The sequence below is a fragment of the Alosa alosa genome, chromosome 2 (assembly GCF_017589495.1).
Source record: "Alosa alosa isolate M-15738 ecotype Scorff River chromosome 2, AALO_Geno_1.1, whole genome shotgun sequence".
Lineage (NCBI taxonomy): Eukaryota > Metazoa > Chordata > Actinopteri > Clupeiformes > Clupeidae > Alosa > Alosa alosa.
The window spans coordinates 6488335-6776692 of record NC_063190.1 but is presented as its reverse complement, the minus strand read 5'-3'; the positions used below and the strand labels follow the sequence as shown (position 1 = coordinate 6776692).

Sequence of the window (288358 nt, the reverse complement as noted above, 5' to 3'; positions counted from 1 at the left end):
GCTGGGTCTTCAGGAGTTTTTTGAAAATGGAGAGGGATGTCCCTGCTCTAGTAGGAACTGGTAGCGTGACATTTACTCATGGGACATTCACATGTGTACTTAAAAAATATTTCTTTTCAATGAGGCATTCATTTATTGTTGACATTTCCAACAGATACTAAATAAAAACCTTTTTTTTTTATTTAGTATCTGTTGGAAATGTCAACTTGTCGTCTTCTGATGTAGTTGGTTCATTTAAAACAAATTTTATGCTGCGCTGCTTCATCCAAAACCATCTAAAACGATCCTACAGTAATGCCAAATTGTTGACAGCAAGCCAGCTCCATCTAAACAAGTGACACTCAGTGACATCAACACCATTTTTGCTTTTTGCTTGACTGATGAAACACAAGATGGATCGTTTTTGTAATCCTCAGACCACACCTGTCCGAGGTCAACAAGATCCATGAGGCGCTTGCATCAGCATGGCAGGGTACTGATATGACAGCCTGTTTTCTTATTTTTCCATGTCTTGTATCGAAGCACACCCATTCCGTGTCTTCAATGTGTGAAAAAATTTATAAAATAAAAAATGGCCAAGAAACTCAAAAACAAAATCTAATTCTAAAAAAGTTAAATGTCACTTTTCATTCTCGGTAAACTTCACATACCTACACACAGATTTAAGAGCAAATATGTTTTGCATTTACTCAAGGAAATAGGAAAGAAATGCTTATCATATACATTGTCATTTTATCGTCTAAGTATTATGGTTTGTTAATACTAAGCATGTTTTTCAGGGGGCTACCTTGCACTGCACTGGATGCATATACCATTAAGGTTTCTGTTTTTTTGTGTAATGTGCATAGGTATCTATCAATGGAACAACTTCAGTTGCAGCTATGCTTTGGCAACCACAAACTTCCTAAGAACATTGTTTCATACCTTGTGTGAGGAATAAGCTCAAAATGTTCTAGAACTGTCTTCTAGTGACTTTAGGATCGTTCTACCCATTTGGTCGTTGCTTCCTTTCATCTCTAATATGTGTTTCTTTCGTGAACTATTTTGAGCATATGGCTCATTCTAAGATCTCACTCTAATATTTTTCTTAGGGAAACTAACCTCGCTCGTTTGCCATTAGGGATCATTGAAAGTAGTATCCAATCAATTAAAATTGATTCTACAATTTCTACTATCGATATATGAATTCATGAAAAAAAAAAAGTCTGGTTAGGGCACAGTTCTGCATCATTTCCTTTGTCCTTCATGTTCAGATTGAGGTCAACAAAATGGAGCCTGCCAATTGGCTCTTGGGTGAAGTACTGCAGTTGCTGCAGCATGATCAGGTCAACCACAAACCCCTGCACTGCTGCATCTGTAGATTGACGTCAAGGCTTCAACATTTCCGAAGGTGTGTCCCGCGTCCGAATGCCACGCGACATCTCAGGGAAAGCTAGGAGGCTGTACAGTTATCTCCCATGGTGTAACTCTAAACTATACAACCTACTACCTCAACCCGGGAGCTCGCTGCAAAGAGGGTGTGGCCATTTAGCCAGGGAGAGGGAGTTAGCACGTAGCCTGGGCAGGTGGATTAGGGTACGAAAGTTGGGTTAGGAACAGGCATCCAAAACAGTGAACACCTGAAGAGTGCCCCAACCTGTGCCTCTAGTAGGAAGTTCACAACTTAAACTGCGGTTCCTTGTGTGAGCGGACGTTGGATGGACATGTATAGTAAGGCCTGCTTGAGCCTCTGGGATGTGAGTGGGCCCTGATCGGGTGGTGCGGTGCGCCAAGGTGTTCTGGCCCTGCAGACACATACCTATAGACACGAGCTTGTGTTGTCAGTCATCACAAGTTCGGATCTACGGGTTTGTGGCAGCTGGCATTTCCATTCCCGTGTTGGAACAGAGTTTGAAGTAGCAAATAATAATAGTAATAAAAGCCTTTCTCCAGAAAAAAAAAACAGGAATCATAGCAAAATGTTCCTAAGCTTACATTGCCCCACATGCAATCCAACTTCCTGTGAATGGACAGAATTTTTAAGTCCAGGCCTTTTAACGTTTAAACTCACACAATCACATCATTAAAAGAGTTTGACAGTATGTCCAAGTAAATCTTAAGACTTTACATACAAAACTAATAATTTAAAGGGAGGGTAATACAACATATGATGATTTGCAATGGGCGAGATAAAGGTCTGAAATATCATATTGTGATAGAGAGTGGTACAATATAATGCAGTATTAATATCATGTGAAGTACAGTTAGCAGACTAAGGCAATACACCCATCTTTTGCTATGAATACAGTTTCGCTCAACCACAATGGTTCAAGGATTATGATGAGCAAAGCGCTACGCTAATTCAACTTTATTTGCAATGCTTAGAGAAGGTAAAAACATACATAGCAGATATCTGGTGTTTGATGTGCCAAATAAACATGGTAAACACTGGGATTTTTAAGATACAAATATGGAATAATACAGATTCATCATTTTGTGCTGTGTGTGATTGCTGGAATATTTTGAGGTTTGAAGGTCACCTTGAACTTAGACCTCTGTCACAAACACAGACTTAAATAAGAACAAATGAAACAAAACTGTATTCAAGTATACAACGAGACTCTTACATACGTGATTTGTTTTTGACTTGAAGAAATTATTACTTGATTATATGAAAATGTCGCTGTGCTGTTTTCTATGTTAATGACCTTTAAATGTGTCATTATCCCAACCCAGCCATTTTGTACAAACACATTGATTTTACTAAAATATGTTGATTTTACTGCACAAGTTTTTGCGCTTTCACAATAACTCATAAAACACTGGTCAGTGGGAAACCGCACAGAACTCTCTTGCCCTGTCCACTGCACCAAAAATCCATTAGGGGGTTCTTATGCCAGAATGAAAAAATATTTGAATGCAACAAGCTGCAATTCAATGTAGCAAAAGCCACAGGGCTCTACCACTCCCCTCTGACATTCATCAGCCGATATGATCAAACAATGGGCAAAGTTCTGAGAAATACTCTCATGAAATCTGCATCTTGATAGAGCAACAGTTATTTCGAAATATATTGATAATATTTTGAGCCCTTGTTTATCAAAGCGACAGCTGGAAAATTCTTAAGATGTTTGGAATATTCGCGAACTAAGAGCGCAAAGTTCTGCGTGAGGAGAATGTTACAAGGGAAAATACATTTTTGTTACACTAATAAATACCTCTACTATCTATTCTGTGGTCTGCATGTATGTATACTGTATGTCCTTGGCATCCTACTGAAGGCATGAATCAGACAGAATGTAAATCTTAGACATTTACAATACGCCTCTCGACTTTCCAGCTTGAAGGCCATTTTTGCAGCTGTTGCAGTTGGAATTATTTGTGTTGTACTACAAGCATGAAAGTTGTACAGTAACCAGAGCTGTGTTTGTAAGGGGAAAAATACTTCAATCTATGTGAGGACACTGGGATGCAGAGGTGTGTGGGGGGGCCAAGGTCCGACTTTTATTTATCTGTATGGCCAAGAGGACCTGAGCACAGCACATTTCCGCATCGTATATATCTATAAGTCGTAAATTCTATGCATTGCAACTATTAGTACGACGGAGGCACAAACGGCTGTTTGGTGTGTGTGACGGACTAAGGTGGGCAGTGGATGGAGAGGGAAGTAGAAGGCAATAAGAAGAGGCACATACCAGTGGGCCAGTACTGCACGAGCCAGTGGCAACGATGCTGAACGGTGCCTTGTCCGCAAAGGGCGGTCAGTCCTCACCTGTGATCAAAATGGAGTCAGGCTTAGGGGACAGGGTAGGCCGATTCCAGCGCCAGAAAAACAACCTGAAACAAGACAGGGAGCTCACATTAAAACACAACACAACCGCTCGGACTTTATAAAAAAAGAGAAAAAAAACACTCAATACGCAAACATGTCCGTACATGAATAAAGCGGCGGGGAGGACAAGAAATGTTCCCTGAAACTAAGAAAAGGAGAATCACGAGCAAGCCAAATAACAGCGCTGTTTCAAACGACGGGATAGCGCCAAGTCATCAACGAGAGTGCCTCAAAAAACACTGTCCCCTCATTCCCTGGCTCTTTCAGCCTCCTGTCCAGCTGTCCTATCCACATTTTTACCGGGAAGCGAAAACCCCAAAACGGATTTGAAAAAAGATTCCGTGGGAGAGAAAAGGCGGAAAGGTCGAACGCGGTGAGATGCGGTCGAGAAGGAGGTTCAGCACTGCCCTGGCTACAGAGAAAGTGGAATTTGTGACCATGCAAAGGAAAGGGTGGTGTTTTTTTTTTTTTTTTTTTGGCGCTTCGCTCTGCTCTGGTTTTTTTGGATCCCAGCAGGGTCCTTGGCTGCGGTTCTGACTCCTTAGCAGTGCCAAAATTTGGACGTTTCCTTTTGTCTTAAACTCCCATGAATAAAGCTAAACAGGGGGGACGACTGGAGGAAAAAAAAGCGCTTCAAACAGACGGAGTGAAAAAATTAAGCAAGAGATGAAAAATAGAGCGAAAGTTCGTGACGAGGAAGAGAGTAAGAGGGGAACAGAGAAAAAGAGAGGGAGATAGAGAGAGGGAGAGCACAAGACAGAAAAATAATACAGGCTTAACAGCAGAGTTAAAAAAGAAACTGAACACTCAAAAGAGAAGTGAAGCCTGAAAAGGGTTGCTTTCACACCGGATTTCTTTCTCTGCAAACATGCCATGTCTCCCTACGTGAGCAGCACGCTGTCTCCTATCCGCCGCTCCCTCCCTGCCTCTGACCAATCCACGCCACGTAGCGCGAGAGAGTGAGAGCAGCGAGAGAAAGACTGAGAGAGTGCGAGAGAGAGAGAGAGAGAGAGAGAGAGAGAGAGGAGAGAGAGAGAGAGCACACACGTTTTTCTCCCCTCTCCAAAATGGCTGTGGCCGTGGATGAGCTACAAGCAACTGAGAGAGAGAGAGAGACAGGGCAAGAGAGAGCGAGAGAAACAGAGAAAGAACACGAGACAGACCAGAGACACAGACCGAGAAAGACAGACAGACAGGCAGACAGACAGACAGACAGAGAGAGTTGGAGGCAAGAGCAACAGTCTTTGCCGTCCTGCGAACAATATGCAGCGGGTTACTCCAGCCTCTTACCCCTGCTGTCCAAAAAACCGCCATTCTCTTGCTACTTCCCTCTTTGTCCCGCTCACTTTTCCTTTTCGGGGCGAGAGCTACAAGCCCGGTGCACACAGCGCTGCCCAGTAATGACCTCTTATACTGGGCATGCAGGGGCACTATGCCCGACATGCTAACTGGCTAAGATTAGCTCCATTCTGTGTGTCTCCCTGCCCTGTTTGTCTACCCATTTGTCTGGCGATATGTCTGCCTAATCCTGTGTCTGAATCAATCTGTCAAACGCTCCATGTCTGTCCACGTCAGTCTGTCACAGCCTAAGTCAGTCAGTTGGTCGCTCTATTTGGCCATTGCACATGCTACTGCCCCGAGACCCAAACATCTCAGTGTGCCATTATGTCTGAGACCATCTGTCTGTATTGGTGTACTGAGAGTCTGCCAGTCAGCCGCTTAACTGGTTGCATCTTTTCCCCCCCGCTATGTCTATCAGTCGGGTCTATCTGCCAATCTTATCTCAAGAGCCCTTCTTAGTCTGGAGAACTTTTTTTGGTTTTGTAGACTGCGATGTGGAAGCTGATGGGGATTTTTAAACGACCAAATACATCGATAGATACAAAAAGAAATAGTACTGCGAACAGGGGATAACAATGGAAGGACAACTGCTCAAACCGCATGGAAATATGACTCGGGCTTAGTAACAGTTTCACTTCCTCAAGATATTTGTGACAGGGGCAAGAGGATGGACCATTAACCCACCCACATGGGAACAGCACAGAATATACAGTACACATGTAGTACATGCAAAGCATGCTTTTTTCATACAGTATAAATACACATAGGAGAGGTGTTACATTCCTAGTGCTATAGGTAGGGGATGTCCCATAGCAGGCAATCAACAATCAACAATCAAGCCTGTATACCATCAAGAACAAAATCACCAACAAAACAACCTTTGTGGGCAAAAAACATCACCAACAGAATAGCCTTCGAAAGCATTGCAATGGAGTTCATCAAGCAGGCACCTTCGTTCATCGGGGACAGACAGTACACATCAACCAGCTTTGATTCCATTCTCATTCCAAACCACTTCCTGTACAGTTCTCTCTCAGCTAAACAACAGTGGGAAGGACGACTGGGGACACTTTTCAGTGATACACACACTGCAGTCCTGGTTGTGGTGCAACAACATATCTCTTCCTGCTTTTGTTTTACTACCCTACACCCCACCCATTCCATCTTCAGATATATACTAAAAGTCTATACTGCAAGTGTCCTGGATCTTTCGTCTCACTAGCTGCACGCTTTACCATAACACATAACACAAAGTCTACATTTTTATTCCATTAATAACAAATGTATTCCCGCGTTTACAATTTGCAGCTGTGCGAAAATGTGAGAAAAGCATTCGGAAAAAAATGGGGGGGGGGGCACAAAGACACAAAGGAAGACTTAATTGCCAAACTGGAGATTGGAAAGCTTATTTTTCTTTCTACCTCCTCCTCTCCACCTCGCTTGGAGTTGTCTGTATCTCATCCTGCCCCCGATCGAATCTCAATGAGCAGATTTGACTCCCAGCTTGCTGCCAAACCCCCTTGTCCCCGTGCCCGCAGTGCCATGCCAGGAGGCAGGAGTGCCCCCCTCCCCAGCAGACGGGTGAACAAAAGGGGCACCAGGACATGGGCCCATCATGGCCCCCGCTGCCCAGGGACACCCAGGGGAATGAAGGCACTGGGAAACGCCAAGAGAAAAGAAGAAAGCAAAATGACAGATCGAATGAGCAAGGGAGAGGTGGTGAAAGTCGAGAAAGGGGGGAATTAAGACAGATGGACAGAGTCACGAGAGAGAGAAAAAAAAATCAAAGAGGAGAGAGAAAGAGAGAGAGAGAGAGAGAGAGAGAGAGAGAGAGAGAGAGAGAGACATGTATGGACATATAAAAGGAGAGAAGGGAGTTCAAATTGACCCAGGAGCACATTGCCTAATGACCTCATTCCTCCTGTGAACTGGTCAAACGGGTTTATGATGAAGAGTGCAGAGTGAAACAAAGTGCTGATGAATTTCAATAAAGGGGGCGGGAGCAGGGGGGATTGCACACTGAAGAAAATGAGAGGCCGGCTGGAAGATCAACCTCCGAGCAAGAGAAAAAGACCACGGAGCGAAAGACAAAAAACAAAAAAAACTTCCAAAGTCACTCACTAATACACTGTCAAAAACCAAACAACAGTAAGAACTTGTATTGGGTGGCTTAAGGCTTGTTTATGTCGACTTACCGATTGAGTCTCTATTTTCCGGGGAGCAGCTTGGCAGGGGCTCTCAAGAGTCGGGTCCACATTAGCCAGAGGCGGCAATAACAACCCAACCCCGCAATCAACAGCAACACAGCACAGAACTAACACTAAAACCCGCGGATACGGGCTGCTGCTTCTATCAGGGAAAGACGGCAAGCAATAAAACATTGCGGAAAAAGAAAAAACAACAACAAAAAAAAACACAACATCACAAAATGTGTCTTGACTCGAGACCTACCGAGTGTTTTGGATTGACTGGTGGTGAAAGAGAGAAAGCAGCGACGACATGTATAGAGACAGCAGTCGTCCCAGTGAAAGCCACTGAAAAGCCTGTGTGCTCAGCTGAGCAGCTGCCTGCCCAACAACCAAATGACAAGCAACATCTGTTTCGAGGAAAGCCAAGATCCCGTCTTTGAATTGGCCTGATGCTCGGTCTTCTCTTTTTCTAATCAGGCTGCCTCCCCCTTCTTGTCATCCATCTTGCTCCCTCCTCTCTGTCTATATCTTTTACTCACGCATGAAGCACAAAGCAGGAATGCAAGAGTGTCGGTGGAGGTACTAGTTGCTAGTTATGAAATGAAGGAGACCAAAAGTTCACCCATTCAACTACCACTGGATCTACAGGAGAGATGGGCCTCGTGAAATCTGCTACGAACCGGGTTTAGCAACCTATGAGGACCCCACTGCAGGCAGCACAGCAAACAAGGCTTGATATAAATTCATTATACATTCGTTAGGCCAAATTGCCTGAATCCCTTTGGCAATATCAGTGGTATCATTACTACTAGTTGTAATATTGACCGAATAGAAACAATGGGCCCTACATGGAAGGGCAACGAGTTGTGTGACGTGATGATAGTCAGAAAAGGGTGAAAATCAATGGCAGGAGTTAAGAAGAACTTCTATTTGTAGGTATTCACAGAGAGGACTCTGGAGTAGTAGGAAGTCTGTGTGAGACAGGTGAAAAACCGGAGTTCTGGCATGTGCTGTGATGACAAGCCATTTGTTATTAATTTGGTAAAAGTCCAACAGACATCAGTGCAGGTTATGAAAATATTTAAACTCTTTACATTTTCTAAATATTTACAAATGACTAAATATGTTGAGTCTTGAACTGATAAAAGATCAGCACAGTTCAAAACCACCAAAATGTATGCCTAACCATTGCTGTTGCCTTTTCATAATGTTTTATGGGTCCAATAAATGCACACAAAAGCGAGCTACATACTGTAAGATATAGTGAAATTGTTCATGTCAAATATTGTGGAAAGGTTAGTGAAAAGGTAAGTGAGGGTGGGTGTTATTTTTTATTAAGGGGAGGAGAATTCCCTTTACAGCTTACAAAGGAGAAAAGAATATGCATGTATGCATACATGCAATCATAATCTGACAGCATTAATGTCACCTTTAAATAATTTTCTTGCAAAATAACAAAATGCACAGCTAATTGTAAAAACGGTCCAAGCCACACTCACATTGATCCTAAAATGGAGTGACCCTTGATGATTTTAATCTTTTCAAAATACACACAGACCAAAACATTCATGACATATTCCACATCCAGAACGAAAAGAACAATCCCAAATGGGTAACACAAAAGCAAAGATTCCAATAATATTAGTTTAATATTAAACTTTGGAATTCTCAGATGAGCTGTTTCAATGTTTACCTTGAATTTTTTACCTCACCGAGGTAGTTGGCTGGTTGAACTTTACTACCAAGTTCAACACAAAAGAGTTAAATAATAAGATATAGAACTGAGACAGAAGGTGTGTGTGATGGTGGAAAGGGAATACCATGGAAGGGTATGTATTGTCTACCTTCTCAGTTTTTATTTTTTATTTTGTAACATTCTACATAATACAGACATTAAATAATTATACCTATATGATTTGTGCAATTTTTTTTACAACTAAACTATTACGGCAAGTTGTATACAAACAGCTTTATGTGGTTGATCCATCAGTGCAACTTACAGTTCCCAGACCAGCTGGAAAATGTCAACTTCTATGTTCAAGTAGTCTGTGATAGCAACAACACATATTTAATAAACAGATTTAAAAAGTAAACTAATATTTTATAGAATTATCCCATTTGTAGACAGAAACATGCCACTTGTTTTCACTGTAGGCCTATCTTCATTACCACTATACTGAGACGTTTTACTATTCTAACGGTCATGGGAGAACGATGCCTTGACCGGTGATCTAAACTGACTGAGAATTTTGCTGTAACATACAAATATTTGTAAAATATTTAGTATCTTTCTCACTTTCTGTTGCACATGAAGGATCCGATGAATGATAAGCTAATTCACTGTCTGCTAAGTTAAATGATCGGTCAATTTAATAACTGAGTGGTCAATTTGATGCTGTCAAACTAGGCAGATATTAGATTTCATGCGCCTGCCAGACAACTGAAAATCAAGATGCAGGATGAATTTAAAACACCTTCCTCAGAACAATTCCTCAGAACAATTTTCACACAACGCCTAGCTTACCTTTTTGATTGGACACACGCAAATGAGGCACCAGTCAAAACTAAAACGCATGAACATCTGTGCGCATGTCATGAAATTAACAAAATGATTGTATGCTAGCAATCAAAACAGCTTTGTGTAAGGTCCTTCTTTGTTGTGTTTAAGCACATCCAGTGATCATCTATTAGGGCCCTTAATCCTGACAAGCATGGGAAAGGCAATAGTCTCTTAATGTGGATAGTACTATTAGCAATCCATATAGCATCATGTGACAATCTGTGAACAATAAGAAATATAACAGGCATATTTTTTTATTCTCTCATTCAAGTTAGGTGATCAGCTGACATTTAGTTTAGACACAGTATAAGTTGACAAGTTAGGTGATCAGCTGACATGTAGTTTAGACACAGTTTAAGTTGACAAGTGTGTTCAAACTTCACTACATATTTGTGAAACAAGTTACTGATTGTTGACTATCTATGCATGACCCATCCAAAAATTGTGCAACCTGGTTATTTTGACATACTCATGAACTTAGCAATTGTGACAATTCAGGAAAATAAAAACCAAGTGAATTTTCAGTGAGATATAAATACTGTAACGATGTTATGATTTACTTATCAGTCACTGTCACCATCAGCCTCTGCGGTAGTGCCATCGCCCTCAAAATATAGAACAATTCCCAAAATACTGCCTCCCAAAAAACTAAAGATAGAAACAATGTGAAGGCTTTGCAGAGTTAACGTCTCTTTATCGCCTCTGTTGCTTCCTCCCTCCCTCCCTCTCCTCTCTCTCTGATATTCTCCTCATGCGTGACTGCGGCACCTCCTCTTCTCATCTAACTCATCCACACCTCAAACAGACTGTGGCCGTCAGGAGCAGGCCAGACTCCAGGGTGCTAACGGCCGGCCAAAACACAACGCAACACACTGGTTGGAAGAGCCCGACTCCATAGTGCTAAACGCTTCTTTACTTATTAACCTTCCAGGAGTGTCATGAGACACTGAAACACATGAAACATGCAAAAACAGTGAAACATGGAAAAAAAAACGGCTACCTTGCAATGGGACTACGGCACAATGACACTGTGTACCGTGGACTGAGCTTAGACAAAATGGCAACTTCCTGCAGAGTATTTCCATCGGCCAATTCAGCATTTACAAGAAACCAGTATGATTATCTGAGTCAGAGTCCAAGTAAATATATTACACACACAGCACACACACATATGCACACAGATATGCACACACACACACACACATGCACACACACACAGAGCACACACATACACACACACACATGCACAAAACATGAAAAACTATTCTTAATTGTACTTTCTCTGCCAACACACAAACACACACACATACCCAAATAGTGCATCTCTTCCCAGAAATAGTCTCCACAAACACTGAAGAAAGGAAAAGAAGAAATAAGTTGCTTTTGTGCCGATAATTTGCTGTAAACAACAAAGGAATGGCACACAGACTCCTTCAAATCCCAGATTCTAGCCATCGCTCACACATGAAGGCACATTCCAAAGGTGCAAAGACTGAAAAATAACTAAACGAAAAAGCTCTGGGACTAAAACAAAAATCTGAACATTTTTGAAACACACCCCTGAAAGATATGCCAATAGGAACATATTTTTCTTAAGTTAGATAGGAAAATAGGAACATATTTTTCTTAAGTTATTCAGCTTGATCTCAATTGTATTCTGTATGTGAAATAAAGACTTGGGATTTTTCTATTTAAATGTGATGCACATTTTTTTTCTGACCTGATATGACCTTCATTTCCTCCTATATCCAAAGCAAGTTTTCAACAGAGACTGTTGCACTGAAACATATTTTCTTGAGCAGAGTGCACATCTTGAAATGGGCAACAGCAAAACATTTCCATATCTAATTACTCAAGGCGCTGAAACGTAAATTGATGTTAAATTGTTACCCAGAACACCAGACATTTTCCTTTTTCTCTGCCCCCACACACACACACACACACACACACACACGAAAAATCTAAAAAAAATAAAAATTAATGAATTAATTAATTAAATGCATACATAATGGCAAACTGTATAAATCGTCAAAAAAAGCAACCCCTTGAGACAGACGGGGCATTGCAGGGGCATTCGGCCAAAACCAGACAGAGAAACAGAGAGAGGGGGGAAAAAAACAAAAAAAGCAGCCAAAGACCTACAGAGCAGAGGGGTGCAGTGTTGGAGAAAGGAGCACCTAATTACTATATTAATCACGCTTTAATTTCAATTCAGCTCCAGTAAGCGCCGCGTTCGTGCTAATCGCTAGCCAAGCGCTGCCAAGGCGCTCCATATTAACACATCTCTCGCCTGACAGGCACGCCGGAGAGAGCCACGGGCACGGCCACACCACAACGTGCCGCGCCAGCGAGAAATCCGCCCGTTTACAGTGAAAAATCAGGGGGCCCTGCTAATGCCCCTGATCCGGCCAGGAAAAGCAGTGAGGTCTGGGGTCGGGGTGTGGCGGTGGGGGTGAGTGTGGCGGTGGGGGTGAGTGTGGGGGTGGGGGTGGGGGTGAGTGTGGCGGTGGGGTGGGGGTGGGGGTGGGGGTGAGTGAGAAGATGATGCTGATGGGGGGGCGGGGTGTAGGACCAGATATCATGGCAAAGAATGAAGACTGCAAGCAGGCTGAGACAGACACAGAGAGAAGGAGAGAGAGAGGAGAAAGAAAGAGAAGGAGAAAGAGAGAGAAAAAAGGAGGGGGGCTCATAACAAGAGGACGAGATTATGACTTATCGGAGAAGCGCAGCAGATTGAGAGTATGACGGCACACAAGCGACACTTGTCCTTAATACTAAATAATGGGTTTAAACTCAGAGGACACATGCTGCAGACAAGGAGAGCTGGAGGATATGGCAAACCCAAAGAAGGACAACTTTAGGGGACACAATCTCCTTATTCATCCCCTGCCACTTCTCCTGCCTTCCCCCCAACACCATAAAAGATATCATGTCTTTGGACATTTTAATACTAATAAAATATCATTCTGGCACAAACTTGGGCCTCCACAGCTTGTGCCTCTGCATTAGTAGAACACTCAAGAACAGCACTCAAGCTCAGTTTCAAATGGAGAGAAAGAGAATAAGGTTTTGTGTGTGTCTATGTCTGTGTTTGAGGTGTGTGTGTGTGTGTGTGTGTGTGTATGTTTGAGTGTGTGTGTGTGTGTGTGTGTGTGTGTGTGTGTGTGTGTGTGTGTGTGTGCATGTTTGAGAGAGGCAGACAGAGAGAGAATGAATTGGAGGAAAAAAACAAAAAGGGAAAAGAAAGTGACATTTCAAACATACACCCTCTCTCTCTCTCTCTCTCTCTCTCTCCCTTTCCATTCCTGATCACCAAGACTCTCCCTTTCACAATCTCTCTCTCCCTTTCCGTCTCTCTTTTCTTTCTCCGTTGCCTTCGCTCCCTCCTTCCTTCCCTCTCACTCTCTCAGTTTAATTTACAGAGCCTCTGGAGGAGAACGGGGAGGGCGAGCGCCATGGTAACCTGGCCGGCTGCCATCTCATTACACCGCCAATTGATTCTGGAGCGCCGCCACGTCCGTTAGACCTCTCCCCCCACCGACTCCCTCCCCCTCCTCCTCCTCCTCTCTACCCAACCCACACCCACCCCAACCCCCATGCCCACTACCCAATTACCCAGCATGCACCTGCGACTGTCTGCAGAGGAGGTGTGTGGAGGAATATGCAGACTCATCCTCAGAATAAAAAACACAAACACACACACACACAGACGCACGCACGCACGCACACACACACACACACACATACACACACACACACACACACACACACACACATACAGACACACACACACACGCACACACACACACACACACACACACACACACACATCCATACACAGAAGCCTACAGGAAAGAGGACCTGTCATCAAAAGGAACACCCACCCACCCTTCTCCCCGTCCACTCTGAGGTCCCACGGCAGCATCTGAACAGACGGCCATTCACAACATTTCTGCTGAGTCACGCATGAGTGAGTGGGCAGCGTGGACTTCCCCTCGCTCTGTCTCTGACCCTTCTCTCTCTCTCTCTCTCTCTCTCACGCTCGGGCGCCCCCCACGCTGGCACTCACACTCTCCACTGACCTGATGGGGCACGGAATGGAGGGGAGTAGAGCGGAGTAGCCGAGTGGCACGCCACTTTGGCCTATTTACGTGCCGAGCCGCACCGAGCCGAGCCGTGGCCAGGCAAGTGGTCGCAACCGCCCCACGCCTCCCCACCCCCAACGGGACACCCTGCTCCCTGTGGCCTCCAATCAGAGCGCTGACGTGCCGTCATGTGATCCGGCTCGACACTAATGCGGGGGGACGTGTACGACGCTGGGAGGTGTCCTGTCAACATCCAATCTCTCTTCTCTCTCTTCCTTCTTTCTCTCACTCACTCTGTTTCCTCTCCTCCCTCGCTCTCTCTCTCTCTCTCTCTCCATCCATCTTATGATTTGTTTTTCCATGCATGTTTGCATTGACTTCCTTGGCATGGATTCTGAACAGGCTCGGTGGACATACCATATGATTGTACTGGTAATGTCATTATGAACCCCAAGCATACTGTACAACTGCCATCAAAGGTTACCATCTGTATGGCAACATATGGTGCAGGGAATATGTGGTAGCAAATTTACAGACCATAAATAAAGCAGAGCACGAAACCACTTGAACAATTAAATGATTTGTCCATATGTTGACATATTCAGTAAGTGTATGTACTGTAGTTGGATGTCTGTGTGCATGTGAGTACGCGTTAGGGGCTGCACGAGAACATCATTTTACATTGAGTAGTGCTAGCCTGGAAAAATAGAGCGGGAGCAGGGGTCATTGCGTGCATCACGTATAAATAATGAAGTACGTAGCACAATCTCTAAACACAGAGAAAACCATCAAATTAAGAAAAAAAAAACAAAGATGACACTTTAGTCATTCTACAGTAGCCAGAAGATGAAAGATAGGGAGACAGTAGATAGAAAGTTGCGTCATAGAAGTGGGTTTTTCCCCCAAGTGTTCCTATTGTATTCAGATAGTGGCTGATTGCTTTGTTAAGTCAATGAATCCTGCATGTTCATTTCATCACAAACACAGCTATGAAATTAAATTTGCATATTGAAATGCAACAATAAAGAACTACCTATTTTGAGTCAGAACAGGTGAATTATGCTTTGCTATACTATAGGACAATTCCACGCAAAACTGTCACGTCCATAACGGCAACTAAATACAATGACATTGTGTTGGCATTATGGATGTGACAGTTTTGCGTGGAATTGCCCTATAACAAACTCTAACAAATACATGCTGTTGCTCTACCACTTTATACAAAACCATGCTGTTGCTTTACAACTTTGCTTTACATGATGAGTACATTAGCGATTTCATTCCATTTCCCCAAAACATCTACAAAACTTACAACTTGCACTGAAAATGACAAGGGGATATATATCCGGCTGGGTTTCGGACAGGTCCCTTTGAAAAAAATAATCACCATTCATACCTGTTGTCCACCAAGGGCTACAACCTTATTCCAAAGGTGACAGAGTACAAAATACAGATACTCTAGAATAATTGTAACTGTTTGAGAGCTTTAGTGCTCAAGAATGCGTGTGCATGCATATACATCTGTGATTATGTGCATGCACCCATGTGCATGTGTGTATGGACATGCAATTGTATGTGCAAGTGCATTTGCATGTACTGTATTTGTATGCATGTGTGTAGATACTGTATGTGTGACTGCCACAATTAGGTATATGTAGCGCCTATACATGTCATGTGCCCATGATTTCGTGTGTGCTGGTCTTTGGAGCAGAATGTCCTCCCTGGTGGATGCGGCACACTCAGGCTCGCTTGCAGGGCCGGAGTCTGGCTGCCTCGGCTGCCTCTGGTTTGAGTTTGCGTCTCTGCGCTTTCTGGCTTGTGTGGGGAGAGACAGAGAGAGCGAGAGAGAGAGAGGATGGAGAGAGAGAGAGAGAGAGTGTGAGAGAGGGAAGGGAGAGGGAGAGAGAAATAGAGAGAGAAAAGAGAGGGAAGGGAGAGAGAAAGAGAGGGGGAGCGTGAGGGGGAGCGAGAGGGGAGGGGAGAGGAGAGCTGAGGTGGGCCTCCCCAGATTGGGGCCCCTTTCCTGTAGCACGGGTTGTTTGAGGACACAGTGAACCGGGCCACCCGATACAGGGGTAGGGCCTCGGCAAGGGGGGAACGACAGGACGCACTTGGAGGAGCAGCCAGGCTAAAGAATACAGCAGGGAGGGGGACGGGAGGGGGAGGCTATCGGGAGAGCCAGGATTGGTCGGGGTGAACAGAGGAGGGCTGGGTTATAGCCGAGAAAAGGAGGGGCCAGGGAAAAGTAAGAGAGAGTGTGTGTGTGTGTGTGTGTGTGTGTGTGTGTGTGTGTGTGTGTGTGGGGGGGGGGGGGGGGTGATGTGTGTAGAGTGGGCCAGAGAAAGATGGAGAAAAGATGGAGGAATGCATAATGCAGGAGGAAGACTCGCGCTGAGACTGGAAGAAACCGGTGACATAAGGGATAGTGTGCTGGGGCCGACCTTACAGGGCACATGTCAGCATGCTGTCACCCACAGATACCAAGCAATTATGCTATTAGGACACAATGGTACCATGGGACAACGTGCAAATGTCTGTTGGCCTGTCTGTTTTATAACACGTTAATAACAAAATCATTACCCATACGATCGCTTATAACATATTAATAACATATGTGCATTGCAGAGGCACTAAATAGTCTATTTCATCAATTAAAATTGTTTTTCCGTTCTGTCTGTCTGAATCTTTTACGTTCTTTCTCTCAGTCTCTGTCCCCTCTTCTCTTTCTCTCTCTCTCTCTTTCTCACTCTCTATTCTCTATCTGTGAGCTGGGCTGGATTGCCTTTGTCTGTGAATAGAATTCTAACAGGCGTCTGGTCCTCCCACCAGGCTGGGCCTATGAATACCCTCACTGTGAGAGCTCCAGTCCTTCACTTCGCACAGGCTTTCTGGACAGGAATGCCTGAGCAGTGAGGTAAGAGGGCACTACACCTCACTGAGCCACAGCATGGAGTGCACACACACACACTCTCTCTCTCTCTCTCTCTCTCTCTCTCTCTCTCTCACACACACACACACACACACACACACACTCTCTCTCTCTCTCTCTCTCTCTCTCTCTCTCTCTCACACACACACACACACACACACACACACACACTCTCTCTCTCTCTCTCTCTCTCTCTTTCTCTCTCTCACACACACACACACACACACACACACACACACACACACACACACACACAGACTTTCTCTTTAATACACACACACACACACACAGGCTCACACATCTATACACAAACACGCAAATCCTCTCTCCATCAGTCTCTCACATACTCATTGCACACACACACACACACACACAATTAAACACAAGCCACACACAGAGGCAGACAGCCGCGCACACACACACACTCACTCACTCACTCACACATACACACTCACACAGAAACAGAAAGAGAGAGTGAATGCATCATGCCGTGATGAAAAGCCACCCTTTTCAGTGTGAACTCTCTAACCCCCTTTTCTCACATCTCCCAGACCAAATCTCCTTTATCTGCCTCACACAGATTTCCTTTCAGATGGAGCCCATTTAGCCGGGCTGCCTCGGCCCCCAGAACCCAGGCCCTTCCTCTGGAGAGTACGCTCTCCCCCTCAGCCCGCCACCGCTGGGATGATCCACGTTACAGAGGGACCTACCTGGAGGCCACCAACCCCCAGAAAACAGCATAAGCTGCTTTCCTGTGATCACAATCATCACCTGCTATCTTCCTGCTGCTTTAGAAGAGACAGCATGATTTATTTTTGTCATCTTTGTTGTCAGTTTTGTTAGTTTGGTTTTGCTTGCTGACTTGCTTTTGTTTGTTTTCTTTTCGTCTGTTGTTTGTGTTGTTTGATGCATCTTTAATTGAACCTTAATTTAAAAAAATCTAATAATAATTTGACAAAAAAAAAAAATCACTTTGGGCATTTTTTCAAAGAACTTGTTTGTGCCAAAATAATTAGGTTAAGGAATATATTTTATACCGCTTTTAAAACAAACATCTCCTTTCACGAAGGCAGCCTGATAAATGACTGTAGATGTCATAATTGTTTGATGAAGAATAACTAGGCTACGGAGTCTAGCCTGGTGGAAAAACTCAAACACACCAAAAACAAACAAAAGAAAGAAAGTCTTGTCATTAGCAAAAAGAAAAAAAACTATGTGAAGACACTTGTAATTGGGTCTGCAAAACCCAGACTATTTTTTCTTCCAGAGCTGTTGACCAAAATGACCATGGCCCAGCGTGAGATTCACCTCATCTCTCATAACAGAGAGTAAACTCCACCTTGGAGAAATAAAAACAAACACCTTCAACCACCTGTGTGTAAAGCTCTAAAGCACTTAAAGGCTGTGCTCCATGGATGGCCAGTGGTAGAGGTAGAGAGAGAGAGAGAGAGAGAGAGAGAGAGAGAGAGAGAGAGAGAGAGAGAGAGAGAGAGGAAGAAGGAGCGGAGGCTCAGGGGTGGGAGAGCTAAGTAGGGGAAGGTGTTTATGCAGCCCGAATGAGCGATCGTACGCCTGCCAAGTCCGAACACAGCCATCCTTTAGTGGGCCTCTGAGCAGCAGTTAAAGATCCTGCTGAGGCAGAGACAAGGCCAAGAGAGAGAGAGAGAGAGAGAGAGGGAGGGAAAGGGGGATGGACAGACGGATGGACAGAGAGAGAGAGTGACAGAGAGACACGGACAGAAAGAGAGCAAAACCGGGGGAGTAGGTGTGTAAAAACGAGAGGAAAACAAACAGTTTTCCACAGAGACATGCAGAGAAATACCAAGCTGGGGTCTGACTCAACACTGTTCAGTATCAATGACTTCCATTACCCACTGGCTTTAACCACATACAGTAAAAACAAACACTGGAAATCTGGGATGTACCTCAGACGTAGCCCTCAAAAACAAGCTCCATCATAGCAGCACTCCTCTCATGCCTCAGACTGCAAAGAATACTTAATCAAGTGAGACGAATAACTAATGGATAGTTGATCACATATAGTGCATTTAATAACTAATTAAAGACATCTAATTGTACCTGACAACTTGCCTGAAATTACCATGTTATGGTCCACAGGACATTTTATGTGGCTAATGTTATTAGATTACTAAATGACCACTGCTCATGCTATATTCTTGTATATTGTTTGTAATGAATGAGAAAACAAATGTCATATAAGGTAATGTTTTTTTTTGTAATGAATGAGAAAACATGTCATATAAGGTAATGCATGTTTTTGTAATGAATGAGAACACATGAGATACATGTATAAGGTCATGTATATTTTTTTGTATTGAATGAGAAAACATGTCATATAAGGTAATGCATGTTTTTGTAATGAATGAGAACACATGATATACATGTATAAGGTCATGTATATTTTTTTGTAATGAATGAGAAAACATATGTCATATATAAGGTAATGTATGTTGTGCATGCTGAATGCTGTGCAACATATTGCACAAACTTGCACTAAATATTTTTTTTACTCACTAAATCTCCATCACACACACTATTTCACAAAGAAATGATGAATAAAAGTGTTTCACTTAATTAATAACATTCATCTATGTCTTGAAAATAAATAAAAAACAAAATCAATGGATAAATGGATAAAATAACAGCTGGGGCAAATATTAACTCCAGGACTGTAGCTATCATGCCAAATAGATTGGAGAACTACGACTGTTTCCAACAGTCATGACAAACTGTGCTAGACACTGCACAGCACACACTACTTGAAAGACAGCAGAGCAGATGTGATGATGGGTGTTTGGAGGATGGCTAAGACATAAATTAGCTGGTAGACTTATTTAAATTGTTATGACATGCTGAGCTATATAGAGAAAAAAAGATCTAACAGCCAAAAATCTGTTTCCAGGAAGAATGTTTTTTTTTTTTTATCTTATTATTTTTTTTATCAGACTCTCTAAAAAAATAGGTGATATAATTGTATGAGTTTCTAGGCTCTGTTCAACCGTGGCCAATAATTGATACAGTGACCAAACAAATTATCTTGCAAGAATAAGAATTATATGGCCATTGCCAGAGAAAAGAATGTCAAGAAACAGAACAGATTCCTCTTCCATGTGGATTTTCCCCCCGAAATGTCTCAAAATCAATTAATAATTCTGCATTATGACAGCGACTGCTGTAGCATTTCATGCTATTGCTTAAAAGGCTCTGGGTTGCTTTATCTATTGAGTATTTGTTATGCTAAATACATGAATACATAATCAATACAAATATATCCCCTTAAAAATATAATCCCTTTTAGGTGCTTAGACTTAACCATTAGGCAAAGGTATTCAGCCACAACCTCTTTAAAGGGGTGGTTCAGGATTTTGGACATAGGACCTCATTTCCAAGTAAGCAAGTGTGATATTTATCAGTGGAGACCGTTTTTCAACACGTTTCATCCAGTCGTTCTAATTGCAGAGTTCAGAGGGTGCTAGGCTAGCGCCAAGTCAACGGTATGTGCTAGCCTGCCACTAAAAACAGTCTTACCTACTCCAAAGGACACTTCGAGGCAAATTCCAGACAATCGATGTAAATGTCTGTGTTGATAGAATAGTGTAAAAATACAACTACCCTCGCAGATCGTTGCAATAGTTATACTTTGTTCCCTGAAGTTGGTAGTAGTCATTTTGCATCTCAGCGGACTGATATTACCAAGGCTACTACTAGGTATCCCCATTGGAGTCGCTTTACTGTTTACTTTTTTTGGCGCAGTACTACTAACTGGAGCAAGTATAATTCCGCCGCTGCTAAGACACTAGTCCCTCAAAATGTAATGCGATCGTTGAAATGCAAGGATAGAATAACGTTAGAAATAAATACAGACAGTTACATCGATAGTCTGGCGTTATAATTTATTTGCCTTGGGTGTACTTTGGAGTGGGTAAGACTGTTTTTAGTGGCAGGCTAGCACATACCGTTGACTTGCGCTAGCCTAGCACCTGCGAACTCTGCAATTAGAAGGACTGGATGAAACAGGTTGAAAACGGTCTCCACTGATAAATATCACACTTGCTTACTTGGAAATGAGGTCCTATGTCCAAAATCCTGAACCACCCCTTTAATATCACACACAAAAATCCATGTCTTGGTGAATACAAAACATTCATGAGAGACACAGTGATGCAGTGAGAGAAGTTAACAATGTCAAAAAAATGCATATAAAAATGAATGAATGCTACCAATGAGGATCTCATAAACGAGACAAGACTACAGTAAAGGGTCTGTGGATAACCTTTCATTTCAAACTAAACTTGTTCAGATACACCAAGGCAAGTCTTTTAGGCATGCCTTTGCATGTTCTAATGCATGCTCCAGTAAAGTAGACCTATGGTAGCCAAGGAGGATTAACTAACCCACATGCAGAGATACCAATCACAATGATAACTCTGACAACAATGGCAGAGCTATAGCCAGGACAGTATTCTTAAATAAAACATTTAAATAGTGTTTCAATAGTTACAAGCAACATTCGGTAACTTTTCCTCTCAGTACCAATAATAATAAGCTAAGTTGTATAGCCAAAGTAATTGGATAGTTTGGAGTTTCAGGGCTATTTCAGTTCAAGAACCTCTCGTGTGGTAACATGCTGGATAGTCGTGACAAAATGTTGAAACTGAAACTGACCAAAATAACATAGACTACCAGAAGGTTTCAGTGAAGGGCAGTTGCTTTAGTTTACATAATCAAAACGTAACTAAAAACGTAAAAGCTAGAATTGATTACTAAACTGATTGTTGAGACTGCTGCAATAGAGAAGGTGTGCACAGGTATCTGAGGAGGACCTCACCCTCGTCCCCAACATACTGTAGGACACTCATCATACTGCTGACACGGCAACACAAATATCTGCATGTATTATGCTAGTGCTACATACTTACTCTTCATTTTTAGATATCAATTCATAACACACCAATGCAGATGTACATATTTGACACACCAAGACATTTTATGTGAAGTAAGGTGAATTGAATTGAGACACAATGAGCTACAGGTACAGGCAGAGGCAGAGATGGATAGAGAGGGAGAGGGAGAGAGGGTGGGAGGGAGAGAGAGACAAAAATGAGACAGACACAAACAGACAGAGATGAGTAGAAAGCCCAAAGACACAAACAGTGACAGTGTAAAGTTGAGACAGAAATAGAGAGAGCAGTCATACTGTTTAAAACTGCTTAGGTACATGTCTTATTTAAGCCCTCAGGGTTTCAGCCAAGACAGGCTTCGACACAAAAACATGTCCAACACACAGAGCTACTCCCAACAGGATATTTACTGGACTATGACGGCCCATTACGCACGTCTGCCAAGCCAGGCCGGGTCGAGCAGGACTGTTCTGATGACCTAAAAGTCCTGAGTCACAGGCCTCGATTTGTCCTCGCTGTGACACAGTTCCCAAACCTCGTTGCGTTCTCCTCCAACTCCGCAAAAATACCAGCCCTGAGTCAGAGCTGTTCATTCCATAAAAACGAGCAGACGTGGTAGTCGCGGCAGACAATGCCCGATGCCGCCGCACTCACGGCATCTAGTGTCAAGCTTGTTGATTTGATTACCTGCATGGATGCTCCCTGACAACAGGGCTTTGCCCAATTTACCCGACCCGTTTTAGTCATGACGTAGACAAATGTGTCGAGAATATTGCTCAGGATATTCCCCCACACAACACATGTAAGTGAAATGCTAGTAATATTGTGAGTGTGTGTGTGTGTATGTGTGTGTGTGTGTGTTTGTATGTGTCTGTGTGTGTGTTAGTTTGTATATGTGTGTGTGTGTGGGTGGGTGTGTTTGTATGTGTCTGTGCCTGTGTGAGTGTGTGTGTTGTGTGGGTGTGTCTGTTTGTTTGTGTGACTGTGAGTGTTTGTGGTGTGGGTGTCTTTGTCTGCTTGACTAATCACAACAGAGGCAAAATGGTGGTTTGGGGCTGGTGTGTGTGTGTGTGTATGTGTGTGTATGTGTGTGTATGTGTGTGTGTGTGTGTGTATGCATGTGTTATTGTGCAAAGGTTTCTTATTTTCCTGTGACATTCCCCACTGCTTAGGGCTGACCCAGAGAGAGCAGCGCGTCATGTGGGTTTGGACGTCTGGGGCCTGACCACAGAGGGCACTTTCACCCGGAGTGGGTGTGTCCGAGCCAGTCCATCCCCTCAGTCAGTCCATGCACAAGCGAACGCAACGCGAGCAGGCTCCTCTACTCTCACTGATGACTCACCCATTCACAGACAGAGAGAGAGAGAGAGAGAGAGAGAGAGAGAGAGAGAGAGGGAGGCAGGGAGGGAGGGAGGGGACAACCACATGAGGAATGTTTCTGAACACGTGGTTAAGGCATGATGAGCTGTAGGGTACACAGCGTGTGGACATGTACACGTTTATGTGTGTGTGTGTGTGTGTGTGTGTGTGTGTGTGTGTGTGTGTGTGTACATAAGCATCTGCAAATGTCTTGGTACAAGGTCTTGGTGCAAGATAGTATGGGCTTCTAAAATCATCTTTTACAGGCTAGTGTGTGTGTATGTGTGTGTGTGTGTGTATGTGTGTGTGTGTGTGCATGTGTGTGTGTGTGTGTGTGCAGGGTGTGATCACCTCTGCATCAATACGCCTTTACTCAGTTCCTTTTGTGACTCAGTGACTTTTTGCCCTTTAATTTTATCAGACGGTCAGTTGAAAGAATCAATGAAGTGGGTCAAACAACGTGCAACTCCCATCTGATTTACGCCATCAGGCACAAAATGATCCCTGAGTCACATCCTTTACAACACGAACACACACACCTCAGACTTCCTGTGAGTCATAGGCCATGCTCATACTTACTATTCGTGCCATCCTCCTGAGTCACTTCCCGACGCATGTTTACGGCAGCCCGCATCACAGCACAACAATTCCACCAGCACTGCCACACTCGCTACCGGCTATCACTCTTGGTGACTGGCAACTTTAATATCAACCAGACTGAGACACATGCTATCGTCTGTTAAACAGCTGCTTCCCCTCAGCATACAGGGCAAGAGACAGGAGTCAGGGGACAGGAGTCAAGAGTCAGGGGAGAGAAGTCAGGAGTCAGTGGACAGGAGTCAAGAGTCAGGGGACAGGAGTCAGGAGTCAGGGGAGAGGAGTCAGGGGACAGGGGACAGGAGTCAGGGGAGAGAGGGCAGGGGATAAAAGGTGGCGTCAGGAGGACTCCTGACTGTGACACATGTGAAGCACAACACCATGGCTCATCACCTTGTACCTCCTACCCATACCAAACTGCAGACTGGACAAAATAATAATAATAATAATAATAATAATAATAATAATAATAATATTAATAATAACAATAATAATAACAATCATCATAATGAGAGCAGACAGCAGCAGCTCGACGTCCCCTTCAGAAATGTCCGACATCTCTCAAGAACTCGACAAAATTAGCTTAGCATTGAGCTGGGTGATGCATCGCTTCCACATTTTTTTCTCTCAATAATTTGCATTCTTTTAAATAGCATGTGATTTATTGTGAAAAATCAAGAGCATGTGCAGTTCCTACCCCTACTCCACTTCTCTCTGTCTCTCTCTATCTCTAACTACCATCCGTTTCTCTCATTCTCTCTCTCTTTCTTTCTTTAACTCCCATCCATCTCTCTCTCTCTCTCTCTCTCTCTCTCTCTCTCTCTCTCTCTCTCTGTCCGAGTCTCTCAGGGTACGGTAGGTGAGAGAAACGGCACATTCCTCAAACTGCTCGAGAATAATCAGAAAGTATGTGAGCTATGTGGCGTCCTGCCTGCCGCGGCTTTGAACCACGCTTAAAAGAATAATAAGACAATATTAAAAAATCCAAGCCAGATGGGGAACAAAGCAAGGGCTGTTCCGCAGAGAGATGGAAAGGTTACGTACAGAAAAACACCCACAAGGGAAACAGCAAGATGAAACACAAGCACTAAAAATACATGTAAAAATACAGAGAGAGAGATGCACTCACTGAACCGGCTCTGAGACACACACACACCGTCCACCACTACTGCGGACCAGGATGGACTTGATTTATGAAGCTTGGACTAGACATGGCCGATGAAAGAAGTATGGCTGAAGTTCACGAGTGAACGATGCTAGAGCTGTACTGTAAAAGTATTACAGAACCCAGGAAATAAATCTTTTTAACTGAATTCGAAATGAATAGTAACCATATATATGGCAGAGTTGACCATTTCAAATATGTGTCTAGTATTCTTTTATTGCAGAAACTGCCAGTGCTTGCTTGAATTTTTAAAATGACTTGAAATCATATTCAGTTGATATGCTGTCTCTATTTATGCACCTTTCTGTATTTCTATGAGACACATAATCCAGTCATTTCTGCTTTTCTAAATGAAATAACTTCCAAACATTTCAAACACAAAAATACCAAAAAACTTAATTGTTTCATTTTTGATGAGGTAAGTGCATATTTTTAAAATAACTTATTCATATTAACATACTTCTATATCCTATCTAACTAGATAAATATATGAAATCTCTGAAACACATATCTATCTAAACGAATGTGGTACTGCACAATATATTTTATATGATCCAACCATGAATATAAACAAAATGAATATAGAAGTCTTAAAATATGCTAGCAGGCAGTGCAAAGACAGTGGTGTAATTAAATTCCCATCAAATTAATTAAGACTAAACCGAATACAACACAACACAGCTCTCAAGCCTGATCTTGAGATTATTGAGAATCAATTACAAATGCATTGTCTGAACGAAATATTCGGTGACAATGAAATCATCACATATTAGCACTGCCGTAAAAAGTATTAAGCTTTCTAATGCCTGAAGATGAACACACACACACACACACACACACACACACAATTTTTTCATCCAAGGCTCATTCTTACTGTAGCAGTAATGACTATGGGGGCCCCGTGGTAAGTGCAGGTTTATTTGAAAAGCAGCCGACAGGATATGAACCTCTCATTGAAAAGCACAAGGCCAGACTATGGCCCTTCATCTTGCCGTGAGTGACAGAGGCCCTTACACGGGCTCCGTGTGTCTACTTTACCCATTGTGGGCGAAGGCCAGAGAATACGGCTAATTCAGCCCAACTTTATTTGTGAAGTGAGTGTATGTTTAAAGTGGGAGTGGGTGCTTGGAGAGAGGTGTTTACCCTGCCTCCGCGGAACTCAGGTTACGCCTGAGGAACATCGCCCCGACGGCCAGCTCTTCAGGAGATTAAAAAGACAGAAGGAATGGGTACACACACACACACAGACAAGGTCACTCTCGTCTGAACTCAAAACACAAAAAGAAATTCATTACCTCTTATACACTTGCACACATATACACACCAGAGACTCACAGACACACAGAACCACAATACAAAAATACTGCTCATCCTGACTGCTTTTGAGAGCAACATAATGGTGTGCGCTGCAATTCCCAATCCAATAAATGAAACGATTATGGAGCAATCACCTTCTAGTCTATTAATAGCAACAGGCATCAGACATTGGTGCCCAGGGCTCTTTACTGCTAAGCACCAAGCTGAGGTCCTGAGTGCCTGTCAATCAGTCTGTCTGTCGTAGATCCTCCCAGGCTCACAGTCAGTGGGGTAGTCGGTGACAGTAGCTGAGCTTCCATTCCATTTATTTGCATTCAGTATTTCAATCATGAAAATTCAGCTACGGAAAAGGCTAGTCTGTGCATGTTTCTATCGGCCGCTCTAAGTGAACTACAAAATTGCCATTGTCCAAATCAAAGGAGGAGCTGTGAACAGCTGTGTGATCAAAACAGACATGGAAACCAGTGATAGGTGTTGCAAGTTAATAGTTTGTTAATAGTCAAACAGGTCACTAAATAAGTTGTATGGAATGGAAACCCAGCGACTACTGCAGGCTGCAGTGCTGCCATCTCCGCCCTTTGGCCCATGATGACTCCCATCAATCTCATCAACACACTGGAGATCAGCGGGCAAAGTTTGTTATTTAGTCAGTAAAAAATATATCTCCATAATCCTCAATGTATCCTTTAAAATGAGGAACAGACGGGTTGCCTTGAGTTCTGATATACAGTAGATGCATTACAAAGAGGCATGGTGCTGTCTAAATCTCAGTTCATCCCGTTCCAGCCTCATCCTCAGAACACAAACACACACACTGGATACTGGCAGCACGGCACCCGGTGACAGCCCAGCACAGAGATAAAAAGAGACAGGGGGCAGGGAAGGGAGAGTTCAACTTTAGGGAACAGATAATTTCGAAAAGATGAATACTAAGAAAACAAACACAATGGTGACAGCTCTGTCTGGAAAAGAGAAAGCAGAGGGAGAGAGGGAGAGAGAGAGAGAGAGAGAGAAGAGGAGGCTCATGGGAAGGGTACGGATTGCACTGCAGACAGACATCTGAAGTCTCCTCCTGCTCCACTCGTCCGAGCAGCTGGAGGTGGCTTCTCAAAGGGCTAAAGAAGGGATGAGCGGAGAGAGGAGAGGTGGAGGACAGGAGAGGCGGAGAAGAGCAGACGAGATCTGGGACTGACAGCTCACCTCAGGGGGTCGCAACCTCAGCAGAGCAAAGAGAGGTCAAGGACAGAGGGAAGGATGGAGGGAGGGAAGGATAGAGGGATGAAGACAGAAAAAGAAGTGATGAAGGCTCTGATGACTGATTGCCGGGGCCAACGGGTCATCTTTTTTTAACCAGACAGAAACTGACCTCAGAGCTATTTCAGCTAATTATCCCAGTTATCGCTGTGAAGAGCCTGAAGATTCTCCTGTGATTGACATGAGATGCTTTTTACAGTAATAAATTACCTCAACAATAGAAGTGCTTAAGCACCACCAGTTAGAAGATGGAACTACATTAATAAAAACAACCACCATCAATAACAACATATAGGAAGCACTGACAGTCATCGAGGAGGTTCTGCTGCGAGGGCAGTTGGTAGAGTCCCTTTGAAATGGCCACTGATGGCTGGCTTCTGACAGCACTGCCATGTACTCGGCCTATCTGCAAAAAGCTGCATGGAAAGTCGCCCCCATTCCTCTCACTCCAGTTCACACTCTCCATCTCTCTTTCTCTCTCTGTGAGACACTTTCTCTCCATCCCTCTCTCTCCACCTCTCTCCCTCTCTCTGTGAGACACTTTCTCTCCATCCCTCTCTCTCCATCTCTCTTTCTCTCTCTGTGAGACACTTTCTCTCCATCCCTCTCTCTCCATCTCTCTCCCTCTCTCTGGGAGACACTTTCTTGTCTTGTCACACTCTCTGTTATTGTTGATGTGTCTGAGCAAGCTGTGTGAAGTAGTGTGATAATGTGCTTCCCTCCCTCTTTTTCTCTCTCTCTCTCTCTCACTCTCTCTCTTTCTCTCTCTCTCTTTCATTGTTGCTATCTCGGGGAGAGAAAGTGATGTGAAATCATGATAGTAAATACAATATGTTATGTTGTGAGTTCACCACAGAGTTTGCGCTTAATTGAATGTGCATGTCAGCGTGTCATGTCAGAGGGGGTACTTTTGTGGTGCAATCCCTTTCGTTGTGAACATGTGTGTGTGAACATGTGTGTGTGAACATGTGTGTGTGTGTGTGTGTGTGTGTATGTGTGTGTGTTTATGTGTACAAGACGGCACTCAGCACTAAGTAGACAAATCACTGTTTTGTCTGTTTCCGACATGCCATCTGAGGGAAATCAATAACAACAGCAGAGATGGATAAAGCCTCCAATCTCTGTGTTCTCCCTCATCTGAAGATCTACGCTCTCTCTCTCTCTCTCTCTCTCTCTCTCTTCATCCCTCCTTCATATTCTGCCTGCTTCCTCTGTTTTCCTCCATCCCTCTGTCTGGTCCTCTCTTGCTATCTTTCATTCCCCCTCACTACACACACACACAAACAAACACACACACACACATACACCCTGCTTGATGTGCTGCAGTGTGTCAGGATTGGCTGAGAGCCTGCCTCGAACGACTCCAAACGGGAGCGGCTCCACCACACCATTGGTCGCTCGCCCGGGGCTAGGGCGGGACAAAGGGAGTCGAGGAGGAGCCGTCCCCCCTCGACCGGCACCCAGTGAGGGGAGGGCGCAGCGGGGCGACCCAGCGCAGGCAAGTCCCCGGCGCACAGACGGGCCTGCCTGGACTGGACTGGATTGAGCCGGACAGGCCCTGCTCTGCTCTGCTCTGCTCCTCTCTGCGTGGCTTCCCTCTCCTCCCCATCCAAGATGGAGGATTATTTGGTGTGGCGCGTCTGTCCGGTGGCAGCACAGCGCGAGCTCCCAAAATGCTGATGAGTCTGACAGGCTGCCAGCACCACTGCTGAGTCACGATCCCTATCACAACTACCCCACAGCACAGCATAGCACAGCACAGCACAGCACAACAACGCCACAACCACACACACACACACACACACAGCACAGCACAGCACAACAACGCCACAACCACACACACACAGCACAGCACAGCACAGCACAACAACGCCACAACCACACACACACACACAGCACAGCACAGCACAACAACGCCACAACCACACAGCACAGCACAGCACAACAGCACCACAACCACACACACAGCACAGCACAGCACAACAGCACCACAACCACACACACACACACAGCACAGCACAACACAACAGCACCACAACCACACACACACACACAGCACAGCACAGCACAGCACAACACACACACCACAGCACTGCACAGCACAGGACACACACACACACACACACACACACACACACCTTTACAGATGTGCTGCTCCTCTTCCTCACTCTCCATCTGTCTTCTCTCTCTCTATCCCTTTCTCTCCCTTTTCTGTCTGTGTCTCCCTCTTCCTCTCTGTTTCTATTTCCCCTCTTTCTGCCTCTCTCTCTCCCTTCTCTTCCATATCTTTTTCTCTCCCTTCTTCAGCACACACACACACACACACACACACACCCATACAGATGTGTTGCTCATCTTCCTCTCTCACCACCTGTCTCTTTCTCTCTCTCTCTATCTTTCCTGTCTGTGTGTCTTCCCCCACTCCCTGCCTCTCTCTCTCTCTCTCTCTGCCCTCCATCTCTCTCTCTCTCTCTCTCCCTTCTTCTCTCTCATTAGCACTGGAAGTGAGCCCTCTGCTTTTGTCTCTCGCGCCGCTGCTGTTCCGCTCTGCTTGACACAGTGACAGATTCCAGTGCGGGGACTTCCATGTGCTGCATTTTTGCTCTGCTCCCCCGTATTGTGTGTGTGTGTGTGGGGGGTGGGGGGTGGGGGGCTGGGGGTGTGGGTGTGTGTAGCTCGCCCCCCACCCCCAATAAATTGGGGCTGATTCACGCGCGACCACACAAACTCAGGTCCCACAATGAGCCAGTGTGAGTAGGTGGACTCAGTGGCCAGGGCCTGAGTAAGTGGGTGGAGAGGGGCTCGGTGGCACAGCGGCGGCACATACTTTCCATATTTTCCCAGTTAGGGCGAGTTCATGACTTCAAAGTGAGTGATCATAAGGGCAAGTGGGCAGTGGAACAATGACCCACACAACACCACCCACATACAGCCGCAAACCCACACCCACACACACACCCACACCCTCCTCCACACCCACACCCTGCTCCACACCCTGCTCCACACCCACACCCACACCCTGCTCCATGGAGGCAGAAGAGCGCTGACTTTCCGGTAGTTTCCGCCACCCATGCATCCAGACTCCTCCAGTGCCCTGGTATCCGGCTGACTCATGGGATGTGACTGCAGTAAGGAGGTGCCAAAGCCACCACTCCTCGTTTTTTTTTCTTTAATCAACCGCTTCCTCCCTTTCTTTCCCCATTTCTCATTCTCCCTCTCTTCTTCTCTCTCTCTTCTTCTCTCTCTCTCTCTCTCTCGCTCTCTCTCTCTCTCTTCCCACAAACCCCCAAAGCCTATGCCAGGTCATGATCCTAAAAGGGTGTGTGTCGGGGGGTGAAACTCTCATGGGGGGTATTTTAAACAGCTGCCGGGTGAGCGCATGGAGACAACTAATCTCCAGTTCAAACGTGCAGGCGGTGTGGGCCAGGACACAGGGGCAGATGACTGCCCCCTACAGGCTAGTCTGGTTACTAGCCATGACTCACAACCCTCTCTGGGGTTAAGAAGATGTTCCAACACTTTGATGTCAAAGTACACATCAGAGCGACTGTGGACATGGATACAGACGGAAGAATGCTGTGTTGTGACTGCAATATGTATCGGATGCGGATGTATGTGTAAAAACGGTTAAGTGTGAGGTAGTGCCAAATGCGTAATGATTTCCGAGGAGATGGCAGATTGGTTTGTTTCATCCCTTACTCTAAAACTGCATCTATTCTCATCTTCCACTCTCCACCACCCGCCCTCCCTCCCTTCCTTGCTTGCTCTGTGTGTGTGTGTGTGTGTGTGTGTGTGTGTGTGTGTGTGTCTGTGTCCTCACATGCCCTCCCGTCCCTCTTGAGTCATCCCATCCCTTATTTTGGTGTGTGTGTGTGTGTGTGTGTGTGTGCGTGTGTTGTTGAGCTGTCTAACTGCATCTCGAGCGCTCTCTCTCTTTTCCAATCATGCTGTCTGACTCTGCCCACTGTCCTATTAACATCCTATCATTCTGTCATTTCGGCTTCAGATTTTTCTTATTAATATCCCACCAGCACCGCTACCATCCGCTGCCTCTCTCCCTCTCTCTCGACACACACAAAGACTCTCTCTTTCTCTCTCTCTCTCTCTCTCTCTCTCTCTCTCTCTTTCTCAGTCTCCTTGATGGAGCGAGGGTGGGGATATCTGCAATGGTTGCCATGGCACCAGACAGCTCCCTTTCTGCTCAGGCACATGAGTAAATGTCTGTCTGTCCGTGTGTGTGTGTGTGTGTGTGTGTATGTGTGTGTGTGTGTGTGTGTGTGTGTGTGTGTGTACTCACATTTGTGTGTCTGTAAGTGTGAAACAGTGCCACATCAACTGCAAACACAGAGAGAGCCTGTCGCTTCCACAATATTACTGATCATCTTTAGCTGCTATAACATCCTAACATCATCACAATATTACTGATCATCTTTAGCTGCTATAACATCCCAACATCATCACAATATTACTGATCATCTTTAGTTGCTATAACATCTCAACATCATCACAATATTACTGATCATCTTTAGCTGCTATAACATCTCAACATCATCATTTCCCCATTTGCATTTGAGCACAGTAATGCTACCAAATTCAGATGATTTTGTGACTTACTGGACAACTGCACATACTATAACACAAATGCATTCAGAACGGCTATTTCTTTTTTACACATAAAACAATACACGACTAAAAGATGTCCTAAAAGGTGCTACTGTTGCCTGCCAAGCCGTAAGAAGATTGCCTTGGTGAGCAGGTTTGATTGGCCATGCCTTGATGCCCTGATTTAACGGCACCATCATCAGAGTGTTGGCCGCGCCGTGCCCCTGGGAGCCTGCCTCTGATCCCTTTCACACGAAAATTGAGACCTACGGGCCACAGTGTAATCAATTCTGTAAAAGGGGATTCACTCACACAGAGCCGAACGGCGTCTTTGTGAGCCAACAGTGTCGGCGCATTCTTTTGTTGAGCCAAAGCCACCATCACAGCCAGAGGAGATGACCACACGGTCCAACAGGGGGCAGTGTTGACTGTTGAAGGGAAGAGAGTCTTTTCAGAAGCTGCAAACACAACTTGACAGGGCTTTCCATATTCCACTCCACAACGCCCCTGCGTCTACACATCTAACAACTGTCCGAACTGTCCCTGGCTTAGAATGAACTGCTAGGCATCCACACCCTGACCACAGCTTGATCTTAAACTAATGACATAAAAATATATGAAATAACGAAACGGAAAGACTGAAATTAGACCCGCTGAGAGATAAGCATGCCTAAATTGTACGGCACAGGTGGAATTAAAAACTCTGGCGTTGTCTAAAACACAGCACGTGACGTGTCTTAACTGATAGGACCAGCTGCACACCTCAGGTAGATACCCAGCATAGCCTCCCCTCCGGCAGGGGATTTCCTACACTAACTGCCCACTGGGCTGTTCAGACTTAACACTGGCAACACGCCTCTCAGGCCAAAGGGAGGAGGCATGTAAGCTTGGTATGCAGCAGAGTTCCTGTTTGTGAACGAACATGTCAACATACTTACTGTTTGTGCCACCACTGGGTCCCATGGAGGCCGGGGCCCTCGGATCCGGTCTGTGAGATGGGAACGCATTCCGTCTCCCATGTGTCTGTTATTGGTTATGGTGGTGGTTCTAGCCACTGCTGTAGCTGACAAGAGAAAGGACAGACAGTCAGTGAAATCCATTTTTCCTGATGGAAAAGAACTGTCTAAGTCCTGATGGAAAAGAATTGGATCTAAAACAAAATTATTTGTTATTTAATAATGATGTGTAATATAGCTAGAACTACGATATTGCGCAATGTCCCATGGTGTGTACTCTGTGCTTAAACTCAGGGCCAAAAGACTGGCCACTTAAAACCAAAAGCAGTTGACAAAATGCAGCAACACAGACCAGCTGAAGCAGTCAACCGCTCAACAAATAACACGTCAATGCAGAGTTACGGTGACATCTTTTGTTTTTGTGTTGCTGTTAGTAACCATTGTGATGCTGTTTATGGCCACAGGTCAGTTAGAGTGAGGTGTGTCCTCAGTGAAGGAGGGCATGGCCTGTGGGTGACTGTAACACTAGCCAGTTCGAAAGGACATCATCTGCCAACTTCTGTTAAAAATTCACATGCCCATTCAGAACCAGGATAATGTGGTCGAGCTGCCGTGCTAACTTGCTATAACCAGACTATAGTCATACATGCATGTGCTATATAAATACACACACAGACACACACAGACACACACATTAAGTGGCCACACTGTCGTGTGTGTGTGGGGCCGACGTGAGGGGGCCACCTGGTTCCTGTGTGTTTTCAGAGGGCTTTGCTTTGAGGGCGAGCCTCTCCACTAAGTTAAACAAAAGGGCCTGGGCATTGGTCTGCTAGATAAACACACTTCCCTGAGAAAACACGGACACAGTTACACTTTAACCCACCAGGGGAAGACCTCCACTGTATCCATGTCCACCAGGACACTTTAGGTCACTTACAGCTGCGGCTTCTCCCGACTGAGAAAGCTATGCGCCTATCATGAACCCAGAAACAATGGAGTCTTTCACTGCCTCTCCCTCTCTCTCTCTCTCTCTCTCTCCTCTCTCCTCTCTCTCTCTCTCTCTCTCTCTCTCTCTCTCTCTACATTTTCTCTCTCTTTGTCTCTACATATCCTTTTTCGCTCCCTTCTCTTTCCCTTCTCATACTCACGTTACTGTTTGTCCCATTCGGCGCACTGTAATCCACGTTCTGTCAGGCAGTCGCATATAAAAGTAATAGCTAAATATGAAAAAAATGTATATTCTCTACAGAATATTCACAATAGTCATGTAAATGGTAACACACACACACACAAACACACACAGGCAGACGGGCGAGAGTGTTTTCTCATGGCGTTGCCGTGCCGTTCCGTGCTGTGCCGCGTCGTGTAAACACACTACACTCCCGAGGAATGCTGCACCCGCTGACCCGACGCCCTCGGCTCTGCTTCAGTGCACTGAGTTCAGCCTCTCACACACACACACACACACATACATGTGCGTACACCCCACCCAGAGGCCTCTCTCAGGGAGGAAACACACACGCCTCCTTCATCCGACACCATTGGCACATAAAGACACACACACACACTCACATATGAACACATAGACATACAGGCAGCGACACACGCAGGAATATGCAAAGTCCAACTGTCCTACACTGTAAAACAAACTATACCATAAAAGAGCACTGCGCTTCCTTTTTTAAGAATTAGAAAATCACAACAAATAGCAAGTAAGAGAGGTAATATACACACACATACATCCACATATCTGATATGGATTTTTAGGTCTAACAAGCTCTATTTCTTTACACAGATACGCGCACACACACACACACACACACACACCAACACACATACACACACACTGCAAGCCTAAGGGCTGAAATTCTAGAGGACATTTGAGACATACTCCAGGGTTCCCCTTTACCCTGCTTCTGTCAAAGAATGGAACAGCATGTACTGTCCCACGGCAGAGAATACACGCACACACACACACACACAAACATGAACACAAACATGCATGCACACACACTTAGCCATAAAACAGACTGTGTCTCTGCTAACAGTCAGAACACACACATACGATACACTCACACCACCCGTACACACAAAGAGACAGTGTGTGGAGCTTCGGCTGTTCAGTGGCAAAGGAAGCCATGTCAATCCCTACTACAAGATGAATCCCAAAATGGCAAGGAAATAAGAAAAAAATTAACTATTGTAAATCAAAGAATGAGCGCTCACTGCAGGCTAGACCTTAGCGATGTGTCAAAAGGCCTTTTCACAGGACATTTTCAGTGTCGATGACAGAGAAAAAAAGGCCGTCTCACACCAAGCACAGACACACAGCGGAAGCGTTATCGTCCGGCATCTCTGCTGAGACCTTTCAGCCTCCGGTACGTCGTGTCACACCTCAGGGTCAAGAGTGAGAGAGGAGTGAGAGAGGGGAAGAGGCAAACGTGCAGGAAACGTCACAGAAAGAGAGAGAGAAAGAGAGAGAGAGAAAGGGAGAGAGGGAGGGAGGAGGGAGGGAGAGAGAGACAGAGGGGAGAGAAAGAGAGGGAGAGGGAGAGGAAAAGGGAGAGAGAGAAAGAGAGAGACTTCCAGTGCTAATGAGAGAGAAGAAGGGAGAGAGAGACAGAGAGAGAGAGAGAGAGAGGGAGGGAGAGGGAGAAAGACAGAGAGAGAGAGAGAGAGAAAGAGAGAGAGGGGGAAAGGACGGAGCGGGGGCTCGGACAGCCCTTTCATCTCATTATGCTCAGAAAGGAGGCAAAAGGCACAGACCCACAGACCCTCCAGAGCAGCAGTGGACTCTAAAGCACCCGTGTCCGTCTGACGCCTTTAGCAATGAGAAACTCAGTAGGAGGCCCACTCTTGGAACTTACATACATCCACATAGACACGTGCATACATACAGTACATGCATACCTACATACACATACATACATATAGGTGAATACATACATGCATACATACCTACACATACAAAATACATACATACATATATACATAGATACACACTTACATACATACTCATACATGCATGAATATACCAGGCTAGCATTTATCATTTCATGGGGTGAGAAAATATAAAAATGGATCCTTTTATGGTGTCAATGGTGTATATGCTTATGTGTATGGTGAGTAAACAGCCAACCAGGCCTGTTGTTTTCAAGATGTGTGTCGCGTGTGTGTGTGTGTGTGTGTGTGTGTGTGTGTGCGCGTGTACATACGAGCATGGTGAGCACAGTCATCTGACCTTTTTGCTTGTGCTCCCAGTTCTGATATATAATGACATGTCGGGCTGGCAGGCAGTCACTGAAGTGATGAGAACGAGAAATGGGCTCGGCCACAGGGAATTGATGGCCCTTCCACTCGGCTCCCCAAAACCCTCTCAACACACACACACTCCAAAATCCACGACACACACACACACACAAACTCTGCCTCACCTCCTCCCCAACATCACTCTCTCCGCCTGTCGGCAGCCGCACACACACCGTTAATCTCCTCCCGGCTGGCCGGTCGGCGGGGGCAGAGTCGAGAGCCACATGGCCACACCACTCTGCGCCGTGACATACTGCAGCATGCAGCCGCCTAACGACCTGCCACCTGAAGTGAAGGGGAGCTGGGAGGGGCACCTTCGCCCAAACATCAAAACCCCACCCCCCCACACACACCCACACCCACCCCCCCACACACACGCACACACACCCACGCACACACACACACACACACAATGGGGGACAGGCTGACGTGCTCTATGCTCGAGTGTTCAAGGATGGAAGCGTAGTCTCCACTGGAGAGATGAGGGCTATGGCTGCTCAGAAGGAATGGGGAGAGGGGGAGGGGTGGGGGAGTAAACGCGGTGGAGGGTGGACCGTATTTCAACCTGACCACTGTTTGCTTTTCCTGCCCACATAGGAGACTGAGGCCTGCCGGTGCCCTGGAGCGCTCTTGCTCTCTCTCTCTCTCCTTCTCTCTCACTCCCTCTCTCTCTCGCACTCCCTCTCTCTCTCTGTCTCTCTCTTTCCCTCGCTCTCTCTCTCTTTCCCTCTCTCCCTCTCCCTCGCTCTGTATCTCTCTCTCCTTCCACACTTCCTCTGATGGGAGAGCGGCTCCACGTGCCAGCTAGTGCCGCATCCTGTCCTCCAGTGTGTGTGTGTTTTTAGTGTGTGTGTGTGTGTGTGTGTGGGGGTTTTGGTGTGTATGTGTGTGTGTGTGTGTGTGTGTGTGTGTTTGTGTGTGCTGTGTGTTTGCATCTATGTGCTTGTACACACACACTGAGGAAACGCACAAACACCAAGACTAAAGGTTCATGAAGTTCATAGCACTTGCACTGAGGCACAGAGGGAAGGACTGAAGCACACACACACACACACACACACACACACACACACACACACAGAGGTGAGAAGTGCAGGCTTACAGCACATACTGTATTATCTCAAGGCATGGCCAGGAATGACATGTATCTGCCAAGAGGTCACATGTACACAAGAGGAAAGTGACAGACAAGAAGCAGCTCTTGCAATTTATGAGTGCAAGGTTAACACTTGGTGTGCATAAAACATAATTTACCAACTAACAATAAAGCTAAACACTAAGAAACACATATAAATACATAACACAAAAGATAGTCTTGTATTGTAGGCATATTATCTAATTCTAAGAACAAAGAACTCTCTTGTAAAAGATGCCTTAGTAAAATAACTACTCACTGATCTTCAAACGACTCAGAGTTTCAAACTGGTGTTACAAGATGCAACTTAAGCAGGAACACACAACAGCAAAAACTATTTCCATCTGGGAGTTCCAGTGAAACACAGTTCAGAGAATTCGGACACCTAGAAAAGAGGTCTAAAGAACTTGGAACAAAGCCTGCCTAAAACTCCCTCCCAAAAGCTAGGCCTAGCATGTGTGTGGGTTTGTGTGTGTGCATGTGTGTGTGTGTGTGTGTGTGTGTGTGTGTGTAAGTGGGTGTGTGTGCGCGTGTGTTTGCGTGTGCGTGTGTGTATGTGTATCTGGATGGGTGGGAGTGTGACTGGTCAAGCATTGATGGGAGACGGAAGGCCATGGGAAGCAAAATGGCGACTCTGGCATCTGGACACCGTGTTCTCTCCAATCCGACACCACCACCCATCCACTCATCCCTTGCGCGCATTGGGGGCTGACCCTGCGAAACCTCTCCACCACCAAAGCCAACTTCCTGCCTTTCTCACGAACCATCAGAGAGACGGTGGGTGGGGGGACAGGCTGAACGGAGATCCCAGCTCTACGATCACATCTCTTCCCTCCAACCCAACCACCTCCCTGCTCCTCCGGAGACTGCCACAAAGCCATGTACGCCTGGGGTGAGCACCATGTTCCAGCTTGGGTCAGTTGCTATCTGGACTTGCTAGCCTCCGAACCCTGTCCTTGAGTTCTCCTTCCGAGAGGCCATCGGATACTTTAACTCACCCTAGTTGCACAAGAAACCATGGTAACAATGGAGGAGATAAGAACTACCTCGAGTGAAGTGGGCTGGGGTTTAACGGTTGGGTTATTTTTAGGCGCGGAACGACAACAAGTTATGCATCTGCAGCTGCTCTGTTATCAAACATTAGGCTCCGTTTCTATTTTCGACTTTGGGACGAGAGGCTCCAGTTGCCAGTCTGAGATAAACATCAATCTACTGGGACACAGACATGGCTAAAAGAACAGCACGGCAGTATTTTTAAACTACTGGGTCAGACTAGGCCTTAGGCATTGTAGTCTGTGTAACTTTAAATGGTGTCAGTGCAAAAAAAAAAAAAACAGAAAAGAAAAAACAACTTGGGCCTTAGCAAGAGCTGATTGACTTGCGTGGCGCAACAGAGCACCCTTCTCACCACCGCCTGGCATTCTGGGTAATGATAAACCGGCTGGTTTTTTCACCCCACAAACGAGCAAGACTCTTTGGGACAGTGAAAGGACAGACTGTCCGATCGGCTGACTACCCCCCCCCCAGTGGAGTTTGGAAATGTCCGCGGCCAATCGATTCAAAAGCACTGTTTGCCCTGAATGAAAAACGGGCCCGTCCGACTTGAGCGTCACCGTGGCGGTCGTCCAGAGTAAATGGCGGAGAGACGGGCGTGGAGAGAGAGAGAGAAAGAGAGAGAGAGAGAGAGAGAGAGAGCGATAGAAGACGTTCTGCCCCCTGCCGCATCTGGAGGACAGACGGGCTGGACGTTACAGGCATTTCTTGAGCATAGGCTGGGTCACGCCTGCTGTAATGTGTATCTACAGTTGTCCATATATCACAAGCTAAGGAGGGAGAGGGGGAGGGCACGACGGCACGACTCTAAATCAGCCTCCTCTGACCGAGTCTGACTCCTCTAACTGCAGTCTGTCTGCAGCGGGCTGGGCACAGAGAACAAATCAACAGAGCAGGGCAGATGGAGAGAGACAGAAAAAAAAAAGAAAAAAGGGCAGAACAAAACACATGAAAAGAAAAGAGAAGTGGGGGAGAGTGAGGGAGAAATAAAGAGTGGGAGAAAAAAGGAGGGGAGAATAAATATATAGAGATTGAATTCTTTCTTTTTTCTATATTCTATTCCGTTCTTTAAAATAAATGAAAAGAAAAGACTTGTGGGAGAGATAAATGATGGTGAGAGAAAGGGGAGAAAAAAGAGAAGGAAAGAAATATATATAGAGAGAGATTGGTTTCATTTTTTAGATTTTCAATATATAATAAATAATTTCATTATTTAGAATAAATAAATAAAAAGAAAAGAGACTTGTGGGACAAAGAAATATGTCGAGAGAGAAAGGGGAAGAAAAACCTAGGGAGGAAAAGAAACTGTGGAAGGTTGATTTAATTCTTCTGTGCTGGGAGTTTCCGTATAAACACCATGCATCTCACATGAATTTTGGCTCTGTTGCTATCTCTCGCCTTGTGCAAACGAGCCCCACAAAAGAGCAATTTATATCTCTCCTTCACCTGTTTATTATCCCTCTTTACCTCACCCTATGCGTCTGTCACCACCTGGCATCCACTGCTTATTTTTCTTTAGAATGATAGTCTTGGTAGGACATGAAACTGTGTGTCTGTGTTAGTGTATGTGTGTGTGTGTGTGTCTCATTTCCTGAGTGCCTCTGTATTCATACTGAACAACCTTTTTGCTTAACTACCCTTGTGCTTAGACTAGGACCCTCTTGTAAGAATTATCTACTGAGAACCAAAGAGGTGTTTCTGAAATGATCCAGATTCTCATCACTCTCAAACCAATAAGCAGCCATGTCTCTTTCTGTCACACGTATCACCACAACTGAGGATTCCTAACATGAAAGCCTAGTGGATCACACATTTCTTTACTTCAAATGAAGGGAAACTGAGCAAAGCTGTTCCACAGCAGGTTACCTGATTAGAAAATGCAGAATACTCGGAATAAGAAGTACTGTATTTAGTAAATATCTTGTACTAGTTGGGTGTTAATAAAAACGTATTGCACATTATGCCATCTTCATGCAAAGTCATGCTGTCTCTCCCTTGATGCACATCATTGTAAATAACTCTTTGTTCCTGATTTTTCCAAACATTTCCAAACTCTATTCCTGATTTTCCCTACCACCATCTGTGGTATCAAAATTACCATCAGTTACGACACTTTCAAAGGAGACCTTTCCAAGAAAAGGCTATTATTTGTTTGTTTCCACAGAATAAAACCGGGTAGGAGCATCCATGTCCTCCAACAGCTGTCACACGTGTGGCTCCTGTTTCTGCATCTCCTGTATCACCTGGACATCTGTCATAAGTGCATTAAAACCTGACAGCGTGGGCTGTGTGCGTACCTGCCTGGGAGCGTCCAGCAAGGATACGAAATGATTTGTTCTCAAGTACTCGGGAGTATTTGATTTCATTTGACGCACTGATAGAGGTTTGCACTTTTCACATGTTCCTGTGGCTCGTCTTGCAAAATCAAAAAGAAGGTGGAAATATGCTGTTTGCACTTCGTACTCAGTGTGCAGCTCCACTGTGTCATGATGTATTGGTCTGGTAGTTGGTAGAAGAGAGAAGGAAGACTCCAGAGAGAAAACTGAGAGGTGTGGGTGGACACTGAGCCTGGAGCAGCACCAGGTTTGGTGCATTGGTAATTCCACTAGCGAAACCCAAATGAGGTCCTAGTGGCTACGTTTATGCAGTTCACACAACCATTCCTCCTGAGCCTGTGAGAACCTTTGAGCAGTGCATGTCTGTACTGCTGTGAGGCTGTGCCATTCTCATTTCCCAGGAAACACATACACAGTGATATGGACTGAGCCATTCTCACTACCCCAGGATGCACATAGGCTAATAGCAGTGAGGGGGTGGACTGTGCCACTCACTGACCCAGGAGACACATACAGCAGTGGGGTGGACTGTGCCAGAGATGTGGGTCCTCTAGGAGTTGTCCGTGCCTCTGGGCTTGTGGTGGTGCGGGTCTGAGACATGGACAAAGGCCACCTGGCCAGGCATTGGCACTCTCAGCAGTGAGCATTTCCCCCTGGCTGACAGACTGCAACCCCTGAGCCCACCAATCATCCCTCCATTCACAACGGGGAAAAAAAAGAAAAAAACAATAAGCAAAAAAGTCTCTGAGCAGGAAAATTCATCATCACGCTCTGACAGTCAGAGGAGAAGAGCAAAACAGCTGTCAGTGGAACACATCTCCTTGGTGATCTTTTCACACAAGCCCAGGCTTGTGATTAGGTGCTCAGTGGGAGAGGACGAGAAAATAGGTGTCAAGCAGTGGCGCAGAGATGGAGCCTGCTTCAACCAACATGCTGCCAGACTGCGAACCAGCGTTCAGCACGGCTCCTGGCCTCGTCAGGGGCTTCAAGTGCCTCTGGTGGGTCCAGAGCACTACACTACATACATTTCACATTACATCTTTATATTATAGTATATTTTGAAATGGAAGTTGTATAAAAATCCTACCTCAATGTAAAGAGCTGAAGAGGGTCGAAACTACTGAATAGGGTAAAACTAAACAAGCACCATCAGCATAATTGAGTATACGCTCTGGTGCTGATTATGAAACAAGGCTTATTCTATGACCTCGGTACAGGACTGTGACCATGTGCCGCCTCAGCAGCACATCACACTATGACTGTTGATTATTATTTGATTATTGATTTATGTCACGTCAATTTCCTGAATTATTATGCGTGCGTGTTCATTGTGTTGGGTGCGTTTTAGGGCTGGGAAGGTAACCGCATTACCGCAATACCGTGGTCACGGGTACCTACCGCGGGTCTGAGCTTGTCACTGTCATCACCGCAAAAAAAAATTTAGAAGTTTTTTCAACCATGACATATGCACAATTCCGGTTTGAAAACATAGCAGAATCTCAGAGTTATGCAGTCAGCTTAGACGTCTGCAGGTGGCTAGCCTAGGCTACATGAAGTTGAATCCCACTATAATTGGCCTGCACATGTGTACACGTAGGCCTATGCAATGTCATGTGTAATGGGGAGAACTGGCACAATCGTAACACTTTTCTATTCTCTCCATTCAAACTCGATTTACATAAAGCTGTTAAACGTGAAAGCTGTGAAATTTGTCCAGAAAGGAGTCATACATGTTTAGTTCATGAAAGAATTACAAAATATGTTCTAGTTTGTTAAGAATTTAACTTAACAGCGACATGTAGGTCTAGGCTAGCCTCGGACCTGCCTTTGTTACAACCTGATACAGCCATTAAAACGTGCGGTAGCCCACCGTTGTAACATTAGCATAAGCGTCATGACTGTAACAGTTCTTAAATCATGATAGCCTTGTTGATAAACTGCTTATTTCTTTCATGTCTGAAGCATTTGGTCCAGTGGTCTTTGAAGTTGCTGCAGCTGCCTAAAGTTTAATTGGCTGTGATGGCTGATGGCGGCACAAAATTAATTATCCATAATCAATTTTTTTTTGGTGGGGTATACCGCAAAACGGCGGTTTCTTGATTTCTTGCTTACTGACCGCGGTAAGAAAACATCCATACCGTCCCAGCCCTAGGTGCGTTCCTTTTGCGCGCGAGGAATGTTGTTTAATATTTGATCATGTAGGCTATGTTTTGGGTGTGTTCTATGGTAAGTTTGATGTCATGATTTTTGCTTTAGATGTCCGTCAGTTAGGGCGGTGTGCCTGTTTGCGAGAGTTTGGAATCCGCCGGTGTCGGCGGAAGTAATTAGTTAATTGGCCATTTAAAGGGATATTCCACCATTTGGGGAATTACACTCATTTTCCACATCCCCTTGAGTTAAACAATTGATTTTTACCTTTCTCCAGTTCTTCCACCCGTTCTCTGAATCTGGCGATACCACTTTTAGCTCTAGCCTAGCATAGATCATTGAACCAGATTAGACCATTAGCATCTCGCCTGCTAGCATCACGTTTAAAAGTGACTAAGATTTCCAGTAATTTTCCTATTTAAAGGGGAACTTGGCAACTATTTCAATGTAATAAATCCGTTTAGAAATCATTTGGATGGTTAAATGACCTGTTCCGGTGAAAATGGTGACTTTCCCCGCTGCCCCTAGCGTCCCCAGGCGGAAAACCAACCTTGCAACATTGAGACTACTGTCCCGGAAAGAGAAGTGAGAAACAAGAAACTCGTTTTAAATCGTGTTTCTTACCTTGTAACATCCACATAGTTCTGCCAAATTTATGCTAACCGTTCGCTAGCTTGTAAACAAATCCATGTGCTTTATCGTTACCTTTTCCCACAGTTTGAAATAGCATAATGCACAATTTCTCCAGCAGAGGGGGAAATCCTGCCAAGTTTCCCTTTAAAACTTGTCTGTTCTCGAGATAGAAAGTGTAATAAGACAAACGGAAAATGAAACGTGGCGATTTTCTAGGCTGATTTGACATGGAACTATACTCTCATTCCAGCGTAATAATCAAGAAACACCATGGGCGCGGCAGCACAATGATATCACGCAGCACCTGAAAATAGTCCCCTTAGGCTAACAAGGTTAAGCTGCAGCAGACGAATTGGTTAGTGACTGGATTATTACGCTGGAATGAAAGTATAGTTCCATGTCAAATCAGCCTAGAAAATCGCCATGTTTCTTTTTTTATTACGGTGGGTTTCCACACACCGAAATTTCGCGTCGCTCTCATTGAGGTTGAATGGAGACGAAATTCGCCCTGGTTGGGCGAAATGAGAGCGAATTGCTGAGGCAGGCGAAACAAAGTTGGCGAAAGTTTAACTTTATTTAAATGAGGACCATTCAAGAACCAATCAGATCCGCGTGTTTGTGTTTGGAGGCGGGAGTTACAAAAAAGTCTGACCAAGATGGCGGAGACTACCTGTGCTGTAACACGAAAATTTGTATGTGATTAAAATGTTTCTACACGAACATTGGCACTTGTATCAACACGAATTGCGGTTCATATGCCACACAAACTTAGTCAGAGCACATCGACCACTAAATAGACCACTATATATTTGTTAGTTTAAACACTCAAACTTTTTAGCTAGCTGATAGGCGAACTGCTAGTATGTTCGGACATTGGATTGCATTGTAAACCTAGCTAGACAGCTAGGCTACATGCTGCAACACAGGTATGAAATATATTATATTTAATAATAAATATATATTTATATAAATATATCTTATTGACCTTGTTGTTTCTATGAACATTAATTGTTGTTTATAGGCAACATCAACTTAGCCTTCAGGCTTAGGCATAAAGACCCCTGTCTATCTTCATTAAGTACTTAAACGTTTGAACTAGCTGATTAGCCTAATTAGCTCGCTTGCCACCACTGGCTAGACACTGCAGTCAAAAGGTTAGCGGTTTGGCCGTCATGTCCCCAGGCGAAATTTCGCTGGCCGAAATTCGCGAGGTGTTTCGCTGTGTGGAAACCCACCGTTAGTCTTGTTACAGTTTCTAACTTGAGAGGATACAACTTTTAAATAGGAAAATTACCGGAAATCTTAGTCACTTTTAAATGTGATGCTAGCAGGCGAGATGCTAATGGTCTAATCCGATTCGATGATCTATGCTATGCTGGAGCTAAAAGTGGTATTGCCAGACACAGAGAACGGTTGAATGAACTGCAGAAAGGTAAAAATCAATTGTTTAACTCAAGGGGAGGTGGTCTGCTTTATATAGTGGCATGTAGCCTAGCCATGAGACACCTGTAAATATTTGTGTCTGTTAAATGTTTTGTTTGTCATTTTCTTTTTACCTCACGTCGGGTGCGACAGAGTGTCGGATAGGAATTATGGACTGTATTGTAATTATTTTGTCACGTTGTAAATAAAACACCGTAGGCCCTCTTAAACCTGCTGTCTCTGCCTGATTTCTCCCTCACCATTCGTGTACCCTACTGCAAGGACTATCCTCGTCATTATCTAGATTAAGCCAGAGACTTTCTAATGTGGAGACACAGCACTCAAAAAATACTCCATAGAAAAATGCATGGGGCTAGTTTGTCACGCCAATATGGCCGTTGTCTACACATATCCCACCCCTTCCTCGGCAAAACGTCGACATGTGAATACATTGAGCCAATCATGTGGTGTGATGTGAATACATTGAGCCAATCATATGGTGTGTTGTGAAGACATCGTGCCAATCATGTGTTGTGATGTCGCCGCCGGAGCAAGATTGGTGTCGTGAAGCCTTGCGCACGCGCATTTCTGCCGAAATGGATGCCCGATGAGTGCCCAAAAAGCGTTGTCAAATGGCCGCAGAGTAGAGGGACTTGCCTAAAAGGACTTTGATTAAGCTACAGGTTTGGGCAGCTACGATATGAAAAATAAAATGGATTTGGCTTTAGGAAGATAAAGAACTACCTGGTGGTAGATAGCATGTTGCTATAGGCAGATGGCAAGTCTTTGTAGATTAGACTCCTGTTTTAGTTTATAAAATAACATATAGAGTGTTCACATGGGTGACCTGTGAAGAGGCTCAGCACAGCAAATGAAAGAGACAAGGAGGTGGAGAGGGAGACAGACACTCAAGCTGTGTTTCTTCCACACACACAAAATGACACTGTGTTCATGTGTGCGTTTCCTCACTGTGGGGGCTTGTCATGGCACAATGGGCTCAAAATCCCTACAGTTAATAAATGAGTGGGCTTAAATCTAAGTGGTCCTTGTGAGCTTCATGCTTCTTTATCTGCAGTTACGGGCTTGGCTGGCCTTGATGACACCCTAAGTGCTTTCGTGTTAAAGTGCCGACGCATACGCTCATCTAGGCTGAGAGGTGAGACAAAGCACAGTTCACCTCTCCGCTCCCCCAAGAGGGGGGGTAAGGCCCGGGGTGTTAGAGCATTAAACGGTCGTCGTGTCCATCCTGCGGGAGTTCTCTTTATCTGTCTCTCACTCTCTCTCTGTCTGCCTCGTACCCTAAAGTACACTCTCCTCTACTGACGTCAGAGGAGTGACCTTCTGTAGGAAAAAAACACAAAAAACAGAGTGCTGACGTGCCAGTGATGGATCCAAATAGACACTCAAAAACAAATGGTTTCCACCGTGTTTACATTTGAGTTCACCTCTCCAACTGGAGAGCACAAGAGTACCTCCTCACATTTTCGTGTTGGCTGCGCTTCAAGAGTTATAGTTTGTCCGATCGTTGCATTATCATTACGCTTTATTTGAGACGTTTAAAACGTTTATTCCAACGTTTAAAAAGAAACTGTACCACGCTTGTGACTTGTTCTCAACGAAGGAAAGAAATACAACGGAAACAAAAAAAAGAAAACTGAGGAGAAGTGAGGAGCAACAAAGGAGGGAGAAGAAAGGCCGAGAGGGTTGGGCAGCGGCTGCTTCCCTTTGGGCCAGAGAATAAAAGGCATGACCGTTGGTTGCCCTAAGCAACAAGCCTTTGTTGAGCACAGAGAGGGCAAAAACATGCATCCTGGGAGAGCGCCTACTGAAATCATCTGTCACTCTCTTTTCAAAACGTGAAAGAAAAAAAACGTCTGCAACCTTCCATATACTCTCTCTGGATAAGCGCGTCAAAGCGAAATGATGAAATATGAATGCAAATTCACATGCAGAAGAGGAATACTTTGGAACTGGTGATGCCCGTCCTAGAGACTCCCCCCTCCCCTCTCCCTTGTCCACCCCCGCTAGTGACACTGCACAGGGCCAGAGGAGTGAGGAGCTGACCCTACAGTGAACTGTCATCTTGCAATGACCAGAGCCTAACAGTGACCTTATCCTAAAGCTTTTGTAAACACAAAAAAATGACTCAACCAACCCCATTCCTCTTCCACCCATGCAAATACATACATGCAGCCACACAAACATAGACAAACACACACACACACACCCCAAATGCCTGTGGGAATCATGACCACATTCTCTCAGGTGACACTCTCAGTTTTCCACCTGTGTGCCAACCCAGAACTCTCTCTCTCTCACTCTAAAAAAAGATGTGTAAAACAACAAAGTGACAAAACCAAGAGAGTGAGACAGAAAAACAAAGAAAAGCGAGAAGCAACAGCATTCCATTCATTCACGCCAAAGAGAAAAGAGAGGTGTCAGCTCTGAGAGAATAAAATCAAAGAGCCAAGACAACAGCAAAAAGTGCTTTCCTCCGTGATTCACCACACGTACACACATACACACACACACACACACACACACACACACACACGCACATACATACATACATACTGAAACACATACGCACACTGAACCACAACCGAGTGCCCAAGATCAGGAGCTGGCGCTGGTCAGGACTCTGAGGGGAAGTTAAGTGCTTCGGGGTGGTTGGCTGCTGCGAGGCGTCATGGGCCGGGGGGAGCTTCACGCGCGCCTGTTATTATTTTCCACAGAGGTCAGCTGCTAAGAATGCGAGGCATGCCAACGGCAGAAACACACCGCCCTCCCTCTCACCCTGTGCACTCCTTTATCTCTCACCTTTTCTCGACTCTCTCTTTCTCTGTCTCTCTGTCTTTCTTTCTATCTCTCTACCTCTATCACACTACCTGTATGTTTGCAGGGCCTGATGTATGCTGTCGTTGTTGTATCTTGTGCTTTCTTACTGTGAATCAGTCTATGTGGCTTTGGTCATCTGTCTCTTTCTCCTTCTCTCTCTGAGTAAAGAATGAAGTAAAAAAGTGGGGCTATTCTGAGCTCTTTCCCTACAGGATATCCTTTTGGACACCCTGTGTGTTTGCAAACCTCTGGTGGTTAACCATCTCTCTCTCTCTCTCTCTCTCTCTCTCTCTCTCTCTCTCTCTCTCTACACACTCTAGACTAGCACACATGCATACATGCATGTACAGATTGTGCACACACAATCATCATACACACTCCAAGCCCTTATACTAAGACTTCATACACATACTCCAACTAAGTCCTATTAACCAGAAGTGATATTAGTACTAGTACACAGTCAATGCACACACAAAAAAGTATCACTTATTGGGCTATTCTGGATTGAGTGTTGAGTGCAGCACTCCATAACTCAGATAAACTAAGCCCTAATGATAAAGATCTCCAGACCCAGAGGATGTCGCCTATAGACCACTTTACCTGCTGATACTTCACCCAATAAACTAAGCTATACAATTCTATACTTGACTTTATTCCACTGCTTGGTTGAATTTCCCATTGTCATGTGTATCACACTTAATATTACTTAATAACAGAATTAATTAACTACGTATATTAATTCGCCTAACTCGTTGTGAAGTTTAAAAGAATTGTCACCTTGTATCAGAGCTGTAAAATATAGACGTTCAGAACATAGCAACACTGTAGCATATGACGGAGGTGGCTTTTAGCTAGTTGGATGGCAGTAGGCTAAGTAACATAGTGATGTTTCAAAGCTAAGGTTCATCAGAATTCTGGGATATGCCTGCTTGACAACGGGATGGAACTAACGACTGGCCTTTGGCCATAGCAACCATCCATTTAGAACGGTAGTTTGTCCAGCAAGTTGAGAAATTAGTTGATATGTGGCGGAAAGAAGTAGTTCTACAAACAAGACCGTTTTAGCGATTAAAACGTTTAAATTATAACAGGAAATGAACATAACGCAAGTGGCAACAGTGGAATAAGCGGGATAATGGACTCCACGTTCGGTTCTCCGCTGCGCGTCGGGGCCGTTTTACCACCTCGAACGTGCATTTCTTTCTGTGAACTGAACTCCGTGTCGTCCATTATCCTTTACATAATATAGACTACATCAATGCATCCTTGATAAATGGGGAAAAATGGTAACCTTTCCTCTAGAGTAAAGTAGACTTGCCTGAGCACATTAATATTCTCCATATTTATAACTCCATATCCGGTGGTTTCAGCAATTTAGCCGTGAGGATGACAATAACTGCAACATTTCCTTATACCCCCCCAGATCCCTGTCACTGTGAATAAGTGGTGAATATTTGACGCTCATTATTGGCACCAGAGGATGTTTAGCAACTCATTATTCCTGCTGTCTCTCTCAGTAAAAGAATGGACTCATCTGAGCCTGTAATCTATGGCTGACAACAGTGCTATAAGAATATACCATTAAATGGAAGGTGTTATAGACATGTACTTTAAAAGCCTGTGGTAGTGTTTGGAACTAAAACCAGATGATGCCAATATAGACTTGCACTGAGTTTTGTATTGTATGCCTCATTCCTACTCAGTTAGCTGAGGGCACAGATGCCAGGGCCTTGACCACATCAGCAAGAGATAGGAACTGACAGTTGTGAGGTGTCCTCTGTTGCCTCTATTGAATAAGTGTGTGTGTGTGTGTGTGTGTGTGTGTGTGTGTGTGTGTGTGTGCATGTGTGTGTGTGTATGTGTGTATGTGTGTGTGTTTGTGTGTGTGAGTGCATGTATGTGTGTATGTGTGTGTGTTTGTGTGTGTGAGAGTGGGTGTTTGAGAGAGAGAGAGAAAAAGAGGGGAAGAGACAGAGAGAGAGGGAGGGAAAGACAGAGAGAAAGAGAGACAAAAAGAAGGAGAGTTTCTATTTCTAGACATAGAGACGTCTGGACGTCTGAACAAAAGAGACGCAGACACTGCCCTGGGAGAATCAGAACAGCTGAGTCTCTGTGAAACTTAACCATACATCACCCAGTGATCAGCCACTCTCTCTCACATACACGCACACAGACACAGACACAGACACACACAATCACATATTTGCATATAGAATGGGACACACAAAATAACATGCAGTGCACAACACAAAACAGATTATATAATAACACTTTTTAAATATCACGTTTGAAGCAACGGCAACATACTGACTGCGTATCACACGTATACTGGACATTCACTTACCAACAAACACTTAACGCTAGGCAACATGCGCATTCACTTTCACACTTTTTAAACTTACCGATTATCTTCCAGCTAAATCAGTCGCACCGTGACAAAAGAACACACAGACAACATGCACCAGTGCGAGACTCAGTCCCTTTGACGGCGTGTGCTTACCGAGCAGTTCACACAAGTTAGTCCTGTGTCCCTCCTTCCTTCTGTCAAGTTAAGTTTGCTCCCTTCATTTCCTCTTCTGGGAGTGCGAGTGGAAGAGACGGGAAGAGAGAGAGAGAGAGAGAGAGAGAGAGAGAGAAACGACCCCCACCCCCCCACCTCTTCTCTTCTGAGCTCTACAGCACCTCCTCTGTCCGTGGTGGCTCTTTGTGCGGTTTCTGTCTTGTTCTTTTTCTTAGTCAGATAAATCCAGTTTCCCCACTCGTCTGCTGAGCGTCTCCCGGAGACTGCCACCTCCCAACACAACAAGCTAAAGCAGGTTTCACTGCACGCATGCAGAGAGAGAGAGAAAGAGAGTGAGAGAAAAAGAGAGTGAGAGACAATGCCTAGTCAGAGACAGCGTGTGTGTCTGTCTGTGTGTGTGTCTGAAAAAGTGTGAGGACACAAAGAGCTCGTGCCGAAAGCTCCCCAAACACACGCACACTCTTCTCTCTCTCTCTCTCTCTCTCTCTGTGAAGTGAGTACTGCCTCTTTCCATGCACTATGCCGGAGTGGGACACTCACCACCATCGCCCCCTCTCTCCCCCTCTACCACCTCCTCTCCTCTCACCCCCTCCCTCTCCCTCTCCCTATCTCACTCACTCTCGTCCACTAGTCATTCAGTTAAGATGAAGCCAGTTAATTCTGACCAAAGTCCAACCTCACAACGAGGCTCTGAGCCCTCTACTTCACTGTCACTGTTTACATGAATCAGTGTGAAGTTTTCTAGGTGATATCTCACATTTGAATACATTCATTGGATTGGAAACATACATAAGTGCTTTTATATTGCACTTGCAAGTAAAAAATGACCATAAAACTACTATAAAAATAGCTAATGTTATCCCTGCTCTATATATGATGAGTTAAGATGATAAACGATGCAATATGATACGATTAAGATATAATGCTATAGCATGTAAAGCTATACAATATGTTATACAGTTTTATTAGTGCATGGGAAGATTTATGTACTGAGGATTACAGGCTAAAGATGCTGAACCTCAAATTACCCTCAATAATCTCATCCTACATGCAGACACTCTTGTGTCAGTCGATTTGCTGCTTTGATCTAAAATTATAAATGGCAGTCACATAGCTTCTCCCTCTCTCTCTCTCTCCCTCCCTCCCTCCCTCCCTCCCTCTCTGCATTTTGGTATGGTAACTCAGAAAGCAGAAGCACTGAATGCTCAGTAATTTACCATGTCCTCTTCAACTGTTCCAGCATTTAAACATATACTGTACCCATTCCATTCCACAGCTTTCCTATACATCCCCCCTCTCTCTCACCCCCCCTCCCCCTCTCTGTCTATCTGTGCAGTTGAGCAAATAAAGATCATGTCAGCTCTGTGTTTTGTGCTGCTTGTAGGTCTCTACCAGCTAAGTCTGGTTGGATTGGGCTGGTGTGTGGAGAGAGACTTCCCCAAGAAGCATGCCATGGGTCAAGAAGTTTCACCCTTACTGATAGAATACTAGAATATTTATCTAGCATTATCTACCATTACATTAACATGAATATAAAAGCATAGTGGCGGGTCTCACCCTGTTACAGATAAATATATAACAACTGGGGCTATTGCAAGTTTACTGCAGCTCTCATGTGTCGCAGAAACATATGGCTCTGCTAATCAGAGAGGCATCTGAAAATATGCATGGTTTCATCGTGTTTGCCTCAAACTGTTTCATGTGAAATCTGTCTAAAAAAAAAAAAAAAAAAAAAAAAAAACTCCTGCCCCGAGCAATGCTGTCTGCATATAATCTCTTGTGCAGTTCGCTCCAAGCTGACCCACTTTTACAGACAGTGTGATTCAGAACCTATCCTCGCTCGCCCCCTAGACACTCAGATACACACACACACACACACACACACACACACACACACACACACAGCCCAACCCCTGGCTCAGCCCTGCAGACAGACACGTTTCTGCTCTCTGTTCCGATCTGCTCCTCTCCGAACCCGGCCGCCTCTGCACAGACACACATGCACACACACACGCACACACTGTCTGACCCAAGCCGGCCTGACCCACTTCTCCTCTTGGTCCCCAGGTTGCTGGCCTTGCTTAGCAGTGGACGCCTCTGCCTGAACGGGTCCTGCACACCAACAGTTCCTCGAAAGACACCGGTGGCGTTCAACTGATCATCCAAATGTGTTTGAGACTCCAGTCAGCTTAAGTTTAATCTAACCTGATCTAACATTACACTGAATCCCAGCTAAACTCAACGTGCTGTGAACGCCATGACAGTCAACACAGTGGCACTGTCAAAGGATACCGTTTTGAGTCATTTTTAGTATTAGCATTAATAGCACTAATAGCGCTAATGCATGGCTGATCCATTTTCCATTAATACTCTCCACACCTCCATGAATCTCCTCCTCCTGCCTCCGTCCGTCCCCAGTCACCCCAGCCCCGATGCCCTCATCCTCAGTAGGGGCATCAGGGCGGGCAGGCGGCCTGCCTACCTCCGGTTCTCTCCTGCTCCATCCCTGCTCAGCCCCCGGCGCCCTCTGAAAGTCAGTCAATCTGGGCCGGGCTCCGTGCACAGCTGTCCCCAGTGGCATGTTGCCCCGAAAGTCCCGCGCCTCTGGAAATAGCTGCGGTAATCCGCCACGCAGACAGAACATTCTGTCTGTTTTCCCTGCAAGCAGACGGCTTTTTTCTCTCTCTCCCTCTCTCTCGCTCTCTCTTTCCTCCAGCGCCGATCACCGTCACCGGTGGCCCGGAGAGGTCGGGCAAGGTCCGAGATGAACTTGCTCTCTTTTCCTCCCTCTTACCTCTCTCTCTCTCTCTCTCTCTCTCTCTCTCTCTCACTCTTTTTCTCTAACCTCGATAGCGGTGTGCTGGCACCTCTGGGCGTGATATGTTAATATTTTAATCTGATGCCATTATTCACGCTCCTGCAGCAAGAGCAACAGCTCACCAGTAAGATGCCGTAGCCACAACACACAACATAAGCACAATGTTAATATTCCTCTGTTTCTCAGCTATTGTATGTGTGTTTGGGGAAGGGGGTTTATAATATAGCAAATATTATTTTTTGTTTTCCCTTAATTTGTTTACTATTCTTTAATGCCAAACATTTGGCACTTATGCACAATATTTCAAGACAGAAGTATCATTACAATTTAATTATAAGTATGGCAAAGTGTTGGAAATTTGCAATATTTCACTATGGCATACCATTGGGCCTACAGCTCAAAATCATTAATTTCCAAGTGTGTGTGTGTGTGTGTGTGTGTGTGTGTGTGCTTGCATATAGATGTGTGTGTCTATAGGTGTATGTGTAGGTGTTTGACATGGACAAGGACGTATAATGATGGAGGATATCACCTGAGTCCCAATCTACACCAAGCCGCAGAGGCAGGTCACAGGTCATGAGAAAGTCTGGAACAAAAGAGCTGTTGTGGGGAGGAGGTAGCAGCTGTGTGTGTACCTGCACATGCGGCTCGGGAACAAGAACGCCTTTGCCGACCAACTGTTGCGTGTTCATTCTATGGCCAAATTCAACTGGACAAAGGAAGCGACGCCAGACAAAAGGAGAGAGCTCTGCGTGGCGTGTAATACTATGCCATCCTTCCAGAGGCCCTCTAGCACTCATCCGATCCACAGCCACTTCAGTACGACACCCACCCCCCAACACACACGCGTATACATCCACCTCCACCTCCTCCCTCACCCCTACCTCCATCTCCTCTTAGCCTGTGAACATCCAGCACACCCCCTCCCTCCCCATCGAGACCACTTCCTTTCAACAGCACACCAGGGGGCACTTTCTGCAACCAGCTCAGGTGTGCTGCAAATTTGGGACCCTCCAAAGCAAGCACAGGCAAAGGCCCCATGACCCGACGGAGCAAATTAACACCAATCACAGATGCTGAAAGCCCAGAACAGATGGCCAGAAGCTCGACTCACCAATCAAAGTGGTTTGTGGGAGCAGAGGGCAAAAAAAAGTGTTGCGACAAATTGGCAAGCACAGCTTGGAAAGTACCAAAAAGCCTGGCTGAAAGCTATGACCATAACAACGTTTCCTAGAGTTGCCAGAATATCCGTGGATTATCCCCTTGTATTGTGCGATGTAGACTTTGTGTAAATATTTATTGAGTAGAAAAAAATCGCTTTTATTTTCAGCACATTTGCTTTTCTGGAAATTTCTTTCTCTGGTTTTCAAATATAGTACATTTGGATCTGGATATTATATCTAAACTCCACCGACCCCAAAACACAGGTACACAACATGCATAAACACAATTTTTCAATGTTCATCTTTCAACCTCTCTCTCACACACACACACACACACTATGTTCCTCTTTCATTATACTCTCTCTCAGCCTATGCTCGTCTCCTACTCCGTCTCTCTTTCTCTCTCTCTCCCACACCCACCCACATACGTACATACAACAACAACTTGCATGTGGGTACAACTAATCCCAGCCGTAGGCGACCAGGATCAGAGAGGACAGAGCTAGAGAAGAAGCCACAGAGCAGGAGTCTCGGGCAGCACGGCCACATTGATCAGTCTCGCAGGCCACTGACCCTTCACCTCTAACCCCCTGCAGGCTGCTGCCGGGCACAGGGCAGGATTCCACAGGAAATGAAAGAAGGAATGGTGTGTGTGTGTGAGAGAGAGAGAGAGAGAGAGAGAGGGAGAGTGAGTGAGTGTGAATGTGTGTGTGTGAGGTCAGGTCACACAACACACAGACACAGCGGAAAAGTGCACACACACATCTCAGCTGTCCACTCTCTTCCCCATTACAAGAGAAGCGCCTCAGGCCAGTTTCCACCTATTTCCAGGCGAGCCAAGAGAAGAAAGAAGGGCTAACCTAGTCAGGCAGAAAAACGGGTTCTCTGCGCTCTCCCAGCAAACCCAGTGACATGCTGGAGTGAGTGACCGGTGCTCTGCAGCAGCTATTGCCCGAACCTCCAGTGCCGGGTTAGGCACGTCCCTGCAGCATTAGTTCACTCAGGTGCATCGCAACGTTTCATCGTCGAGCAGAACTGCAACCTAAACGAGGAGAATGTGTGCAAATCACCTGCAAATTCTGCAAATTACAAACTTCTCATGATTTATACTCTCATCCTTTTGCCCTTGTGTTTGCAAGGTAGCATTTACCCGATCACCAAGGTAGTTTTTACCTGATCACCAAGGTATTATTTACCCTGTTACACTAGGGTCTTTGGCGACTCTCTTTTAGCTTGAATGTTATTTTTTCACTTGTAGGTCGCTTACAATAAACGCGTCAGCTCTATGAAAAATGCAATGTCATATGTAAACAGATAGGACTCAATGGAAATTCTGCCAGAAAAGTTAACTTGCATTTTGGACAGACAAAGAATTGCATTTCTTTGGAGGGCATATGATTTGATTAATCCAATATTAAAAACCTTGTTATAGACACAAGGCAGTTTGGAGATACTGTCTTTGTTTTTCCATATTCCATATCTATATAACAGAGATTTTACATAATTAGATTAGATTAAATTCAACTTTATTATCATTGTGCAGAGTACAAGTACAGAGACAACGAAATGCAGTTAGCGTCTAACCAGAAGTGCAAAAAAGCAGAGAAGTGCAATGTGAACAATATAGACAGGTAGTGCAGTATACATTACATAGTGCAGTGTAGACAGTAGTACAGTATACAGTTAATCAAGTGGTAAGGTTTACAGTAAGGATATGTGCAGTGTATTAACAGTAACATTATAAGAGCAGAATAAATATGTATATGCTGTATGAGCAATATAGACAGATATGTACAGTATCAGATATGTGCAGTGCAGTAACAGCAACATAAGAGTAGTACAAAAAGTGTATGTGGAGTATGAACAGTATAATGGTATGCACTTTGCAATACAGTATTCAGTTTAACACTTGCCTTCTTCAGTAGAAGGCTAGACTATAGAGTGTTAAAGCATGTTATGTTTGTGCCTGAAATACTCAGGGTATTTCAGGCATAGACTAACAAAACAAAACATTTAAGATTATGAGAATTAGTCAAATCAATCAGATTGCACAATATATAATGTCATAACAATACAATCCCATATTCTAAAAAATATCATAAATAAATCCAATTCCATGTAAATATAACCAAATACCTAGTTGCATGACCTTGGGGCCACCCTGGGACCAGCTGATGTGGGATGAGCTTGATGGACCTTAGATCAGAGGTCTGCAACCTTAAAAACCTTTCAAATGAATCACCAGGGCTATGAGTTTTCCTAGTGACGTCACTGGGGTTTTTTTTTCCAACCACTGAGTTAATCCATTCAGGAAATGACCGTTCACGTCAATAGCAGGATCTGTGTCTCTGCACTTAACCTGTGCTAGCCTACATCCTTGCTAAACCCCCACCCACACCAAGACCAATCCCTGTTCCTGTTAACTTCTCACTAAACTTAGTGGCCCAAATCACAAGAATAGGTTGGCATACAAAAACACAAAACAGTAGAACACTTTTTTTTTTTACCTTTGTAGATCATTCATAGGCATGACAGGCTGGCATAACAGCTGTGGAGGAAAGTGATATAATTAAAATCCAAAAGGTAGTTATCAAATGTTACCTGCCATCTGCCTATGAATTTCCAAGAATGACCACTGTAGATGCTAGGCCTATGCCTCAGCATGGCTACACTTGGGAGAGCATAAGGTTTACAGTAAGGGAGATTATTCAGAGGCTGGGTCCATGCTATTAATAGTTATTACTGCAACATATTGAAATTAGACCAAATTGCTATATTTCCAATCATACCACAAAACTCACCTGACTGATTCGTCTAAAATGTGTGTCTGTGACTGGAAAAATTCTTATTTGATATGGATGGACTCAGACTTCTGTTATTCTAGACTCTGCAGCCAACAATATTAAGAAATGTTACGATAAAGTCATGATATGCTTCACATGACACTTGATGCATAGCAGCCTGTATAATGGGCCCTCTTTTAAAGCATTATCTGAAGACATGATGAGCCGTATCAGATGTCGAGCTAACCTTGATAAGCCCCTGGGCCTGGGTTGTGTTAAGACTGCCTCTTCAACTGTATGAAACCGGAGCCAAATACTCACCAGGGTATTTATAAACAAAGTGGTTCTGGTTGTAGAAATATCTTCACAACTGGTTATGTGGCTGTAAGATAAGGCTGAACAGCGCTAGCTGACTTCTTCAAGGGCCCGCGGCTAATGCCAACTAAGATGACTGAAAATGTTCATGCTCCAAGAGCCGGAAAGCGAAACACCCAGACCTGAAAAAGGTGTCGAACGACGACAACATTAAGATAAACATGAAGATAATCACTGTAACTACACACAGTAGGCGAGCACAATCTCCTTTGATGACCCACAACCCTGCCTAGACAGGCAGCAACACCGAGCTGTTTCGGTTAGTCATATAGACATGAGTCGCCATCTAATGGTGGAACTATGCAACTGTAAAAAGCATAGGTCTACTAAACAAAGCAGGGTTATCATTAAAACTGACGAAAAGCTTGATTGTTAGCCCTACACTTAATGAAAAGCATGACTGAAACTGTGAATAGCAGTGATACACAGTTTTGTTAAATGAAATATAAATGAAATGAAAACCAGCAATGAACAATACAACACAAACTAAGAAAAATGAGATGCCTCCCTCAATTTTGGCTGTGGTTATCATCCCTTTATCCTGATCTGTTTGACTTCTTGTTACTGTGCAGTGACAAGAAGTCACAGGCAACAGGCCCACTTAAAATTAATTAAATATATTTGATGTCATGTATTAGTTATCTTTTATCATTGTCAAACTTAAATACCCAAAATGAAGGACTTAAAATAACAATTATAGGTCTAGGCTACTCAAACTGAAATAAACTTCACAATAAAAAATGTAAGATCATTTTTTTTCCAAAACCCACATTTTAAAAGTGAAAGTCGAACAGGCTATTAAATTAGATTATATTTATGCTCTAAATTAGCTTACAAGGAATCTTGAAAATGCATCCTTAAATGTGTATTTAGTGTTAAGTATGAAACTTTTTGTAGACTACCATTCACACATGAGTATGCCTCACTGGGCTACATGATGTGGGAAACAGAAAACCAGTAAGTGGAGAGAAAACATTTATTGGCCAACATAATTTATATCCTTAAGCAGTAATTAATTAAAATCCAACAATAATAATAATTACTGAGGCAATCTTTTGCAACAAAATATAACACACATTCTTTCGGAACTTCATTGGAATGCATAAAATTTCAATATAATAATTTAAGTACAGAGAGCGGTTGTGTTTAACCTTAATTTCTGTTTATGTACTGTTTTCAAGTACTGTAGTTTGCTTCAAAAGTATAAATGGCAAATCTTATCTTTTGCATGCAGGGCACATGTGATCACTGTGAACTGGTTTTCGAAAGCAGATGTGGATGGTTGATTGAAATAAAAAATTATTGACCGCACACATAGGTGAAGGGAGTGCCATCTTTACCAAAAACGTTCCAAACTGTGGTTTGCAGGTCACACCTGCTGACCACAACAAATCACATGAAAGTGAAAGAAATTCAGCAGAGACAAAACTAAGATCATGTTTAATCCATCAAACTCACCACACCTTAGACTCAGTGATGAGTGGTTTGGTGTCATTGTAAAGTGATTTATTAATGACTTCATCCATTCAGTCATTATTTTGGAAGTCTGCAGGTCGATTCATCCATCAGTAAGTCTGTTAATCATTGTATAAATATTTCTATCCATTATTAAAACTAATAAGTTTATGTAACAAAACAAAAAAACCCTATGACTTGAAACATTGCATCGTAACAGGTTTCCATGGAGTCTCTTATGTTAATAATGATTGAGGCCTCTTGTCCTCATCTCTGCATGACCACACAAGAGCTCTTGAAGAGCACTGCTGAGACACACAAGGATTATGCTAGATCCAAGGGCAAACACTGTATGTAACCCCATAGTTACACAGGCTATCAAGGGACAATTACATCTAAATGATTGAGGGAGGGTGGATGGCGGGTAGGGGGGTAACACTGTGAGAGAGTGTCCTGAGAGAGACATTCAGTGCTAAGTGCCAACAGCAGAAGATGCTGTGGTGAATGGTGAATCGTTTAGAAACGGGAAGAGTTGGGGTGGGGGTGGGGTAAAATACACATGCCTGTCATTCACTTCATCTCACAGAAGCCCTTAACCAAATGGCACACCAGTTCTCCCCTATTGGACACACTGCGTTAACAAGGTGTCGATTGAGAATTAACAAGGTCTGCCATGTACACAAATTTGATTTTTTTTGTTCCCTCACCAAATAATATAAAATAATATGATTTGGTGTGAAATAATAATATATTATTTATAAAAAATAATGCAAAAATAAATTCTAACAATAATTTTCATAGATTGTGTTCAATTATGTTTTTCTAAAAAGTACACTTGGACCTTGTTAACTCTCAGTTGACAAAGTGCACACTAAAGCAAGGTTGGTGGTTATTTTAGACAGACAAGCACCATTTATATAGACAACCAATCACTATTTGGCATGGTTAGCCCCTAACCAAACACCTGGTAAAGTACTGTACTGCTTATTATTAGCAGTCAGTCTGGAAGTGCCAGATACCTCGGATGTAACTCTGAAAAACAAAGCAATATGGCAAGAAGACAGCAAAAAAATGGCACAATGACAACGGACACAATACACAAGACCAGGCAGCATCTGGCTTGATTGAAAGCAACACTTCTGATATGGCAAATCACACAGACACGCATCAAGTGATATTGAGTGTAAGCAGTGACAACGTCTTGTTCCAGTGCTTGCACAGGAAGCATTTCCGGGTGGGCGCTTCTGCCGGCATTCGGTTTGGTTCACGTTTTTGACTAGCTGTTATGAGAACAAGCCCGTTTCTGAAGGACAGCACAAAGTCACTGAGGTTCCACTGCGCATGCGAGTGGATTTACAAAGGAAGGCTTGTGAAATCTTCTGGAGAAAACCACCTCAGTAAAAAGAGGTGTACAAGAAAGAAGATAAACAAAATGAGTATGACCCTCCTATTCATTTGCATTATAACACTACAGTTAGTTCAGGTCAACTGATAAAATGGCTACATTGAGAACATACATGGAAAGACTGAAAGTACTCAGCACGTTTGATATGTATAACTGCTTGAGTGAGGAATAACTGCATTATACTTTGCTACAGCTTCTGTTCTGTTTCGACAGCAAAACATACCCCAGAATAGTACTTTGTCCTAAGCACCTGTAAATAATTTTAGCTAGTACGGTATGAATATATAAATAAATTGAGTTAAATATTATTTCAACTACATTAAAGAGTTGGCTCCCAGCTAATTAGTAAGGTACTTCAACTAAATAGTTTGTGAAATTGACGTAGGATAGTAATACACTCATTTACAATGATCCAAAAGTAAGGCTTACTTCAACACCATACCGGAAGAAATTCCCTCCACAAAACAGGTGAGGAGGAGAGCACAAAACTTAAAGGTATTGATTATAAAGGACTTTTATAATATAATATAATATAATATAATATAATATAATATAATATAATATAGTATATTTTCTGAATCAACAAAAAAAATCCTTTAAAAATAAAAACCTTCAAGTAAAGTGCCAACTGGTTGAAAGCACAAGTTAATTCCAGCCTTGTTACCCACCAGTCCTGTACTATCTTGATTGTCTGGGGTCTTCCTCCTTTTGTGCTTTGTTCTGGAAGGTTTTGTGCAGGTGCAATGGAGACACGTGGAGTGTGAGACGCGTGGCAGGTCATATGAGTGCATGTGTGTGTGTGTGTGTGTGTCTCCTTTCCTCACAGTGTGTTTACAGAGAAGACCAGCCGAGTCCTCTCCGTGCAGCCTGGCACATGGTGGACTGGTGCAGTTCAGTGGAAGCCAAAAAGCTCATGCCACTGCGCTTTAGGGGGGGTGGTCATCTTGTCCAGCCCCAAAATCTTTCACAGCGACTCTGGGTCAATCAGCCCTCACAGCTAACTCTCCACATGACAGAAACCTGAGTTTGTCACCCTCACACGCCATGATCCTGGGGCGCAGGCAGCCCAACACTTGCACCAATCTCCTCATCAGTGCCCCGGGGGAGAGAGAACAGAAGGGGCAGTTAAAAGCGTATGTGGGCAGTGGAGTCCAAGCATTCTGCAGCATCCCCCCTCAGCTCTCCCCTTCACCTTCTCCCACCTATGGCTATTGACCAGTAAACATGTCGTCACCAGGGACAAGTGAAATCACATTATGGGTACAAGTATCAATGCTGCCAATATACAGTACATACATTTACATACACATATAGAATGGGCATAATATACTGCAGCTGCCCATTGACAAGAGTGCTATGGAAGCCTAGACGTGTTTTTGTTTTTGTTTGTTGCTGTTATTGTTTTGTTTTTGTTTGTTGGTCCAATCATTTGGTGCCATAGGCGGTGCAGGCCAGGCGGACAAAGAAGAGGCTGAGCGCTTTCTGCGGCGCCGTGCGGCGTCTCGTGAGCTGCCCGCGAGGGGCCCTGAGGACGCACAAGGGATGGACGAACGGAAGGGACAGCGGCAAAGGGGGTTACGGACGCGCGCGGTGGGGGCGGGTGGGGGTGTGAGGCCAAACGGGCTTGTTCAGTCCTGCAGCAAAGTCTCGCGCCAGTTGAAGGTGTGATTGGGCCCGTGGGTGAGAGGCAGGATGGGCGGGTCCACCAGCTGCCACACGCCCATCTCGCCGATCTCCTCGCACGCGCAGAAGCCCAGGTAGGGAATCTAGGGACCGGAGGAGGGGAGGGAGACACGACACAGGGCAGAATATGAACATCCAGCATACAGATGAACACATGAACACACACACACACACACACACACACACACACACAACACACATGTAAACACACACACACACACATGCAAACACACACACACACACACAACAAACTTTAGAGTCAAATCTAAAGTTATGAGATGAGGCGAGCACTGGAACAGATGGTCAGATGACGAGGCTGAGATGGAGAGAGAGAGAGAGAGAGAGAGAGAGAGAGAGAGAGAGAGAGAGAGTGGGGAGAGTAAAGAAAAACAGACGGCTGACCTTTCGGACCACTTGCACAAAGTCCTTGGAATTCTGGGGGCTGAGGCCCTGCATCTGCCGCGTGCAGGCCTCCAGGGAGGAAGCGTGGGCCACTATCAGCACTGTGTTTCCTGTGCAGGGGATACAGAGCTTATTGTAGCATAATCACAGACCAGCAGATGGGATCGAGCACCGTGTGGGCGCTCGCTACACCCCCAGGCAGACCTTGCTACGGTGTCCCTGCAGGGTCAATCATTCGTCAGAGGGATCGCCAAAAGCTGAGGGTCCCACCTGATTACCATGCTGCTCCCTCTTTCGCAGAGCGCTCCTCCTTCTCCGCAGTCTCAGTGTAACATTCTCTCTTTTTTCTGCTATGACCATGGAATGACACATGTGTACCATATGTCTCGCTTTTGATGGAACTTGTGAGTCACCATTAGGTCTGTTTTCTGTTAAGAAGACTGACTGACTGGTTCACATGCATAAGCTGATGTTCTGATCTATAGTGGAAGTTTGGTCTACGGTCAGCTTTGTCTTTCAAAGCAACATGAGTTATACCAAATAAGACATTTCAGAATCATGACTGAGTCCTTTCACAGAGACAACTGACCACAGTATATGCACAGCTGTGTTTTGACCCCACACCTGGTCTCATAGGGGAGGGAGCTCTATAAAGAGAGGTTGCCCTGCTCCAGGTGAAGTCGTCAGGCCGTCAACTCACTCACTCACCGAGGTTTTTGCAATCGCTGAGGATCTCCCGAGTCACCTGGAAGCTCCGGCTGATGTACGTGTCGTAGGACTCGGACACACCAAGTTTGCTAATGGGTATATGAGGTCTGGAGAAAAACAATAGTGTGGTCATTTCACTAATGTGTGTGTGTGTGTGTGTGTGTGTGTGTGTGTGTGTGTGTGTGTGTGTGTGTGTGTGTGTGTGTGTGTGTGTCTGTGTGACTTAGTCACTGAGTGTTTTTGTGTGTGTGTGTGTGTGACTTAGTGACTGAGGACCAGATGTACGTACATTTGCGAACGTAGCGTTATCAGCACCATGGACAAACCGCAGATTGCGAACGCAGTCATACCCAAGTGTACGTCATATTTATCAAACTTTCAATTCATAGTGCAATCTGCGCCTTTCTCTGCCTTTCTCCGCCCCCCTAGCGCAATTTAAGAAGGTCCACAACTGAACGGAATAACCTACATACAAGCTCAGTTCAATGAAGTTAACTGATGAAAACATTAAAAAGAATCCAACGTTTAGCGATCAGGAAATAATACCATACATGATATGATGTCAACAATCAGGGAAATAATGAAGATCAGTAGTTCTACTCAAACTACTTGTGCACGTAGGCTATGAAAGATTGGTCAAATCTAGCAAGTAGGAAAGTTTAAGTGAATTACGTGAAAGTGAAAGTAAGACATTCAAAGGGGCAATGAAAGTTAAGGTTGCTTTTGATATTAAAACTGACGCATTGACGCATTGAACTGCAATTTGGATTAACACCTGCTTTTACAAGGCGGAAGTATTTAGGCGCAGAATAGTCGTGTGCTTTCAGGAGCAGTCTTTGTACATACCGCGGAATACATAACTAGGCGCTATTTACGTTTCCCCTCCCATCTCTTTACGCTAAACTCCCACTTTCCCCTGGATCCTCCCATGAATGCATATGCATGACACGGAAAAACGCAATTTGCCATTTTCAGCTCCCGCGACAGGCGGTTAGCGCTTTTACATCATTGCGGCCTGTTTGTACATATCTTGCAATGATTTTACACGCACGTTGCGAAACAAATACGCCTGAAGTGGGCGCAAAAGCGTTAGTACATCTGGCCCTGAGTGTGTTTGTGTGTGTGTGTGTGTGTATGTGTGACTGGATGACTGAGTGTGTGTGTGTGTGAGTGTGTGTGTATGTGTGTGTATACACATACTATATGTGCACAGCATGTGTGTGGGTGGGACAGGTGAGCTCACCTATACGTTGTATCCACACACAGGCTGGCAGCTGCCAGGTCAGCAGGGGGTATCCAGGAAGGCAGGGAGGTACCCGAGACCCACTTAGTCCACTCAAACAGCCCCGGCTCCACACGAATCTTAGTCTTCCCATCCTGCTGGAGACCTGCAGCACGCACACACACACACACACACGCACACACACACACACACACACACACACACACAAGGACAATTTAAAAAAGAATGAGCATTTTTGTCTTGCCATATAAAAACACTGCGATGCACTGAAATAGTGAATTCCTAGAATTATATCATATAGGAATTAGCATTACTGGTTGTATCTGCTCCTCAATTTACATATATCTCAAAGGGCACAACAGTACGTATCAGAACACTTTAGGGTGTTTGATGGCGTCTTGTGTATTTAGATATGATAAACTTCTGTTGAGTATCTGTTTGCTCATGTATGTAAGGGTGCAGAACTGTATTCCTGCAGTACTGTACCTCGCAGGATGTGATGGGCTGTTTGCACACAACGCAGTGAGGGGGAGCAGTACACAAAGTCTATGCCTGTCTGACTCTCCAGCAGAGCCTCACCTGCAGACACAAAGATACAGCAGCATTCAGATACACACATCAAGGCACTGTGGCAAAGAGGCACACGCAACACAAACACACACACACAGACACACACACACACACACACACACACACATGACAGGCTTATGGATCCACATGTCCACATATGTTAGCCTAGCTAGGTTATCTTGTTATGGAATTATTGCATAGTACAAGAGTGACATCTACCTTTATCTTAACACAGCTTCAAATCCTTCTTTGCGCCGATACAGTGTTTTACATTGTCTGAGTCTAAGTCTATTTGTAAGTACAGTATCCAATCAAATCATCCAAATGAACTAAGCAGTTCTAGTATAGTGCAGGGCTGCTCTTTTGCTAATGGAAAGCTTCCAGAGAAGCCAGACATCCTAAAAGTGGTGGGAGTAGTTGATGGGAGTGGTGGGAGTAGTTGATGATACAAAACTAGACTGCACATTGGCTGTGTTTGCCTATAATGCAGCCTGGTGCCTTGTCCCTTGATTTCCTATGCACTCCACTCTCCAAACACTTACTGTCTGGGTCCAGGAAATGTAAACGGACATCCCCGGGTGATAAGGCTAAAGCCCATACTTTATCGTCTGTGTCTGTGGGAGGCAGGGGAGAGTGCTTACCTATGAGGCGAGCCTGTGTCGACCCAAACACAGTGATAGAGCAGTCCTTATCGTAGTCCCTGTAGCCACCAGTTCTCGCTGGAAGACTAGCCGGCATGTTAAGATTGGACCGTACATATCGACCTGGGTGGGAAGACATGGGACATGGGTGGACAAGCCAAGCCAAAGTGGGTATTATCAAAGAGACTCCAGACAGGTCTGGAATCAGTATGTCTGGGACTTTAATGACCACGTCTCAGCTCTTTTTTTGCCTCCCTACCTTTGGCATCAAAGCACTGGGAGATCCAGTGTTTCCCAAACACCACGTCCATTCTCTCGCCGTGGCGACACACAAACAGGGTCCTCTTGGGCAGCCGAGACTGGCTGTTGCTGATTGGCCGAAGCATCTGGAATGGCAAGGGACAGATGTTCAATTTGTCACGTACAAACACTTTTAAACGCATTTCCGCAACACCCAATCCAATAACCTTCATTTGATCTGCATGGCCAAGATACAGCACTAGGCACAGTGCTGACTTAAAGCGTTTATACTTACATTATGAAATGTTATAAAATCCATATGAACATTCACATGGTTTCAAAAGTAAACATACTGATTGGTAAACCTCATGCCCCACCATCTAATGTTAAAGGGCATCAGGCTGAAAACTGCACACCTGCCTTACCTGCATAGGTTGACAAAACAGACCAGTGGGGTCTATAGGACTCGGGTCGTCCAGAAGGCGGCCGTCCAGCTGACCATCTAGAAGCAGACCGCCTAAAGCACCCCCCATGCTGGTGGGGGAGGTACTGTTGAGGAAAGAATGGGACCTGGGAGAAAAGTGTAGCACAGATCAACATCTCAGTCAACCATGTGTTGGAGAGATTTATTGACATGTAAAGCTTTGTTCACTGGTTGCAAATCGCTCCCCCATCTTCTATCATGAAATATATATTTATCACATTTCATCCCAACTTAATAACTGAGCCTTGACTATCCTCTGTAATAACAAAGTTTACCATTTACAATATTGACACTCAACCTCTTCACATTTTATAATGCCGTGGCGTGTACAAGTTTTTTTTTTTTTTTTTTTTACGCACCCATGGAAGATCCAGGTGTCACACTCATCTGCCCGACTGACATAGTTTTCAGGCAACAGGCCAGACAGCCCCGTGCCCAGCGAAGTCCCATAGACCCAGCCCTCGCTTGCACTGCCCTGCTCCACGGGCGACATGAAGATGAAGTCCCCCGGCACCAGCTCCAGCTCGTCCTCATTCTGCGGCGCGTACGGGTACATCACCCGCAGAGTCTGGGACAGAAGGGGAACCGACAAGAGCCCGTGAGGAGGACATGGAGGAGATGCCCACGCTTTGACCACATGTGCTTCCTATTCTATCAGTTTGTTAGAGCACGTGGGATGAACAGGTATGTGATGTTTGTTTCTGCTGTTCACAGTATGGGGCCCTTATTTAAAAGATGGCCAAAGGGCAAAGTCAGGCAACGAGCAAAGTGTCCTTTGTGCATGAACTAAAGCTCTCCTGTGGTGTGCGGGAGCATTGGGCTGACAAATCAATATTTGCGCCTGGGACCTTGCTCACAATATTACATTTGCAATTTACCAAAATTGATTTAAATAGACTTTAGACTTTGCACTTTGGCTTATTGAAATTAGGGGCCCCATATCTGTTGCATTACTATGAGCTGGTCATTCAACAACAACTGCTACGAAAGCACACAGTCACATGTTAAAATGCCCTGCCTCCACTACAGTGCCCCACCTCATGATTGGCAAACCGGATGTCCCTGGAGAAGAGCACGGCTAGCCAATCGCAGCCCTGCGTTACGTCGATGCCCTTGGCCAACTTTTCTAACGAAGACAAGTGATTGGTCTGGAAGTGGTATGCAAGAGTAACATGAAGCTGCTTCTTATGTGGCTCCACGTGGGCGTCTGGAGAGGGGATAAACCAGAGAGATGTGAGGGGAGTGCCTCTTAAACACATCCATACAATGGAGCCATGCTGTGGTGCTACACTGTAGATGAAAATAAATGCATTAATGAGCCTTTGTTACTACTCAAAGCCCTACGCAAATGCAGGCTGTGGTTTCAACCTTCAAATAAACAAGTAGCCAAGCAACCGCTCCTTCACAGAGTTACAGAAAATATTTGTCAATTGACGGATTAGATAGAGATCCCATAACTTGTTAGGCATGCATGTTGACCACATACAGTCACTGCCATGAAAATGCAAAGCGATAAAATGAGAAACTATCACCATTGAAGTCTGTATCTCCCACATGCAGTTCCTGCTGCCCACCTGCTTTTGCCGCCGCCTCGTTGGCAAAGTCCAAGGCAAAGGTCTTAAGCACCTCGGCCACCTGCTCGTCCACGAAGAGGCCGATGAAGTTGGAGGAGGTGTAGAGCTCCAGGGGCAGTGGGTTGGGGAAGCGGCCCTTCCACTGGCCCACCGTGGTCTGCAGCGCCTCGCACAGCGCCTCCACCTTGGCGTCCGCACACTGTGGGCAGACACCGTGTGGTCAAGTCAGAGGGTGGGCAGTCAGGTGGGGTTCCCCTGGCAACCACACCCTCTGCTGAAGAGACTAAAGCAGAGCTGTGTCTGTTGTATTGGTATCCATGCAGATCATTAAAAAAAATAGTTCTTCCTTAAAAGTGCTTGAAATTCAAAGTAAATGTCTCATGTATAGCTGTATGAATTTGGTATGTAATAGACTTAAGCAAAGAACGTTTGAAAAAAGATCATTAAATCATCAAATTTTGTTGTTTACTTTACAAAGATATCCTAAAATGATTTGTAACCCATAAAAAAGATAAATTATTGGATTATAGTGATGTTTTAAACGTAATTGTTTAACCTGAATTCATGTCACTGATGTATTGGATTATGTCTACAGTCATTCCGACTATAGAAATGGATCAAATTAGTCACTCTGCAGATTGAGATCATTGTGTGCCCCAAAATGAACATGGACTAGGTCAATCAAAGGAAAGAGTTGCCTAAGGATATCAGAAACAAGATGATAGTCTTCAAATTCAACATGCTTGCCTATCAGAACATCTCCGGTGTTCCTGTGACTAGCACATATTATAAACAACTTTAAGATGCATGGGACTGTGGCCAACACACTGGCCCAATCACAGCCCCCTAAGGAGAAATAGACTTTGGACCGAGACAAAACTGGAGCTTTTCAGGGAGACTGTATGTGCACTGAGGATAAAATGATGGTGTACTTATTATGGAAAATAGAGGACTGGAAGGCATCCTGGGTGCAACATACAGTCCAGTGTCAGAAAGCTCAGTCTCAATCGCAGGTCTTGTTTACACAGCTAAAAACACAAGAATGACTAAAGAAAAAAACAGTGGACTATTCTGAGGTGGCCCTCTATGAGTTCAGACCGGAATCTCATTGAACTCCAGAAAGAGCTGAAACTTAGTCACAAGGCACATTTCAAAACTGTGACAGATGGAGCAGTTTGCTCAGGAAAAGTGGTCAAAACTACCCGTCTACAATGCAGAAGTCCTCAGAAGTATTCATTCACTTATTCAGAGCTACAGAAAGTATTTGTTGCCAGTGATTGCCTGTAATGTTGTCCAACACAGCATTAGCTAAAGGTGCCCCAATATTTGTCCACGCCATTTCATTTGTTTGATTACCTAAAATGAATGATCTGAATGAGGAGACAAAAGCGCAATCTGATTTGCACCATAAATAAACAATGACGAATGCCATTTACTTTTGTGAGTTTCACATCATTTCAGAGAGTGAGTGTTTGGTACCAACAAATTTTGCAATTACTGTGCGTGTGTGTGTGTGTGTGTGTGTGTGTGTTATCAGTGTTTCCCATACATTGACCTATTTGTGGCGGCCCAGCACAATATCAACACTGACCACCACACAATGATTTTCCAGGTTGTACTAAATTGTGCTTAAATCTGGTTAGCATCATATCCATGCTGCGCTAATTTGTTGAAAACTGTTGTATTGAAGTTAATTCTGCAAACCAACCACCACAAATGGAATTCAATTCTGTGGGAAACACTGTTATGTATATATATATGCCTATACATACAGTATATGCCTATATACAGTATATATGTCCCTTCAGCAGAGGGTGTGCGGATTTGCCCTCTCTATAAACTCGCTTACCTTTACAAATCAATATCAACTGTCTACAACTGAACAGACAGGAGTGTTCTCTAAAGTACTACAGTATGTATACATACTGCAAAGTAGATTCTCCAAAGTAGATACTCCAAAGGACACTTACTAAGGGCCCCAATTTAAATTACGGGGAAAATGCAGTCAGTGAATGGGCCAAGTGTCTCCTGCATGAAGCTATTAAGTGGCATGTGAGAGCGTTGAGCTGACCAACCAATGTTTGCTCACAGAATTAAATCAGTACATAGATTTTGCCTAGTTATCAAATTAGGTGTAGTTACACATTAAACATTGCAGTTTGCCCATCATTTAAATTAGGGCCCTACCATTCTGCAGTGAATACTGAGCAGCGGACACTGAGTGAGAAACCAAACCAAGTGCTGGGATGCTAGAGGAGAGGGTCCAAATGAACTGATAGACTTAAGACAGGCTCAAGAACAACTGTGTTGTTGTGTCAGACAAAACAGAACAGCGCAATGAGACCAGAGGCTCTAGAAAGAAATATCAACAGCACTGTCCCCAAAATCTGCTCAGCAAGAGAACAGCCCAATGTGCAAGCAAATGTCACCAATGGAACAACATGAGCAGTCACCTAATATGAAATGAAATGCTGATTACTTATCACTCCTACTAAAATTTTTTTTTAAAATGGTAAACACATGATGGGGAAAAAAACACACACACGCTCATCGTCCTACGCCTCCCTCAGGCTGACTCACAGGAAGTACTCTGAACTGTGCTCTGTTTATTCCTAGCACCCAGGGGCACTTCTTGGTATGGCCCGTACAAGCAGTTGATATGGATATACATAGATAAGATAGATTTACAGGAAGACAGAAAAAGAGTGAGAGAGAGAAAGAAATAGATAGAGAGAGTGAAAGAGAGATAGAGAGAGTGAAAGAGACAGAGAGAGAGAGAGATAGAGAGAGGGAGAGAGAAAGAGAGGTCTTTGAAAATATTGTACATGGAGCTGGTAAGTCCCGCCCTTTCCGCTATCCCCGCTGGACCTCTAGATTGAAAAATCGTTAATGCAAGTGAATGTGAGAAAATAATTATGGTCCCGTTTGAATTTTGCCATGAATGTGAACATATGTTGTCTGTGAATTTTTAATATAAATTTTCGTGTAAAGATTGCTACAATTGAGCGGGTAGAAGTTTGATACGGTTAAACTTTGTGTGAGAGCACTTTGTGGACTACAACTTTCCGCTAGACGACAGCTAACTAGTTTCCCATAACAACCATCAGTTGGTCGAGATGTAGAGGGTTATTAAGATCGACTTTGAACACAGTGAACCATACAACTTTACAATCACACTGTATCATAGTGTTAATGTATTGAGTGAAGCTAGACATGTTTCGAATATTTTTGTTACCATGTGTGTTTATTCCTGCCGTTACAAAAACTAGCATTTCAGTTAATGTTAGCGATTAGAGCTAGCTCACGTCACAGGTGACATGTAGTCTTTCTCGTTATGTCTTTTCCACAACTGATAGCCGAAGAATCATATAATATACTGTCAAACTCGTAACATGAAAAATTATATTAAAAATTCACAGACAACATATGTTCACATTCATGGCAAAATTCAAACGGGACCAGAAAATCATTATTTTCTCACATTCACTTGCATTAAAACGATTTTTCAATCTAGAGGTCCAGCGGGGATAGCGGAAAGGGCTGGACTTACCAGCTCTATTGCACAGTCGTGCCAATAAAGCACACTGAATTGAACTGAGAGACAAACAGACAGACAGACTGTGGCTCTACACTAGACAGACTGTGACACAGAGGGCCCCTGCCTCACCATGAAGAACTGGCAGAGCGTGATGTGAGGGAAGATGTTGTGGGCCTTGTTCTTGCCGCACGTGACGCGGCTCTGCTGCCAGAAGTGGGCGAGCTGGTGGAGCAGGGGCCCGCTGGGCCGCAGGTACAGCACGTACTCCCTGGGCAGAGGGTCGTCCAGGAAGGGGTCGTCCACATGAGAAAAGAGCCTGGACACATAAGAGGACATTAGATCACATTCAACTTTGTCATTGAGCAGAAGGCAGATACAAAGACAATGAGATATAGTGTAGTGTGAATAATATAACATTAGGTACACGTTAATTTGTGTATTTATAATAGTAGATAGTAAAGTGATTGAATAGCTATGAGTCCTGCTTCTAGTGCATCTAATCAGAGGTGAGATAGTTCGACTAGCTCAGGAGGAATTAAGGGGTGCATCTAATCAGAAGTGAGATAGTTCGACTAGCTCAGGAGGAATTAAGGGGTGCATCTAATCAGAGGTGAGATAGTTCGACTAGCTCAGGAGGAATTAAGGGGTGGCGGGGGAGGAGGTCACGTAAAGGCAGAGATGATCACATGTGGGAAACGCAAGGGTGTTTAAGTTATCAATACAATCAAGTAGCTTTTGCTCTATTTGCTTAATTGTGTCACTGCAATAACTGGGGACTAGAGGTCTATAGGAGCTGAGGTAGCACATTTAGTATCAGGCAGAAGCCAGTAGGGGGCACTAAAGACCCATTAGTGACTAAATGCCGTGTGAGAGGCCAAGCTGTGCTGAGACTGAAATGTAATGCAGAGAGCCCCAATATGAAATATTATGAAAGAGATATATCATGGTACTAAAATGTTAATGTGTGTGTGTGTGTGTGTGTGTGTGTGTGTGTAGCACGTGTAAACTCACCAGTCACAGGCAGCTTGTACATTTCTGCCCCCAGTTGAAACCAATGCTTTCAGCCTACAATATGAATGAGAGTGGGAGGAGAGAGAAACAGATGGAGAGATGGAGAGATAGAAAGAGACAGAGAGAGAGAACAAAAAAGAGAGGTAGGGATCAGCTCCATGGTTGCATGAGTCACAAAATCAATAGTCTCTCTTCCAGGGGATGTTTATTACAATGAGAGTATTCAGGAGTGAGTTCGGCTAACTGTGTACATGGCCATGACATAATGTACATACACACACACACACACACACACACACACACACACACACACACACGGGGGAGAGAGAGGAGGTATTTGGTACAGTAAGGGAGTATGGTAAGACTACCAGCTCATCCATCTGAATTTGGAGTAATTATTTGTATATGCCTTTCAGTTTGCACACGTGGTGTGCCGTTTTCCTACTGTTGTTCTGCTAGAATAACTTTAGAAATGGTAACACCATATAGACAGGAAATTCGATTTGCCATATGGCTTGTTATTTCAGAAACAGGATCCGTTGTGAGTGTAGTTTGTTTGCCACAACAAGGCCGTGTAACAAACGCACAAACCCTTGCAGTAAACACACTTTACATATGTCTGTCTCGCAAAATTACCACACACCGAATCAACCCGCCCACACACATTAAGTCAGCCAACTACACAACACACACAAAAACAGATTCACACACACACACACACACACACACACACATGCCTGAGTTTTGAGAGCACACGGTGGGGGAGGGGGATAGCAACACTATAACTAGCGCATCGGTGGAATTACAGTAATTTCAGTAAACTTCAGCCCTCACGATCTGGGATTCCGTTGGGCCTCCCAAACATCTGATACACAAACCTAGTGTAGTACGTAGGCTGCAAGTTTAACCATCATATAACCACAAACACAGCAAGGCCACCTACGGTCAAAAATCTCAGATCAGATGAACACTAGGGCCTCCATCACTCGCTGTGCACGCACATGCACACACGCACGCACACACGCACACACACACACACACACTGCCAAGGCTTTGGACTAGTTACTGTATATTTTGTCTGAATACAGAGCACAGTTAGAGTTTCGCTCCTGTAGCAGCAAAACATACATACACTCATTAACGTAATCTTCTCTCGGACACTCTTTCATCCACGCTTGGAGCCTAGGTTCTGCAAGCCTCTAATTAGCGCCAGACTGGGTCGCACCAGGGTACGTGCATCTGCAGATGAGAGGAGGCACAGAGCGCCGGAGAGCACAGAATACTACAGAGATCTGTTTTTGTCTCACGCACGTTGCTAAGATGTGGACTGAGCATCATATGGTTCTTTGTTTCAACACTCTTAAAACGAATGTGATGTCCCTATCTGGACACAGAGATGTGTTTAAAAAAACAATGCCAGTTGTGTTGTTTTCAACGCAAGTTATGCTATTTTTTAACACATATTGTGTTACAAATAAAAAATGCAACAACACAAACTGTTAGCATCATATCCATGCTGGATATCTGGACACAGAGATGTGTTAAAAACAACACAAGTTGTGTTGTTTTTGCATAGAGTTTTGGGCTCATATGACCTGTATGGCATGTGCACCAGGGTATATGCATCTATCAAATGAAAGAAAGCACAGTGTCGGAGAAGACAGAGTATAACAAAGATTTTTTTCTCACACATGTTGCTAAGATGTGGACTGAGTAATGCATTAGGTTCTTTTGTTCTGTAAAGCCATAGGGATCATATGAACTCTATGGCGTGTCTATGTGTGAGGCGCGATGTGTGGGACACGACAGCAACCATGCAGGATGATGGTGCGGAATCTGATAAAGGGGGCCGGCAGAAACGGTGCCATCTCCTCATGATTCAGCCAACGTCTCCAGGCCTTCTTCTCTTTTGGACTGAAAATGAGCTGATTAAATTACCTCCCAATCTAATTAGTGTCTTTTTATAAAAGCTCTCCGTATCGCACACACAGATAGGATCCGTGGGGACCAATTCCTGTTCTTACTAGCTCTTCTGGGCACGAGTGAGACAGAGGGTGAGAGAGAGAGAGAGAGAGAGAGAGAGAGAAGGAAAGACCTAAAGTTGTTGTTTGTTGTTTTTTATGTGGTCATTCTTACAATGTGTTAAAGTGGACTAGAGAACACCACTGAGACATCTCTGGTCTTCCTCTCAGCCACAGCCACGTCATCAGATCTGCTGAGGCGACCTGCTATCTCACGGCATCTTGAACTGAGAGGCGCGGGTGGGTGGGGTGGGGTGGGGGGTGGGTTGGATTAGTCCACTTCCCCAAACAGAAATGACCACTGCAGCGCAGGGGAAAGACAAGCGTATGTGTTCTCCCTATTCCACTTTCTGCTCCCACACTGCAGCTCTGCTCCAGTGTAGATGGCAGTGCAGCATGTCTCAGGGTTTTCAGAGGAAAGCAGTATTGTGCAGTATTGTGCAGTGCTATTACAGCTCCCCCAGGCTCCCATTTCTATTTCGAAATGTATTGCTTCATTTTCGCACCCAAGCGTGGGACACATATGTGATGTTCAGATAGAGTGTTGTTATCTATTGCCATTAAGAACCTCTTGGATCACATGCACACGCAAACACACACACACAAACACACACACACACACACACACACACACACACATCACACTCAAACAAAGACACAGTTTTGCTCTTTCATCTGTGCATGGGGGACTTCACAGTTCACGCTTGATAGTGCCCTGGCCTATTTTTAAATCCTGGCCTACCGAAAGGGTCACCCGACACACCCACTCACCCTCAGGCTGGCCAGAGTGCCCTGTTGCCACGGCGGCAAGCTGGGATGGGAAAGCCCTAGATACTGTGCCATATGGCGCCATGCGCATGAGTGGAACAAAAAAAAAAACAACCAAAAAAAACAACATATGCAAGCAGGCGCCCTAGACACATGCTCACCCACCCACCCACATTCATACACTGGCCAAACGCTAGCAGACAGCTGTACGTGGCATGTGCTTGCTCAATAATCTGTCATATAATATGTGCCTGTCCGTATGCTTTGAGAGTGCACACACTCGCAAACACCACAACACACAACGTGGTGACAGAAGTGACCGGGGGGTTGGGGTGGAAGTGAGAACTATAAATTGCTCACAGTTGTACAACACCACAACTGCCAAAGTTGCCGTTCGGTTCGAAGGGCCTAAATATGTGTAATAAGTTGCCAGTCACTGGCCCGCGTTTGGAGATTACTGCTGTTTTTAGAATAAAGCTGACAGTGTGTGCGTAAAGCTCTCCTAATGAGGGGTGAGGCAGATAGCTCCGGCAGGCTACCAGCCAAGACCAAAAGATGAAAACTTTTTTTTTCCGCCAGCCTCACAGGAATGTGAGAGCTCAACAGAAACTCTTTCGGTTTCTCCTTCCATTCCTTATTGTGGAGACCTCAGGCATATGTGCTACTGCAGGCCTGCATCACTATTTACACTCTCTCTCTCTTGCTCACTCTCTCTTTCTTTCTTTCTTTCTATCCCCCTCTCTCTCCCACCCACTCCCACTCTATACCTTGCTCTTTCTCTCACACAAACAATCAGTAAATATTCTAATGCCAAGTGCATTACAGCATACTGTTAACTCATCGTGCATAGCACAACAGTACACAGTTATAGCAGTTACACACACACAAACACAGAGAGAGAGAGAGAGAGAGAGAGAGAGAGACCCCCACCCAAGGCCTTATTGTATGTGAGTGTACTGAGTTATTGTGTTACAGGTCCCCTCCCTCCCCTCCTCCCTGCACTGCTGCCTCGCTTCCAAGCAGGAACTGAATGATTTATTTATAAACTGCATTTCCTGTCCTTGGGTAAGGAGGGATAAAAAGCTAGGACCCGGGTGCGTTCCCCTGCATGTGTGTTTGTTTATGTCTATTTGTGTGTATGTGAGCATGTGTGTGTGTGTGTGTGTGTGTGTGTGTGTGTGTGTGTGTGTGTGTGTGTGCGTCTGCATGTTTTCGTAGAGAACTACGACTTGTGTACACTCACAAATATGCATTTGAAATACTATGGGAGGTGAACAAAAAAGTTCATTTACAAGTAGGTAGGCCAATTGAAATGTAATGTAATGTAAAAAAAAATGAAAGGAACTCCTAAAACACATTTGATGAGAAAGGAACTAAACGGTAAAGAGTAAAGAGCACACACACACACACACACACACAAACAGGCACAGGCATATGCGTCCTTGCCCGGCCAGAAAAAGACACGTCTCTCCTACGTCGCCTCTCCATCCAGACTCTGGGGAAATACACACTTCCTGTTTACACAGCAGTCAGTCAGCGTGCATCACCGTTCAGGCCACCCGCAGCTGTGGAGGACCCTCTCAACCACAAACTGACCAAGCCCTCCACCACACAGCGCTGCGAGAGTCCATAACGCTAGCGTAAGACGCCACATACAGCACATTTACAACTCTCACTCACGGACAAACAGTAGCCAATGTGTTCAATCCATGTCACCCTGTTTCCTCGAAGAAGGATTAATTATTCCACAAATGAGCAGGCTTGTTTTGACACGACACAGTGTAGCCTTTGTGAGCTCTGCAGGGGTGGTGGGAGGGGGTTAGCTTTGTGAGCTCTGCAGGGGTGGTGGGAGGGGGTTAGCTTTGTGAGCTCTGCAGGGGTGGTGGGAGGGGTCTGCAGGGGTGGTGGGAGGGGGTTAGCTTTGTGAGCTCTGCAGGGGTGGTGGGAGGGGTCTGCAGGGGTGGTGGGAGGGGGTTAGCTTTTTGTGCACTCTCACTTTCTCTCCATTTTCTCTTCCCCCCTCTCTTTTCGCCCACATACTGAACAGGGAGATCCGCCAACAATGGGGAGTGTGCTTGCTCAAATTGTTCATGTGACCACCCCCAGACACACACACCACCACCACACCCTTCACACACACACACACACACACACACACACACACACATGCACCTTTCCACCTTCCAGACTCCACCATGCGCTAATTGCAACACGTAGGGTCTTCTCACTGAGTGTCAGACTGTTTCTGGACGCTTTTTTTTCTGCATACACCAGTGTTACACTTGTTTCTTTCACACATGGCCTCCTACCCCCTGCGCTTGCGTGAACAAACACACACACACACACACACACACACACACACACACACAAACACACACACACACACACACACACACACACCACTCCTTTTCACAGCCACATCATTATTCTGTAAAGAGTAACACCAGTGTGTAGAATGTGTGTGTGTGTGTGTGTGTGTGTGTGTGTGTGTGTGTGTGTGTGTGTGTGTGTGTGTGTGTGTGTGTATATGTGTGTGTGGGCTGGGAAGAGAGAAAAGAGACTACCGGGTGACGGGTTCATCGTGTGATTTAAGGTGCATTTACACAGGAAACCATGTGATTGATGGGAAAATGTTAAAATGATGCTTTCACTATGCAAATCGCCACCACAAACATCTAAGCAGTACCACACATATGTGCCGACCTAAAACATCTACCCGCTTGCACAATGTACAAGTAACTGCCCTCCTCTACCTTCAACACCACAGAGGATAACCCAGTCAGTGACCCCAAAATGAGTCAAACATTCTGTATTTTAAGGCATTCAAAGTGAGTCAGAGAGCAAAAGAGGAAGAGAGACTGCGCAACCAGGTGACTAGTGTGAGTGGGAGAGAGAGTAAGCAAGTTGTGAGTGAGTGAGTGAGTGACAGACCAAGTTGGACCGTACAACAGCATAGGAGTGACGGATTGAGAGGATGAGAGAACAGTTTTCAGGAACAAGGATTCACATTCAGTCTGGGGTTTGATATATATATATATATAAGTATCTACTATAAGTATCTACTGTTTACATAGAATGCTGAGTCATATGCATGGCACAGACAGTAGCTCTGCTAAAATGAACTGTTCTCTTTAAAGCGGCCCCAAGGACACATGAAAGGCCTTTTAGAGAACCAGATGCTTAATATTGCAGTAGTGAGCATCATTACAACCTGCATGAAGTCTCCCTGAGAGGCAAAGGAGGCTTTGGATTGTGTGAGGAACGTTTCAAAAGGGTGGGGGTGAGTGGGGGTTAGTTAGTGTGTGTGAGTGAGGCCGAACTGATATGAATCTGTGTGTGTGTGTGTGTGTGTGTGTGTGTGTGCCTGTGACTCATTAAACAATAACCCAAGGCTCATGAAGAAAAAAAGTGACAATTAGCAAGAAGAAGTTGCTCATTCCGTTGGCACAGCAGAAAGCCTGACTCACTGGACTTAGAAAGGCCTTGGACCGTGACATCACTTTTCCAACCCTGTGCCTCCTTCCAACCATTCCCTCGGCCCCACTCCAAGGCTGAAGCTACTGACTTCAGTACAGAGGCCACAAGACGTACATCCCTACAACAGGAACTACTAAATATAGGACCACATTCTTAAAGGGTCATGGCCAGTCATTTTAGCATAGCAAGCATGAAAAATACCTCTAAATAATATGATTTATACAGTTTTTTGGTAATCCTGTGCACAGACAAACCACACTGAAAATATAACCTTCACGGCAGCAGTAGGCATGCTACATTTATATTTAGTGATTTAGCTGGCGCTTTTTAACCTAAGCGACTTAAAAAAAAAGGGAAATAATAGGGAACAGTGCGAAAAACACAAGTTAGGGTATAGTGAAGTAAGGAGCTGCTTGAGTATTACATACGGTAATCAATATTGACAATGGCTTACTACCAACATGTAATCGTTAGTGATGGGTTGTGAGGTTATTACAAAGTGTAACCAGGATGTCATCTTTTGGTGTGCATTTGGCTTATTTGGAAAGAGGCGTCAACAAAGAAATTGCTAAATTGGCTCAATATCATTCAATTCCTATTTAGTAACACTTTAGTTTAGGGAACACATTTTAACTATTAGTACATCACTAATATAGTGGTCAATGTCTGTATTAAGCACCTTTGCACATTTATTAGGTCTTTTTTGAAATTTTTTTTTATTTTTAATCAATAGGCCACTTATTCTTGGTAAATCATAAAATAAAAAATAAGCAACTAGTTGGTTTTTGATCAAGGTTACTGGATACATTATGGTTATGGTGATGGTATTTTGCAGACACTTTTGTTCAAAATATTGGACAAAATATGAATATGAACACTACAATAGTTACAATTTACACGTTTTTTTAAAGCCTACATAAACATAATAGTAACAATAACAATAATATGAATAACTATATCAAATACCCACAATGAAAATAATGGGTTTTATATTAACAAAAGTATAAAGATACAAACCATAACTCTGTAAGAGAATTAATTCATTAAATGTAACGTGAACTGAAGAGTCTTTAAACCCCTCTTAAAAGTCCCAATACTATAGCAAGAATGCAGAACACTTAGCAACTCCTACTACTGAGGACAAGAGTCTTGAATGTGACGTCTTAGTGTTAATGGCTGGACGCCACAGTAGACGCTCATCAGAGAGCCGCAGTGGGGACATATAGCTGGATCATGGAATTCAAATAGCAGGTAGCAAATGCAGTAAGTGTCCTATAGGCCAGATCGAGGGATTTGAATTTGATTCTGGCTGCTATAGAAAGCCAATGGAGAGCAGGGTTGGGCAGTAACAAATTACATGTAATCTGGATTACGTAATCAGGTAACTATAATCAGACCAGATTACAATAAAAAAAATTAATCAGATTATAGTTACATTGTTGGGGATTACTTGATTACATTTTATCATTCAAACAATTCAGTTCCTTGCTTCCTGTTTGGCTGATTAAAGACCAGACATGCTGCATCATTCCGAATCAACTGTAATTGTTTCACTACACAAGCAGGCAGGCCAGCTAACAATGAATTGCAATAGTTCCGTTTGGAAAGAATCATGGCTTGCACATGAAGTTGTGTGGCATATTATGTCAGATAAGGTCTGATCTTAGTGTTGTAAAGGATAAACCGACATCATTTTTCAATTGCGGCCATATGCTAAGAGAAATTTAGTTAGTTAGTTATGTGCTGATTCAGCTGGGGTCAGTCAATGAGCCAAGCTGAATGTTAATCTGTTGGGGAATAGCTGTATTAGCAGGAAACACCAAACGCTCAGTTTTGGAGAGATTAAGCTGGAGATGCCGATCTTTCATCAAGACTGAAATATCCTTAAGGCATGCAGAAATCCTATCTAAAATGTCATCAGGTGGGAAAGACAGGTAACGTTGAGTATCACAGCAGTGAAAGGCAAATCAATGGGAGCAAATGATCTCAGTCAAGAAAGAGGAATAAATAGAGAAAGGAAACAGGGCCCTACACTGATCCCTGAGGCACATCTGTGGTGAGGTCATGAAACTTTGATACCTGTCCTTGATCTAAGGTATGGACAAAGATCCTTGATTACTAGCTCCGCTTTAACCCTCTCTGGTATGGATCAAAAGGGTTGACAGACTCTAATACACTGTCTGAGTATGTGTCTTATAGTGACAGTAACATAACAATAATAATACACAAATAATAATAATAATAACAACAGGGTTCCTGACTTTCCCTGACAAAAAATATGAATTTCCATGACTTACTATATATTGAATGGCACAATATACTGACCAATGATTTCAGAGCAGCCGCGTAGCGTTCAAGTATCTTTTACTTTTTTAGAGCAGGAGATGAATAAATGGCCATTGAATAAACAAAGTTGGGCAAAGCAGTAAAGTTAAAAGTATAAGTATAAATATATATACTCTTTTGATCCCGTGAGGGAAATTTGGTCTCTGCATTTATCCCAAACTGTGAATTAGTGAAACACACTCAACACACAGTGAGGTGAAGCACACACTAATCCCAGCGCAGTGAGCTGCCTGCTACAACAGCGGCGCTCGGGGAGCAGTGAGGGGTTAGGTGCCTTGCTCAAGGGCACTTCAGCCATTCCTACTGGTCGGGGTTTGAACAGGCAATCCTCTGGTTACAAGTCCGAAGCGCTAACTAGTAGGTCCCTAAAACCAGATATACACCAGTTTTGCGTGGAAATATTTGTATTAATGTATTTTGGCAAGTACATTTTAAACTGCTACAACAAAATTCCCTGATATTCCATGACTTTGCCCCAAGAATTCTAAAATTCCCTGACTTTCCATGTCTGGAATAGACTTTCCAAAATTCCATGATATTCCAGAAATTCCATGACCCGTGGGAACCCTGTAACAATAATAATACACAAAACACCTGCATCAGATACTCACTAACACACTCAATGTGTCACTAACACACTCGCACACACACTTTGATACAACATCGGCATGATGTCAACTCATCTTCCCAAGAAACAGAAATTCAGGGCACAGGCAATAAACTGAATAAGTTACTATTAGCAGTAGTCTAGGTTTCATCATCTTCACAGAGCCTTTTCTCAGTCTTTTATTTTTGTATATTCATTGCCAGGAATTTCCACTGCAGTTGCACTTACACTTACACACACCAAACTACCTAATAATATTCTAATAATTCAAAAGTGATGGTGATTTCTTTTTTTTTACCCTATTTGCCTGTAGTGTCTCACCTTTAAAAAATAGGTTTTCTGCAAGAGAATGAAACAGCTGCTCTTTTGGAAAGGTTATCATGTATGATTTTACTATTGTTGGTCTAACAAATGACATGGCACCATTGAAGTTTTGACACCTTGACCTTGATATTACTGTTGTACATGTATTGTGATAGACATACTGAAGACCCAATTACTGACTTTCTCGTTTCTCTAGGCTTCTGGCTGGTTTAAGACTGAGCATTTACTGTATCCAACAAACCTAATAAGCATTCAAATATGAGGTCTGGTAGGTATGTATGAACGTAAAAAATTATACAATGTCAAAAACAGTGTCTAAAAATGCCTTTGGCAGGAAACGTTAGGGGCTTGCTCTTGACACAAGTGAAACATCCAGAAAAAACTATTCAAGCCAAAACAGCTGGAGTACACACAAGCTTCTTGGCTCTCATAGTCTTGGCTCTTTGGACCCTTATGATGTAACTAATAAGATCATCATAAACACAATCAAAAACAATGATTCACGCATTGAGCCATTTCACCTTTCTGCAGCACAGAACTGGGGGAATTAGGTAAAATTCTGGCAAAATTCTGAGGTCTCTGAAAGGAACCAGATAAAATTGCACAATAATTCCACCAGCAGCCGACACTGTGAATGTTTTCTATACGCCCTGTGGATATAAATATGAGTAGAAGGTAGGCAAAGAGTTCTGCTGTGGATCTGTGTGTTTCGTTTCCTAGAAAGTCCATGACAAAATAAGTACCAAAAATATGCTGTCTTATTAACTTGTAAATATTAGAAGCAATTTACCACCTCTCAACCAAAATAGAGAGAGAGTTTAGGTTTGGTTATTGCTGCTTAACAGAGGAACTGAAATGTATACAACACTGTCGGCGCAATTGGTTTTCTTGACACATCCTCAATCATACGGCCCAAATTAGGACATAGCTAAAGACAGCATGTTGTGACGGCATTTTACCATGACAGCAAACTTCACTGACAGTACACAACTAATTCTAAACTCTGTTGTTATATGAAATCATAATTATGTTTCCCAGCTTTAATGGTCATCACTAGCAAGCTTTCAGCAAGCCACTGTCATTATGACAGCCATTGACCTTATCTGAAATGCTTGTGCATGCATTTGAGACTCTCTCACTCGTCAAGGTATTTATTCTTTTTTTCCAGCATTTTTTGCAGTCTTTCTTTAACTCTCAGGATCAGGAGCACCCACACCTACATCATGTCAATGTCAGTTCACATTGATTTATAGGGAAACATTTTGTAACTCAATACAGAAAAATAATCCAGAATGCCTAATTGGTTATGAAAGACTAATGTGGCTTCATATCAGCAACTAAATACAAGATATGCAAACCAGTATGAAGAGGTATGGAGGAAGGGAGACATGCAAACACCAAACACCACCCCCTCCCCACAGACACACACACACAGAGACAGACACACACACACACACACACACACACACACAGACACACATACACACACACACACACACACACACACACACACACACACACACACACACATACACACACACACACACACACATACACACACACACACACACACACACACAGACACACACAGACACACACACACACACACACACACACACACACACACACACACACACACACACACACACACACACACACACACACACACAGACAGACACAGACACACATACACACACACACACACACACAGACAGACACAGACACAGACACACACACACACACATACACACACACATACACATACACATACACACACACACACACACACACACACACACACACACACATAAGTAAAAAGGTAATAGACAAAAAGAGAGAAAACGAGTGAATGTTATTTGGTAGCACGTTCTCTCTCTCTCTCCACAGCGTCCCACCCACCACCCCCACACATCTCTGTCTCAGCACATATGGGTTCCTTTATGTCCCAGCAGTCACAGCACTCTCTAAAGGTCACAAACCACTTCCTGAATGGGCCACTTCCTCTCAGCGGACAGACTTTTCAAGTCTGCCGAAGTCTACAAATTTTGGCACAATTAGACAAAATCCCAAACATAAATGTGAACAAGAGAGAGGTTAACTGGATGGAACCGGAAAACAGGGTATTACTGTTTGAACTGTGCTTGTTTGAACTGTTACAGAAAAGGTCAACAGGAAAGCAAAAATCAGATACATACATCTGATAACACACAGAACATCTAGTGCATATTAAGAAAAGATCAGGTACTGATTGTTTTGTCCTGTCCAACTTAAGTTTTTTTTTTTTGTGCAGTGAAGTTCATGGTTGCTCTTTAACTTGTGCGGAGCTCTGTGACATTTTCACACTGTGATCTACGTTTATCGCTTCAAAGGAATACTAAAACCTTCTGTGACTACTCAGTAACCTTGGAAACCATGGAAAGGGTGCGCACTGCTTGAAAACTTGAAAGGTGAGAGATCAACAGCTTTTCTGAGAACAGGTGTCCTGTGTGCTTGTCTTTTCCCCGATTCAACAAACATTGCATAGAAAAAAACTACATTTGTCAAATTCAGAGGACAACGCAAAGGTAATATACAGTAGTATGTTCCAATTAATATAGAAGTGGCCAACAGAGTTCTATAAAGTTCCCATTATAGACAAAATGCAAAATGATAACAAGGTGCATGTATCATAATGAGGTAAGCTCTTTTGTGTAAGTTCATTTTGCAAGCTGTTACAAAACATCACTAACCACAAAGATTAAGATTTTGTAACATTTCTGAAAAAAGATGACCAAATGCAAAAGTTTATTGACTGGTTGAGGTGATATTTTGATGGAGTTAGCCTTACAGACACCAACTAAAAAAAAAAGATCCTAAGAGTAGCCCTTCCTCTATCCTGTTTTCTGAATGAAAGCAAGTGAGACTTAAAAATATACAAAAGAGAGAGAGCTTTTATAACAATGGACATCAAAATTACAGTACTGCTGGTGAAGCAATTGCACAGCATTACACTGTTGCATGCTAACGATCAGGGTGCAATATTTTCATTACTAAAAAAATATCCAAAAAGACCTCAGACGGCATATGACAATAACAGTGAGGTAAAATTTCCAGCGATGATGAGATGATGTTCCCACAACAACTCATACAACAAGGTTACAGAACGTTTCCCTCACTTACAGGCATCCCACAGCACACAGAGCCACTGACCCTTCAACCAATAGGGCCTCTTGCGTTCTCACCTCTGCTCCCCAATAGGGTTGGGCCATATGACTAGAGTAAAAACTCATATATATTTCCTATATTTCGGGGAGAAATTACAAGATTGCTAGACGATATGATAAAATGTTAATGAAAAATATTGTTTCAAGTATGAGTATTTATTTGTCATATCCACAAAAAGTTATCGTATTGTCATATATCTAAATAGTAGTGTTTAACTTAACTAATTAAACATATGCGCACACAGTTATGCAAAATTGAATGTTTTTTTGCCCATGCAAATTACATCACATATCTATTCAAAAACATTCAGATGCAATCTCATTATGGCAGTATAATACATGCAGAAGGTACACTAAAGAATTGCTATTGAACAAGCCTATTCCCCACCACCCACCCAAGACTACAGCTGATGATATGGGGCAACTTCTTGAGCAAAGCCTCAGGCCAATGTTCCTCATTATTGTGGTTGTGGCATGTTCCCATTTATATTTCAACCAGAATTAATGGAACTGGTTATGTAGTTCCCCAGCAACATTGCTCAAAAAGTTCGCCCATGCATTTTTAGCTTAACACCGCTCAGCTTATCATCATCATCATCATCATCACCATCAGAGAGATCTTACAAAGTTGTGTGACCAGGTGCCACCTGAGGAGATGCTGGTCACCTCATTACTCTCAGAGTCCTAGCCTCTGCACCACTGCGACACAACCACATGGTCGGGGGGAGGCAGGGGACCCTGACAGATGGCCCGTCCACACACACACATAGATAGCCCGCACGAACACAGACTGAGACACAAGTGTGGTTTTGGATAGCATCACACCACAAAGGGCCAACCAGCTTTAAAATTAGTTCACACTGTTCTCAAGACATGTGACAAGTTGAAGCGTGACAAGAGTATTGCGTGGGAGCGCACTGTGTGAAAGAGAAAGAAATATATGTGGAAAATGTTTGTGTCAGATGCAGAAATTAATAATAATTAATCATTAATAATTCAAAAGGATCCCCCCACACCAATATAGTAGTTTGCATAGAGTGCAAAAGGAGACAAGACAGTATGTGTATCAGGGCTGCTTTGACAGAGATGGCTGTTGAGCTTCCATTTGCACTGTTACTTGCTGTCTAAGATGAGTGTGTTGTGAGGTATGTAAAATCCCAATGCTCTGGCTAATTATCGCATTCACATATGAAATATAATATGGATCACAAATTTTCTGTATACTAGAATGCTAATATGTTGCATAGGACTATGAGGTATAGAGGTTACACATTATAGTCATACAAGGCTACATGCTACACTTACACGGAAGCTATGTGTCTACGCTACTTGATCACCTCTCTGGCCTACAGATGTCCTTTTATGTACATCATAAATGTTTCACACCGTTTAAGTGGTTAACTATCCTTTTCTGCTGTGAATGCTGTGTACTGTGAGCAATTGTTAGAGCTAACATACTAATTTCACTGTAAAGAAACAATAATGTGCTTTCTTATCTAGTCAAAATGTCACCATTTTTGACTGATACATCTGCAAATGAAGAGATTCCTTTCTGTATAGCTTCAGCTGTGGCAGAGGCATGTAGTTACTTTGCAGACATTTTTATTGCTTACTGTCCCACGTGCAGTTCTCATTTGGCTGAAGAAAGGACAATGATGAGCCTTTCACTGCAATTACACAAGATATGCTGGGAGCCCTGACTCCCTTTCCCTTCCGTCACTGAGCAGCTGAGTCCGTAAGGGTTTGACCGAAGGCCCACTAAAGTTACAAATCTAATGACAGCTCTAGTAAGTTGCTCCTTTACTCCTGGCGCTAATGCAATTCTGCTTCCGATGCCTCACTCTCAGCCTCCCTCTCACACACATAGGCTACAGCTTGAGGTGACAGCTGAGGTAGATCAGATGCATCCGGCTGAGATGACAGCCAACGCTTTTCACTCCCCAAAATATCTACGTTAAGCAGGCTGACAGCCAAAACACAACAATATCAACTTCACAAAAATAATTCAGAGTGATAATTATGTTAGCGGATGTCACTGAAAACAACTACTCTGCCAAACTTTCTCAATGTTTGTTTCCTTCTTTAAATGTCTTTATGTTTGCTTCTTTAAATAAATAAATACCTACTACTTAATCCAGTTTTTAAATAACTACCCAGTAATTATTATAATTTATCATAAACAGGTTTTTTATATATATATATATATATATATATATATATATATATATATATATATATATATATGTATAAATAAATATATAAATATATATGTATATAAAGAGCATACATACATACATACATTTATACATATATATATATATATATATACATATATTTTATATATATGCACAGCTCTGGAAAAAATTAATAGACCACTGCACAATTTTCTGATGCAATCTTACAGTTGCTGAGTGACATTCGAATGAGATGACAGTCATATTCAATGAGAGAGAGAGAGAGAGAGAGATTCTATGTCATTTTGCAATCCCCTCTCTAGTCTAGTCCTTTTTTTTATTAAGATACTATTCAATTCACTGAATGTGAGTGTTAGTCATACAGTACAGTTTATTTAACTGAAGTCTATCAACAGAGAAAAAAACTGTATGGGCAGCCCCTTATTGTGAAGATTGGTACAGATATCTTGAAACCAAGAGCACCCTTTTGGGAGAGCCCTTGAAACAAGACACCCACGGTGAACTCAACAAACATTTCCACTTCAAGGCAGTGATGAGTCGACCTGCCCGAACCTTCCTTTTTCTCCCTTCTCCACTCTGGCTTTCAAGTGGAAAACTTGTGCAACTCCTCGCCTGGCGTTGCATCATCAGGGCGAGACTGGAAAGAGTCCCTGGGCGTCGGAGACAGAGGAGGCTCAGTGTTTCCGCCAGTGCTCTGCTCCACTCTGCTCTGCTCCGCTCCACGCACTGACCTGTCAGATGTCAGTGCCATCAGAGGAAGCCTCGATGGCGAAGGCACTTCACAACGCTGCCTTGTACATCACGTGTAGTGTGCCAAACTTAGGCGCCTTGCAGAAACAAGGACAACTCTGACAGCTAAAGTGCCTGATTGAGGAATTAGGTGTTCTCCTGCCAAGGTCTCTCTCCGAGCAAATGAACACTAGATGCATTACATGATTTGGTACACTACTGCTACTGTGACACATTGTATACATGCCATCTGCATGCTGTAACTTGTCTAATGCACACTGACTAGGTGTATGCATTTTTTTCGTGCAGAGATATTGAAACATTTATTCAGTTAGCCTTCTATATTGGTAAGATTTGCAAGACTTTCTCAAGATGCGGGGAGGAAATAACTCCTTAAGTCGCAGTATTAATGTCACTGCATGTGGAAACACTGAAGCAAAAGTTCACCTTTGAGGATTGAACAGGCTTGGAACCAGGGAAATATGGAGGGAACAAACCAAGTCATTATGCAAGGCTGTCCACAAAGATGGCAGATACTCCTTTCTGCAAATAAGTAACTAGTTGCATCTAATCCCTCTTTTGAAAAGACAACACTGTTTCCCTACCCCCCCTCATAAGTCAGATGACAAAACCAGCTGCACCATGGCCATCCGGTTGGAGAGGTCTGCAAATCACATGGCATACAGTCATGTTTGGTCGAATATAACAAACAAGTACTATGAGAAGTGCAAGCTTTTCAGAGGACAGGAGCGCTACAGACCCCTGACCTTGTGCCGCAGAGTAGTTTGGCCTAGGAGCCTAAAAGGGGTCTGCATGGGCCTGAAGAGGTGTCATGCATTTGGTGCTTTCAAGCAGGAGCGTACCAACAAATTGATCTCTTAATACACATGTGAGTACAGCGGCCATGCATCGGCAACACTTAAGGAGTGACACAATCAAATACCTGCATCTACCTATACAGAGAGAGTGAGAGAGAGAGAGACACACACACATAGAGAGAGAGTGCACTCTTGATACAGATGTGCCATTTTAAAATCCAAAGTTTGTTGTAAGAATGAGAAATGTAGAAAAAAAATCATCTTGCAGAAGTGTCTCAGCTTGGCAGCCGGCTGCCTTTCATAATCTGAGTGATGACATTTGGTCAAGACTTTCTCTCCTTTCAGTAATAATACCAGAGATGTAGAGGATTTTGCAGATTATGACAACTACGAGATTAAAATGACCCTGAGGAGAAAAAGATGCTGCTTCATGCAAAAAAAATATCATATCCTTTAGCATTTCAGTCATTTGGGTTCACACACACTGGGTTCAAAACTGTATCCCAAATACTAGATAGATAGATAGATAGATAGATAGATAGATACTTTATTGATCCCCAGGGGAAATTCAAGGTCTCAGCAGCATACATACAACACAAACACATTCTTTAACAGCAGAAAGAGTAATTAAAGTATATAATATAAAAACACAACTAAGCAGTAAGGACAGTAGAAGATAAAGAATATGCTAAATATACTAAAATACAAATTATACTAACACTTAATACAAAATATAAAAATATACTAAAATACAAATTACAAAAATACAAATTATACTAACACTTAATCTAAATCAATTCTAAAAAAAGTATCCACATAGTGGTGATTAATAAATCAGAGGCGCTTGCAATGACTGAGGCAAAATACTGTAGGCCTATCCCAATTCAAATAACTCTTTTTTGAGCTGCAGCCCACACTTCAATAGAGAAAAGGAACCTATGTAGAAGGCTGGCTCGTATGCTGAGCTGAACTCATCGCGGAATCTGCGGGTGAGTTGATACAACACCACTATTAGGTCTGGCAGGGGTTGACCTCGCAGCGGAGCCCTATACCCATACTTAGCGGGGGGAGGGGGGTCACACATGCACACTGCCCTGAGGACCCGCCAGCCGCGCTGGGAACGTTGTCATTCGCACTGACGTTAGACAGATGCAGCTGAACACCGTTGGCTATGAGGCCAAACGCAAAAGCTTTTCCTTGTGCTATTCTACATATTTGCATTTTGGGGCTATCCATTAAGGATTATTCAAACATTGTCGCACGCTGTCTGATATGTTTATGCAAACAGAAATTGATGGAAGCATTCTAATAAACCATATTTAGATGACCAATGCGACGGCCAAAACTTGTAACGCCGGAAGTCATATTGAAACCAGGGACACCAGATATGGTATTTTTTTTCTGTAATGTTTACTTGCAAATAACAGAGTTAACTGTCGCTTGGGCTACGTCAGACACTGTGGCTATGGCTGGAAGCCTTCTGGCCGTGATGGAAGATGCGCAAACACCGAACACACCATGGCACAACGAATAATGAAGTAGTTGGGAATACTTACGCCCTGGTTTTGGGAAAGCCCATGGATAGCAGCACGTCCAGACTGGACCCATGTTTGACAGTGCCTGGTCTGGTCTGACGCTGTCTTCGAGGGGTGACTTTGGCATAAAGATCGTCTTTAGCTGCCATAGTTCACCGTTCCATTTGGTGATCTAGCCTACACCACGGATCTAGGCTTCTTACTTCAGGCGAGACCGAAAGAGATAGATGCGGCAGACATTGAACAATAAGAATGGAATTGGTGAAAATGAAAATACTAATCTCAACTATTTTACAACATCCCTTTCGGCCCCCTTAGATGGAGGATGGGGGAGTGCGTATCAGCTGTGGTTGAATGTTCTCAACACAGTATGCGTTGAGCTTCCTGGTAGAACGCGCATAAACTCATCGCTGTTAGAAGAGGGTCACCAGTCGGAAGTCACTTCTGCGCGTTCTCTGTATAGCTGAAACCCATCTTGCTGACAGCGGTGGAAATAATTTTATAATTTATTCCTCTTAGAATTAAAAGGGAGGGTTGCAACACATATCTAGACTGAAATTAATAATCTCCGGTGGCTTCACTTCCTTTTTGTAATGACTTATTTATGAATGGATCTTGAGTGAGTGGGGCATTAGCCTGTCAGTGAGCCGCATGAATAAAGTAACGCCCACCCATTTTAAAGGAGCCGCTTGGACTCTGAAATTCAATTGATGTCCATGAATCGAGCAGTGTCACTGCACAAACGTTCACAAAAATCCTACTGCATGTGTTGAGCGACGTCAGTCGGACTGGATACAACAAAACATCACCATAAATCCACATGTGAGGTACCAAAAGCGAAATGTTGTTTCAAGCCTTAGAGTTCCATGATGCGCCACTGACCAATATTAAGCTGCCCAAATAGGCCTACCTATACGATGTTAAAATCAGGGGAAAATATGAGGTAGCCCAATACAAATAGACGAGAAAAGCAAAAAACACAAGGAAAGTGATGTTACGCTGCCACCCTGTGGTTGAATCTCAAAAAAAAGGAAAAAAGTGAGACATTAACAGACAAACATTAGTTAAACCAGTATTTTATTTAACAAAACAGAATAAAACGGCACAGCACAAATTATCATAGATAATAATATAATAAAGCTAATTCCCAATTCTTTCCCAGTTTTCACTGAGCATTCATCAATTCTCTTATGAAGCTTAAAAGAAAAAAAACTGCAATATTTCTGAAATGTGATTAGCCACATAGGCATCGTCAGTTAGTGGACAGAAATTCACTCATGCTTGGTTTTAGACACTAATCACACTTTTGGAGACTGCACCCACACAGTATAAAGACTGGACACATTACAAAACATCTGCATCTGTTAATGAGCGTTTTAACATTAACAATAATGTTAAAACACTCAAAATGAAATACATAAAACAGAAATATTTAGGGCCTTCACATTTTACTGGAGGTAATGTACAGAAAACCCTACCCCCTGGAGCTCTTACAGTTTTAACAGATTTGTTAACTTTAACCAATATTCTTGAACCTTTCATATTAATTTCCAATACGTCTGATTATTGATAATTGCAAACATGTTTGTGTTCTCATGTCACTCTAAAATACAGTGAAGCTGAAGTAAAGGATTAAACTCTATCGGAATCTTAAATCCAACGTATCCATATAACCTCATGACGTACCCAACCTATGGATACCTAAGGTGTGTGACAGTTCTTGTGGCCTACAGTCTACTGAAGAGGAGGGGGACTCAGGAAGAAATCCGGACCTAATCGAATGTAAGCAAACAATATGGTGAATACATGTATGTGACAAGGGCCCTGGTAACTACATCCTTAGCACATGAGGAGGTCAGTTGTGTTGACAATTTGCTTGTTGATGGATTAAAAGAAAAGAAGAGAATACACTCTCAGAGCAACCAAGCTAAGCGGACATTATCAGGAACATTGTTGCTTTTGTTCTGTTGTTGACGGAGCTGGACTGGGTCATGTCCCCACAAGATAAAAGGGAATAAAATGGATCGAGGCAAAATGGGATAACCCACAACTGCTGAGCCATTGTTGTCTTAGAGGCCAAATAAATGTGTACCTGATTTCATGGTATTATATTTTGTTTAGAAAATGCTCAGTTCTCACTTTAAGCCTAAAACGGACAAGAATGTCCCCCTTGTAAGCACTTTTCATGATGTAAAAACAAATGTAGCTAAATCAATCCTTTCCCCTGACCTCAATGAAGAGCAGTGGTGAGAATTAGAAATCACATGAATCATGAACCACATGTCTCGGTGTGTTTCATGTCTATGAATATGGGATCCCTAAGAGGGACATCAAGCTGCCGACAGGATGTTTAGATTCAATCAATCAATGAACATCCACTGGCCCAGCTGTGGCACCATGTTATAGCTACACAGCAGAAAGCACTGGGTTGTAGACCGGAAGCACAGATAACATTTGACTCCAGACACAATTATGAAAAGCAGATGACTCACACATAAGGGCTATACGAATGCCAAGGCCTTGTTCATGGGTGGTGTGAAGAGAAACCAAACCGTGTACAGCCATTCAGACATGCCAACGACCTGCTCAAACAACATCTCTATCAACAACCTCCCAATGCAGACACACCATCACACCGCAAAGGGCAGAGGGCCTCAAACCCAAGCAACTATTCATCCATTGATTCTCTGATCATTCATGATTAATATCCAACAATAACACAATGATGGGAATATGAATATTCCAAATAGGCCTGTACACATACATTTATCAGAAAGCTCAAGTCCATCCTAAATCCAGATCTACCAATTCAGTGTCCTTGCTAGAAACCATTGCAAAGTCTGCAAAGAAACTGCTGCTAACATCATGTGTGAGTGAGAGAGTATATTTACAATGCATGTTTACCTATCTGAAATGCTTATATTATGTACATGTATCCTGTTTCTAAGTAATGTTAAAATCTAGCATAGCCAAGGAAATATCAGTGAGCATGATATCATATAAAAACATTTTTACACAATTGTATGAAAAATAAATGAAATGTACAATCAATAACTTCTCAAACATAGTTAAGAGTTTGTAAAACTGTTTTGTCCAATGTCCCTTGTGCACTACCTCTGAAACGCAGTTCAGGACATGGTTATCAGTGCCAGATGTTGCTGCTACACCACAAAAGATGATTTCTGTCTGAACTCCCCCTGAAAAAGAGAGGACAACAGGGTGTCTATTAAACCTTCAAAGGAAAACAAAACCACGAAAAGTATTCCAAGATTGTACATTTAAAGTCCTCTTTATACATACATTATATCTTATGAAAATGATTAAAAAAAAACCTTGTTGATTTACTAGTTAGCAAGTTCTGTTGTTCAAACGTATCCATTTTGAAAGTTAACGCAGCAGTGAAGATTTCTGGTCTTAGACTAGCAAATTAACTACCACAAACACATATAAACAGCATACAGTTGCTGTTGTGTATTGCTAGTTTAACATACTGTTTTTATGTTTTCATATATTTAGTGAGGTCATGCTGTAAAAACCTTATAGCAATATACTGTATAAACTGGACCACAAAACCAGCATGCATAGTCTGGGAGGCCAGTGGGAGTGATCGTTATGTTTATCCGCCTTTCACATGACTAGATCCAATCAAAATAGAAGTTGAGATACCTAAACTAATAGCTTATAAAAACATGCCTCAACAAGTGGCTGTTGCTTTAATACAAGGATATTCTTCTCCAAATATATTTGTTGGTAGCACATTACCAACACCAAAAATAGACACATAATGAAAAACATTCACTTACATCCTCATCATCCTCATAGTTTGCTGCTGGCTGAGAGTACACCACAGTCTTAGGCTTGCTAGAACAGAAAGCAAAGCAGCATAAACACACAGTCCCCAGAAACGCAACAATTCTAAATGATTAAAGGGCAGAATTAATACAGCAAGGACCTTTATGTGTATAGGTCACAAAATAAAAAATGCCATACATACCTTTCAGACATTTCTAGTAAAGAGGGGTGGGGTTGGGTAGGAAAAAAAGAGGATATAATATGTTAGGATGGGTGTGTAGGGACATTGTTTTTTTTATTCATTTCAATTAAAAAAAGTGCAAAAGTGCATAGATAGAATTTTAAAGACGTACTTGGTATGTATCCTTTGCGATAAGCAAACCACACCCCAAACACGAGTACACAAACTGCAAGCAATGCAAAGATAACCCCAGCAACAATTCCACCTACGTTTAGATCATCTAAAAGAGAAGCACGGCAGAAGAATGGAAAAGGCATTAGTGACTTCTGTATTTAGATTGATATTGTGAAAGGGTGCTTGCCAACTTGTTGCCTACTTTATAGGTTAAATATTTTTACTGGGAATTACATTGAAATAGATTGAAATAAAAGTACAAGCAATATAATCAACATAAAAGTTATAATGTAATACAACAACTCAGTGTCTTAAGGCAGTGGTTCTTAAACTTTTTGTCTGGTAATCCCCCCCCAAAAAAACATGGGCCGAATCTCGCAACCCCCTTCTCTCTAACCGGAATTTGGTTTCAAAATGTTGTGAGATGGGCATTGGAAGCAGAGGCAGAAAATGTCCCTCATAGGTAGGCTGTCAGCACCAAAGGCATTAATGTCAATGGCAGCATGAAAATCATTTTGCGACCCCTCCAATATGTTTGGCGACCCCTCAGTTTAAGAACCACTGACTTAAGGGAAAGTAGATGTGTTTAATTGACGAAGACCATGTAAGTGGACAAAAGTTATAGAACAGTTGCAACTTGTAGCAAATAAGACACTGGCACTCTCACTTATACAACATACACAGTACACTGACAATGCATTTAGAGGAGGACAAGTTCTTTAAGCATTGTATTGTGATTTAGCTCAGAAGACTGTTTGTAATGACTTTCTTTTCACTCATTTCAATCAACTCCATGCACTGAAGAATGCTACACATTTCACACTCCGTCTTTTGCTCTTTACAGATAAGGTTTTTGTCAGAGAACAATACGTTTCTGTATTGACACAGGGTGCATGTGTCAAAGAAGTTGACATAATGTTACTTCCCTTGATGGGACGGCATACTTCCCACTACTGACCTTTATCTTTACAGAGATTTTGTATTAGGGATTCTAAAACCTCCTACCTCCCCATTATTTTTAACCTCTGTGAAACCAAAGATCCTTGATTGCTAAACAATATAAAAGAAAGCTAAATTATCGCACCCTGTGTCAATACAGACACGTATTCCCTGGAGCTCCGCTTCAACCCTCTCTAGTGAACCGTTGCTTCCTTCTCTTAATCCGCAAGGACATGTGTAAGGTCCAGCATATGCTGACCCCTCTCTGTGTTTTTGTTCATGCTTTAAAATTACATGCAATTCTTTTCTCTTTCTCTCAACTCTCCCTCTCTTGCCCATTCTCACTATGATTTACTGTAACAATATATAGCACCACTGATCACTTCTTGACATTAACCACATTGATTTCAAGTAATACTAACCCATTCTACATCTCTCTTTCTTCCCCCTTACTGTACCTCACTTGTGAGGTATATCATCACCAGTCATCAACCATCCGTGTGCCTGGCCCTCCTCTTACCCATCCCACCTGAAGTCCTTCCATACCCATCTTACCCATCCTTGACTGCTGTATTACTGTCCCCCTACCTGGATTCCTGGCCCGTACAGCCCCATCACCTGCCTATGACAACTCTGCCCGGATTCTGGCCTGTCTGCTGACCCACCACTTGCCCCCTGACAACTTTCTTTCCTGGACAATTCCGACGCCGGACTATTGCACTTTCTGTCACTAAATCATGATAAATGCTTTATCATACCGGATACGTAATCATCCCACCTCTTGTAACTTTCACCTCAGGTGCTTTAAACACCATGTCCTATTCTCCACACCTGACGATCATTTGCATTTGTCATAGTTTACAGACCTTACTGTTCGTATTGACCCTAGGCAGATGGGTCAGGCCCTTGAGTCGTGGATCTGCTCGAGGTTTCTTCCTATATGTATCTCTAATTCTAGGGAGTTTTTCCTCGCCCCTGTTACCCATGGGCCTGCCTCCCTTCCTTCTTTCTTTCTTCCTTTTCTTTTCTCCCTCTTTTCTTTTTCTCTGATTGCCTACATTCTGTAAAGCGCCATGATACATGTGTAATGTTTTGGTGCTATATAAGCACAATAAATTGAAATTGAAAGTGCCTTTTATATCTTCTCTGCACAGACACACCACTGCATCCCCACTTAGTCGTTTAGTTTAGTTGCCCAGTGCAAGCTAATCTGAGCTATCTGGCATTAGAAATAGTTCATCACCCTCCACCCAGCAATAGGAGGTTTCCTCCAAAATTCACTCGTCTGATATACTATATGCATTTCACTCCACATCACTAACACAGGTAACATACTCTTAGTTTTGTATTTACCATGCATTTTAAACATCCTTAAAACAAGAAGCTACATACAATATGCAAATCAAGTGCACTCCAGATACACTCCTAAGACCACTGCTTCTCTTGTAAAGCCCTGACTGAGAATCGTCAAATTTAAGACCAAAACACTCAATGATTGATTTACAAAAGGAAAAATATAATAACACTCCATAATAATGCCATGTCCACTTGACCCTATACCGCAACAGCTCAGGAGTCAGCATCACTTCATTCATTTCAGCCGAGCCTTACAGTAGATGGTGGGGTAACAGGAATCTACACTATAAATAATATCCCTAGTGGAACGAACCCCTGTTCACACGCAGCCCCATAGACACTCACATGACATCATCCGAACTGCAGTGCAGCGCTGGGGAGGCCCAGCTTCATTACTGGCCTCGCAGGAGTAATCGCCATTATCAGCTTGGGCAACTGCAGGGAACTCCTGAGAAGGACAGACAGGGAAATGGAGTTATAACTAACACACACACACACACACACGTGATCTGACTAAGGCATTGAATGGCTTACCAAGTTGCCAGTATTGGGGTCAATCTTGTAAGTCATGTTCTTGTAGGCCGCAAACTTGCTTGGGTCTTCAGGAAGGGGTTCGTTGTTTTTAAACCACTTGTACGTGGCTGGCGGAGAGGCATCCTTGTCGAAACATGAGAGAATGACTTGCTGACTAGTTCTTACAGATGTAGGGATGAGGCAGACTGGAACTGATGGAGGAACTGTGGGGAATTTTGAATACACCACATTCCAATTGTTTAAACTGTCAATGCTCAAAAAAAACAGTAGTGGTCAGTAGTTTGTGCAAACTAACCACCAAAGACGGAAATAAATAATCCAAAGGGACATTACCTAAAACAACCAGATTGATTTTGGCCTCAGCAGAATGGGCATTTCCAGCTACTGTACACACATATAATCCAGAATCATCCCTGGTCACACTGTTAAATCTCAGGCCTCCAGTATACTGCGTCACTCTGCCTTCGTATGGCTCTGTTGAAAGAAAACTTTTCACATTAGTTCATTTAAAATGAGACAAAAAAAAAATCTAAATTCGATGTAAGCAGAGATAGACACACTTGTTGGTTGGCCATCAAAAAAGACAAATGAGGAGCCCCGAGTTCTCCTCAAGCTCCACTCAATTCTGGGATTCGGGTTGAAGTCGCTCGAGTAAGTGCACTTCAGATCAGCACCTGGAGGAAAGTCAGTGAGGGCAAATTTATATCCTGCTGTATACATCATTGGATGTGTATGATCAGTCTGTAAGGTGAGATGATTTAAAGGAGCATGCGCTCCTGAGTCCTGGCTTTACCCTCGTTCTCCCCGACTTTGAGGAGTGGGGTGCTGGTGGAGGCTGTGAACTGTGAGTCTGTTGGCAAAAGAAAAGGCACAATGTCTCAGACGACCACACTGCTGTTACAGGAGCATCACAATAGACTAAACATACACACAAACATCACAGGATTTATTCAGTGTCCTTTTACAGCCAGACTGGTCCATGCACCACAAATGCATGGCCCCCTCTCTGTCAAAATAGCTTTCACAAACAAGCCAGCTGGAGCCACTACTCTCGTGCATGCTCAAGATGCGTTCCCAATTAAGTGCAGTAAGTAGTGTTCAAGGTAGATCTGCATGGTGGAGACTGAGAGAACCCAAAAAGTATCATGTAATGTAAGAAGTAAAATGGTGCTGGTGCATTTTGACATTGTGAAAAGTATTTTTTTTACTAAAGCTACACTGCCGTTCATAGGTTTGGGGCCATTTAGAAATGTCCATTCCACTCCATAGACTCCATTAGAGACAGAATACCACCTTTTTTTAAATCAGGGCAGCAGTTTTCAGATTACATTATGTGCTTACATACTTGCAAAAGGGTTCTCCAATGTTTTTTCAGTTAGCCTTTTAAAATGGTATCAGATTACTAAACAAAATGTGCCTTTGGAACATTGGATGAATGGTTGCTGATGTTGATAATGGGCATCCGTAGCAATAGAGATATTGCATCAGCCATTTCTTTCTACAACAGTCATTTACATGAACTGTAGTGTACTTCTATTTATCGTCTAAATTTTGCCCTCCCCCCCTCTGTCCCTTGGTGCATGTGCCCACCTACAATGCCTTGGCGGCCCACACTTAATTGGGAAACACTGTACTACAGTGTGCAAAGAATACAGCAAGATTAACTTCAGTGAACGACAAGACAACAGGGTCTTGTTCAGAAGTGTGAAAATGATCTATTCTTGTTATTTGTATCACAAGTTATGGTAGGCCTAGCAATTACAAAGGGAGAAGAAAGCTGAAGATAAACTGCTGGAATAAAATATCAAAGGCCTGAAGGTTGTAGGCTACTTTTAAATCCATATCAATCTAACAAGATGGTGTAAAATAGCCTACCTGAAGGAGGAACTATTGTAACATTATCATCAAATTGAAGTTGAATATTAAGTTACACTATTTACTGGGCTCCACAAACTGGCACCGCATCACTCTGCACCAATTAGGTAAAATAAACGGTAATTACACTACCTGTTACTGCTAGTTACCTCTGAGATAACCACAGAGCACTACAGAGCACACAAACAAAAGTAGCCTAAAAACAACTGGGGAAAAGACTGAACGACTAGGTATATTTCTGTTGCAGGTGATCTTTATGCTTGATCTCCTTACTTTCGCCCTTTAAACAGACAATAAAACAACACACACGCACACACACTCACTCTCCCGAGTTTCGGGGGAGTGGAAATGACGTTGACTGGTTTCCTAAGTTAGTTAATTATTGACTGTCTGGGAAAACAGTGGTAAGGAATATGGAAACCTCACAAAAGAATGGGTTACGACTTTACCTTTGGACTGCTACAGTTTGGTATCTCAGGAATTACGACATAAAACCATATGGCTTGAGTGCCTAAACTTCTACCTCCTCCAGACATAAATAAATAAGAAAGAAAAGTTGTCCTGGCAAAGATGGCACTAGGCCTAGCCTACTTGAAATCGTCGTCCGTAGAGCAGCCAACCTGAAAGGAGGCTAATGGCTATCTTTGTAAATTGATTGCCATTTCAAAAACTTGATTAATGTCATAAGTAGGCTAGTTTAAATGCATTATAGTATCCGAGGCTGTTCAATTTCATATCATTAAAATACCACCAAAACCGAGGCAACACAGTGGGCTATGAATAAGTAACAACTAGTAATCTTACCCGCCCTGTGTAGAAGGAGCCCGAGGAAAATAAAAACGATCATCGTACTCTGAAGATACTCCGTTTGTTGAACGTTATCTAGTTTAGCAGTTGTCTTTCCCCCTTTGATTTCTTTCCAAATTACCGGAAAGTGAAAAACTGTTACAAATCTTAAGACAAGTAGTCAAGCGTCTGCCTACACAACAGCCACACCTGAACTCAGGTAGATTTGGTGGTCTAACATGAAACCAGATAATGGGCGGGACGATGACGCAGCATTGAACGGCGCGATGCCCGAAAGATCTGGGTTTCAAGGGCTTCTCTTGGAATGCCATGACTCAATTTTTGCTGCACACCAGTTCCACCTCGTCATCCAACACAAACGCCAAAAGAGCCGACTCAGCATAGCCATCTCTTCGAAATAACGGGCCGAGGGCATGGTATTTAGGATATACCATTAAGCTGTCGTCTGTATTTTAAAAAAGGCGATATAAGTCTATTGTGTTGAACCGAGTGTGGCATAAAAATGGCAAATTTCAACGCATTTTGCAGTGTTTTAATACAAATGTAAAACTTATGCATTTGCCTAAACGACTACAGAATTAAAAGACAAAACAGAACATGTAATGATAGTATGTACATGGATGTAAACTAAAACAGAACATTACAGGCTACGGATTTGGCATACAGGACATGTTTCCATGGTCATCATCAAATTATTCTACAAATAGTGCCTAAATTACATGATGAACATTTTATTGACAGCTTAGACAGACATGTAACATGTTCTGGTGTAAATAATAGTCAATTGTCAAAAACATTAATTAAGCTTAAATGTCATGTAGAAAGGCAACAGAGTGTACAAAATGACACAGTAATAAATGTTCATAATTGATGCATTTGTTACTAGACACTGATAAAAGTTTAGATGTGGCATTTGTTTTCTATGGCCAGTGATAGTTTTTAAAAATGAACTTTATCTTTCCATGAGCCAGATTTGCACACAAATGTTGGGGTCTTCAAGGGCCTAGTGATCTTCCCAGGTCTAAAATCATATGTTTATACATCACAGAGCAAAAACTTGGACGCAAGTCTAGTGCATTCCAGATCAGAAATTAAATCTCATTCTAAGTAAAACCACTTTTACACTTGGTATTAAAAAAAAAAAAAAAACATTGTCAAAACAAATATATAAACAGACTATTATTGGATTGTCAAATCACCACCATAAGCATATATCTAGTGTCAATGTGGGACACCTCTTTCTTGTTGAATTAGATAACACGGGGAAGTGAATGTATATGAAGGACTTTATGTCTAAACAAGGTGTTGGCTACATACATGTGTATCAGTATCTGCCCAAGCGAACTTGCATTCACCCGCTTTAATTATTTGTCTGTTCTATAAAAGGAAAAAAGTGGCCAAGACCATAAACAAATTCACACAAATGGCCATATTACTTTTACCTACTGTTATGTTTTCTCTTGTACAAACTACTCTGTCTGTAATGCAAGTCCAAGTGTCATTTTTGCTCAGAGACTACGAAGAAACTGAACATACTCCTTTTGCTGTCTAAGCCTTGCTGAATCATGGATGCCCTAGCATCATCTACCTCTACAGGCAGTTTTGAGGCGGTTTTGAGGATTAATGAAAACTTGGATGGGTTGTGGCCATGAATATTTGTTCTTGTTCAATGAAGCCAATTTTAATACCGGGTGTAAAAGGGTCAACATTGGATTAAAAACAGGAGAAATGGGGGGGGGGATCTCAGCTCTCTTTCTGGCTCTCCTCACTGGGGCTCCACGCTCGCTGCCACGATACCATGCTGCCGTAGCTGCCCTCTGAGAATCTGATTTTTCGATTTCCACTCCTCCACCTGAGATGCCGCACAAAGGAGACAAGACAAAGGAAAACGTTTGTCGGTGCTTTGATTCTGCCCTCAACATTAGGTCCCATTAGGGTTATCTTAAGGTGATCTTAAAATCAGCAGTCACAAACACTATGTGTGGCGTTTGATTCAGATGCTTCAGAAGTAGGGGGTGAAATGAACAAAGAAGTACACGGGTCTATTCATACGTTTGTAATCATGAAATGTCTTTGAGACATATAGCTCTGAGCTTTTCTCACCTCTTGTCTGAGGAGCTGGTTGTCCATCCTCAGTCGGTCCAGGGAGTCCATATCCTCTCCTAACCTGGCATTGCTCTGCCGGAGTTCCTGGATGTAGTCACACGCTTTGGACAGAATCCCCCCTTTGCTCTGTGTGCAGAACAAATCAAGCACACAGGCACAACCCAATGACACTTATATCCATGAAGTACACCATGCCGCATCATCTCAGTTGCACAAAAAGGCAACCCACTGATCAAGCCAACTGTTTTTGAAATAACAGTTTTTCGCAAAAATGAACCTCACCCAGTTATACACTGGAAATTGAGACACTCAATGGCCATAACATTAAACAATACACACCTGGCCATTCTTGGTTGAGTCTACTGTACAGTCTGGGATGGTTTTGGACAGCTGAACAATCCAGTTGTTGATTTTATCTCGACGCCTACGTTCCACTGATGAACAAAAGAAGGAGCCACGTGTCAAAGCCGACATCAGTGACAAAATGCTGATCCGCAACAGAAATCCATGAACACGCAGACTCACCTTCATTATGCTGGGCTCGTCTCTTGTCATCTCTCGAAGTACGTGGAGCCTCGGCTTTACTGTAGGTAAGGAAGAAAAGGGAAGTGGTTGTGTTTAGGCCAAATAAGCCTGTGTGATGGCATATGTGAGAGAAATTGTGAAAGGATAACTAATTTCTCTTCATTCTGTTTTGCTCCATTTAAAACTGACTTTTATTTGATACGTTTCTTTTTTCCACTTTGAAAAATGTACAAAGGTTTGCAGACTGTAAGCTCTCATTCATTTGCTCTTAACTTCTCTTAGTGTAATCGGTAAGCCATCCTAAGAGCATTTGAGTTTCTTAAACATCAACTTTACTATCACTGAACCTCACACTGAAAATGGGAACACACCTTTGAGTGGTCGTGCTCAAAACATCTTGCGGTGACATCATCACATACAGTTGACCTAGATGAGAGAGGAGTGGTGACATAGCAAAACAAACACTGCCTTCTACGTTCGCAATAGAAATACAGCTGTTGCTCACCTGTGGGTGTATTCTGAGCGAGTAATGAATCCGGGGCTTGGACGTTGGTTACCATGGTGGCCGTCGGGGTGTTGGAGATGGTGGCTGGGTAGTAGTAATGTGTTTCAGAAGCCTCTCCATCCAGACCTTCGGCTTGCGCCAATACAGCCTAAACAAAATGGAAGTACGATACAAGATTAAGCATCACACGTATTGCCAGGGGTATCAATCAAGTGATGGAGGTTATCAAATGCTACAAGGCCTACACAATTTCAAGCCTGCCTTTACAGAGGCATTATACATTATACACATTCCATTCTCACACATATTAAAGACAGGTAGATTTGACTACATATAAAACAAATTCTGTGTGTGCAAATTGTAAAAATATTATGGACATTTACAGAAGTCTGTGTTCAGCGTACATGATGCATCACGTCATGTCACCACTATGGTCTACAAATCTACTGTACCAACAAAACAACCATAAAGGCCTCCACCAATTGCCTTTTTTTTGCTGACGGCGGCTATTTTCTATAAAAAACGTTGAAGTTCATCGTTCTGAAAATGTGGTGGAGGGTGCTGTCAGAGAACATTTGTGTGTTTATGCATGTGCCATTACCTACCTGTGTAACCGCAGGCGTTACAGCTTGTGTTGCTGTAGGGAACCCAGTGACCACACTAACCGCCCCTGCTCCATCCGCCTGGCCGTCCACTTGGCCATCAGCTACATGAATCACCCGATAAGTCACCTACAACATCAAACAAAGGGTCAACCTTAACAGACTTATGCAGAATTTCAACCAAACTAGAGTTTGAGCTAGCCTCGCGCGCGATTTTATTCATGCTGCTAGGCAGCCTGGATTCCATGGACTTCGTTTCCACCTCAATGAAGGAACCAATCACAGAAAGGAGGGGGGACAGCAAGACGATGACGACACACGGAAGCGGTTATGAGCTACGTACAGACACATTTGATAGACATTCGTAGCGCCCAACGGCTCTGGGCATTCGTAAACCACGTTTCAAATACGAGAAAATGAACATAGATAGATAGATAGATAGATAGATAGATAGATAGATACTTTATTGATCCCCAGGGGAAATTCAAGGTCTCAGCAGCATACATACAACACAAACACATTCTTTAACAGCAGAAAGAGTAATTAAAGTATATAATATAAAACACAACTAAGCAGTAAGGGCAGTAGAAGATAAAGAATATGCTAAATATACTAAAATACAAATTATACTAACACTTAATACAATATATAAAAATATACTAAAATACAAATTACAAAAATACAAATTATACTAACTAACACTTAATCTAAATCAATTCTAAAAACAGTATCCACATAGTGGTGATTAATAAATCAGAGGCGCTTGCAATGACTGAGGCAGGGACTGAGCCTGTGATTCTCTGTGCATAGTAAGGTATGGTAAGGTGCTCTAAGGTGCTCTGTGTGAATGAGTGTCATGGTGGTAGTGCAATGGTGATAGTGGTCATGGTGATAGTGCAAATGAGTAAGTCAACAGTGCAACAATGCAGAAATAAAGTAAAGTATATCTATATAATACATGTAGTTCCCAGACCCCATAGTATTACATTAACCATGCCTGGTTTACATTTACATTTATTAATTTATTAGATGCCTTTTTTTTTTATCCAAAGCGACTTTTACCATCACGACAATCACGACTTTTACCGTGACGACAATTATCATCAAAATTCATCGACATCGTAAAGAAAGGGAGCGTTTCAATCTTCCCTTGTCTTCAGGTGCATGAAGAGAGGAATGTCTCTTACCTGCCCTCCTGCTCCCTCGGTTTTGAAAAGGTACTTGATTGGCTGGTCTGTGGAAAATGTGGCTGCTGATTGGATGGTGGTGATGGCAGTTGAATCGTCTGCGGTGGCAACAGCACCTTTAAGGAAAACAGAACAAGTATCACAAGCCATGTAAAGTTAGATTAGATTAGATGCCAGGGATGTAAGATAAATAAATAAACGGTTGCTTATACAACCTCAAACATTTGCCAGATGTATTTCTGTGCTGTACACAACCAGTCAAGACAATATGACTGACTATTCTGATAAGCCAAATGGCTAAACATAACAAACTAAATAAACTGTACAATCAAGCAGAAATTATAAATGTATCAAACCTTCCTCCATCACTGAAACATCCCCGTCTGTGTCTGGACTCTTTTGCTGTCTGTTCAATGATAAAGAGACCAGTTAATTTCAAATGTGGCCTAAATGTGTGAATATTAATTTCTTCAGTGTAATAAAAGAATCAAAAGGGATGCACACATTTGTCGCTGCCTTTGCAAAAGGGTGCTCACCTACGCTTTACATGGTAACTAATCAATGACTTTATCTGGATTTTGTAAAATGTCAGTTAGAATATAGCCTACGTTTTACATCAGCGCTATTACTGATTTTACCTAGCAGATATTATATATGTATTGTATCCCAAGGATATATTATCATAAAGTAAGGGGCATGCATGCATGCATCTCACCCTTTCATCTCCAGTAGGGGTAAACCCCAGATAGCAGACGACTGAGGAACAGATCAGGACCTGTTCTGATCTGTATTGTTTAAACTGAACAATACTTGCAACAAACTTTACATGCCCCGCCTAGGTCCAGACAGATCGATCTGATCAAGTGCCTAAAACAGCAAGAGACAGAGGGACGACTGACTTATAGTGGTATAAAGTAGAAACAGCAAGATCACAGTTCTGTTCAACATTTCGTATTTCAAGTTAAGCTAGCGTAATTCTACTCTTCGTTCGATTCTGACACATTATAACCAAGTTATCATACTGTTATTTTTTTTGCGGGGGGGAAAGGAAATAAACCTAACACCAACCGATAACAAACAGGCGTTCGGTTCGGTTACCGTGCAGCAAAACAACTGACGTCTTTGTCTGAATCATCCTAGATTATCTAGCTTTATGACAGGATGGCGGCAATATTTTTAAAATATTTTCAGGTCACTACACGATGATAAAATTAGCTGGTTGATACTCGATTGTTTTGGGTCGCAGTCTGTTCTACCCAAGTAACGTTAACGTCAACTGTATCCTAATATTGGCTCACGTTAACTTGCTTGCTAAGTAGCCAAAATAGTTGTTTTGGTTAACGCTACAAGAGATACTAAGCACCACTTATCATAACGTTTACAAATACTCACAGTGATGCACAGGTAGCTGAACTGAAATTTGAAAACAGATCTTAGTCTGTTTTATAAATAGAATAGCATCGCAATTTACGAACAAAGCAAGGATTTGACCACAGTTACAAAGCAGCTACAAAACAGACAAACATAACGTTAGCCTGTGCTAGCTATCCCAGATTAGCTATTTAATCAACTAAGGTTTATACTCAAATTACTGCAACCAAAACAAGAAAAAAATGGCACAAATGATGTGTGTTTTTTTACAGGAATAATGTGCATACATTCATAGATGTTTTCTGTGAATGAAAAAACAGACTTACTTAAAAGATGGTCAAAATGTATTCATCCCTTACGTCTTCTGCGCAAGAGCGCCTCTCTTCCTCTTGTAACTTTGTTTTGGTAGATTTAGACCTATTATGGCGCATTACCGCCCCCTACCGGATAAATGAAATGTGTATCTAGACCATAACATGCAGACCATCCCCCTCACAGGTCAGTAGTGTACTTGGGACAATTTGCATGGGAGGTGACAACACTAGGCCTTTTCACACAGAGATCACGCTAAATTTGCGGGAAGAGGAGACTATAACATTTTGTATGATGATGGAGTGTGTGTCAGTATCTAATGCATAGGAATAATATGTGCAAGACAGGTAAATAATGGAACAAGATAAAGATTTTCACATATGAAGGTCAAATGGGCCTACCAAAACATTAACTTCAGTTTTATAGAATCTTAAACATTGTTTGTGTAGTTTAGTTAGCATTTATTAAACCTTTACATTAAGTATAAGTATATATACTTTTTTGATCCTGTGAGGGAAATTTGGTCTCTGCATTTAACCCAATCGGTGAATTAGTGAAACACAAACAGCACACAGTGAACACACAGTGAGGTGAAGCACACACTTATCCCGGCGCAGTGAGCTGCCTGCTTCAACAGCGGCGCTCGGGGAGCAGTGAGGGGTTAGGTGCCTTGCTCAAAGACACTATTAGTGGCCTTGTATATCAATACTTGACGGATGAATTTATGTGGAGTTCTATACATTTATTAAACCTCAGCATAAAACATAATCCTATAGGCTAAACGTCTTCACATAAAACATAAACAGGTGCGGGTGGCCTAAACAGTTGGGAAGGCCTTTAATTTAAAAAAAGAGAGATGCAGTTCTATTTTGTTGGGTTTAAATACCTCGCCATACATTTATATAATTCCCAATATTCACCGCAAGTATTAAAAATGTATGTTTTGTTATGTAAATTTCTGCATACATGTTTTTTTTTCTTAACAGATGTGTAAAACTATTGTGGTATCCAAATAACTAGCCTATATGAAAGCATTGCCATAATTGTTTCCAACAACACTGTGTGAAGACCTGAAGCAGCCTGTGGCATCAGTATAATTTACTGCATGCAAAATACTTGAAATACTCAAATGAGTTCAGACAACAAGGCTTACACCAATTAAAAAGTTGAGAGTCGATTCATGTTATGAGAAACATTAACCACCTAAAGACTGTAATGCAGCAACAGTCTCAGGAAATACAGCCATATTGTGGAGGGGTGCATACAGACCAGGGATGGATTACTGCACAGGCTTACCGTGCCCAGGCCCAGGGGCCCAAGGGGTCAGGGGGCCCTGAAGCCCAAGCCTTTGCCTCAGTATCAACAAATCAGGATGTAGGCTATGAATCTGATTGAATTTAGTATTGGCCATCCCCAAAATGCACCAGAATACAGGAAATCACATCAAACTAATTTTTTTTTTTCTGCGGGAGGACCCCCAAACCCCCCTCCCACATATATAACAATTAGTGGGGGGCCCTTAATACATCTAGGCCCAGGGGCCCGAAAGTTCATAATCTGCCCATGATACAGACTTTAAAGTACAATTGCAGCACTTTGGTTTAACTCCATTTCCACACTGCCCATATTCGTGATCCCCACCACGACAACAACTCCTCTCTCCTTTACACACTGTGGCTATGCCTCAATCCTTGGCATCTTAAACACCTCAGTGGGGCTGGGATATTTGGCCTGACTGGGTGATTAACATAACCAATCCTAACCCTTTTAGATATTTTTTCATCAAAGAACAACAGGGCAGTCTTTGTGGTACTTCTTTCCATCTTTGATGGTGGTGTTAAAGCGAATAGCATTCACAAGTGTCCCCCCTTCCATATCATATTTTATTACATCCATCCTCTGTAATTGCTATGGAAACTCCTGTAATGACTTCTTGAACCAGGTTCCACACATTCCACCTCTTATTTTTATATTCTTTTCACTTGTCACTACAGAGCCTGATCCTGTTGTTCCCTGGATTTACAAAACATATTAATCTTGTCATATACCTCCCCATTGATTCCTTTATCAGTTTTGTCAATTTCATTGGATATGAGATACTGTGTTTAATTATATCAGTCTTAACTTCAAGAGCAATTCATAAAATGTAAATCCTTCTTTATCGTAACGTGTTGATTCAGGTGCAACATCGGAAACAAACAAGCAGTAGCTGACTGTCCTGATGCTTCCTCTCACTCCCGCCACTGCACTCACCACTGTGCCAAGCAAAATAATGAAATAAAGCAGGAGTTCCGGACATCCGACGGCCGTCGGACCGACACCCTCGCTCTACCAAAACCAAATTAAATTATCTCCATATAACAAAACATTGCTTTACTTGCTAACCAACCTTGTTCGCATTTCAAAACACCCTCCACTCTCTCTCACAATAAAACATTTTTTACCTCTGAACTTACAAGTTTGTAATTAATCACTTTATTCTTTTTGTGTGTGTATGCGGGTATGAGTTTGGGTAGGGGGCCATGGCTTGTCTTAGACTTGTGGAAAAAAGGTTGGGAAACACTGTAGTAGACCATTCCCTCACTATGTGTTTGTTGTAATCAGAATTATTGTAGGCTATAAGCAGGTCAGTGTGTTGCGTGACAATTTAGCATGGGAAGTGACAACACTAGAACATTTTGCATGGTGATGGAGTTAGTGTTTATGTCAGTCTCTAATGCATAATAAATCTTTATGGTAAATGGTGGACAGCACGTACAGATGGAACAAGATAAACATTGCTTTTAGGGTCTAGTTAGGTTTTGTCAGCAGTAAGATTTTCACTAACATTATTCCTGAAGGTCAAATGGGCCTTCCAAAAACATAATCTTCAGTTTTATAGAATCTTTAAACATTGGTTTGTGTAGTTTACTTAGCATTTATTAAACCGTTAAATTAAACACCATGAGTGGTCTTGTATATTAATACTTCAGCATGAATTTATGAGGAGTTCTATAGATTTAAACCTCAGCATAAAACACAATCCTATAGGCTAAACATCTTCACATGAAACATAATTAATAATAATAAAAAAAAAAGAAATATTAAGATTTAGCAGTTTTATTTTGATTGGTTTAAATACCTCACCATACATTTACATCATTCTCCATAATCACCACAGGTATTAAAATGGTATGATTCCTGCATCCATGTTTTTTTTTTAACGGATGTGTGAAGCTATATGGTGATATCCAAATAACTAGTCTATGAAAGCATTGCCATAATGATTTAAAATGACACTGTGAAGACCTGAAGCAGCCTATGTGGCATCAATATAATTTACTGCATGCAAACAGATGGCAAAATATGTAAGGCTCATTTTACATAATACTTGAAATACTCAAATGAGTTCAGACAACAACAAGGGCAGTGTCATAAGAACAAGAAACAGCCCTGTGCCTTCTTGCAGCAGGACACTTATCCCAGAGCATTTTGCTGTGGTCTCTGTGGAGATGAAAAATAGTATAGGAAAAGTGTCACAATATGCTTTCATTACATAGGCTAGGATACTGTGTTGGATTACTTGGGTTATTTGTGTCTAAATAACCTATTGGCATTATATCTCCAATATTATTGTGTGGCAATTAAGGTTTCTATTCCATTATTTGTGTAAACAAAAGGACAGAAATGGCTTACTCTTGTCGACAGTAGCTACTTTAGAGGATTCCACTGTTTGTTTGATGGTACATTTGAACTCCTGGGGGTTGTCAGGCAGTCCTGTAAGAGACATCTCACAGACCTTGTCCATCATGGTGATATTAGCACGGTTTTTGTACGTGGGATCTTGCTTCTCATAAGTGGAGGCCACAATCTTGTCCCCTTGTGTGAACTTGCATGTGGGTGATGGTGTCTCTACTGGGTTGAAGTTGCACTCCATCCTCAGGTTATTTTCTTTCGTGATGCAGGAAGTGATGTCTGTAACTGTTTGGGCTGTGGCTAGACCTGTGAGGCAACAAAAGGACTACTGCTTTCAACTAAAGGATATATTTATTTGTATTTTTTCTGATCAAGCATGCATGTCCATTGGTTGTTGTCCTTTTTTTTTTTTTTTTCTTCCTTGACTTAGTTATCTTGACTACTGCATGAGCACTTTAGTACATTTCCAAGAAAAACACAAGGTTATCTTACCCAACAGACAGAATGTGGCAATGATGTACATTTTCCAAACTCTCACAAGCTAAAGAAAAGCGTTGGGAGATAAGTTTAATTAACACATTAGGCAGTCTATGTTGTAGGCTATGGTTTCACATAAACAATAAAATCTGAAAGGCTAATGGTGCATAATAAATACTACAGTATATAGGCTGGATTTCTGCTGTCAAATTGGCGATTGTTATGAGGAACAAATGAAAAACCTTTCATTCACTTCCTCCTATCTTTGTCTGGAGTTTCTTGCAGCTGAATTTCCATATAAAGACCAGAAAAGCAGTGAGGTGACCTGAAGAGGGTGTGGTCACTGTTTTGATAGCCTCAGATAGATAGCATTTCAACTTAGGCTAATCATACTTCACAAAACTCACAAACCTATCATAGAATTTCTCTAAAATGTAGCCTAAAACGTGTCATTCTAATGCAGCCTATAGTTTATCTCTCCAGTGAGCAAGTCAAGACATGTCTGGATTCCTGATTGACGACCATCTGAGTGTCTGTGGATATGAGAGTTTTGTTTTGTATTTGTAAGGTTTATCCAGCTCTAGATGCCATTAAGTACAGGGGAAATGGTCAATATTTCAACTTGACATTGATTGACAGTCAAAAACTGAAGTTGCCAGGTGAAAGAAAGGTCAAGCGCATTCAGCATATATATATATATATATATATATATATATATATATATATATATATATATATATATATATATATATATATATATATCTTTAATACCATTACATTCAGGCTAGCGCATGCAGAGTACAGTTATAATTCTTACCTTTGGTATAATAAATTGGAGCTTGCAAGAGCCGTTTAAATCTGTTTGCTGCTAGGAGGAGAGTGATCGTTATGTTCCGCTGAGAGAGCGCGCCTGCGAGAGAGACGCCCTCTGAACAAGCTGTGTCATGTTATAATTTCTATTTGCCCATACCTGCTTTCAAATCAGTCCACAACACTGGCAGTTCTACCGTTATCTAGTTTTGTCAATAAACAATGACAATAAAGCCTATTATCAATTATTTATTAAAGGCTATAAAACACATTTTGAATCTTTCTGTTTTGTTTAAACTTCCTCTCCTCAGTCACAGATGTGCATGCTCGGTGCATAAACTTGGTGTAGTAGGCTAGTGCAACAGGTAAAATAAGTTGTTTCTCATTTGACATTCTCCCAACTTTTTAAAGTAGCATAAGTTGGAAATGACATGCTTTTAATACCTTTAGCTCAAGCATGGCATGTCACCTGGCTAGGGTTACAAATATCTTAGTAATATCATATTTTGGCACATTTGCTCAACTCTTAACCACAGAACTGTTAAAAGACTAGGAATGCCTCAAGGCATTCATGCCAGAACTCGTTGACAAGACGCCATTTCATATGAAAATAAAAAGTGTGATTTGTATTGTGCAATGTTTTTTTTAACTTAAGAGGGGCAACTGACAAGAGAACCAGAGAGGCATACCAGTCATAACATCTTTATTTCTATCTTTTGCCATTTTTCTACATTGATCCTTGCATTAAGTGCAGTGACAGCCAGACGGAGGGAGAGAGAGAGAGAGAGAGATATGCGTCTGTGTGTTGCAGATGCTAATTATTGTCTTGATTATAATGATTGTTGATGCATTGCCAAGAAAGAAATCTAGTGCAATATAATAAAAGGCACAAAGTGTGGAAGCCATGCATTATTTATCCTTGTATAAGTGCTTGGTAAGCAAAGCAGTGGGTTGCAAGACATTTTGGCATTGGAATGAAAGAAGCAGTGGTTTCCATTTATCCATGAACCAGCTTGGCATTAAACACAATTAGAAGCACAGCTGAAGCAAAGGTGGTGGCACAGTGAGGAACAACATATACGTTCCCTGGCAGATGAGAGCATGAGAGTCCTTCAAAGTTTTTACATGAAGCCTCAACGTGTCTCAAATTTCTTAAGATTTTTGCAGAGAACATAGAGCACCCTACCCACTGAAGCGGAAACACACTTTAAGCTGAAGCTGAAACAAACTTCATTTCTCCCTCTCTGCTTACACCGCCCTTGACCAGTCTGGGTCATCCTGATATTTCATTTCAGCATTGCATCGTATGTGTTTACATTACAGTACATAGAGAAACACAATCTATCGGGCGATGCCCTTCAGCCAGGTTTGTCCTCATGCTGACATGCTCTGAGGCAAAAAATTAAGATCAAATCAAAGAATAATACAGCACCCATTAGCTGGTTTGTTTTCAGAGATGCACTACAAAATGTTCCAAGCAAAAGCTTAGTAGGCGTGAGAGTAATGGGAACAGCCATTAAAACCTATTGGCAGGAGGCCGCAAAATACGTTCCTTCAATTTCCTTGTATCGAACCACTGTCGCAGTACTACCAATCAATCAAGGCTCTAGGCCAGTCTGTTAACGATATCATTTGACTGTTAAAAAATACAAAAAATGCATACAGAAATGATGCTGATGATTATCATAATTTACCATATAATGTTCTGGTATCATTGTATATGCAGTGCAACTATGAAAACAATTACAGTAAATAATTGTAAATCACATATAAATATTTGCTGTAAAGAACCCTCAAAAAAGTACAAAAGTTTGAGTGTAGAGCGAGGTCTACTAAAGAGAAATACATGGTGCGTAAGGCTGCGGTCCAAAGGAAAGCGTGAAACAAATGATGAACTGTGATAAAAGCTAACATTACAGTGTGATACCCACCTGCAATTAGAGGTGAATTATTACATAACAATGCTGATTCCAAAATCAGAGTTTGGAGAATGGGCTGATGCCAAACGACTTACAAACTACTGATTAATACTGATGATACCATGTGATTATATGTGCACAGGTCAAATACTGTATACATGTATTGTGTGCACAACTTTATGGAACATTATTTGACACTGTGTTTTGACAATATTGAGTGACAATATTATGTGTCTCCTCTGAAAAGACTCATTTAGTAGTATCTCCTGATTAGTTTATGATGCTATGTTATAGGCGTAGGATACAACTTGGAGGCTGAATGTCACATACAACAGAGCTGAGTTATGTTAATACATAAACAGGCTCCAGTACTGCATGGCAAAATACAAACTAATGATGCAAACAAGTAAGCACTCTTGAACGCTCAGGGGAGTATGTGTGCGTGCTCATACAACATTGGACCATCTGTATGCTCCAGTCAAAAATAGCACCATGCCTACAATCTCTAAAAACACAACCTAATCTGATGAGTTACACTCTAACCGTGGTCATGCTAGTGATCATATTAAAATCAAATAAGTCATCTTCGCTGACCCCATGTTCTATATTACTTTGAAAACGGGGAGAGTCTGGTGGAATGGATGCATGATTCAATTGTGCAATGCTTAATCATGTGCCTATAGGAGAGTGTTGTAATCACTAAACAAATTAAAGAAAATAAATGCGATAAGATGGTCTTCAAAATCACTTGGACCCACTTCTCAGTTCACCATACAGTCAGAAACCCCAAAGAAACAGGAAGTGATATCACAATCCCAAGAAGCCATGTCCCAGTGTGGAATATTATGCTTATAGCCGAGCAGACAAGAACATTTCCTGCAAAAGAAAGAACACTGTGACTGAACAAACACAGCTAGTGTAAGCTTAACGATAACTGTTTTTTACTTGTTGACTGTTTTATGGTAAACATATTTTTATTTCTTGTGACATAGTATGACCCTAGCCCTTTCATTGCAGTGGTGCTTAAAGCAATACTGTGACAGTATTGAAACAGTGTTGTTTTAAGCAAATCACTGCAACGAAAGGGCCACAGAGTGGAATACTTGTTGGTCTTACCAAAGCAAAGACACTGCTTTATTGTGACAATATTGTTTTCATTAGAAAGGCCAGACTTAAATGCCCACATATTGCCTTTTCCCCACACCCCACACAAAAGGATAAACTCTCACACTGATGCTCACTGGGATAATCCACTTAACACACACTGCACACACATATGCGTGTCTGAATGATTGACATGTTTGAATTGCTATGTTGCAAACAGCACAGTTAAGAATGGAATGCCATGACGTTCCTCCTTAGTAACACTTCTGACTTGTAACTTGTGTTGATGTATTTCTGGTTTCTTTATTCCTCTGTGATAGTACACTGAAAAGCTTTAGGGTGTGGACAAAACAAAACAAAACATTTGAGGATGTCGTCTTGGGCTTTGGGAAACACTGATCAACTTGTTACACTATTTTGACACATTTTATAGACCAGAGAACTAATCGATATATCCAGAAAATAATCATCAGATTAATCTGCCCTTCTTGATTTGGAGCAGTGGCTGGCCTTGTATAAGGCATGTATAAGTATTAGACCAAACTACTTAACTCATTTTTTCCACTGAAAGAACTATACTGAGGGTATATCTGGAAAACCTCAGAGTAAGTATTGTACATAACAGCGGCATATAGGTCAATAGTTAGGAAAGTCCTTAATCCAATAGGCCTACTTACTTTGGTGAAACGCCATGCTGTTCTCCTTCCAACTACTTCCTTGATACACCCTGCAAGTGTAAGTGTAGGACCTTTCATCTGCCATGGGAGCCCAGGTGAGGCGGCATATGGTTGGGGACACCAGCGAGACATTGGAGCGCCGTCTGACTTCAAGAGTGGGAATGAGGTATGAGGGAGTATTGGGATATGTTGTTCCGATGATTTTTCCATCCTGCTTGAACTCACAGTAAGGCCCTGGAATTTGATCAGTGGCTGGGAATTCACAGTCCACCCTAAGGTTCTTCTCTGTATAGGTGAGACAGGAGTATATCTGAGGACCCCTTGGTGTGAACCAGAACCCTGTTACTGAGGTGGATAAGACTAAGACACAGGAAAAACAAACCATTACTTGTAATCATCAGCACAAAAGCATCACAACATTCAGAAGCTGGAGATATATGTCCAAATAAAGCTTTTTGTATGTATTGTAATAAAGATATGTTATTGAACAGTTTACGGCAGGCTAACTTGGGGCTGACGGGAATATCTTACCTAAAACGAGACTGGCAATTGCAGTTAGACGTGCATCCATAACGTCGTCTTTGGTCACAAGGTCTTGAACTCCTGCAAGAGTAGTTCACTTTGGCAGGTAGGCAGGCAAAGACAAGTGGAATGCTCTGAATGAAAAAAAAAAAAAAAAACATACATGCTAAGCAGAAAATGGCTACGCGCAAAAATGAATTATTATATTGAGTGCTGCACGGGAAAATACTGTAGCCTAGGCTTCAAAAAAGGATGCTTAAGCTAAACGATTGGGCCTAGGCTGCAACTGAGGACAACAGAAAGCACACGGACCCACCTGAGTCATCTCCCATGCTTATAGCATCCTCGTCCTTTTTAAATTATACCTTGGTTATGTTAATGTAAAGGGATGAGAGATAAGCTGCCCGAGGAGGAAAATATCAACGAATAGGGCATCTGTGCGTGAAGCGAAGGCATGCTGAATAGTTGATGAGCGTGACAGAAAGATAGAAGGAGACAGAACCTAGCCTAGCCGTTCACGACGTGAAGGGCAATATAGAATAACCGGAACGCTACAGTTTCATTCAGAGAATTCAATAAAAATACTGTAAACAGCATTACAAAACAGTAGGCTACATTATATAGTCCACCATTAGAAAACTATTTCTTGCACCTTACCGTAATCTGAAGATGCACAACCGTGCCCTTCTACGTTCCCGAGGAGGAGAGCACCCAAAACCCTGCCACTTTAAGCGCGTACTGATACTACTTTTGCCACAGAGCGCAGATCAAGGAAATGCAGACACCAGCAATAATATTTGTAATAAATTATGTTTTGGGAAGATAATAATTTGAGTTAGATCTAATTGTACAATGGAGAAACAGATTAATTAGACCATTTATCATCAATAGCCTATATATCAATTGATCTGTAACATCGGTTTCTCTCGGTTTCTCTTTTTTTTTTCTGTATGCATGCTCTGTTATGACATTCAATGCAACAACCTGACTGAATACAATAGACTATGACATGACATTTTGTTCTGATTAGAATAGATAGGCTACAGTATGCAAGAATGCAGTCGGTGTAGAACTCACTTACAAAAGAGTTCCAAACGTTAGGCCTACAAACCAGAGCCATATAGATATCTATCTATAAGGCTCTACAAACTACAGTGTTGTGTTCTAATCATATGGACTATTGTAATCACCAAAGATTCTAGAACAGAGCTCCGCTCTAGAATCTTTGGTAATCACTATGGACAGTGTTGTGATTAGAACGCCATTGAGTGTGTAAAAAATAACATTCTGTCTCTATGGTTATGTGATTTTACAACAGACAGAAACAACATCTCTTGATGGTCTTGTGGAAAATGTTGATAGCAAAGATTCTAGAGCTCTGTTCTTGAATCTTTGGTTGATAGTAAATTGTAGAAGTTAATCTTAGGCTTGACCACTTGAGGGCAATGTTGACCAGGATCCAACCGAATAGACATCGTTTTAGGCCTAATTAACAACACGTTTGTTGTTTGCCTAAGTTAAAAAGATAAATAGCCGTATGTACAGCTTGTCATTTTTTTATTTATTGGAATATTAGCGACAATGAAACAATTAGGTTATGTAGAACATTCCAACGCCATGTTTCTCGCCGTTTGATGGTGATCAAAATGCATAAAAATACATTATTTTAGCGTCTTATGGCACCTGCGTAAAGGTATAATCATGTGTCATCTGTAATCGAGGTATGAAATAAAATGTCCTTCGCCCAGCAATGTTTTGAATTGAATTCACAAGTAGTACGTCATTTCCTGCACGAGGAAGCCCTTAAATGTGTCAACAGATCGCAAAACAAATACATACAGTAACAGTTAAGAGTTGCGCTCGATGGTCGGAGTCAACGGTAAGAGAGCTGTGTTGGTGGATTTCTCGGAATAATGCACCGTGAGTGTCAATAGATTTTCTTGGAAAATATTGCGTGACGACAGGCAGTCAAAATAAATGTGGACATTTTGTTTTTGTGATTCTGATTCTGTTGACATTCACACTCTCCTATCGATTGCCCCAGCATCTACGTCGACTTATGTTAGCCAGCGATAGCTAGCTCGCTAGCTTTCCAAGTCATTAGTCAGCTTAGTCAAAACAGGTTTCTAAATATAGCCAGCTAGCTAGAGAGTATAGTGTACTGTAAGATCTATTACATATGGACAAGAAAGGCAGTATACACGATCCACATACATGGACAATAATTAGCCAGCTATTAAATATGTGTCCTCATTTGTAGGTTGCTGTTTGTCTCTATAAATGTGGTGGTGGTTAGCTAGCTATCTCTTTGTTGATTTGTGGAAACAAGCCAGTCGTGCATTGCCTATTTTTAGCCATCACCAGTGATATTTGAACTATGTTAGCTAACGTGAACCTAATACCTAATCGGTAAGTTCATGTTGAGGAATGCGGGGCTATTACACAATGCGAGCCGTTGCTTAGGGAACGTTATTGTTTGTAATCATCCATCTAACTTAATTGTGGTACTTCGTTGATGAACGTTTCCTGGACAATGTTATTGTGTCGATGTTCCATTATTATGACAGATAATTCTCACAACTTCTAAACCATTGTCTTATGCCACTAGCAGGCTTTCCAGAACCTCAAGGCCATTGTGAGGTATCTGTCACTGTAACGGTGTTTTTTCTGTGATTCGCTGTTGCTTAGTGCAACAAAACGAAACAATGTCTTATCCAAGGCACGTTTCAGAAAACTACCCAGGCCTTCTACTAAACAAAAACAGGGCCTACTAGAGTTTAACCTGCAGGTTGCCATGGTTACGTCCGAGGTTTGCGGTAGGTTCAAAACAGTCGTGTTGTCATGGCAGCAAGTTTTAAATTCTCAAACTTACCACTGCGCAGCTGTTTTGTCGGGTATCAAACCATCAAACACGACACCGGGGAAAAAACTGCCATGGTTTAATTTGTCCACAAAACATAGTAGGTGACGGAGTACATTTCAGAGGATAGATGTAAGAGACGGCTGTTATTGATTAATGATTACTGAGGTGTTAAATGCCTGAAAGCAAAGGTCCGTGTGTCGTTTGCTGTAAAACAGCTCGTTGGACGACTTGAACGGACAAATAGAATGCAACAAGCCATCCATCTATCTATGAGGCATTTAGGGCTAAAAAAACAAACACAGCCCAAAAGTTGATATTGGGCATCCTTAATGACAGCTGCTGCCTACAAGACATTGACAATCATATGAGGAGGAGAATAATATTCTGAGAGCCAATGCACAGTTTACATCCATTTGCATACAAAGTTTCTGTCAGAAACTTAATATCCTAAGTTATTATTTTCTTTACTTGTGTGCATGCTTGTGTCTTTGGTGATCTATCTATCTATCTGTCTATCTATCACATACATACCAACACATTAATGTTTATTAATGTTAGTGGTATTTGGCAGACACCTATTAGTTAAAAAATAATACTTTAAAATAAAGTTGAACAGCCTACATTAAGACTAACAATAACAGTAATAATAATAACATCAGTATAAATAATATCAAATATCAACAATGAAAAGTTTTCATATGAAAAAAGCCACAGCTTTGTAAGGTGAACAGGTAAGTCTTCAAACATTTCTTGAAAGTCTCAAAACTATCACAAGAACATAGAACATTAGGTAGCCTAACTCATTCCACCAATGAAGAATGAGAAAAAGAGTCTTGACTGTGACCTCTTAGCATGAACAGATGGTGGACACAGCAGACGCTCATCAGAGGACTGAGAGAGGATGAAGAGCTGGATCATAGAATTCAAATAGCAGGTAGCAGATCCAGTAAGTGTCCTATAGGGCAGAGTGAGGGATTTAACTGCGATAGGAAGCTAATGAACAGTTACTAACAGAGTAGTTACATGTGTCTTTGGCTTAAAAACCAGACATGCAGCTACATTACATGTATTATACATATATAATACAAGGGTGTAGTAATGTGATAAGCCTTGACCCAATCAACTGTAAATCTCACTTTAATGTCCTCGACCTCTATTATCTAAAGGTTATTCGGATATCTAATGGGCATAACCTACAATTTCCCATTTTGGTAAACATGTGACTAGAAATCAAGATAGGTTTGCAAGATTTCAAGTAGCCATTTGGGCCAATAGTTGGTTATGCAAGCCTTTGGATATTTGGATGAAATCTGCTGTACCAGAGTCTGTTAAGTATGCTTTAGAAGGGGGCTATTGTCATGTCTTGTGATGTCACAATGCAGTGGTAGAATGGCCTCTGTGTGTGGTCACTCTCTCTAACATCTCTCTGTATGCCTTCTTCTTCCCCCACCCCTTGTTCAGGCATTTGATGAATGGGGCGTTTGGTGAGTCCCCTTCCCATCACCACAGACTCACCAGGCTTCATTGTCAAGATTGGGATCCTGATTGATTGACTTTCCTGTCTAACCGGAGGTTAGTTGAGCTGCTTTTTATTTCATCCCTGGCAGAAGATTGTCTTGGGATGTTTGCTCTCGTTGGCACTTGAGTTTACTTTCACATCCAGTCTACTAGACTCCACAGCCAATTCATAAAAGCACTTCTAGGTGAATAGGCTTCACTGTGTGTTTGTAAAGTTGTAACTTGAGATTGGAGCCCCATATTGTTTGCTCATATTACTCTATTCATGGTGATACCCATAGTTTTTTCTACTTCATTATTGCCTCAGAGGAGGTACTTCTTAATAAAAACCATCCCCATCAAAGAAAAAACAACCTTTTACTGATTCTCTTAAGTCGTGACTATGAGTCATAGGATTTTCTGCAGTAAGTGTTTGGCCCATCATTGATTTTAATTTATTTCTGTAATGGATGGACATTATCATTCCATCTCTTGTGAGTGCACAAAGTACTGTACAGAAGTTTGCAAAGTAGTTAAGCTTATTGTGAATTAGCCAAATTCCGTACAGCACTGTACAGTCCAGGCAAAGTAACTCATTTTGTAGCCAAAAATAGAACTAATTGTAAAAGATTTTTTTTTTCAGCATAGATCATTTCTATGAGGTGTCCAGAACACCATACTAAAAGTCCTAAGAAATCCTAGTTGAGGAAATATGTTAAATTCTCATCAATCCGAGATGTGTGCCAATAAGGCCAGGCAGCAATACACCCCAATGGGGCTATTTTACTCCTATCAAAATGAAACTTTACACAATGAAAGTGCCCATGAAAAGTACATTCCTCATAGAAATGATCTAAGCTGAAAGTCATAAATTGCTACTTTGCCTGGGCTATGTACTGCAGTCAAACTGTTTGGTTAGGCATTATCATTACCTGCTGTGTTGTTGGCTGGTTAGCTTGCCAGTTTCGGACAAAACTGTTTACTGCTACTCAACTCTTAGGCATGTAGAGGGACCTAGCCTACCAGTTTTACAAGATCTTTTTGTTCTGTATGCTTGTCTTACCATGCCTCTCATATGACTGCTCCTCTGTAAAGCTGGGGGAACTTAAAGAACAAAATCAAAACTCTGTATTTGCTTAAGACTGATTTTCATGTTGCCTTCTGTCTTCTGCTCCCACATCTAAGTTACTTGTTGAGAAAGTTTTACGTTCAGTTCCTTTGCAAAACGACAGTGATAGACTGTCAGGTCAATATGATGCATACTACTGACTGTCTTTTTTCTATGCTCAACCCCTACACATATTTAACTACTGTATTCCGGTGTGCTTATGTGAAGGTGTTCCTGTGAAAGACGCCGGGGTGACACAATGGACGGGTCAGAGGAGTTTGAGGGACGCACCATGGTTGAGGTGATCACTGACAAGTACAACCTGGAGAACTTCCCCTACTGTCGTGGGCCCGGCACGGGTGTGGTGGTTCTGACCAGCCCACAGAGTTCTCCAGTGAAAGGTAAGTCACGTGATTATATCTAAACGGTGCCCAAACTGTCCAAGCAGCATACTAAAAGCCCATCTAGTTACCTGAGAAAGGTCTAGCATATGTGGATTCAGGGGAATGTTAGGACAATTCCAAGGTTCCTGCACTGACCAACATTATTATTATTGGTGGGGGGGGGGCAATGGCAATTCAATAAAGCTAAAGCCTCCATGGCAACATCGTTCTCACAGGCCAGCTGAACTTGCCTCGAGTGCTCGTGCTGGACAGCTGTGGAATCACCCAGGCTGGAGATGAATCAGAGGTTGCCACCTTCTGTGCCCATGTGGTAGAGCTGGACCTTTCAAATAACCACCTGCAAGAGTGGGGGGAGGTATGCAGTAATCTATGACTCCTCATCACAGGTGTTGTGTGGGTGTGGGGGTGTGTGCTGTCAGCAGCACAAGGTAAGAGTTCTGTCAGGGTGTGAAGTCCGCAGTTGGCTCTCGCAACACGTTGTTCACTGGTGTCTTGCTGAGGAAAAGTAACTTGACTCCTAATTAAAATATTATAGAGAAAAATATAACACATGACTTAAATGGCATTAATAGGGTCATTCATGCCCTTCCCATAGTTCCTAGCTACTTTAGATTTTTAATCAAGGGGCAAACCTTCCACTGCGCCTCCTGTATTGTCTCAGGTCTTGAAGATCGTGTCCAACGTTCCGAAGCTGGACTTCCTCAACCTCAGCATGAACCCTCTGAGTGGGTCACAGCTGGAGCATGAGGCGGAGCCTTTTCTAGAGCTGCGCCACCTGGTCCTCAACAACACCCACGTGTCCTGGGGAGTCCTTCACAAACTCACTCGGGAGATCCCAAAGTAAGTACCAGTCAGGTCATTATCACAGCACAAACCGACCTCACGTCTCCTCAGGCTGTCGATTAGAAGACTTATTTATTCTGTGTCATGGGATTTGGCAAGTGTATTATTGATCTTCAAAACCTCTTTTTACATCTGTGTGTGTGTGTGTGTGTGTGTGTGTTGCAGGCTGGAGGAGCTCTTCCTATGTCTGAATGAATATCGGTCCGTCCAGTTGTCCGATGTGCCTTGCGCCTCCCTGCGGCTATTACACATCTCGGACAACCAGCTGCAGGACTGGGCCGAGGTGCGTAAGCTCGGCCTCATGTACCCCGGGCTCCAGTCCCTCATCCTCGCCAACAACACGCTGACCTCCATCGATGAGCCACAGGAGTCTCTCTGCCGCCTGTTCCCCCAGCTGCGCTGTATCAATCTTCATAACACGGGTATGATGGGCAAGCATATGCGCACACACACACACACACGCACATTATAGTGCTGAGGCCATGAAATATTTTTGTTCTCAAGGTCTGAGTCGTTGGGAGGACATTGAGAGGTTGAGCATGTTCCCCAAGCTGCAGGAGGTCAAAGTCATGGGGGTTCCGTTACTGCAGTCCTACAGCACCACAGAGCGAAGGAGTCTCGTGGTGGCACAGTAAGTAGCCCAGACGCACTCCAAATAAGACTACAAATGAAATTCAGTAAAAGTGTGTGGATGTCACACACTTCACACCCTCAAATGGTTCACGCAGTTTTGCAAGTATTTTTTTTTAAAGTTTTTTTGTGAGTATTTTTCTATGCATATGGTGCAAAGAATCCATATTCATAATGGTTTACAATTTGGTTCCATTGATTCCATTCTGGATGCATGGTGAAGCCAGTTATGGTGTGGTTCTTGTTGCCAAACAGCTGACCCTCTGTTGGATTCCACAGGCTCCCTACAGTCACGGTGCTGAACGGGAGTGTGGTGACACCAGGAGAGAGGGAGGACGCCGAACGTTTCTTCGTCCGCTACCACGTTGAGTATCCTGAGAATGAGCTACCTAAAAGGTACCAGCAGATGCACTACTAGCTGCATCCACCACATGTGATCGCATGTGCATTACACCCACCTATAGACAGTGCAGGGGCCGTGTGTACATTGTGGGAATGCCCTTCCCCCTAGGAGCCATACTGATAACCTCATGCTGTACGCTGCTTCGACAGCTAAAATAGGAACTACACATACTGCCCGCCCTGCTTCGACAGCTAAAATAGGAGCTACACATACTGCCCGCCCATTCACTCATGTATCTAAGAATATCCTCTTGTAGTATCCTCTTTTATTGGTCCTTGTGTTTACGTCCTCTTTTTGAAAACAATTCTACACTAAAATGATGAATAAACATTAAAAACACAGAAAAAAAAACATTAATAACACAGATCTTCATAGTACTTCATTGGCAGAGAAGAGAGTGATTTATGCATGTACCCTCTTGGGAGGTTTGGCTAGTCTCTCCCACTGTGGAGACATTCCCTTCAGTCAGTCACCTCTCTCACTTTTCTATCACGAGACGATAGCATCTCTGATCCAACATGTCCTCGCTTCCAGGATCCTTCACTTGACATTAAGATGCCAGTGTACCTTTAAGCTGATAACACCAGATAACTTTGGCATGTCTGACCTTATCCTCCATTTATGGGTGGCATTTTCTTGGGTGAAGTGCACTGTGTCACCTCTTACCCCCATCCTGTTTTAATCACACTCCTCCTCCCTCGCCAATCAGATAGGAATTCTGTGGGGGTCCGGGCAGGTGTCTGAAAATGGATCGCCCACGCCTTTTTGCCCACCAACATTCCACTTAACCTGGGAGAATCCGGCGGGAGGCATTTTCGGGGAAAGCACAAAGTGGATGCCCCAAATGGGGAATCTAACCTTTGGGGGACAATGTGGCCAGTCTCTCTCTCCTCAAAGGCTCCTTTGTCTCAGAATACTCCGATCGGAAAACTGATACACAAGGTGGCAGGATGATTTATTTTTTTATTTATTTTTACCCCCCTCACCATCTCCCCTCCACCTTTCTTTTACTTAAAAGGGACTGAGGTTGTAGCACTTTTTTTTAGCTCTCCATCTCCTTTGCCTCTTTCTTACCCCCACTCTGCTTTTCCCTTCTTGGCCTTTAAGAGGATTAAAGAGCAGCTTGTCATGTGTAACAGGAGCACATGCACAGCAGGCCACAAATGAGTCGTCATAGCGATTATTACGCAGTCATTTCACAGTGGGGAGGGAGGCTGGTTGGTGGCTCATATCAGGGAAGACAGGTAAAATGGAGGGTGGAGGTTCTAGAACGGCATTTACACCATTATGACGATGATGACTGAGGGTGGGAGAGGTGTGGTCACTGATCTGTAAACACTTCAGGTAATGAGAGGGCTTCCCGACAAATCCTACTGCGTCAGTGCCAGATGATGATCTGCTGTCGATGAATCAGTGAACGTGAGTTCAAGTGATCTTGGCAAATTCACAAGTTCAAATTCCCACCTCCCTTCAAGATGCGTTTCCTTTAGCTTTGAAAAGAGTTGCGTTTTGCCCCATTGGGTTTTGTTGTTGCTGTAGTAGTTGTTGTTGTTTTTCTTTTTATATTGTCCTCCCTTGTAACAGCCATGTCTCTGAGGATTCTGTTTTTATAAAGCCATGCCAGTTTGAGACAGTGGGGCAGTCTGTGGTTCCCCTTTTGAACTGGTGTGCCCACTATTGCCCCCACCCTCTCTCCATCCCAATCCAAAGATCAGAGCTGGTCACAGACTCTCACATTTATGTCGCCGAGAGAGTGGAGATCAGACACAGGCCCGGGACACCTCAGTGCCTTTGAGTAACCGTAACCTTGGCCTGAGAGGGGAGAGACAGAGCGGGAGAAAACGAGACTCCCTTTGAGAAACCTTAATCGCGCCTACATCAGTGTTTGGCTGAAACAGAGTGTTGAAGGGGGGGGATTTAAAAAGATGGGTCAGGGTGGGTAGGTAAGGGGGGGGGGCAGTACAGATAGAAGTGAACATGGAAGCTTGACCGCCTTTGAGTAACCGTAACCCCAGCCACAGATAGAAAGCAACTGTGAGAGTCTGCAGGCCAGGCTACCTTTGAGTAACCGTAACCTTGCCTATCAGCGCTTGGGCTTAAGACCCATAATGCTCTCCCTCTCTCCCTCTCTTTTGCTCCCTCTCTCTCTCATCAAATGGGGATGGGGAATGTGGATTGCGCACGGCAGAGGAACTGAGGGGCCGTGCCGCCACTAAGCGGCACCTCACCTGTGGCACTAATCTGAGGTCTTCATTAAAAATGAACCGATAAGAGTTGAAAAGAGCGGAACGCGAGGGGAACGATATCAAAGGTCGTAATAATACAGCTGTAATCGTGGCCATGCTAGTTCTCAGCAGTTCGGGGATGGATGACGGGGAGATTAGAGGCAGTTAGAGGCAATATGACTATGGAAGGGATTGGGGGGGGGGGGTGGAAAAGGCAGCAGCAGCAGGAGCGTGAAAAGGTACACAGAGGAAGAGGGGTTAGAGAGCTCCAGAACTCTAGATGGCCTTTGAGTAACTGAAGCCTCGGCGACGGGTGCGCTGGGCATAATCTGCCCTCTGATGCAGAGCGGGGCGAGGTGTGGGGGAGACGGAGGAGAGGCGAGAGGGCTGAGAGATGCAGGCGAGAAGGAATGGCTGGAGGACGGCCGGAGGGAAGCGAGAGGGGTGCATAGGGTGATGGATGGGAGAGATAGTGGCCTGACTCGTGTAGAGAGGAAACTTGGATTCGTTTAGAATTCCGAGTGCCCTGCAAGTGTATGGTAGTTTTAGAAATTTCGATGGGGAGTAGATACGATTCATGTCCTATTGTTAGATAGGTGGAAGAGTGAAAGAATGGTAATGTAGTTGATGGTGTTGCTCCGAGTTTACACCACAGAATTCTGGTTTTGAGTTCATTTGTGTGCTTTTCATTAGAACTAATGGTTAAATCACATAAAATAAAGTGAATTAACTGTGTGTGCAAGTGCCTAGACATTTTTCTTGCTTCTGATTTTTTAGGGGGGCATCTTTACATAAGCAGTGCAATGAAATTAACCTGCAGGTACCTGACCTGCCAGTAGGGTGTGCTACTTAGGACATTATTTCAAAATTAGCATTTTAATATATCACAGTTTCAAAGGAATGCACAGATTTGTGAAATATTCTAATTTCATTTTACATTTTTGAATTCCTATATAAACTATTAACATTATCAAAGTGCACTGTAATGGAATTGTTTTTTCTCCTTCCTCAAGGAAACATTTCTGACACAAAGACCTGCTTGTTGTATGTGGTATCACTCTATGTTCTTGCTCAAATGATTTTGTCGACATTATGTACAGTCAGGCATTGAGTGTAATACAGTCTCTCTGCTATTGTCTGGTGTCATCTTAGATACTACTAATGACTGGGCGAGGAATCCAGGGCACCTGCGTTATCACTGCTAATGTGATTTAGCTGCGTTTAAGAGTGCTAAGCGCACTAAATGAAAGCTTTGAGTGAGGCAGGTCTCGCGGACAGAATGGCACTTTGTACAGGCTAAATTCCCATGGCAGGGCAGTGAGCTGTAGGCACAAACCCAGGCCTGGGGCTTGCTTTGTGGGCAGACTTTTTGGGCAGGCAAGGGGAAATTGCTTTGATTGGCTCAGCTGTTACAGTAGCTCTCAAAGCAAAGTCTTTCTTCCAGATTTTATTTAATCGTTCCTGGGGCCTTATCTCTCCCACAATCCCCCTGTGGAGGGCAGAGGGAGGGAGGGAGGGAGGGGGGTGAAAGCTTTCTCACGGCAAAGGACTCGTTGTGCTTCAAAACCCATAGTCTTTCTCTCTCTCTTACTCCTCCCCTCTCTTTCTCTCTCTCTCATTCACTCTCTCTCTCTCTCTCATTCACTCCGGCAGAGGCCCTAAGACACAGTTAGTCATACACACATAATCAGACTCACTCTCTCAGTTTGTGCTCTCTCCATGCCCCCAGATCCCCTCTGTTGACCCTACTCTCACATAACTTACACTCACCGCCGAAAGCTCTTCTCTTTCATTCTTTTAAAATCATCCTTCTGCGTCAGTGCTCGCCATCCAGAGACTTGGAAGTGATGCATATGACTCAACCCAGGCCCAGTGCTTCCCGTAACAGATCAATGTCCGAGAAGTGTTGTAGACAATACTGGCCACTTGTGTGTGGTTCCGAGAACAGACAGACTTGAGCCATGCAATTTAAACGAGTGCTCCGTGCCCAAAAAAAACTTGTGGTGTATATGACTGGAAGAAGGCTGCACCCAGTTTCCATTTTTTTGTTTACCAGTTATGCCTTCTATTGTTCCTGCCCAGAGAATTATGTTTTATTAATCCGCACGCATTTAAATGGGTGAAATGTTCAAGTAGTTTGCCCATAGGCATCATGTGGCATTTAAGCAGGCCTGATAGCGGCTCAGCCACCATTTCGATTTCCGGCGCATCGACGGTCTGGGGGGGGAGATCAGGGTTCGTGTGATCACACGTGCAAATTTCTTTTGTGTTTCCTGTAAGGTTAAATGGCGGATCATTCACGAGAGGATTTTGAGATGCACAGACTCCCAAATGAACGCATATCCACAGATTTTGTTAGAGTGGTGAAATACATTCACACCGCTGCGCTGACATTATATTGAGGAAAAAGTATAGCCAACCAAGCTCAAGTAGCTCAGCCAGACGGACCTTACGTAGGCCTAAATTAGGACTTTAAAAAATATCGGCGCAAATTATCGGCCAGAATTCTGTTATCGGGACCGATAATAATATTTTCATTTTTTCACTTATCGGCCAATAATATATCGGCCGCCGATATATTGTGCATCCCTACTCCCAGGGAAAAAGTTCAGGCTCAGGATTTTTTCTACTATCACCCCGTTTAAGTGTGTAACACCTGTCCGACATCCTCTTTCTGTGCTCAGGTACCACAGCCTAGTGGCTCAGTACGGCCGACTGGAGCCCCTGGTGGACGTGGACCTGCGCCCCCAAAACAACGTGCTGGTGGACATCCGCTACGGGGACCACGCGGAGCAGGTGAGCCTCAAGCTGGGGCAGACGGTGGCGGAGCTGAAGAAGGCGCTCAAGCCCCTGCTGCAGCTTCCGTGCAACAAGATGCGCGTCTACCACGTGCCGCCGCTGCAGGGGCCTCAGGAGCTCAAGTACAACAGCCGAGCCCTGCACTCCTACAAGATGCGCGACGGGGACGAGATTTTGGTGGTGCCCAAGGATCTGTGAGTTTTTTCGCCGTGTGTGTGGATGGGGGAGCGGAGCACCAGCACGACCACCACTGCAGCGAGTATCAGTGTCCAGCCTGCCTAGCTCCCAAGGGGACGAGATGTCCAATAACATCCCACGCACAACCTCCCCTCAAGAGCATCCATAGTGGCCTTGTGGGCCTGATCTTGGTGGTCTTTTAAATAGAAAAGTAGGAAATGCTTGGCCATGTGTCATGACAAAGAACAATTTCTTTGTTTTCTTGTTTTTTATTTGTGTTGGCTTTAACTTGTTCCTGCTACTCTGACTGTGTGTATGTTTGTGTTTGTTGTGAATGTGGGGTGGTCAGAGAGAGAGAACATCTCAGGAACTGCTGCTGATCTTCTGAATATATGGCTCAAAGAAGATTATTTTATTTTTATTTTTTTGAGGGATTTTAACTTGTTTGAAGTGGTATACTGAAAGTATGTACTTCACCCACGTGCATGTACTGAAACACAAAGGGTCTCAATGGGATCAGTATCTTAGAAGTGACTGAGCACGTATACCTCAAGGCTGCCTGGAGTCAGACTCTGAGAAAGGGATAGGGAGGCTTGGAGGCTTGAGGAGGGTAGATGGGGAGAAGGGTGGTGGGGGCTGCCCACTGAAGCACTGGACCTTCAGCTCAAACTCTCCCATGAAAACAGCAGCAGTGGAAGTCGATGGAGGCCCAGCCACAGTGGCTGGGTAGGTATGTGTGTGTGTGTGTGAGTGTTGTGGGGGGTGGCCACAGACAGTGAACCCTAACTGGCGGGGGGTAACCGCACACCGTCAGCTCTGTCCGTGCCACTTCCCCTCCGCTTGGGTTACAGCGGGTTCACCCAACGGGCTGCAGCCCCCTATGGGTTCACATGTCCCCCTGTCACAGCCACAGCTCGCGTCCACGCGCCCGACACCTCCATTAGCATCGGTGTCGGCCGGCTGCCGGGACTCCGTTTCACAGCGGTGACCAGCTATTCAGCCGCGTTGGACCAATCAGCGCCTTTGTGGAGTCCTTTTCACCACCTCACCAACCCACCCACCCACCACCTCCAGCCTCCCATCAGACCATACATGTAGATGAGTCCCTACACGCCACAGTGCACTTGTGTTGATGTGTATCCAAAAATCCAATTTCTTCCCTCTCTGGTAGCCATATTATGACTATATTCAAATAATGCTGGTATAAGCTCAAGTTGTCATGCTTGTTGTGATCACAAAGATATGCTTGATTTTAAATGATCATTGATGATGTTTATGATTATTTTTATCCTTCAACTGATATTCAGTGTCTCATTGTGTTAAGGTTTTGAGCTTAAAGGGGCACAGAAGTTTGTAGAAAATTAACGTTAACATCTGATAAGTTAACATTTTTAACCATATCATTATTATTCATGTATTACAACCCCAAAGAAATCAAACTAGGTTGGAGAGGGTATGGAAGGGTGCTGTCAGGGTTTTTTGTTGTGAAAACAACTTAAATGCTTATACATTTAGAACAATATATAAAGGGTAATAGCTGACAGTTGTGCTTGTTTCCTCTATACAATTTTATTCTTTTTATGTTTTTATTGACAATTTAGAGTGCCCAGATATGTAAACAGATACAAAAAGGGAAGGAAAGGACATAAATGGATTAATTAATACTGGATAATGCAGGTTATTCCTCAAAGTCATATCATCATTGTAAGTCCAGAGATCTCTTTTTATGACAAAAACTACTTGCTGCACCTCTAAACTATTTTGGGGAAACTTGCCAATGATTTGCCAAAGAAATCTGGTCCTAGCATCCAAAGCTCTAAGAAGTATATTACATGCTTCAGGCTCATACATTTTAACTGTTGTGAATTTACTTATGATACCATTGAGATTTCTATCATGCTTAACATGATAAAATAACATGCTAACGTGTCCCCTCAGTTGTCAAGCCAATAATATACTCCAGGCCAGCAGTGGCACTACAGAGCCACAATGAAACCCAATGTGCAATACAGCGTTGTTTTGCCAACTGAGGGGAAACACTTCAGCAGTTCACAAGGGATAGCATTGTTGAGCTCAGTTTATATTATGATAACCAAGTAAGAAAGCATTATTATAAACATAGCATTATTTAGCAAGGGGCCAAGTAGCCATTGCTGCTTTTGTCACAGTACTCACTTTCCCCCCCATGCATCCAATTTATTCTTCTCACTATACCGATAGGTGGTTGAGAATATCAATACTTTCCACCTAAGCAGTGATCAAACATCCAGTGATGTCTATCTTTGCTCATGTTCACTGTGCCCATTCAATACCACTTTTTAAAATCCCAACAACTATTTGTATTTATTGACTTATCTTTCATTTCATAAGCAATGTACCGGGAATATTAACAATGAAAGAAAAAAAGGAATTACATTTGTATTAGGTCTGTTAATGCTGATAATTATTGTTGTTCTATCACTCATTTGAAATGTGTTCATATATTGATTGGAAGTATGCTTTTGAGCTTGAGCTATGTAGATCAGTGGACAAGATGGGATAGCTACAGGCAAAGGTAATCAATTGCACATGGAAATCATGGCCCATAGTTGGAATCCTGGACCATGGGAATCATAAAAAGTTTTCCACAATATTCTGTGCCCCTCTCATACATCATTACACAAATGTGAAAACGTAAACCAAGTCCAACATGCAGCATTCCAACATGCACCAGGTTTCTTATTGTCAGACCTTTTGTTTTACCACATGGCTTCAGTTACTCTCTGCACGTCTCAAAGTGTCTGATACTTGGGGTATTTCCCCCCTAGCTTTCCACTTTTTCCCAGCAGAAAGGCCCTAATCTGAGGTCTGGTGTGTTATGTGTCTGCTGCCCCTCCTCTCTGGTTTCAGTGCTCTGCCTATGCAACTCTACACCAGAACTGAGTGTGAACGGGAAAGCTCAAGACCCATTAAGAGGCTCAGATTGGCCAGGAAAGGTGTGGGCATGCGTATTGTGTGTATATAGAAGGATATGGGTTGGTGTAGGGCTACATATAGAGTTTAGACCCCCTTTGCCGTTTTTACATTCTGTCACTGTCTAATGGTAAAATGCTTTATTGACTCTATAGTGCAAAATCAGCAAACCTCAGAGTCGCACAGATTAAGAAACTGATAGTAACTAAGTAATATAAGAGATTATGTAATTATATATAGAATATATAAGATATTCTTTACCGTAATGAACATTTAATGTATTATAAATAAGGACTATAGAATTACACACTTACTCTGTCACATTACTTTCTCATTCTTATCTCATCCCTGCCTTTATTTCTTACACCTTGAGGGGGACCTGTTTCATTTCTGGTCTGTTGTCATCTGATTTTTTTTTTTCATTATTTCTGCCTTGCTTTTAACTCATATCGGGCTCCTTGTTTGCATTATCACATGGTCACCTGCCTTTAAACTCTTTTCCTAAACAACTTGATTTGACTGGAACTATGAGTAGAAAATACACTGCTTTCCTGTCCTTACAAATGTTTTTAAGATGGTATGTGGGAAGAGCACATGGGATTTTAAAGTGATTTGATTATTGTGTAGTTGCATTGTGTGATTGTTTTCCTCATTTTGAGCAAAAATAAACAATATTTGACGTATTTCGTCCAGGAATCATTGTGTTTAGTATTATTTAATGTGCACTATTATTGCTTCCCACCATTAGAAATCTTTCAGTGTGACTTGGTGTTTCCGCCATGAGTGGTTACATAAGTCAAAACAATGCTGAGCACTTGTTGCATTCACTCTCTTTTAATTATCTCCCATGGCCTTGCCCACTGTGTCCAAGCTGCAGTGTGAAAGTACTTCCTTGGCCGGCTTTGATATTTGTTTTGGTGCTGGACAGAGACCTCATCACTGGACCCAAGTTACTGCATCATCCAGCTGGAGCCAGTCCAGTGGCAGAATTTACTGGCACTGTCCAGCGACTTGGCTGAAATTATAATCAGGCTTAATTGGTGTCACTGAGCCCGGAGGCTACTGAAAGAGCCGGCCCCTCCTTCCACGCCCACAGGTGTAGGCCCCACGTGCCAGAATTGGCCATGCCGCAAACATTTCACACCCTCACACACCCTTCCACCACTGATTGGAACAAGTCTACTGTCCGGCCGGCCAGACAGATGGCTGGGCTCACCCCATCTTTCGAAGCTGGACTGCAGGCTGCACAGAGGCATGTTGCCAAGCGAGCAGAGCGGCGCAGAGGCTAATGGCTAATGCAGGGTCACTAGAGGGTAGGTCAAGAGGGGCATGAGAGATGAGAGCCCCAGGTCAGGAAGGGTGTTTCTAAGAGTTTTTTAAGCCCCTGTCGCCCATACCCAGCAACAGGGCTGGCCAGCAGGTAGCCTGATCTACCTTATGCACCATGAGCAAGTGCAAAGAGGGCTGAAGGAGGCCCATTGTGTGCCCATCAGAGAAAGTCATTTTGGGGAAGGTTTGAGTTACCAGATGGGGTCTCCACATTCTGGTGAAGTGGAAAATGGAGGCAGCTAGGGCAAGGCCAACTTCTGGGCAAAAGGTATGGGGGTAAGGGGGGGCGGCTGTTGGAGGACAGAAATGAAAGGATTGGATGACCCACCTCAGAACGTGCCCAGGATCTCATCTATGGAATCAACTCTGATGGACCCACCTGAACGTAGATGAGAGGTCCATTTGTCTCATAAGCTTGAACCTTTTCCCACGCTGGGCTCTTGCAGCCATTGACAAGCCATCCTTATCCTGATTAAAACACAGAGGCAACTGGGTCAATGCTGATCTGATAGGATGCTTTCCCTCTCTACTGGGCCATAGGCTGGCGCTTTGTCAAAAGAAAACTTGAAGTTACCATTGGCTGTGCATGGCTCCTATGTCGTGTATGTTCATGGTCAAAGGTCTATCAGTTCACTGAAGAATAGGAGGTAGTGGAACCCAAAATGCAATGCCATGTTTGCTGGCCCAAAAAGTAAACAATACCAAGTCTTTCCTACTTTGCTGGCGAATGAACATACAGTGTGTATTTGAGTATGGGTGTGTGCGAGGAGAGGACAGGTCAGCAAGGCCATGGAACAAGAGCCTTAATTCTACCTCACTTTCAAACACATTACATGTTAGTGAGACGATTACCATCGCCTTCCATCCCAATACCGCAAACGCAGTCCAGCACATCATCGAATGCCACTGCAAATAGCTCTAGATTACATTTTTTGTGGCCTTCCCACCAGTGGCTACGCTGCCGGTATGTGTGCATTAACACAACAGGCGTCAGTGGGTGTAAACGTATCCTCCACTGAGAGCTTCGCGGCAGTCACTGGGAGAATCCAGGGTCGGCCTTCTGTCCTGCAGCCTTTCACACATGCTGCCCAGCCCCCGCTCTCTGGTTACCCCCACTGTCCACCTCGCAACAAAGCCACGTCTGACTCCCATCCCGCTCCCATCTTCTTCCCAGAGCCGATCGGCATGGATTCACCTGTGGTTTCCCTTGCTTGCGCACAAATCTCTCCAGAGATCTATGGAAATGAGGTCCCTCTGGGACCAACCCCTGCACTCTGGGTGCTATTGCAAATGAGCCAGATCTTAATTAGCGGAAGGAGACAAATAAAATGTGGGGGGGGGGGAAGTGTGTGTGCGCCCGCACACACACACACACACTTATGCACTCACAGAGTGTCCTAAGTGACTCATGTTAATGCTGTAACATTACCCTGTCAAGCTTTTTTCAAACAAATAAAGCTGTTTTTTCCCTCCGTGTTTCCTATTGTAAATAAATGCCCCTGAGGTGGACTGCATTGCGTTTGCCTTGTCTGGAGGGAAGCTTTCGTCTAACAGAGCAAATCCTTTGGAGAGCGCTGCTATCGGGGGAGCTGTGGGCCCGATCCAAGCGGCTGACATTTCCTTCAGAAATCCTCTTTGTTCAGATAGTTTTAGCCTCCACGCTCAGGAAAACAAGGTCTGGTTACTTTTTCTTTTTTTTAACTTAACTTTAGTCTCTCCCCTCCCTCTGTCTGTTCTCTCTACTCCTCTCTCTCTCTCCCTCTCTCGCTCTCTCTGTCGTCTCCCTCTCCTTTTCCCTCTCGTTTTCTCTCCCGCGCTCGAAACACCTCCAGTCCCTCTCTCTGCCTGCCCACCACCACCGCTACCAACACCACCACCACCACCTTCCTTCCCCATCTACCTGCTCCCCAAAAGCTGATCTCAGATTAACTTTAACACTATACCTGGTGAAAAAGGGAGCTAGCGCCTGCTGCACGAAAGGCACCCTCCACTACTCTCCACTAGTGCGGGGCTCCTAGATCTCCCACCAGCCCCTCTCACATCAGGATCACTTTCTCCAGACTTCCCCGCTTATATCCAGTGGACGGTCGCCAGAGAGGATTGGTCAGATCTTTGACGCTCCTGTTCTTATTACTACTAATCCTTGGAGTTGGAGCCGTAGTCGTCTTTTTTTTCCCCATTGCTCACGCGATCTGAAGCTCTGGTGTAGGTCCTTCCTTTTTTTGCCCCCTCCTACGGTCTGCTCAGCCTCCACCTGTTGCCCTCCTGCCCGGTCGATGGTACCCAGGTGGATGGGACTCTGCTTTGCTCTCACGGACGCCTGATGCCACAGGTGAGGTGCTGAACATCGGTCCTCTGTCGGCAGGTGAGTCTCTCTTCCCCAGCACACCTGTGTCCTCTACTGTTACAGCTTTGTTTTGCATGTCATGTGTGGCTGCAAGTGTGCAGAAGTGGTCAGTGTTCTCATCAATTGTAGATGATGAGCCTTAAAAATGTACTGATCTAAAATCAGAGTAAAAAGTCTAGTCATTCTTTAATATCTTTACTTGATGTGTCATTTTTGAAGTAACTGATCCAAAGATCATAACAGAAGAGTAAACATAGTATTAATATTAAATTAAACCTTGTCACACTATTTATCTTGATAGAATAATTCATTTCAACTCAGTACAGTAGTTGACACTTTCACACAGGTCAGTGAAAAACTACATAAGATTTTGAATAGGCCTTAGACAAGAGGATTCTCCAAGTGTTTACTTGAGAGACTTTTAAGTGCTCCTTTATGTCCTGCAAAACACCTTCCTGAATTAGGAATCCAGTGGTTTGCCCTGATTAATTCTTGTGAAAACCTACTGCCAAAAACTCCAAAAAAGCTTTGACATGAAGACTAAATACCTCATTAATACACATGTCACAATTTTAGTCCTACACATTATACCTTATGTTTAAATCATTGTATTATCCACAGAGCAGTTTTAAATGCATATAGTTGTATTATGTATATGTATTGGATGTTATAAACATTCAATAATGATTTAAGTATGACTCTTGGGTCACTCATAGCTCAAGTGAAGAGAATTTAACTCATTGACTCCAACCCCACAGTCTCCCTTGATACTGCACTAAGCGTTGAGATAGCAGCTCATAAATGCTGCAAATGCTAAAACCAGTTCAGACAATCAATAAAACAGGCATGTACGCAGATGAATGGGTGATGACAGTCAAATGACTCATTACAGCCATGTGAAATTAAACACATAAAGAAATTTGCTTCAACTGGCAGTAAAGATGGTATAGATTAATTCTCTAAATCATTGAACAGAAACATTACTTGGCTGTACTTGCCCTCAAATGGCACTTCAGTCTACACCTTATACACTCCATCTTGCTGCACAGGATCCTGGGTACATTATGAAGATCCATACCATTGTTCTTTTCTTTGTCTTTTTGTTTTTGTAAATTCATAAGAACGAAAAAGTAGACTGATAACTATAGAACTCTACTGTCCTTCATACAGAATTGTTTTCAAAAGGGAGGTCTTGTTGAATCTTTAATGATAATAAATCAATGAACTTTGCTAGCACTTACATATAGCACTTTCACAATGTTTCCCAAGGACTTAGAAAAGGCCTGACCACCACTCTGCATGACAGCAGCTGACTTGTGCAGGTGTTAGACCACCCCAGCTGCCCTGTGGTTGAGTGAAACACAACCCAAAGGAAAGGTACGGTTCAGTCACCCTGCCCAGAAAGGTTACTTGATAAATCAAAGCGTCTGCTCTCCAGTTTGCCAAAGACTCAAATATTCCCCCACCTCCTCTCTATAGCAGGGGTAAACATTTTCTCCCCCTCTCTTCCCCCGAAGAGGGGGGTAAGCGTGAGAATGTAAAGTCTGGTCGGGGAGCAGATGGCAGAGCCAGTGTGTCGCTGACTCCTTGCTGCAGGGTCATGGCTGGGACCCTGGCAAGGCTGCTCCAAGGCTGCTCAATTAAGACCATTAGCTCCCACTGTTTACGCCTCTCTCAGTGGCCAACAAGACATGGCACGCAAACAGACGTGGTAATGGACTCTCGGCTGGTCTCTCAGAGAGACGCCAGAGCGGAGCGAGACATAGGCGTTGGGGATGCCTGGCAGAGAGTGGGCCCGGGCGCTGCCTCTCTGCGGTCCACTCAGACCGGAGCGCTGGAGAACGTGATCCCTCACACATTGTTCCCTGAAGCATAATGGGACCTTTTCAGGGCTTGGCCAACAGGCCAAGCAATGGCGGGGGGAGAGCCAGGGGGAGAGAACGCCCCAGGGGAAACTGCTCTTAAAATCGGGGGGAAGATTAGGAGTCGTTGGCCCAATGGCTTTCACCCTCTTTGCTCGCTCACTCATTTTTTTCCCTCCCGCTCTTGATGATGTGCTTTTTCCTCTTCATTTCACTGGCCCTCAGAGACAGCACTGGTGCCACTGATGCTCCTGTCTCAAAGATTATGTAATGTAATGGGAAAAGACTTGTGAAACCACAGTCATTTAAGTTAAAATCCCAAGTGCTTTACAACTACCTTTGTTTATGAATAACCTCACCTCAACTGAGCTTACAATGACCAAAAAATATTGTGACTTTCATTGTACCAGATCTCTGCTGCCAGCTCGGTGTTGCCAGGTGCAGATCCAAGCTCCCTGCCAAGCAGTCCAAGCTCCCTGCTCTTTACAAGAAAGGGAATTTGAGTGTAGACTACAGGAGCAAAAATAATCTGGCCAATTTTTTCAGGACACAAAAATATTTGTTCTTACAAAATATAAAATTTTCAGCGACCAAAACTGATAACCCTCCTAGCCTAACACTTTCAGCTTTGTATCTGTGCAAAAAAAAAAAAAAAAACAGTGCTTCATGAATGCTTGTATCCTCTCTAAATGACGACAAGATTTCTTCTTTGCAGGTGTTTTTAGGATGGTCAGAGCAGGTGCTTCACTCGTTCTGCTCCAGCTTTTCAGCGTCTTCGCTCCTACAGGAGGTGAGGACCCTGTTTGCTCCCCTGTTGCACGTGTTCCCCATCCCTTGTCTGTGACTGGACAGTAATGGACCATCAGTAGAGCCGTGTAGCTAACCCTAGGACCGCAGCAAATGAAATTCAGCCATTACTGAGTTATCAGTTAGATAATCAAGCCATCATGTACAAGGCCTTGTAAAAGACAAACAAGTCCCAAACCTCTATTTTGTAACAAACCAAGTACTCTGTCTCCTGTTTCAGGTTAGTCTAACACTGCAATGATTTTAACAGATAAAAGTCACTCGTGAATATGGATCAGGTGACAGGCCAGCCAGACTTTTGTGACCAGGTTGTGGCCAGTGGTCCTCTGCTTTGTTGACAATGCTGTTACGCTTCAGTAACACTCTGTGATCCCTCCCCCTACCAGCTTTTTCTCAGGATATCCTCTACCCCTTTGGACCGGCCTATAGGGATTTAGAGACCCCAAAGATGGACGATGGCAGCTCCCCAGAAATTCCTCTCCTCATCCCTTTTTTCTTCTTCACCATCCCCTACCGCTCTCTCTACGTAAGTCCCCGTAGTGTATTTGTTTGACCTCGACATTTTCACTTATGGAAATGCAGAGCATTTCAGACAATACGTAATTGGAGCCAACGTCTCCCAGTGCAAGTCCGTCCTGTCTTTATTTATTTGGCCGACAGTTTCACTTATGGAAATGTAGAGCGTTAGAAACAATACGTAACTGGAGCCAACCCATCCATTTGTCTTTCCATTGGGCTTCCCCATCTTGCCATCTGTTCATGTATCTGCTCTACTCTATCTTGTCCACCCGCAGGTAAACAACAATGGAGTGATCTCCTTTGGTGTACAAGTAAGCCAGTTCACCCCTGAAGCTTTCCCCCTCAGCGACAGTCGCTCCTTCATCGCTCCTCTCTGGGGCGACGTACACAATGGCATCCGAGGCGACGTGTACTATCGTGAGACCATGGCGGCAGACATCCTGGAAAGGGCAACCCTGGATGTCCGCAAGATATATAAAAACATGGGCTCCTTCACAGCCACCTGGGCCTTCATTGCAACGTGGCATCAGGTCACATTTTATGGAGGCAGCCAGACCACTCCGGTAAAGCTGGCTCTGTGTTTATGAAAATCACAAGCATCACAATTTAAAAGATTTACATTATGAGCTGATAGAAATCTCCCCCTTCCCTTTGGCCAGGTGAATACATTTCAGTGCGTCCTCATTTCGGATGGAGTAACATTCTTCTCCATGTTCAACTACGGAGACATTGCCTGGAGCACAGGCACAGCCAGTGGAGGAGATCCCCTTACCGGCCTGGGCGGAACCACAGCACAGGTAAGCAAACCCTAAAAATCAGCCATTTATACTTTTTCAGCTACATTTCTTTAGCATCAGCCTCTCATATCCCATTACTCCCCTCTCCAGTCAGGTTTTAATGGCGGCGATGTGAGTCACTTCTTCAACCTCCCTGGCTCTCGTACCAATGATGTCGTGAACATTGAACAAACCACCAACGTCAACCATCCTGGCCGATGGTTCTTCCGGGTTGACACAGAGCAGATAGATCCAGCCAATGGGTGCAGCTATAATGGTATATGTATTTATATATATATATATATATAGTATATATTATTCTCACAGTCTGCAATTGCTTGAAATTTCCTACTGTTGTTTACCTAATCACTTCCCTTCTCTCTCTTTCCCAGGTCGTTTCTACCGACGGGGCGAGGTGTTCTGGCTGTCAGACCAGTGCTCCCAGCGGTGCCGTTGTCTGGATATAGATAATGAGGTCTTTTGCCAGGAGGCTCCGTGTGGGCAGCTAGAAACGTGCGAACAGCTGGACGGCGCCTACTACTGCCAGCCTACGCGCACTAGCACCTGTGTGGTGTTCGGAGACCCCCACTACCACACCTTCGATGGTTTCCTCTACCACTTCCAGGGCACCTGCTCCTACTTGTTGGCCCGTCCCTGTTGGGAGAGCCCTGGGCTTCCCTACTTCAGTGTGGAGGCCAAGAATGAGAACCGGGGCTCTGCGATGGTGTCCTGGCTTCGAGACGTCACTATAGACGTTTACGGCCATCGGATAAATCTGCCAAAAGGCAGCCTGGGAACAGTTCAGGTAGGGTTGTTTCCTGATTGTCTGAGCTCACAACAGAACATTGTGGGCTGTTTTGCTATATGAATCCTGGAATCATACATATAGCTGTGTTTCTAAGATTTGCAGCAATTTGTGTACATCTTGAATATTTATGCAAGTTTATTAAAGTAACTGTTGTCATATGCTCAAATCAAGTCTAAAATAAACTGTGTTGGTACAATATCATTTATCAACAAAATGGCACTAAAAAGAAATCGTCAATTTTTTTGCATTCACAAAATATTTTCCAAGTTTCTTTTTCAAATTCCTGTATGGGCTATTGTACATGATTCAGGTGGATGGCCTGATGCGGACACTTCCAGTGCAGCTTCAGCTTGGAGCTGTCCGAGTGTATCAGTCGGGCGTGGCCGTTGCCCTGGAGACAGATTTCGGCCTCCTGGTGACATATGATGGGCAACACTACGCCTCCATCTCCCTGCCGAGTCCTTACTTCAACAACACCTGCGGCCTGTGCGGCAACTACAACGACGATCCGGCCGACGACCCCGTGCTGCCGGACGGCTCGCTGGCAGAGAGTGTGGTGGAGCTGGGAGGAAGCTGGAGGGCAGAGGACTTTGACTGGCGATGCACAGATGGCTGTGCCCACAACTGCAGTGTGTGCGACCCAACCACCGAGGCCTTCTACTTCAAGCCGGACTACTGTGGCCTCATCAACAAGACCGACGGGCCCTTCCGAGACTGCCGTGCAGTGGTTGACCCTACTGCCTTTGTGTACAGCTGTGTGTACGACATGTGTAGTAACCGGGATAACATCACCACACTGTGTCAGGCCATACAAGCATACGCCCTGGCATGCCAGGCACTTGGGGTTACCATTCGTCCCTGGAGATCACGCACATTCTGTGGTAAGGTTCCATAATAATTTTTAACCCATGCTGCTGTAGGATTCCACAGATATGTCCAATGTTCCACTTCTGTCCAGAAATATGTCCATAGCATACAGTTATAGCAATGAACTCCTCCCCCCTTCCCATGTGTCCATGCTTTACATACCAGATTCTTTGAACTTTGCATGTTTGCAATCTATGATCTCTAAACACGTTATACACTATGAGCTGGATTACTTTTATTTCTGTAACTTGTATTCTTGTTACCTCGGTGATGTTTCCAGCTCTGAACTGTCCTGAGTTCAGCCACTACGAGGTGTGCACCAGCGCCTGCCCCGCCTCCTGCTCTGAGCTGACCTCCCACCTGCACTGCACACACCCTTGCACCGAGGGCTGCCAGTGCGACCAGGGCTATGTGCTGAGCGGCAGCCGCTGTGTCCGCCACGAGGACTGCGGCTGCGAGCAGGACGGCCTCTACTACACCCTCAACGAGACCTTCTGGGCTGGGGAGGCCAGCGAGCACGGCGGCGAGTGCTCCCAGCGCTGTGTGTGCGGGCCGGCCGGCGAAGTGTCCTGCTTCACTGACTCGTGCCAGGAGGGGGAAGTGTGCATAGCCGAGGTCGGGCTGCTGGGCTGCTACCCCCGGCGTGAGGGTGTCTGCTTCCTGTCCCAGACACAGGTCATGTCCACGTTCGACGGCATCGCGCTGCCAATCCCTGATGAGAGCTCCTTCTACCTGGTGAAACCGTGCGTGGTCATGTCAGCCAACGTGTCTGTCGTGGAGGTGAAGATGGGAAGAAAGCTGGTGAATAAAGGCCCCACCTGGATGCGACCGGTGGTCATCAGGGTGGGTCACGTGGAGGCTCAGATCGGTGGATCAGATTTTGACTCTGCAAAGGTGCGTCAAGGTGTTCAAAGTTCTCAGGAGAAATCCTCTCTTAGCATGTTGATGAAAGATGTTATTTGTTTGTGTATGTGCCAATTTACAACTTCTATATATGTACACACTGTATGTTTGTAATATCCATCTCAAATAATTATGTCTTCTTGTTGTGGTGATTAACTACAGAAGTCTTAACTTACTACTGTTATGAATTCCTCATGTCGAATGGTGAATTATAAACAAAATTGAAAATCTGTGCTCTCTCTGCAGCTGAATGGAGAGCCTGTGGGTCTCCCCTATGTCCATCCAGTGGATATGCTGACGATATACAAGAAGGGAAACATGACTGTTGTAGATTGGAATGGCCTGGTAAAAGTCCGCTACTCCCACCATGGCCAGCTCAACGTCTCCCTCTCCACTGTCTATTACAATGCCACCTGTGGCCTGTGTGGCTTCTTCAACAGCGACCCCAACGACGACCTGCGCCTGCCCAACGGGCGGCAACCAGAGACAGCTGAGCTCTTTGTGGAGGGCTGGAGAGCTATTGCGGATGACCTGACGTGTAATGGGGATTGTGAGGATCTGTATCGCATGTGTGTGGATTTGCGGCTCTACCAGAGCCCTTGGCTCTGCGGGAACATCAACGACCCGGGCAACAGCTCCTTCCTGGCGTGCCACATGGCCGTCAACCCCTCGCCGTTCTTCAGAAACTGCCTCTATAACATGTGTGTGAAAGAGGGCAACCGCTCAGCGCTCTGTTCCTCCCTACATGCCTATGCCTCAGCCTGCCAGGATGCACAGATCAGTTTAGGAGCCTGGCGAACTGCCACCAATTGCCGTAAGCCTAACTGATGCACCTTATGCATGTTCATGTTTCTAAACTTCTCTCACCCCAGTTATTGACTAACAATGTGCAAACCACAAAAGCATGTCATGTCGAAGCCTATTTCCTGAATGCCACTGCTCTACTTCTAATATGCATATATCCATAGTTCTCTGAGATATTTGATATGAAATATTTAAAGAGTAAGACTTGATAAACCAAAGCCATCCATTCCCTCACAATCTATTTCCCTCGCTCTCACTTTCCCTCACAGCTCTGCCCTGCCCTGAGAACAGCCACTTTGAGGAGTGCGCCAGCTCCTGTCCAGTGACCTGCACCAACCTGGACGAGCTGGACGAGCCGTGCCCGCTGCCCTGTGCCGAGGGCTGCCAGTGCGAGGAGGGCTATGCTCTCCGGGACGGGCAGTGCGTGGCGCGGAGCGACTGCGGCTGCATGTACATGGGTCGGCAGCTGGCCACCAACGAGACCTTCTGGACAGACTGGGAGTGCCAAGAGCGCTGCTTCTGCAACGGTACCGACAACAGCGTCTACTGCCAGTTCGCCCCCTGCGACACCGAGGAGTTCTGCCAGGAGGACGAGGACCTCTACTTCTGCCAGCCGCGCACCGAGGCGCTGTGCGCCGTCGCCGGCTACAGCCACTTCCTGCCGTTCAGCGGCATTCCGTTCGACCTACAGAGCAGCTGCTCGCTGATGCTGGCCACCACGCAGTGCGGGGAGGATGATGACAGAAGCGACAGTGAGGACGATGGATTTGGGTTCACATACACAAGTGACATGAGGAACGGGAATGAAAATGACGATGACAACGGGTATGATGGGCCGCTCGGAGCCATCATCACCCGCCTCCGTGGGCTGCCCCAGTTCAAGCTGTTTATCCGGAACGAGGAACGAGACACGCAGCAGTCGATCTGGGTCCGGGGCTTTGTCCTGGAGGTGTATGGCTATGAGATTGAAGTGTCACGGAGCTACAAGAACACTGTCACGGTAAGTAAAAAAAAACAAGAAAACAAGAGGGAACCAGCACATGGCAGTCAGATGAAAAAAAAACAGTTGGAATGGAATGGAACTGAAGGAAGAAAAAAAGAGAACAGTACCCAAAGCGTTAAAAGATATTTTCATTTTCAATTCAAAGTTTCTAGAATTAAATCATCCAAAAGGGTCTTTCCTTCTGGGCATCATGACAGAAAGTTATTTTTAATCAAGCCTAAACAATAGAGAAGGCGAGAGAGCAGCTCACTTTGATGCCCTGTGCGGTTTTGTATTTCAGTCAGCATCTGTTAGCGTGCTGGACATGCCTCAGAGAATTATCCATCTGAGTGGCATTTGGAACGGGTTCACACCACCCACCAAAGATCTAACAAAATCTGTAGATTAAAAAGCAGCGGGCGGGGACCAAATAAAATGATGGGAATGTGATGTGCCCTTGTCCTGTGCTTTCCCTCTGCACAGGTGAATAAGGAGCGCCTGTATCTGCCTCTGAAATTGGGCCCGAGCAAGGTCAATATCTACACCCTCGGTCTGCAGCTGATGGTGGAGACAGATTTTGGCCTCAAAGTGGCCTTTGACTGGAACACCCGCGTGCTGCTGTCCCTGCCACGCAGCCTCTACAACGCCACCTGCGGGCTTTGCCAAGGAGTGCCCCTGTCTGGTTCTAGCACCACTGTCACTCAATGGGGCATGACATGGGCAAAGCGCGAGACGTTCTGCCAGGTGGGGTGTGGCGACTCGTGTCCCAGCTGTGGGAACGCGGAGAGGTCTGCAGAAGGCCCCGTGTCAGTGGTCGACATCGCCGGCAACGTGGAAACCGACGCCGGCAACCCTGGCAACCGCTTCCACTTGGCGGAGGGACTGTACGAGTACGTGGAGCCGGAGGCGGTGAGGCTGTGTGGGCTGCTGGTGGACCGCGGCAGCGTGTTCGCCCACTGCCACAGTATGGTGCCGCCGCCGTACTTCTACCAGAGCTGCCTGCAGGACGCCTGCCTGGACCAGGGGGCGCGCGAGACCATCTGCAACTGGCTCCAGATCTACGCCAGCACCTGCCAGACTCAGGGAGTGCCCATCATTGGCTGGAGGAGCAACACACCATGCAGTAAGAAACATCAAGAGTTGTATATGTGTAAATGTATATGTACGTGGAGAAGTTATTTTAGGTATTTGAAGGACTATATGTTACATTATAATCTCACCAGCCTCAATATTTTCACACTATTAGCACACTGTAAACTGTAAATGACATGAAGAAGAATTTGTGAATGTCTATGCATATCTAATGTCTATTACCCTCTACAGGTACTGGGTTGTGCAGCATATTGCAATATCTCATATGGACTGTAAATTGTTCACTCACATGCATGCTACAATCCAATTGACAAACTGACCATTCTACCCCCTTCTACCCCCTTCACAGCTGTGTCATGCCCAGCAAACAGTCACTATGCCAGCTGCATGATGGTGTGCCAACCCCAGTGTGCCCCGGCCCGTGGGCAGCGTGACTGTAACCAGTACTGTGTGGAGGGATGCCAATGTGACCAGGGATATGTGCTCAACGGCAAGAGCTGCATCCTCAGTCAGAACTGTGGCTGCTACACCAACAGCAAATATTACGAGGTGGGTCCCAGGAGGAGACAGTTCTGCGCTAAATAGGAAGAGGGAGATTTAGAGGGGAATTTATCATACAGACATAAAGCTTTAAGGTTTATGAAGGCAATCCAATAAGGATAACTGGAGAGGATCCACAGCCACAAGATCCAGCCTGTTTGGATTCCTTCTTGTATACAGATTTAGACCACTGCCAGAGCTCCATCGCTGATTTAATATGTATTCCAGCCAAATCAACACAACATTTGAATTATCCTCACTGCAAACACTGCCAAAGCAACAACATAGCATTTGTTTCCTTCTTTGTGGCAGCCTAAGCAGCTGTTCTGGAACAGCGACTGTACCAAGCGCTGCCAGTGCATCGGGAGGAATCTGATCCAGTGCGACCCCCGCCGCTGTAAGGCCGAGGAGGAGTGCACGCTGCGCAACGGCGTGAGAGGCTGCTTCGCCCGACGCACCCAGCACTGCGTCGCCTCGGGCGGTGGAGTGTTCCGGACCTTCGACGGCGCCTCTCTCCGTTTGCCTGCCTCCTGTTCGTTTGTCCTCTCCACCATCTGCCACAAGCTGCCAGAGCTCTCGTTCCAGCTCATCGCCAACTTCGACAAGTGGAGCACGCCAAACCTCACCACTATCTCACACGCCTACCTGTACATCAATGAGGAGAACATTCTCATCTCTGGGAGCACGGTCAAGGTTTGGAAGCTCTTCTGAAACAATGCGGAGGAATCATTGAATTACTTAAAGGAGTTTCTGTATTACCTAAATTAAATGCTGAAAGTATATAGTTATGTTCAGGATTAATTTATCTAATTTACATGTTTTTATTTCAACTTTGGACATGACTGTTCAATTTAAAGTGTGTAATATTCCTATAGTATTTACCATAGACCTAAGCTTCATTCACGTCTGACATTCATGATCTCTTTCCCAGGTAAATGGTACCCCTGTGACAGTACCTTTTGTCACGGGCCTGATGACACGCGTGTCCACCTCAGAGGGCTTCCTGGTCATTGACACGCCCCAGGAGATCCAGGTGCGCTACAACCGCTTTAACACCCTGAGCATCACCATGGGGCCCCGGCTGCAGAACAAGGTGTGCGGCCTCTGCGGCAACTTCAACGGTGACCCCACTGATGACTACATCACCTCCCGCGGCAAACCAGCCACCAGCGCCCTGGAGCTCGCGCAGAGCTGGAAGACCAATGGCATGCAATACAGGTGTGCATATGTGTGTGTATGTGTGTTTTATGGTGCATGTTTTGGTGTGCCCATGTGTGAATATTTGTTTGCTTGAAAGTAATTGCATATTCTGTCCATATCAGTGTTTCCCACAGAATTAAATTCTATTTGTGGTGGTAGGGTTGCCGAATTAACTTGAATGCAACAGTTTTTAACAAATTAGCGCAGCGTGGTTATGATGCTAATCAGATTTAAGCACAATTTAGTACAACCTGGATAACTCTGCCCAACTGTGTAGGCTAGACCTATGGTACACACTTATACAGGATATACTATGTGCTTATGTATGGATTTTTGTAAAATTGTATGTTACCTGTGTCTGTTCTTGCTCTCATCCTGTGCTTAGCTGTGATGAGACCCAGTATGTGGCCCTGGCCCAGTCCTGTGATAACACGGCCGTGGCAGCCCTTCAGGCTGAGGACAGCTGCCTAAAGCTCACTGAGATGAAGGGTTTCTTCCAGCCCTGCCACGGCCTGCTGGACCCCAGGCCCTTCTACCAGTCCTGCTATCTGGACGGCTGCTACAACCACCACAAGGCCCAGGTGTGCGGCTCCATGGCGGCATACGCCGAAGCGTGCCGCTCCTTTGGCACGCTCACGACCAAGTGGATCACCCAGGAAAACTGCTGTAAGGGGATGGCACCACATACCAGTCAGATTTATGTTGGCAGTAGTTAAAGCTGAAATTTTAACAATTAGCATGTAACATTTGGTTGACTTTCACTCAGTGAGCTGTTTGTCCATGTTTCCAGATGCTTCCTATAAAAAATCATAAAAGTCCACTATTGAAAGTAGTAGACCTTACTTGTGTGGATGTGGTCTGATGGGACACTATCTTCAATAGTAGAAAAGCTTGCTACTTTATGAGCAAATATCTTTAAACATCTTTGCGATTTGACATTAAACTCAACTTTCAACTTAAGTTTCATTGCATTAAGCTAGCTAAATTGACAAGTTCACAAGCAATCTTTTGTCAACAGTTCTTCTCCCCAAAAAGACTGAACTGAACAGCACATAGCTAGCCAGTAAGAGGTTTGAAAAACTGTTTGAAAAATGTTCTCATATTCATAAACCATCAATAAGCTGCTTTAGTTCGCTGCTTTTTTCAGCTAGTTAGTTTGGTGTATAGGCTACTGTAGGCTCATTTGCGGAAGAACCATTGTACCAGATAGTAGGCTATCTAGACTAGGTTACTCCGTCCCCTGGTTAAATAGAGTTGACATGCGAAACTATATCAGCTAGCTTGATAGCAAATTGCAGATGTTACGAGTAAAATCATTAGTTCCTCATAAATCCCATTCCTGTCTCCAGATCTATGCTCCAGATAGTTTGGGGTACCCTGGCTGCAATTTACATTTGCTGCCGCTAGGGTGCGTCATTTCTAGGCTAAGTTTGGGGTGTTGCGGCGGTAAATGCTCGAGGATAAAAAATAAATAAAAAAAAAGTCTGCAAGCAGGAATCCTTGTCATGTGGTGATGTGATCAAAGATTGTTAAGGCGGTGCCTTTGATGTAATCATGCCAGCCATGCCGCCTTATGTTGATTTGTAGTAAAGTCAGTCGTTTTCCTGTGTAATGCTTCAAATTCTAACATATTTTGTTGAATGACAATTTGTATCTTTATTACCATTATTAGGCTAGCCCATCAAGTGTTAGAGTTTAGCCTAATTTATGTAGAACTAGGCCTATCTAGCCTACTCCATTTAAATATGTTAATTTCCTTCATTGGTCATTCTGCCAATTGAGTCAGGAAAGCCTATAGTAATAAAATAATGTAGTAATTTATCTGTTTTCACTACAACTTTCAATGTGACAATATGTCTATAAAGCTAATGTGTGTAGTTATCTGTATGATCATTTACCTAATGATGATTAATGAAATATATAGGCCTACAATCTTGTTAAATTAGAGGCAAATGACATCTCCAGATTTACGTGTAATTATTACCATATCTATTCATAAGCATTACAAAGACATATTCAAACAAGAATTCCCTGTGCCTTCACTCAGTTGTGAAGACAGCTAACGCTGTGACTGGACCTGTCTTTAGCAGAATGGATCTATGACCCCTGTGCCGGAGAGATCTGCACAAACAACACATGTGAGCAGGAGAATGGAGGAGACCTGTGTGGTTGTCCGGAACTGCCCAGCAATGAGATAGGTGAGATGACCATCTCAAGAGAATTGGGAGAAGAGCATAACATGCATATTTGTTTTATTCCTACTAAGAACGTCTATGAACCTTAGGATTAAAGGAATCACATCAAGGAATCACATTTTCTATAGAGAATTAATCATCTAATTTTAGGAAGAATCGGAAGGATTCTGAAATGTGAGATGAGAACAATATGAATGCATTTCTGAAGCTAAGAAGTTACATCAAAGGAAAATTGGATCCTCAGATAGCAATCACTAGGCCTATAGATGATTCAAATGATCAACTTTTGATGGCTTCTCAAGGCTTTAGCAAAACAGGATCTAAAATAATTAGTCAAATTACAGTCTTATAGAAATGTCCAATTATAATGTAGAAAGTTTCCCCAAAGAACAAAGCAAGTTAGGACTTAAATTCTGCAACTAATTCTTGAATAAACGCTAGCAAAGAGGAAATAAATTTGAGGTAGGGTACTGAACATCTCCATTAGAACTCTACAGGGACGCGGGAAGTCATTCAGAGTTGGGGGTGCTGAGAGTTCTACGTCCAATGACATCATATTAAATGTTCAACTCTACCAAAGCTGAAGCTGTAGTTATCAGGCCTGCGCCTTGTCTTTGAGTAAACATGAAAATGATGAACTATTCCTTTTACCGCCCTATGGAAAGGAGAGGATGACATCCTTCAGGCAGAGGTGATATGTAAGCATGCTCGGATGGAGGTCTCTATATCCAAGTGCAGGCTCTTCCAGCTGGGCTTTGAGCGGGAGGATGTGCGCATCAACGACCAGCACTGCCCTGCCATAGAGGGAGAGGGCTACATCTCTTTCCACATCAACAACACCAAAGGTCACTGTGGCTCCATTGTACAGGTGAGCTTCCTAACCACTCTTGGGACTTACCTATCACATGTTCAGATGGTTCTGGATGTCACAAAGAAAGTTGAGATAATATAAATAAGAAACACTGTCATGATATCATTATCATCATTGTTTTCTTTTAAAACAGTCTAATGGAACACATATCATGTACAAGAACACTGTCTGGATAGAGAGTGTGAACAATACAGGAAATATTGTGACACGTGACAAAACAATCAATGTGGAGTTCTCCTGTGCCTATGAGCTGGACATCAAGATCTCCCTGGAGACGGTGCTAAGACCCATGCTAAGGTTAGAAGATTTTTTTTGCTTTTGATTGTTGGAATTGAAATTTTGAGGAAAAAATAAATAAGTCAAGGAACACTTCATCAAGTCACGACAAACCTATTTTTATGTCCATTAAACTGATAGTAGGCTTACTCTTACATGTTCCAGTGTCTCAAATGATCAAATGAATAGCGTCATGGCAACCACAGGAGAGCTGTTGTTGCTATTTTTGTTTGAAATTAATGCTTATCAAACTTGTTTAAGTGCTCTAGCATTGAATGCACCATCTGTGATCACCCGCAGAATTGTTTGCCACATTTCTAGTCAGAGCAGCCTGTCTTAGAGTGTGTGTGTGTGTGTGTGTGTGGGGGGGTCCAGTTGAGTTGACTAATGAAAATCATACATTGGAAATATGTATGTAGTGCATACCTCCATACCAAACACTGACTTTTTGCATTCATTCACTCATATCAGTCACAGAATTTGTTGAAGATGTAATCTAAAAAGTTGTAAATTTGTTTTTACAGTGTCATAAACCTCACGCTGCCAACTCAAGAGGGAAGCTTCATCACCAAAATGGCTCTTTATAAGAACTCCTCCTACCGCCAACCTTACCGAGAGGGCGAAGTCATGCTCAGCACGCGAGACATTCTGTATGTTGGCGTATTCGTGGAGGGGGCAGATGCGCGGCAGCTCATCCTCATCGTGAACATGTGCTGGGCCACTCCCTCCCGCTACAGCACTGACCGACTGCGCTACATTATCATAGAAAGAGGGTAACAACACAACACAACCACACTGCATCTGATATTAGGTATAACTATGCAATTGATCATCGATAACACAAAGAAGCACCATGAATGGATGCAACACCCACAAAGCATGTTTTTAAAGGCTCAATTCAATTCAGTTTCATTTATATAGCACTATAGACCTCTGAAGTTCGCCTACAAAAAGGACCCAAAGCTGCCATCTTTGCCCATATAAGGAGATCCCAGATCTCCTAATGGCAGCTTTTGGGTCCTTTTTTTGTAGGTGAACTTCAGATGTCTCTAACATTAGAGTCTGTCCTAAGACACATTACGAAGCTTGATCTTGAACTTGAGAGGTGTAGCATATGAAGACACTCAGGAAGCCTTACTGCTGTTTCAGCTGTCCCAACGTCAAAGACAACACCATTGGCATGGCTGAGAATGGCGTCTCTCTTACATGCCGATTCCATGTTACTGTGTTCAAGTTCATTGGTGACTATGATGAGGTCCATCTTCACTGTGATGTCACACTCTGTGACTCTGAAGTCCAACCATGTAAAGTGGTGAGTTTTAGTTAACAATGTGTAAGTTTTCTGGTGCATATCTGTGCTGTTAAAAAACTAAAGTTTTCTCTTTAGTTAATCATTATGTTCACACATTATAACAAAACAGAATATTTATAGTATCATATTGCCTTCAAGGACATTGTAAAGAAATGGTTCAATAGTAAGATCAGCCCTGAAAGCAATACAGTCTTCTAAAATGCAATGATCCCTAGCAAATGCACAAACATTTATTCTTTACATTCAGAACTGCCCACACAGCAGGAGAATGTACTCAGGAGAAACTGAACACAGGCAACAGCAGATACTGTCCATAGGACCCATCAAACGTAGAGGTATGGAGTCCCTTCTCTGTGTGTGTGTGTGTTTTTTTTTTTTATCTGTGTACCTTGTGTTTGTGAGTATAACATTTGTTTAAAAACAAAGTGTGCTTTTGCAACCTGGGTTCTCAGAGACCGACTGGTGTGAAGACAACAATGGAGGCTGTGAACAGATGTGCACCAGCCAGATGAGGGGACCAGTGTGTAGCTGTGTCACAGGAATGCTCCAGAAAGATAGGAGAAGCTGCAGAGGTGAGGCTCCCACTCTGCACACAAACATGAGCTATATATCCTCCGCCATCTTACAGTCGGGAGTGAGGTTGTTAGAGAGAGATTTATTTGTTATTCATGAACTTAAATGTCATGTTACAATGTTACAATCCAGTTCATAGGCCACAACATAGATTAGTTAAATTAATAAATAACCTAAAATCGACATAGTGCCACCCAATCTATATCTGCTAGTTTCTCACAGGTAGACAAACTGATGAACATGTCAGATATGAACTATAAGCTTGCTACATGAAGCTTAAAATAACACTGTAGAAAACATACCATGCTTTAACAAAAAAAATCTTTAATCAATAGCTATCCTTTACCGCTTTACCGCTTTTTTGAGTGATAATGTTTATTTGTTTTCTGTATCTTTCTTTTTTACAGTGGCTGGTTCTGGTGCTCAACTCCAACCTCTCATTCCTCTGGTAATTTTTGGAGTGACCTATGCTCTTCTGACCCTCACACACACATTGTCCTGTTTGTCCTAACCCTTCATGCAACCACACAAGGGAGGAGAGAGGTGGGAAGGACCCAGATTGATGGCAAGTAATTGAGAGACAAGGAGAAAAGGAGCAGCGTAAGAAAACTGAGCATCCATTCAAAAAGCGTCACCATAAAGCAATAATAAAACCAAAACACTGCCGAGAAGAATCATCAGCCGCATCTGTTCAATGATGTGAAGGACATCACACAGTGATCAGCCTTTTTTTATATTGGGGCCCTGTGTCTGAAGGCACTGGAGATATCCAATGAGACAACCCCAGAACGCAACAAATCAAAACAGATCGGGTTTAGACGTGAACAAAATAATTGAACAGGAACAATACAAACTGTGTCAGAATTTCAAAAGTAAATATAGTGGACAATAAAAAGTGTGACTTGGCAAAATTATCTCAGAATTGATAAAACCTAGTGAATCTAATGTTTTAGATGCAGAATATGCCTATTCTATCATCACTTTTGTTTCTTCTGTTGTGTTTTACGAAAGGCTTTGGTATAATTATGTAAAAAGGCTTTATATTTGGGCATTGACTGAGAAATAGAACTAGTTTGTGCAAAAAAAATTCAACTACCAAAGCCTTTGGTAAATGCCGTCACATTTGTCTTTGGTGCCGATGCCAGTTTGTCTGCTGTGATTCTCTGGATTGATTCATATTTATGTAAAATTTCTCAATGAAATGAAGCACACAGCTATACTATAGCCAATTATGAAGCAACTGTGATTTGCAATAAAAGAAACCACTTGAACATGTGACAGTTATCACTGAAATGTTGAGATGTTGTTCTGACAGTGTGGCATTGTATTAGAGTTTGATGAGGTTCTTCAAAAAGGTAACGATCACAAACACCCACAATGCAACATTTTTTTTCAATTCGTCATATTTTTACAGAGTATTAATGTGTGAATGTGAAACAAATTCAAAGTGTTTAAGTAACATATAGCAAAAAAATGTAGAATGTGAATACAAATTTGTTTAATATTTTTGAACACACACTAGTGTCTTAAAATGTTAATTTTTGCCAATTATTTTGATCCTGTGAAATGAAATTTCATGAATGAAAGAATGATGGTTGCTGGTGGCACCTTGTGGTGACTCCAAAAGCACTGTCCTTTGGTTATAGTTGAGTCCAAGGGACACCATCACTGTTGTATAAAAGGGCATTCCTTTCCGATCTGATCACTAAATGGATGTTTGAGGCATAAATAAAAAGAAATCCCAGACTTTAATTCTGTGGTTCATGCACAAAACATTGTCCATGTGTATTTTGATGTCTATGTTTGTTTATGAAAATTAGACCCAGAAGATGGGTTAAAAAAGTTCGTAAGCTACTGGAGCCTATAACCATTCCATTGAAATGGAACCGTAACACAATGAATAGCCTAAGATATTCTTATGATTCCGAGAAGTGTTTCAGTGAAACGAAAATCTGTTCCATAGATGTCTAATCAATAGAAGAGCATGCGCACGTGTGCGTTGATTATAGTTAAATAGGCCTATAGTGTGTGTGTGCGTGTGTGCGTGCGTGTGCGTGCTTACGTGTAATCGCGCTGATACGTGTGTGTTTCACGTCGCTAAGGCGACCGCTTGGGAGGCGGTTCCTTGCATCCGACTTGCAGGGGGGAAAATCCTCAAACATTCCAGCTATCGTGGGATAGAACCTTCTCTACCTCAATTTAAACTCAAACTTATATATAGTGAAACTGTGTTTACACGGCGCTTTAGAAATAAGTGTAATTTGGACTGGCTTTCTGACAAACTACTCGAAAAACATGAACTGGAACTGTGCAGGTGAGAACCTCTTCGCTCTAGCCTAGGCTACTCCTTTAAGGTTTAGAAATAGTGAGCCCCAGGCACAGAAACAAAATGACATAACAGACTTAGTAGCTACTATACGTATTATTAGCCACACACGGATTTAAAGCTTGTTCTCGGTTGGGGAAATGTACCAGGCTTGAAGGTCTCACATTAGATAAATATTGCAAAATGATAAATCTTAAGAAGTCTACAATACAAATGTGTAATTTTGCCCCAAGACAGGTGTAGGCTATAATTTGTCGGCCCCTGATGCGTTTATAAATTTGCGTTAATGAAACAATTTACGTCAATGATAGTAGCCTATCATTCTCTTGGAGAGTTGCTGCAGAGTTTAGTCACGTTTTAGATATACTGCATAGGGTACTGTGGGTGTTTCCTTGAATGATATGGGAAATATGCAGAGCCTGAGATTGTCTGACATCACGAGATTCCATTTGCTCTCTTGCTCTTTCTTTCTCTCTCTTCCTCTCTCCGTTTCTCTAATGAAATTTCCATTATCCACTTGCAGAGTGTCTAGAGTGACCTTGCTCCACTTCCTCTCAGAATTGATACTGTTTGGTGTAATGTGAGACATACAGTAGCCCTCACGTTTGTCAGACACATGTTTGCGCTTCCTTTGAGTGTTAATGTGCACGTGAATAGTCTACTGTATGCAGTTCTACAATACACCTACAGGTTATTGATTTTTTCATAATAATGACACTTTCTCACTGTTACTTCACAGTCTTGGCCCCTTGACTGTTTGCACCCAGAGACTCAAGGCAGCATGTCTCCTGTGTCTTCACCTAAATATTCATCAGGCTCATCACTCCTCACTCAGTACGGGCCTTTTGACCAAACCCTGAGCTACAACCGCACTCAGGTCCTCTCCTCCAGCAGGTATGGCGCTCCCACGTCTCGATACCTCGGGGCCAGCCCCTGTCAGGCCCGAGCACATCACTACCCTCGGGAGATGGAGAAGGGCCGGCCTGACCCTCAGCTGGACTTCAGGGTTCGCCACTGCGATGTCTCCAGCAGGGCCCAGGTCAGAGGTCAGGGCCTCCAGCCAAACGTGGTGAGGGGACGCTCCACGTCCCGGCCTGTGCACCCACCGGCATCGCCCCTGTCTTTGCGCCGCCGGTCAGTTAGCTACTCAGATCTCGCCCAGGAGCTGGTGCTGCTGGACATCAACGACACCCCATCACCACCTCCCAGGCAGCACAGAGTAGGACGAGACGGGGCAGAGAGGAACAGCAGAATTCTCCTCAGGAACTCAGAGGTACATTATCACATACACCTTTTTTATTAAGAGTTTATGAATGTTGTCACCTAGTTTTAATTGAAATGCAAAATGCTACATCTGTTTTATACATTTTGGATTGTATTTTTGGGGAAATCTGAAAGTCAGGGAATCATGGTTGTATGTAGTTTGCAGTGTACGTGTGTGATGAGACATCAGATGGTGCAAGAATTGTTACCGCCACTAGGGGGAAGCAGTGTTTTGCATAACACATGCAGCACAGGATGGGCTTGATTCTACTCCTGGCTATGTGTTTGCTTATTCCCATTTCTCCAGTATTTGGTTCTTCAAAATGACAGACTTGAAACAAATCTAATTGAGTTAAGGGTTTTAAAACCAAAATGGATGTCATGAACTGGACACAAGAAAGAATTTGGTTAGAAATTGTAATTAAATCTTTCTCAACACACTGCTGGCTGATCTTTGACCAAGTTGGAGACTCTGTCTGGGCATGTTTTATTGTGAGTCAGGTTTACAGTGTTCTGTAGTCGCTATGGTTACTTTCAGAGGCTGATTTATATCCATCTCCTCAATTCAGCCTAGTGCTGAAATATTGGACCTGCAGATTGATGGCTTTCTCCACTGTTGCTTGAAATTCCTCCTTACCTTTGCAAGTTCAGTCTATTGATTTAATGGAGCCTCTTACCCTTTCAGAACACATTTTCTTTCTTTCTTTCTTTCTTTCTTTCTTTCTTTCTTTCACTTATATGCAACCTCACCCTCTATCCTTGGGAGTGGTTGTTTTGAAGAAAGTTTTTTAATGTTCACCTGTCAACACTCCCAATGTGACTCATGTTTACAGTGCAAATTCTCTGTTTTGGTTTATGTAACCTCACCTCACATAACAATATGGGGACATGTTAGTGAAATTCCTGAAATGTATAGCTAACATTGAGGTGTAAGGCTACAAGAAGAAATGTAGAATATTAGTGTGTCTATATTAATGTGTATTATTAGTCAATAATGAGATAATAACACTGATCTAAATGTGTGTGGTGTTGTTGGCACTTCTATATCATGTTTCATCAGTTACAGCAGATGACTCATGATGTGAATTCTCTGGAAAGGGTGTCAGTGTATTTAGTTTCTAGGCTGACAGCAGAAGCTTAACTCAGAAATGCAGTTATTTACTTTTTTCTCCTGAGATTATTGTGTAACTGTATCTCTGGTTAAGGCGTGGAACCATGCAGTGTGTGAGTTTGTCCACTGGCCCATTGATACATTTCAGCTCCAACAGGAAGAAAACAGTCTGCCTGGTCTTGACACCTGAGCAACAAACTCACACCCAAACACTCACTTAGACTAAACAAATATCCATTCTCCGTCTAATAGGTTTACGTAGCATACAAATAGTCCTCACCCTCAAAAGCAAACACACCAGCTATATAGTCAGTCCCCTTTCCCTTTCTGCCTACGCCATTCCAGAGCACCACTTTCACATCAGGAGATTCCCAAACAATTCAGTCCAGAGAGGCTGCTGTCTCCCATGGCACCCAAACACTGCGCGAGATGACAGCTCGAGGATGAGTCAGATGCTGAGAGCATTTGGTGTATTATTGGTTTATGATGACAGGCAAACATTTGGTTGCCGCTGATAGGGGTAAGGACCGCAAGGTTTTACGTGGAGCCAGCTCTAAACTGTGACCAAGGTGGTGTTAACCCAATTAAAACTCGTAGAAGGTTTCATTCCTCCTTTTTTCAGTAGACCCATAGGGGTTGTAAAATTTACACAATAAAGTGCAATGCTGCCCTTTGAACCCTATTTGAGTCCTTGGAAGAAACACAGGGACCTCTGAGTGACGTAAATGTAGGAGACTGCAGTAGCGCAGTAAAAAACTGTAGTGACCTTTGAGTCATTTGAAGGACAGTAGAGTTATAAAGACTCCAGAGGGTTGTTTAAGGAGGCGATAAGATCATTAGCACACACTGTACTATTTTGTCAGATACAGATGTCAAGGACAATTGGTCTGCTCGAGACCTAAGTGTTAGCAGTGACAGCAGAGCGCCATTGGTGTAGGTTAATTTGGCGCGTAGCCGTTTGATGTGGAGTGAATGGATGGCTTCCAGAGACGTCCTTGTGGATGAGAGGGGATGCAGATGACCAGGGCACCCATGAGCTGAATCACGTAGGGCAAATTAGGCAGTCACACACACATGCTCAGACACACAGGCACACACACACACACACACACACACACACACACACACACACACACACACACACACACACATTCATACATGTACATGTGGACTACTACATGGTTACATATGGAAACAGGGACAACTGAGAACTACCTAGACTACGTTTTAGCATTATTATGTCCATGTGGCATGCCAAACTAGCCTCAGACCTAGGTCTCCGGAATTCCAAACCGGCAGCTTCACCACAACCATGGCATGGCAGTCAGAAGCACATGCTCAACCGTAGTGACAGCATTCCATCCTGCGGCTGAAAGTCGCTGTGTGTCATGAGGCGGCGGGAGATGTTGCTGATAGCCCTGGCAGGACCAGATAAGACCACAGGCAGTCCGCTCCCCTCAGGAGGCTGCAGGTCTTGTGACGATAAGGAACTCTCTGCTATCATCCCAGTCCATCTCTAGTGCATACCATGCAGTCCAACCCTCTGAGCTCCAGGGCTGACTTTTGGATGAGTAAATTGCTTATTCAAGGACCCTAGAAGGAGTGTGTGTCCTTTGGCCAGCTAAAATGGTGAACATTGCAGCCAATTTTCTTAGTGGGCGGAAAAATGAAAGCAGGATCTTGTTATTAGAATGCCTGTTCCATACTTGGACGCTGGTTGCATTTGATGCTATATTTTGAGATAATGTTCCACCCAAATGTGTTCTTAGTGACGTTTCTCAATTACTTTTTGTTGTGACACAGTGCTCTACTGGAAGAAAGAAACTATTTGTATATCACTAAGGTTTCAGTTAATTTACAGTGACTGAACAAATACAGTATGTCACTACAGATTAGCCATAACATAATAATAATAATAATAACTTGGACTTATATAGGGCCTTTCATGGTACCCAAGGTCGCTTAACAATGAGGGGGGGGGGGGTTAGGGGTCAAAGGACTTGGTGAAAAGAAATGTTTTGAGGTGCTTTTTGGACATGGGCAGGGACGGGGCAGAGCGGACATGGAGTGGTAGACTGTTCCAGAGTGTGGGAGCGTTAACAGAGAAAGCCCCGCTCCCAAAAGTCCGCAACCTGGTGCGGGGGGGGGCCGCAGGTCCTTGTCAGAGGACCTTGTCTGTCAAATTTGACAGAGGTAAAGATGTCAGCTGACATCGCTGCCGCCTCTTATAGCTTGCCATTCCTTATAGGGGAAGAAAGTGAAGACATTGCGACAATGGCCTCTGAAAATCTGTGTCAGAGCTAGTTCCAAATCCACAATCGTTTGGAAATGCTCCTCATTTTCACATGTCACAAATGGAGATTTGGGATTAATTCATGTGCAAAGCAGAGTCTGACAGATTAGCTGAGTCTTGACGGAAATGGTGTGATCTGTGATGCAAGGCTTTGGAAAGGTGTAGACCCAAATTCCTCAGATTGTTTGAGTGATGCAAGCTTCAGTTTGTGGTGTTAGAAATGCCTCTAAAAGGAAGCATTCTCTGCTGTTTAAGTAGGGTCATAACTGGCAACCAGCATGTTCTCCTAAAACAAAACCCTTTATTGTGCTATTTTAGATCATTATTGCTGATTAAGAATAGATTCTTCAAGTATGTATCCTAGATTAAGCCAGGGATTTTTATCCAGGGCTGTGTGGAGCACACAGGAATTAAAAAGTCCTGTATGAAGCTTCTGCCTCAATTGTAGAGTGAAACATTGAGAAACGGAAAATGTGTGGTGTGTGTGTGTGTGTGTGTGTGTGTGTGTCTTATAGTAGAATGATTTTGATAAAGCTTGATGTAGAATACACCAAATACACGTTTGGCTCTGGATCTGCTATAATTCCATGAATGGTGAGGAGATACACAGTAGCAGAAACATTTGGCCTTTTTACACAGAACGAGACTTTTTGTCTGTTCCTGCATGGATGACTGTGTTTCCTGTTTGTGTGTGTTTTTGGTAATGTGACAAGGCCAAAATAAGTGCCGGGCCAGCTCAGGTCACACACACATACACACACTACATACACACACTACATACACGCACACGCACACATGCATGTGCACACACACTCAAAGACACACACACACACACACACTCTCACACACCCACACCCCCCACACACACACACACACACACACACACACACGCATATACACACACACTCACACACAGGCCCTCTATCCGGTTCTTCTGTAATCCCGACTCCAGCTGTCACTGTAAAACCCCAGACTCCCTCCTGAATATGAAATCACATACAAATACGACACACACACACACACACACACACAGGGGCACACTCTGTCTTTGCACTGCATCAAGTCTGGTGAACTGGTCTCGGCACCAGACAGTTGGGCCCTGCAGGAACAGTTCTGATGACATGATGACTGATTCACATGAGTAAGTGGAGGGAGTCTAAAACTTCACTCTCTCTCTAGTGGACTTTTTTTTTTTTACTTACTCTGCCCTCCAATCTTTATGCAACTGAATTATCCACTGTGTGGTTTTACCACAGGCCCATGCCCAGGGCAACCTAGGTGGAGAGCAGAACAAGTGAATGGTTGTTTTATATTTTTACCCAACAAAGCCTATCAGTGTGTGACCTTACTTAAACTCAGTGCTCTCTCTCTCTCTCTCTCTCTCTCTCTCTCTCTCTCTCTCTCTGTGTGTGTGTGTGTGTGTTTGTGTGTGTGTGTGTTTCTGTGTGTAACACATATTAAAGGTCAATACAAATTGTATTTACATAACAGTTTAGCAAATCTTTACAAGGTATACTCACATCGTGGTCTGCAAAAATTAATCAATCAATTCATTCATTTTCTATCTATTAAATTAATCACCAACTATTTTTGATAATTGTTAATAAGCAGTGTTGGGTCAGATTACTTTGAAATGTAATCCATTACTGAGTACAGACTACACACCAATGTTTGTACTCAGTAGCGTAATCCATTGGATTACAAAAATAATGTAACGTAATATGAATACTTTTGGATTACTGTTGGATTACTTCAAAAAAAAAAAAAAAAAATTAAATACATTGAATAAAAAAGACACTCAATCAAGATAATTTTGATACTACACTGATATGTACGGAGAATAGCATGTCTGAAAATGCCAATGCTCGTCCAGAATGCCTTCTATTGCATTATGCAATGTTATTCTCCCGGGTAGGAGCATGACCCTTTTTGTCTTTTTTTAGGAGAAATGAGAAAAAAACTGTTTTGAAAAGGCCCTTGACTCTGTGTGTTTGAGAGTGTGTGTTGGGGGTGCAAGATGGCCTATCTGAGACATCTATGTCAGGATGTCATAAAAGCGCAGAATGGTGCATGGAAGCTAACTGGTGCTGACTTATGCCAAGCAGACATTGTGATGTTGACCTGATTTTGCCCAGAATCAGTTGGATCCGACAAACTTTTGAATCAAGTCTGTCCAAATTGTGTAGTTTGAGCAGGCTTATGACTAGAGCCCGACTGATGAATCGCTGTGTTTGATATTATCTGTCGATCTATCTGCATTTATATAGTCCACTAATTATTTTAAAATTAAGTAAAATAAAAAAGCAAATATTGATCCTTCATTTAAATGTCCAGTATTGTCTTTCCATCTTAACATTACATCCAACAGTAAAAATAATGAAGCTAAAGTAGCTAGCCACAATGAAAGCATTAGCTAATGGGCCTCCAGGCAGCGCTGCCATACCTAACCCTAACCCTAATCCCAACCCTAACCCTAACCCAGTGCTCGAATTATTTTTTTGTCTTTAAGGGGGTCTCTCTATCTCATAAAAAAAAAGTTGGCACACCTCGCACATAGCTTAAGGCTATACAATTAAATAGCCTAGGCCCAAGTGGCTCTTTTGCGCATGGTAGGTCTAGAGTATAACTTGACACACGCACACAACAGAGATTTTTTTTCTTCAGAAATGTATTCCTTTTAATTCATTTCAACACATTATTGACTGTAATAGTTCATATTTAATTGCAATTTCGCAATACAAAGAAATAGACGATTTAGTCTGAGTGTCATTCTCAATTTCACAATAAAATAAAACGTAAATCATTTCAACCAGACCACCGTCTCAGATGTCAAACACAATAATGCATGTAGTCTTTTTATACACAGGGAATATGTACTGGCAGTAATTAACAAAGTCATTGCACAGCCAAATTATTAGTCTTATAATGTAGGCTACACGTAGTGATAACAACACCTGGGTGTTCAGTCGTCTCGTGTGTTGAGGTTGAACTGTGGAAATAAATAGACGAACAATATTGGAATTTGTACTGAGATGTTGTCGGGTAGCCTATTCACTCAATATTCCGCCATCGGAGATTGCTGACAGGTGTTTCAAAATATCTGGGAACTTTCCGGAGCTCTGAATGGCAGAGGATAGCTACAGATCAGTTCACACAATCATTAAAGGATGCTGCATTATGTAGGCTATGGCTTTGTCAATCAACAATAAAGAGGCGAAGCACAAGTTCAACAGCAAACAGGACTTTTTCAGCACTTGTCAAACCATGTAGCCCAATGAACGCTTAGACAAAACTCTCGCATCGAAGCAAGGCGATTTCTTCGGACTTACGAGTGCTGTAAAATCGATCGGATGCGCTTAGCTCACACACTGTAGCCTAGTGGTGTGGTGGTAAAGTGCAATCATACTGCGTTCATGAGCGTAGGGTAGGCTCAGGTCTACGTCCCGTAGTAGCCTTTTAATTTAACGTCTTTAATGGTAAGAGACCGCACAGGGATGCATAATGAGCGTTGCTTAAGATTAAATTAAAAGGCCACAAATGGCAGACACCTTCAGATATGAGAGACCCCCTCGGATTTTTTACTTTGTTGCTTTCATGGGGGCCAGTCCTCACTCTATGGGAGCTCGGCTCCCTCTGGCTCCCACGTAATTCGAGCACTGCCCTAACCCTATACCTAACCCTAATCCTAACCCTAACTTGTTATGGCAAAAACCGAATGACAATTAATGACAAAAGCGTTATGTCATAAACGTTTATGACTTGTTTATGACACGTTCATGACAGTGTCATGTCACTCTTATGTCGATACTGTCAAGTAAAGTGTAACCCAACATATTCTCAGCGGTCGCACATAAGGGGCTCACAGATAGCAAGCGGCATACGCTGCACTCGCTGCAAGGTTGTGCTGGGTTGAGCGAATGGCCCAAAGATTTGTGTTGTGGTAATGCTATTTCTGCTACTTTCCCCTTTTCAACACAAAGTGCGAGTTCATACTGGTGTGGGTGCGAGTTCATACTGGTCTGGGTCATGACACCAATGCCTTGTGCTGATTTGCATGGCTCAGCCCTGCACTCGCCCGGACTCGAACCCACAAACAGCAGCACCATGGATTCGGGAGTGAAGCGTGCTAACAATCGAGCTAAAAGCCCGGTCTGCTGGCTCTCTTACTAGCACAACTCTCAAGGCGTTGGGAAGGAAGTGTACACAACATACATACTGCACAGATATGTACCAGCTAGCTACAGTTACTCAACTGGAATAAGCCTATGAGCAAACATTGGGGGTGTCCTCATTTTGGCCAATTTGACTTCTCTGCATAGTCTGTCTGCCTCTCCACCTTCTCCATGTTTGTGTATGTACTGTCCACTAGCCTACTGTTTTACTGCTACACTGTTTACATGCTATATTAGCACATATGCATATCCCCTCCCTCCCTCCCTCAGCCTGGATTGTGGCCGTACTTAATACTTTTTATTTAATACTTGACTAATGGCTGTAACCCTATTACTTCAACCTATTCTTGCACTGATATAGTTTTTATATTACTTGTCTACATTATTCTCTTATATGTCTATTTTTATTTTATGCTGGTCTCTAGACTTTATTCTTGCACTGTTGCACTGTTGGACTTACTTATTTGCACCATCACTATGACACTTACTCTCATAGAGCACCTTACCATGCATACGGAACTACAGGCTCAGTCCCTTGCCCTGAGGCAAGCGCTTCATGCTTGATCATCCTTAAGCACACTATGTGGATATTTCATTTTTTTTTTTTTGTATATTTAGTATTTAGTATTTTGTATTTGTTTTATCTTCTACTGTCTCTATTGTGCAGTGGAGTTTTTTTTATATTTCTATACTTATATGACTTTTTCTGATGTCTGTATGCTACTGAGACCTTGAATTTCCCCTTGGGGATCAATTAAGTATTTATCTATCTATCTATCTATCTATCTATCTATCTATCTATCTAAGTTTGCCTGTTTAGAACCTTTGAACCGTTTTAGAACTCCTGGTGTGTGATATTCCATATGTAGCCTTATTCGAGTTTTAATAGCCTAAATGTAATAGCCTAAAATAGGCTACATCCTGATGTATCTTTGCCCACCCCTATATGTATTTACCCTGGGAATCCAGAGTTCTCGCAGAAGCATTTGAGAGACTCTGGCAACGAGTAATGATGCACGTAACTTTTGCCCCTTGCATCGCGGGGAACCAATCACATCTGTGTATCTGATATACTGTAGACAGGCCAGAGGCGAGCTAAACAGTTGGGCCATTACATTATTCGTGGCCAGACCCTTAATCTTTCAGATTTGGGTCTGGAATCTTCAGGCTAGTGTGTATTGAAACACATAAACTAAATGCAATCAAGTAATCTTGGACAACATTTTTCTGGTCTGATTATAGTTACCGGTACTTGTTTTTTGTAATCTGATTACATAATCCAGATTACTTGTAATCAGTTACTACCCAACCCTGTTAATAAATTTGTGTAATTTTTTTACAGAAAATAGTTCAACATTTTCTGATTGCAGCTTCTTAAACTTGAATGTTTTCAGCTTTACGTACTCCTCTATGACGGTAAACTAAATATTTTTGGCACAAAACAAGGCATTTGAGGACATAATCTTGGGCTTTGGGAAACACTGATGGACGCTTTCACCAGTCTTGAAAATAATTGACAGATTAATCGACTCTGAAAATATTGTTAAATAAATTGTTTTGCATTGCAACTAGACTCACTTCCCTTGTTGCATGTGAAGCTGCTGTGCAGAGCTGCTTCACTGAACTTTTTTGGCCCCGAGGTATCTTAAGTGCATGGCATCATAGGATTCACTTTGAGAGGAAGTCTTCTTATAATATTTTATACAAATTTCTAAAATTAGAAAAACATGGGTCATGGCGGGTCACTTAGTGTCCAATTGTTTTGAAGACAGCAGAGTGGACAGACTCAAATAAAGACATCAGCAAATAGTACTCTGTGTCCTCACCAGGTTTAATGCTTAAGAATCTGTGTACTTTGACACTTGAGTAGTTGCGGCTCTTTGTGCGGTGTGCCAGGTGCGCAGAGCCGTGTCCGAGCACTGATGAAGTCTCGCACCCGCATGCAGCCTGCCTCTGGCCATGTGAGTTTGTTCCCTCCGTGTTTGTTGTGGACACACGCCAGGTCAGGTGGGTGCATACCCAGTCACCTCACCTTACAGTATGTTAGTCTGTGGAGCTTTAACGTCAGGGGCCTTTTAGTTTTTTATTTTTATTTTTTGCCATTCACACTCTCACCCTCCCTCTCTTTTTTCTCTCTCCATTCATCCTCTCCCTCCCTCATTCCTTTCTTTCATGCCCAGACCTGCCTCATAGGCCCTCTCTTTACAGCTCAGCAGATTACTCCTCTCCTCGTTACTCATTTGCTAAGCACATGTCTTCAAACAGCTGCTCTTGCAAGCCCGACAGTTGAAACATTTAATATTATGTAAGCCAGCGTTGGACTTTTACCAGAGGAATCGAGGCCAAAGTACCCCAGGATTTCCTATCAAAATCCAAGCGCCATTAAAGAATGCCCACCCCACCCCTGCCTGCACTCACCTTCCCTGTTATACAGGTGTAGTGTGTGCATTTGTTCTTGCATGTGTTTCTGTTGCTCAGATTAACTGTTCAGTATTCTGAGGCGGTGAGGGGGACATTTGGGCATATTTTAGCACAGTGGTTTATGCGGGGTTTTTTTTTGTTCTACGACTATCTCTGGTGATTTAGTGTATTAGAAACGATATTCTCAAAGACAAGTGATGTTAGGTGATTGAATTGATTACTCTCTAGATAGATAGATAGATAGATAGATAGATAGATAAATAGTCTATTCATCCCGAGGGAAATGTAATCATTATCACAAAAACATAATTCTATACCCATTATTTAATTAAATTATTTAATTTCGATAAAGCACTGTAAGATTTAATTTCGATAAAGCACTGTAAGATTAGCCTTTTAACCAAAGATTATAGAGAAGCACTTCAATTGCACTTCAACTTCACTTCAATTTTCCCAAAAACTATTGATGAAAGGTTATCTTTATTTAATGTATCTATTTTAGTCTATTTAGATACAGTTTTGTTATAGTTCACTGAACTCCAGCTGACAGACTGTTCTACTGTACTTTCTCCTGTGGTTCTGATACAGCTTGTGACATCATCAGCTACATTCCTATGAAGACTTACTGTGATAGATTATCAGAAATAATATATTACAGTAATACAGTCCTTTAAGAATGTGACTTGAGGTTCTTCATTACAATCCTTAAAGAATAAGGCTTGATGTTCCATGTGACTAAAATCTACTCACTAACCAAGTGTGGAATTTAAGGTCAGATAGTTCTCAAATTGCAGTTGTGTTTGCGGTAAGAATGCCTTAGATAAAGGGTGAAGGTGAAGGCAGCGCAGTTCCGTCTCTAAGTGGCCCTGACCAGAGTTTATGTCGTTCGTCCTCTTTGTCCTTCCTACTCCGCCCACAAGACCTGAGACAATCTTGAAGAGCAGACAGATCACCTGTGAGATAGCCGGTTCGCGTGTCAGGTGACAGAATTGCTCGGAGACAGACCCTCTCCAAGAAGCACCTCAGCATACCTCTCATATCTCGTGGGTGATTCCTTACTTGCGTGGAAAGTTAGTTCTTAATGTCTGCCTTTATCTCCTCACAAGCAGCTGCACACTAGAGGTAAAGCTTAACTGCAGGAATAAGGCAAGGGGTTATCACCAGGACTGTTGTTGACACAATGGGTCTTGGTAGAGGTTAAGCCTTACATTCTTTCACAAACAGTACATAATATAAACTAACCATTTTTTTCTTTCATGTTGAAGAGAAGTCTTTGAAGATTGATACAACTTAACCAAAGTTGGATTATCAGTCTCTGTGTACATAGAGTCTACGTAAAATTACATTCTAACTTTAGTCAGGATTCATGCAACAAATCTTAGATCGAGATAAGGACACTTCTACAGTTAACCCCTCAGCTATCAAGCCCGACACAAGGAAGACATTCAGTGGATTTAAATACTGAATAATGTCCTCAATCTCTCCCAAAAGAAGGCCCAATATGGCTGCATGACGCAGTGTCATTTGCAGGGACCCAATCTGATCTGTCAATGCGTCATTGACACTCCAGTCACATACTGTCCCTTGCAGCGGTACAACCTGTTCACCCTCATAGCTATATCACTATCACTCTGATTTTGGCCGAGTGCAATGTACTTACAAGGCTGCTATGCTGTGAACCGGATGGCCGTTTTAGAGGGCACTTGTAGCAGCGGCCCATCACTCAGGTCAGCACTCGGCCTGTCCATTTGACTTTGAGAGAGAGGCCCGGGCTCCTGCAATCCAGAGCTGTTTTCCAAGGGGCCCGGTCCAGACTGACTCACTGCAGTGGTCCCGGTGACATCACTCTGTCTGCTCCCCGAGGCTGAGAATAGAACGAGCTCCGCCTGCAAACACCCTCTCGCAAGCAAGACACTTGTTCTCTCTATCTTTGTCTCTCTCTCACACACACACACTCCCTCTCTCTGTTTGTCCTTTGTGTCTATGTGTATGTTTGTATTTTCCACTCTGGATCTATTCAGGAAGAGTATCATAGGTTTGTTTAAAATGTTTAACTGTAATGTCAATGCTGCTGTTTTCTTGTTCACATTAGTGCTACGAGCCAGTGACTTTGCCTTAGGACATGCGTTGACTGGCAAGGTCTGTACCTTCCCTCAGCTCTGCCATCCAGGTGCTGACTGAGCAGTTCCTCAGGTGAACCCACCATAACTGTCATTCTTTTCTCAAGTGGAGTTAATCGTTAAGGGGAGTATGCGCCATAGCAAAGCAAAGACGCCTCGCCCACAACTCGAGAAGTTTGTGCACTGGGCACATGCGCTTGTATGCTGCCTGTATTCGCAGATTAATGACCAGTGACCATGAAGTTGGACTGCCATTGTGGAGGTCCTTTGTGCAACACCGCTGGCTCTGCATTCTAATTAGCTCACTTATGTAAACATGTTTCACTCACATTGAGCGCGGCCTTTGTTAGTCGAGGTCTTGTGTAATAGACTTAGAGTAAATCTACAGTGAATGGGTAAAAAAGGTATACTTTGTGTGTAGTGTGTGTGTGTGTGTGTGTGTGTGTGTGTGAGTGTGTGTGAGTGTGTGTGTGTGTGTGTGTGTGTATTTCCATCCACATTTTTCTCTCTAGTTGGCCACAGTGTCATGTGAGCCGAGGACACTGGCAGAGATCCAGAGTGGTCGCTGCACCAGGACCCCCCTCAGAACCCCCTCTCAGCCCAGCTCTGTTGAATGTTTCCCCCTCTTGGGCTGCAAACAAGTGGCTCAATAACAGCAGGGGATTAGCTGGCATCTGTGACTCACAAGCATAAATGGACAAACATGCATCAATACTTGTAGAGCTGCTGCCGGGTGTGAGAAATTCTCTTTCCAGGGCTGTGTGTGTGTGTGTGTGTGTGTGAGAGAGAGAGAGAGAAAGAGAGAGAGAGAGACAGAGAGAGAGAAAGAAAGAGAGAGAATGCGAGAGTTATTTGTGATGCATTTGATGGTGTGCTGGAAATGGAAGTCATATGACCCAGTGGAGTCACCTATTGTTGTCATACCTCCAAACTAGCAAATGGTGTCATTTCACACACCCACTGCAGAAGATGTATGACACGCAACTCAAGCAGTCTTTAAACATCACTTCAAACAGGACTTGCATAACAATGCTTCAGAGGAGCGTTTCATAAGATGAATGCAATTATTTGTGCAGAATGGTCAAGCTCAGTGTCGTTTTTGATGCTGGTTACGTAATGGCTTGTGAAAAGAGAGACTTTTGTAACACTTATTGTAAGACCAAAGGAATAGGCTCTGGGGTAGGGCAGTGGGCTGTTTTGATGACTGCAAGAGGGGCATGCTTTTACTTTGCTTGTAATAGAGGTACTGGTATCTCTGTTGTGTTTGGTCAACAGCATTCAGTCTGTTCAGTGGTAAGTTGAGGAAAGTGCCAGAATATATTTACTATAGACATTATGTTTACATTTTCTTTGAGCATAACATGTCGGAATGCCATTATATCCTGTGATGATGAGGGCGCAATGCCAGTGGAGATGTTGGTATCATTTCAAGTGGTAATTTTTTGGAGCTACAGTTGTAATGAGATGTCATAGCCGCTGTCAAATTGCATTAAATTGGTGGACCTCTACATTACTTTTCCAAATAAATGGGATGACTGCAACATAAATGGGTAGATGTTATTTTTTAATGCCTTATTAGAGACATGATGTGGATTCCGCCAGCTGTTGCCTCCAAGCATATTTTACAAATATTTATGACACAGTTTGAGTGCTGCATACGGTATTTCATTGAGTTTTCAGTCTATGTGAACCACAATTTAATGAACAGTAACTGCAAGCATATGACATTTTCAGAGGAGATACTCTGAAATCACTGTTTTTTGACCCTTATGAAAATGTCTTATGGTGACATTGTGGAGTCAGCGGGACCACTCTGCCATATTTATATTGTGGAAGGACAACATTTTAATGAATTCCAATTACACATAATTATGAATTACACGGTTCAGCAAATAGATAATTCCATTACCCCACGTCTTTACGTCAGCATCATTCTCCTGTTGGCCTAAAGTCAACTCTTGATTCACATTATTTTGATGTTCAAATCCTTTGTTTTTATCCTATGACTCACTGAACCAGAACTGAGCTCCTGGTGGACAGATGTAATGATCAGTCCACACTCATGTCCTGTAGGGTAATTAATGAGTTCGTTTGTACGCCTGCCTGCTTTGTGGGCCTCTCCCCTACAGCATGCTGCTTATCATTCTGCACATACTGTAGAGGCTGTTTTGTGGCTGTAGCTGAATACACACCAAGCAGGTATTTGAGTCTTTTCCCCCAGTCACAATTCAGTTAATACTCAAGGCACATGACTACAGCAGTAGGGTTCAGAAAGGTTAAGAAAGTAAAATAGATGCAGTTTATCTCATAAAACATGAGACATTTTCTCTAAGGCCTTTTTTTTTTAACGTAGCCTAGTCTGGTTTGTAAGGCGAATAATATGACGAAGGCTTGGTATACTCTGATGAATATGTATGTATCACTTCAAGGTGTTTCGTGTGTAGGCTACGTCTAGCTATTACCCCCCTGAATGCTCCCCACTCCTTCGAGGTGAATGTGAGAAGGTCTCGTCCTTTGGTGTCTGACGTCTGGACGAGCATGAGGCACGCTGTGACGTCTTTTCTGTGCGGAGGGGGCGTGTGCGCGCTGTAGTAAAACCGAAATGAATTCCGACTTGTGATCATTGCTACACCGACACATGATAAGTGAGGACTGCCGGTGACGTCCATAGGGCGAATGAACCCCACTGTATACTTTCTTGAAACACTGTATCTTCATATCTGGATTATTTAATCAAAACAGTTATATTCTCAAGCTGCTGCCTACTTCTGTATCTGCATCATCAGTGGACGATTCTCCAGATACCAGACTTATCTGCTTTAGTCTGCCTCTTCAGGCTCACCTGCTATTACTGGACAGTCTGTCATCAAGAATAAGGCTACTGCGAAGAAGGTATTCTCCGAAGAGAGGTGGAACAGATCCCCCACAGCACCGGCACAGACTTACATTTTTGCCTCGTACAAGAGAATAGGCTACTCCGGGAATATACTGCTGACTCAAGACCAGCTCCAGTGTGCGGCAACCAAAAATCAAGACTTCATTAGTTTTCGATCTAAGCGACAAAAACATCGTCATCATGCCTAGTATGCGACAGTCGTACACTGTCACCGTCCCGGAGGAGCCTCCGACGGCCGCTTTCCCTTTCCACAAACAGGACCTGCGTAGGAAGAGTCCGCAGATTTCCAGGTCGATGCTGGTGTCTACATTCGTCGGACTCCTCATTAACCAAGCCAAGGTGAGTGTTGTCAGCTGGGTTTAAGATCCCCCCTGGGTTTAAGATCCCCTACATTGGAAAAGCCTTTCGCTCATTGTTTCCCGAGCAAAACAAATGTAACGAGAGGGTTCTACGTGCAACAGAGGCGTTACATATAATGAACCCCTGTAGCCTACTACATCGCAGAGGCTATTCCAACTTGTGTAATTGTTTAATGTGAGAAACGTGTAGGTGCCTTCTCTCAAAACATTCAGGGTATGGCTCGAAATTACTTTATTATTCTGTTGTAGTGAATATTGTAAGCCTGACGTTGCACGCCAAAGAACGGTTTCTCTCTGAGGACTAGGACTGATGTATCCTAGGCTACGCTACAGCGTCCTTGTGGCAGTGTTGTAGTCAAGTCACTATGCCTCGAGTCCGAGTCCAGGTTCGAGTCCCCAGTGTTCAAGTCCGAGTCAAGTCCAAGTCATTAAAAAAAAATTCCAAGTCAAGTCCGAGTCGAGTCCACTACAAATCCGAGTCAAGTCCGAGTCGAGTCACTATTGATCCACGTCGAGTCCGAGTCTAGTCCCTATTGATCAAGTCGAGTCCAAGTCCAGCACTAAAGTAAGCATAGCCTACATGTCGTTCCATTTTTTCCCATTGCAGATGAAATCCTTAAAAGCAAAACGGACAATCTTCTGTCTCCATGCAGGGGTGCCTTCAATTGTGTGAAAGTAGTATTGCCACATTTCTTGCCAAACCCAATGTGTTGTATTTATTATATCGGAGAGAATACCATACCATAGCCATACTATAGCCTCGCCTACTCATAATAAATGAGCAATCCAAATCCCAATCACACAGACCATTAAGTCACATTATGCTGTTACTACTGCTGACAATTGTACTCTGTAGGCAGTGTTGTAGAAGTTCATACTTCACAAGATGGACGTTGGAGTAGGTCTATTTTGTAAGTAGTGTGGATCATAAAAGGGCCTCCCTGGACATTTTTTTTTATTCTGGCTGTTAATAGACTACACAATTTTAGCGCAGTTTGGGAGGGACAGAAACAGAGCAGGGCCCGTCTTGGTAGCTTTTTTCTGACTCCGGTGATGTGAACACTGGCTACCTGCAACTGCATAATGTTATCACTTCACTGACACTATGGAGACATATTTCACGCCAACAATAGAGATGAAAACTAGCTTTCGGTCAACGGAGATGCAGATCATCTGCCTAATTAATTTCTTTGTGCAACAGGCCATATTCTACGGTTATTTCAGCGAGATGAGTGAAATAAATGTTTTTTAAGCTGCCATCGCCATAGGCTACTATTTGCTACGATATTCATGTGTTAGAAATAGAACAAGTTGCTATTTCCTTTTTTTTCGTGCAGTGGATTAGGCTATCAAATCGCTCGTTTGAACAGTAGAACAGTAATCCACTTCATTCGTGGTTTTAAATATAGCCTAGTTGTTTCTGGCCTACCCACGAGAGGTTCAGTTTGTCAGTTTCACTTGCGCTGACACGTAGGCCTACATTGACACGCTACATGGACACTACTAGGCAATTTAATGTTATGCTTCTATATTTCATGACACCAAAATTAAGAAGTATGCTATATCTTGATTGGGAAAACTTTTAGTTTATTTTTCTTTCGATCCGATAATAGCCTGCTGCAAATTAACAGACAGAAGCACGGCAGGGCACGCCCCAAATAAAAAATGAATGAATGGAACCTCGCTTCTAGCGTCAGTCAGGAAAAACACTGTTCACCAAGTCATGATGATCAGCTATCCAGCAGCTGTGTGTGATGTTTAGCCTAGTTTGAGTGTAATCTTAACTACAATATAACTACAATTATAGCCTTATGATATATTACAAAAAAAGTTGAGTCCTAGACGAGTCATCGTGAGTGCGAATGCACGAGTCCGAGTCCAAGTTCGAGTCATTCAGTGCTCAAGTACAAGTCAAGTCACGAGTCTCTAAATTTAGCTAATGACTCGGACTCGAGTACCACAACACTGCCTTGTGGAGGGCTGGTTGGCAATGAACGGATTACTTTGCATGCAGAAAAGGCTGACAATGTCATTACAGGATGCGTTTACACCTGTTTTAGTCCATGCAAATGACGGTCCAGATGCACAGATCCTTCCTGATAAGGATACTGCCATGGGTAAAATTGAAAAAGCTTTCGGCAAACCCGTGTAGTGCTCCATTCCGTTACGTAACATGCGGCTCAATGGCTTTGGCGTCGCTGGAACGGCCTAACACAATCCTTACCCTTACTTCATTAACCTAGTCTGATTGCCTTTTTCAGTTCAGTTCTTTGTTCAAGCATGGGGAGAGTGAGTATTCAACTAGGAGCTGTCTTTGTGGATTCATCTTAAAATGTCAACATTAGGCGAGATTACGCTTAGACACCTTTTATGGCTTCCATTTAAAGAGTAGTAAAAACGAAATGTCCACTTCACACGTGCAGTGTATTAAGTGGAAAACTCAATCTAGTGATGCTTTATTTACATGTTTAATTCACATAACTTAAAGAGCTGACCGCTGTGATTTGGTTTCCACTTGAGGTGGCGATAGATACATTTCCAAGTGTTTGTAGTATAATCACTAAACACTTTGGAGCCCTGTTGCTGAAACAATTAGGGCACAGGATTGCATAAGAGCGCAAGGAACACACCGATAAGCAAGTCTCTGAGAATGTGCTTTATCAGTGTACCGTGGATAACATGCAGGTTGTGCGGAATGTTGATGGCATGTGCTGCAGCGGACACCCTTGCCCTTAATAAGCCACCTGCTCACCCAAACTTGTATGCTCATGCTGACCCCAGGGCAGATAAAGACCCACGGATGATAAATAAAGGCTGATTTAAGAGTTAAAGTCACTTTTCAATCCTTAAAAATGTTTACTCAGTCAGCACCAGATAAGAGATTAAATGCTTGCAATGGCTAAAGTGGCTTTTTGGTTTCAGGCATTTATCACATAGCAATTTCAAAGCATAGTTAGATGTTGGAAATAATTTATGAATTCATTTTTTTATGAAAAAGTATTAATATATACTACTGACACCTGTTACTGATGTATCTAGTCAAGAAGACCACGTGTCCGTGTGTGCGAGTTTGTGTTTATGTTTGACCGGTAGTAGATAAGGTAGTCCTTGGCCATTATCCCATTGTGGAGTAATGATTATTAGAACACCATGTTCTGTCTCGGGTCTCTTTAAAGCAGTGCCAGCCAATTAGCACCCTGCTCTCAGGGGGTTGGCACTGAAGAGGCAGCCAGTAATGGCAACAGCTGCCTCATTCTCTCTCTCTACACACTCTCTCTCTCTCCAGTCACCCGACTGTTTTGGTCAGGTGTCCCCGCTCTGGTCAGGGTGTGAAAGTCAGTTGTGCAGCAGTAGCTTGTGAATGTCCACACCAGTAGCCTATCTGGGCAGCTGTACAAGGCCTTGGGAAGATTTTTGATCTTTCAAAAACAACCTCACGTCAGTGAGATATCAGCAGCGTGGCACCTGCGGATCTCCATTGGGCTGTTCCTCTTTGAGTTTCTCAGAGACTAAATGAGATGTTTTGAAATGCATCCACAACATTCGTCCCTATTATAATCTCCTACATCACCGGTAGTTACAAGCAGTTACACATTTAGCTCTCCTTTTGCGTTACGTATGAAGTCTGTGTGTGTGTGTGTGTGTGTGTGTATGTGTGTGAGCGGGAAAAGAGTCTAAAGATTCCTGGAGAGTCCATGCCATCTTGACATCCTGTGAGCGTACCCTCTCAGAGGCACTGTCGTCAGCGGAGGCACTGAGGCGTTGCAGCCCTCTATTTGGCATTCTCGAGGTGTTACATTTTCACTCAGCTCCCACCCAGCCCAGCGCCGTCTCCACGGGCCTGTTGCTATTAGCGGATCTGGACGCATCCAGATCCTGTGAAGAACAGCCAGTTCTTGGTCTCTTATTGACCGGTGTGACTGTGCAATACGCAGCATGTTATATGATTGACATGCTTTCACCATCTTGTGATCTCTCCTGCCTTCCACTTAAGCCAAAGTCGCATGTAACAATAGGTGCAATTTTATTACCAACTCAGCCACAGGTATACTCCATTGCATTTGGAATGTAACTACCACATGTCACTACCAAAGGTCACCAGAATGAAGGACGTTTGAAATAACCTCATGCAGAGAATATAATAGGGCTACTTAACTTCCCTGTTGGTCCTGTGTGTATACCGGTGTATGAAATCTACATGCTGTTACATCATTGTTATAGCATACTGTACATTGCAGCCCTCACCACTGTTACATCACATGTAAGGAGCTGCAAGCTCAGCCAATCGTATGCAACTATGACAAGCGCACACTGCTTCTACAGGTTTAGCAGCATTACGTGAACTGTAGAATGGACTGTGCAGTTTTATGAGGATGTGTGCATCACATGTGCAGGCATTTCTGGGTATTTGCCTGTGTGTGTGTGTGTGTGTGTGTGTGTGTGTGTGTGTGTGTGTGTGTGTGTGTGTGTGTGCATGTGTGTGTGTGACAGTGTGACAGACATGGCATCTCCCTGCAGGCATGAAAGTATCTCCAGTGTGCAGTCACATGGCTCAGAGCCACAGGGAGCATCTCACACACACTCAAAGTGTTCCACATACCACAGAGGCCTGTCAAACAATATGCGCTCCTTACCACTGATGTTGGAGGACTGAATTCTCACAGTTGTTTCTACTCATATCTTCAATTCCAGATCCATTCCGTATCTTTTTCCTAGTCTGATTTGCAATATTAAAACACTGGTGTGCTTGTCCGACATATATAATATGTGAAAGACAACCTCCAGAGTCTTTGCTCTGCTCTGATCTTCATGCCTACTGAGAAGAATTGAGAGAAATCTTAGTGTGAGATACACTGAACCTCAGTATGACTAAAGTCTTGTGTTTTTCTTCTCCTAACAGAACTCCAAGAATGCTCAGGGTCTGGTTGGCTTGAGGAATCTTGGCAACACAGTAAGCACTCCACTCGGTTTCAAAACAGAAACATGACATGCAAAATAAACACCAGTGTGTTTTGCAGCATTACGCATTACTTATATTCACCTTATTTAGCTTGTGTGTGTGGATGTTATAACATTGTTGTCCCGCTGTCTCTCTCTCCCTCAGTGCTTCATGAACTCCATCCTGCAGTGTCTGAGCAACACCCACGACCTGCGAGACTACTGCCTCCGAAACTGCCACCTCACAGACCTCAACAAAAGCTGCCGGGCCAAGGTTGCTCTCATGGACGGTATGGGAAGCTCATGGACACATTCTTGTCAGCAAACCTAGCTTTGCCCGCTCTGCAGTTTGCTAATGAGCTGTGTGTGCGGCGAGGTGTTCACTCTTTACTGCTTTTTTGCCTCATTAGAGTTCGCCAAACTGACTCAGACCCTCTGGACGTCGGCCGGCAATGAGGCGATTAGCCCGTCCGACTTCAAAACGCAGATCCAGAAGTACGCTCCTCGCTTCGTAGGATACAAGTAAGCGAGGATCTCACCTTTTTTGTAGGGCCACAGTTTGTGTAAGATGGCTGTGATATTGTGTGTCATACAGCAACAGAGAGAGACTGTAGTGGTCTGTTCTCATCTTTCTGTTCTGTCTTTTATTTCCTCTCCCCACAGTCAGCAGGATGCTCAGGAATTTTTGCGCTTTCTGCTCGATGGCCTTCACAACGAGGTGAACCGAGTAGTTGGCCGGCCGCGGATCCCGGTGGAGGACTTTGACCACCTCTCGTAAGTACCACCACCTCTATTCCACCTCCCCTCAACCTACACTACCTGTGTTCTCTGAGTCCCCTTAACCTGTATGTGTACTTCCTCCCATTTAACAGAGATGAGGAGAAAGGGGAACGCATGTGGAACAAGTATCTGGAGAGGGAGGACAGCAAAGTAGTTGGTGAGTCACCCTCCTCATTACATGACTGTGTGTTGATGTATGCTGGCTTTGGGAGCTTCATGTAAATATGGCATCTGTGTGACTCTCGGGTGTGTTCTGTGTCCTGGACAGATCTGTTTGTTGGACAGCTGAAGAGCTCATTGACTTGCAATGAATGTGGCTTCTGCTCCACAGTGTTCGATCCATTCTGGGATCTATCACTCCCTATCCCCAAGGTTTGTACAAGACATATTAATATAAGTCAAAAATTTGATAAGGATATGTCATTATATTTGGAATAAAAATGCAATACGACTTTGAAAGCAAAGCACCTAAAGTGACTTTTTGTGTCCTGAACAGAAAAGCTCTGGTGAGGTGACTTTGACGGACTGCATCAAACTTTTCACCAAAGAGGATGTGCTTGATGGAGATGAGAAACCGGTGAGTGTGTGTGTAGTTGTGTGTTTGTACGTGTGGATTTCTGTGCATTTCAGTATAGTGTAATTTAGTGCATCCATAAGAGCTTTTTTATGACGCCTTTTTCTCTGCTCCTTCACAGATCTGCCAGAGATGCAAATCCAGAAGAAAATGCACAAAGAAATTCACCATCCAGAAATTCCCCAAAATCCTTGTGCTTCGTATCCTTTCTTTTTGCCATGGCTACACTTGTGACCTTTAAGCTCTATAAAGTGATGATAATGGGGGTGCTGCTGAATAAGCAGCATCTGAACGCCATTTGGGGCCCAGTGCCCACGGGGAGAGGGGGTCCAAATCCGACTTGCGGTCATTTCCACACTCTTATACTCTGACACTCTTCACTGTCCTATCTGAATAAAGTCAGAAAGCCCCAAAATATACTTATATGCAATGTATGTAATGGAATAATAATGTACTCATTACTGAACTGTTGAAATGGTTGGTCCTTAACTCTACCTCTAACTCAGACTTGAAACGCTTCTCTGAGCCTGGACGTGTGAAGACTAGCAAGCTTTCCACATTTGTCAACTTCCCTCTCAAAGAGCTGGACCTCAGGGATTTTGCATCCGAGAACAGCGGTGAGTACCGTAGGATGGATCATCAGCTAACAAAATGATGGAATAAATGAAGGACCCGCCATGTCCAAGACTATGAAGTGTCCTCTACAATTACCATGCTTTGTCACAGTTGATGACAAAGACAGCTGTTGAGTTTATATTACTGTAAAGAGTTTGTGTCATACTTGTCAATGCATTCCCCTTAACACCACAGATGGAAAATACGTTAGCAAAATATTAAAAGAATATTTGAATAAACCTTTTCCTTATGTATTTTTCTCTCCCCATGTTTATAGCAACAGCTATCTACAATCTGTATGCAGTATCTAATCACATAGGCACAACCCTGGGTGGGCATTACACAGCATACTGCCGTAACCCAGCCCTTGGGGAATGGTACTCATATAATGACTCAAGGTTTGTATCTACTGCACCACTTACTCAATACTAGGTCAGAGCAGAGCTGGCCATTAACAGCATTTGTAGAGGTAATACAAAGTCTGATTTAGTGGTACTCATAGAAGGTAAAAGGTAATACAAAGTCTGATTTAATGGTACTCATATAATGACTCAAGTTTTGCATCTACTGCGCCACTTACTCAATACTAGGTCAGAGCAGAGCTGGCCATTAACAGCATTTGTAGAGGTAATACAAAGTCTGAATTAGGAGAACACAGGGTCAGACCACAGCTGGCCATTTTAGAGTTTAAACAGTCTGTGTTTTAAGAAATTAGATTATCCTGGTAGTTAAAAACACTCACAGCATTCACTCACTGTTAAGACTGAAATAAAACAATTGACTTCCTGTCTCTTACCATCCTTCTGTCTCTTTGTAGGGTGAACCCCATGTCTTCCAGTCAGGTGCGCAGCAGTGACGCCTACGTGCTCTTCTACGAACTCGCAACCTCATCGCGCATGTGATCAGGCCCACTAGGCTGGGCCCTGCAGCTCGGAACTGAATGACTGACCCCCTCCAGGGCGACCAGCTAGCATTGGAGCCATCATCTCCACCTAGCACAGCCTAGGCCCAAGCTATAGACTGAAACTGTGGACTCCAGCTACAGTTTGGCATTATGGTGGAACACGGGACTCACAAGAGAGCTCATGCTCTAGGACTCCAAAACACAGCCAAGCAACAGTGTCTTAGGGGCATAAAGACTGTGCTGTGGCTGGGGACTTCACTGAAGCTAATGCCCATAGGTGGAACTACTTGACAGGGCCACGTCTCTCCCCTCTCTTACACTCCTAGTGACTCTGGTACAGAGGGTGGCGGGGACAAACCCATTTGTTTCACCTGGGACACGAGGGCAACTGGTCTTGGCCACAGCTCTACGAGCTGAACGAGCAGGTCAACAAATGTGTGTGTGTGTGTGTATGAGTGTTTATGGACAATGTTGTTAACTATGTGTGTGTGTGTGTGTGGGCCTGTATGCGTGTTTATGGACAATGTTGTTAACTATCTCTTTGCACTGTGCTAGAGAGCTAAAAAACAGCTTGGCCACATTGATGTCCAGTTCAGAGATGACTGTGTCTATGCGAACAACTCAGCTCTTCCTCTTCTAATTTATCTAATTATTTAATGCTGCTTGTTGTAGCACTTTCTTTAAACCCTCGCTGTGGCACAATAGATTGTGTTGTATCGCCCCCTGGTGGTAAGCCATGGTGCAGGTTGGTCAGATATCTAACAAAAAAATTGCACTAGTTCAGAGATAACCATAAGATGTCTTTTTTTAAGCCAGCAAACCTATGTACTTCTCGGTGTGGTTGTGGTCCATGGTTTGAACAAACATCTGCAGGTCGTATAGTCCTTGAAGACCACAATGACAAAGCTCTTGGGTTCCCATAGGAACCCATACTAGTTTCTAATTGCCTGGTGAGTGCCTCTGCAACCATGTTTGGTTCCTTTCCTCATTATGAAGTAACCATGGAGACAGGAATAGTTATGTGGTATCATAAGTGAAGTATTTTGTAGGCTGAAATAAAATGTTTCATGGCTGTGTGATGTCGTTCATGATGGTGTCGGAAAGTGCAACTGAATCCTCTCGACTTTTTTTGAGAAGTCACTGGTGTGTGTAAATAAAATTAAATTTATCTGTTCCAACCATTCACGATTTTGTGGGGGCTTTTCTTTCCATCTATGTGTGTATGCTGTACGTGAGATGGGTGCTGATACTCATATTGATAATATATAGAAGCTATTCTGATTGACTGGGGAAATTAACTTATGATAGCAATAGCAATGTCCTATTTTAAACTGAGTTTTCTTTTCACAGTGCACTTATATATGAAGAGTTTGGTTCCAAAACGCTCCGTAAAACATTAAAAAGTCAGGCTAATTGTGTATTTCAGGTAATGTTAATCAAATTGCAGTTGTGTTGTTTTGATTGAGTAAAGATAAATTAAATAACAATACCCAATTACAGTTCTACTGAAATAACAATATCAAAATGTAAACAAATGATTTATGAAAATTCATTAAAATGGTGGATATGGGGTTTTGGAACCAAACTCTTCATGTATATACCACTTTCATTATCATTATCACTACAGTACTATAGTGATAATGAAAGTGCAGTCTGAATAGAGAAAAGATTTTATCAGTGTATTTGCATGTGATAATAGGCCTAACCTATGTTCTAATGCCAAATGTTTTATGGAGTTATGAAGTAGTTAATCATTTAGGTATTCCCTGACAAACCTTATCTCACTGTTCACTGACATATTATGTCCTCATGTTGAATGTTCAAGACGTAACACCCAAGATATTATGTGCAGCAGCACTGATACGCCACTAGTGTATGTCCTCATGTTCAATGTTCAAGACGTAACACCCAAGATATTATGTGCAGCAGCACTGATACGCCACTAGTATATGTCCTCATGTTCAATGTTCAAGACTGAACACCCAAGATATTATGTGCAGCAGTACTGATGCGCCACTAGAGGGCAGTGTCTGTAAAGTGACCCAGTCTGGGTGACCTTAAAGGACATTATGTCATCTGTCATTGCACAGTAGGTACGTTTTGAGGGTTTAATTTAACTGACATGGTGCTGCAAATCTATATATATATTAAATAATACAGTTTAATTTGTTAAGTATTAAGAAGCAGTAGAGTAGTAGCATTCAGTGCATATAGCATTCAGTAGCATATCAGTGTATTTGCATGTGATAATAGGCCTAACCGATGTTCTTATGTTATGAGGACTTTCAATGAATGGAAGTAGAGTTAATCATGACAAACCTTATCTCACTGTCCACTGACATATTATGTCCTTATGTTCAATGTTAGACTTAACTCACATTATATTAAAGGACATTATGTCCTCTGTGACAAATAGTTTTGAGGGTTTAATTTAACTGACATGGTGCTGCACATTTATATAGTTCACATAATACAGTATTACAAGTAACAAGTATAATTAAGAAGCAGTAATAGCCTTAGTTTACATTAACATTAACATGAAAATAAAATAACATTGCTTTATTGGTTGTAACAATTGTAACAAATAACTTTTTGGTTGTTCCTCTTATTTTCATTTCTGTATTTTGTTTGTGCTCTCACTGAAGTTAAGTTGTTATATTGTGCTGTGTCGCTCTGTTTGTATCAAACGGCACAGAGATCTATGGTGACCTGAGGATGGACTAAGCCTCGCCACCACCGGGTGTGTGTGTGTGTGTGTGTGTGTGTGTGTGTGTGTGTGTGTGTGTGTGTGTGTGTGTGTGTGTGTGTGTGCGTCTAAATCCTGTGATTTACTGTGTTTGCCTGACCGCTGTGTGCTATGTGCTTTTCAGGCAGAGGGGGAAGCATTCAATGGAGCAGTAATTAGCATATGCTTACTCGGACCCAACAGCAGAGAGAAGAGGGATCATCCTGGAGTGACCTCCTCAGTGTGTGTGTGGAAAGAAAGCGAAGAAAGTTTAAGTGTGATTTACACCAGGGAATCATGTGTAAGTGTGATATACTAATGTACATGCATGGATTGTGCTCCTTTATGAATACATGGGTCACATACATACATACATATGTTTACATATATAATATACATTTTACAATGAATACAGGGAATGTAGTTTATACTTTTTGTTTGTCACAATGTGTGTCACATGTGTGTTTGTGTGTGTGTGTGTGTGTGTGTGAGAGAGAGGGAAAGAGAAAGAGAGAGAGAGAGAGAGAGAGAGAGAGAGAGTGTGTGTGTGTGTGTGTGTGTGTGTGTGTGTGTGTGTGTGTGTGTGTGTGTGTGTGTGTGTGTGTGTGTGGTGTTGTGTACGGACGGGCGCTTGGGCAATTTTAGTGACTCTGCAGATTAGGTTTCCAGGCTAAGACAGATGATCTGTTTGTGAGGAGCCTAATTTGTGAAGAGAAGAAGGATAGAATTATCTCACCTTGACTGTCCGCTAGTGACACGGGTAACCCTATGCCCAAGCACTGCCCATTTGAACTGTGAGAAACTAACCATTGTCTGGGTCTACAGTCTACTGCATGATGAGTGTGTCATTCCCACACTATGTCACTGTGTCCCAGGCTTTAAGGCTACTGTCTCATATCTCTTAGTCCACAGTGTAACTGCCTACTCAGGCCACAGTATATCATGCTTTGTAGTATGCAGGTCTTTTAGCTGCAGCTTTTAAAGCAACACCAAAGAGTTTTTTCTACCTTAAAATAATGTTTCCAAAATCGTTTCAGTGGTTCATCAACTCGTAACAGGGTGAACGACACTTCTGCATGCGCTTCGCGGCCCTCTATCGGCTATAACAGCACTATGTTAGTTTGCCAGATCGGGTAGCGGATCTGTAGTTCGATGGAATGACACAAGAAACTACAAATGTGACTTGCATCTGATGTCGCAATACATTGTACTTTCATAAAATCATGCAACATATTCTACCTTGTCTGTGGACATTGTTATTTCCAAAGCCAGTGCTGGATAAACAAATAGTGCGTGCGACAGAGGAAAAGTTCTTTGGTGTTGCTTTAACAGCAACAAGAAAGTCAAGTAGTTAGTATTGATATATGAATGCATGTGCTTGTGTATGTGTGTGTGCTTTTGTGTGTTTTAACTGTACATTTAACTATGCAAATTTCTCACATATGTGCATATCTTGTACATACATATACACATACACCTTACACACAGTCCGACTCTCTGCTCTCTCCTTTTAGCTTCAGGGGGTTTAGACGGGCTGGCTGCTGGGTGCTGTAGTGGATTAAATTGGATCCTGTTTAGAAAGCAGCTGTTCAAAGAGGTCTAAATATTTGATGTGCTGCCCTGTTAGGATGGGAGCAGGAGAAGGAGGCAGGGAGAGAGAGAGAGAGAGAGAGAGAGAGAGAGAGAGAGAGAGAGAGAGAGAGGCACAACTCGTTTACCTGCTTTTAGACAGCCCTCTTCCTGCTGTTTTTGCAGGCTCCCACGTGGCTCTTTGCCCCTTGCAGGCTTAACAGCTGCTGAGGTCCCAGGCTTGGTCTCTTGTTAAGGCAGGCTCTCTTCCTGCTCTATCAGTTCAAATGGAAGGCAAAAGGAAGGAAGCCTGCACAAGGACGACCCCTCCTGCTCTCTATTTCACTTTCAAATGGTCTTGGGGAAAGTGAAATGGACAACTTACTGATTTTTCTTCCTTAGTCAAGGGTGTAGTTATTTCTCACAATATAGGGTTATAGGGCTAACAGAGGAATCTAATAAGCTGCAGGCCTACTATACTGTAATGTAAATATGAAGAGTTCAGATGCAAAAGCCTCTAAGCGCCACCGCCATCAAAAATGAGATAACAATGGTGAGTGCATGCTCTCCACACATAGTATACATTAATCAAATAATTTTGCTTCAAATCCCGCTAAATACCACTCTTTTCCTGGTCTGAAATGTCGGTTTGTAAGTACAAATCTACAGGAGCCTGAAAAAAACTGGTAATTTAAAAGAAAAGTGGTCAGACGAATTTAGAGGGTTTTACATCTGAACTCTTCATTTATTCTGAAACGTATAGTATATTGTAATTAAATGTTTTGTATTGATTTCATTTTGGCAATAGTCCTTTGGACATTGTCCTTCTTTTTCAGCATTGTAACGTTTAAGTATCTATTTATTCAAGCCACTTAAAATATTAACACACAACAGAAAAGACAGGCATTCCAGTTCATGAAGACTCCATACCCTTCAGGGGAGGGCAAATCTGAAATTATCTATTTTTATCCAACATTGACAGCCACAGCAAGCCCATACCCTCTGTAATTCCTCCATCAAATTGTATACTGGAATGAAAAAGAACTATAGGAATCCTACAGTTTTGGTACGAAGTACAAAGTAATCTTATAGTCAATACAATAGGAATCTTGTATTTTGGGACATACTATAGCAGTAGCCTAAACTATAGGAACACTATAAGGGCAAGGATATGATATTACATAATTTCACATTATACACTTCTGTGGGGTAGACCAATAGTCTAGGTAGCCTATAGCTAAAAGGGTGCTAACTGGCCTAACCTCCAATGAATTGCTAAGCTCGGCTAACAATGTCAGTCTGGGTTGTTGTTGCATTTACAGAGAATTGTATGTATGTATGCATCCTCTTACCTGACTCTGAGGTAAACGGCAAATAAGCTTGTTTCTCAACAAGTTGGCATTATTCCTTTAAGAAGCCTTGGGCTACTTATTTTAACATGGGCATGAAGTGGACTGTTATTATTCATAGCAAGTCAAGTTCATATTCATCATGAATAACTCAAAACTTAATCAACCCTCATCAACCATCATTGGCCTTCATCAAAGTCTAAATAGTGAGGTTAATGTGGTAAGGCTACTTATTTTATACTAGCTGCATATTGACATTTTGATAGAAAACACACCAGAGTTTTGATATTTATATTTTATTTTAGATGTTAAAGGAATGTTTATATTTCATGACAAGAGCTAAAATGCTTTACATATATATTATGCTTTAAAGCAATTTTTCCTTTAAAATAACAGCTTCACAATCATTTTGATGGTATACACTGACTTAAAGGCCTAATAAGAAGAATAGTGCCTGTCATTGTTATTGCGCACCTGGGATGCCTGGTGTGGACAGTGGTGGAGAAGTGATCCTTTTTGACACTTTACGGTGCTGAGGGTACCCCTTTAAGATCATATTCCAACTTTCAGGGAACCTTGCACATTGCAAAACTGATGCTAAAGGGATAAGTACTGTATGTTCAAAAGTGACAACAAGGGGTAAATAGCACTTCTTATGTTGCTTTAATGATGTCATGAAAACTAAGGTTTGTTCAACTGAAAGATAGCTATTTGCCAGCTTTGCTCAATATGCTGAAGAAATGTGAACCAGAACTGTCAATGGGCACATATCAACCTGAGATGCCTTTTGCTCCATTAAAATATGTTTTATGCCACTATAGAGTCTGCATTCTGCATCAGTGGTATCAGACCTTTTCCTAACCATCCAGTCTTCCACTCAACTTTACTCCTGCAAAAATCATTCCACCTGGAAGAAAAGGTATAAGAGGCACATTGATTATGTGCAATATTTTTAGAATTACAGTTGCCTACAGTATGTAAAGAGTATCCAGTGGTCATAGAATACATTGGGCAATCCATTTAGCTGCTAAACGTGTTTGGTTGGGTGGGGAGGAAATGACCGTCATTTGAATAGGGGAATTTGAATGAATTTGGATATTTGGGTGGAAGAGAAAAACAGCTTTGATGAGTAGGTTAGTGAGCATTTATCATTTCACTCATTCATCTAAGAAGCCCAAACAAAGTAGTGATAAGAATTAGTGATTTAATGCTTAACATAATGAAAGGCACTCTTACTGAATACTGAGAGAAAGTGGAATAGAACATTATGTCCAATATTCCAATATGTGGTTTAATGTTCTGCATTATGTCCAATATTCCAATATGTGGGTTAATGTTCTGCATTATGTCCAATATTCTCATTAATGTTCTGGGTCACTTTGATACTAAAAGTATGATTCTATGTAATGACTGTATGATATCTGTACTGTCCCTGTGTATATCTGTGTGTGACTGTATTTAGAGATAAGCTGGAATATTATGACTTTGCAGTGTTTCACTGTTCTGCATGGCTGCGTCAGTAGCTATCTTCTCCAGATTGCCAGGTTGCCACTAATCAGAGTCTAATTCAGTGTTGTCCACGTGAGATGGGATGACCAATGCCATCTCCTGTCAGTCTGGAAGGATACTTAAACCCTAACTATTTCCTTGTCTAGTTAGAGCAGCAGATGGATCTTTAGGTGAAGTCATGCTGTCTCTCCCTTGATGCGCATCATTGTAAATAAACTCTGTTCCTTATTTTTCATACTATTGGTCTGACTGGGTCTCTATTAAATCTATGGTATAAAAATTACCATCAATACTGAAACTGTCTTTAAGAGGACCCCTTCCAACCTATTTCCAACCATCCTGGAAATATTAATTGTTATTAAACAATTTGAAGGGTTCTATATTGAGTGACAGTTTAATTCCAAACAAAGTAGCTATTGTATGACAGCATTGTGTTGGTACATGCTTGCATTACATACCTACAGCTGCCGCTCCACTAATGGTTCCCACTGCCACACCTAACAAAAAAACAGGGAACTGAGCCTCACTTGAAGACTGTGGGTTAGAGTCAGTGGCGTTCTGTTGGAGTGAAGATGTTGAAATGTCCGTTTGTGCAGTGGAACTTGCCAAAGGTGTGGACAGACGTTCCATTGGCATAGATTCAGTGCTCACAGAAGCCGATTTTGTTGAGACTGGGCCACCCACAGACGTCTTGAAAACCAAAAGGATCCCTGTTCGACATAGACATGAAATTAAAACTCTGTGTTACATTGCATTAAAAATATTAAAGGTAACTCTTCAAGGAAATACAGTACTCATTAAAATATGGAGTCTGTCCATATTTGCAGTTTAAAAATACTCCTTCAACTTGTGTCCTTTCACAAGACTATACATTTGAGGACAAGTGTGTCAAACCAACACTGAATTCATTAAATGAACTGACATAACCCTTCTCACCTTCACCGAGTGATTGAAGTATGCACTTGATATTTCATAAAATTGGCAAAAAATTATTTCAATAAATGTTATACAGATAAAGCTGTATCCATTAAACTACGGAGCCACTGCTACTGTATGTCAGCTATCGTAGGCTACATCTTCTCGAGGGAGTTCAAAGGCTTACTGGTCTTATTACTTTATTTATTCAAATGCAGTATCAAACAACATGAAGCCTACACAGATAATACTTATACAAAAGCTCCATACTTATACAAAAATTCCATAAAAGCGCTCTTCCTCAGCGCTTCCCTAGGATACTGACAGGTGAATTGTGGAATACTGGCAGGACATCAGCAAAGACACCATCTCCAAAGGCATAATAAATACAAACAGCACATAACTAACAGCATTTAGGTCATCTCACAATGAAGGAAATATGTAGCCTACATTTCACATTGTGTGGGAATATTTGTTGACATGTGTATGAATGCATGTGTGGATATATGGATCACATTAATCTCACTCAGTCAAAATATGCTTGATGAGGAGGAAGCTACAGTACTTCAGGCAAATGTCCCAGAGAGAGAGAGGGAGGGCGGGAGCGAGACAGTGACGTCACTGGTTAGCCCATGAGGTGGTCTAGGGTGAGTGGGAGGGAAGTACTGGATTAGGGGCTCTGTGGTGCCCATAGAAAACAAAGGGGCTCCTGTATATGGAATCAGCACTGAGCGACCTGAAGGTCACTAAGCCCTCACACCATAGCCCGCCACCATTTAGTGAGCATGGCGTTACATTAACTTTCCCAACCCTCAGAAATAGCCAAACCACAAGCCACCACGGTGTGCCACACAATGGGCTAAATCAGTCAGGAATGTCTATAATGAAACTAGCAAACATGATTGCAATGCCATTTTTTTTTTTAAAGAACAACAAATGGCAACAATATGGATGTTTGTGTCAGTAGTTTACAAATTAACACATTTCTCAATTGTGTTTCTTTTGCCTCATTATTGCAGGCTAACTCCTCTGGTAATGATGTCAGCAACTGAATGAAGGAATATTTGAGACGTGTTATGAAATATACTATCTTTTCACCTCGTAGTAGGCTATTTGAAATTCAAATGAAATGGCTATGAAAAGGTTTTAAACAGACCTATTTCAAATAGACGGGTTCTGTAGGCCTAGCCTATTCTATATTCTAATGTAGGTAAAATCTAGAGGGCGCTGTCCTGCAAAAATATAGGCGCCTTCTCCCAAAGTTGAGGCTGTAGCATTGCACAGGAATTAAGAATGCTTGTCGAGCGGTAGATGAATGCTAACGGTATCCATGAACTTGTCCTGGCGAGAAAAATAGTCATTTGAATGGGCGTATCACTAATATTTGACATATCTGTATAAGGAGCCTCGAGGATAAAACGCACTGCATAATGACGTTTCTAATGTTGGATTTCTTCATTTGTAATCCTGTGAGATGTAGCTAGCTACTTGGTTAGCTTGTTTGTTGGCCACCGGCTTTGCGCCAGGAGTAAAGACCAATCAATCGCCGGCTGCCTTCACCGCTAGTTTTTGTGTACAGAGTACTGCTGCTGAGGCAAGGGAAACGCGCAGCGGTCACCGGTGACTGGACCTGGTGGCGTGAGAACTACGTTAGCTAATGCAGTCAAGTGTATACCGAAATTTCCAGTCACCGGTTTTGAACCGAGGTGTTTAAATTACGCCGGCGAAGGTCGACCCAGATTATAATAATAGATACATCTTAGCTAGCCGGACAAGTGCTGCGCAAGGATGTTGCAAGTGCTTGGCTGCGGCGTCGTGGTTTTTCCAGGTCTGTTCTTCCTGTTTCGAAAAGTGCTACCGTCCATTTTCAAACATTGGACCGATGCTGACGTTGTTCTTGTTAGCGAGAGGTAAGTAATTTTATCCTTTATCATTCGGTTCTCAAATCACATTGCCAATAATCCTCTCTAACGGATCAGTGCCCGTTATCTGCTGGAAAGGTAGCGAACGGCCTCATGGTTTAGCCAAGTTAGGCTGAGAGGTGTATAAAATGTAGCTAACCTATCATAATCATTTATGAAACTATTAGCCAATGTAACGTTAAGCTAAACGACTTAAACATTAACGATGCATCTAGGTAATTGGCATTCAATGTTTGTGTCACAAGGGTATGCTAGCTTAGCGCTCGTGCATGAAATGATAACGCCGTTACATTAAGTAGCTAACAGTGTAGCTGTCCCGTTACTTGGTTTTTAAAGACAACTTTAATTGACTTGGCTTATTTATCCGTAGGATAAGATCCCACGTAAAAGCCTGACTCGAACTTGTTTAGAGGAGATGGGTACCCAGAGACAGAAAGTTATGGTGGATGCTCATTTATAATATTATAATATCTAACATCAGTTAACGTAACACAACCGTTTAGTGTCATTACCTTTGCTCAGAAACGTCACAGGAGCATAAACTCATTTAACTGGTGCCTTAAAGTTACAGGTAAAACTATCTGTTGTATTCATTCAGAGGTAGTTTGTAACGTTGTAATCGTAACATTAGTGTCACATTTCACGAGATGTCCTGCAAAGCAAACTTCATGTTACTCAAATCAAGCTTGTGAATTTGAATTTGGTTGTTGGCAGCCCTCTACAAAATACAGAGAATCGAAGACTGGGATTAACGTTGTCATTTCACGTTAGAATTTAGCCAAATAAATGTTGGTGTTACATCAATTTCACTAGGTCAGCATATCAGCGTGCCGTCAAGTGGGATACCAGACTTTTGAATATCTGCCTCTGGGTCATTTGGGAAATCACATTCTGAGCATTAGATATCAAGAAGACATTCACATTATCCCTCTCAAATACATACAATACTAATGTTAAAGAGACTTAACTGTATTTCATGTAACAAACTCATGTCATTCTCATTGGTCAGTATCCTTCACGTGACTCGGAGCTAAAGTGCTTGGGTGTTTTTCTCTTATGTGGTGCTTTTATCTATCGTAAGCAAACAAACAGCCTGTTTCAAACTGATAAGAGGTCAGCCAGAATTGCCTAAGCTGAAGGATGATTAAACTTTTGAATCGTCCGCCGAATTCCCGGCCAGTAGCCCTAAGACTTAAATTGAGCAGTCCAAATCTGTATTAATTCTAGGGACGTGCCTTCCGCAACCCAATCGCCCGCCCATCCCGGCGTCACAGTTTAAATGTGGTAGGATTCTCCTTAGCAATATCTTAAATGTGGTTAAGTATCTACCAACGCACTGGAGAATGCATCCACTTCCCAAGCGGATTGGTATCTTGGAAGGGAGAGCCATTCAGTGTGCCTATGTCCTGACACCAGTGCATCACATCCCTTTCCCAAGTTGAGTGCATTTTGCCCATATGATGATTGCTAATGGGCACAAGGTTACAAGTAAAGCCTTTGTTACTCTTCTTCCAGCTTAAATCATCAGGGACGGGTCATTGTAAGGTGGCCGTTAGGACCCCTCTGTCCTGTATTCGGTGGTGCAAATGAAAGACATTCACACAAACAGGATGAAGTTTAGATCAGACTGTTCCTGATAATGTGCCCCATTTCATGCATGAAATATCTTGGCTGACCGTATTGAAGCTGTGATTTAGGACATGCCTTAAAATTGCTGCTTCTAAATTATTGGACTCGGGCCAGGCTTGCTGTTTGTTCTCTCCTTCCCCCTCTGACCACTGAACTTGTGGATGTCAGGTCAACCACTGCTAATCGTTTACCATGTACTTTATCTTCCATTGAGTTCAGTCTACTGATTGCACAGTGATGAGGGATAAGAGTGTGTGTCTAAATTTGCTGGTTGGGAATGCAGAAAAATGAAGGCACACCAGACATCTGGAGAGAAAACAACAAGCCGGTCAGGTTGTTCTCCGAGTTCAGCTAGTATGTCAGAGACGTGTTAATGAACCGGCACCCTGCACAGTCATCATTCCCACCGTCAAGTGAAAGCAATTTCTCAGTGTCTGTGTGTGTGTGTGTGTGTGTGTTTGTGTGTGTTTGTGCACCTAGATGCAAGTGTGCTTGTGTGGAGGTAAGTGGGTGAGGTGCTCTGAGCTGTTTGCCTGCTCTCAAGTGTTTTGTTGATGTTTTTCCCCCTCGAGTCGACTACCCACTGAATCCTGCCTCTGTCGTCACTCGGGCCCCCGCTCCGGGCACTGGCCGAAGCACACAGCCGAGTGCAGCCTCAGCTCCTGCTCAGCTGCACACTCCATTAACCCCGAAGACGCAAGCTGAGCTCTGGATGAGCCAGCCAGTTTTCAACACGTTTCAGCCCCACTGAGTAATGGGGGAGGAGAAATCAGAGGCAGAGTCCATCTAACATGGCACACCAAGGTTGCCCTCCACTGCTGGGCCAAGAAGACTCTGTGTGTGTGTGTCTGTGTACGTACTTTACGCTTGCGTATGCTTTTGCATGTACGCAAAACGTGAGTGAGGCGGACAAAACAAAACAAAGGCTACCTTTTCCTCCCCGTCCGGTTACCCCCTTTTGTTCCTCGCCCAACTCCAAAAGGAGGAGAGCGGACACAAAGAGTGGATTGTGCAAATCTGGGTCTTGTGACAGTGTTTCTGAGTACGAGGTACTGAAAAATCAGTGAGCTGAGGGGCGCTTAACCGGGCCGTGGGGGGGGGGCTAACTCAAGCGTGAGCTGACAAGCCAGGCTCACGTGTCCACCGTTGTCATGCTGAAGAAGCACCAGCCTGGATACGGCGTCGGCCACTTGACAGTCTCTGGGAGTTTGCTTCACCACAAAACACTTGTCAACCTTTCGACTCGGTAGACTTCACCCCTCCTTTTAAGGAACATTCTAGTATATATTTTGGCCTTTTTGCCTTTATTCAGATAGGAAGGTGAAGAATGACCAGAAGCTGGTGGGATCGGGAAATGGCCACAGGCTGGACTCGAACACGGGTTCAGTTACAGTTAATATCCATGCAGGATTCTGCGGAAAGATGCATGGCTGGATGTTAATTTAAAACCCCAATAAGAGCAATAACAGTCTTGACTTGACTTGAAATGACTTACGGCATGGGTAAAATTAAAATATAACTATTTTCTGCCCATACCAGTTCATCGTTTACATTACGCAACGTTATTTTTATTTTGCATGGAATGCAGGTCTCTTATCTAGTAGGCATATGAGAAAAGAAAAGGGATGATCATCACTGAACATGCTCCCATTTGTGGTCTGACTTGGGATCCTGTGATATTATGATGGATCCTCTGATCCTGTGATGTGTTTCGATAGCCTAAACAATTTAATTTCCTCCACGGAGCTAGCCAAAACTATCACAGACTCATCAACTTACACCCATATCAGCGTTGTGTTTTGCAACAGAAATAGGAAGAAATGTGAAGGTAAATAAATGTATATTTGCCTTGTATTGAGATATGGCCTTGCTTATTTGTTTTGTACTATTTGTTATTCCTGCAGGCATGTTTATCCATTCAGCAGATATCAAATTACGGCATAACATGTAGGCTATCTGTAGGCTACTTGGACAGGAGTAACATGCTGTAAAGTTTGGAATTCATTTTAAGAGTGCCGTGCAAAGGATTCAGAAATGATTGATGACATTAACATGCAGTTGCATAATACGACAGTGACAGTGATATGAAAAATAAGGACTTGAACTCAACTTGGCTTCGGGAAGACTTGACTTGGACTTGTTTGGGACATCTCTGTCTTGACTTGGGACTTGACTTGGACTTCAGCGTTAAGACTTGACTTACTTGTGACTTGCCAAACAATGACTTTGTCCCACCTCTGGTCTAAGGTATTGCCATACACCAGTGAGCATTTCAGAGCTGTAGAATATCCCTCTGATGGCCTTTGTAGGTTATGGCACTGGGTCATTCTTGCAGTCCATAAAAGACTATGGGTAAACTCACTAAGGCACAGTGGGGATGATGCAATATAATTAAGTCTAAGCATTTGCTAAATCGCTATAGTTATGCTCATGTTGGAAAGGGGCCCACAAAAGCCCTAATCATAATTCCAGTTGGATGTTGTGTCATCATATTTCAGAATCACTTAACACCTTCCAGGACTTTTGATTGTGCTTTGTCTGTTTCATTATAGCAGCTTCTGACCATGTGTGTAGCAGGTACCTGGTAGAGGCCTACATAGGTACCTTCTGTTCAAGGGTTAAACCATCTGGTAATTGTGACATTTGGCCAGCAGGTACTCACAGCGGGACTGCAGACTCTGCACGACCGATATAGTGCCGTGGCTCTGTGAGTCATTCTGGAATCTCTGTGTGTTCTCTTCCCTCCCAGGCTGGTGTCCTCGGTTCATGCCATCATGGCCACCACCGCTGGGGTGATCGTGGTGTGCTCATGCAGGGGCAATGTGATCAGTGACAAGTAAGTACAATAACCTCTTTCCCGAAGCACTGAGTTCACCAACTAACATAACCTTCAGTTAAGGTTAACCCTACTGAGAGAAAAATAAATAAATAACTAAATTGCCTCCCATTTCTGCACTTTAAGTTGTTGTTAGTTGCTAAATCCACCAATAGTATATGATTTTCTTAATTGATTTAGTTTGAATGATAATTGTAAATATTAGTTGAAAGTTGTTTTATCTTAGCATTCCAGATTACAGCAGGGCACAGTTGCACAGGGAGTATTTGTGGCTTGTGTCTTAGCGCAGATCTGCTACATGCTAATGCCTGATCTCCTACTTGAGCAGCCACTAGAGAGGTAATTACGTCCGTTAGCCCCCTCCAGATGGCTGGCCTTTTTAGATCCACCTTCACTCCAGCTCCACATCTGCTCGCACGCCGCCCTGTCCCGTCCTCTCCCGGAAGGACGCCGTGCGCGGGTCTGATCCCAGCCCTGGCGTGCCAGCTGTTCCTCCCCACAACAGGACATCCCCGCCCCGCCCTAACCCCCCCTCCCTCCCTCCCTCCCATCCTCTCCCTCTGTCTGGATCAGAACCTGTGGTGGTGTGACCTGCCACCTGGCCGTCAGGGAACAGGCTGCGGTAGGACAGCGCAATAGAGTAATCCGACCACCCCGCCCCCACCCCTTCACGGCCTTGCCAGGAGGTCCCAGCGAAAATACTCCCAGCAGCCCCGGTAATCCCCCCGCGGAGGCTTAAGCGCTGGGCCTGAGCGCGTGAGCAGCAGACATGATCCTGAGCATTGGGGGCAAAGAGCCACAGCCAGCGCAATGAGGGCCAGCGAGACCAGGCTCAGGGAAAAAAGGGCCATCTTTGCGGTCTGCTAGTTTTCAGGTCAATGTGTACTTGTAAATATATTTGTGGGTATGGCCAATGAATATTTCAGTGTTGAGAATATGAAGTATGAAATTATTCCAGGTCAAAAATTGGTAACCATATGTGTGCAGTGGAACTGTTTAGCATTAATTCAATATGATTGCTTATTTTCTGTGTGTGTGTGTGTGTTTGTGTGCGCGCATGCGTGCAGGCGTACATGCACACACACACAATCACAGATCTCTAGACGCACAGCAAAATAATCTTGTGATTTCAGTGTGGTTGTATAACCCTCCCCAAAACACATACACACACACAGTTTAGGATAAGTGCTCTAGTACGTGTAGTGAGCTCATTGGATGTAATTAATCAGATCACACAACTTGTATTAGTGTGCTTGTATGGCTGTTGTGGCAGCAATTAATAGAAGCTATTAAGGAATTTAGTAAACAAGGACTTTGGCGAGCTGGACAGGAGGAAATTCAGTATACAGTACCTACAGTAGAAGTGTTAATAATGTTATTTCATAGCATGATGTGGCCCTCATGTCCATATAGAATGTCCATATAGAATGTCCACATAGAATGTCCACATAGAATGTCACCATAGAATGTCACCATAGAATGTCCATATAGAATGTCCATATAGAATGTCCACATAGAATGTCCACATAGAATGTCCATATAGAATGTCCATATAGAATGTCACCACACGTTTCTTTCTCTTCTTTATTTTTCTCTTCTTTTTCTCAGGCATTGGCTTGCCACCTATTTCGTCATCTGGTATGGCGTGCCCTACATGTCATACGACATCTTTGCCATGTACCTCAGCCACTACAACCGCTTCCGGGTCAAGGGTCACGAGGAATACAAGAAGCACTCGTGGAGGACGGTCAACTCATTTGTGCGTCGGGAGTTCCTGCTGGTCCTTCATCACATCGCCCTGCTGACCATCCTGCTGCCTGTGACACTGGTGAGCGTGAGAGGGAGGGAGGCAGAAAGAGAGAGATAGAGAGAAGGAAGCGAAAATGGAGCAACATGGGGGACGGGGCGGGAACTTTCTCTTCCCCCGTCTGCCTGCACTTGTCTGGCCAATCGGTGTTGTCATTTCGCCGACCCATCAACACTACTGATTAGACACACAGACATGCACCGACGCATGCACGCAGGCTCACGTAAGCCGGCGAGTGTGTGTACGACACACAACACACACACACACACAGTGACATGCACACGCTCTGCAGCTAATATTTCAGTCCATGGGAGGCAGGTGGTTTGGAAACCTGGCCCTCCCGTGTTTTGTGGGTCTGTCAGTGGCAGCGGTGATATGAGATCGCCTTACCCACGCCTCTATTATTCAGAGCCAGCTGCTGCACTGATACACCACCCCACCTCCACACGGCCTTTGTGTCCCTCCTACCCACTCGTATAACACACACGCGCACACACACAAAACATGCAAACACACACAGCTAGTTAACACCCATATCAGTGGCTCTGCAGACAGATAAAAGTTACTGGTTGCTGAGATGGGGGGGTTTTGAGTGTACTAAAATGCTTTGGCAGGCATTTTGGTGACTGCAGCTTTAGATAGAATTACCAGTGTTTAGTTCATTACGAACAAGAATAATGGCATGTTATTAAGTCATGCTGATACAACTGATGCTCTGATAGGGGAACCTCCAGTTGTGTGTGCTGCAGTGTGGGCATTCATTTGGAGTCTCTGTATGCTTGGCCATCAGAGGCTAGTTGGATACTTACTGTGAAAGGAGAACTCCAACTTTTGGGGAAATAATTTTGACGTTGTTATTCTAGCATAGCATAAATTATTGGAAGTGGGTAGACCAGGTACAAGCTAGCTATAGGCTAATTGATCTAACCCACTTCCAGTGAATTATGCTAAGCTAGGCTTACAGTGTCAGACTGGGTTATTGTATGCACATAGAAGAGAGGGATTTGAATCCTCTTATCATACTCAGGGGTAGACATACAATAAACTGATTTCCCAAGAAGTTGGTGTGTTCCTTTAATTGTGCTAAAATAATAATGCTATATATGAATCACATATAAACATTATCTAACGTACAAACGTAGGTCAGTATGAAGTAATTACCATTATTTAGAGCAAAAGTAAATGAATTCAAATGAGTTAAGTTTGCAGTAGGATCTATTGTATCCCCAGAGCCTGTCTGAGACAGGTGAGATGAGTTCACGTCTGTAATCCGTAAGGCAGATGTGTGTTTGGGACATCAGGCTGTGTCCGTGTCAGGTCATTAGCCTGTGCACAGATGGCAGGTCTCACTGTCCCTGCTCCTGCTTCATTAAACAAGTGAAACCACTTCATCCCCATCAGACTAACTGCTGTAGTGGCTGCAGCAGCAACCAACCACCCCACACACACACACACACACACACACACACACTCTCTGTGGCTCTGAACACAGAGCTCCCTGCGAGCTACCTAGTTGCCCCGGCCGGTCGGCGCTGCCTTGTGCGTTATCAGGTCAATTTGGCCCTGTGTCACTCACTGGAGGTCGTAGGTCTTTGAGTAACTGCTCCATAGTGGGTCATTATCTCGCTTTCATTGCAACATGTCTGTGTGTGTTATCATTGTTTTGGCTCATCACGCTATATTCCAAGACTCTTGTCTGTGCTTGGTGTGGTTGTGTGTTGTGGTGTGGTGTGGTGTAGCGTGCCTGTAGTCTGACGCTGTGTTCTCCTCTTTCCTCTCTGGTGTTCAGTTCCTCAGGAAAGACCAGGGAGATTTCTTCATCGGCTGCCTGTTCCTCACAGAGCTCAGCACTCCGTTTGTGTCTCTGGGGAAGATGCTCATCCAGGTGAGACACGCTCTAGGAACAGCTGACATGTATTGTGTACACACACACACACACACACACACACACACACACACACTCTTGGTACATAAACAACACCAGTGACCTACATGCAGCTTTTGTACAGGGACGAGAGATTGGCACAAACCTCTACATACACACATACACACTCACACATATACATACTCATTCACAACCACATATTTGCATGTCTATACATCTTAAACAGATTCTAGAGTTTTTACTCGGCACTCTTGCAGAAGACATTACCGCAGCGCAGCCAGAGGAAAGTCAACAGTTCCGGTTCCTTTTTAAAAAGACTTGTCAGTCGGCCAGTGTCAGAACTGCTGGCCCCTTAAGAAAACAGTCTGGGGGCCCTGCTCTGCAATCTGTTGTCTTCAATTCTGCTGACTCCTGACTCAGAATTGAGCTCGATCGAGAGGTCTGTCTGTCTGTCTGTCTCTCTCTCTCTCTCTCTCTCTCTCTCTCTCTCTCTCTCTCTCTCTCTCTCTCTCTCTCAGTGACTAGGCACTGTCCTGCTCAGCCATACATGTTACACTGCACCCTGGTGGTTGGTTGAGAAAACAACGACCTCAGTCATGAGCTCAGCTCAGTCAGCACCTCTCAATGGCAGGGTCCCCATAGATAGAGGAACAGTGTGGAGCTGTGTTTTTATTAATGACCAGTAGCTCTTGTAGTTTGACACGATGGAGGTCAAGTTGATCTGGTCATTCCGGAGATTACCAGATAGCTCAGTGTGATGCACTTCATTGCATGGAATACATATTTCAAAATAACATAATATCTGACCAATTCATACAGCAGTTTATATAATTTCTACAATTCTGTATGTTGAAGTTCTGTATATTTTAAAATCATTTTTAAAATATTATTTCATGTGACGTACCAGGCGGCTGTAACACGTGGCTCTTTCTGTCAGTGTTTTGTTTTGGTTACTTTTTTTTTCTTTCATATTAATCAACATCCTTTTCTTTGTTTTTTATGTCTCACTCTCTCCCTCTCTCCCCCCCTCTCTCCCTCCCTCTCTCCCTATCGCAGCTGGGGCTCCAGGACAACTGGGTGCACAAGGCCAACGGTGGCATGGTGCTGCTCACCTTCTTCCTGTGCCGCATCACGCTCTTCCCCTACATGTACTGGGTGTACGGCCAGCACTACGGGCTGCCCCTCTACAGCGTGCCCTTCCACCTGCCCCTGTCCACCAACCTGGGCAACATGTGCATCATGGCGCCGCAGGTCTACTGGTTCGTCCTGCTCTGCAGAAAGGGCTACCGTCTCTACAAGCGCTCCCGAAACCCAGGCCCTCCAGCCGCCGCAGCCCTGGACAACGCCAGCGCCAAGGGAGACCAGTAGAGCCACACTCACACTCTTATCCACCACCCACCCAACTGACCAACCAACAGCACCGACAACTACTAGGGCACCATTTTACTACTACTGTTACAGTACAGATAGTGCTGCTACTGCTACTACTACTTTTGATCACTTCTAATACTTACTACTACTATTAAGACTGGTAGGACTCCTTCGGCCCCCTCCAAAAACCCGTCACTCGCTGTTCAGCTGAGCTCCACAGGAACAGTCTTGGGCATCGGTTCATACGCTTGGCCTCCGATTGGCTCCTCTCCTGCTTGTTGCCATGGAACTAAAGGGTTGTGGGGGGTGGGGTCGTGGTGGAGAGCGCCAGATGCCTCCCTCTGCAGGGTGAGGAAACGGCCGGAGTGGCCGGAGCGCTGGACGGCACCTCCTCTTTTGCCAGGAGCCGCCTCCAGAAGCAACTGGTGCACCCTGGGTCAAAAAGAGAGCCCCTCTCCCAATGTTGATGAACTACTGATTGAAGAGTCTGTTACAGTTTTAGACCAGTGACTTTGGATATGGGTATTATTTTATTTTTTTGGGTTCTGTCTGTCAAGTTGTTAGCCCAAGCAGCATCCTTTTGGGGAGATTTCCCCTTGTTCTTTCCAGAAAGTATTTTTGTTTTGAGAGGAAGGGGTGTGGGTGCACAAAGTGAATTGGCAAGAGTGTCATCCCATCATTCGTTCACTCACTATATAAATCCATAAATGTGATGTAACCCCGCTCCCCACAAACACACTACACATACAAGCTTTTACACACCATCGCACACATCTAGCTCTCCCTCTTCCCATCTCAGTCCGTCCACGACCACCACCCCGCAGTACTCCTGTCTTCCTTGTTTACAGTCCAATAGTTGTGTGTGTGTGTGTGTGTGTGTGTGTGCGTGTGTGTGTGTGTGTGTGTGTGTGTGTGTGTGCAGGCGCTGTGTGTGTGTGCTGCGATGTGTGTGTGTCTTGGCGTGTGTGTGTGTGTGTGTGCGCTGTGTGTTCAGACGTCTGCATCGAATGTGTGCACTGCCCCGCTGTGACAGTTTACAAGTTCTCTATAAACGTCCTTCCCCCAAAACAAAGTGGGGGTGGAAAACATTGCTCGGCACCTGGTTTAGGTGCTTCTGATATAAGTATAGTCAGCCTCCATTACAGAGGCCTCTCTTAAAATTGCTGTGCAGCCTCCTGACCACAGGGGGGCGACGTGGTGTGTAGACCTATCTGTTTACATCATGCACAGGAGGCATGCTCCAGGGTTGGTGGTGTGGCGTGGTTGAAGGGTGGGGTATGGTGTGGTTCTAGGCGGAGGTATTCAAGTTGGTGTCTCCAGGCTACACAGTGACGAGAGTGGTAGGTGTGTGTGAATCTGGCCCTCCAACACTGGGGCCTACTGCTCGAGCCGCGTGAAATGCCCTGGGGCATTACTATGGAAATCATTTTGAGCAATAACACTGGCTTTTTTTTAGGGCAGAAGGGGGTAGATTAGCGTTCCCAGCATGCAAGAAGGACTGAACAGCTGCATGCTGCTCCGCAGAAACACAAACGCACTTATATTTATAGGAACAGATTATATATGACAAAATATGAAGACTGTTGGCAGGCAGGAACCCTTTGTCACTCGTAGCTTTTTAGCCTCTGTGGACAGAAGTGTTTAGTTTATTTTGCCACAGACTGTCCAGACCTGAAAGCTCCTTTGCCATGTCTGTCATGAGTAAAAAACCAGCGCTGACATATCACTGCGGCCCAATCACGGTCCTCAGATTGGTCCAGTTTGAACCAACCAAGGCAGATTTCTTTCTTTCGGAGTCTCTCATCATGTGAAAATGGCACTTGGTTGAGGTGCAGGTCTGTGTGCAGGATGTGGCTTTTCAGTTTGTAGCTGGTGGTTGAAGTAAGGTGCTGACCATTTTCATAGTCTTTCATCAGAGTTTGGTGAGCCTTGGGTGGTGGACCCAGACTGAAGCCAGGTTTAGCGTTAGCTTTGAACATTAGCATGGAACTCAGTGCGCACATCTCAGAGATCATTTCACAGGGCTCTCGACACATAGAATAAAATATATTTCATATGTTTTTAGCAAATGCGTATTATAGTTTTTACTACACCTTTTATGAAACTTTTGAGTAGATTAATTCCATGAATGCTATCACAAGCTCTTGAATTTTAAGGTATTGAATTGCTCTTAGAAATACATATAAGTCTGTTCACTGATAATATTTTAAGATCTTATAAATATGAAGAAAAACTGGACCTAAAAAAGCTGCCTTCAGCTGTGTGTGTGTGTGTGTATTTGAGTGAGTGTGTTTGAATTCATGTGCACATGAGTGTGTGTGTATATGTGGGTGGGTGTGTAGGTGGATGAGTGTCTGAGGCCTGAGAGGGCAAGATGTCATAGACGTCACTTTAAGCTTTCCTCTTCATGTGGGGAAAATATCCCCCCACGATTTCCTGACCTGTGAACTATGCACAGACCTCCTGTCGGCAATGCCGTCATGACACCGAAACATCCCCCAGTCCTCCCGTCGCCCAACACTAGTCCTCTGAGCGATCCCCCAGTCTCTCCCGTCGCCCAACACTAGTCCTCTGAGCGATCCCCCAGTCCTCCCGTCGCCCAACACTAGTCCTCCCGTCGCTGTCCGAGTGGTCAGCAGCGCCAGTCTCTCTGCTGGACGTCTGTTCCAGTTGGTCCAGCGTCGGGTGCGTTGGAAGCCCCGTGGGCCTCCCTTTAGATTAGTCTGTTTGTGTCCTTTGACCGAGCGGGTAGTTAGTCTTTGTTTGGCGGCCCCATGAATCTACTGTATGCCCCCCCACCCCCTCGTCTGTGTCGGTGTACCCCGTCCCGCTGGCTTCTGTCCAGAGCGCTGCATTGTGGTACGGCTGAGCTGGGCTGAATGGGTTTGCCCTCTGAATGAGTTTACTCTGTCCCCCGTTGTTTGGCGCGACAGCAGCGAACCCTCTGGAAACATTTCCCTCTCGCCCCCGTGAGCGCTCTCATGCCACCCGCTTCCTCCGTCTCTTGTCTGCGGGTTTTAGACAGCGCCGGTTGGCAGCAGGGGTGGGGGGTTGTGAGCGAGATGGCATTGCCAAGAGACCACGTCTCCCTGATTTCGGAGGGTGTGTGTGGGGTGGGGTAGGATGGGGTGGGGGGTAGAAACGGCATAATTTGGGTAGACTTGGGGTGTTGGAACGCCTGTCCATTTTTGATGGGACATGTAGTCAGTCAGAGGGTGTTTTTTCTTTCCAAGGGAAATTGTGATCAGTGGACAACGACAGGCTGGCATATTGGCTTCCTCACACGTGCTGATACCGTAGGCTTGCGTCTGCTTACCCTCCGATTCTTTAACACTGGTGGGTCACATGTCCATCGTAGTTGGCATTACTTTCTAGGGGTCAAAGTTCAGCATGTAATTTGGAGACTTTGCACCCAGACAGAGTTGCTTCTGAGGAGTGAGATGTCATAGCATGCAAACACATATCCAGATAATCATTTTTATTGTTGTTAGTTATTAATTTTTTTTAACAGTAATATATAAAGTCTTATGTTTAGTCTCACTAGAGGCATCCTCTCTTTGCTCAGGGTATGGTGAAGAAGATGTTAACACTTGTTTGTTTCTCCTAGAGATTTATTTTTTGAAAAAAGTTGAAACTGTGAGTATAAGATGAAGAAGAAAAAAAGAAACCTGAAACTTAAAATACCTGGAATGACACTATTGTATATTTTGTTTTTCTCTTCTGTTTTCTCTTATTTGGGATGAAAGCATTCTGACATGGCTTGTGATATTGCAGCCTTAAAGGGTTGGTAGACCAAAGATTGTCAGGCACTTTAATCAATAATCATCAAAAAAAGTAAACAAAAGTGAACAGAATTTCACAAACGAAGACGATGGTGAAAAATTTCCCTCTCGTTTTAATTTGTTTCACTCCCTACACAATCTCATCACCGCCGCATTCGCCCGTGGCAAAGACGAACTCCCAACGTCTTGCATCTTATCAGAAAGAAATGGAGAAGCGGTGGTAGATGGGGCTAGTGTACTTGGGGACTTGTTTCCCCTCTGCAGTTTGGTTGCTAGACTTTTTACACATATCTAGATCAGGCTAGATCCTATCATTCCTGGGGGGTCGCTTTGGGGCTGCAAGTGATTCTGAGCCGTTATTGGTAATTTAATGACTGAAGGTGAACGAAAGACGAATGAAATAGGAAAAAGCTAAAATGGTCAAACCGAGATAATTGAGACGACAACTTGTACAAAGTTCGCACACACAAACGTGTTCTGTGTTGACCGGGTTGGTGCTGTTAACTCTGGACAGTGACAACCAAAATCAGAATCCAGTGCCTTGTGTTAAAAATCTGTTCGTATTACCCACACAAGCGCAGCACAAACCAGGCCGTTTTAACAGGCAGTGTTTACAAGGTTGAAGCTGCATTTCTATATTTGCTTGAGATGAGATCAGATGGAAGTTTACTGTGTACCTTTGCGAAACGAAGACAAGGATCAGACCTGCACTTGTTTACATCGTAAATTTTGCTAACGAAGCATTGGTGTTGAGCACACTCACAGATCTTAATGAATTGATCAGGTTACTATGTTACAGTTAGTTATTCACACAAAAATAAACATACCTTGGTCATTTAAGAATTATTCAGAACTTTAATAGTGTTCTGAGTTCTTTGAAGACTGTTAGGTGCTCAACCACAATATGTATCAGAAAATCTCCACACGAAGACATTTATAGTTGTAATGCTGAGATTGGCGTGCACAGTAAATTACCCTGAAAAGATAAGACTTGAATTAAAAGCTTCATCCTAGCAGTCATGAATCATCCTTACCCATCACAGTAGCAGCAGAAAACTTCACTGACGTTATCACCTGTCACCAACATCCATACAACTTAAGCATCTGGTGAATCATTTTGGCTTTGAAACATCAACGTTCAGAATTTGTTTGCTGTGTTTGATATTTGATTGATGCTGTTCAAATGAAGGCAGAGGCTGTGTCCCAATTTTGCAAATTGCATTTCATACCCTCCAACCCCCCCCCCCCTCCCATTCTTGGGTAGTTTCCAAAAAGTCCCATTGTTTATTTGTGTGATCTGTACATTAAAGAAACCTGCTCTCCCATTCCAGTATCAGTTTCAGAAGAATTTTTGTCTGAACTTTGCAATGCCACAATATATTAGGAAACAACTTGAGGTGGCTAAATGGAAATGCCAACAAATGCCATCTTTAAAGATGCTGGGTATTAGGGCATCACAAGAGTCCTTGTCCTTATGGGATGAATTGATATTAGTTAATGTATCTCAGCAGATACATTGATGTAGCCGAGAGGTAATAATTACAAGTGGGAGGAATGGTTGATGGAGAACCTTTCTGAAGTTGGGGCACAGCCTTCAGTCTATGTTAAGTTTTATGACTCTGGCCCTTTCTGGTGTCACTTTTCTTAGCTGTGGTTTCTTTCGCACAGCTCAATCACAACCTTTAACACTCCCTGCCTCCTTATTTTTGATAAACGTCTGATGATTTTTTCATATATTTATATATCAAAGTTTTGATATATACATAAAGGAGGGGTTTCTCTTTTGTTTGTAGTGTGACCTTTACTTTCTCTGCTATTGACTGAAACTAACCTAAACGTTGATTGAGAGGAATTTATTTTGTTGCAACTTGTGAATCCAGACACTGTTAAGAGAAAAATAAATCTGATTGGGTGAAACCCTGTTAAATGAGTCATGGCTTCATTTGTTTTGTGGAAGATGTCACCAGTAGAGGGCAGAATGGGACAAAGACAGACCATCCTGCGTGCAAGACAACGCTTGCTGGTCCAGGTAGGATTACCACTTCACAACACACAAATACTCTTGATAGTTTACCTGGCTTAGTTATTTATCCATTTACTGGATCTTAAGCTAAACTGCTGTAAGTTAACTTCACCTCTCAAGTCCTCGCAGTAGTACCGAAGAAGAATGTTAACTGAATATGTATTTGCAATTTCTATGTTTTCCGAAGGGGGTCTATAAAAAGTACAGGCAAATAGTGATAAGTTCACAGGTATTACATGCTCCTCCACGCATACACACATACACACCACCAACACCGCTCAATGATGTAGACCATTTGCCATTTAACTATTTGTCAACGGTTTTGCCATCTAGCCAAGTGTCCGTCATCATGACATCTGTTATGCCCGGCTCAGGTACCTCAGGATTGGTCCTTCATAAACTGAAATTCTTTAGTCATAGTGGACTAAGAGCACATTCTCACATGCCAAGGTATTTGTTGCCATGCTTCATACTGTGATTCCCTGTGTTTTGGTGTCAAGTTCAAGACAGTGGTATACACTAAGTGTACATTTCAACAGGGCCAATGTCCAAACATTAATTACCTGATAGGCAGCATTATTTCTAACTTACAGTAAATAATGCTCTTCAATGATACCACAGTGCTGATGTGAAATATACAGAGATCCATGCCAACAGTGGATTGATCTTCAGGCTTCAGCAAGATCTTGATATAAAATCTTGAATCCTAAATTTTGCTTCAACTTCAAGTATCTGTTTGTAGTGTTCTGTATAACCAGGGTGTTGATCTATCATATTTGAACAGTTTACCTTAACTAACCCGAACATTAGGGTTGTTACTCATGGTCTCGGAGTATCACTTGTGCATTTAATTTGAAACCACTGGATTATTTTCTGCCTTCCAGAAACATGGTGATGAAAGTTATGACGGAGAGTATGTTTATGCCATCCTCTGAGAGCTCAGTGGGATAGGAACTGTCTCTGTCAGTCAGTCGGTCCCAAATCCACCACATTGAGTTTGTAAGACAAGCACCCTGTCCAAAAATAACCCCACCCCAGGACCCCAGAACATGGTGACCTCTTCGCCCTCCCCCACCCCCCTCTCCCCCTCTCGTGCCCAACCCCCCTCCCTGCCTGCTTTGCTCAACCCCCGAAGCTCCATGTCTGTGAGTGTCAAGCACAGGCACACACAATCACGAGGGGGACCGACGGGGTTACCAGGAGTGTGTTCATCTCACACTCGCACGCTTCCCCACACACACACCCACACACACACACACAGACAGGTACCCAGGGAGTTGGAGCAGTCAGAGAGACAGTGAGAGAGAGAGAGAGACAACTTCTCGGCTCAGACTCATGGAGACTATGGCTGCCATGCTGGGGAGCTGCGGTGAGGACACGCCGGCCGCTCTGGCGCGCCTCGAGCGGACCATGATGGCCGTGGTGCGTGAGATCCACGTGGACGTGGGCTCCTTCAAGCGGACGGTGGAGCGGCGCCTGGACGAGGCCTGCGACGTCAGCGGGCCCCTGCGGGAGGCCGTAGTCCAGCTCCAGCAGGAGAACCAGGAGCTGCGGGCACGCCTGGACGAGCTGGCACGGCGGGCGGAGGAGGTGCCCATCCTGCGAGCCCGGCTGGACGAGCTCACACAGCAGGTGGAGGCCATGCCAGTCCTGCGCATCGAGCAGAAGGTCCCCAAGTCGAACGACGTCCAGTACACCTCGGCCACGCGCTCCTTCTCCAGTCAGCACACTGAGGAGAGCCACCAAAGCGTCGCAACGCACTCTGAGGCCGCCAGGAGCTCCGTGTCAGTGGTGCACTACCCTCCGATGAGCTCAAGTGCAACTGAGTCTCAGCCTCCGGTCACTGATTTCACATCTAGCTCTGGTCAAGACTCGGCCCCTGATGCTGTCGCAAACCACCCTCCTGGTTCTGTCTCCTTTTCAACTGCTGGTTCCGTCTTCAACTCAACTGCTGGTTCTGTCCATCACTCTGTGGCTGGTTCTGTCCAAGATTCTTCTGCTGGTTCTTTCTCTGATTCAACTGTTGGCTCTCTTCACGTTTCGTCAACTGCTGGTCTTGTTCATTGCTTGACCACTGATTCTATCTTTGAGTCCAGAACCACTGATGCTGACCAAGATCCAACGCCTGGTACGCCCCCTGAACCCACCCCTGGTTTTCTCCATGATGCCACCTCTGGATCTACTCATGAAGCTACATTTTCCAAAGCTGCGTCTGGCTCTGTTTACAACTCCTCTGCTGGCTGTGGTTCTGATTCTACCCATGATTCGGACAGTGGCTCTCTTTCGACCTGCTCATATGTTACACAGCAGGCTTTCATCTCCAGCGCAGAGACCAGGGTCTTCCCAGAGTCAAACGTGAGTAATCGGTTAGTGCTTGTCCAAAGTAAGAGATTTAGTGCTTAATAACATTTTGCATATGCATGTACCCCAAATGCACTAGTAAATTGGCCCTTGCATGTGTTATCATCAAGAGTAAATCCGTCACAGCAATAGCTCCAAATAGAATTTTTACTATGTAACGTCTCAGGCGTTAGCCCGTTATGAAGGGCTAACGCCCGAATCGTTACATAGAAAAAAAAATATTTGGAGCTATTGGTGTGACGGACTTCCTTTACTTATTTTGTTATGCCCATTACATCCAGCACCCAATTTTAGAACTTGGATGTGCGTGCTTTATTGTTATTTTCACATCATCAAGAGGAAGTCCATCTCATGCTTGCATTGTAACTTCACCATCCAGTCCTCACACTCTACTCACAGTCAACCATCACTATCCAGACTCTTTTACCATCACTATCCAGATTGTTTTTAGATCCTGTAAAGTTCATACCTAGAACCATGAAACCATTTAACAGCTTCTGTTTGGGTGTTTACTGTTCTTTTCATGACCAGCGGTATGGCTCAAAATGCCCAAACATGGCCACAACAACCTTCCAGGAGGATACAAGGCTTCCAGGAGGATACATCAAAGGTTCCTCTGCGTTGTGGAATCTTTTTTCTTTCTAGAGTGAGGCAATGTTGAACCGTTATTGCTATCTGAACCTGTCGAGTTCAGATGTGTGGAACGACATCAGATGAGAGGGTGTGTCCAGGAGCTTAATTTACACAAACACAGCTGCAGCTATAGGCACACACACACACACACACACACACACACACAGTTTCACATCTGCATGCAGGCAAACATACATGTATGCTGTCAGTGTCCATCATCCATCCATCAATGTGTATAGCAAATCCTGGTAATTCAGCCTCATAGACAGAGTCACGTTCATTCTGTGATTTATGAAACGAGCTGCATGTTGCACCTGACACTCCGTGGGAAGACCCTTCAGCTTTTTTTTTTAGCACTGAAATACTGCTCTGCACGCGACTTAGGGACTTCAACTCCAAGGCTTCATCCACGACAGCCCAAATACACATAAACACACATATGCGCAGTACCACATGCCCATACAAAAGTGTGTTCGGTGGAATGCACTTGAAATCTAAGGTCTGACTGTCACACTTAATCACAAACCCTGTCTTGAACAGTACCCTACTTTAAACGCGCACAAATAGATGAAACAAATATATTTATATATATGTGCCTATACACAAATACTTTCGAGCATCTGTTTCAGTTGTGGTGTGATATTACTGAGGGCTGGCAAGGTCTGCATGCTTCTGTGTGCCGGGGCGGGCAGATGTAGCGGACGGCACCCTCCCTGTCCCTCTCCTCCTCCGCAGGTTTGGAGGCCCACTCTGATCCCTCACGCCATTCCTCTCAGGCCCACAAAAGGCCACGAGTATTTTTAGGGGGTCTGATTGATTGCGTTTTCCCTCAAGATTTAGTCAGTGCTCACTCCTGCATGCTCCACTGTACTTTGCATGTGAGTAATGTGATTTCATAACAGCATTGTCCTGTGCCCTGCTTTACATTTACCAGACACTTTTTATCCAAAGTGGCTTACATCAATTCTATAACAAGGGACTACATTGTCCCCTGAGTCTCTTGGGGTTAAGGGCCTTGCTCAAGGGCACTAGGTGGAAGCCAGGAATTGAACCCACAACTTTTCAAGCTACTGCATGCTAGCCCAGCTCATTAACCACTACGCTACCACCGCCTGCTTTGTGATATGGTTGTTACTTTAATATTATGGCATCACTATTTTTCTATGGATATTGATTGAAATTAAATTCTTGCATCTGTACCACTGTGTTGTGTCTGTACTAGATCTATAGTGGTAATGCCCCCACTGCTCAGTGACATCAGATGGATACATTTGGAATCCATCTGAATGATTCACCAGATGCTTATTATTACATGCATGAACAACCATGGCTCAAAATACTTCCTCAGCTTTGACTCAGTCGAGATCTTCATGATAACGACACTTTGAGCCGCAGTAAGAAATTCACTACCTTGCCCGACTCACTGGGGAGTGTCCTGTTGCACGTTTAAGTGTCTGCATGAACTGCTGAGGCTGGTTTTCCATGGTTTGTCCATCCACAGGCGGGGTCGCCAGCTGTTCTGTTTTGGCCCCAAACAGCCCTCACAACAACGCAACCCCCCAGCATGCCTAGAAGCTGATGTCATCTGCATAAAATCTAAAAATATCACTGAAAATAGCACTCAACCTAACATCCAACATATGTAGTTAAATGAGAGGAGGGGTATATTTCATTGCCACAGTAGCTCAGGAATCAATCCATTTGTTCATGTCTAAGTTTCCCTCCCTAAGGCAACGACTAAATCCAATCATAAGGAAGGGAAGTCTGTGGAAGAGGCACTGCCACTTTTGTAGCCTCGCTCAGAGGCTAATGTTTCACTGGCATCCCTCTTGGCTATCCCATTAGGAAAGCAGAGCTAAAGGCTAGTGGAAAGTCATTAACTCATTGCAAAAGCTATATATGGGGATAGGGTTAGACAGATATCAATGCAGGGTTGATGGCTATTTTAAAATAGACCAAGTCTAGAAATATACAAGTGTTTGCGGCTTGTCCCAATAGGAAGGTTTTTTTAATGGACATTTGTCAGCTGTAATTCTCTTTTTCTCCAGAGGTTGTATGCACCATCCTAAGACTTAGCCTGGTTAAAACCAAACTTACTCACTTTGTCCAGACTCTATTCACGCTCACATTTGTGAAACCTTTCCAACACCAGCATGGTGACGGCTTTTCGATTTTGAAACTATATCGCCATCCCCTCTTGTCATTGATTGGCAGATAATCTGCCGACCAATGGAAACGTTAGTGAACTATGGTGTTCCAGACTAGTGGGGCTATCCATTAGTCTCGTACGCCCACCCGTACGACATGTATGAATGAGTTGCTAGCGCGAACGCTGGGGTTTGTAGTCTTTTTGGGAAGAACATGCCACCAGGGCAGCAGCTGTCTCGTTAGTGCTGGACATTTGTCTAGAATACAAGAACACATCCCTCATTCTCCCTTGTTGGGTATGGTCAGTGTGAATTAATAATAAAAAAAAATTTTAGTAACTCAATTTCGCCTATTTCAATTTCAACAAGTTCTGTCGCGTTTCTCTCGAGCCACGAGGGGCATTAGCAGGCTAGTCATTGTTATTGTTTTGTGCTACATTAGCCTCTTTAGTAAAACGGCTCAAAAAACAAATCGTTACATTGTATTGCACATGCAGCAAGACCGTGCAATGCATGAATTGGTGACCGGATTGAAGCAGCAATGTAATCTAGTGTGTAAGAGCATTGCATCAACATTAAAACGACCAACACAGTACAAATACAAAGAAAATATGTCATCTCATCTCAACTATGGGTGCAGCCATGTTTGTCGTAAGGTCATATGGCCACTCGGGGTACCATCAAGAGCTCCGAGTTAAATGGGGCGTGCCTCCGTGAAATGGCACAAGAAAGCTGGGTGATTTACACTTTCCAACTCGGGCGGGTGACTTACGAGGCAAATGGATAGACCCATAGTATCTCCCTGAAAGGAGATCTAGGTGAGTCTGGCCTATGACAACTCAATCAGACTCATTAGTTCCTTGTCCCCAAACCACATATTTGAACAAATGCTTAGGGCAACCGCATATTTCAAGATGAATGCAGACATTGTGTCACTGATGGGCATAAATGCAGACATTGTGTAATTTGATGTGCATCAGCTGTCCTTGTACAAAGACAGAGACATTCTGTTCCTACAGTTCTGCTTTGATCTTCACTGCAGAGAAAGTTACATCTGGTCACTAGGTCACATAGAGCGACTCATGTCCGGTTTGAAATGTTAGTCTCATCAAACCTTCCCCTGACGCTAACCATGGCTCCCTGCCACCCAGATACTTTTAGTTGGCATCTAAAAGTAGTGGTTGACGCCAGGGGTGCCGGTTGACAGGGACAGATTATTAACCGAATGGAAAGCCAGGATCCCAGTCCTGATTCCCTGAAACCTTTCAAAATGGACTCATGTCATATTTCCTAAACCAACGGGGGTTTCCACCTAATGAAAGTAGAGCAGAATATAAACTCTCAAACCTCATGCAGACATGAGACAGTCTAAAAGACACAAGCAACATACTATATATGTCATATCAACCACTAACATAAGATTGAACTTAAAAATGAATTTGATGGACTAAAGGACGTAAGTTGAATTTGCGGGACTAATAATAATAGACTAAGACATACCAAATGAAAATGAACTTTGAGTATGCCTCCGCCTGCTTTAACCTGCAGCGCCCTGGAGTGAACTAGATCTCGACCTCAAAGAGAATGTGACCTTGACCTGGACCCCATGGCCTTGAGTACCCAAAGAGTGAATCTAACCATTGTGGTGATTAACTGTGCAAGTTTTGATGAAGTCAAGTCACTTGGGAGATATCACACAAACATTTTGACATGTAGAACGCCACCTTGACAGACGGATGACTAGAATACAGTATGCCTGCTGGCCTGGCCCGCTTGGCATGATAAATGGAATAAATATATCAATAATTGTGTTATTTTTGTTTTGAATCTAGGGATGTAGCATGGGCAAAGGTTTGGAACATATTAACTTTTATACCATATAGTAGCATATGTGCATCTGCTGAGTTTGTAACTTTCTTTAAAATGGGCAAGTATTATCTAAGACTGTCTAACAACAGTTTCTTAAGGAATTGTAGTTTTGTGTGTCACCAAGCGTCACCGTCAGTATCGATCAGTACCGTCAGTATCGATCATTACCGTCAGGTTGTGTTGCCTTCTACTCCATGATCATTCTGTCCTCTGCTCCTCAGGGAGATGTCCATGATGAAGCAAACATGGAGCCAATCTCCCAGAATGGACACGAGAGAGACATAGGTATAAGCCAAAGCATACACCAAAACATCATACACATCTATAATAGAAACATATAGAATCTCATATGCTCACAAGGTATGTTGAACAACTCTGTAGTGGCCCTCTGAAATACCTTTTCTCCTTCATTTCCTTAAGGTCACTTACAGGCCTTACCAGAGGCTCATTTTGCGAGATCAAAGGTGAATGAGCAGCATGGAACCCTGACAAGCCTGTCCACGTCTGTCACAGCCACTAGCAGAGCCACAGAACTAGCCGTCACCAGGAGCCCGAAGCTGGTGCCCCGACCGAGCATCTTCACGCCTCAGTCGCCCAACGCAATGTTCCGGAAGCCGTTTAGCCCAACAGCACCTGACACCGCCATGACTACTACTAAACATCTATCCGAGTCCCCGATGAAACCTCCATCCCCCAACTCAGTGCCCTGGAAACCATTCAACCCATCCACATCTGATGTTGGAGGTCCCACTCCCAGAACAATTCCTGAGTCTCCTACTAAAACTGGTAAGTGGACACTCATCACTACACTACACATCAATTCTTGCTTCTATTTTACATGCCTTTTTTTTGGGAAGGTGCTATTTGTGCCATTGTGTTGTAAAGAGGAAGCTACACACCCTGACGTATATAGTAAACACATGCTATTTAACACCACCTTGTAAATAGCAACGTAGGCACTCCGGTATAAATAATATATGTGATTTGAGTAATTACAGAGTACTGCTTGCGCCCTGATTTTAAAAAGGTTACTAGTACTAGGCTACTATTAATTCAGTCATATTTTGGGATGCTTGTTACTTTATAGTACTTAATGGAGTCCCACAAACGTATCATATTCTACTGTCAACAGCAAAACCATGGAGCCCAGGTCTAATGAAGAGGAGCTCAACTTTGCCAAAATTGCCAGGTAACGACCTAGAATTAGAATTTAGGTCTGGTGTTAGTAAATCAGTGGTCTCTTGGTGTCTTCCAGAATGAATATGTTTCAAATTCTGCTCACAGACTGTATTATAGTCCAAAGTCTAATGCTTTCACCACTTTCATTTGTCATTTGCTATAACACATACAGACAAACCCTCACCAATACTCTCCAATGCTCCTGCTTCTTTGTCCAACTTTAGCCCATCAACAGAGAAAAGGTTTGTTGAATAATGCTTTGCAATATAGTATACACACATGTTCAAGTTTAGAGACAACTCATGTTCTTTCATCTCATCTGTATGTGAAGGAGGACTGATTTTGCAGGAGGAGGAAACCCTTTTGCCATTGTTCCAGAGAAGAAGCCTGATCTGCTGCGGTCTCATACTCTGCCAACAATGCGGCACCTGGGGCCCCAAGCCAAACAAACCATCCTTGAGAAGTCAGAGGCAGCTCTAAATAAGTATGCACTGCCCCCCAGTGGCCAAATGCAGAATGACCACATTTTCCAGGGCACCATAATGACAGTGAACTATTTTAAAGGACCATTTACATGTTTTCTATTCTTTGGATGAATAAGGGTAAACCAGTTTGTGTGCTGCTTCACCCAGTCCTTTTTATTGAAAAAGAGAGTTGTGATAATCTGACATTAGCTTTAGAGGAGGACCAACAACTCCAAAGGAGAGAACAAAAATATTGCCTTGACTGAAAATAAAACATCCAAAATCACCACAGTTTGTATTCCAGCGTAAAATGATTTTCTAAAGAAACATCTCTAAAATCAGATGAAATCTTTTACTTTGTGCAGACTGGCGAAAACCCACGTAAGCACAAAACCCAAACTGACCCGTTCCCAGAGCTTTGGAAATAGTGCCAGCAGTATAAAACTGACTTTACTGGAATGGGTTCGATCCAAAACTATTGGGTACAAGGTAAGACACACTGGAATTTATTTTCCAATCTTCTTTTATTTGCATATTTTCAAATACAATCTCAATGTCCTCAAGATTAAAGTGGTTAAAGTTTTCACTTCTGCACTTGAACATTTACTGCACATAACTGTTAATTGTAAGTACAAGTATTTGACATTATTGATCTTGCTACCCTAGAACATTCAATGTAACAACCAATAATAAGCCCTCTGCCCTCCTCCTTACAAACAGCACATAGACATACAGAACTTCTCAAACAGTTGGAGCGATGGGATGGCCTTCTGTGCTCTGGTGCACTCATTCTTCCCTACTGAATTTGAGTATGAGTCCCTGAGCCCAACTAACCCCAGGAAGAATTTGCAACTGGCTTTCAGTTTGGCAGAGTAAGTGTTGAGAGAGAGCAGGGACGTGCACAGGAATTTTGAGGGGCAGTTGCTCTGACCTGAAAAAAGGCCCCCAAAAAAAAAAAAAAATTGCAGGACTATATGCAGGACTGAGAATAACAGCGTCTTTTTTAAAATATATACACAACAAAGAAGTAAAACACTGAAATACAGCACTCAATCACCTTAACTTATCATTATTATTTTCATGCCCACTAGTGGTATTTATGTTCTGCTCAGGCAAGATCTTTGAAATGACCTTTTAAATAGCCTATGTTTTTTTAGATTACAATTATTTAGCATGCAGCTCTTTAATCCTGTACTTTCTAGCATGGTACTCTCATCTCATCTCGTGATCATCACTTAGGCCTTACTGTCCACTGTGCCTCCTCCTGGTCCACATTTTTCTCACACACAGTAGTCTGGAGGCTTATGACTGCTCCTCATCTTAAATGTAATGTAATTATGAAACATTGCCATTAGTAGGCTAGGCTAAAATATGAGTCTGATTAATTAATCAATTCGTCTACACAGTGTCATGTCATCTTTATCACAGTGCAAAGTCTCTGTCTCACCTGCTGGTTGGCTTTTTCGCAGCCAACCCTGCAGCTGAATTGTCTCTCCCTCTCCTGAATCTGACTCTTTTCAGTGGACATCTTGGCTTCAAACAATACCCAAAATACTTTTAGGATTTAGGCATTTAACCATTTTGAATAAAATAATTAATGTGATGCATTCCTTCCATCATTCATTCTTCTTGCTAAAACGAAATGTGAGAAACTAACTATCAGCAGACATGTTGCTTAGTTCGCCTAATGGCTACCAAAAAAAATAGTAGCCTATAATAGACTATGTGATAACGGGCTGCTTCTCTGCAAGCTATCTGTCTGATTATTTAGGCTAAACGTGGCAAACTCAGCCTGGATTTATGAAGATTTTAATTAATTCCATAAAACTTGATGACGATGATCGTTCGTTTGTTATACATCACAAACTCACCTTTTCCGACAACGTTGAGTCGACTCGTCTCATACGACAACCGTGACAATCTCCTTAGGGCCGCTTATGCAGGCTCAGCTCAGGTGCCGGTCGCGTGCAGCGCTGCAGACACAGAGTTTGTCCTTCCCCTACTGACTTTCACTTTCGGTGCCCGAATGGAATTGAATGAGGCTTTGCGATTTTTTTTTTTTCTAGGTCTACGCGAAATTCTGCATCCATTGTAGGCCTACGATTTATTTATTTATTTTCCCTATTGGAAGGGCAACATGAGTCAAGAAGGGCATGTGGGCAGTTGCCCGGGCAACCTGAGCAACCCCCCTGTGCACGTCCCTGAGAGAGAGAGAGGGAGTCACATATAAAAGTGTTGCTAAAAGTGTTCTCTATTCTCTATTCTCTATCTGTCTGACCCCTTCCAATAACTCTCTTCCCAGGAAATTGGCTGACTGCTGGCGCCTTATTGAGGTAGACGACATGCTTGCCATGGGGTCCAAGCCTGATCCCATGTGTATTTTCACCTACGTGCAGTCCTTGTACAACCATTTGAGGACCTTTGAATGAGATTCCTCAGAGTGTCCGTGGCAGCATTCATTGATTCTTTCAGCATTAATCTCTGTGTTTTCCTTCACCAAAGTCCTCTCAATTGATCCTTGCAAGTGCAATTTGTAAAGAGGATAACCAGGAAACAAGCGCTTAACAGATGGCAATGTAAAAGCCTATAGTTGATGCTACTTTTAATGACAATAGTTGTATTTGATAAAACAACTGTATTTTGTGTCAAAACAACTAGCTGGAAAGCTCTGATAACAAATATCAGCACCAATATCTATGATGGCAGCTGATGAGGAAGTACAGATATAAGTAAAGCTGGTGAGGACGGAGACAACATTGGTGAGATTATGTGGATAATTGCGATGATGAACAGGACAGGTCGATAAAGAGAATGGGAATGTAACTGTGGAGGACTAAGGGATGTGGACTGTATTAGACTATGCAGTTCAGTGGATGTGCATTAATGTAGCACTGCTGCGAAGGCATGACTCCTTAATAATGTTTAGTGCTTGCCTTGTTGTGATAATGTACTGTTTTGCTAAATCACATTTCCCAAATTAAAGCACTGAACAGTAATATTGAGTTTGTAAATTTCTTTTAAATTGTAGTTGAGGTTCATGGATAAAAGCATTTTAAATAGTTTGACGCATGCGTCTCCAAATTATCCCAGTGTTTCTCTAGCGTCACAGATCCGGTGAAAAATACATAGATCGTGATGTGACTAGGGACAGTTTGTCATCTAACTAGGCTGTCTTGTCTTGCGACTAATGACACCGCCAGTTGGGAGTTTGTGTATTCTACTACGGCCATCAAGTAAGGAAATGAACAGAGACATCAATCAGTCCGGAAAACATCCATAAATCGCACTCATGAATAACCACGCCCTCTTCTTCAGAGACAGTTGGTTCTTTTAAACACATTAAGCATATTGAAGTATTCAGAATAAATGAACCTTAGAAATACAAATATTAATAAATGTAGCCTGTAATATCCTAGGCTATGTTTTTTTTCCCTATAATAGGCTACCCTCGAGTCAAGTTTCTCAAACTAACAAAAATATGTTTTTTTTTTTTTTTTCAAATGATGTAGAACTATCTTACGATTGGTAGAACAGCGGCTAACATTCTGAAACCATGCTATATTGGCTATCACAACGTTATTCAGTTGAATGAACTGAATGGCGATGAGGTTTACGAACACACAGATTACTAAACTAATCTCGGGTTGAAATTATGTTGACTTGGAAGCACTGTTGTTCACCGCATTTAATCCCTTGAAGTAATATCATCCCTGAGATACATTTTTGCCCTGGATATTAGAATATCAGAATGAAAGAGAGGAGGATTTTAAAGAATATGGCATGTCATCCATTCAGAATCTACATTATTTAGGCTATTTATTTTTCTGTATTGTCTTGCTGAAACGAAACATTTAATTTCAGAATATAGGTATTTTATGAGACACTTTTCATTATCATCCATGGACCATGATACCCACACAGGAATAAAAGACGTGCCTGTAAAATTTGCCTATACATTTCCTGTGTGCTTTAATTTGATGGGTTAAACATGTTTTTGCAGTTACTGCAACTCTAACGATGAAACAAAAAGAAATACTGACACAACAGACATCCCCGCTCATCCTTTAACTGGAAGTTCCAAGACTTTCCGCGTCATGACGACGAGACATAGGAGGGATCAAAGGCTGCAGGCTTTTTGTCCGTCTGTCAATTCCCGGGAAATACATCAAGATCAGCAGGTTCAGACACCTGTTACCTGTAGCACCACCAGTGACAATGATGTTAACACCTCCTAGAATGGCCGTGAGGGGTGGAGAAAACGGGCGTGAATAAAACAGGAGGGCGTTCACAAGCTTCACAACATTTCACTAGTAGTTACGCTCAGCTAAGGACGTGTTCTCCAAATTGCGCAAATCTTCACGGACTCGTGGACATCCTTAAGTCCTTCGTATTTGATCTGTGATCATAATGACATTGTTTGTGGACCGTACGTGTAGATCTACATATTTTCAAAAACACACAGAAGACACCATGGCATTTGATTTTAATCAGGAGTGTCTGCAATTCTCAGGTAAGTCTTATTCTTGTGGTTGAAAAGTTTTTCAAAAATTGACTGCAGGAATCACTTTTTAATAACAATGTGATTTTACAGATGCTGTAGAGGGACAAGGACTGTCCTTTCCTGTTCCCGAAAAAGGACTGCCCGAAGTCCAAAGGAAACGCAAACGAACTATATTCAGCCATGCTCAATTATCCGAGTTGGAGTGCGCCTTTATGGCGACACCGTACCCAGATATCACTTTGCGTGAGAGACTGGCTGCCATAACTCTACTTCCAGAGAGCAAAATTCAGGTTTGATATTCTTGTATTTTTATGTGTAATTCTGAATGTGTAAATATACATTTAAATGGCTCATTGTTTTGTATGGTAGATGATAACCAAAAAACAAGACAAGCAGTAAGCTTCCTCTGAATAACAATCCACCTATTCCTTCTCTGCACAGGTCTGGTTCCAAAACAGGCGTGCTCGAAGTATTAAGAGTGGAAGACTGAGTAAGTCTGTCAGAAAGAGTCCAGAGGCAGACTCCAGACTTTCCTCCCTGCCATCAAGTGAGCCTCCCCGTCTTAACTCCAATGTGACACCTTCGGGAACACCAGGGATGTGGAGCAGACAAAGTCAGCACTGTGCTTCACTTGGAGATCGGCAGGTCAGACCAGGATGGCTTAAGCAGGACATGGGCTCCTGGTCCCTGATTCCTCCTCAGCCCACACTGCCGCCTCCTCCTATGTCCCCCGACCTGCCTGAAGCTTTGCCATGGACGCCAAGTCAGCCACAGCAGCCAGGGACTCTCTCACTGACCTTCCCTTCAGGTCATAAGCAGGACAATCCATTTCAGAAAAATTGGAGGGATTATTTCAATCAAGGTCTCACCTCAGCGCTAGCATTGCGGTCAGTGGCAACAAAGCCCACGTGTGCTCACTCAGGAAGATATGCTTCCATGGTGGACCAGGTGGTCCCTATGCAGTCACAGCAAGCTTATTGGGAGAGCCAAGGCAAAATGCAGTACCAGACACCAGCACATCCACAGACATCCCTGGGAGACATCTCTGATATCATATACAGTGCTGCAGTCGTAACAAACCTGGTGGATGTCTAAGTGATAATATGGTTAATAAAACTCAAGTGTAATAATATTCTGTGAGACTTTCATGGTACATTTTGTGAATTGTATATTGTATATGATATGTGTATTGTCTCTGTCTCTCACCAAATGTACTTGTTAGACTTTCCCCACACTTCTTTGTTCCTATCTGCACCGTGACTTTGTTTACCCATCATTTTTTAGAAGTGTGTCTTTAAAAAAGTGAGGATGTTGTTGGATATTAGCTAAAAGTTGATAACATCTCAAACTTCAAGATATTATTTATGGATAGTTTTTAAACCCTAGATATTTAATATTGTACGCTGTTATTGGTTGTATTCTCTATCGACAATCGTTGTTTTGTTTTAACTGAGGGTACCTGAGGTCTCATGTCATATCAAAGGCTAAGATCTTAACATTACAAAGAATCAAAACAAGAAGGAAGGGGGAGCTATAATTGTTTTCTAAATATCTAAATATTTTCTACATGTAATGTGAATGAATATCATATCCCACATAAATAATGACGAAAAGATGAAGAAATAAATTGAAAATCAAAGGTCGAATTCTATCAGTTTATGGAGCTTACATTCCATCTGGAATTATTGAGAATCACAATGTTGAATTTGACTTGGATTATTGTTGTGAAGATATAACTACAGATCGATATAACTGCAGCTCCGCTGACCCACTGGACACTCATCTCTGTATCATAATCTCTCAATCCAAATAATCTTCAAATAAATAATAATAATACAAAATCTCTAATCTGGGTGTCAGATATTTTTGTGATTGAGTTGGCCTGTCTCTGCTCTATATCTGTTAAAGCCAAATGCATCTGTGGACTGGTGTTTTTGTGAGGTATTCTGTCCGATCAATCATCTTTTTAATGTTTATGTCTTCAGAAATGTTTAGTCACTAGATTGAGTAGGCCTATACCCTGGAGTAATATGAATGGGAAATGAGCAGCATATAAAAAAAGATTGTTTCTTAAGGAAGCACATTGTAAATTACTAAAGTATTCAAATCGTACTGTAAGGGTTATTAAAGAATATGTAAATAATTACATTTACAATTAGTCATTTATAGCTGACGCTTTTATCCATAGCGACTTACAAAAAAGGACAATCAAGTTATCAAGGACATGTTAGTGCAGCAATATTGGGTAGCCTACTTGTATAGAATCAATGACCGTTCTAGCGGAGTTACAGTTAAGTCAAGACAATCACACAAATCATTACAAGATTCTGACAATACAAAGGAGGCAGGGTTTCATGGGGGAGAGAAGGTAAAAAAAAAAGGTAATAGTATTGCAACAGTTTAGGCTACTGTACACTGTACTCTAATTTCTAGAAGTAGGTTTTTCAAGTCCTTTGAATAATCTTGTCATAGGCTACCAATATCAAGTTTAAGTAGTTTATTGTCATGTACTCATAAAAGGAATTATAAGTAATGAAATTCTTGTGCTTAAGAGCCAGCTCAACTTTAAAGTAGTAATTGAAAATGTATATTGTGTGCGCGCACACACACACACACACCCTACCCTAGGCCTACCCTCACTTCCATATGAGCAGGGTCCATATTGTTTTATGGTACAATTGATGCCTTTTGAATATACTTGTGATAGGCTGTGTGTAAATATGTATTGGGTGAACATATATAGTTTTTTGTGTTGCATTCAATATTTTGAACGAATTTTTGGTCAACATAGTCTGCCATTCAACTACAGACCGTATAAGCGTACAACTCATAAAACAGAAAGGTTAACCTTGGACCTCCGTTAAAAAATTCCTCATCGCAGCCATTCGATTTGGGCAACTCGTAGAACTCGTGAACGCGCAACGTAATAAGATAATCCAAACAAACATGGCAGCCTGTGCCCTACGACGAGGGCTGCTATCTACATTTAGCAAACTCAATAAACAACACACTAGTCGAGTATTATGCGTTGACTTCAACAGTAAAAGCGACTTGCAGAGGCCTAGGTTATTGTGCTCAACATGCAACGTATTCGACATACAGCAAAAACGGTTTATGTCATCACGGTGAGCAGTTGATCTGTTATGTCAGTTTACCTTTGCTAGCTAACTAGCTCGCAACGGATAGCACTTAGCTACCATGGCACACAATGTTATAGATCTAGTCAACTAAATATTTACTGTCATTGACGGAACTTATGCTGCGTGCCTGCTTGTCGTATGTGAAATGTATGTTTCCGATGTTGTTCTGAATGTAATGCCAGTCTGGTTTCTCAGCAACTGCACTTAATGTCAACTAAAGTGTAGTTCGTATCGACTGGCTAACACTAGCGTTACAGATAAAGCGAATGAGCTAGTTGCTAAATAGGTTATCAACATCAACGCTAATTGCGCCATGAGTTCCAAGCGTTGGAATCTGAGAGGACAGATATCGTATCGATACATGTCTTTTTGTTAGTGTTACCTCACACGTGTGTAATTTAGTTTTTCAGCTAGTGATATGAATCAGTGATACCCATCAGCTAGCTAGCGTTACCGTGCTAACGTTGCATGGATTTAGCTATGTAATATGCTGTTGAATCTAATACAAGGATACAAGGAAGTTTACTGTCACATGCATATAGTTACTGGATGTAAGAAATTCAGTGAAATTACGTCTGGTGTCAGCCTATCTAATGCATAAAGAACAGTAATGGATAGCTAATTATTTGGTGCAGCTTGCCAGATAGCTAATGTATTCCCCTGTTCTATCTACCATATGATGCATATGCATATGATTAATTGTTCCAAGTCACCCAATACTTTTTAACCATAAAAATCAGGCCCTCGTTATGTCTTGGCAGTTATGTCTAAGGTTGTGGTGTGGGTAAAGTTGGAAGTCAACGCCCCCCTACTTTGGCATGGGCTGCACGTGGCTTCTTCTTAACTCTCAAGGCGTGAAGAGACACAATTGTGGAACCACTAAATAGTACATTTACATAACCTATATTTGTGGAGGTGCGAGGTATTCACGCCTGTCGAAGATGTGAATCTGACTACAGTTACCTTATCAATCTCCAGATCACGTGTGGGGTCTCCTCATGGTGCATGCCTTTACTGTCTGGTCCATGGCTCTCAGAATAGGCGTGGTTTGATCTTGTTTTAAGCGATGCTTGGCTGTTGTTTTTATTGACAACGGGGCTGCCTCTACTGTAAACATGTTAAGATATTTAATCCATTCTATATCCTCCCCCTCATGACTCATGCTCCTGTAGGAACTAATACAAAATAGGATCATATGTCCTTTGCTATGTTCTTGAAGATTCTTGGAAAACAACATAGGATTACACAATTTGGATGTAGGATACATAAGAAAGATGACCTAAAGATGATGAAAACAATAGGCTTTAGTCCAGCTTTCTAAGAATATGACCTCTCTCTACATCATGCCAAAGCAATGATTGGTGTTCAATTTGTCCTGGGAGCTACATGGTCAACAAATGTTTTCCTAACATCCTTGATTTGTGTGTTTTTCTTGTCTTGACTGTTTGTGTGTGTTTGTATGTATGTATGTTTTGTCCTGTGTGTGGTGTGTTTGTATGTATGTTGGTATGTATGTTTTGTCCTCTGTACTCTGTTGGTGTTTTGTGTGGTGTTTGTGGTATTTGTATGTATGCATTGTTGGTGGGTAACAGGCCCGAGGGGAAGGTGCTGGAGACGGTAGGAGTATTTGAAGCGCCAAAGCAACACGGAAAATATGAAACTGGACAGGTATTGGCCTCACATGCAAGCTTTCTGATTGCTTTGTAATCACTGAGTAATTTGACTAAGTTATAGATAAAATCATCACAGTGTTTTAGCTTAAGTCACTCTATGGTTTTGTTGTCATATAAAATGTAGGGCTGTCAATCGATTAAAATAATTAATCTAATTAATTACATACTATGTGATTAATTAATCTAAATTAATCGCATATATAATTTTTGCTGTGAAAGTATTTTGAATATTTAAATTCAAATGAATCATTGAATAATCAGCATTTGTGACATTAACTTCAAAAACTCTTTTATTATTATTTTCACTATTCAAATAATTGCCATAATAATCTATGATATGACCTAATATGCTGAGGAAATAAATTCAAAAGTGCTTCGGGAAGAAGTTTTTTTTATTCACATACAAGGCATTTCAGGCCACAGATATGACCTAGGGAACACAATGAAAATAAATTAACACTCCCCTCAATGTCAACACTTATTTCTTTGCATTGATGTATATAGAGCACATTCCTTGCTGCAGACATTACAGAGGACCTTTTTTCAACAATTTATTTTTATCAACACAATCAGGCCGTTTTTTAAAAGTAAATGTTCCAATCAATGATCCAGGCAGCACGTTTTCTTCTCTCTCCTTCATTTTACAGTCTAATTTTTACTGACTAGAACTCGGGGTCAAAGGTCATACAGAATCGATTAATCTGCACTAATTTTTTTAATCAGTTATTTATTTATTTTTTCAAATTAATTAATCAGTAATTTTGACAGCCCTAATAAAAAGCAGCCTTTATTTGTGTGTGTGAGTATGAATAAGAAACCTGATGATGTCTGTTTGTATGCATTTGTGTGTCTGAATGTTGATAATATACTGTACATGTTTTTATTTTGCTCTGCAGTTGTTCCTGCACAGTGTGTTTGGCTACAGGGGCATAGTGCTCTTTCCCTGGCATGCCCGCCTGTATGATCGAGATGTATCACCACAAGCAGCTGAAAGGTGAGAACTCTCCTGTTTCCTCAGAGAGGCTACCTTTTACCTACATTCTATTTACAACATGAGACTATATGCACACATGTTTCCTTGCCATTAGTAATATAAGTCTATTTTCATGTGTGTAGATGGATATATGGATAAGAAGAATTGTACGTCAAATTAAAGGGAAATGTTATGGTCATACAGTCACACTTAAATTTGTTTTTGTTTTTTTTCTCTAGTAAGCCTGAAACTCCTGGAGCACATGGGTCTAAAGAAGTGAAAGGGAAAACACACACATACTACCAAGTTTTGATAGACACTAGAGACTGTCCTCACATAGTAAGTGGACCTGCTTTTGTCTCACAGGCAAACATATACACACAAGCATACACCCAAAAACATCTTCACCTCTACAGATTTGCTAATAAACACATCCTCTGTTCAATTTGCAGTCTCAAAGATCACAGACTGAGGCAGTTACATTTCTTGCCAATCACGATGATAGCAGAGCCCTTTATGCTATTCCAGGTGTGTTTAAAGATATTTTCTAATAACAGTGTTTTTTCTTTTGACTTATGACTGCACTATGTGTTTGTATTGGCTTGGTTGATGTATGTTACTGTAGGATGTGTGTCTGCAGTACCTATTAAAGGCACACTATGCAGGTTTTTTAGCTTAATATGCAAGTTTTTTAGCTTAATGTACCTTCATTTACCAGCTTCAGAGTCATTGGAATGGTTATATGACTTTTTTCGGGTTGAATGGTGGCCATCTCGCTTCCCTCTAGCGTAGGGTGACCAGATTTGTCGGAACTAAAACCGGGACACTTTGTGCGTGACCGCGTTTAATGGAAACATGCAGCAGCTCAGACAGACACAGACTTTTTTGTCTCTAGGCTAAGGCCAAAAGTTATAGGGGGTTCGAGTGTCACCCCCGATAAATTTTTATAAAATATTGTTAGGCCTGTGTAAACGCACAAGTTCTGCGCACTTTCAGTCAGAGAATAGGGCCTGCACTAGCCTACTAGCCTAGCCTAATAGTGATTTGTTTGTCTCCTAAGCATGCTCACCTGTTATCCAGACATACATGAAAACATTTAACTCACAGCCATTTTGAGAAGGATGACTTTCTCGTCAACATTGTCGTAGCGTAGCCTAACCGTTAAAACAAGGCAGATATGAAGAGGCATTGCAACAATGTTTACGGATACATTGTAATGCTTTTTGCTTGTTGCAAAGATTATGCAGATAGCTACGATTGACTGAGACATGCACGCACAAACACATTATCGAAATCATACGGCAGACGCTTTAGGCTAGCTTTCAACATGGGTTTAATGATCGGGCTATAATAATGCTGCTTTCGAGATGTCTCGTAAATCATCGTACACTCACCCGTACAACATGTACCGATGAGTGGCTTTAGGAACGCCTTTCTCTCGAGCCACGAGGGGCATTAGCAGGAGGCTAGTCATTGTTATTGTTTTGTAGCCTGTAGCCTCTAGCTAAACGGCTGGAAAACAAATTGTTACATTGTATTGCAGGCACAGCAAGACCGTGCAATGCATGAATTGGTGACCGGATTGAAGCAGCAATGTAATCTAGTGTGTAAGAGCATTACATCAACTTTAACATGACCAACACAGTACATATGCAAAAAAAATACATGCCATCTCATCTCAACTATGGGCGCAGCCATGTTTGTTGTAAGGTCGTCCGTCCACCTCGTGGTACCCTCAAGTACTCCGAGGTAAAGTGGGCGTGCCTGCCCAAAAAAGCTGGGTAATTTACACTTTCCAACTCGGGCGGCGGATTTACGAGATTTCTCGAAAGCAGCATTAGACCATGTCGGCTATGTAATCTCTGACAATCGGGGCACTTTAATAGTGGTTGGTGTAAACCGGGACATTTTAGTGTCCAGACAGGCTTTTGTCGGGACTCGGGACACGCATCTCAAAACCGGAACGTTTGGTCACCATACCCTAGCGCCTGTGAGCGGAAAAACCACCCTTGCAACTGTGGGCCGGCGGGCCGACGGCCTCAGTGTCAGGAAATATAACGAGTGTAACGAATTGCTTTACTGCATTCAAATACACATACACGCCAGGCACCGGCTAGAAAAAGGTAGCGATGGAGTTTCTCAGACATTCGTCATGACAGAGCAAGCGAAAAATGAGCAAAAACCGAAAAAAACAATAAGGAAATTGCCAATACTGCATAGTTTACCTTTAAATGAGAATTCCGGTGTGATATTGACCTAAAGTGTGTTGAAACATGATACCTAGTGTGAACGTATGTCTCATAGCCCATTTCGGCTTGTCCCCTGCACTCCGAAATCTGGCGCTAGTTTATTTTATTAATGCAAATTCTTAAATGTAATATTTTTGCTGTGAACTGACTTTTGCTTTGTATTGAGATCTGCCAAAATTGTTTCATTCTTTTGTGTCCTTTTTTGTAGGTCTGGATTATGTTAGTCATGAAGATATTCTCCCTTACAACTCAACCGATCAAATTCCCATTCAGCATGAACTATTTGAGCGATTCCTCATGTTCAACGCCGGCAAAGGTATGAAATATATGACTTAGTATTTTAATGAAAATGTATCATATTTTCCAATGTCCCTTCTTTTGGAGAGCATCATTATAAAAGTACACACTCAGCGGAACAGTAATGTCTTTTTTGTAGATGTTATTTAGATAGAAAGTATTGCATATTACCATTACACTGTGCTGTATTACAGAAACAAATTGTATACAACATGTGCCTGATGTCCTTTGTGATTCCTTGTGTGGCAGTGCCCCCCTTTATTCCCAGAGACACGTTGCGGGCGTGGCAGGAGAAGAACCACCCCTGGCTGGAGCTGTCTGACGTGCACCGGGAGACCACGGAGAACATCCGTGTCACAGTCATCCCTTTCTACATGGGCATGAGGGTAGGTCAGCTCGTCTGGCTCTCATGCAGGAGGACAGAGCCAGATCCCAGTGATGAAAAAGCATGGTCCCACCACCTCTACATCACAAAATAATGATCTGTCATAGATCAACGCTGTAGTGTGAAAGTCTAAAAAAAGACTAAATGGGCGGTCATGTGTGGTTATTTTGTCAGGTGGAGTGAAGCTGTCAGAATTATCACAATCTTCTAGCAAAATGTATAGATATTACAAACAACGTTGTGCATTGAGAGGCAACATTGAGTGGAAAAAATACAATGATAAAGCAGTACTGTTTTTTTATTATTAAAAGTATTGTTATTATTAAATTATTCTTTTTTTACAGTAGCAAGCCATTCAGTTGTTATTCAGTAATTTTGCATCTTATTCCATTTGACACAGTGACCTGTCAATAATATTTGAGGAAGCAATCACATTTTTTTTTTTTTTTTTTAACCGTGGCTGAGGGTTCTAAGTGGTCATGGAATTTCTGGGATATTATGGAGTTATGGAATTTTCAGGCATGAAAGGTCATGTTTTTTTAGTCTGTAAAAGTCAGGATAAAATCAGGGAATTTCACATTTGACTTAGAGTGGGAACCCTGTTGATTAATTAGTACCTTCACTGTACTATGTATAAAGCCATAGCACTACAACTCATAACATGCTTTGTCTTTGTCCTCCAGGAAGCACAGACATCTCATGTTTACTGGGTAAGTCTTGTTTGTCACTAATTCCTCCTGTCCCAAGTAGTGCATGCCTATCTCTCTTCACTCTGTAGGCCACAAGTGAATGTAATATGTGCAATATCATTGCCATTTCTGGTACTGCAAGAAACTTTAATTGTCTTTTGAACTCAACTGAAGTGTTAAAGTTCACCTGTTACAACTACTGTTGTGTCCATGTGCGTATGTGTGTGCGCGCTGTTGCAGTGGCGTTACTGCATCCGGCTGGAGAACATGGGCAGTGAGGTGGTGCAGCTACGAGAGCGCCACTGGAGGATTTTCAGCCTATCGGGCACGCTGGAGACCGTCAGAGGGAGAGGGGTCGTAGGGAGGGTCAGTTGCCTTCCTCCGTCTATGCTAAAGCATGAGAGCATTGGAATCAGAACTTGTGTTTTTATGTTCATAAGTAGTTTATCTTGAAAAATAAATGTTTTCACTGATCATTTATAAAGGGTATGAATAATTTTGAACGTGCCATTTTTCATAAAAATGTTTAAAAAAAAAAGATGAAAACCCTTCTTTTTTGATTTTGTGCTCCTACCACGTTGTCTTGCAACCTTTAGCCATGTGGCAGTGTAATTTTCAGCCAGAATAACACATTAAATCAGTATTTGTCAGGGGTATGAATAATGTTGTTCTTAACTGTACAATCGCTGACAGCACCTTTAATGAAAGAAACCAGAAACTTCTGTCTACTGATGACATGTTTATGTTGCAGGAGCCTGTGTTATCCAAAGAGCAGCCAGCCTTTCAGTACAGCAGTCATGTCTCTCTCCAGGCCCCCAGTGGACATATGTGGTGAGTTGCATGTCCGACCTTACAGATTTTAGATCTCTCTGTCTTGTGTGTCTCAAAATGTCAAAAAACCAAATAAACTTTTACAGTCAATTTCATACATTTCTGAAAATTAAAGGAACTACATTTTAGAAATGTCGGGAAGTGTCATTCCCATGTGCCTTGCAAAAGTATCCACCTGCCTTGGCCTTTAGTTCTGTTTGTTGCCTTGCAACCTGAAATTTAAAAGGATAATTGGGTAAAAAAAAAAAAAAAACAGACTTTGACTGTGTATAATTATTAATTTTAATATTTAATACTTTATAGAGCAGCACTGCAAGTCTGCTGGGGGGTGTGTCTCTATAAGCTGAACACATCTCGTCACCGGGACTTTTACTTACTCTTCTGGTCTGTAGTCTGGCTTTTGACCACGTGATGTCAGTACATTTAAATAGTTTGCCACCTGAGTGTATGCTTAAGCTCATTGTCTGGCAGGAAGGTGAATCTCCATGACAGTCTCAAATCTCAGGAATACTGAAACAAGTTTCCCTCAGACATTTCACTGAATTTAATGCCATCCATATACCATTCAAACAGACCATAATACGTCTTCCATGTTCAGGGAGTCTCCCACAGGCCTTTTGGTGAAATCAAAAAGTGTTTTGAAGTAATGTTTTTATTTTTTCTGGTCACCCTTCTGATAAAGCCAGCTCTGTGGAGAACACAGCTTGAGATGGTCCTGTAGACGGATACTCCTATCTCAAGGACTTTTCCAACTCCTTTGGTCTCGTTTTTGCCTCTGATTAAAGGGGTGCGCACACCAGCGCCGTCATGAGTGTGGCACACTCCGCTTTCAACATTCAATTGCTTAGATCCCATTATTCTCAGTACAACCCCGCACACCAGCGTCAAACTCTGCTGCCACCTCCTTGTGGATTACGACTGAGATGATGTGACCCTTAGATTGTACTCTGGTGGATTTAACTAATAATGTGACTTCTAAAGGTAATGATTTCATGTAGGAATTTCATACATTGAATATACCACTTTTTTTAGTATTTTTTTTATAGTCGTTTTTAAATAAGTTTTTTCCTCACTTCACTAATGTTAATCCAAATAAAGTCCATTTAAGTGACAGGTAATATAAAAAAGGAAAAGCACTTAGGCACCGTTCACACTGACACACCTTTTTCCTCCAGGTGTTCAAATTCAATAGATTCCTTATGGAATGATGCGACTGACCGTTGCATTGCCTCCAAGTTTTGAGGTTGTGTTTTTTCCCCCAATGGGTCTCTGCTTAGCAGCCTGTCCCAGTCAGCAAGCTAGCTATTTAGCTAAATGGCACATAACATGTACACAATCAACTTCCATCTTGCATGTTTTTAACACTCACTACTTTGGAATGCTTTCTTTTTGGAGGTGAAAAAAGCATGCTAGTGTGAGTGCTGCCTAAGGAGGGTGAAGAGCAAGGCACTGTGCATTTATGTTTTTACAGCTGTGTGTGACAGTTGCTTGATAATAATTTTTCAATCTTTTTCCAAACTCTGTGAAATGTTGTTTAAATCATATACCAGCCTCTATCATATACCAGCCTCTAAGTCCCAGTTAAAATAATTTTTCATTGTACATAGGCAAACCTCACCCAAAATGAGTTTCAGGATGAGTAAGTCACCCTGAATGAAATTCCTGGATTTTCCTGGAATGCCACTGCTGTTGGTTCAAATTGAGTTTCTGTGGAATTAAAAATAAAAACGGATCAAGAGCTAGTACTCGAATATGCCTAAGTTTACAGTTTTGGTATTTTCCATGGATAATGGAGTTAAGTCTTAACCTGAATATTGGATGCTTGGATACTATGTTAATTTTACCAAACGGAGGTTTGAATAATGCATTGGAGTGCCCTTTGTGTGTGTACTGTAGTATTGACCTGTGTTCTAGACTCCAGTAGTCTGTAGTGTGTAGTGAGCGGTGTCTGGTCAGCTGCTGAGTCTCTGACGGCGCGTCTTCTGTGTGTCGCCCCCTGCAGGGGCTCCTACCGGCTTGAGAGGCCCAATGGCACCTTCTTCGATGTGCGCATCCCGCCCTTCTCGCTCGAAAGCAAGAAAGACGATACTCCCAACGGCTTCCTGCCTGGGCCCTTCACCTCACTGGCCTAAGGGCCAACCAGAGCTGCCCTGTGCAACCCCCAACCCCACCCCCAACATGCACCTCCACCCTAGACCCCAAATTACACTTTTATTCACCAGATACAACCCCACCCCCAACATGCACCTCCACCCTAGACCCCAAATTACACTTTTATTCACCAGATACAACCCCACCCCCAACATGCACCTCCACCCTAGACCCCAAATTACACTTTTATTCACCAGATACAACCCCACCCCCAACATGCACCTCCACCCTAGACCCCAAATTACACTTTTATTCACCAGATACAACCCCACCCCAACATGCACCTCCACCCTAGACCCCAAATTACACTTTTATTCACCAGATACAACCCCACCCCCAACATGCACCTCCACCTACTCTCACTCTTCCCTAAATCCTGATCTCTTCTTTTCATCCCCTTTTATCATATCTGTTTTTAAAAACAATCAGACCTATTGAGTGTCCCAATGTTTTTAAGCTATATTCTGAGCCATAAAGATGCAGGTAGTTGGAGACAGGCAAGGTACAATTTTAAGATGCACTTAGGAAGTCATGTTTAAGACACACGAGAGGAAAGCTATTTAAGAAATAAATCAATTGTTACTTGACTATCTATGCACACAGTATTGTTTGTTAATATTAGGCAGGTAATAATATGCAACATCATAATAACTTATTTATTTTGGAGAAACAGCACTTATGTTGCAGTTATAACAATCTGTAATTATTGTAATGGATGTTGGACCTTTCTTTCATCTGGAGTGGCAGGTTGAAGTAAACATTGCCTGACCTAACTGCGTGTGCAGTTATGATGTCTTTAGTCATGTAGTGACCTCATAAAATGTCTGTACGCATTGCAAATGGCAATAGAGGAAATTATGGTCAGTCTAAGGATTGTAGGCAGGACGTAGTTGCTCCTTTTTTTTGCAATTCTCCCTTCACCTTCTCTGTTTTAGGGTGCGTTCGTAAATTGTCACTCCGAGCGCTCCAAGCACACTTAACTATTTGTAAATTCGGATTTATCGTGTGTTTATTTAGAGCGTCACTCTCCGAGCGCTCAGAGCATGTCAGATTGAATTTACGAACGCACCCTTAATCTCATCACCTACCCAGTGACTAGGTCTTTTAACAGTTTCTCTGATGAAGCTTCATCTTATCTAAATGAGATTATGTCAACACTAACCCAAATAATAGTAATCAAACATCTGGATTGTGATGTCCTTTACCTTTCACCACATATTAAGCCACAGAACATGGCCACAGAATATCTGCAGATATTTATAAGTGAATGTGAGGGAATTTGTGTTGTATGTATGTTCGATTCTACTGTGAAGTGGATGTGTGAAAGACAAAGCACCTCCAGGAAGAGACTACTGTGTAATCTGATGGACATTGCATTGGAGAAGTGCTGTCAGGAAGCCTTTTTTTTTTTTTTTTAAATAAGCACAGATGAAGATGTGCAAATATCGTGCCATTGTTGGACCCTTATGCATTTTTTTCAATGCAGGTTTATAATATCATGTTTGATTACATTTCCACCTCTAAAAACCCTTAACCCCGAGGTTGGGAAGTGTTGCCACATAGAAGCTGCTACACAAATTACTCAGATGATAATTTTCATGAACACACAATCTACCCTATCTAGCCGTTTCAACTTTTTTTTTTTTTTTTTTGGCTTGAAAGATTTACCGATGGTGCTCACCTGTACTGTTTTCTCTCAGTGGAATCACATAATGATAGTAGTTGTTTTAACACCTCCGACTGTCATGTACGGCCCTGTCATCTTTGCTTTCTGTAGCACTTTGTCAGCCTATTGAGGAAATATGCCACCAAATGATGTCTCCTTGAGATCCTCAGTGTACATTTTGTAATTTATACCTGTTGTGATATTAATGTTAAAATATACATGATATGATTGATGTAGGAAGTGTTATAACCCCAAGCTGTTTGTAGTCTTGATCTGCTGCTGTGGATGGGAGCTGATTCCTGTCCTTGACTTGGATTGTTTTTTTTTTTCATCTTTTTCTTTTTTCTTTTTGTTTGTTTTATTGCTTTATTTGATAGGGAAATTCAACTGATACTGAATGTGTCTGAAAGAGATCTGTGTAAGGCTCTTAAACGTTGAGTATAATAAAATAAATCAAATAGAAGTTACGTTGTCATTTTCTCAAAGAGTTCACCTGACAAAAGTCCCTTTTGTCGTTGCAGATTGCAACAGAGACACTGTATGCACTGAGCGGTTATTGGACGTTGTTCAGTGAATAGAAGCTTTGGAGGAGCACCTCCACCTCAGGCCCATTTAGAGTAAATGTCAGATTCATAAGACCAGGTCAGAGTCAGGCCTCATTGTTGCTGTCCTCCGCACAGCTAATATCAGTGCTTGACCTGTGCTATGCCTGCAGGTTCAGCCTAGTCCCTCAAATCTCTTTGAAAGGCAGAGATGGCGTCAGTTGGTTTTGTGACTGGCTTTTCTCACCGCCTTTTCCTTTTATGCCCTTGAATGCGTGTGCGGGACTCATCATTGACCACTGTGTTCACCTTTCGTAGGGGAACGTTTTCCTTCCAGAGGCCCAATGGGGAGATGTTTGACGTAGCCATCCCCTCCTTCTCCCTGGACAGCCATGGACACAGGGACAGCCCCTACTCCTTCCTCTTCTGAAGCAACCCCTTCAATCCTCGTTTCCTTTTTCCATTATACACACCCTCACGCACAGTCTGCTCGTGAACAAGTAAGCTGTGATCCTCTCACCAGACATATCACAAGTGGTGAGATGTCGGACTTTTAAAAAAAACTTGTTGAGGCCATACTATGGCTTAAGCTTGATTGGTGAAAAGTGATTAACTGCCTAGTGACGTGTAATTCGTACATTTTATGTTGTCCCCAAACATTTTATGCCAATGAGGGGATACATTTTAATAATAGTTCCCAATGCATTTTGACCCTACATCATGTTCATCAAGTCTTACAAGCTGGTGAGCGTTTTAGAGATTTTCACTCTGTTCAAATGATTGACCATTCACAGTATTACCTCAGTCTTATTACCCTGACCCACACCAGGTGCAGGACAGCATTTGAAAACATAGGTCAATTTTTCAGATTTTATAAAAACAGATTCCACTTGGAACATCCAATGGAGCAGTGTTGGCTGTACACCACAGCATGTGGAGATCATCTAAGAGCTTTCACAATAAGCTATAAGTATTTCTACTACCTCACACAAAGCTGTAACACTGCAAACTTTTTTTCTTTTATACATACCAATACATTCTGGGAACATTTACAATATTATTGTGAAATTATCTGGAGATGAACCACAGATCAGAAACAAACATGCACTGTCACGGACATTTTTATAAATGCAAATGCAGTTTTGTACACTAGATGCCAGTGTTCGCTTTACTTTCTCATATAATAAAGTGGAGGACAGGGATGCACTTTACATGCTTTCCACTGAAGGTTACAGTCAATAAGATGTTTTTTGTTTCTGTAAATGGGGGTTTCAATTTACACAAGCAGCAGAAATCAGCTTGTGTTGTATTGTTTTAGTGGCATAGCAATGTGAGGCCCTCCAAAGATCCCAGAACATATGTGTGATGCAGATGGGAAAGACTGGTAACATTATTGATAACTGGACTGAGAATTTGGAAGGCAGTCTGCAAATTTGAATTCCTGAAGTGTCTTTGCAATGCGCTGTAGCTGGTGAAGCAGTGTGTTAATTGAAAAGTCTATGGTAAATGGAGTTGAAGTTGTTGAAGCTTTGTGAAACCATAAATTAAGGTAGAATCTTGTAAAACCTAGAAAATGCTCATAAAATGTAATACATAATACAAAAAATGTAAATGTAAAACAAAAAATAAACCTCCATAAGTCTCCTCTAAACAATAATAAAAAAAATGTCTTATATTAATCACTTAACCATCTGGTATTTTAACAGAGATAAGAAATGTTTGCAACCCCACTTAACCATCTGGTGTTCTGACAAAGATAAGAAATGTTTATGACCCCCCATCCTGATGGTTACCCACAATTCGCTGACACAAGGGTTAATTTAACTAAACATTCTAACGTAGGAGTTTCAGAAAACACAAGGGTCAGAGTAAGGAGATGACAATTAGATTTCACTACATGTATATAAGGTATACTAAACATTCAATGAAAAAAATAAAAAATTATCCCACAGTTTTAGTAGATGGTTTTTAGTTAAATATGTGTGTGAGATTTTTCTCAGTTATGTAAATATGTGATAATATACACGTCTTCACATTCAAAGCACACAATACATTCTGTGCTGAACACAATACAGACAACTGACACGAAATACAGCTGACACGTAAAGTGACGGGCAACCTGCTGTCATGTATGTCAATGTATCTGCCATTTTACCTGATTACCTGAATCACCTGCCATTTTACCTGATAACCTACACCCGTCAGATTTCTCATGTCACTGAAATGAGCACCACAGATAATTAGAAGAAAGTTCCAATTCCATGTAGTGACAATGATATACACAGTACAGCCCTGCAAACATGATGACATACTGTGTATATCATTGTCACTACACTCATTAGAAGTGGGTCCCTCCCTTAAAGCTGCAGTTGGCAAGATTTTTTTGATCATATTCACTGAAACCTGACTGCTCTGACAGAACAACACACTTCTACCTCCACCTAGAGTAGAGTTTAGATTCTCTGCCCGAGCCTGTATTTGACCGGGCCAGGTCGGCCGATATTTCCAGTCACTATCCTCGGGCTGGGTTGGGTCCTTAATCAAGCATTTGTGTGTGTGTGTGTTTTTTTTTTAATCATTAGCCTACTTGGGTGGGGAGCTATGCCATAGTCAGAAATATTATATATATATATTTAACAAAGTAGGCCTAAGTAACACATGTGTACAGTTATACAAGTTAGCCCATAGCATTTACCCCCCTATTTTGAGTTTTTCCTCGAAATTGCACACCGCCTACTTACAATGGCCCTGTTGCCACATACTTTTACTTATAATCAAGTGCCTGACCTCTTTGGAAAGCTAAGGCCTTGTAGAATTTTTTGGTACCAATAGATTGACTGTGTGATGAACTATCAGAGAGTGGCAAAGGGTAGAATGATAGTTTTTCTTTTAGGCGGTTATGTACATCTCTAGAAATGACCACATTCTGCCCTCTTGGTCACTTGTATTGTCTTGAAAACACCACTGAGGCCCACTACCAGGTCTTATGAATCTGTATCTCAAAGTAGATCCCTATAGGATGAAGTATGACTGTGTGGGACCCATATTTGTGTGGGCATACACATGCATTTTGCTTTGGAGACTCCAAAAGGACCTTTGGTTACCCAAAACACATACTGACCAAAAAACTTCCTATACAAGAACCCCTTTATGTAGAACCATGATCTTGGTGTCAAATGAAAGGTTACACTCTGTGTCATGTTGCTTGTACCTGGAGTGCTTTGCAGTGGCTGTGCCATGAATCCAGAGAAGCATTATCTGACCTGAAACTCTTACTTTTGCTCCTACGCCTTTGAGATTTCCATGAAAAAAGGACAAACAAGGTAATGCAGTGAACATTTGTATTATAAAATGAAACAAAGGTAAAAAAAATAGTAAATATTATAAATATAAAAAGGTAAAAAATTAAATGCAGTGCAAAAATTCAAAAAATAACAAATACCCTGGCAAACGAAACATCAAATGATTCACATTCAATGCAATACAAATGTATTTGTGTTGGCAACCACAGTCAACAAAATGGAGCGTGTTATGAACAACTGAAATAGTTCTAAAATTGTGTACTGTGCAGAATTACGCTGGGGACCAGGAGTCCTCATAGGGCAAAACGTGGGCTGTGGTGGTATGGTGTCCTGGATGTCCATCCTAAGCCATGGTTCTGCGTCTCCGCTCTCCTGTCTGCTGCGGGAGCACCCTCTTCCCCTGCCTTGGCCTCTCCCTCTTCCTCTGCCTCTCCCCCTGCTTCTTGCAGCACCCTTTCCTCTTCTTGTCCCACTGGTCTCAGCCACCGGCTCCTCTTCCTCAGACACAGGATCCTCAGCTCTTGTTTTTTTGCTTGGCGGGGCCCAGTCTTCATCGCCGTCACTGAAACAATTGTACAGGTGGAAGTTAGACTCAGACCCACTAAAGTATATGAAAACCCTTCCCAACAACGTATACAAATGATATAAATGTGTGTACTCAGGTCACACCTCCCCCTGCACTCTCAGGGCTAGTCCACACGTACGAAACCGATCTTTTTTTCCTCCGTCTTCCCTGAAACCGCATCAAGAATATTTGCGTCCAAACGGATCCATCTCAACACGACTCAACATGTTACTTCATACCCCAGGCCTATAGGTGGCACTGTTTCTTTACAGAAATTGACCAAAGTTTGTGCTTTACAAACAGACAGAATAAGCTGACAAAATGGCTAGTGCAAGGAAACCAGAATTGTTTGTGTGGACTGATGGTGAACTGTCAACTGTAAAACTAATCAACTTTATTTTACGGTTTGTGAAGGGTGCAGTCCCGTCCTTTATATGGCTAACGCAGGTAGGCCTACTAATCACCTTTACTTTCTTTGGTTGTAGTCCGTGATTCACATTAGTTTTGGCTATCACTAAAGGCAAGGCTTACCCAAGTTCTAGGCTATTCTGTCGCCACATTTATAATATTGCTATAAAACCTTCGTTAGTAACAATACGTTTGCCTGCATCAAATCAAATCGCGCATTTGCAATCAGTGTTCTACCATCGGCTTAACGTGAGTTCTAAGCATCTTTGTATGCTTATATCTGATTTCACTCGACTGTGAATGCATGTATATATGTTGTAAGACATGTAAAATAAATGAATGACACTGGCACTACACACAAATTAATGTAGCCTGAACTTACGCCGCACTTTCCTAATAACTTAAGTTCTCTCGCGTCACTGACAGTAGCTAGAATGCATTAAAAAAAAACGGGAAAAACAGTGTTCAGTCCACCAAGTCATAAGCTATCGGTAGCCAAAGCCTTCCAGTTGTGATATTTATCTTCACAGTGTAATCGTGGTGGTAATGTCATGTATGAAAACTAGTATTGTTAGGCAATACTATAAGTGCAAGTCCAGGGCAGCTGAGGTGACATCATCGATACGCATAAGCAGGATGTGCAGTTTAAGCTGTCTAACGAATTCAAGCGGACTACGGTTTCAGATTTCTCCACTCTGGGACCAGGTTTCAGAAAAGTCGCGGTTTCGGGCAGTGCGTTTACAGGATTCGTTTGGACGCTCGGCCAAGACGAAGCAAAACCTCTGCGTTTAACCTAAAAAGCGTCCGTGTGGACGGGCCCTCATTTACACACACACACACACACTGCATTCTCACCAAACCCCCCCAGGTACCAGAACACTGTTCACACCTCCCCCAGGTCACACTGTCACCCTCCACTATGCACACTGAAGATCCACAGACATGTTTATGCACACACTAGAACTGCCTAAAAAATAACTGAACAAAATTGTTTAGGACAAAAAACAGAACCCATGTCCATGTACTGTTACAGGAGAAAAACAAATCACTCACTCACTCACACACACACACGGCACATTATGGTCAGCTAAATAACGAAACTATGCACTAAACATTAAAAAGCAAACTAAACTGTATCTGTAACTGTATATGGATATAAGTAGTCTACTCACAGCTCAAAATCAGGGTCCTTCCCAGCTAAAAAGTTCTGCTCCTCCTCGGAGTCGCATTCCGAGAAATTGCTTTCTTCTCCTTCATCGATGTCCTCCAGATCATCATTGTCCTCGGGTTCTTCGACATGTGTCGTCTTTTTTGTCTCTTTGGCATGTTTTACGAACAAAAATCTTTAAAAAATGTCTCTTGCTTGTTTAGTAACAAACGTCCAAACCACTGCTTCGGCGACTGGTTACGCATGACCATTGCGCATTGAGTTTAGCCGGCAAGGAAGTAGAATGTGACGATGTGTCATGTGTCTAAAGAAAGCTCTCCTCGTTGGCTACACGGACATCTAGGTCCCATCTCATCGGCTCGTTCAGACGCAGCGCTATGGCCATTCAAAGACTGGTTGTCAGATCTCGACTCTCATCGGTCCTACAGACATGTAATTGGTATCGATGGAATCAGAAGAGCCTCGTGAACACGCAGAGTACCGTGAATCCAGCGACAATAATGGAAGTCAAACCGAAATACCTGGATGTCCGCGGAAAATAAGTTTTCACTTCGCTTCTTTCCTTATGTATCTGTTTTGTTTGCGCTGTCGTGTACAACTACTCAATATATTGGCAATAAAACAACGTAAATCTATGGATTCTTACGAAAATTTCAAGACCAAGCATGCTGCGCTAACTTATTGGTACGGCCATACAGACAAGTGACAAAGGGCCCGTCCACACGGAGACGCTTTTTGGGTTAAACAGAGGTTTTGCTTCGTCTTGGCCGAGCGTCCAAACGAATCCTGTAAACGCACTGCCCGAAACCGCACTTTTTTGAAACCTGGTCCCAGAGTGGAAAAATCTGAAACCGTAGCCCTTTTGAATTCGTTTGGACAGCGAAACCACACATCCTACTTGCGTATCGATGATGTCATCGCCACACCTCAGCTGCCCTGGACTTGACACTTATAGTATTGCCTAACAATACTAGTTTTTCATACATGGCGTTACCTCACGATTACACCGTAGGATAAATATCACAACTGGTGCTGCGCGGTGCGATAGCTTATGACTTGGTGGACTGAACACTGTTTTTCCGGTGTTTTTATGCATTTAGCTACTGTCAGTGACGCCGAGAACTTCAGTTATTAGGGAAGTGCGGTGTAAGTTTACATTAATTTGTCGCGTAGTGCGGTGTCATTAATTTATTTTACATGTCTTACAACATAAATAAATGCATTCATAGTGAAGTCAGATATGAACATACAAAGACGCAAGAACTCATGTTAAGCCTATGCGCACTAAATGCGAATGTGCGCTTTGATGCAAGCAAAAGTATCGACTGTTACTAACAAAGGTATTATTATAAATGTGACGACGGAATAGCCTAGAACTTGGGTACGCCTTTGCACTTGCGGTGATAACCAAAACTAATGTGAATCGCGGACTATCCTACAACCAAAGAAAGTAAAGGAGATTATTTTTACCTGCGTTAGCCAAATAAAGGACGGGACTGCACCCTTCACAAACCGTAAAAATTAAGTTTATTAGTTTTACAGTTGACTACAGTTGACAGTTCACTACAAGTCCACACAAACAATTCTTGTTTCCTTGCACTAGCCATTTCGTCGTAGCCTATTCTGTCTGCCTACAGTGCAAGCTTTGGTCAATTTCTGTAAAGAAACAGTGCCACCTATAGGCCTGGGATATTATGTAACGTGTTGAGTCGTGTTGAGATGTACGGAGCCCTAGAGGTGTCATTGCAAAATGTTTTGCATGTTGAGAGAATGTGCGCTCGTTTTACTACATTGTGTGCTCGTTTTACTAAATTGTGCTCTCGTTTTACTATATTGTGCACTCGTTTTACTAAATCGTAAGCTCGTTTTACTAAATTGTGCGCTCGGTTTACTAAATCGTGTGCACAATTTACTATATTGTGCGCTCGTTTTACTATAGCCTAGTGTGCGCTCATTTTACTAAATTGAGCTCTCATTTTAAGCATAGTAAAACGAGGGCACAATTTATTAAACGAGGGCACAATTTATTAAACGAGTGCACTATTTACTAAAACGAGTGCACTATTTACTAAAACGAGGGCACAATTTATTAAAACGAGAGCACAATTTGTGAACATGGTTATAGAACATTGTGTGCACGATCTACTTAAACGTGGCCACAATTTGTAAAACATGCACTCAATATTGTCTTGACACATGTAAACATGAGCACGTTATAGATCTCGATCTACTAAAACGCACCCATGAATAATTAAAACGTGGGCTCGAAGAAATTAAATTGTGTGCACAAAAACGTAGTGTGGTGTCAAGGGGTATCCCCGGGAATTACGTCGGGAGGTGTGTCGCTAGTAACGTAGGGGGAATCTCATTGATTGCAGTGCACCTGTATATAGCCCCGTTGGTAGGCTATAGGTGGGAGAGCAGATGATTGTGTTTGCACAGGCCCCTTGTCTATGGGGCGCCAAATGTAACATGCCTTATTTCGTGGACAGAATCACTTTCGGTGGTGACTTAAATACATATATTCATTACGAAACCATGTTACATCAGTAACACCTTTTGTCCACGGAATGCACAAATTGGTTTGCATTGTGTCCACGAAAAACACTGAAGAGAGTACATCATTTAGCGGGATCTAAATTGACTGGTGGCCTTTTCCTTTCGTGGACATAATGCTGAATGCGGTATTCACTGTCCTAGACGAAATGTTTGGTCAAAAGTAATTCTGTCTACGTAAAATCACGGAATGCACCTACACGCACCATTCTGTGCATCCTTTTCAATTTAGGTCCACAGAAGTATTGTGTTGTGTTACAGAAGGCATTCCGTCCACATAATAGTAACTTTAACAACTTACTTAAATGCATTCAGTGACATATGCTTTCATTCTGTGGACTAAATGCATAAAAGAATCATGAAATCAGTTTTGTGACCTGCTACAATACATTTCGTGAGTCAGCAGTTTACGGAATTAATTATGTGTCAGGATAATTTCAGAGAGCATCGTGTTTATGTCTCCCATTTCATAGTCCGTATCAAAGCTTACTGCGTATGCCTCTCCAACATAAAAAATTCTAGTGACCCGTTGCACCTAAAATTTTTAGTTAGCCCCAACTTAAGTTGCGGAAACCAACTTTTTTTGTTGTGCTGACTATCCCTGCATGTAGACTGAACTTAAAATAGAATGTTGTGTCAATTAAATATTCTCTGTTGACTGAACATAGCTTGTTGGGCCAACAAGCACACTCAACTTGAAATAAAATGTTGTATTAATTAAATATTTCATTTTGGCCAAAATGTCTATTTTTCATTATTTCAAATAAATTACACACTATGTTCTGATAAAGTACATTTTATTTATTTATTTAAATCCATATGAACTCGCCTGTAAGGCTCAAGTGCAATATTACACAAGTATTCAACCAGTGTTCTAGAAACAAGATCTGAGAGTTCAAGAAAGCATGGCATGTCACTCAATAGTTGTACTGGAAAAACAAATATCTGCTTCACAAAATGAAACAAAAGTAAAACATGACAGCTTTGCCTGTGAACATCTGATGTAAAATTGGTTCAAAATGATTTGTGACATGTTCCAGAAAAGTTACAAAAATCCAACAAAAAAAGTCACTGCCATTTAACAGAAACATTTGCATGAAACCTTTGATACCTCAAAATACCTCAATGACTGGCAATTAACATGTACTGTAATGACCATTACACCTGTAATAACTCTTTCTTCAAGGACTGTATCCTTGCTGTGCACTTTTCCCAGGTTTAAGAGAATCGTCTGGACTGCCTCCTCAGTGTACCTTAAGTCCTTAGGGTACTCCATATTTAGAGCATAAAGCAGACCAAAGAGCATCATGAGGACATTTGTGAAGTCTCCCAGATTGTCCATGACAACTTCCTCCTCCAGTACTACAGCCACATTGACCACTGTGGGATATGGTCCTGAGTTGGTAGAACTGTCAGTTACTTCCAGGATCCCCATGTTCATGGCTTTTGTGTGTGGCCCCAGTGCCTCAGTCAGTCCTGTGAAAGACAATAAATGACACTTAGTGTCAGACTGAAATCATGTCTTAAGCAATCATTACTGCATCTCAAACAATAATACCATAAAGTTTTCAAATGAATTACCTTAATAGTCTTTGAAATTGCAGATGGCTCTCTTAAGTACAGGGGAAGACCATGAAGAACAGCAGACCGTCTATAAGTAGTTAGATCTGTGGTCTGCAAAAAAAAGACAGGTCATCAAAAAGACATTATTAAGTCACCTAATTCACAGAGGTTACACACATCTACTCTACCATGCAACAGTTTAGGATCACTTACTCCTTTCACCATTGGGCTTCATTACAACCAACTTCATGAAATAGCTACCTGAAATGCATTAAGATTACAATCTGCGACGGATAATCAGCTAACAAGTGATAAGTACGCAGATCCCTTAAGACTTTTGGAATAGCATTCCCAGAGTTAAGTTAGATACTGAAAGTGGTTTTCTAACAGTCCTAAAATAGTTCTCAAACATGCTGTGCACTTGTTGACTGTTTTTTGTTCAGTCATATTGACCAAAAGCATGTCAGGTGACTTTCATGAAGCTGGTCAAGATGAACCAATGGTGAAATTAGTCAATTTTGCACAGTAGTGTATGTAGGTGCTGGTCAAATGGAGCTATATGATAGGAGAAAAACAGCTTAATACTACACCAGAATCTTTCTATGTAATGCATACATGATGTTGATCACAAGGTCTTGATCAGGGAAGTTGACTGCTTTGACCTGTTTTGTCACCCATACCATCTCGTTCAAACAATAAAATGGCTATAACTTATAAGTATGTGAGGGATTTTTACATGTATTGTAGATCATCAACATCAGGTATACATGGAACCTTTTTTGACACATTCTGATTATATAATGAAATTTTATTGCTCACATAATGAGCAATGGATAAATCTCACAAGACAAAGGTATCAACTCAATTGACAGAGACATTGCAATTAAAATGTGTTGAGTTGAGTGAGATGAGTTTTACAGTGAAGTTTTTGTGGAGCAGTAAGCTGCTCTGAAAGTTGTGTTGTTGCTGCTAAAATCACAGTTGGAGAATGAACGAAGGTTGTTACCAAGATGATGCACAAATCCATTTATTGTCAGTAGATTGGCTCTGTTTACGTTCGCTTATGTCTGTAAGAGAGAATGTATTGCTACAGTCTGGTTGTTTGTGCAGGGGAACATTCTGCGTGAAGAGGTCCAATGGACTCCATGTTGACATCAGTGTCTCTTCTTTCTCCTTGGAGAGCAGCAAAGATGATAAACAGCCTCCCTTCTGGCTGGTAAAGTAGCAGTGGCCATCGTCAGCAGCAGGATCTCACAACAAATCCAGCTTCACCAGGATGCGCTCTTCACATATCTGAAATTAATCAAAGTCCAGACATTAAAATCAGTCACCGAAGATTCCATTTCAGCTGGGAACAAATGATGAATAGGAAAATTCATTGACTGGCAGTTTTTTTTTTTAGATTTTCTGTTCTTTTTTATATATATTTATCCCAAATCAACAATGTCAAGGTTAACTTGCAAGATGGTAAACTGAAATGTTTTAGTCAAGTGAAACTAATAAATGTATAATTGGTTACAGGCCATATATCAGTTACAGATATCAGGCCAAGGATGCAAGAACACACTACTTTTCAGAACTTATTTCTGCCCATCAGTATAACCTTACATCTTTATCTAAGACTTTAGATCAACTGGTAAACCCAACCCCTCCTTGGTTTTTATCCTTTTTAACTGATAAACTGGGGTCAATTAGAACCTACATTACTCTGAGGTCCCTCACCCACATCAATATAGTTTGAACCAGTTTTATCCTAGCCTAGAAATCTAGACGCACGCTAGTTTTATCCCATCACATTGTCTAAACGTTTAGAAACTGTTTCATATAAAAATGTCTTCCAGCCTAGCCTAAATCTAGACATAGGCTACCCTATAGCGGCTGCCAGGGTAGTCTAGCAACTCTCCGTTGGCTTGTGAGCTGGAAAAATTAAACTTCGATAAGGCCAATTACATCGTGTATAGAGTCGGTAGGCGGGCTTAACAATGATTGATGGCAGAGTTACAGTGGTTCGGCGTGAATTCCCTGCTACTTGAGAACAAAGAAGATGGATGTTGCTGTTGGCAAACAGCGTGACACGAGTTAAGCTTTAAGTTGGCAAAAGTTTGAACTAGCTAACTAGCTCCGCTGGTGGGAAAACGCATGGGAATGAGTTGTAGTGCTATCCTATTGCGTGCAGAGGGAATTTGAAAGACATCCGATTATCCCGCCCCTCGGACTGAGCACTGCAAATGGTGAGCCCCCAGACCCTACATCTTGATGTGGGTCTGGCTCGTCAGACTACTTCCAGCCCTCTTGAGGTAGAAAGTCTATACTTAATGGAATCTGTTGGCCCCTGTTTGCTCTCTGTCTAACAGTTCCTTGTTAAATGGTAGGTTTCCTGATTATTTTCAGAACGGTTTGTGTGAACTTGATCCCTCTCTTCTCCTCTCCTCAAAACTCCAATATCCAAGTTCTCTTGCGTTCTCTTGAGAGCACAATTTGAATTTTTTCGTGTCACTCTGGCAATCAGTAATGATGCTCATTGCCCATAGACCTCTCCAGAATAAGTCCCGCCTCTTAACTTCCGTATCCATCCAACCTTCGGTCGTCAAATGTCTATGGGAAATAACATGGCGTTTTGAAAGATCGTACCTGTCAAACTCTGTAGGTGACCAATTAGAAAAAGCTGCTGGGCAGATTGGCCTACACACTTCTGCCATCTAGTTTCCACTGGATTTTTTGATTTTCAATCAAACAAGTGTGTAGGCCAATCTGCCCACGAGCTTTTTCTTCTTCGCTACCTACAGATGTTTTACCGGTATGATATTTCAAAACGCCATGTTATTTCCCATAGACAATCGACGCCGGAAGTTGGATGGATGAAGTTGGAGCGGACTTATTCTGAGAAAGTCTATGCTGGGCTGAGCTACACCAATCACATCGGTGTATCTGATATAGGCGGGCCAGAGGCGAGCTAAACAGATGACTTGCTTAAAGGAGAAGTTTGGTGTGATATTGACCTAAAGTGTGTTGAAACTAACTTTTGTCTCATATGTTCTTGTCCCCTGCACTCCGAAATCTGGCGCTAGTTAGCCGATGCTACCAACAGGTTTTCGATGGGGGTGCCTCGGGCATTGGCCTAGCCATGCAAATAAATCACTGTTTTACACCATTTACGAGGTAGTACAGCGGCTAAGCACCGGAATCGTTCAGTTTTTGCAGAAAGCATGAAACTTGGCACAGTTATACTACTACCCCAGTGATCAAAAATTGAAATGGACCCCAACACATAGCGCCCCCTAGTGGCCGCCATCTTGAATTCAAATATGGCTACCATTCTTAATAGAATTGTTGATACAACTTCAAAATTAAACAAGATAAAAAAAGTATTTTAAGTGTCGAGGAAGCTATTGACATGATTTCCAATCAAACTTGATGTTGGCCATTTTGAAATCCAATATGGCGGATACCAAATGTGAAAATATAGACCATCTTTATTGTTATTCATGATAGAAATATCATTCAAAAACAATATCAAAGTTTGAACAGTCCTTTTATCACATGACAACCTCAATAATATACGAGGCATCAAGTATAATCTGGTAAGATTCCAATATGGCCACTATGTGTAAGAAAATAAGCCAATTATTCTAAATCTTGGTTAATTGAAGTAACTACCTACATCATCAATAAATTCTTATTCTACCTTCTTCTCTTTCTGAGCTGGGTCTTTAGGAGTTTTTTGAAGATGAAGAGGGATGTCCCTGCTCTAGTAGGAACTGGTAGCGCGTTCTACCAACGAGGAACAACAGATGAAAAAAGTTTGGATTGACCTGAAAACGTACCAGTGGCAGAGCTAGAGCGATGTTTGTCTGAAGAGCGCCTTGATTCGGGGGTAGCATATATGCCTGTATGAGGGCATTTGAGTAGGTGGGAGCAGTAGGTTTAGCTGGGAGGACCAGGAGTTAGGTTTTTGAGAGGTTTAGCTGGAGGTGGTGTGCCTTCATCCATGTAGATATGTCTGAGAGGCAATCCGAGGTCCGTGCCGAGACCAAGGGGTCATCAGGTGGAAAGAACAGATAAAGCTGTGTGTCATCTGCATAGCAGTGGTATGAGAAGCTGTGCGAATGGATAATCTGTCCCAAAGAAGTGGTGTGGATAGCAAAGAGAAGGGGGCCCAATACTGAGCCCTGGATGGTAAGGTGTGGACAGCTGTCCAAGCCATGATACGTTAAGCGAGCATCTTGTGAGGTAGGATTCAAACTGATATGGACTGGGTAATATGTTAGGAACAAAAGGATGCCACTTCGTTATTTGGGAATGAAAATGATCAATCCACAGAGGACAGAGTGGAAAAAATGACGCGGCAAGCTAGTCCATTTTGCTTGAATTTCAGCGCCGTAACTCATGATGGTACTTAGTAGTTCGTATGGCCCCGACCTGCTTGATGGCATCGGGGCATGCTCCTAATGAAACGACGGATGGTGTCCTGGGGGATCTGCTCCCAGATGTGGACATGGCCATCACTGAGCTCCTTGACAGTCGGTGGTGCAACCTGGCGGTGTTGGATGGACCAAAATATAATGTCCCAGAGGTGTTCAATCGGAAGTCAGGGGAGTGTGGGGTAATGGTATCAATGCCTTCATCCTCCAGGAACTGCCTGCACATTCTCGCTACATGTGTCCAGCCATTGTTGTGCACCAAGAGGAACCCAGGGCCCACTGCACCAATACAGGGTCAGACAGGGTTTTCCTCCTGATGCTTAAGAGCAGTGAGGGTGCAGTTGTCTTGCCCGTAGAGATGTGTGCGTCCTTCCAAGGATATCCCTCCCCAGACCATCACTGGCCCACCACCAAACCAGTCATGCTGAATGATGTTGCAGGCAGGATTACATTCTCCAAGACATCTTTAGACGTCACATGTGCTCAGGGTGAACCTGGTCTCAATTGTGAAAAGCACAGGGCGTCAATGGCGAACCTACCAATTTTGTATTCTATGGCAAATGCCAATTGAGCTGTACGGTGCTGGGCAGTGAGCATAGATCCTTCCAGAGGCCATCGGGCCCTCAGGCCACCTTCATGAAGTCTGACAGTGTGGTCAGAGACATTCACACCAGTGGCCAGGAGGAGGTCCTTTTGTAGGGCTCTGGGGCAGGGCTCCTACTGTTTGTTGTTGCACAAAGGAGCAGATACTGGTCCTGCTGCTTGGTTAAGGACCCTTTACCATCCTGCCCAGCTCTCCTAGAGCAACTGTCTCCTGGAATCTCCTACATGCTCTTGAGACTGCGCTGGGAGACACAGCAATCCTTCTGGCAATGGAACGTATTGGTGTGCCATTCTGGAGGAGTTGGACTACCTGTGCAACGATTGTAGGCTCCAGGTACTGGCTTATGCTACCAGTAGTGACACTGACCCTAGCCAAATATGAAACTAGTGAAAAATCAGTCAAGGAGGATAAAGATGGAAAGTGTATAATTTGCCACCACCTCTAAAACCATTCCTGTTTTTACAGACCTATATCACTTTTTCTTTTATTGTCAAAGTTTTTGGAGAAAGTGGTCTTCAAGCAAGTCTTGGACTTGCTATATCAGAACAACCTGCTACACCTTATGCAGTCTGTTTTCAAGAGTCATTCTACGGAAACTGCTTTTCTGTGACCGAAGCATTGAGAGTAGCTAAGTCCTCATCTAAGTTGCTAAGTCATTAGTATTTATTCTACTAGACTTATCTGCAGCCTTCGATACTGTTAACCATGACATTCTCCTTTCTACACTATCTGAACTGGGATGTCTAGGAAATCCCTTGGCTGGTTTAAATCCTACCTTAAAGGGCACATGATCTCACCACAGGTGTGCCTCAGGGATCAGTATTAGGGCCCCTACTTTTCTCTATTTACACACTTCCTTGGGTGAGACCATTCGCTCCCATGAATTTGATTATCACTGCTATGAGGACGATACTCAACTTTACCTGTCTTCCACCACAAAGCACACCCAAGGACTGGGCGCTGAACGCACTAGCAAGTGTCCTATAAGTGCTGGTTCACTGACTAGCATGAGCCCTAATGTGTCAGGAGGGAGCTAAACTCATAAGGTATTAGGTATTTAAATTAGCTTCATTGACAGGCATAATCATTTTATGGGATGCAAAATGTTAAACTACAATAAAACAAAATAGACCTTTTCAAACAATCACTATAAGCCTTAAAAGAAACTTTAGCATATGCTAATTAGCCCCACCCACCTCAATTGAATTAGGCTAACAGTAGGATGTGTTGGACTGGGTTATGTGTACTAATTTATCTAACTCTAGGATAGAAGACAAAATAGCTAATTTCCCAAAAGGCAGCATATGTTTCTTTAAGAGACTTGACAGACGTTAGCATCCATGGGTTTTAGCCTCCTTGCTAGCATGCCAGCCTCTAGGGGGCAAATTAGATATGAAGGTATATTGGGTGCAAAAGTGGCGAGCACATTTAACTGCAGATTTTGCATGTGCACACTAAAGTCATAAATGTGTAATAGTAAAGTTGAAGTTGTACATATTTTTTTAATATCCTGTTAACACAAAATAGGGGCTACGGGTTCAAAAATCCTTTTTACAGGTAGGCCTACACAAATCCTATCCTGTGAGTCACAACTTTCAAGAGTCATGCGACACTTTTGCTCCAATCGTTGCAGCGCAGTTGGTGCGAAACACATTTGGACATCAGTGTTTCATAATCTGAGAACATGCACAACATTCGTGCATTTTTAAACCCAAATGTGAACTAATGCATCCGAAGTTGTGCATCTGTGAAATAATTTCTCATTAATAAAATTCTACAGATCGCTTTTATTTCCTTGCATGACTACAAGTCAATTGATACAAGTGCTCGAATCTGCTTCTACGAGTGACCATACTTTTGCTCCTGGCTAGGTGATATAATAGGAGCAAAAAGATTTGTATGTGTGCACGTCGAGCGAATCGATCGAGAAAACAAGGCAGCCGGATCTGGATCCTGGATCGCGCTCAGACTACCATTACCATTGCTCAGCCCTTCATAATTAGAAGGGTTGAGCCCAGGCAAGTGCAGGGTTTAGTCACACAGTCGAAACTTCACACATAGCCTAAACCAGGGGTCGGGAACCTTTTTTGCCTGGAGAGCCAATTTTACCAATTTTTTTTTTTTTTTTTTTATCTCAGAAGAGCTACATAAAGACGGTTACAAGAAAAGGTTTGGACATTTAACGTACAGTTACTTTCATTCAACAGAGGATTTTTAAATACATTTTCTACTAGTTTTAAAAGTAATGTGCAAGTAACTTGTAATGTAGGCCTAAAGTGGAATGACAGAAGGCTTCCCATGTAACACCACCCCTTATTTTCCCAGTGTCCTTTGGTATGCAAAGTAACATCATAGTTAACAACACAACACTCAATTTTTGTTGACATGTCATTGGCGAAATTGAACATTAGGCCTAGCAGAGATTAGATTTGGTGATGGTCTTGGAGTCTGGCTGGTTCATATTCAATGAGGTGAAGTTTCATGCAAGAATTGAGGCTGTCATCCTTTAAGGGCATCTCCACGCAAAACTGTCATTTATCCATAACGGCACCGAAATACCATGGCATGGCATTGTGTTGGCGTTATGTGACAGTTTTGCGCGGAATTGCCCTTAAACGTGAGCGCAGGTTTGTCTTTATATTTTTCATATGTGAGAAAGATTTCTCACATGCAAGTGGAACCGAACAGGGTTAACACAGCAATACTAACTCGTTGCAGTGCGGGATATATAACAGGCAGTTCATTTCGCGTTTTCAGAATCAGTCTTCTGATGGAAACTTTCCCATTTCAGCCCGCTTTGTGTTCGTGCTCGCAAGCTGTGGTCGCTGACGTTTCCTTTTTGACATTTTCCTTAGCCTACAGCAAGCGCACACATCAACAATAACAATTAAAGTGTTCTTGTTGACTGAAATCGAGGGAAATCTGTGATTTTGTTTGATATTGACATGGCAACGAACCACGAATGTAACAATATTATGCAGGCTACGGTTACGGAGTCAAGTGAGGTGGAAAGTTATATAAACTCAGATAGACTCAGATAGACCTACAATATTACATTTTGAAAATGAACGAACTAAAATAAAACACATTTTAATTAAATACACATTAATTATTTTCAAAAGCTGAGCCGCATCAGAGGGATCAAAGAGCCGTATGCGGCTCCGGAGCCGGTTGCTGACCCCTGGCCTAAACGCACCCCAGTTTTTGACTCAGTGTCAGAATGTATGGCTACTTCCTTAAAATCCAACATGTTTTAATTATGCATGATTGTCTCATTATGTATTTCAAAATGCTTAAAGATGGCTATAGACACGTCATATTATGTGTTAAAAGCAGCATAGCATTATAGACCCTTTCAACAATAAAAACAAAAACAATGCTTGAACGTTCTATTTGGTTCCCAATCTACTTCCTCTGCATTAAGATAACATATGGGGTGTGTTCGAAACGGGTAAAGTTGCTGCCTTTTAAGATATCTAACTGGGGAGCAAGGCAGCAAGTGCGGTTCGAAACCGAAAAAACAAATTCTGCTGCCTTTTAAGATATCTTAGAATTCCCAAATAACGGTCATTTTTGAAGGCAGCATCGATGCACACTTCATGCTGCCTCCTACCCATAATCCCTTGCGGCAACGTCTGAAACAGCTGTGAAAGGTAAACAAACATGGCGGATGACATCGGTAATGGCTGCTGAATCTGTTTAAAATGTCATTTGTGTGATCTTATTTTGCTTAGATTTGCAGATTACAGATTAGAAATAAACAATTTACTATCTGATTATGCCATTGTTGTAACCATTAATAGCGTCTGGTCTGATATATCTGCCGGCCGTAAAACTAATTTATACCGTTAGCCTGCTAGCTTACGTAAGCTAATTTAGTTTAACGTCAGGCCTTTGCTAACGTCATACCGTAGTGTTAACCAAAGATTCTAGAGTGCTACGCTCATTTTTAAAAGATGCATTTAATCCAAATTCATGTCTAGTGAGACAGCTCTCTATGTAGGGAGGGAGGCAGTAGGCAGCTGTCTCCCGTTTGGAACACACCCATGGAATGTTAAAACGGAAGCCTTGTGGGGCCAACTATGATGCTGATAATGGAACTCTCTTGAAAGGGTCTATAAATGTAGGAAAAAAGGGCATATTTTGGTGGCCATATTTGAAGTCAAGATAGGGGCCACTAAGGGGCGCTATGTGTTGGGGTCCATTTAAATTTTTGATCACTAGGGGTAGTATACTTGTACCAAGTTTCGTGCTTTCTGCAAAAACTGAACGATTCGGGAAAAAAATCTGGCCTTAGTCGCTGTACTAAGGCTCACAGTAGCTCCACACTTCATTGGTAGACTTCCGAGGGCCCTGACATTTAAAACAAGACATTGATAACTTTGAAAAAGCACTGGTAGTTTATTTACAAGACTGAAGCAACTGGAATCCATGCATTTCCACGGAATTATTTTTGGAATCTGATCCCTTATCATACCTGTTCATTCGTACTCGTCGCTCGACTTATCGTGACTAAATTCAAGATGGCGGTGAACGGTAAACTTCCTACAGAAACTGTCAGGATAAATCGTCTTGTAAATAAACTACCAGTGCTTTTTCAAAGTTCTCAATGTCTCGTTTTAAATGTCAGGGCCCTCGGAAGTCTACCAATGAAGTGTGGAGCTACTTTAAGCCCCGTAAATGGTGTAAAACAGTGATTTATTTGCATGGCTAGGCGGATGCCCGAGGCATCCAGAGATCCTTGTCCTGTGGTGTGGTAAAGAAAAAAGATTAACCATGCATCTGATGTGAAGAAACAAGGGAGTTGATAGTGACTTGCTGGACATTGCTGCTTATTGAACAATAATTTACAATTTACATACGGTATGTTCATTCATATTCATATTCATTTGTATTTAACTGGTTTTCTAGTATATTTTCATTTTTGTGCTGTATGCCTTTAGGCATGTGAGGGTCGAAGCCCTGCATGTTCTGGAACCTTCCCTTGTCCATGTGCATCAAAGAGCCCAGTCACATTCTGTACTACTGTTACCAGTGAGTAATCAGAAAGGAATGTTAGAGACATGTACCGTTGCCTGCCTCATGTAGCGGGCTGTGTATTCTCATTTTTAGACCTTCCACTGTGTAAGTGTGGTAGTTGTGCATCAAGGTATTCTTTCAGCTGATATTGAAGCTTTAATCATTTTCTTACCTCAATTGCTGAAAACATCCCCTTAAATAAATTTATTGTGACATTAAAAATGCATTAAGACTTAAATAATATTGGACAAATGCAGAGAAAGGGGATGGCACTAACTGTATTTACAATGCAGTCATTGAGGATGCTTCCAACTTTATGACCTCACAATTCCTCTTTTCAGGTGAGATCAAGAGTAGGCCTACTGCAAGCTGCTGCATGCTTTGAGGGATGGGTGTGGGATAGCATTCTCTTTGATAGGAGGGATTCAACCTGTAAGGGAAATGTCTGGCTATTAGATTACTCCCTGGGGACATGAGCCTGGATTTGCTAGGAAAGGGAAGAGGTCAGGAGACTCATCTTGTAGGATCCCAGATTGAGAACAATTAAAGACCTTGCCCATTACTTGTCCCTATATTAGCGGATAGGCGCAAATAAATACAGACTAGCCCTCTAACATCAAAACTCCAAAATAGGTTATATTTTGACCCAATCTGTCATTTACTTTTTTCATAGATTTCCCATTTAGTCCATACTGTGGGACTAGTCCCTATGTTCAGGATCAGCTCCAAAACACCATTACCTCGGTGGAGTAACCCAACTACACAGATAAAGGAAATACATTTCAAGAAACAATAATGACTAAATATCCACTGCATGATTTGAGAGTGTGTGTTGATGCAATGTTTGCTCTACTCTTAAAGAATAACCGTAGTTATGCAGTACAATGCCGTTTCATGTACAAAATACTACATTTCTGCGTTAAAGTAAAGTGCAGTGCAATGTAGGCCTAGTGACAATCTATTTTTCATGTTCAAAATACTGCAAGGAATTCCTCAAAAAACAGAAGTTTTCACACTTGAAAACTGCATTTTTGGAAGGGTAGTCTTGACACTTGAGTTTGACATGTTTTACTTGTGTTTTTATGATGCAGTCAGTCAGCTTTAGTATTGCTAAATGGTTAGATAGATCACTTTTATCACTCAACTCCAAAATGAACTGCGACCTTCCCAATATGGCTGGGTTTCTTTTCTGCTGACAACTCTGATGCATCACATCCGGTGGATGAAGTCTTTTCCCAACGTTCGCCATTCCAGTTGTTAGGTGGGATGTGTTTCAGGCACACCGGATGTGTTACTCAAGAATTGTGCCATAATTACATGAACATTAAAAGGTGTTCAAAAGTTTTGAATTAACTTTTTTGCGTAGATCTCGCAAACTGTACTCAGGCACGTATTTTCCAGGTGTACGGGTGTTGTGTTTTCTCCCTGAAGTGTGTCTTCTTGACTTGAGAGTCAAAGTTTTTGCAGTTGAATTGTTGAGTTGAATTGAATTGAATCTTGGTCACCAACTGGGAGAGGCTTGGGAAGGCCTTGTGGTTTCGGTGTGGAGTTGTAGCCATGGCCGGGAATTTTGACGCCGAAGACCGTAACAGCTGGTACTGGGGGAGGCTTATTCGCCAAGAGGCAGTATCACTTCTGCAGGGACAACGACATGGAGTGTTTATTGTCAGAGACTCAGTTACGAGCCCCGGTGACTATGTGCTCTCCGTTTCTGAGAATTCCAAAGTATCTCATTACATAATCAACAGCATCAGCAACAATCGACAATCTGGAACAAGTAAGTTAAATACTGTTACATGGGGCTATATAATTGAAGATTAATTAGAAAGTTTATACTCCAGCCTGAAACGCCCAGTCTCCCTTGTTTGCTAACGGAAGGTACCTAGCCTGCTAGCGATAGCTAGGTGTTCACGCCAGCTGTTTTTGAACAAACTTGCCATAATGACATTGGAAAGGATAGCGTAGCGGCTCATGGGCAGCTAACGCAATGTTGTCCAACTTTTTAGGTCATCTTAATGTAGTTTTCTCTTACCAGACTCATAGCAAACTTTATTTCCAAAGTGAGGTACTATTTACGTTTATTATGAAATTGGTTTACGCTTTTATTTGTTGGATTTCTAAGGGAGAGCGTAACGTGTTCATAGTTCATACCCAGCTTCTGTAAACATTGCCATTATAGTGGTAGAATTCCAGAGTGGAAGCAAACATTCTCAACTTTTTTGTTGGTTCTTTCGTGGTTTGTTTTAAAAATTCTAATGTCTGGGCAATTTCTACAGATTCAGCATGCTTTGGGGGTAGATATCATCCTTAGTTAGCTCAGGATTTTCATAGCATGTATTACGCCCCCTCAACCAGACGTGGGCACTGAAAAGGTGCGTGCAGGTTCGGGGGTTCATGGCTGCCAAAAAGGACGGTCTGTTTTTATCTATGTGGTTACGTTACTATACTTTGACTTTTGTCATATCCGCCAGACATAGTAATTACAACAGAACATAATGGTATTGTTCAGAGAAATAGTTAAACGTTAACAGACCTATCATTTCTTACTCATTCATCCTGTCAGCCCACTAAGATGAACAACAGTCTTATCACAGCAAAGGTTGTGTCTGTAGGGTGTGTAGTTGGGCGGAGTGTTCCTTGTTTCTCAGTAGGCCTACGTTGTTATTTCCGTCGGAGAAAAAGCCCTGTGCATGCTGTGAACTGTCAATGACCTACATGTCACAATAGGCAGAATTACTTATTCTGTGTGGTGTTTGTGGAATGCCTATGATCCTATCTGTGGCCTGTTACGCTCAGTCAAATAAATGCTTCGATGGTACGCTCTTGTGTTTGGTGATGCTTGTTAGGGGGCTTGCAGCATTCTATATTGAGCATTTTATAATCATAATAATTACTGTCTCACTTGCCTAGCATTTATTGTACACAGACTGTGGCAGGTTATGCTGAATGCATCGTTGAACTGATCCACCTTTATGGGTTTCTTTCCTCCACCCATCTAGATCAAGCCCCTCCTCGTTACCGTATCGGAGACCAGGAGTTTGATGGTCTCTCTGCCCTTTTAGAGTTTTACAAGATTCACTATCTGGACACCACTACCTTGATTGAGCCTGCCAACAAGGCCAAGCATGCTGGATTAGTGAGCAGCGGTGCATCCGGGGGGCCACAAAAGTCAGATGAGGTGGAATATGTGCGCGCCGTCTTTGACTTCCCCGGCAATGACGACGAGGACCTGCCATTCCGGAAGGGGGATGTGCTCCGGGTAATCGAGAAGCCAGAGGACCAGTGGTGGAACGCAGCCAATCTTGACGGTCGTCAGGGCATGATCCCAGTCCCCTATGTGGAGCGTTACCGCCCTGCTTCACCAACTGGTGCAGGCCAAACGCTGCTCACTGTGCTGGGAACACCTGTCACGGGGGCGTCCGATGGCGCAGGGGGAGTGCCACCCACGCAGTTAGACTACGCTCAGCCTGTGGTGAACACGCCTTTGCCCAACCTCCAGAATGGACCAGTATATGCCAGGGCAATACAGAAGAGAGTCCCAAATGCTTACGATAAAACTGCTCTTGCTCTAGAGGTATGTGGTGTATTTGTAACACACATTCTCATATACACTGAGAACGTTCAAAGTGGAATGAGTGATTCCACTGACTTTGCACTCCCTCTGTCTTTCTTTGGCTATTAATGTATGCCTCGCTCTTTGTGTGCCAGCTTCTATTGAGTGTGAGGTCACTGACAGGTCACCTGGCATAGATGCTAATGTAACTACTCTAGTCTGTGAAAGAAGCTGGATAATGGAGAAACATATTATTTACATGAATGAACATGAAACTAAGGATCATGTTAAAGCATCATAGTATATGTATGTCTTAATATAAATTAGGGTCTTGTATAGCACACTTTGTTAATATATTCTGTGTCTATGCCATTTATTTGCATAATATCACTGCATGCCTAAGGACTGCCAAACATATAAAAAAATTCTTCATCATTTTCTATTTTTTCCCACCCTTTGACAGTGTAATGCACCATGCGAGTTCACACAGTTGCAAAAAATCAATGTTTATGGAGTTCCTGTCATCAATTCACCATAATTGTGTGGTTTCCACCATGCTTATCTAACCTCCATGTGTCTACGTTTTGCAGGTAGGGGACACGGTGAAAGTCACCAAGATCAATGTGAATGGCCAGTGGGAAGGCGAATGCAAGGGCAAGAGAGGCCATTTCCCCTTCACCCATGTCCGCCTTCTAGACCAGCAACACCCGGAGGATGAGAGCTGAGAGATGGCACATGCTCTTCCATATACTTACTTCCTGCAGGACCCTGCTGTACTGTATGAATGTCAGGCCCAGGCCCTCCCCATCACAGCCCCTGCCCTCCCTGGGCAAGTTGTGAGTACAGATGGCATGGAGACACCCTCTGGTTCCTCTCACCACTTCAGTATTCAGCAGCCAACTTTCTAAACCCCCCAACACACACACACACACACACACACACACACACACACACACACACACACACACACACACACACACACACACACACACACACACACACACACCCACCCTACACAGAATCACATTTCCAGTCATCATGTGCACATACTCAATATGTAATTGTGAACATCGACCCCTTTTGCCAACATTTCCACTTTCGATGAAGATATCATACAGCGCACATAGATAGACTTTTAAAAAGGAAAAAAAAAATAGCAGGAGAATGAACAGAGACGGGAGAGGGGAGAGCCTGGCGTATCCTCTGGCTTTCTGGTGGAGAGAGACTAGCAATACCTTTCACAGCATAATAGGATTCTATGGTCTAAGGTCCAAACACTACAGACTGCCTGTTTAATGTTTTATTATTGTTTTTTGTATTGAAAAGATGGGAAATAATATGATAACATTATGATATTATATATATATATATATATATATATATTAGTACATAGCGTTATTTTCTAAACAGTACGTTCACGTTTTCAATAGTTTTGTGTTATCATGGTTATGCCCCAATTTATTTAGACCAAATGCCAATTTTATGATTATTTTTGGCGCCATTATGTCAGAGAACTTGTTTGAGAATATCGTTATGAGAGTTTCCTTGAAGGCAAAGCTATTCTGGATCTCTGAGTACAGTCAGTTGATCACAACAACTGTCTGTTGTCAGCTCTGACAGCAAGTGGCAGGCAACCAAACTGTGACTAAAGAACATTTTTTTCTCACTTCCAGTTCTTTATTAGTATATTTATATATATATATATATATATATTCCCTCTTGTCCCAATTCCCTTTTCCTCACTTCTGTAATGCTTGGTCTTTTATGTTTCCATCTCTTTCCTGTGCCAAAGACAGATGTGTGTACCGTCTTTGACGTTTATGTACCATGAGTGACATGTTGTTACTTGCCCCAGTAATGCAAACATTTAATGCTAATGTGAGTATTATTTAGATCCATGGTTATATTTTTGTTTTTGAACACACTTGGTGGTATACTGGTGGTCTCCCCCTGGAGGTATGTTTGCCCTCCATTGCTGCTGAGTCAGTGTGAGGTCCAGTGTGTTCTAAGGGGTTTTGTGTGACAGACGAGACAGACACTAACAGCTGCTGTCCCCGGACTGTCCCTCAGGTCTGCTGTCTCCACCGAGGAGACTCTGCTAGAGATTAAAGGTGACAACCAGCCAGGGTTGGACGACATTATGCAATACTTATCGGAAGAGGTGCTGTGTAACAAATAAGGCATGTTGAAACATTGGAGTTTTTTTATATATATATATGTAACACTTGAATGAGGTCAAGTTCCACTTGCTAATAGCTCATCTACCCAGGTTGTATTTTTTTCAAGGTAAAAAAGTGTTTTCTTCATTGGGAAAAGGGATAACTGATTATGATGTTACACGTTACAGCCTAACTTAGTAGAGAGTCTTAACTGGGCAAAAGAGGCATATTGGTTTTGTCCTCTACCTCATTGTGGATATGGGAATCAATCGTGTTCCTGATTTGATGTGAGTGATCTCAATGGACCAATTCATAGCCACTGCCTCAACCACAGTTTTTACCTTTTAATTTCAACATGCTGCACCAAATTGGATAGACATAACAAAGTGTTAGACATGATCATATCCCCCATTGAAAGTGAATGTATGATGCCCCTTGAGAATTTAATAATTGTACTCACTTTGGTTGAAACTAACCCTATACTACAAACCATCAAAACATACATCGATTAGCATGTATACCAAGATGTAGGTTGGTCTGTGGTAATGTTACTCACAGAAAAAAATGTAAACACAGTAAAATTGATTGCTCTATTCAGTTGCGAAGCTTGAAGCATTAAGCATAATCCAAAGGTGGATTTTGTGCATGTATATAAACATGTATAGATACAAAATAATGACAGTTTCTTGTTTCAGACATCCCACCATTTCAGAAATAGAATTTAAGATTCTCCAGAAAATAGTTAGAAGCTATCACAGTTAATTTTTTTGTTTTCAAAACAATTTGTCGACACCCTCATATTTGACTATGTTCATCTGTGTGTTTCTGAGTAATTATCTGGTCATACGTGACCACATCACCCTGCCTCCACACCATGTTTGCCTCTGTGTAATCTTTCTGTTAACCACTTCACAAATGAATCATTGGCTGGGGAAGAGACTGGCTGATAGCACAGCGAAAGAAACGGCTTTCAGTCGAAGGCCCTCTGTTTCCACTAAAGGACACTACATTTCTGTTGAAGGAAAGACAGAAAAGGAACTTTATGGGATCCACGGAAACATGGACACACTTCTTTCATTCTGTTTACTTTGTTCTTAAATTACTGTGTTGATAGGGAAAAAACTAATCACTATGCTTCCAGTTTCCAGTTCCATTGGTTGATGTCCCCTATAGATCAGAAGAGTTTTCAGAAAATCACTGTTCAGATAAACTCTCCCTTAACAGCAATAATTTGAATTGTTGGAATTTTCATGTGGTTTGGCTGAATGTGTCACAGATTCATTGAAATATCAAGGTAGTTACAGTGTTTTATCCCATATTGTTTCTTGTGATGTCTCATATTGACACTTATATCATGTTCCCCATTTCAATATGCACCCAGCTTTGTCCTGATTCATCATCACTTGATAATGCACCTGATCTCTTCACCCTGCACAGTACTTATGGCATTCATTGTTGATTTTAAAAATCAACCCCATCTTACAGGCTATTTTGTCATACAACGTTCCTAAAATAAGTGCTGATATCATAGGCTATTGTAAATTGAATGTCACGCTTTATTTTCCGAGGCATGTAAAGTTTTAACATACTCAGTAAATAAAAGCATAACATCATAAGTAGTGGTTTCTATTTATGTTTCTCTTTTTCCCCATTTGAAAAAGATTTGAGTGTTTTTACAGATGGGTAGGCCTATGGATGAAGCCATTTAGGACTATTTAAGAATGTACCTACATTTTTCAAATGTGTTTATTGAATCAGAAAGTTAATTTCTATAGGAGGTTAGGAGAGGTGTTCCATGAGCAGAGATATCTCAGGACACCAGTATGCATCCTTCTCTCATCCAGTGTTTATATTCCCAGTGAGTACTGTAGCCTGATACTATTTTGCATGTGTGTCCCATAGGATATAGAGGCAAAATATCTTCGTATGATGTCGATATAATACAAACATAGGCGTGGGTAGGTGGTCTTAACTGCATCAGGCCGCTTTAGTTGTAGGCCCAATGTACTACGCCTACAGTAGCAGAATGCGTTCCGCACCTTTGAGAGTGCGCTGTAACAGGAGGAGGGGGCCGTGCTTATGTGTGGCGTGGATAGAGTACATTTCCCGGATGGAGTTCCGACGCCATCTTTAGAGCGAAGCTACCGGTAGAGTGGGAACTCCGTGCCGCTGTTGCTCCGTCAGGAATCCTCGGTCGAGATTCTCTCCCGTCTCTGAGCCTCTTTACCTCCGCCCGCCCAAGATCGCCAACCTTACGCCTGTACAACATGGGAGACCGAGAGCACCTAGTATATCAGGCAAAACTTGCCGAGCAAGCAGAGAGATATGACGGTAAGTAACGTTAGAACTAGATTGATTAGCTTAATGAGGTACACGGTTAACGCTACTGCAGGACATGTTCCTCACCCTCCCTCTTGTGGGGGGCTACAGGGAGAGAGCGAAAACGGGAGCGGACGAGACGTTTTGAAAGAAGCCGTGTAAAATGGCTAACGTTTAATGTTGAAAACACCTGTCAATACCTAACACTAACATTATGATCTGATTGTCGGTAACTTGGAGGGTGACCGACTCTTCGATAAAGGCTGGGTTACTAGCTTGCTGATGAGTGGTCCGCAAGCTAGTTAGTCTAGCATGATAGCTTTGTGTTAGCAGTACCGTTAACGTAAGGGTTGGGAGGTGTCACAGGGAAAGTGTTTTCGATAACGTAAATATGATCTGTGACGTTACTTTTAAGCCTTCCAACAATTAAAAATATTGGCGAGCTGCCTTAACTGAATAATGTTAACGATGCGTTAACGCGTTAGCCAGATGGTAAGAATAGGGGCAAATATAATGAACTATTGGCGTTAACGTTAAATCATTGCCTCAAACGCTCCCACATTACGGGAATAGACTAAACACTCGAATCCCGTTGAAGCTGCATATGGCCCGCAGTAAGTAATGCTAGAGCAAAATAACATGCTAGCTTCGTGGCCGTAACCACCAACGTGAAGTTCTGTCACATTTGCGGCCAACAGCATGCTATACCCAGATAGCCTGTGTGTGCTATGGTGGGTTTGGTTTCATGTGGACTCGTGTATCACACATTTCCCGAATGGCTCACTAAGCTAAATTAAACGATCGCTTTAATGGAACTGGTTAACGCATTGTAGTACAATCATATCTTATTAAGAATGGTTAGTGTTGTAAATTCAGAGTGTGTTTGCACTATTTAGCGTCAACTGAATAGATGCTTGTGTAAAGCGAAAACCACCTTGGTCATCCTGCTAGGAAGCATACGCTTAAAATCTAATTGTCAGATTGCATAGGACAGCAAAGCTGAGCATGCCATCTGAAAAGGCAGTGAAGTACAGTTAGCTTACCATGCAATGAGAAGCTGACAAGTTAGTATGCGTTGTTGTTTTGCACTCTTAATCCATCGAAGTCAATGTAAAGTTATGACACATGACATTATTTTAGAATAATTGGTAAGCTAGCATGGCTGACAGCAGCTAATTCACGTTAGCATAGCTCCTATTACGAACTTGCTAGCCTTGTGAAATGTATTTTTTTTCAGTGAACTTGTCCTCCGCAAACCGAACTTAAGGTGGGCTTGATGGCATGTTTTGGAATTGCTCTTGTTTATCAACATTTCACGGTAGCTAACTTTTCTACATCCAATCTAGCTCGCTACTAGCATTGGCTTTCAAACCAGGTAGTACGTTGATCTATATGTCAGGCCGCAGTTTGCCAGACAAGGTAATGTTGGTTATCTTAAAACAGGTTGTGATAATTCTTTGTAAATAGTATGTTGGTATACGCGTCACGTTTACTTACCAATGACTGATTCATTCACTCCCAGTATTACTATTCCCCTTTAACAGAGATACGCATATGTCTGACAATAATGTCAACAATATGTCAGTGTTGTGATGGTTTGTGGGTCACTTGTTTTATTAATTAGGCAGAAAATATCCTTTACTACCACTAAAGTGGTCATTCTCTAGCACCATGTGACGAGCAAGACCAGTCTGTTGTGACGAAAACGTGTTGACATCTTTGGCACAATAATGTCAATACATCAATACATTACTTATTGTATTAAGTAATGTATTGATGTCTTATTGTATTAAGTAATTGGTCAATAGTAAGTTGTCAAAATACAGTATTAACCATTCAATCTTGTTTACCACTTGTAGTAGGTTACCCATAACCACGAAGGGTGTTGCATTGAAATAAAACGTTTTGAAAGGATTGTGTATTTTATGAACAATTGCAGTACATAAATATGTATGTTACACATAACAAAATTGACCGTTGTGCAGCCTAAGTGGTATATCTGAGCGCAAACGTAGTGCTCATAGTTGATGAATTGACTGACAAAAGTATATACGGTCCCTCCTCTTTCTCAATGGGCCAGCCCACAGTGCTCATTCATTAAATATAGGCCACTGGGCGGGATGATCGACATGCTCATTCAGTGGCGTTAAAGAAAAAAAACTGACGAATGGGGAACATTGGAGGTCTTGTGTTTTCTGTATAGTATACCCAAGAAAGACACACATTCCATATTTGAAGCTAAAGGCTTACATTTTCAAATGCTTTGCAGTAAAACTATTATTTTTTTTATTCCACCAATGCCAGTGTTGTCTGATAGTGGAATCAACTAATTTATGAGTTGAAAAAAGGCAGGTATGAGTTATCAGGGCTTGCTGTGTTTGAACACAAGATTGTTTTGAGCATACAGCAGCACAGCGAGAATAGACAGCTGAAAAAAACATTCTTTGTTAATTTGACAGTAATTTGGGATGTCAAACAATACCTTCAAGAATGTTGTATTTATCTCTACAAATGTTTTAGCTCTAATGAAGTGTGATAAAAATGATTGTGTTTTATACTTGTGTTAGAGGTGACCATGGAACTTGATGTGTGTTTCCACTTTCTCTCTTTAATATGCTTGGTCATATCATTGAGTGATGTATTGTCTAAGTTTAGATTTTATTGGAATTGTGAATCATTCTGTTAGTTGTCTGATCAAGATGGCTTTGGAGTCCTTGTACTAGAATAAGGTCTCTGACATAGAAAGAAACAATCTTTGAGTGGCAACAGGACATTTGTACTACAGAGTAATTTGTCGTTCTGGACTGCTCTAATTAGTGGCCCTCTTTGTTTCCTGAATGCTCCGAGTATTTCATCATGTAATGGCTTTTAAGAGGGGTCCAGTAAGTGGTGTCCTCTTCCAACTAGCAGAGAATGCCATGACAACAGACAGCAATAGGTTTGTTTCATAATTTCACACTTTTCTGTGTGGTGTGTGTGTGGTTGTCTCTGGGACAGGACACCTCTTGTGTGGGTGATGCATGTTCTGAAACAGGACCTGGCAAGTGTCCTCCTCCCACCCTTCCCTAACAGGCGTGGTCTCCGGCAGACGACTTCTAATCTTATGCGCTCTCTGCGCTCTCTCTCTCTCTCTCACTGTCCTGCTTGCTCTGGAGGAATGCAAGAATTGGAGAGTGCAGCTGGGGTCGAGCCAGATGAGCAAACCAGAGGGAGGCATGCAGCCCCTGTGTGTGTTGGGGGGTGGGGATGGGGGTAGTTGGAGAATGGGGGGTGGGAGGTCTCTTACGTAATGTCTTTTTTTTTTTGCATGGCCCTGTGAATGGTTGAGTACATATGGATCAGTCTACTTGCTGGAAGTCAAAAGGAAAAAGCGCTATCAGAATGGCCGGTTTTGTTTCCCTCCTCACAGCGTCCTCTCCTTCCCCTCCCTCCCTCTCTCTGTCTATCCCTCCTCACCTCTCTCTCTCTCTCTCTCTCTCTCTCTCTCTCTCTCTCTGTCCATCTCTCCTCACCTCCTCGCTCCACAGATGAGGAAGTGCACAGTTGGACTGCCTGTGGTCTCGGTGGGAGGGCTCCTCTCTGACCACCCAGCCGACCTGAAAGAATTCCAATTCAGTGTGGTAATGCCAGTGCCACTGCCACCACTACAAAACACACACACACACACACACACACACCAGCCAGCCTCGCACTCGCACAACGTACAGTAACGAGCCAGCATGCATCAGGCAGTCTGTCTGCTGTGCAGCTCTGGGGCTGCATCAGACTAATGAACTGGCCTGTTTTTGTTCAGGCCCTTTTATCCCTCTTGTGAAAAGAGTTAATTTGGGTCCGCGAGTTGTATTTTTTTTCTGGTACGCCCGTGTTGAAACTTCTTCTGAAGTCTGAAATGAGGTATTGAATTTGCACCATTGTCTCTGAGTGTCATCACAGAAACAATGTTCACCTTGAAATCGTTTATTTGAAAATATACATTTCTGGTAGCTCAAGCCAGACATAGGCTAACAGAAATAGTGAACAGAAAGTGCTCACTGTGACAAGGCATGGGCATTAGTCTAAGGTACAGGAATGTCATTTTTAAGCAGAAACTTGCACATTTCCAAGCAGAGATTCTTGTCAGGAATAATCCCTGCCTAATGAGTTGAAGAGAGCTCGTCAGCCTGCAGGGCAGAGAGAGAGAGAGGAGGGGGAGAGCGAAAGAGATACAGAGATGTCCTCCTGACGAAAGGCATCGAATTACAGCAGCATGTTTCAAAGAGCTCATAGTATCCCACTATTGGCTGAGCCATACCGCCTGCACAGAGAGGCCTTTACTCTCCCCGCATAGCAGTGCACCCCGCTCTGCAGACCATGGACCTCCAAGGCGGGTTACAGGTGGTGGCTTGTGCGAGAACTGAGTTTAGTTTAGTTCGCTAAAATGTGCTGGTCTTGAGGGGTTTTTTGTCCAGGTTTTAGAAGCTAATACCTTGGTATCAGTGGGCTATGAGTCATGAATGGTGGCCAATCTCTCTCTCTCTCGTCTTGTTTGAACACGACCTGCAAACGTTTGCCTCCTTTGGCACAAGGCTCTTCGGAGTGCCTTTGTGTGTGTGATTCTTTCTTACCTCAGCTCCACTTTTGCACTGATCACTCTCTCCCTTATAGATTTATACACACTGGCGTGCTCCCAGACTTTCCATTAAAGAGGGGGAAAGGGGTGGTTAAATGAACCCTTGTGCTGCACCTTTAACCACATTAGAGATCTGAAATGGATTTGGAGCCTGTTGTAAGGCCACTCCCCTTAACTGAAATATCATGGAAATTAGTTTTATCTGAAAATCGTTTGAAATGGCGTCATTTCCGCGAATGACCTTTGGGAAGTTTTCCCCCTGCACTGGCACACTGTAAATATTGATTAGAGATGTGAAAGATTGAACGTATTGACATGACTGACACTTTTTACAGACACGAATGGAGACATGTAAGAAACAGATTAATTGAAGACTATATGCTACATAACAAAGTGTAGTAACTGGTTGGAATTGTAGACTAGTGCATAATTCTCAGACTGTCAGTGCAACAGTGAATGGACACAAAACAATTCAAAGTGCAAGAATTCTCCTGACCTTTGCGTTGCCTGGTAGCACGTTACGTGTTGAAGGTCAGAGGTGAATGAGGTTAGAAATAGCACTACGTTGGAAACGGCACTCCGTTTTGGTTACTGGCACTGAAAATAGGCTCACTAGGGCCTATTCTGCACAACAGTCACACTTTGTGAACATACAGTGTCATGGCACTAAATTAATTAGGCAAGTGCAGCAACTTGTCACACAGCTTGTGTAACATGCAGTAGCGGGCTACATTATGCAAGAATCCAGTTATCTCAAATGAGTTTTTTTTTCTTAACACAAACGTAATGGTGTTTTATCTTGAAGGCTGGGTTGATTAGGTGTGATTCACATGGTGTGTTGCTGAGTGGGGTGGGTTAGAAGGTGGTCAGATAACAGTGGCTGTGAAAATGGATTTGAATTGATTTATTTCTGTTTCTTAGGTTTCTTAAGCAGCAAGACCTGGTGTAAATACAGATTTTGAAGGTGACTTCCAGTTGTCTTTTTTGCATTTTTATCTTCTTTTTTTTTTTTTTTTTTTTTTAAAAAAAGCTGCTTGAGTCCCGACCATTGAATGAGCATTGAAACTGATAAGTGCTTAGTTAATCCTAAAGGCACTCCAGGCTACATGCATAGCGGGAGGCTGTTTGCCTGAACTGATAGATTCTCCGGGTCAGGCAGCCATTTTGCCAAGGCCCAATACTCACACTGTTGTTGGATCCAGTAGCCCAGCAGTTCCACAGACAAAGAAAGCAGACAGAGTTCTGCTCCATGTGTCCTCCTTTTTATAACAATATAATTTGCCACATGCTTCCTGAGTGCGTAAAGGTTTTTTTTTTCTTTCTTTCATCATCTCCAGAGTCCAGACGTGTGTGTGTGTGTGTGTGTGTGTGTGGCTGCTTGTGGTGCGCTCAGCGCTGCAGTGTCTCCCCTCGCGTGGTGGTGGGAGTGAGGGAGAGTGGAGTGGGCGCCAGGCTGCAGGCTGGGCGTGGGGGCTCTGGTAATCCCCCTTCTCTCAGTAAGGAGCTTATTTTCACTGACTCACTGGCGCGGCAGCTGTGAACAGAGCCGAGCGGCGTAGCGCAGGGGAGGAGAGCAAAGCTGGGTGGGGTCGCTTTTGCTGCTTGCCATCGCTCCCATTGTGGATTTACGAGACGCTCGCACAGCTGATCCGGCATCACCCACCGCCCCCTCCTTGGACCTCCAGCCCCGCCAGGGTTCATTCCCTCTGGTGCCCTGTATGGCAGATGCTTGTGCTGTCTTGTCTGTACAGCATGGAGGTGTCACCAGTGTTGATGAAAAGATAACCATTGTTTTTTGTACCATTGTAGACAGTAGCCTATACCAGTGAAGTGCATACAAGCAGAGCAGTGGCTGCTCCCTCTGTTTTTCCAGCATCATTAGGAAGACTGTGCTTCCTTTAAAGCCTTATCTCTTGCCCTCAATGAATCGGAAATGTCAGGTTGTGAAATGACTGCCATGGGCGAATATGTAGAGTATGAAATGTAATGTGATTTCGAAACATCCGTTTTTTTTTTGCTGCTGTGTCTTGCAGTGAATAACTGGTTCTTGGACACCTTGCTGTCTGTCTCCCTGCAGAAATGGTGGAGTCCATGAAGAACGTGGCGCGTATGGACACAGAGCTGACCGTGGAGGAGCGAAACCTGCTGTCTGTGGCCTACAAGAACGTCATCGGCGCCAGGAGAGCTTCCTGGAGGATAATCAGTAGCATCGAACAGAAGGAGGAGACCAAGGGAGGAGAAGACAAACTTAAGATGATCCGGGAATACAGGCAAACGGTGAGAGCAGGACTTAGTTATCCCAGACATGATAGTGGAAGTAGTGCTGGCCATCACTTTGAGTGAAATTACCACTGTTAAATCCCTGAGACTAGGTTATAGATTGATGTGCAATTTTTGTAGAAGTAGAATTGTGAACAAGCCTTTCTTGTTCCTGCATCTTTTTTGGGAACTAGGTAACTGAAAGATTATACCTTCCACATTGAATGGTCTCTTGGTTGTCGTTTAATGGGTCCACACATGATGCTTGGGCTCAGGGTTCTAAATTAACTTTTTTGATCACCAGCCAATGTGGCTGGTAACTTTCTAAAGTTACTAGCCAATCAGAATTTCTATTAGCCAATTTTTTTCCGGTGAAAATAAGAGAATTATGAGTTTATGAGATGAGTGTCACTGAATGCATTTGGTCATTTTATTAACATTGTTGACATGAATACATACCACAAAATATACACAGAAAGTGCAAACACTTCATTTCATGTTTGGGATCTCTATCTATCTATTTCTCTGTCGATATCCTCATCCCCTGCTTCATTCCTATTCTCGCCCCCATAAGTCTGTCCCAACCACTGCCACATTTAGTTTAATCTTAACTTAATAAAAAGGAGATATCAATTATCATCAACAATGACAAGCCAGCTAGAACCTGCCACTCGTTTTCTCTCCCTCTCCTAGAGTAGCATAGGGCCTATGTTCAAGTTGGATCTTTATAGAGAGGACCCGAAAAGTATCATCTTTATGTAACATGCTGTTGGTGCATGTTGACATTGTATACTTTCTCTAACAAGAGTGAAAATACAGTTTGCAGTACAGCTACTATTTATTGGCTAAATGTTGGTCGCTCCTCTGTCTCTTGGTGCCCTACGCACAGTGCGTGATGCATGTGGTGGTGGTGATAACTGATCAGGCTACCTTTTTAAAACTGAAAATTTTCGCCTTCAAGCTCCTCACGTTCCATCTTCAGCTAACTCCATAGACAATAAAATAAACGATCTTGCTGCTTCAGGTTTTGCGGCCTCCGTTACATGACATCAGCCCCCCACAAAGGAAATAGGTAAACACAATGCGTTAATTGCGTTAATATTTCGTAATGCATTATGCATTTGTGTTATGTATGTGTTAGGTACTTTTTACTTTGCTTTACTGGCTAACTCCCTCCTTTCAGTCTATCCTCCCTGCTCTGGCTCCGTTCGTTCTTCTAATTCCTTGTGTTTTCTGGTAGACGCTCCGTTCGTTTCCATGGTCTCTCGCTGGTTTCACTGCAAACTGCGTGCAGCCGGCAGTAGCATTCGGCACAGTGGTCATGGGAAATGTAGGAAGTACTGCCGGGGGATATATGACCGAAAACAGAGCCTTGTGTAATGCCTCATGCATCACCGGCCAAACTGGCTAAAAAGTGCAGGTAAAAGGGGGGGTAAAAAGTGCAGTAGAAGAGGGGTTTAGTAGATTAAGTGGCAAGGGCTGCATAAAAAAGGTGGGGGAGGATTGGGATTGGGTGGGGGCACCAACAAGGAGCACCCAAGAGCAACAGGGGCAAGGAAAAACTCCCCTTACCAAGGAAGAAACCTTGGGCAGATCCACGGCTCAAGGGGCTAACCCAACTGCCAGGGGTCTTGGTGTGTGTGTTTAGGGGATGACAGGGGAGATGGGATAGTGTGCTGTGTATGTGGGGAGAGGGCAGTGTGCAATATGTGTGTTGGAGAAGCTTCCTCATGAGACAATGTGCTGTGTTTGGGGCAGGGACTTACTATTGCAAGCAGAGTACTGTATGTAATGTATGTGAGTGATGACAGTGAAGATGTGTGTGTGGGGGCGGAGGGGAGTGGAGCAGTGACTGTGTGTGTGTGTGTGTGTAGTGTGTAGGTGGGTAGGTGGGGGCAGTGTGCTGTAAGTATGTAGAGGATGTGTGTTGGAGAAGATCCTGAAGACAATGTGCTGTGTATGTGGGGGTGGTTGTGTGTAACCTAATATAATCCATATTCGTGGCTGAAGAGAGGCTATTCAGCTGTCTTCCTAGTATTTGCCAGAGGTGCTGTTCTTTAGAGCAGCAAGGCGCAAAGTTGTTAAAAGGATTAAAAGATTGATTGATGAATACGAAAGAGAAAAAGGCAAATGAGTGGAAAAAAATAATAAAGGTAATTTACTAGCGTGAGCTAATGGTAGGGGTTCCGACTATAGTGCGTAACATGTGCAGTGTGCATTCTGAATATCGTGTGAAGAGGTATTCTATGACTAGAACACAATGGGCAAGTGTAAATAAAAAATTTTTTTAAAAAATAAATTCAAACTTTATTACTTCATTCCCCCCTTATCAGCATATATGATGGATAAACGTTGCGCATTGTGTGTCTTGAGTTCTCGGGCCAAATATGATCTGTTGTCAGTGTGTCTCTGTTTGCCAGTTAGAAGGGAATGATTCATGTTCTGTGAGCACTAGTTAATGATCTTCCAATATGAAGCACATTGTTCCCAGGTCTCTGTAACCCAAAAATCGTATTAGCATACACTGTTAGTCAGCATCTAGGTCAAACACTAGTGCAGGACCCTGCAGATAAGAGAGGCACGGACCTCAGAAACAGCATTTCACCTGCAGCCTGCTTTCCTGGTGGCACACATCAGGCCAGGATGGGTGTGGAGCAGCGGGCACTACGGACCCAGAGGAGAGCGCTCCCCTGTCCTAATTCTGCCTTTAACAAGACATTACTGCAGCGGTTAGGGAAAAAAGATGCTTTCTGTGGTTGTTTTAATGTTTGTTTTAAACCTGTGGTCTCTTTCCTCCTGTGTGTGTGTCTGCAGGTTGAGAATGAACTGAAATCGATCTGTAACGACATTCTGGATGTACTGGACAAGCACCTCATTCCTGCTGCAGGCTCGGGAGAGTCTAAGGTTTTCTACTACAAAATGTACGTCCAGTCTCCCAATTGTTTTTAAAACCTTGAATTATTAACTGTTGTAATGAGTATTGACTTTGGTGTTTTAAACTATTAAACTATTCTTAAATACTATTCTAAAAGTGTAATCCGTTTAGAAACCAACCAGGAAGCATTAAGCCGTCACATCTCCCTGCTGTGGAAGTAGTGGCCAAATAAAAAGTCTTGATAAAGTTTGTATAATTTGTAGCCTATTGTTTCACAGATGTCCTCTTCACTTTCTGCCCTGTCGCCCACTCCCTCTCCCTTCCTTCCCCTCTCTCTCTCTCTCTCTCTCTCTCTCTCTCTCTCTCTCTCTCTCTCGTTGGCCCTGTAGGAAGGGTGACTACCACAGGTACCTGGCCGAGTTTGCTACTGGGAACGACAGGAAGGAAGCGGCGGAGAACAGTTTGGTCGCGTACAAAGCCGCCAGCGATATCGCTATGAGCGAGCTGGCGCCTACACACCCCATTCGCCTGGGACTGGCCCTCAACTTCTCCGTATTCTACTACGAAATCCTCAACTCCCCTGACCGCGCATGCAGGTGAGAGATGACCCTCCACCCCCTAAACCCACACCAAATGTGTTGGGTTGAAGAGATTAATGTGAGAGCTTTGGGAAAACGTGTAGTTCTCTTTAGAGGAAGAAAAAAGATGCTTTAGAAGAAAAAAAAAAGATGCTTGCATCTTGGGAAAACGTGCAGCTCTCCTTATAAAATGCAGACAAGACCACAGAAAGTAGACCGCGTCCTTGGAACGGGCTGCCGTGCTTGATGTTGACATGTGTAACGTGTGTTGACATTTTGATTTAGTGCTGCTCAAGTGAGTTGATGTGGTGAATAGGCCTCAGTCCCCTTGTTGTGAGAGGAGGAATCACTAGTTTGAAATGACTCATTATTGCATAGTGATACTGTTTGTCATCTTGAACAGCTAATGATGCTAGGGAGGTTGGTGATTAGTCACTTGTAAAACTGTGTTTGGCTTTGTTTCTAACTATGCTAATTATATTGCTCTTGAACAATCATCATAAGCATGCAATATTGTGCAATTGACTAGCTCTATACACATGCTGAAAAGTCATGAAGATGAAGACATTTATTTTCTAGTGTTTTAGAGCTGATATATGTCTTAGGCTTTCCTCAAAAGCATAAGTTAAGGACTGTTTAAAATGGACCTACCAGACAAAGTTAGAAGGAGACTTTCTTACATGGTGTGACTCCAGCCAGCTCCAGCCATTTTAAGTTGATCCAAAACCAGTGTAATTCCCTCAAGGCTGAGTGTTGGCATGTTGGCATGTAACTAGTTAAGTAAGCCATTTCTAATGATGCCTGTTCAGGGATGCTCACCTTTTAGGGCAAACTGTCAGCAAAACAGGCTTGCTGATGTATTTTTCAGAAAGTATGAGAACTCGTTAACACTCTTAAGCACTCTCACTGTAACAGGCTTGTAATGATCATAGCACACATTCTGCATGAGAAATCCAGCACATTTCCCCTCATGTGTTCTAATAGTGCTCTCTTTGTGAGTGAAAGCTTAGGCCTTCAACAGTAGCAATGAATTGTGATGGTAAAGAGGACCCACATTAGCCGCATAGTAACATCAGGTCCCTTGATGTTCTGCCTTGTTTCCCCATAATTACGCGTGTCTGTGGTGTCAGTCGTCTCGCTCTCTTCTCGGCTGCCCTCCTTTTCCCTGTGTCGGGTGAGACAGGTGTGAGGTTAATGGTTGCATAACTGTTGGGTTCACCCTGAGATTGAGACACTGGCTCCCCTAGCAACAAGGCACACAAAAAGCCTCTCTCCTACATCAAGTGGCTTGTTATCTTTGCTTAAGGAACCGTGGCCAGGGTGTCTGCTATTCACTAGTCTTACACACACACACACACACGCACACACAGAGGCAGTGATTCCCACATTTTAAGGCCCTATTCTCACTGCGTCTAAGGTGTTAGTGTGAATGCTGTGTCTGTGTGATTTCTTTCGTTTGACCTTCGTCCCTCTGTCTCTCTCTTTCTCTCTTTCTGTCTGTCTGTCTGTCAGGTTGGCGAAAGCGGCCTTTGATGATGCGATTGCAGAACTGGATACACTGAGCGAGGAGAGCTACAAGGACTCCACACTCATCATGCAGCTGCTCCGTGACAACCTGACACTATGGACATCAGACATGCAGGGAGATGGTAAGACCTCCCCCCCCCCCTCTTCCTCACTCTCTCTCTCTCTCTCTTCCTCCCTCACTTTCTCTCTCTCCCTCCCTCTCTCACACTCTCCTTCCATCTCTCTCTCTACCCCCCCTTCTTTCTCTCTGACCTGTGTTCAGCGCTCTAATCTCTCATCTGTCTGCATTCTTCACGTGTAGATTCCTAAGGACAACCCCCCCTCCTCCATTCCCTCTTAGAACTGTACTTTGTAAGTCATCTCTTCTCTTCAGCATTTCACTTCCAGCCCCACCCTCCCTCTCCTCCTCTGTGTTGTCTCTAACTAAACTTGCGCTTCTCTTGGCTCCTGGCCTCCAAGAAACTGCTCAGATGAACGCTGCCAAGGGCTGTTTGTTTTGGAAGTTGTTTTCTTTGTATCCAGTCAGACATGTGTGTTAACAGGAACTACTCACGAGCCTGTTGTCTTTTTGGCATGGAGGACCAATGCATTTCCACTCACTTAAACAGTTTTATCACTTCCGCCTCATGTCATTGGGATACTTACTAGTTACTTAACCCTTTAGACCCATTAATGTAGAAGTGCTGTGAAAGGCAACGTTTTAATCTCAGCACAGTTAAGATGTCTTCTTACCCAGTGGAACGGGTACCACTGGTGCGTACGCAGACTCTGGGAGTCTCTGAGATGTTTGTTTTTTTCATAAAGACCAAATAACCACTTCAAATGTTTATCTATCTATCTATATTATAAATAAAATAACCACGTGATCACTGAAGTTAAATTTAAGATAGTTTTTGTCTTTCTAAAAATAAAAAAACCCCTGACACACAACAGTATGTACAATGTAAATATGTAGGGATATTGGCCTATGCGTCTGTATTTTAATGCTGGTCATAATGGTAGTACTTGGAGAGCCAATGAGGTGGTAAGTTTGTAAATGTATGCCTATGATGAACAGGCATGTCCCATGCCTACTCTAGAACTACACTGGACGTCAATTAGCTCAAAGTATCAGACATGATGAGAATGATAGGGGGCAGATGTACTCTTGCAGGACTAATGATCTGAATGTCATTTTTATGGTTGTAAAAGATGTAGGCCTAGAGAAGTCCCTATTAGCAAATGTATTAACGATCCAAGGTGTGACATTTAAATTCAATCCATAAATGTTTCCTTTATACTCATCTTGAACAAATTGTTTCGCATACAAATTAATGTCATATTATATCATAGAACTGGCCTAATCTGCCAGGAACAGTTCATTCTAATTTAACATGAATCAGTAACAAGATGGTGGTTTATTTTTTTCAAATGTGACTCACTCACTCATTTGTAGCCACTTGGTTATACTATGGTGACTGCCTTTTGGCTGTATATATCCCTCTCAGTATTCCCAAGAAAATCACGTTACCAAACATATATGATTTTTGTGAGCTCAAATATGGAAGTAATAAGCTGATGATACCCAAGGTAACTTAAAGAGTAGTGTTGCTGGGAAATGTTCCTGAGTTTTGTTGCTGTGCACACACCCATTGATATTGGGCAATATGTTTTGTTTCCATCATCCAAATGGAACAAATGAAACTGGTTTTGTGGTTGCCCAGCAACATTGCTCAAAAAGTTGTCCCTTAAGTTTGACCACTCAAAGATGTCTATGAGAATCAAATCAAATTAGACTCCAAATTGAAACACTATTTGTAGTTGACACCATTCAGTCTGAACTTGTATTCTTCAAAGAACCCATTTTAGTTTTAGTTTAGCCTAAAAACCATCGTTGACCTGCCTTAACCAGTTATTTAGCTATAAGGAAGGACTAATATTGTATTATAATGCCCCTTAATCTAATTTTTGAAAAAAAACTAGTTTTTGAATGTTATATTGGTACAGGTTGATGGGTGTTTTATTGTGATGAGTGGAGTAATGGTTGCAGTTTACACTGTACATTAGCCCAGCATAAGATCAGAATACCTTCACGGTTGGATACATTTGGTGATGCATTTGAGTGTGTCCTCACAGAATTACTCATGAAACAGCTCCTCATGCCACACATTACTCTCACTGAAATAAACCTGCTTTTCTGCTATGATGAGCATGCTGCATTTGCATATGACGAGCTATAAAAATGACAATTCGGCTCAAAGGGTTAATCTAGAGCTTTACGGCGTAGATATGCATCTGTGTGGGCGGATGTGCAAACCCATACACACATTGTGAATTAAATTACACTCACTCACTCACTCACTGAGATCTAGTGCATTTATTGTATGCACCACTGCATCTGCCCTCGAAACCAAATCATGTTTCTAACCGAATTTTATTAGTTGACAAATAACAGGATATGCTCTTACCACCTAACTAAAGCATTGTAGTCTGTGGCTGAACAGGATGCCGGTTGAACAGGATGCCACCAAAACCATACCGTTCCCAGCAAACCATATCACTAAAGAGTTCTAATGGATCCATTGCGATGTTGCCTTTGAGAAGTGAGACCTCAAGGCTTGTAGTTGTTGCAGTCTAACAGCAGCCAATAGGCACACTGTGGGTCCTATAATTATCTGCCTGCTCTGCCCGTTGTACATGAATGCAACATCTTGCTGCACGTTATGCGGAGGCACTTCTACTGTCATTTCTATGGTAACCTCGGCAAGCAGCAAGTTGTTATGGAACTGTTGGTCTGACTTTGCTAATTATAACGCGAGTTGTGCCTCGACACAACTCGAACATTGCCTATAGTAATGCACTCACTGTTTGTGCTTGCCAGTGTTTAGGTAATGAGGCTTTGTAATTGTCTAACAGTGCCTCAAGTGTGAAGTCCCGAGTGGTTTGTGAATTGTGTTCCTGTTATGCCCGCCCGCTTTATGTTATGATGTACGTACCTCCATTAGTATTGGCTATCGGTTCTAATGGTTTCCCATTTGTTTTTTTTTGTTTTTTGTTTTTTTTAACCCTTTTTTCAGGTGAAGAACAGAATAAAGAAGCACTGCAAGATGTGGAGGATGAGACTCAGTGAGACTTCACGGCCAATACACAACCCACCCACCCCTGCCCCGATCTTTGTCTCTCTCTCGCTGTCTCTCTTGCTCTCTCTCTTTCTCTCACTCTCTCTGCCTTTCTGTCTTGAACCCCCCAGGTTCTCCGGTTGACACGAGAGCCCCGCAGCCAGCCTCCCCCCGCTCCCCTCTCCCGGCACTCTCATCTTCTCTCTGTTTCTCTCTCTGTTGCTTTCTCCGTCTGTCCGTCTTGTCTTTCTTTCTTTTGAGGGTTTTTTTCTTTTTGCATCCTGTGCCCCAAGACTTGTTTTTTGGTTGTTTTTATTTTCTTTGCTAGAGGTTTTACATCTTTTTCCTTTACTATAGTTTCACTGGGATGCATACTCACTTTGAGACTTGCATAATAGTCCACTAATTGAAGGGTAAAACTTACCGGTTCCCCCAAGGTTTTGTTAACTACCTGTTGTATGATTTTTTTTTTTTTTTTTTTTTTAATTATTATTATTATTTTCTTTTGTTAAAACTATAGTTTGCATTTTTTTGTTGAATCTGTGGTACTGGATCATCAGCCAGATGTTCTTGGAGGCAAAGAGCTAAAAGTGATTAAAGGCATCGACAGATTTAATCATTGATACATATGCATCTTCTGATTTGTGTTGCATTCAAATGTTTTCGTGGCAAATGGTTGGAAATGGTGCTTGTCATTTTTTTGTTTTCTGAAAGGGACACTGGCTTTACGAAGTACCCCCTGTCCATGCCCTGTGTGATGGTGTTTTTGGGAAGCTGGAACACTAGTGTGAGGTATTAAGCTTGGTGTCGCTGCTTGTAGCCTTTTATGGGCTGCTGCAGAGGTGAGCTTTGTATGCTTCCCTTTGTTCCGACAAACAGAAGAGACACATACACACCGTGTTTTCTTTACAAAAATGCAGTTGGCTCCATATTTTTGTTAACTCTCTAGCCTTTGATGTCTAGCATAATGTCACCTCATGCAGCTTGCAGTGGACTGCACAGGAGAGCCTGTGCTTTTATAGTTTTTAAAATCAAAATGGCGGGCTTCTCAAAAGATATTGTCTTCATGAACTCTGAAATAAAGCAGTTTTGCTTTGTTTGAAACAAACGTGTTCGTAGGCTGTGATGTTGCTTCTGAATGTTGCTTCATGTGGCCTCTGAACTGTAAGCTGTGTGTGTGTGTGTGTGTGTGTGTGTGTATGTATGTATGTACGTATATTTGTGTGAGTGTGTGTGTGTGTGTGTGTTTCTTAAACCCAATGGGGATACTAAAGTTTTATTTTCATCTTTTTTCTTTTTTTTAAGATAGCTTATAGATAGGCTAAGTGGTTTTATTCTCACACTGTTCTTGCCCCCAACACCATGCCCATTTTTCTCTTTCTCTTTCTCTGTCTGTGTCTCCCTTCTTTCTCTCTCTTCTGTTCCGTATGTGTAACTTGAATCTGATTTGTACTACTGGATATTCAGACTGGAGCCAATAAGCACCATCTATTCTTCCACAGCATGGAATTAACATTAAACTTCAAATAAAAACAAACCTAAATTAAAAGAATGCATTTGGTCCTTTTAAATGCATCTTTTTTTTTGTTGTCGGTGAGAATGGAGAATATGTGTTGACCTAGCCTGACGTAGCCATACTCAATTCTAGTCAGAATATGAGTCTGATGCTGCTCCATTGGGAAGTAATTATGGGGCGTATTTCAACTGATACAGGGGGAATGCCTCTGCACTCCATTGGATAGACCTAACCAATCAGAGCAACGAAATAGGCTTACCGTGAGGTGTAGGAAGAACACACGAACCATCCTTCTTCTCCACAAATGCCTAAACATTGTTTTCTGGTCTTTTGTAAAAGTTTTTGGGCCGTCAATATCTCCTACAACACTCATTAGCAAAATCTAAGAGATGCGTAGTAGGGTAGGCTATTAGGAATAAACTGATAGCCTATGTCCCCTCCATTTTTAAAAATAATTTTGTGAACACTGATATGCTACAAACATGTTATAAACAGCTGGGAAAGGCTGTCGTAAATCCCTCGAACAGGTGGTCAATCAGAGATTTCAAACGAATGAGGGAACAACATGTCACAATGCAACACACTGTTTTCCCTTGATGAAAGTGAATGATGAAAGTATAATGCAGATCTAGACAAGATGGAGGGATCAAGTCCAAACAGCACTGTCTTGAGTCTTTCCACCGAAGCATACGTCCACAAAAAACTAGGATGAGGTGAAGTTTTTTTTTAGGCATTATACATATGTGTTGTTAAATCTGGCTTGAGGGAACACATCTTTCAACACCAATGATCTGATGCCCATCTCTAGATGGTTTTGTCACAATCTTCTTTTTCCTTTTTTGCTCTATTATTAATGGCTTACTCACATTTACATGCACACTGGCACTTGCTCATCCTTCACATCCTTACACACATACTTGCACACATACACACAGACTCGTATATCAACACCACATTTTAGGGCCTTGTCTGTTATACTAATAGTGTTAAACAAAGTACTTTGTCTTCCAATTCTAGCTTTTCATTGAGTAAAAAATTGGAAGACGGGTAAAAAGTATACTATAGAGAAAACTGGAAATCGTATTTCAACATCTAAGCTATATCATGTATGATCTGAAAATAGTGTCACTAAATGTGAACGGACTACACAATGTCATTAAGAGAAAGAAGTTTTTGTTAGAAATGCAAAAGGAGAATGCAGACATAATCTACTTGCAGGAAACTCATCTGGAAGAAGAGGAACATGAGAAACTAAAGAAAATAACAAATAGTACTTACAACACAAAGCAAAGGGGGATAGCAATAACTAGACTGCATTTCCGGCGGGAACTGCGAAAGTGTGCTTGCCCTGGTCCGGTCAGCAACGTGAGCAGACAGTGGCATACGCTATGCTGAACCTGGCTTGATCCAGGCATTGTAACAGTGCCTTTCAGTGTTGGAGCAGTGGCAATATCCCAAAAGCTCTAGGAGAGGGCTATTCAACTATTGGCTTGCGGGTTGAATGTGATTCGTTGGATTTTACCTTTGGCCTGCCTTCGAATTTAGCTTCTATGACTGAGATCAAATCAATAAAATAAAATGACAGCAGTGATTGGCTGCAAAATAAATAATGTCACGTCTCTGCGCCTCTCAAACTGGGCTATCAGGTAACCTACAGAGGAATTGAAATTATGAAATATGACCAAGGCATTAAAAAGCTACTTGTTTGTCAGGATACTTTTTCACTGATTTATTTAAAAAAATATATGAGCTATGAGTGTGAATGTTATATATTCCATCCCACAAATTATGTTTTACTGGTTTATTTGACAAATAATCTATATGGATTTGCTCTACAAAGACCGTATGTCTGTTTGGGATTGTTTTGTGAGCCTGGGGTTGTTTTGAGAGCCTATTGATGTAGCCTATCTCAGAATAAAGGAATACTTCATATTACTCTAAACCACCGTCTGTAAATCAACTGTATACTACTGTCTACATTGCACTATATTTCTTGACCTGTCTCTGTATGTTTCATCACCTTTCTATACTTTGCCTCACATTGCAACACAGCTCAGATCTTTGGTTGCTATGAAGGCCAGTCGCTCTAAATGGATGGTTGCTATGGCCAAAGGCCAGTTCTATCTCTGCCGCTGTCAAGCCGGGCATATAGTAGAATTCTGATTAACCTTATCTTATTTAAAACATCTCTATTTTACTTATCCCACTTCCATACAGTGGGTCCCATTAAGAAGTGGCCACTTCATTCAAGGCTACCGTGATTCACACAGCAGCATTAATAAATTAATCTGTCACCATATGCCTATGCTTACGTTTGCAAAGAAAACATTTTAATTTGATCCACATGAAACGTTACATTTCATGTACATGTTGACAATGAGTAGGCTAGTTTTGGTTGTTGGTGGTGTTATTGCATCCCTTAGTTATGCCTACAATGCAAGTTCCCTCACATTGGAAGCTCCTGTAGACAATAGTAGACGCATTTCAAAACATCGCGTTAGGAGTCCTTGCCACTTCTTTTAAGCCGTCACAGACGTAGGTGCTACTTTTAGGGCTAAAGTGCTTCGTGAATTACTGTTAGTAAAAAAAAAAAGCAGTCCTAAAGTTACACGTGGACGGTTACGAAAGTGCAAGCATCTCATATCAAATGACCATGGCATTACGCTAAACAACATAAATCCCAATTAGCAACATAGCACTACATCTCCTCCTCCCTATAGCTAGCCACACAAGAAATTAATGATATTAAATCTCTGCTTAGCATGCTTCTCCGCTTAGCATTCTAATAACAGAAGGGGCACATTTATGTTGACCACTACAACATGACTCATTATGTCTGTAACGTTAACTGTATAAAACACTTACTTTCATAAAGGACGACACCATCCAGCACATGGAAACCGATATTTTAGGTTCTTGGCCACAAACTCAAAAACGTCTCTCTGACCCTGTTCTAGAATCTTTGCTCTGAAGGCTGTGTTGCTAAGGCAACATCAAATAAACGAAATGATAGTCTTTCAGTATTAAATGTGTAATGCGTGTGATTCGAATGGATGTGTGTGGTTTGCAATTAGAATAAACAAGAAATAACATTTCCAATAATTTCCCATGATAAATTATATAATATTTGCACCTTCCTTACTTGGGAATCTCACAATCGTATTTCAAGTAGGCTACACTAGTGAAATGTAATACAACGTTGCCACCTAGCGCTCAGATAGTTCTAGGCTATTTAACATTAACGTGACATTGATTGTTTATTCTTTCGTCAACTACATGCTTTTAGGAAAACAATCTTTTTATCATAGTACCCTCTTCAATGAGCGATTACCAGCTCGTTTTTGTAACAGAGATAGCTGTTTATTACCCCTAGGTTTACAGAAACACCTATTCATATTAATACATTAGCCTATGGAGTGCTGCCGACCACTGTTCATTACGGCCCAGAATGCCTTGCATGTCTTTACAACAAAACAACACAGTAAAACCTAAATGCCCGTAAACATATGCATTTGCATACTTGTAACATTTTTAATAATACTCTCCCATCATGATATTTAACAATAATGAAAATTGTAATTTGAATAGGCCTACCGTCAATGAGAAAACAACTCTATTATGTAAGCTATATATAGCTACTGTTCTCCTTCCTATTTCAGTTCGTAAGTCCATACTATCCCATGGCAGAGCAAGGATTTCTTGATTGGGCAAGGTTGCCTGGAGACATTGTGCATATATGGGAGGCATTGTGATAGAAGATGAATGGTATGAGTTACCAAATACCCACGTGTGGTTTGCCAAATGATGGAAACTTTTGGAATATTTCTTTTTTTTTTTTTTTTTTTTTTTTTGCCTCACGCACCCTCACACACACTGGAGTCCCCAGTTCATATACAAAATTTGGTATCGATATGTGACAGTGTTCCTGAGATATGGACGACTTCCTGTTTGAACTTCGCCGCCCGATTTCGCTTTGGGTGTGACGGGCAAACGCTTTCGAAAATCAAAAATCCTTCCACTAACATTTGTGAGGCTTGGTCCAAGGATAATGTACGCCAAGTTTCGAGGCGTGCTCGACCAAATTTGTGACCTGTGAAAATTTAGTTTCGCTTTCTGTTCAATCCAATATGGCGGACGAACGGCACGCCCACCTGACGTCATCTTCGCGACCAACTTACACCGGTACTGACCGGACGTTTTAAAGTTGGAACGGTGTCTCTGTCTCAAAGGGCCTAGGCGCTAGGGCTGACAAAAAATTAGGGAGACGGGAAAAATAATAATAAAACTTAAGAAGAACAATAAGTGTGCTGCTTTGCAAGCACACTTAATAATCAAAGGTCACATAGCCTTTGAAATGGAAGACTGCTTTACGGACAAAGAGGGACGTTATGTTTTAGTAGTGGGGAAAAAAGAAAGGGATAGAGTTCTCTTTTCTAAATGTATACTATCCCCCAGACATGGGTCTTGAATTCATGATCACATTAATAGATTTACTAGTTACAAAGACTAAGGGAATTGTAATTTTGGCAGGGGACTTAAACTTAGTTATGAATTCTAAACTAGACTCAACAAGCAACAGGCAACATAAAGCAGAAAAGAATGCTAGTTTATTGAAGAAAGCATGCTCAGAGTTGGGGCTTGTAGATGTTTGGAGAGAGCTCCATCTGAACAAAAAAGAATACACCTGCTACTCGGGAAGACACTCAGTTTACAATAGATTAGATTCTTTTTTAATGTATAAAAACAATGTAACTTTAGTTAAATCATGTCAAATTAGCTCCATAAACATGTCAGATCATGCTGCCATTTCCCTGATATTGAAACTACACTCTAATAAAGGTAAGTCTTTGTGGAAATTAAACAACTCACTTTTACAAGAAACAATATTCATAGAAAAAAATTAAAAGGAAAAACAATATGTGGAATTAAATGACACAAGGATATAGACCCAATCATATTATGGGAAGGAGCAAAAGCAGTAATAGGAGGTATTATCATTTCTTACTCCTCATCAAGAAAAAAGGCAAGAGTTGCACTGGAGAAACAGTTAATTGAAGAAATTAAAATATTAGAGAATAGACACAGTATAACAGATAGTAAGAAGGACAGGTTGGAATCTAAAGAGAAGCGAGTAAAATTAGACAAATTACGTATGTTTGAGATAGAGAAGTTAATGCAGTTTACACAACAAGAAAGATATGATGGTGGGCCAAAATTTTAGCTTATAAACTGAAGAAACAACAGAAGAGGGCACATATAACACAACTAAATACAGATCAAACTGGAATGGTAACTGATAAGGATGGGATCGCGGAAGAATTTGCTAAGTATTATGAAAAACTTTATAAATTAGAGACAAATGGAGATAAAGAATTTATGCAGACTTATTTAAAGAATCTTGAAATACCAAAAGCAACACAAAAAAAATAATATTGAATTAATAAAGACAATTACAATTGAAGAGATAAATGAGCAAATACAAAGTTTAAAACCAGGAAAGTCTCCAGGAGATGATGGTTTTACAAACGAGTTTTATAAAGCTTTTCAAGACCAAGTCAGCCCTCTACTTGTAAGAGCTTACAATTATGCATTGGCTACTGGAAAATGGGCACAAACGTGGACATCATCCATCATCAACTTGATACCTAAGGAAGGGAAAGACCTCACAAAATGTGCATCCTATAGGCCGATATCATTATTAAATACAGACCATAAAATAATTACATCAATTTTAGCTAATAGGTTAAAACACACTATTGCAGACATAACTAGATGTACCGCATAGCGGTACAAAATATGACCGCCGCTCAGTCCTGTACATCCGTTCCGCGAAAATAAAGCACACTTCAATTTGTCTCCATATTTTACTCCATCCCCCACTCTTGAAACTTTTGAGTATGCTTGTTTGGCATGCCTGAGTGTGTGTGTGCGGCTGCACAGAAAGTAGCCTACCTGGTGCTGAAAAGGTGAATAGATTGTAGAATAGCCAAAGAAGATGTAGCATTGTTATAAAACCTTTATCTAAAAATCTCTAAACAATCACAAGTAGGGCAGTTCATCACAGTTCATCCATTGCAACTGGATTGATGAAAGGTCACTTACACCTGCAGGCTACATTGTATTTGGGAAAAGCAAAAGGTATCAGCATAATGTTATATATTTATTTATTTATTTATTTTTTATGTATTTATAAACAAAAACATCTCTGTCAGTTCCATGCCGTTTTCAACAGCTATCAAAAACAAAGGTCATTTTTGGATGGATGGATTTTTTGTGAATGTTTCTTCTTCTACATAAGATTTTAGTCATCTTTAGTTCATGTAATACTTTATTGTCAATGCACAAATTAAGTAACAGTAGTCTGAAACGTTATTGTTAATGCACAAATTAAGTAACAGTAGCCTAGTCTGAAACGAAATGCTGTTTTACATCTAACCAGTGGTGCAAATAACTGACATGTCCAAATGGGCCTTGATGAAATGCGTCGCTAGACTGTTCATACACATTTTAACGGGCCAAAGTTGAAGAGCTTTTGTCCGTTATTGTTCGTGCAAATATAGGCTGATTCATGTTCCCTTGCATTGTTTAACTGAGGTCCATGGCTAGTCTGGCTTTCATCAGACCAAGCTCAATCTTTTAAGAAATCAAAAAAATAAATAGCGGGCAGATCAGGCTGGGTTCACCCAGCCTAGTCCATAGGCACCGATATTGTTTAATTTTCCGATTGAGATATACACGCTCTGGCTATTCTAAATGCAAAAATGCATCAGGGAGTAATGACAAAACGGTAACTAACAAACTAGATCCTAATAGAAAGCTGTTAGCTTCCTAAGCTACAGGTAGGATTATAAGGTAGGCCTATTTACAACATAAATTGTCAATAGGCTATGCTGGCGACACAAATAAAATCTCCTTTGAAACCAATGGCTTACGCCTTACAGTATCAAAGCGGACTTAAACTGCCATATCGCGGGCGAAAAGTTGTAATAACATTCACGCAGCTCCATGAGTCAAGGAAAGCGAATGAAGTAGCCACTTCTAAATGGGACCCACTACACAGTAGCTTAAGGTGTTTTGCTAAAGCAGCCATAATGAAATGAAGGTGTCATTGTTTGGATACTTCACACACACGCGTGCTTTTTAATTTCACAGACTACAACTACCAAGCTGTAATCAAAGCACATCGATTCCCCTCTCACACCCTGCACGCACTTAAAACAAAATAAACAGGCGCCTCAGTCTCAATGCATGTATAGGCAAAACTGTATCAGACCGTGTAACGTTGGTAAATCTTCCATTGCACAGAATGATTTTGTAGCACGTGCAATAAATGACAGTCGAAAGATACAAACAGTGCTGCTATACATTTGCTTGGTATAACCGCATTTATAGTTTTCTACAAATGCAATCAATCAAATGCCTCCATCACTCAACCAACGCTAACGGTAACATTACCTAGGTCCTTATTGATATTACAAGATTAACGTATTACCTGCAGTAAAACCAAGCATGTCCGATAAACATCCTCAGATTTATTTCGGCTTCAAGAAGAAATGGGAATTACACTTCATGTGAATATCTTCCTATCCTTATTAGATGTTCGCTGCAGTAAATTACAGTCCTTGTAGGAAGCGTCCATTGTTTTTTCCAACCCACTTTTAACTTCCAACAAAATTACGTCTCACTGCGATGATATTGGTGGTGGTCCCTGGGGACGAAATGAAATTTTTCCGTAAAAGTCTAGTGGGGCTAATTTCATGTACCCGGTGGTTCGGTGTCCCGGTATCAATGACCAAAAATTCAGGGAGTAGATGACAGGAAAAATTCTTGAATTGTGTGCATGTGTGCGTGTACAAATTTATGTTTATGTGTGGGTGTGTGTGTGTGTGTGTGTGTATGTGCGCGTGCTTGTGTGTTTGCCTCGTATGTGTGTTTGTGCATGTGCATGCATGCGCATACATATGTCTACTGTGTGAGTATGTGTCATAATGATGATTACTGTAAATGTATGTGTGTGTGTGTGTATCTGTTTATGCACATGTGTGCACATGGAATGGGTTAACATGACCCCTGGAGGCAAACATATGGAAAAAATTGGTCATCCTAGGCCCTACAGTTCTCAAGATATTCACAGAGAACTGTGTCTGCCCTACCCTCCTTTCGGGGTCCAGTCCAGCGAGGTGCTACAGATCAAAAAGCGAAGAATGACGGTTCCATGCTATCCATGTGGGGGTACATGCCCACCAAGTTTTTGTGTACCCGGTCTTTCAGTGTCCCGGAATCCTTGTTGGTGTATGCGTCACTAAATGTACACATAAATTATTTTATTGTAAGGCCCCCCATGAACGAAAGTACACAAAACTTGGCATGCATTCGGAGGGTATCATAATTATCCTACACTTTTAATTTCGTGCAGTTTTGACCTTGTCAGTCAGAGATATTGTGATGAAAACACCTAATTTTTTGCTTTTTAATTTTTAACTAGGTGGCGCTATACATGAAATAAGGGGTAATGGGATGGGTTGACATGCCCCTTAAGACCAACATACATAAAAAGGTGGACCTCCTAGGCCCTACGGTTCTCGAGATATTCACAGAAAACTGTCTCCGGCCACCTACAGGCCAGTTGGTGTATAGTAACATAAATTCATTTATTGTGTGGCCCCCCATGAACGGAATTCCACAAAACTTGGCGTGCATACAGAGGGTGTCATAATGATCCTACACTTCCAATTTCGTGCAGTTTTGACTATGTTAGGTCACAGATACCTTCAATTACAACACCTCATTTTTACTTTTTGTGTTTAACTAGGTGGCTATACATGAAATGAGTGGTTATGGAATGGGTTGACATGGCCCCTTGAGATCAACATACAAAAAAAATGGTCCTCCTAAACCCTACGGTTTTCGAGATATTCACAGAAAACTGTGTCTGCCCTACCCTCCTTTTAGGGGTCCAGTCCAGCGGGGGTGCTACAGATCAAAACGAAGAATGACGGTTCCATGCTATCCATGTGGGGGTACATGCCCACCAAGTTTTGTGTACCCCGGTCTTTCAGTGTCCCGGGAATCATTGACGGAAATTTGGGCATGCGAAAAAGAAAAAAAAAAAAAAAAAAAAAAAAAATCTGACTAAACCTGCGCTTCGCTGCGCGGCGGTCATAATAAATACTTATCAGTGCGGTTTTATTACTGCCTCCTGACAGATAATGTAAGACGAACACTGAACATAATTGATTACGCGAATCAAAAAGAGAATGAAGAACTCCTTCTGATGACTTTAGATGCTGAAAAAGCTTTTGATTTAGTTAGTTGGCCTTTTATGTTTGCTGCAATGAGGAGCTTGGGATTAGATGATAAGTTCTGTCGATGGATAAAAGCAATGTACACCAGCCCTGTCTCTTTAGTAAAAACAAATGGTACACTATCAAGACGGTTTCCAATTCAAAGAGGTACAAGACACGGAGACCCTCTCTCTCCACTCCTCTTTACTATCTACATTGAAGTTCTTGCAATAGCCATAAGACAAAATAAAAACATTACAGGGATAGCAAGGGAAGGAAATACATAATTTAGCCCTTTACGCAGATGACATAATACTTTACTTGACCTCGCCAAAAAACTCAATACAACATTTGATGGGAGTGATTGAAGAATATAGTAAAACCTCAGGAAATAGAATAAATAAAAGTAAATGTGAAGCCTTAACTATTGGAATGCAAATTAATCAATAATTGAAAGATAGCTATAACATTAAATGGGAAACAAAAAACATAAAATATTTAGGTATTTATGTAAGTAATGATTTGAATGATTTATATAAAAACAACTATGCTTCTTTGGAATTAAAAATAAGACAGGACCTAAATAGGTGGAAATTATTTCCTGATGGAATAAACAGTAGACTTGAGACAATTAAGATGATGGTACTCCCACAATTACTTTTTTTATTTCAAGCACTACCAATCACACTCCCACCAACATTCTTCACTACATGGACTAAGATGATTGCAAATTTCATTTGGAATGATAAAAAACATAGAATCAACTTTAAGCTATTAACACATCCAAAAGAGAAAGGAGGTTTAGGGACTCCACATTTACAAAACTACTTTTTTGCGACACAAATGTTAACAATAATGAAATGGATGAGCAGTAGCACTGAAACAAGATGGATTAATATCGAGAAAGAGCTGACAAATGGAGTAATTGGAACTCTGCCTTTTCTAGGAAAAGAGACACAAAAACAATACATACAGTCATTCTGCATTGGAAATACCATAAGGAATTGGAAACAAATGAGCAAACGTTTAACATTTCAGACTGAAAGTATACAACTTAGACAAATGACACAAGATCCAGACTTCATAGCGCATATAACAGATAACATTTTAGAATCATGGGCCAATAAAGGACTAACATTATTTGCACAGCTTTTTGAAAAAAATACAGTTGACACATTTGAAGCTCTATCGGCAAGCTATAGCTAACAGCAAAAACATTTCTTTAAATACTTACAAGTTAGAAGTTATATTAAACAAAATGCAGAAAAGGAAACCAGAAATGAGGTATTAACTTTTTTTATCAGAAACCAGAAACAAAAGTAGTGATGGACTCGCAAGTGCTTATAAGATATTGCAAAAAATGACAAACATAGAATATAAAGCAAAAGAAAAATGGGGAAAAGAGCTATCTGTAAACATATCAGATGAGGCCTGGAGTGACTCTTTAAAAGAAAACTTTAAACAACACAGTCAAAACACTGGAAAGAGTTTGCATGAAAAATAAGCCAGAGGTACTTCACTACATCTGACCAATGTGGAAAACACAGTTTAGGAACAGCTTGTTGGAGAGGATGTGGTGAAGGTAAGGCAAATCACACTCACATTTTTTTCTCATGTCCGGTAATAAGGTCCTTTTGGGAAGATGTAGGAAGAGCCGTTTCACACATCTTTGATTTAAAAGAACCCCTTACACTAGAAAACTTTTTAGCCATTGGCATAAAATCTAAGATTAAAGCAAAGTACTGCAAACTCTTTAATATCCTGAGACTAACGGCACTTAAGCAACTCACGGAAACAACCAAAACAACCTGTAATGGTATAATACAATAGAAAAGGTTTTGGAAATGGAGAAAATTATATTAAAAACTAGAAACCGTTCAGAAATACTGAATAAAACTTATCCAGAACTTCTACTTAACAAAATAAAGAACTACTTTGAAAATATATGTGTATAACTGCCTCTACAATGACACTCATACATACTGACACTCTACTATGACACTCTTACAGGCGCACACTCATGCACACATGCATACACTTATATACATACATACATGAACACAGGTAAGCCAATTCACTTATGTCTATTATTTAATTACTTATGTCTTGTATTTATGTCTTTGTCATTTGTTGTGGATGCTTTTCTTTTGTTATGATGTTCCTTCTGTTTTTTTGTTTTTGTTTTTTTTCTGTCAATGTAATGTCTGTCAATGATTGTCTGTCAATGTTATGTTTTTTGTGTTTTGTTTCTGTTGGTGACTGTTTATTTTTTGAAGGACAAAATGTCAAAATGTTAAATAGTAGTGCAGTAGAAGAAGACCTGTCATAATGATTTGATTGTAAATGAAAGCACTACATTTAAATAAAGTAATAATAATAAAAAAAAGTCCAAGCAGCACTGTCTTGAGTCTTTCTACCGAAGCATACGTCCACAAACTAGGATGAGGTGAATTTTTTTTTTTAGGCATTATACATATGTGTTGTTAAATCTGGCTTGAGGGAACACATCTTTCAACACCAATGATCTGATGCCCATCTCTAGATGGTTAGGATGACCGCCGTTCAGCATTCCAAACATTTTAACCACATGAATTCCAATTTAAGCACATGTACAAATTTCAAGTTTTTGCCTGAACTCTAGGTCACTTGATACCACTTAGAAACACAACTGAGCCCTAGCACTGGGTCTTGTGTGCAAAAGTAGATCAATATAGAATGAAAATATGAGTGCTTTAGACCATTATTTGCCAAGGTATGCTCATGCGTTTTGTAAAATGCCTATGGAAACTCCCCATAGGACTTTTGGTTATCCAATACTGACAATCAAATGCTTACTGCACATGAACCCCTATGTGTAGAAGCATAATCCTGGTCTCAAATGAAAGGCAACACAACCTCAAAGGTTTCTTGTGGACTATTTAGATTGTATGTCAGGTGTTCTGATATAGACTGACTACACAAAATATGGAATAATTACAAAAAAGTCTCTATTTTTGCATTTACTTTGTTGGTTCGATGAGTGTGTATAAGATATACTACATATGTACAACTAATATTGGATCATACAACATGAAGATTCAATTTCTATGGATTCTTGTGAATATTTCAGTAGCCTACCC

The 288358-nt window shown here is 42.7% G+C and overlaps 11 protein-coding genes and 2 long non-coding RNA genes across 22 annotated transcripts; 8 read left to right on the top strand and 5 right to left on the bottom strand.

Moving 5' to 3' along the window:
- Positions 1 to 59599: 59599 nt before the first annotated feature.
- Positions 59600 to 91369, bottom strand: ubash3ba (ubiquitin associated and SH3 domain containing Ba). Of its 2 annotated transcripts, none has more exons than XM_048237487.1 (14): positions 90620 to 91369; positions 72576 to 72629; positions 71694 to 71880; positions 67985 to 68225; positions 67490 to 67659; positions 66812 to 67020; positions 66394 to 66538; positions 65988 to 66114; positions 65729 to 65851; positions 65004 to 65096; positions 64518 to 64662; positions 63275 to 63381; positions 62567 to 62676; positions 59600 to 62247 (listed from the first exon to the last, which is right to left on the bottom strand). In XM_048237487.1, the coding sequence occupies exons 1-14, from the start codon at positions 90745 to 90747 to the stop codon at positions 62110 to 62112; spliced, it is 1977 nt and encodes a 658-aa protein (XP_048093444.1). In that variant the 5' UTR covers positions 90748 to 91369; the 3' UTR covers positions 59600 to 62109. The 2 variants fall into 2 exon arrangements, with proteins under 2 accessions (XP_048093444.1, XP_048093445.1); XM_048237488.1 differs by having other exon boundaries at positions 68027 to 68225; positions 90620 to 91368.
- Positions 91370 to 92348: 979 nt separating this feature from the next.
- On the bottom strand, positions 92349 to 100487 carry f11r.1 (F11 receptor, tandem duplicate 1). The gene is made up of 10 exons (XM_048238069.1): positions 100254 to 100487; positions 98368 to 98424; positions 98135 to 98248; positions 97908 to 98048; positions 97575 to 97777; positions 97386 to 97488; positions 94744 to 94851; positions 94593 to 94605; positions 94402 to 94459; positions 92349 to 93795 (listed from the first exon to the last, which is right to left on the bottom strand). Exons 1-10 carry the CDS (start codon positions 100294 to 100296, stop codon positions 93760 to 93762), a joined length of 876 nt encoding a protein of 291 aa, XP_048094026.1. The 5' UTR covers positions 100297 to 100487; the 3' UTR covers positions 92349 to 93759.
- Positions 100488 to 100773: 286 nt separating this feature from the next.
- usf1l (upstream transcription factor 1, like) lies at positions 100774 to 106974 on the bottom strand. 2 transcript variants are annotated; one of them, XM_048238118.1, is made up of 11 exons: positions 106879 to 106974; positions 105897 to 106048; positions 105538 to 105587; positions 105182 to 105297; positions 103998 to 104123; positions 103393 to 103540; positions 103259 to 103313; positions 102888 to 102946; positions 102702 to 102796; positions 102360 to 102488; positions 100774 to 102108 (listed from the first exon to the last, which is right to left on the bottom strand). In XM_048238118.1, the coding sequence occupies exons 2-11, from the start codon at positions 105902 to 105904 to the stop codon at positions 102022 to 102024; spliced, it is 873 nt and encodes a 290-aa protein (XP_048094075.1). In that variant the 5' UTR covers positions 105905 to 106048; positions 106879 to 106974; the 3' UTR covers positions 100774 to 102021. The 2 variants fall into 2 exon arrangements, with proteins under 2 accessions (XP_048094075.1, XP_048094076.1); XM_048238119.1 differs by lacking the exon at positions 105897 to 106048 and having other exon boundaries at positions 106879 to 106965.
- A 7659-nt stretch (positions 106975 to 114633) lies between these two features.
- Positions 114634 to 117076, bottom strand: LOC125291279. Its single transcript, XR_007192959.1, has 4 exons — positions 116706 to 117076; positions 116058 to 116182; positions 115527 to 115886; positions 114634 to 115181 (listed from the first exon to the last, which is right to left on the bottom strand). It is a non-coding gene; the product is annotated as an uncharacterized LOC125291279 (long non-coding RNA).
- A 748-nt stretch (positions 117077 to 117824) lies between these two features.
- On the top strand, positions 117825 to 153785 carry tecta (tectorin alpha). The gene is made up of 35 exons (XM_048238168.1): positions 117825 to 117968; positions 120373 to 120483; positions 121745 to 121917; positions 122136 to 122275; positions 122582 to 122760; positions 122929 to 123185; positions 123268 to 123394; positions 123673 to 123789; positions 128706 to 129014; positions 129849 to 129981; positions 135488 to 135610; positions 138692 to 138820; positions 139089 to 139376; positions 139473 to 139610; positions 139701 to 139866; positions 139982 to 140394; positions 140708 to 141278; positions 141545 to 142158; positions 142414 to 142981; positions 143241 to 143712; positions 143836 to 143971; positions 144437 to 144759; positions 144868 to 145076; positions 145395 to 145594; positions 145898 to 146278; positions 146517 to 146803; positions 147171 to 147486; positions 148857 to 148983; positions 149646 to 149848; positions 149985 to 150148; positions 150652 to 150900; positions 151277 to 151439; positions 151687 to 151774; positions 151892 to 152011; positions 152420 to 153785. The coding sequence occupies exons 3-35, from the start codon at positions 121776 to 121778 to the stop codon at positions 152521 to 152523; spliced, it is 7956 nt and encodes a 2651-aa protein (XP_048094125.1). The 5' UTR covers positions 117825 to 117968; positions 120373 to 120483; positions 121745 to 121775; the 3' UTR covers positions 152524 to 153785.
- Positions 153786 to 154113: 328 nt separating this feature from the next.
- Positions 154114 to 179969, top strand: usp2b (ubiquitin specific peptidase 2b). 3 transcript variants are annotated; one of them, XM_048237566.1, is made up of 13 exons: positions 154114 to 154326; positions 155233 to 155611; positions 175874 to 175924; positions 176078 to 176201; positions 176322 to 176433; positions 176575 to 176685; positions 176784 to 176848; positions 176960 to 177063; positions 177188 to 177268; positions 177387 to 177465; positions 177772 to 177882; positions 178158 to 178278; positions 178698 to 179969. In XM_048237566.1, exons 2-13 carry the CDS (start codon positions 155306 to 155308, stop codon positions 178780 to 178782), a joined length of 1350 nt encoding a protein of 449 aa, XP_048093523.1. In that variant the 5' UTR covers positions 154114 to 154326; positions 155233 to 155305; the 3' UTR covers positions 178783 to 179969. The 3 variants fall into 3 exon arrangements, with proteins under 3 accessions (XP_048093523.1, XP_048093522.1, XP_048093524.1); XM_048237565.1 differs by having other exon boundaries at positions 154120 to 154326; positions 155078 to 155611; XM_048237567.1 differs by lacking the exons at positions 154114 to 154326; positions 155233 to 155611 and adding an exon at positions 170339 to 170953.
- Positions 179970 to 184740: 4771 nt separating this feature from the next.
- On the bottom strand, positions 184741 to 189848 carry LOC125291105. 2 transcript variants are annotated; one of them, XR_007192923.1, is made up of 3 exons: positions 189742 to 189848; positions 186395 to 186646; positions 184741 to 185334 (listed from the first exon to the last, which is right to left on the bottom strand). It is a non-coding gene; the product is annotated as an uncharacterized LOC125291105 (long non-coding RNA). The 2 variants fall into 2 exon arrangements; XR_007192922.1 differs by lacking the exon at positions 189742 to 189848 and adding an exon at positions 189286 to 189689.
- On the top strand, positions 188049 to 199211 carry tlcd3a (TLC domain containing 3A). Its single transcript, XM_048237655.1, has 5 exons — positions 188049 to 188761; positions 193152 to 193238; positions 194847 to 195066; positions 196835 to 196930; positions 197987 to 199211. The coding sequence occupies exons 1-5, from the start codon at positions 188640 to 188642 to the stop codon at positions 198296 to 198298; spliced, it is 837 nt and encodes a 278-aa protein (XP_048093612.1). The 5' UTR covers positions 188049 to 188639; the 3' UTR covers positions 198299 to 199211.
- A 6046-nt stretch (positions 199212 to 205257) lies between these two features.
- On the top strand, positions 205258 to 215755 carry LOC125291101 (smoothelin-like protein 2). Of its 2 annotated transcripts, XM_048237650.1 has the most exons (10): positions 205258 to 206280; positions 206368 to 206461; positions 211338 to 211401; positions 211537 to 211902; positions 212249 to 212305; positions 212468 to 212537; positions 212627 to 212779; positions 213125 to 213248; positions 213480 to 213631; positions 215062 to 215755. In XM_048237650.1, the coding sequence occupies exons 1-10, from the start codon at positions 205442 to 205444 to the stop codon at positions 215186 to 215188; spliced, it is 2046 nt and encodes a 681-aa protein (XP_048093607.1). In that variant the 5' UTR covers positions 205258 to 205441; the 3' UTR covers positions 215189 to 215755. The 2 variants fall into 2 exon arrangements, with proteins under 2 accessions (XP_048093607.1, XP_048093606.1); XM_048237649.1 differs by having other exon boundaries at positions 205258 to 206461.
- An 84-nt stretch (positions 215756 to 215839) lies between these two features.
- On the top strand, positions 215840 to 219108 carry LOC125291103 (homeobox protein SEBOX-like). 2 transcript variants are annotated; one of them, XM_048237653.1, is made up of 3 exons: positions 215840 to 217269; positions 217351 to 217550; positions 217702 to 219108. In XM_048237653.1, the coding sequence occupies exons 1-3, from the start codon at positions 217167 to 217169 to the stop codon at positions 218353 to 218355; spliced, it is 957 nt and encodes a 318-aa protein (XP_048093610.1). In that variant the 5' UTR covers positions 215840 to 217166; the 3' UTR covers positions 218356 to 219108. The 2 variants fall into 2 exon arrangements, with proteins under 2 accessions (XP_048093610.1, XP_048093611.1); XM_048237654.1 differs by lacking the exon at positions 215840 to 217269 and having other exon boundaries at positions 217338 to 217550.
- A 1062-nt stretch (positions 219109 to 220170) lies between these two features.
- LOC125291102 (polymerase delta-interacting protein 2-like) lies at positions 220171 to 233530 on the top strand. Of its 2 annotated transcripts, none has more exons than XM_048237651.1 (11): positions 220171 to 220385; positions 221993 to 222068; positions 222970 to 223067; positions 223286 to 223385; positions 223499 to 223574; positions 225504 to 225611; positions 225842 to 225978; positions 226661 to 226687; positions 226907 to 227032; positions 227418 to 227497; positions 229500 to 231777. In XM_048237651.1, exons 1-11 carry the CDS (start codon positions 220207 to 220209, stop codon positions 229627 to 229629), a joined length of 1137 nt encoding a protein of 378 aa, XP_048093608.1. In that variant the 5' UTR covers positions 220171 to 220206; the 3' UTR covers positions 229630 to 231777. The 2 variants fall into 2 exon arrangements, with proteins under 2 accessions (XP_048093608.1, XP_048093609.1); XM_048237652.1 differs by lacking the exon at positions 229500 to 231777 and adding an exon at positions 232175 to 233530 and having other exon boundaries at positions 220173 to 220385.
- Positions 233531 to 252708: 19178 nt separating this feature from the next.
- On the top strand, positions 252709 to 258790 carry LOC125284271 (adapter molecule crk-like). Its single transcript, XM_048228158.1, has 3 exons — positions 252709 to 253239; positions 254462 to 255036; positions 255606 to 258790. The coding sequence occupies exons 1-3, from the start codon at positions 253020 to 253022 to the stop codon at positions 255738 to 255740; spliced, it is 930 nt and encodes a 309-aa protein (XP_048084115.1). The 5' UTR covers positions 252709 to 253019; the 3' UTR covers positions 255741 to 258790.
- A 494-nt stretch (positions 258791 to 259284) lies between these two features.
- LOC125284279 (14-3-3 protein epsilon-like) lies at positions 259285 to 274562 on the top strand. 2 transcript variants are annotated; one of them, XM_048228180.1, is made up of 7 exons: positions 259285 to 259505; positions 266180 to 266379; positions 269176 to 269282; positions 269626 to 269832; positions 271327 to 271463; positions 271643 to 271692; positions 274398 to 274530. In XM_048228180.1, the coding sequence occupies exons 1-6, from the start codon at positions 259442 to 259444 to the stop codon at positions 271648 to 271650; spliced, it is 723 nt and encodes a 240-aa protein (XP_048084137.1). In that variant the 5' UTR covers positions 259285 to 259441; the 3' UTR covers positions 271651 to 271692; positions 274398 to 274530. The 2 variants fall into 2 exon arrangements, with proteins under 2 accessions (XP_048084137.1, XP_048084128.1); XM_048228171.1 differs by lacking the exon at positions 271643 to 271692 and having other exon boundaries at positions 274398 to 274562.
- The last annotated feature ends 13796 nt before the right edge of the window (positions 274563 to 288358 follow it).

Bases quoted from the DNA above. Each gene is read 5' to 3' on its own strand.
- ubash3ba (XM_048237487.1), bottom strand. From the start codon at position 90,747: ATGGCAGCTAAAGACGATCTTTATGCCAAAGTCACCCCTCGAAGACAG. The intron at 72,630-90,619 runs GTAAGTATTCCC...TTCATATTGTAG, and splicing joins GGCTTTCCCAAAACCAGGGC to GCTGAAAGCATTGGTTTCAA. The intron at 62,248-62,566 runs GTCAGCCGTCTG...TCCGGTCCCTAG, and splicing joins TTGTGCAAGTGGTCCGAAAG to ATTCCCTACCTGGGCTTCTG.
- f11r.1 (XM_048238069.1), bottom strand. From the start codon at position 100,296: ATGATCGTTTTTATTTTCCTCGGGCTCCTTCTACACAGGGCGG. The intron at 97,489-97,574 runs GTAAGCCATTCA...TGTCCTTCTCAG, and splicing joins ACCCCAATACTGGCAACTTG to GAGTTCCCTGCAGTTGCCCA. The intron at 93,796-94,401 runs GTAAGTGAATGT...TCTCTTTTTCAG, and splicing joins ACTATGAGGATGATGAGGAT to GGGGAGTTCAGACAGAAATC.
- usf1l (XM_048238118.1), bottom strand. The intron at 102,947-103,258 runs GTGTGTTCCCAT...CCTTACCTACAG, and splicing joins TTGAGCACGACCACTCAAAG to TAAAGCCGAGGCTCCACGTA. The intron at 102,109-102,359 runs GTGAGAAAAGCT...GCGGCATCTCAG, and splicing joins ACCAGCTCCTCAGACAAGAG to GTGGAGGAGTGGAAATCGAA.
- tecta (XM_048238168.1), top strand. From the start codon at position 121,776: ATGGACGGGTCAGAGGAGTTTGAGGGACGCACCATGGTTGAGGTGATC. The intron at 146,279-146,516 runs GTTTGGAAGCTC...TCTCTTTCCCAG, and splicing joins TCTCTGGGAGCACGGTCAAG to GTAAATGGTACCCCTGTGAC. The intron at 150,901-151,276 runs GTAACAACACAA...CTGCTGTTTCAG, and splicing joins TACATTATCATAGAAAGAGG to CTGTCCCAACGTCAAAGACA.
- usp2b (XM_048237565.1), top strand. From the start codon at position 155,120: ATGTCTCCTGTGTCTTCACCTAAATATTCATCAGGCTCATCACTCCTC. The intron at 176,202-176,321 runs GTATGGGAAGCT...TTGCCTCATTAG, and splicing joins CAAGGTTGCTCTCATGGACG to AGTTCGCCAAACTGACTCAG. The intron at 176,686-176,783 runs GTAAGTACCACC...CCCATTTAACAG, and splicing joins GAGGACTTTGACCACCTCTC to AGATGAGGAGAAAGGGGAAC.
- tlcd3a (XM_048237655.1), top strand. From the start codon at position 188,640: ATGTTGCAAGTGCTTGGCTGCGGCGTCGTGGTTTTTCCAGGTCTGTTC. The intron at 193,239-194,846 runs GTAAGTACAATA...TCTTTTTCTCAG, and splicing joins GGCAATGTGATCAGTGACAA to GCATTGGCTTGCCACCTATT. The intron at 196,931-197,986 runs GTGAGACACGCT...TCCCTATCGCAG, and splicing joins TGGGGAAGATGCTCATCCAG to CTGGGGCTCCAGGACAACTG.
- LOC125291101 (XM_048237649.1), top strand. From the start codon at position 205,442: ATGGAGACTATGGCTGCCATGCTGGGGAGCTGCGGTGAGGACACGCCG. The intron at 212,780-213,124 runs GTATGCACTGCC...TACTTTGTGCAG, and splicing joins TCAGAGGCAGCTCTAAATAA to ACTGGCGAAAACCCACGTAA. The intron at 213,632-215,061 runs GTAAGTGTTGAG...CTCTCTTCCCAG, and splicing joins CTGGCTTTCAGTTTGGCAGA to GAAATTGGCTGACTGCTGGC.
- LOC125291103 (XM_048237653.1), top strand. From the start codon at position 217,167: ATGACATTGTTTGTGGACCGTACGTGTAGATCTACATATTTTCAAAAA. The intron at 217,270-217,350 runs GTAAGTCTTATT...GTGATTTTACAG, and splicing joins GGAGTGTCTGCAATTCTCAG to ATGCTGTAGAGGGACAAGGA. The intron at 217,551-217,701 runs GTTTGATATTCT...TTCTCTGCACAG, and splicing joins TTCCAGAGAGCAAAATTCAG to GTCTGGTTCCAAAACAGGCG.
- LOC125291102 (XM_048237651.1), top strand. From the start codon at position 220,207: ATGGCAGCCTGTGCCCTACGACGAGGGCTGCTATCTACATTTAGCAAA. The intron at 225,612-225,841 runs GTATGAAATATA...CTTGTGTGGCAG, and splicing joins CATGTTCAACGCCGGCAAAG to TGCCCCCCTTTATTCCCAGA. The intron at 227,498-229,499 runs GTGAGTTGCATG...CGCCCCCTGCAG, and splicing joins GCCCCCAGTGGACATATGTG to GGGCTCCTACCGGCTTGAGA.
- LOC125284271 (XM_048228158.1), top strand. From the start codon at position 253,020: ATGGCCGGGAATTTTGACGCCGAAGACCGTAACAGCTGGTACTGGGGG. The intron at 253,240-254,461 runs GTAAGTTAAATA...CCACCCATCTAG, and splicing joins CAATCGACAATCTGGAACAA to ATCAAGCCCCTCCTCGTTAC. The intron at 255,037-255,605 runs GTATGTGGTGTA...TACGTTTTGCAG, and splicing joins AAACTGCTCTTGCTCTAGAG to GTAGGGGACACGGTGAAAGT.
- LOC125284279 (XM_048228171.1), top strand. From the start codon at position 259,442: ATGGGAGACCGAGAGCACCTAGTATATCAGGCAAAACTTGCCGAGCAA. The intron at 266,380-269,175 runs GTGAGAGCAGGA...GTGTGTCTGCAG, and splicing joins TCCGGGAATACAGGCAAACG to GTTGAGAATGAACTGAAATC. The intron at 269,833-271,326 runs GTGAGAGATGAC...TCTGTCTGTCAG, and splicing joins TCCCCTGACCGCGCATGCAG to GTTGGCGAAAGCGGCCTTTG.